A 251,205-nucleotide genomic window follows, 5' to 3' on the forward strand; every position below is an offset into this window, starting at 1 on the left:
TGGCAAAATTTAAAACAGTACACATTAAAAATTAGTAACAAAATACAGTACAGTATATAATACATATGTATACCACCGTAAGGCAGGGTAAATACCGTTACCAGGGGGCCAGAAAAACATTGTATTCCACATCGTAACCTGAAAAAAAACATATCCCGGGGCCACCGTATCCTGGGTTCTACTGTAGACACAGATTTTTCCAATACCAATTATTATGATACCCCAAAAGTTCCAATTTTTCCAGTTCCCGATTTCAATTAATCATCCCAACACTAATATATATATATAATAAATACTTAAAACAAGTTATTTTCACAATTCACTGCAGTTTTGCATGAGATTCGATCGTCAGTAATACATTCTTGTGCCATGCGCCTGTGTAGATTTGAATGCAATTTCAAACTAGCTGTGAATCAAATTCATTTGACATTATAAAAGAGTGCAACGTCATTCTTACATTATACAGGAATGTGGATATTCTTAAATATGTCATTTTTTTTTTTTAATTACTTATATTATTTGTTATATTTTTTGTATTTGTAATCGTTTAAAATGAGGCTTCATAATTTGTGTATTCATTCTTTTGCAGATTTTTATCCTCATCTTCATAATTGTTGTTGTTTCATCACATTTCGCCAACTCATCTTCTGGGCTGCTGCAGGTGATTAACTACGATGGGATAGGAATGCTGAATCTTGTAATTGCATCCTCAGTAATTACTGCCTTCCATGGTTGTTGTTTCACCACGTTCTGGACAAATAATCCTCTTGCCTGTTTGGGTAGGATTGAAACCACTTTTCAGCAACACCTCTATCCATTGCGCCATGAGCCCCATGGCAAAGTGCATAGAGGTGTTGAGTCTGTGTGGTTCCAGGTGAGCATTGTCTGAAGATAGCGGTTGCAATCTTACCCAAAATCAGGCCAGAGAATTACTTGGCCAAAACGTGGTGAAACGACAATAACCATGGAAGGCGATAATTACTGAGGATGCAGTTACAAGACTCAGCATTCCTATCCCGTCGCGGTTAATCACATGAAGAAGGCCAGAGGATGAGTTGGCCAAAACGTGGTGAAACAGCAAAAACTAGGAAGATGAGGGTAAAAGTTTGCAAAAGAATGATTACACAAATATTGTTTGCGTTTGTTTAAAATCTGAAATGTTGCATATAAAGATGTTACACTTGCATATTCAATTGTATTGCAATTTACACTTAAATTCAGTATTTATTTGTCTTACAAAATACTAATGAATCTGTTATGGAATTCTTGTAAGAGGTGGGATGCTGTATATGGCTGAACTGCCTAGGATGCTGAATGAGTAAAACATAAGCTCACCAATACCAAGTTCACTTCATAAAATACCTTTTATACAACACCAAAAGTACAAATTCTAAACAACTATTTTGAAGTTGGCAGCAAATTTTTCATTCAAAAGTATTTTTTTTTTTTTTCATAACATGAGATTTAAAAACGTTCAATTCAGAACTGGACCAAAACAAATTTGGAAAGTTTTTTTTAGTTGTCCGACATTTAAAAAATTGTCTTTATGCATGAATACTTCGATTCTGACATTTTTCTTTAAAAAGTTTTCAGGTAAAAGTAGGTATTCAGGAATATATCGGGTTGACAACCAAGTTCCCACGTTTTTTATACTTTGAATGATGTAAAAAAAAAAAAAACAGCTAATGAATAATGTATTCTCTAATGAGAGTAGACCTTCGGTTTACTTTCAGCAATCTTGTAACTCCTGATTCTCTTCAGTCCTCATATTTTATACGCAATATTTCTGAAAAAGAGGAAAGAATTGCAGTTGTCTCGCTCAGAATCTATCTACTTAACACTTATTGTTGGTTAGTATTCCTTTTTATCTCTTTACATTAAGTGGCTTTTTGCCTTGTCTGAAGCGATTTCCATATAAAAAAAGTCATGTCATTCAACAAAATTTTCAATACCTTGTCGATAAAAAGCAAAAAGAAAGTGTCAAAAAATTTTTTGTTTTATTTGAGAAATTAACTTGAAAAGAAAATTATAAAACGACTTTAAAATAGAATTTGAAAACAATAGATTAAAAAATAACAAAATTATAAAACGACTTTAAAATAGAATTTGAAAACAATAAATTAAAAAATAAGAAAATTATAAAATGATTTTAAAATAGAATTTGAAAACAATAAATTAAAAAATAAGAAAATTATAAAATGATTTTAAAATAGAATTTGAAAACAATAAATTAAAAAATAACAAAATTATAAAACGATTTTAAAATAGAATTTGAAAACAATAAATTAAAAAATAACAAAATTATGACTTTAAAATAGAATTTCCCCCCAAAAATTGTAAACAATAAATTAAAAAATGGAAAAAAAGGATTATAAAATTACTTCAAAATAGAATTCTCAAAAAAAAAAAAAAATTTGAAAGCAATAAATTAAAAAATGAATGAAAACGGCAGGAACCTTATTGTTAACCTAATATTTTATTTATTTCCTTTTTTTACTTATAAAAAATGTTTATTTCATTTAAGTTTTACAATGTATCCAAATATAAATGTGAATTTAGAAATATACTTTAAATACGATCAAATTATAAAATTCTTATTTGAAAAATCCTTATCATCACGTGGCTTTTGGCCTTGATCAGTGGTGACTCATGGGTATAAAAAAAAAAAAGAGATCTCAATCAGGAACTGTTTTTCCTGTATTTGTATTATATTCTCCAAGATATGTTTGAAAAAAAAAACTATACAATATTTTTTTTGGGGGGAAATTATGAATTCCTCAGTTTCTTTTTCATTATAAAGATTTTTATATTTCTTTGAGATTCATGACATCATCTTTTTCTAAAGAAAAAAATGCAAACGTTTTGCTCAATTTCATCAAACAAACATATTTCAAAATGAAAACCAATGAATTAGTTATAACATCACAACCTCAAAATATCTACCAAAGTCAATTTTTTATGACAGTCCAAATTTCATTTTATTCTTTGGACTATTATTCTTATCTTGATTGTTATTTTTATGATGTTTTGGCCAATGTCCGACCTTCTTTGGGTGCATCTTTTCAAACTTGGGAACTTTATGTTGAACTTGGGATACTATATGGAATTTTGAACTGAACGCTTTAGTTAATCCGTGAGTGTAAATTGTTCTTTGTATCATTTGGATTCATCAGACTACTGTTCCCATCTTGAGTGTCATTTTCACAATGTTTCGGTTGATACAACCTCCGACTTTCTTCAGATGTATTTTGTCAAACTCTGTAATGTTTCTATCGAACTTGGGATTTCGAACAGAACCTTTATTTACTTCACGGGGGTAGCATGCTCTTGTTCCATCAGCCATGACTGGATAGCGGTCCTAAGTAATTTGCGATTGCATTTTTCAGTCACCCACACTAAGAATTGAACCTTCAACCTTCAGAAGAATATCACTTTTACAGTTGATTTTTTCCAAGTACTTTAACCACTGTGCCACAGGTCCTTATGAAAATTCCACTCAAGATAAAAATAACAGAATTATAAAACGACTTTAAAATAGAATTTGAAAACAATAAATTAAAAAAAAAATCAGTAGTCCGATGAATCCAAATAATATGAATAAACAATCCTCATCTCAATAAATAAGAAAATGTAAATTGTTCTTATTTAATTGACTTTAATCGGGTAGAAGTGTTAATTAATTCTCACGTTATTTTAAGATATCACCTGTAGTCAAACAGCATGAGTATGGCAAGTTCATCTGCCAGTTCCATCCTGAAACTCCAAAATTAATTAGGGATCAAGGAAAAAATATGCAAAGTCATCTGTAACATTTAATCGTGATGATATTCCCATTGATTTCGACATATAAGGTTTACCACAACAACTACGTTGTTCAGAAATGCACACAGATGATTTGTTTATAGTGGTGAAGACTTTGTGTAGAACCAAGCACGCTTTTTGGTACAACTACTAATCTTTGTTGGTGCAACGGCTGCCACAAGACAGAGCAGACAGTAGACCTCAGGTTTTACATTAGAGTTTCCTTCTCCTAGATGCATGTCTTAACGAAAATTGAGGCTGCATTTCTCTCAGTCAATTAAATGCACCCCCAGATATCTGAAATTTCTACATGCCGGCACGGTACATACAACATCTAGCATTTCCAAATGGTCACCCATCTGGTACTAGATTGTTACTTAACTGTAGTGAGCTGGCGAGAACCAATGTGTCAACATGATTGTGCTGTATATAATATTTATTTATAATATTTATAATATTTAAATGTATACATTTTTCGAAATTTTGCATAAGTTTTTGAGTTTGAAAAGATGCAGTTGAAGGTTAGAAGTTACATTGGTTGAAACACGAAAATAACAACCAAGATTAAAATAGTAGTTATAATAATCTGAATAATCACTGCTCAATTTTTGAGATAAGGATTGGTTATTGGCACTATTTTGATTCTTTGGACTACTGTTCTCATCTTAGGTGTCATTTTCATAACGTTTTGATCAATGTAACCTCTGACCTTCTTCAGGTATATCTTGTCAAACTTTTGGAATCTGTAAGGAATTTTGAACGGAACACTTTATTTAATTTATGAGTGTAGCATGCTTCTCATTCTGTCAGTCATCACTGGATAGGAGTCTTACATAATACAATTGTATTTTCGATTGCCCACACTGAGGATTGAACTTTCAACCCTCAGCAGAGATCATTTTTAAAACTGAATTTTTCCAAGTACTCTAACCACTGCGACATGGGTTCATTTGTGGAAATGATACTCAAGATGAAAACAGTTGTCTGAAGAATACAAATAATACAAATAATTAATGTTCATCTAAAACATTCCGAAACATTAAAAATAAAAACTGATACGATACTTTACACATGAAACTTGATATTTATTAAAAAAAAAAAAGAAAAAACTTGCTCAAAAATGCTAATTTCAAATTTTTGTAGGCTTTTTATGGCAATAGTATTCGCTTTAATAACAAAAAATGTTAAAACTCTGAAAGAAATATGGCTCTTCACTGATGAACTGTAACAATACATATTTCTTGCTACAAGATGTCTTCTGCATGTTATTCTGGATTTATTGTTTTATATATATATATATATATATATATATGAACATCATACTATTTCCACCATGTTGCCCAGCTTCATTTGATTAAACACAAGCCGATATCTTGATAGCTATATGCTACAATTCATCTGTCATCTTTCTTTTCTAAATAATTATTTTACAAGAAGCAGGTCTGATTAGGAAGACTTGGTAATATTTTTTACACAAAAAGTCTAAACTCAATTACCTATATATTCTATTTTCATTGATTCAAAGTATATTTTGAAAAAAAAAAAAAAAGAAATCAGATCAATGCAAAATGTATAAACCAGTCGAAAGAAAAGATTATATTACAATCTGTGATGTCAAGTTATTGAAGAAAATAAAATAAATTAACTTCTTTTTAAAGAAAAGGATTAAATAGATTTGAAGCACTCTTGAATAGGCTTTAGACTATTTTTTTTCCACTTCCGGTTGAACTACAAACAAAACAAAATGACACATTTAAAAAAAAAAAAAGAAAAAAGATTTTATTTACAAAAAAGTTACACTAATAGCCTAAAAATACATAATTTTATTTACAAGCACATTTTGTTATATACCCATTTTTTATTTACAAAACGTTCTGTAAACTTTGGAGGTTTATAAAAATATATGGCGTTTATCTAGTTTTTACCTCAATATTTAAAATGGCTTGTAAAAAGGAAATGAACTAAATAACACAAAAAGCTTATATATGTAATTTGAATGTTGAATTCTCTTATTAGCCATTTTTTACCTTCATTAAAATTAATGCCAAGGGGACGTAACTCAAGCCTTAAGAATCAAGAAAGCACCCCCCCTCTCTGCAAGAATTAATTTCAAAATTTGCATGCAGATGAATTTTAATTTTTTTTTAATATAAATAACTCGATGAATTTGCATAAATTTTGGTGTAAAAATTGTTTGTTTGTTTTTTTTAAATCTATTAGGTATGTACATAAAGTTTTTGTGCAATTATAATTTTTTTAAATATTGAGTTAAAACTGGATGAACATCCAGTATACATAGTTTTAGATATTTTTTTTTTCCTCAGTGTAAGCATTGTGTAAATTTGGATTGAAATTTCTAAGTTTAAGAAGCCAATACAACGCAGAATTATTTTTTGAAAATAAATATTTATTTAAAATCAACTTAGTATCAATGATATGACAAAAACTTCTACAAAAGTTTTTATTTAAACAGATGTATAAACAAATTCTGCGTTGTACAGGTTTTTTTAAATTACAGATTTTAATTAAAATTTAAACAACATTTACATGAGGAAAAAAAATCCACCCCCAAAATATTAATTTATCTTAAGTGTTAAAACCAAAATTAAAAAAAACAAAACAAAAACATTTTAAAATGACAATAGAAAAATGAGAGTATGAAAAGAAAAGGACAAGATATTCTAGTAAAAAATATAAATTTATAACTTAAAATATTGCAGCATTAAGAATGTTTTTTAAATTACATTTATAACATTATTATAATCAATTCTTAATGCTGCAATATTTTAAGTTATAAATTTATATTTTTTACTAGAATATCTTGTACTTTTCTTTTCCAGTTTTAACAACTAGTCCTTTACTTTTCCATGTTTAAGCTTAACCATATTACTTTTCATGCTCGCATTTTTCTATTGTAATCTATGATTTTTCAGGCTTCCAGTAAATTCACTCGTTCTTTGTTTAATTTCAATCTTATTTTTTTACCCCCATTTACATAACATACACATATGTAATAACGTACGCCACTCGTCTGCTTTCAATAAAATTCCCCCAATTATCTCCCTTTCATTCTCTGTTTCACTTGTTACCTCCCTTTATGTGAGAGCGGTGAATTGGTAGCAACAGTAGTCATTGAAGCGACGTGGTTGCTTTGTAAACCAGTCATAAAAAACGTTGCTCACCTCCTTATGTTTTTTTTATGATTTTGAATACCAGAAAATTCATTATAACTTCTGTTTTACTGAACGAAAATTGAAATTTTGTTTTCACAATATAGCTGAGAAGGTGATCTATAAACTATAATAATTGTTTGAAATTTGGTCAAAAAATGAATGAGCGGTGAAGCTTTAAAGCAGTTCTAAATGACTAAAACTGCCATTTAACTATATATTCAAACACGATAGTATTTGAATGATAAGAAAAGAGAAAAAAAATCGGTGTGAAGTCCAAAATGTTCCTTTCAGTTGTTGCTAATTCTGGAGTGCCTCGAATCTATTTAATCCAAAGAAAAAACAAAACGAAACAACACGGCTATAATACTTACCAATATTTCTGATATGAGATATTGCTATTTAAATTAATTATATGTTTCGGACTTTTGTATGATAAAACTTGTTCAAAACATGTAAATACTGTTAATACATCATTTATGAGAAATTTTAAAGCATGAAAAAAAATTTCAAAGCAAATGAAATCGTTAGTATATAGAATTAGATAATCCAACTAATATTTTGGTTGTGAATCTAATTTTTAATCTATCATAGATTAAAGTCAGATACACATACAAAATATTGGTTAGCATTAATAATGTGTTTGTGTTGTTATTTTTACTAGTTTGTTTTCATGCTTATCAACTAATTCCATATACTATCTATTCCACATTATTTATGACAGAAACATTCCTCTTTTGTTATTGTAAATGTTGATAATTGCTTGGAAGAGTAAATTCTTCACTTGAAGTTTCCTGTTTTCTTTGTTATATGTGATAATCGTTTTATGTGAAGCCAAGAATCAAAACTTTTTGATGATCTCATCAGAACATGAGGAATTTCAACTAGTCGAATTTATTGTAAAACTTTATAGTCATGTCCTTTCATTATATTTCGTCTGGATTGTTTATCTCTAAGATTATTATGAATCCAGTTTGTAACTCAATCTCTGACAATATTGTGTCGGCATCTTTCAGCAGGTTATGGTAACAAGCTGGAAGATGCTGAAGCAATTATCCAATCAGTTGTCAGAAGACCAGGTTTCAATTCGAGCTTGAAATTCATTAAATGAAGGAATTTTTTAAGACTGAAAACAATCTTCAACATGTTATGTCAACTTGAAATTCACCACTTTCCCCATGTTAAGAACGGCTTTCTAAATAGAAACGAGTTCATTAGATCACATTCCATTAAATTATGTAAATTATAGGAAAATAGATTAATGTAGTTTGCTTGAAGCATTGTTTAGTATGTATATAAAAGTTCATTTATAGAAGGCAGTACAATGCAGAGATGTAACAGATATAAATTAAAAAACAAGCAAATTAAAACAAAACAGTGGGATGTGTATTGCAGTTTCCACCTTTTTATTGATACTATTTAAGAAAATAAATTTGTTTATATTTTATTACAATCTTGCGTCAGTGCAGTTTGATGGAAGTTCTGTATAATAATAATTCATGGAAAAAAAATTTCCTGTCTTCACATGTATAATCCACCTTAATCGAAACATGCATAGGAAAAAAATTCAAACCTGTATTTTGTCTATTGCTTTTTGAGTGGTGAAAGGTTTTTGCATGTTTATTTATTTATTTGCAAACTGTTATCCTCCTGTTTATAGTCGATGTTTCAAGACATTTCATTCAACTATTCCTCTGGCCTTCAACAGGTGGTTAACCGCAACGGGATAGAAATACTGAGTCTCTTAACTGTATCTTCAGTAAGTACTGCCTTCCATAGTTGAAGACTAGAGGAATAGTTGGCCGAAACGTTGTGAAACAACAACTATAAAGATGAGGATAACAGTCCACAAATAAATAAATATACAAATTACTTACATCAAAGAATTCCAATAATTAAATAATAGGTTTTTGCGTGTTTGAATTCAAATTGAATTCACAGATAATAAATTTTCATACTGATGAAAGTAAGAATGCAATCTATCTATACTCCTATAAATTCGTTTTTCTTTTGTGTGTATTGATATTCATATTAAAAACCCTCTTTTCTATTTATTTAATGTATTTATTTGCTTCCCCACCAAAGCAAATTAGGCACAAGGCCGTTTTTAATGTGGGGTAAAAGCCAGCTCCCTTAAAAGTAGGCAAAAGGGGGGCACTCTGGTTACCAAAAATAATAATTGTCCCAGTATAGAGCAGATGGTATTTATTTGCTCCCCCACCGAGCAAATTAGGCACAAGGCCGATTTTTAATGTGAGGAGTGAAGGGAGGGGGAAGGGAAAAAGGGGACCAGCTCCCGAGAGGTGGGAAATGGGAGCTGGTTAATGGTCAGGCATGTGGGGTTGCCCCCACATCTGGTCTTTGCTAGTCATAGCTAGTCATAGCTTGCAGCATCTGCCGGAACAGATACTACACTTGGATCTTGACCAAAAGGCCAAGAACAACAGAAAAAAGGCAAGGTATTTATTTGCTCCCCCACCGAGCAAATTAGGCACAAGGCCAATTTTTAATGTGAGGAGTGAAGGGGAAATGGAGACCAACTCCCCGGGGAGTATGGGAGCTGGATAGTGACAATTGGTATGAAGGGTTGCCCCTACATTGACCAAGGTCTTATATGTGGGATTGCTCCCACATATGGTCTTTGCTTGCAGTATCTGCCGGAGCAGATACACTTTGATCCCGGCCCGAAGTCCAAGAACACCAGAAAAAAGGCAAGCCTCTTTTCTATTTATTTAAAAATAAATTTTCTTATATATGGGTTGTGGAATTGCATTCACTAGCAAAAGATTTAAAAATGCATTTTAATTAATTCCTTATTATTTGCTTCGGTTTTCTAATGGGATAATCATCTTTAGTTAACTATTACGTGTAATTATATTCATGCAGATATTCTACATGATTTATACTTGCATAATATTTGCGTAAAAAGTTTATAGTAAACACAAAATTCTTTCCATATATATTTATGTATATGTATATTTTTGTTTAACAAATGTTGCCTACCAAACTCCTAGAGTTTTGGTCTACAAACTTGAAACTTCATATATAGGTATTTGAATCCATGCAAAACTTTATATTTGGGTTTTAGCCCGGAAAAATCGGTGCAAAACTGTGAAAATTAAACAAAATAAAATTTGCAAGGTGAACGTCGAACGCCGGCATTACGAATGCATAACATAGTAGCTATTTGTTCATATTTTAATTTTTAGCCTTGGAGTAAACATGTTTTCATAGCCCAGTCATTGAGGGCAGAGGCAAAATAAATCATGAACTGAACGTTTTGGTTTCGATTCTCGGTGGTGGCGCATGAGTCTTTTTTTTTTTTTAATACTTTTTAAATCATTAATATATATTGCATCCAATCTATCTATCTATCTATCTATCTATCTATCTATCTATCTATATATATATATATATATATATATATATATATAAAAGTGAAAATTTTTGTCTGTCTTTTCTCTATGGTAGTTAAGGAAGACTATTATACAGAAAGGCATTACTTTACATATTCACACTTTTTAATATATACATATGCACATAACCTTATGAACAGTACATAGGGCCCAAGCACAGCCAGGCAGAACTGTTAATATATCTATAAAAGTGAATTTGTGTGTGTGTGTGTGTGTGTGTGTGTGTGTGTGTGTGTGTACATTTCCCTACCAAATTATTCTGTCAATTTTCAGTCTCCAGACTCGAGATTTGACATAAGGGTTATTGAGATTTGGGAAAATCTTTTTAATCGGTTTTCAGCCAGAAATTTGGCTGTCAAGGGGTCAAAGTTCAACGATTTGACCTTTGAAAACTCTACCAAACTCCTCCACCAAATTTGGGTCTAAACACTTAAAATTTTAGATGTAGGTTACTTGGACATGGATCAAACTTTTTAATTTGATTTGAGCCCAAATCAATAAATGTTAAGGGGCCAAAATTGGGATTAAAGTTAAAAAAAAATTGACCTCTGCGGTCTCTACCCAATTACTCAGCCAATTTTTGGTCTAAACATTTGAACTTTTAAATAAAGTGTATTCAGACAGAGGGTAAGCTTTTAATCGGTTTTTTGACCGAAAATTTGGCTGCCAAGGGGTCAAAGTTCAAAAGATTTTACCTTTGCGGTGTCTAGCAAACTATGCAGCGAATTTTGGGTCTAAACATTTGAAATTCCACATAAAGCATATTCAGACATGCAGCAAGCTTTTTAATCAGTTTGGGTGAAAATTTGACTGTCTAGAGGTCAAAGTTGAAAGAATTGACCTTTGCAGACTCTAACTCCTCCACCAATTCTTGGTCTAAATACTTGAAATTTTAGATGTAGGTTACCTGGATATGAGTCAAACTTTTTAATATATATATATATATATATATATATATGCACATAAAGTTATAAACAGTATATAGGGCCTGAGCAAAGCCAGACTAGATTGCTAGTATAAAAACGTAACAAGGTAGAAATTGCAAAACACATTCCATTATTATCTTATTTTGCTTCAGTTTGTGTCTATCCGTTACGTCTCTGCATTCTATTGATTCCCATGAATTAGTTTTTCATGCAGCTACACTACAATAGCAAGAATCGAAATTTTTTAATATTGAATTTCAAGGCAAACCAATGGTCTCTACTTAATTGTCATGTTACCTAAATGAATAGATGAAAAAATTATGAAAAACGGTAAGGTAGAAAAAAAGATGAAAATTAGCGAAAAATATGTTTCTCTCAAATAAACAAAAAAAACAACACAATAACAACAACTGGCGAATTACAAGAGGAGGTAAGTAGCATGTAACTATTGCCAATTTAGGAGAAGTTTTTCAACATGGACTTGAATCAAAGTGATATATTTTTTATTTATATAATTACAGGTTGTTAGATTTTCTTCAGGCTCACAACCTTATAGCAGGTTTGCAATTGTGTTCCTGTGAGAGGGAAATGTGATTAATACCAAACGTACAATTATATTAAGTTATTCTGTTATTTCTTAAATGTTTAGTTTATAATAAACTAGCGGGGGGTACCCGGCGTTGCCCGGATGTTTGGAGGTGTGTGTTGGTGGGGGGTTAGATCAAAACAACCCTAAATAAAAAAAAAAACGTTGGCCGGGTGTTTGGAGGTGTAAAAGAAAAAAGTTTTAGTAGAAAGGTAGGCTTGAACCCCGAACCTTTGACGCGGAGGTGGAAAGGAAATGGAAAAAAAAACCTGCGACCTAACCATCTCTACCACGGGAACAAATGAATTGATAATTGTGTTAAGTTGGTGTTTATAAACCGAAATTAGCAGGTGCGAGAACGTCAAGTTGCGTGATGTTTGATCTAGTTTTGCGCTGGAAGCCAGTTTCTGTTTTCCCCGCTATGCGGCGATCAAAAAAATATCTCGAAAATAGCTTGTAAAAGTCGGGTAAATTAAAGATAGCTGCGACCCAAGATCCTTAGTCGTAGATATTGTTATTTAGACAGCATATAAAAAGTTTTAAGAAGGAGCGAGCCAACCGAGAATGACGGCCAAAAAAGCCTTTTGTAGACATACAGAAAAAGCGAACACACATACATACATACATTTTCGTTTTTATATATATAGATTGTGCATTAACAATCATAAGTATGAGTTAACGGCCTTGTTTTTAGTATAACAGAGTTACTTCCCATGCTATTATGGAATGTGTTGCCAAAGAAATATGGCAACGCATTTTTTTACAATAAAGATCAAAAATTTGTTTGTGTTTAACAATTTTTGTAAATGATGCGGTAATATTTAAGTACTTTTCACATGCAGATTAAGTAGATATCATTGTTTTTAGTTGAAATTGACACAAAAAGTCAGTAGATACCATTATTTTTTTTTTAATCAATCTTTTTCACTTTCCGATTTTCAATATTATAGTTGCACCTTAATTTTATATAAATTATAAGAATTTGTAGTTTTGAAATTCGTCTTGTTGTGAGATTTTTTTTTTTTTGATTCGTCTTGTTGCAATTAAAACTTTTTGATTTCCAAAATGGAAAATTGATGAAAAAGAAAAAAAGGGTTAGCAATACTTGTGCTTAAAAATATGAAAGTAAATCCATCATTTGTAAATGGAATTTAAAATCTGCCACAGAAATATATTGTCATTAGTGAGCTTTTGGAACCAGCTTAAATTTTAAAGGTCTCATTTCAAATTTTGTCCACTAGAAGAAATGTATGATCGTAGTGGACCTATACTTTAACTACTTAATTGATGCATCTGCAATTTTCAGAAACAATTTTGAAGAGTTACTTCCCCCTTTTTTTGTTTAATGGAAAGGCATATGTAAATTTGAAGAAAAAAAACGAAAAATAAATTGAATAACGACTTCACAATAATACAAATGTGTTGATGTAAAAAAAAAAAAAAAGGTTTGACATTTTTAATATTTTACATTTTTTTTTTTTTCATATTATTTTCAAATATATGCAACAACAACAAAAGTACACGGTTAAAAGTGAGAGATACTAATACAGCCAAAAAAATAAATAAATAAAATAGCAATGATTTTTAATATCTCTTAATCACTTTTCACTAAATAATTCTAAGTTCCTTAATAAAAGGAACAGCATTAATCCGTGCCTATATATATATATTGAAATAAGGCCTTGAAATGAAATCAAGTAACCTCATTTATAAAAAGTAATGGTCCATGTTCAGAATTCCTCTTATATTAAAAAACAAAAAATAAAGAAAAATCGGTAATTGAGCATAATACAGTAGCTTAACTTTCAAACACGTTGTTAGATGGCACTAGCATTGCTCAATTGAAGTATGGAAGCACAAAATGGAAACAATACCTCCGCTACTGAAAGATCTATGTGACATAGGTACTTGTGATGAAGCGAAAATATCATTAAAAAATAGTTACATAAATTGATCAAGTAGTTTTGTTTTATAAACAAAATCATTTTTAAGCATTTAATGGGAATTCACAGATATCACAACATAGATCTCACAAATTTGAATTATTGATGGATTATCTCCCCCTTTTTAGATTGTTTTCAAAATGGCAGACAAGACTCTTAGATTCCTCATATTTTTAAATAAAACTACTTGATCAATTTATGTTAATTTTGGAATACAATATTTTTGTTTTGTCATGGGTATGTACATCATACAGATTTTTTTTCTTCATTTTTATTTATTTTTTAATATAAAAAATATGGAGGGAAATTGTCATCAAGAACCAAAGTAACTATCACTGACCTTCCAATTAATAAAATCTAATATATATAAAAAATAAAAAAACACGTAAAAAGAAAAACCAAGAGAAAATCTGCGAGACATGGAAAGTATGTTTTACTCACTTTCACTAAATAACTATGCGTAACTGCAAAGAGACAGTATTCATCTGTGTGTGCATATATTAGACCATAGTTCTTGAAATAACAGTATCCTCATTGATACAAAGTAACTCAAGAGACATGAATCATGTATTCATGTCTCTTTGAATATAATTTGCCTTAAAACTGTGTATAAAAATTTTTTTTTAAAAAGACGGATTCTTTCCTGATCTGCTCAAATGCCATTGCAGCCTTTTACAATCATCCTGTTGCTTGCATTACAGATAGTTTCACCTGCATCGGCTAAACTTTATGACTGACATATTGCTAATCCTGTTTTATTTAAAAACATAAAAATAAAAAATAATCTGCAATCTAAAAAATGAAATCCAAACCGAAAAGCTGTTTCTGCTATTTTTCTTACCAGACTTGAATAGTGTCCATAGAATCTTTTTGTTTAATAATAATTTTATTTTTTACTTTTGACAAGCAATATAATAATAATTTTAGGCTTTTTTTTTTTTTTTTGTAGGAGAGCATAGCCCTCAAAAAAAAAAAATTGAAAGAAAAAAAAATGCAAGTTTTAATAAGTGTCATCATTTAGTAAGAATTTTGGATTCTTTTTTGTTATCATAACCAAATTCTAACAGTGAGACCAATGGTATCTACTAAATTGTCATGTCTCGGTAATGAACATATCCAAAAATTATGAAAAACACTAAGGTAGAAAATTAGAAAATTAATTATTAATGAAAATAATTTTAGCAAAATTAAAAAAAAATAAATAAAAAAAACAGTTCTAATTGTGACATAAGGGATGTAAATATTTTCTGACAACTGAAAATCATTCGCAAAACTTGCTAATTATTTTCATTAATAATCAATTTTCTGACTGCTCGTTTTTCATAATTTTTGGATATGCTCATTACTGCGCCATAATAGTTCAGTAAATACTATTAGTTCCACTTGAAATCCAATATTTCAATTTTCGAATTTCGATACAATAACAAAGAAGAACCAAATTTTGCAGTTTTTATGAAGGTTTTTAGTTAAGTTTCGTCATTTATTCATATGTAAAAGCTTTATAAAATCTTTTTGTTTAATCCTATGTAATAACTTTATTTTTTAATTTGGGAAAGTAGTATAAATCTGTAGAGTACAATAATACTTTTTAGTTTTGATTCTTTTTTAGATAGACACTAACAAAAAATTAAAAAAAACTCACCATTCAAAAATAAAAGACAAAATACAGGTTTTAAAAAAGTTTCCTTACTTAAGATAAAATCAATTCATATCACCGAGTAGTATTGTTTCCCTTATATTTATGCCTCCATATAAACTTACACAGATAGCTGCTGTCCATAATTCCACAATGCATTCCACAGTAGCGTTTATCTTTACACATATCAATTCATGATTAAATATGATATTAACATGAGTATATCTGTTTCCATATTATTAATATTCTGGAGATGTGGTTCTTCAATTTCAAACTTAAAATACAACATACTCACAGTCAGAGCCTCTTATAAAAACAAAAATAAAACGCGTTGAGCATTGAAAATGCTACTTCAAACTTAATCATGGCAGAGGCTCTTGGTTATTTTCACCCTGTATTGATTTCATTAGGTCTATATTTACAGTTATACAAATGCAATAATAGACCGAACCTCTAACAAAGGTACATTGAAAAATTAATAGCAATATTGAAAGGCTATCATGCAATATATTTTAAGTTTCAAGTCAGAAACTTAAGAATCACTTGAAAAAAAATAAATAAATAAAAATGTTTTTCTGGTATTTGTAATATGTTTTGGTAATATTTTGACTCGATTATTTTGCAACTTATGTAAAAATTATAAAACTTTTTAAATGATTTATTTTTCAATGAATCATTTTTTTTTTAAATCTTGTCTGATAACTGTATTCTTTACTTTTAAGAAACAATCTAAAAACATAAGAGTATAATACTTGTTTATAATTGTTCATTATTTAGATAAACAATAAAATATTTGATTAAAAATAACAAAAAAAAAAAAAAAAGAAGAAAATCCAGGTTTTAATAAAAATTACCACCATTCCACTATTCAATTTCAATCTTGGAATCCATTCATGTCATTTAATAGTCCTGTTTCCCCTTAAATCTTTTTTTTTTTAATCTTGTCTGGTAACTTTATTTGTTACTTTTAGGAAATAATATAAAAAAACATGAGTATAATACTTGTTTATTAATGTTCATAATTTAAGTATTTGATTATGAATAACTAAAATTATTTAATTTAAAAAAAAAAAGCTGAAAAATTAGAAAACTTGATAAAATTTTCTAACAGAAATTACTGAAAAATATTTGTTTTATTCTAATAAAAAAAAAATCTCCAGATTTATCCTTCTCATATTAGGAATAATAATAATATGATCACCACCCCTCCATTAAAATCATAGGGAAATATTTTTAATTTTTCATTATCATTCAATATTTCATTATTCATAATTTGCACTAATTTTCTATTTTGTAAACAGGTTTTTCATCTTAGCCTACATGAGGCGCAATTTTAAATGCAATAATCAAGTTTCCTATCAATTAAACAAAAAGGTGCTTGCTCAGAATTCACCTCATATTTTAAAAAAATATACACAAAGAAATCTTAATGATGTATGCATCCGTGATGCAATAAAAAGGTCATATTCCAAAAATCATAAATTGATCAAGTAGTTTTATTATTTACTAGCCTGGGTGTCCGGCGTTGCCCGTGTGTTGAGCAAAAAAAATTTGTAGTAGGCAAGCAGGCTTGAACCTGTGACACGAAGGAAAGAAAGTGGAGGTGTGTGTAAAGGTGTTGGTTGAGAAAAAAAAAAAGAAGGCAAATTGCGAGTGCAAAAAAAAAAAAAGAAAAAAAAAAAACTAGTAAGCAGGCTCGAACCCTTAACATGCCAGAGAAAAAAAGAGATGAAAAAAAAAAAAAAAAACTGTCTTGCTGATGTGCCTACCGTGGTTGTGACATCATGGACGCAAGGGTTGAATAGCTTCCCTGTAGAAAACTGCCCAGTTGAGGGTGAAGGAATTAATGTTTTTGGCCAATTTTCCGATATTTGTCGTCTGAAAGGTTGAGCTTCAAAATGATACTGATCTCGTGAAAATCCGTCGCCTCTGTCGAAAGTTTTTGCAAGATATACAAACGTACATACATAAGATTTATATTATAGATAATAAAAATCGTTTTTAAACGCATTTAAAGAAAAATCATAGTCATTACAAGGCTGATTCCACAAGTTTGAATTGTTGTGGAGTTATCTGCCCTTGTTTCTTCAAAATGGCGATGCAATGCAGTCTCTTTTTGCTTACTCATAAAATTTGATTTTCTTAGTTAAAAATAACACTACTTGATCAATTTATGTGATTTTTGGAATATGACATTTTTGTTCCATCATGGGTACATACATCATACAGATTACAAAAAAAAAAAAATTAATATAGGGAAAATTCTGGACAAGACTTCAAAATGCTTATTAATTTATAAAAACGGTTCAGTCAGGATGAAGTCATTTAAAGAGATCAGTATACTCCATAATTGAAGTTAACAATCCTATTTAATTTCCACTATGGAGAGCGCCTTGGGGATTATCTCCTTGATCTGTTAAAGAATTTAAGCATATCTTAATCCAAACAAATGACTTACTGCATATATTTCACTTGATAAATCGGTTCTTGTCCAGAATTCCATCTATTAAAACAAAAATAAAGAAAAATCTGTATGATGTACATATCCGTGATGAAATGAAAATATCATATTCCAAAAATCATGTAAAGTGATCAAGTAGTTTTATTTTGAAATAAGAAAATCAAATTTTATGAGTAACAGAATAGCGTCCATCCTGTCTGCTATTTTGAAAATAATCTAAAAAAAAAAAAACCAAGGGGAGATAATTCAAATTCAAACTTGCGAGATTTATGTTGTAATGCCTACGAATTCCCATTAATTGCTTAAAACCGATTTTCTTCATAAAAATAAAACTACTTGATCAATTTACATAATTTTTGGAATATGATATTTTTGTTTTGTATGTACATCATACAGATTTTTCTTTTATATTTTAGGGCATAAATCTATAAATCATTAAAGACAAGATTTTAGAAATAGGATCCGCATTTATTTAGACTTCAAAACCCTTCATATAACTGGATCTCTTCAATTAGTAGTGCTTCACGAAATCTGTATAGGGCACTTATCAAATGATTTTTTTAATCCATGATTATAATTGTAACAGGAAAAGAACTTTAACCTACTCAGCTCAAAAAGAATTTCAATAAATTACGTCTCGGGAGTCAATCTTCATTTCGTACTCAATCACATGATGAGCGTTGGAATACAGAGCTACATAATTGCAGATATGTTCAGGTGCTTTTTGACTGCAAGTATTTGTAACATGCAGGCGATTCCAACAAAAAGAAAAAAAAAAAAAAAAAGCCCCCCCCCCCCCAACACACACATTTTTGACATTGATGTATTTTCATTGATTTTTTTTTTAACTCAATTACTTTCTCATGTCTTGTCTTTGTCAAAACTATTGGTATTATCGTTCTATTTTTTGGTGCTCACGCATTATGATTGGATATCAAAGAAATGCATTTAACCACTATTACATAATTATGTGTCATATCAAAATTAGTAAAAATTCCCAAAATTACAAAAAATGATAGAGTAGAAAAATAATGACAAAAAAAAAATAAATAAATGAATCAAATAATGCAGTTTTTTAAGCATTTTCTACTGAGGCCAATTCTGTATGACAAACTGATTTATCTCCCTTGTTTTCACTATTTTAAATGTTGTCCAGGAACCAACATGTTGTAGCCTTAGTCACAAAGCAGACAAAGAATAGAAAAGAACTTCAACTCGTTTTTCTTGTTGCATAACAATAATTATTTCCTCATTCTCTTATTATGGCTGTTACGCCTCTTACATGATCGTCTTTTCGAACGTGGTGCTTTCTTCTTATATTTTTTCCTTTACCGTGATGTCATTTCACTCAATGCATCAACTCCATATTGCTTTTGGATAACCCAGGTTTTTTTTATTTTTAAACTTTTTTTTATTTTACTTATATCCACCCAAATAAAGCAAATTGCCACCAACACATAAGGGGCTACAATGTACACCTAAAAGGACATAAGGGGCTACTATCCTACAAGGACCTTCTAAGTAGGGAGTTGAGCACAGAATGTCTGTTCATATTATACTTAACCTTCTGCGTGTTAGTGTAATGTTGTCCAGGAAGAAACATATTGTATGCCTCAGTTGCAAAAAATAGAAAAGGTCTTCAACTCGACTTTTTTTTCTTTTTTTTTGTGCAACATTTGTTTCCTCATTTTCTCGTTACTATTGTGACGTTCCTGATGTAATCGTCTTTTTGAGTGTACTGTCTTCTTTTTATAGTTTCCTTTTTTCTTACTGAGACGTCATTTTGCTCATGGCTCAGTATTTGTATATAGCGCTATTTTACAAAATTAGAATATACAATGTTTTAAGTTATTTATTGTGGACTATTATCCTCATCTTTCCAAGATGTTGTTTCACAAGGTTTCGGCCAACTATTCCTCTAGCCTTCATCAGGTAATAACCGTGACGGGATAGGAATTCCGATTCTCCTAATTGCATTCTCAGCAATTACTGCTATCCATAGTTGTTGTCATCTCACCACATTTTGACCAAGTAAGCCTCAGGCCGGCTTTGGGTAGGATTGAAATCGCTATCTTCAGACAATTCTCACCTGGAACCGTAGAGATTAAACGTCTCTATCCACTACAGTTACCACTTGACGAAGGACAGAGGAATAGTTGGCCAAAACGTTGTGAAACAACATCTAAGAAAGATGAGAATAATAGTCCGCAATAAATAAATTAATAAATAATACTCATCTCAATAATAAATAATACTCATCTCAATAATGAATTCCAATTAAATAATATATATACAAGGTTTTGTTGATTTTTTTGTTGTAAAAAATAGTTAGAGCAGACCGTCTCTATCATTTTTCGTAATGTTTATTAATTTCAGCATGACATATAGTTACGTAATAGCATTTTTTTTTTTTTTTTTTACATAAAATTCATTTTTTTTTAATAGCCAATTATAATGCACAAGCGCCTTTTGTTTTTGGTAGCTTTAGGAATGTTTAACTTTAAATAATTTATAAATCTTTTATCTTAATCAAAATTATCCATTTGTTTCTAACAGTAACAATCATGTTGGCCGTTTAATTCAACAAATGCACTCCCTCGCCTACTTTTGCAGTCCCTTTTTTTAAATATTAAATCCAAATTAAAATCAGATAGGTAGGACATTGTAATCTTTACTTTATTATGGGTAATTTAAATCCTTAACAATTAAAAGCATTTGACAATTTAAAATTGGTAAATGTTTAATCAAATGATATCATAAGTCTATTGAGCATAAGTGTAGAAAAAGAATAGACAACAAATGGGAAAATAAAACACAAATTTATTTTTATAATTTATATAAAAACCAATTCACTTTTTATAAAGACAAAATAGAGATCAACCAAAGATTGTCCAAATACTCCTGTTGAAATTTTAAAGAAAGTTTTATTAAATTAAAAAAAAACAAAAAAACTTAAGTAGTTTTCATATTTGAATTACTGTTTTCATATTGAGTGTCATTTTCACAAAGATTTCGGTCAATGTAACCTCTGACCTTCTGCAGAATCCAGACTTCAACAAGATACACTTGAAGAAGGTTTGAGGTTACATCAACCGAAACGTGAAAATGTCACTCAAGACGAAAACTGAATAATTCAAATAATACGAATAACCAATTCTCATTTCAAAAATTTAGAAACGTTTCCACTTAAGTGGAAGTCATGCCGATGTATAGCAAGGAAAAGTTCCTTCTGATTAATGTTTATGTAATTCCAGTCCAATTTTAAAAGTTTACATAAAAAATAGTTTTTACTTTGAAATGAACCAAGATTCAACAGAGTATTTGTAATAAAAATAAACATCTAAAATATTTTATTGTAGCAAAAAAAAAGAAAAAATTTTTATCATAGCAAAAAAAAAGAAAAATTTTTTATCATAGCAAAAAAAAAAAAATATGGAAAAAAAATTCTGAAAATTGAATACTTTATTAAAATAAAAACATAATAATTATTTTGTTTTATCTAAAAATCTGAAGAAAAAGTCTAATTAATGTTAAATTTTCAATTATAAGGAAACTGGAAACCAATATGTAAACATTAATCAGAAAGTATTTTTTTCTAGTATACTGCAACATAATTTCCATTAAACAGAAAGTGAAAGTCAAAATGACATTTTTTTTTTGTTTGTTTTCAATTGGAGAGTGCATATCAATTGTAGACAAGCACACATCAGAGGCAGAAAACTTGTGTTATAAGTTTCTTATATTTATTTTTAATTCAATGTGTAACAGAAACTTTCTAAAAAACATGAATTTGAAATTTAAGAAGTTTGGTTTAATAACAAAAAAAAATTTTTTAAATCTCTAATTTTTGTTATTATGATTTTCTTAAATCTATTTTAAAAATACAAAAAGCATGCATTTATTATTGTGAGATTTTCGATTTGGTCCTGAAATTTGTCTGCCCTTGCTATACACTCTCCAAATGCTTCAACTGAAAATAAAAAAAGTTGTACCTTCGCACTAGTGTACAAGTGCCATTTTTTTTTTTAAATATTGAAAGTTTTATGAATTAGTTCATCCAATAAAACTAAATTTTTGTCATATATTAAAATGAAAGATTTGTTTTTAATTAAAAAAAAATGTCCATTTTGAATCATAATAAAATTACTGTTTTTAATAACAAAGGTTTTTGTGGCATCTCAATCATCATAAGATTAAATATTAGAGAATTTGAAAGTTTTCAACATATTTTATAAATGCCATGTAGTGTTTTATCATGGAAAAAAATTTTTTTTTCTTATCTTGTTGGTTTGAAGTTATCCACTAAAATAACTTTCATCTGACCATGAAAACTTAATATTTGAATAATCAATTGTGCAATTGTGGATTAAACATAAAAAAATGTAAATATAAGTATTCACAATTCCCTCCCTTTTATTTAAAATTTCAATGTCATTAACTTTCAATATTTTTAATTATTTTTCTTTTATTATTCAACTGTTTTTCATATCAGATTTTGTTCTGATGAAATCTTTCTTGAACTTTGCCCACAAATGTTCAGTGAAGTTTATCCTTGAAGAAAAATATTCATAACAAAGCAATAATTGAAGACGTACCTTTTACTTTGCAATCTTAAACTCTGATTTTGTGATTATATTGCAAGACATTTTGTTTTTAATGACACAAGCATTATTTTGTATGTGGAGAAAAAAATCTGTGATAAAATTACTTATTGTTCATTCCATTTTTATTTTGTGTTATTCATATAAATTTCATAGAAAATTAAAACTGCAAATTTCTGTATATTATATAAAGTTAATGTTCACTTGAAGCATAGAAAGGATATCGATATTTGTCCAGGGTTCTCAAAAAAAAAAAAAAAAAAAAAAAATCTGTGCAACTACACAATAGCGAAATTCAAAATTTTTAATATTGAATTTCTAGGCAAACCAATGGTCTAATTAATTGTCATTCTACAGTAATGAATACATCCAAAAATTACAAAAAACGATTGAGTAGAAAAAAATTTATTAAAGAAAATAATTAACAAAAATTAGCGAAAATAAAATGTTTGGCTAAAAACACCAGAGAGTTCCAAAGGGAAATAAATAGCTATAATTATTGCGAATTTTTTAATAAATTGTGCGTTAATAATCATAAATATAAATTAATTGCCTCGTTTTTAGCATAACTGAGTTACTTCCTTTGTTATTATGTCCTGTCTTCCCAAAGAAATATGACAAAGTTTTTTTTATGATAATGATTAAAAACTAGTTCTTTTTTTTTAAATAATACAATAATATTTAAGTACTTTCAACATGCTAATTAAGTAGATATCATTGCTCTTAGATGAAGCTGACAGAAAAAGTCAGCAGATACGATTGTATTTTTTTTTTTAAATCGTTTTCCGAATTTCACTATCATAGTGCAGTTATACCAAAATATCTTTATGATGTACATATCCATAATGGAAATAAAATATATTCCAAAAATCATGTAAATTTATCAAGCAGTTTTATTTTTATAAAGAAAATCATTTTAAGTGAATGAGTTTTTCCAATGTTCATGTTAAAAACCGCTTTCTAAAATATCGCAAGTTTGAATTATTTGGAATTATCTCCCTTATCAAAATGGCATCGCTCCTCGATTATCCATAAAATTTGGTTTTCTTGTTTTAAAAAAAAAAAAAAGAAAACTATTTGATCAATTTGCGTGAATGTTGGAACACAATATTTTCTTTCTGTCATGGGTACATACATCATACAGAGTTTTCTTGATTTTTGTTTTTTTAATATAGGGTGAATTCTGCACAAACACATATTATGGAAAACCTTGACAATGAAAATCTAATAATAAAATCATGAAAGCTTTGTGTATGACACTTTAATAATTTACCATGTATTTGTGTGTGTGTGTGTGTGTGTGTGTGGAGGGGGGGGGTAAATTTGGAAGTTATTTGCATCCAATGTTAGTTTAAAAACTTTTACCTTAAAAATTTATAATAACCATTAACATTGAAGTTAGATTATTTAAGTTGTCATTGTCATGGCTTTCAATATTTATAGCAAAGCATTAGTCATAGGAGAATAACTTCAGAGAAATCACAAATGTTTACAATACTAGTTCCATGGAAATTAGCTGCTAGGTTACAACATGTTAAAGTCGATATTTTTTTTCAGTGTTGAAGTTTCTCAAAACTAATTGAAAATTTTTATACCAGAACTGGTGTTATAAACAACACGTATAAAGAAATCGTTTTTAGCATTGGAAGATCAAATTTTCTGATTCTGATTAATTAGCCCAACATAAGTAAATAATATGAAGAAAATTCACTTGCCGAATCACAACCCTGAGATCCAAATTTATTTAAGAAAAAAATGTAATCAGTAAAAGCTTCTTGTTTAAGTTTACAGAGTTTGAGATTTGCAAATATCTATGGAATGTCTTTATAACATTAACTGTGTCAATTTGTGATAATATATTTTTTGATGTTTGTCATTTTTTTTTATGTGAATATACAGCACTAAAATATTAGTCTGAAAAAAAATAAATAAATAAAATGAATAAAAAATCTTGAACAAAATATTTGTTTATTATTTTATGACTTGTTTTGGTATATAAAACATTGGTTAAAAATTGTTGTATGCAGCCAAAGATGAAATTAAGATTTTAGAAAGTTTTAAAAGTTTGATTAAAATAAAGTTTTGTATTGAAAGGACCCCCCCCCCCATTTTTTCTTTTTAAAATCTGTATGTACATAGTTGTGATGAAAAGAAAATATTGTACATCAAAAATCATGTAACTTGATCCAGTAGTTTTATAAAGAAAACCATTTGTAAGCAAATTTGGGTTTTTCTAATGTCTCTCCATTTTAAAAACCTGATTCAAGATGGCCACTCATAAAATTAGATTTTATGAAAAAATAAAACTACTTGATCAATTTACATGATTTTTTATTTTTTTTTTTTTTTTTTGTGTACAATATTTGCTTTCCGTCATACGAACATAGATCATACATATTATTTATTTTTGTTTTGTCATAGGAGTGGGTGAAGGATTATGGACAAGAACCAAAAGTTTATTCCAATAAGTTTCTATTTACTTACCATCACGACATCAGGAATCATACAGCAGAATAATGCACAGATATGAAATTGCCTCAGATGACAGCAAATTATTTAGATTTTTAAAAAGATGGATATGTCATTTAAAAAAAAAAAAGAAATGGAAATTGCTTCCCTGTCATCAGCATTTTCGTACACATGATGCAACTTATGGACTATAACTGCAGTAAGACACATGAATAGATGCTTCCAAAAGATCCTCATTATCTCCTACAAATACGTTACAAATGAGAAAATGAAGAAAGGTACAGGCAGCCAGGCTATATGAGGATCCACTGAAGAAAAATGAGGTGAGACGACTATGTTATACAATAGTTTTGCAAAGACAATTCTCTAAAGAGGTGTAGAGGTTAAGTAACATGCTCAAGAAGGAAGAAAATCTGGAAGGCTAGTTGTCAAGTAATCATTGGCACCCTAATAATCATCCAGACCCCAAAATAGGAGATGGTAACTCATTATCTTATGCCAAACAATCAGATGACACCTTCCCAAAATTTACGATGGAGGAATTTAAAGCTGCCATGAAACATCTTAAACTAGGCAAGGCCTCAGGTTTGGATACAGCATTTTAACCCAAGAACGCTCGTGTGAGTTCTGGGATTCTTATAACAACTGCAGCACCAAGTATCAAAATCCCTAGGATTTGGAGAAATGTCAAAGTAACTGCCTTCCTTAAGCTAGTGAAAGACCAGAGCCTGGTTACTAACTACTGAACCACATCTCTGCTTTGTGTCCTATTCAAGCTCTATGGACTGCTCATCTTTACACTAATTGCGTGGAGTCCCGTCTAACTCCTGACCAATCTGGTTTTTAGCCCGGTAGGTTATGTGTGGGCCAAGTACTGAACTTAATGCATAAAGGATGGGTTCCAAGATAGAATGGTCATTCATATTTTTATAGACCTTACTGGAGTCTACGACACAGTTAACCATAGAGTGTTTTTGCTGAAAGTTAGCAAAATGGTTAAAGACATTCCCATAGTTCATATCATCGAATCCCTTCCCCCCAAAATCATTTTTATGTAGAGATTAGTGGGGGTACTCGGTGTTGCCTGAATATGTCGAGGTGGTGTAGTAAAAAACCCTGGGGGATGGGCGGGGATCAAAAGGTGTTAAAAACAGTGCTACAGTTGCGGGGGTTTCCTGGCATTGTCTGGGTCAAGTAAAAAAACAACATTAGGCAGTTTGGTTGGAGAGAGAAAAAAAAAAGTGGTAGTAGGCAGGCAGACTCAAACCTGTAACACAAAGGGGGAAAAAAAAGAAAAAAGAAAGTGATGTCTTTGCCGATGTCGCCATTGTCCGACTGAAAGTTTAGAATGTTGAAATTAAGCAAAGTCAATCTAACCAATACGATGACTTGCAAAAATGGCAATGCAAAAAAACGACCCTTACTTGTAGAAAACTGGCTAGGAAGGAATTAATGTTTTTTTGGACAATTTTTCGCTATTTGTCGTCTGAAGAGTCAAGCTTTAAAACGATACTGATCTCATGAAAATCTATCGCCTCTGTTGAAAGTTTTTGACAGACATACAAACATACACACACATATATACATTTTGCCTTTTATATATATACTAGCGGGGGGTACCCGGCGTTGCCCGGGTGTTTGGAGGTGTGTGTGCTTGGGCGGGGGGGGGTGTTAATCAAAGCATAAGAATAAGCGAAGTAAAAAAAAAAACACAAGAAAACTAACATAAGGCAAACGAACGATGTTAAATGTAAAAATCGGAAAAACAAAATAAGAAAACAGAAAAACGAACGCTAAAACTTCGTTAAAAAATAAGAAAAATACCCCCCCCCCAAAAAAAAAAAAAAAAAAAAAACACGTGAAAAATGGCTTGGGGGTACCCAGCGTTGCTCGGATGTTTTTGGGTGTGTGTGGTCAGGGGGGGTTGGGGGGTGTTATTGAAAACCTAAAACAGAAAAACGAACGTTAAAAAATCTGAAAAACACGTGAAAAATGGATTAAATAACCCTGCTTCAATATTAAAATTTAAAAAATCGAAAAAAAAAAAGACATCTCACACCACAATTCAAACCCAAAACGTTTAGATAATGAGGCCGCGCTCTAAGCAACTGAGCTAAGACGACATCACCAAAATTGTGTCGCTTTTTTAAATCTTTAAACTAAATGACGTCATTTGCGCATGCGTAGAACCGAACTTGTCATGAGAGGATGGTTTTTGCTGCCCTGTAGAAAACTAATGATTTCAGGGTGAAAAAATTAACGTTTTTGGCCAATTTTTCGATATTTGTCGGGCGAAGATTGGAAGTTTAAAATGATACTGATCTAGCGAAAATCCGTGACCCGTGTGGAAAGTTTTTACGAGACATATAAACACACATACATACATACAAACACACATTTTCGCTTTTATATATATAGATAGACTGGCGGGGGTGCCCGGTGTTACCTGGGTGTTTGTAGGTGTAAAAGAAAAAAAAAAGTGTTGGTAGGGAGGTAGGAACCCGAAGCCTTGAGGCAAATAGCCTGATAACTTACCACAACGCTCCGAGGGCAGGAAAGTGATAATAGTTGAAATTAAACGTTTAAAAAAGCGGGTGCTTAAACGAACGTCAACGTCTGCTTTTCTAGATCAACCATCACACCATAGAGAAATGAAATCACAGCATGAATTTTGTAACATAAAAGTCACTCAAATAAAAGACAAGAGATGACCTCGTTTTGTAAATGTGAGATATTATAATCTATGGAGTATATAAAAAGTTGTTTGAATGAGTGACCCACCCCTGAGCGCCCTCCAAAAAAAAAAAAAAGAAGCTTTTGTTACAAATACAAAAAAAATGCACACACACACACATATTTTCGCTTTTATGCTATAGACTAGCGGAGGTACCCGGTGTTGCCCAGATGAGAAACATGAGGGGGGGGGGGTAAAAAAGTTTTAGTAGGTAGGTAGGATTGAACTCAAAGCCCTGAGGTGAAGTTGGAAAATAAAATCTGAAAAAAAATGACACGTTAACCAATCAGCCAGATAGAGTTACTGAAAGGCGTTTGAATTTATTTAAGTAGGAAGAGAATTGACAGGTGCTCGCACCTAATGACTTAATGAGGTCAAGTGGAAATCGTGGAGTTAACATATTCTGCGAGCGTTATGACGACGTAAACAATAGCTAATCAGCAGTTAACATTTTCTGTAGGAACGTTTTTAATGAGGTCAATAACTCGGTTTGTTTGTTTTTACCCAACTTTGGGAAAAACCAGCTCCCGTTTATTAGGGGAGTGTCCAGACGAAAGCAATTGTTTGATATGACGCTAAAAAGCTGACATTGACAAATGTTTACATCGCTTTCCGGAGACCACCGGGAACTGCCGATTCGAATCCGGTTTTGCTTTTTTTATACTGAAAAGCGACAATCTAAAAATCTGGAAAAAATAGCGCATGAAAGTCAGGCAAATTAAATACCCATGCGACCCCCGTTCATAACTCTTAGATATTATCATTTAGACAGCGTATAAAAAGTTTTAAGAAGGAATGAGCCGACCGAGAAGTCCAGCGAAAAAAGCCTTTTACAGACATACACAAAAAGTGAACATACATACACACATTTTCGCTTTTATATTTATACACTAGCGAGGGGTACCCGGCGTTGTCCGGGTGTTTGGAGGTGTGTAGGGGGGGGGTTAAAAAAAAAAAGTAAGTATGAGGATCAAACCCGAACTGTTGAGGCAAAGTTGTGGAAAAAAACAAAAACGTGCGATGTTAACCATTGCCCAACCGCGACATGCTTACGGAAACACGCTTGAATTTATTTAATTACTTGAATTTAGCAGGTGCCCGTTTTAATGAGTTAATGAGGTCGAGTTTGACTGCGGGATTTCATTTACTGCTGAACGCTTTTTTTTTCCCCTCCAAGATGTTATAGGAAAAAGACTAACCCACATGCGGCGAGCGACAAATGTTGAATATTTATCTTCCCGAAATCGACCAAATTAAATAGACAGGCGAGCTTCGTTGTTAACTGTGAGCTATTACAATTTATATGTGATATAAAAAGTTTTAAAAAGTTGTGAAGCGAGCGACCGCTTTTCTGAAAGAAGCCTTTTGTAGACACACAGAAAAAGCGAACACACATACATACACACATTTTCGCTTTTATATTTATAGATGGAGGGAAAAAAGAGCAAGTGGAGGACGCAGAATAAAAACCTCTCACAAGGTTTAGTTCTGACCCCTACACTGTTCAACATGTATACAAAATGTCATGTCAACATCCTGTAACACCCGCAGATTTATTTATGTAGATGCTGTACCTTGCAACCCAATCAAATGACTTCAAAGTCATTGATTGATGCAAGCTGAGGCACAGATGTTATGCCTGTCAACTTTAAAGCTGTGCTACTTGACTGCAGGATACTGTTCAGCAGCATAAGCTCGTTCTGTAAAGGTCAATGTCGAGTGGAACAAGGCATATAGGATGATTACTAACAACCTAAAAACAACTAACATGCCATCTGTCCAGAATTGCTCCACCACAGATAAGTTGAGAGGCAATGACGGCAGAGAGTGACAACAATCACCATCCCCTAATGAGACACCAAGAGGTGCCGCAGCAATTATTATCTCACAAAATCAGATCATATGGTATTATTAGATGAATACTTAATATTAAATCCTTAAAGAGAAGAATCCAGGTTGTCCTCGATGGTCCAAAACAATAAATTTTAAGGGGTCAAGGTTAAAAAAAATTTGACCTCTGCGGTTTCTACCAAATTACTCAGACAATTTCTGGTCTAAATATTTGAAATTTTACATAAAGGGTATTCAGAGATTGGGCAAGCTTTTTCATCGGTGTGGGTCCAAAATTTTTAGTTACATACATACATACATACATTTATGTATAGGTATGTTTACATGTCTGCCTAAAACTTTCGACAGAGGCGACGGATTTTACCAAGATCAGTATCGTTTTAAAGTTCGACCTTTCATACGACAAATATAAAAAAATTGGCTAAAAACATTCATTTCTTCACCTAGGCACTTTTCTACAGGGGGGGGGGTAGCTTTTCTTGCCGATATTTTTGGAAGATATCCTCTCCTTTTGATTGTCTAGCCTTAATTTAAACATAAGTCACTTCAGGTTTGGCGGTGGTTGTAACTGCAAAGACGTCTGTTTTTTTCCCCCTTCGCGGTACGGGTTTGAGCCTGTCTTCCTACTACCACTTTTTTTTTTTTTTTTTTGCTCAACATACACATCCAAACACCCGGGCAATATATATAAAAGTGAACGTTTCTGTGTATCTGTGTGTTTGTACATTTCCCTACACAATAACTAAATTTTAAGTCTACAGACACGAAATTTGATGTACAGGGTACTGAGATTTGGGAAAATCTTTGTGATCGGTTTATGGCAAGAAATTTGGCTGTTAAGGGGTTCAACGATTTGACCTTTGAGAACTCCGACAATTTTGGGTCTAAACACTTGAAATTTTAGATATAGGTTCCTTGGACATGGATCTAACTTAATTTGAGCCCCAAACAATAAATGTTAAGGGGTCAAAATTAAAAAAAAATTTTTTTTGTTTTTGCTCAACATACACCTCCAAACACCCGGGCACAAATGCTAGTATGATATAAATATGGATGTACCACAGGAGTCGATCCTTGAACCTTTATTATTCCTAATATTCATAAATGACTTTCCTGATAAAATTGTTTCTGAGATGGGTATATTTAATGATGATACCACGCTTTATAAGAGATTCAAGGGAAAAACGAATAAACACATATCTAAGGTAATGGCAGAAACCCTAGAGGAAGACCTCCAATCTGTAGTGGAACGGGAACAAAAATGGATGGTAGCATTCAATGCTGCTAATGTTGTATAATGGGATATCAACATGGCATACAGAGATATGTACTTGTGACGAAGGGTTCATCGGAATGTATGTACGTGTCACTAAATGTCTATGGTGGTTCTTCACTTTCTGAACCCTAAGTTATGCTGTGATCGTCTAAATGTTCATATGCAGGTGTGTGTCATATATGCATTTTCAACATAACTTATTTTCATGCGTCTTTGATCTTGGTTCATTTGGAATTCATCTTGTTCCTGGAGGGGAGACTGGGAACCTGTTTGAATGAATACATTTCACTCCATAACGATGGCTGGTTTTCTAGTTTTTATTCACTTTCCAGGTGTCGACCGCAAGTGAATATCTTTGCTTGAGTGGTTAATTCTAGGTCTCCATTCTGAGACGTCATCTCCCTTTCCAGTGAAGAGGGGGGGGGGCACCTGTTAAACCGTCCGTCTTGCTCAACGTCCAATTATTCTTCTCAGCTAACGAGAACCATGTGACCCACACATACTTCCGACGACACTTGTCTATGGTATGATTTTATTATATTTTGACAACTTTTATCAACATTCTTCATATTCATCTCTTGTTTATCTCTCCAGATAGATACAGAAATAGATCGAGATATATATCGATAACATACAGACAGGCAGATAAACTTAAATACTTTCTTGTGTTCGGCCTACTACATAACACTAAGACTAAGCTTTTTTCCTCTAATAATTACAAGAAATCTTCTCAACCACCAATAGCCATAGCTAATGATACATTATCTGAAAGTACTTTGTTCAAACTCCTCAGCTTAACAATCACAGGGAACATGAATTGGAACAAATATATTCAGGGTATTGCTTAGGCTGCTGCAAAGGTGGGCTCTCTATTGTGCTAGGAAGTTACTTACACCCAAGAGTATCCTGTATCTCTACAAGGCCACCATTCGCCCATGTATGGAGTATTGTTACATTTAGGCTGGTGCATCTGCTACTAGTCTCTCACTCCTAGACAGGGCTCAAAAAAGTCGCCAACCTAATAGGTCCCAGTCTATCAGCTAGGCTTCAACCTCTGTCCCATCGATGAAATGTTGCATCCATCTGCTGTTTTCAAGTATTTTAATAGTAGGTACTCTGATAAACTACAGATTTTTATGATGACATCTACAAAACTCTTGCCTAATTGAAGAAAAAGTTTTCCTTATGTGCAGTCAACCGTTAGCAAGCTATGAATTACAAACTGCTACCCATTCGATTCTACCGGTAATGGAAGATTACATGTGAGTGAATGCTGGGCTGCTGGTAATTAGATCCTTCTGAGGATGCAGAGAAATGACAGAACGAACAAAGTTCTGGTTGAATAAATTGAACAGACATCTTAGTTGAGAGTAACTAAGGAAACAGCAAAGTAAAAAGACTGTAAATGTCAAATAATAGAATATTGGAAATTCAGACATTTGCATTGTCACCTAATCTATTTATTAATACTGTATGTACTTCTGTCGCAATTTCCAGATTATAAATTATTCTATCAGGAGATCCTATTTATTAAAAAAGGATAGAAAATGATAAACTACAAACATGAAATTGTTAGTATATACATGGATAATTTAATGTTCATAGTAAGTTATCACCTTCTATCCTCCATTTTAATAAATAAAATCACTTGATCACAGAAGACGCAATGTGTGTGTGTGTGTATATATATATATATATATATATATATATATATATATATATATATATATATAAAAAAAAAAAAAAAAAAAAAAAATGATGTTGCTTTTGGGTCATACACTAAAACATACATAAAACTAAAATATACATGGGTCTTCCAACTTGGATCCATGAGTACTGTCAAAAGATGGTATAATGATATAGTAGTTTTTCCATTTGTCTGTGATACTATAAATGGGTCAGAAGAGAAAAGCACAGGGCGAATGTTTATCAAACGACAAAACAAAGTTTTGAAGTTCAAATTTTAAAATTAGTTCTAAAAATAGATCCCTTTCAGAAAGTGGATATGTTTACACAGATAATCAAGTCAAGTTATGTGAGTCGTAGGTCTCAAAATAGGTTATGCGATTCAAAGGTCACAGCCATATCGCATAACTGACACATTGATACTCGACTCCAGAAAATTCTTATATAAACACCAGTGTTATTAATGAGGGTCAGTACGAGCCTAGCATTGGACACGCAAGGAAGCAGATTGTATGCTTCTGAGAGAATGAACCGGCCAAAATAAATTAACAGAAAGCTAACCTCGACAGAATAGATGGTGTCACACCAAATCCAGCAGAGGTTAATACATGTTAAACGATGGAGCAGTGTTATTTCTTCCTCTCATTGTGATATATTTTTTTTTACCCTTAAATCCGCATGCGCCTCCCCTAACACTCGTCAATGTGAAAACCATGATCAGGATCAAGAGAAAAGAATTTGAAGAAAACATAAAATCCACGAGGATTAGGTTGCGATTTGTTGGCAGCAGGGAGTGCATAACGTTTGTATCACGCGTATCTCAGACTCCTATGAGGATATTGGAGATAAAATTTAAGAATCAGATATTCTGAAACTACATTAACCAGATTACTTAGATAAGCACTTTACAAAAGAGCTGTGATAATATTACAGGTCTCCATGTTAAACGTTCACAGAATGCACAACTATATATTACATATGAAAGATACTGTTGTGAAATTTCCACAGGTACCACTAATCTATATAAATAAAACTAGATGTATGTGCGTGTGAAAATATTTAACCGATAAACTTTTAAACTATTCGCCATATAACACTGAAATAATAATCATTAGCACCACAACAGCATATTCTTTTCATTGTTTTGACTAGTAGATATCCGACACAGTTAATCAAACGAAAACCACATCACTATATATAAAAGCATATAAAATATCAATGGATGCACACGTGACAAGAATCAAAATAAAAAGAATATGCTGTTGTCATAGCTCTAGTAATCATACACCAAGGATGGTTTTTAACGAGTAAAACCTTTGGATGAATAATGCATAAACATACGTCAGCAATTTGAAAGGTAAAAACGTTCAACTTTAATTACTTTTGTGCATACACAAATCCATTCATAGCTTGAGATTATTTAATTTCAAATCTTTATCTGTGAATAGCTGCAACGGTAAGGAATGCGTCTGGAGCGCGAAATGTTTTTCTTTCGATTCCAGTTGATGACACTAAAGTCATTTTTTTTTAACTTTTGAAATCAGTACTATATATTAGGTACAATATAATATTCAATAGAGATTTGTCTAATAAGTATGAAACCTGCATGAATTAAAAGATATTTAAGGATATTTTACGACTGCGTCCCCCTATTAATAAAACTACCAATAGTTGACAAGACAAACAATACATTCCAAATGGCTACACAAAACATTTTCATCAGACCTGTCCAGGCTTTACATTGCATAAACATTTGTTTAATCATTGTGTTTCATGTATTGAAAATTAAAATAAATATTGGAAAGTTTCCAAAAATGAACTTTAGTAGTATATTATATTATTATCTACAGGGTGGTCAAAAAGTCAGGTAACATTTTAAAGAAAAACGATATTAGCAATACACGTATATTTAAGTACCATACATTGAAATATAAAATGAAACAAACATGAAATATGTTTATTTTGTTAATTGTCGTCCATTTCTCTCTATCAATCGCTGGAAGCGATTAACCACTGATTGTGTAACACGTGTAATCATGTTAGCTGATATCCGCGCAATCTCCTCTTCAATAAATAACTTTAAAGACGCTATTGTATCAGGCTTCTTGCCATAAACGCTATCCTTTACATAGCCCCAAAGCCAGAAATCAGGAGGGGTAGTTTATATATTACACTCAAATATTTAAACAAATAATATTAAACGAATAGAGATTATAATGGATCATATTGTTTTTTCTACCTTTAACATGTTACCTGACTTTTTGACCACCCTGTATATGTGCATATTAAGTAACTTCATATGCACGCAGAACAGTCTAATTTTGGTCTACAGACTGGAAATTCGATACATGGGCTAATCAGAGCTGTTAAGGCGATCAAAATTGGAACATCCTTTATGCATATGCAAATGTACATTCATGCATTTAAGTAGGTTAATTTGTAGTTTTTGATGTGTATGTGGTCTTAGCTCAGATGGTAGCAAAGAACGCTGGCCTGCCAGCTAGTGTGTGTGTGAGATAGCTAACAAAAAAAGTCAGATTTAAGATAAGATCGGTTGAAAAATAGATTTGCAATAAACATCCAAACACAATAACACATTTCATATTAACCATAGAATGTTTAGGAAGGAAAAAGTGCTAACTGCATTCATCACTAAGCAAGCCCCCCCCCCATTATATATATATATAAAAAAACAGGTAAGAATTCATACAAAACTTCAGCTTTGTATTTGTTGTGGTATGGCATTCACCTGAGTTAGTTGGGCTGACCCTTTTAATGCTGAAGGGAGATGAAGCTTATAACTTTTCTATTAGTCAGATTGCTTGGATACTGAGGATTGATAATTTGTTTTATTCTGACAACTGTTCTCATTAAGTATTTTCACATTTCGGTTGATATAACTCCTGACCCTCTTCAAATTAGGGAATCTGCACAAGACCCTTTAAACCAGTGGCATTAAATGTAGGAAGGTGTACCCCTACTTCTCATAAAGGAAGTGTCTAGGGAATATCAGATTCATAATTAGTCCACAGTCGCATGCATATCTCAGTTATGGAAGATGACGTTAGGCTTTTTGCAAAGAGGCGCCACCCATATCGTACTAAACAGGCTTAACTTTTTAATGAGAACCGGTGTTAACATTCTGCTGTACATATTAAATCCAAAGTTGTTTGAAATTCTTAAATTTTACAAGATACAACTGAAGGTCAATAGTTATATCAACTGAAATACTCAGGATACGACCAGTCAATAGGATAATACAAAATCTAACTTCACACACAAAATTAAGGATTTTGTTTTTAGCAAAAAAGCTAAGGGGGTTAAAATTGGAACTTGGCAGTTCAACCAATGTATATCTTTTACACAAATATACATTTATATGTTTAAGTTTATTAGATACAAAAACGATAACTTTTATATAGGACTAGCAGTGGTACCTGGCGTTGCACGGATGTGTTAAGTAAAAGAAAAAAGACAGTAGTAGTAGTCAGGCAGGCTTGAACCCGTAACGCGAAGGAAAAAGGCAACAATGACTTGCAAAAACCGACCCCTCCTTGTAAAGACTGAACAGTTGAGGGTGAAAGAATTAATGTTTTTGGCCAATTTTTTAAATATTTGTCGTCCAAAACATCAAGCTTGAAAACGTATCAGTCTGGTTAGGTTCCAACATGTCTGTCGCAAGTTTTTGGCTGATATACAAACACACATTTTGCCTTTTATATATTAGATTTCTGAAGTAATATATATATATATATATATATATATATTTGAAGCGTGTTTTTTGCTCTATCGAATCATGTTTTTGTTACCGTTCCCAATCTCATTTTTTTTGCAGGTTTTTCAACAGTACAGCTTGTGATATCAATGATGCATTTGGCCCAGAAACCACTAACGAAGTGATAGAACGGTGGTTCAAGAAATTTCGCAATGGTGACGAGACGCGAAGTTTCGTGATGCCATTTTTTGCACGTCATGCATGAGTTTGTTTATAAACGTTATTTTTTCAGACTCATGATGTGATAAGTCATCGTGGTCTGGTGGACAAAAAAACGATTGCCAAGTACCCCCCACCTTTCAGATTCGAACCTGTATACATGGCTAAATTTTTTTGCGGTTGCACGGTCACCCATTGCAATTTTGAAGCAAAAAGTTCTTTTGATTAATTTTTTTCAGGAGGGTGCTCAACACCTTGGTATAACAGCTTTGTCCAAACAAAATTTCATGTCCACATGAGTAACGCTGGGTATCCATGCTAGTTTGCAATAAAACTAAATATAACCAAAGGAAAAAAACAAAAAACAAAGAAAACAAGAATAAGCGACCAACATAATTTTTATTTTCATAATTATTTTTACACTGAAGTTATCTATTTTTTGGCTGCTTTAGGTGTTGACTTCTGTTGCGTTGATTTGGGTGTGGAAGGCTTAGCAGCTGCAGGCTGTTTAGGGGTTGCAGGTTTAGAAGCTGCTGGTTGTTTGGGTGTTGAAGGCTTAGCAGCAGCAGGCTGTTTAGGGGTGGCTGGTTTACCTGCCGCAGGTTTAGCAGCAGCTGGTTGTTTAGGTGTAGCTGGTTTAGCAGCTTGCTTAGGGGTTCCAGCCTTGCCAGCGGCTGGCTGTTTAGGAGTTGCAGCCTTACCAGCAGCAGGTTGTTTTGGCGTGGCACCTTTACCAGCAGCTGGCTGTTTAGGGGTGGCAGCTTTACCTGTGGCAGCAGGCTTGGCGGCCTTGGGAGTAGCGGCTTTACCAGCGGCTGGCTTAGCAGCAGCAGCGGCAGGTTTAGCTGGTTTGCCTGCAGCAGGCTTAGCACCTTTGGTTGCACCAGCAGCAGGTTTAGCCTGACCGGTCTTACCGGCAGCTTGTTTGGCCTGAGCTGCTTTCTTATCTGCAGTTGGTTTGGCTTGAGTCTTACCAGCAGCAGACTTGGCCTGAGTTGCCTTTTTATCTGCAGTGGGTTTAGCTTGGGCCTTACCTGCAGCAGACTTAGCCTTTTCTTGTTTACCTGCTGTTGGTTTTGCTCCTTTTTTATCTGCAGCTGGCTTAGCAGTGCCAGGTCTGGTCGCACCACCTTTACCTACGGGTGTCTTGGCCTGTTTAGGGGCAGCCTTTTGGGTTTGCTGCTTCGGTACTTTAGCAGGTGGCTGTTGTTTGCCTCCGGCACCTTTAGGCCCTTTGCCCAATACTTTAGCTGAAGTGGCCTTGGCAGTTTCAGCTTTCGTAGCAAGCTTGAGTTTACCTTGCGTTTGCTTTTCTCCTTTGGTACCCTTAGTTGCAGCACCCTTAATTGCTGTGGCTTTTGCAGTGGCCAGTTTGCCAGCAGCAGCAATCTTTGCTGCTGTCTTAGCTGATGTTGGTTTGCCACCCTTAGCGGCAGCCAGCTTGGCAGCAGCTATTTTAGAAGCCGCAATCTTCGCGGCCTGTTTTGGAGTGGGTTTCATGGCAGCTTTAGCGGCAGCAACTGCAGAAGCAGGGACCAATTTAGCAGCATCCTTAGCAGCCAAAGATTCACTTCGGCTCTTAGACATGGAAGATTGCTTGCGCTCTCTCCTCTTCTCTTTACGCTCCTTCATCCTTTGTGCAAGGAGTTTAGCATAATCTGCAGCTTCTTCTCGTCTCTTAGCAAATCTGGCCTTTCGCATAGACATGAGATGTCTTCTGCGTTGAAGAACCATAGGAGTAACGAGACGTTGAATTTTGGGAGCCTTAGACTTCGGTTTTTTGCCTATAAAAAAATAAAAAATTTTTTTTTTAATTTTTAAATATCAAACAAGAAAACTTTGCAGATAAAATAACAATTCTAAATTTGTTCAATATATATGCAAAGCAATACAAATTGCAAAAATTTTCAGCACTTGTCTCTCAATATCAAGTAAATACACAAGCATTCAAGATAAAATTTAACATGGTTCTAAGATAATGATAAACAGGATAGGATTTACTTTTAACTTTTAATAAAAGAACAAGCAGCGCGTGCACGGTCCACCTCTTGTGTTGCATGTGAGATGACGCCACAAAAAATAAAAATAAAATAGTGAAGAAATGAATGCGAGAAGTGTGAAGGGCAAATGTTGCCTTCACATTTTCGCCAAGTTTCAGAAAATCCTAAAAGTTATGGGGTAAAAAGTTATCTTTTGCAATTTTGAGGCATTTGTGACCCCTTTTGAGCTCCTGGGAATGCCGAATCCCAGTAAAAAAAAAAAAAAAAAAAAAAAACACAATGCAGTTTCATGCCGTAAAACATGCATACTTGAATTCAGCACCATGGAAAACTACTATATAGGTATGCATATCAAGTTCTTGAGTAATATGAAAAATAAGCTCCAAAAAGGCATTTTTTTTTTATTTTTTATATTAAGCCCTAAAAAAACATACTGAATTTCAGGAAAATCTAATTAATGGATCAAATGCTACAGGGTAAAGTGTCATTTTTGACCTCTTTTTAGCCACTAGGGACACCAAATCCCAGTGTAAATGGATAACAGTGCAGTTTAGGCCTTAACATGTATGGAGTTGAACACCGTGAAAAACCACTATATAGTCAGACAAAGTTTTTGTTGAGAAATATGAAAAAAGAGCCACAAAAAACAGGTGTTTTTAGCACTGAAAGTTCCTGGAGACGCAAACCAGAATTTTGCCAGGGTCACCCATACTGGATTTATATTAAGAACAATAGGCTCCACATTTTGGCCAAGTTAAAAAAAAAAAAAAAAAAAATAAAAAAAAAAATAATATGCAATTTTTTTTTTTTTTTTTTTTTTACTGTGCACATCTATTTAATGAAATAGAATTTGTGGCAAAATTTCAGGAAAAAATTAATGGGCGGTTATCTGGCTAGTTCAGACTAACGGACATCACTGAAAGCATAGGTTCCATCTTCAATAAATCGGGGAACAAAAAAAAAAAAAGATAGAAATAACTATCAAAGATTAACTTGAGTCATATGGAGTTTAAATTTTTACTATAGAACTGCAACTGTATAATGACTAAAAATTAATTAGAAACACAAATTGAAAAGAAAGTTATTTAAAAAGCAAAATATTGACCCTCCTATAAATAAGGCACATGATACATTTTAGAAATCAAAAATGGCTATAGTAAAGAGAAAATTTATACATTTATGGTAAGAGGAACAGCAGTTTACATAAAGTGTTTTATTGCACTTTTTAGCAATAAATGAATGGTTTATACCATTGCAAGAGTCATTCATATAAATTTACTTTGAATTTCCGTTTGATATGTTTGAATGTTTTAAAGGACTATATTGCTAGTCAGAAGAAATTCATTTGTGTAAATTTTCCAAATAATTGGAAAGAGCGAAAAAACTTACTTTTACTTCCTTCTTTAAGAGGAATTGGTCTGCGTACAACATATTGCCTGACATCATCTTCCTTAGCAAGATTAAACAATCTCCTGATTTTGCTGGCTCTTTTGGGTCCAAGACGACGAGGAACTGTGGTATCTGTCAAGCCAGGAATTTCCCCTTCACCTACAAAGATAAATTCATTATTTGAAAATCATTTTAATAGAGTTCATAGGTTTTTGTACAAAAATGGGTACAAATAATTTGTAAAATTTTTTATAATCTATATATCTATAAAAGTGAAATTGTCTTTCTGTATATGTACATTTCCCTACCAAGCTACTCTGTCAATTTTCGGTCTAAAGACTCAAGACTTGATATAAGGGGTATTCAGATTTGGGACCCCTTTTTAAAATCGGGGTTTGGTCAGAAATTTGGCTGTTAAGGGGTCAAAGTTCAATGATTTGACCTTTGAAAACTACCAAACTCCTCTGCCAATTTTGGATCTTAACACTTAAAATTTTTAAATGTAAGTTACTTGGACATGGGTCAAACTTTTTAATTTGATTTGATTGAGCAAAAACAAATGGTAAGGGGCAAAATTGGGGTCAAAGTTAAAATTTGATCTCTGCAGTCTATCAAATTACTCAGCCAATTTTTGGTCTAAACATTTGAAATGGCCGAAAATTTGGCTGCCAAGGGTTCAAAGTTACAAAGATTTGACCGTTGGTCTCTAGCAAACTACTCAGCCAATTTTTGGTCTAAACATTTGAAATTTTACATAAAAAGGTAGACATACAGCAAGCTTTTAAATCAGTTTTGGGCGAAAATTTGGCTGCTAAAGAGGTCAAAGTTGAAAGAGTTTACCTTTGCAGATACTACCAAACTCCTCCGCCAATTTTGGACCTAAACACTTGAAATTTTAGATGTAGGTTACTTGGACAAACTTTTTAATTTGATTTAAGCCTAAAACAAATGTTATGGGGGTCAAAATTAAAAAAATTTGACCTCTGTGGTCTACCAACTTTTCTCTATGGTAGTTAAGGAAGCCTATGAAATAGAAAGGTATTACCGTACATATGCACACTTTATTATATACATATAAAATTATGAACAGTAAATAGGACTTTTGTTATTTTAATGGTTCATCAATATTTTTAGTCATTTAATGCAAACTTAAAATTTTTCTGTAATTTGTACAGCTGAATCAGATGTATCAAGTTGCCATGTTAGATTGAAAAATCCCACAAACTTTGCATCCGCTTACAACTAAAGTCAATACAAGCAATCCGGATTGCATGCTGATTCCACATCAGATTATCCATTTGCACCCAACCCACCAGTAGAGTAAGTGATTACTTATGTATTTTTAACCTTCAAATAAATGAGAAACTATTAACACTAAGAATGGTTCTTTGGTTCCAAGTTACCTTAAGCACCTGCATATAAAGGAAGACCATAGAAGAAGCAGCTTAATTATAAAGTAAATCAATAAAGCAAGTAAAATATTTCTACTATTATATAAAAGTCACTTTGTGTGTGAGAGTTCCTTTCTCATAGGTTCCAAAACAGCTGTGCCTATCTTTTGCAAAATTCACACAAAGGTAATTTATATGTCTGGCAGTGTTCTTAAAAATATTTTGTACAGAAATTCATCCATTTAGTAGTAGTAAAAAATATTAAGTCTCTCATAGATAAAAGAATTTTTACAGGGGAAATTAAAGCTCAGCAAATCATTTCCTTCTTTATATATATAGCGAACAGATTTACTGTCATCTGGAGAGATAGGTCAGTGGTGGAGCATTCTACAACAGATCAAATAATCCCCTGTTTAAGTCAGAGTGTATCTCGCCATTTAAATTTTTTTCTTATAAAGAAGTTAAATTTAAAAAAAAAAGTATTTAAAGTTGCTGCAAATCATTTCTTTGCTTGCATATTTAAAAAAAAACAAAAAACAAAAACAATCAGAATTAACTTTTCCAGGGCATTCATCGTCAAGCTTAAATTCGGCTGACATGCTTTTGTAAACACGGCCGGATTTTAATGAATCATATATATATATATATATATATATTTTTTTTTTTGCAAATTATTCTTCGTAATATATAATAATCACAATCTACATAAATTAAAATGTTTAAGCGTATTATAACCAAGTGACCAGCTAATCTATTACATAAATCTCACCTGTTTAAATGTATGTATGCATGTCTGCCTAAAACTTTCGACAGAGGCAATGGATTTTCACAAGATCAGTAGTGTTTTGAAGCTCGACAAATACTAAAAAAAAATTTGCTAAAAACGTTAATTCCGTCACCCCCAACTGGACACTTAAAAAAAGGAGTGAGGTTGCACTTTTGCCGATATTTTCAAAAGTCACCCCCTCTTTTCAATTAACTAGCCTTAATTTTAAACCTTTGCCACTTTCAGTTTGGCGATAGATGCACCGGCAAAAATTTCACCCCCCCCCCCATATTCTTTTCCTTCTTCGTGGTATGGGCTCAAGCCTGCCTGCCACATTTTTTTTTTGTTCAATACACCTCCAAACACCCGAGCAACCAGGCTAGTATGAAGTTTAAATTTCACCCCCAGTTATTAACAAATAGGACTTTTATGCAACATCTTCAAGGATATAAAATGTACTGATTACATAGTCCCAATAAGTTAAATTGGATTTGAATTCTAGCATTTATCATTTACAAAAATCTCATTAAGTGGTAAGTTTAAGAATTTAACAGTCAGGAAATTTGAGATTCCAGTTTAAAGAAAAAATAGGATTCAAACTTACCTACTTATACAATCCAGGGGGGGGGGGATCCTTATCTGATAAAACACATGATTATATATATATATATATATATATATAAAAAATAAAATTGTATTTCTGTCTGTTTACAATTTCAATATGTCCAAGGGTACACCGTTTCACGAATTTTCTTACTGAAAACAGATTTATATACACCTTTATTCCAGCATGATTTCTTTATGTACGATTTACTCAAAAGAAATCTGTATTCAACGAGTGACGTCATTTGCATATTACATTAAATAATTAGTTTGATGTTATTGTTTGTTGTAATAGAATTGTATTGTTCTATTTATAACATTAAAGATGATTTATTTAATTTAAACTGGAAATAAGTAATGTGTACTTGCTGGAACACTTAGCATGAATAAAACATGAGACTGAATTAATATGGTTACAACCAAGGAGTGTTAAGATGGCACCAAAAATGGTCACTCCCACGCTCAGTTTATCTACAATAAATACACACACACAAAAAAAAAAAAAAAAAAAAAAAAAAAAAAAAAAAAAGCTATGCCCTCTGGTTAGAAAGGGCCGTAATTAGTCCCATTAGGATTAGTGGCATTACATTAAGTTTATTCATTTAAGCTATGAGAGTCGCTTCCTGTTCAAGCTATGAGTTACTTTGTGCTTGATTTTCATAGAACAAGATGGATGCTTCTCTAAACCCAACATGTGGTCAATCCTTTCGCTCGGGGTAAACGCAGAGTATATACAGTTAGTTATCATATATATTGAAACGAGCATAAAGGAGAAAATGCTGCCCAAGTACGTTTTTATTATTTCAACCTTAGGGATTTTGCTTAAAATCATTATTACAAGTTGTTTCTTTCGACAGGATAATTTTGTCTTGTCGATTGAAACAACTTTTAATGATTTAAGCAACCCCCCCCCCCAGGTTGAAATTATAACATTTAGCTCTAATAACGTATTGAGCAACCACTCCCGTTTTTTAAAAAAAAATATACCTCTTTATTATATATATATATATATATATATATATATATATATATACACACACACATACATACACAAAAATTACTTTCTCTTCTTGCCCTCAAAAGTAACTTACAATAAAGCATCAATGTGTCGATCAGATATTCCAAAATAGAATCCTCAGACATTAATAAAATAATTTCCATGGATTTTCCAAAACGAATGTCTAAGTTCTTTAACAGGCTGAGATTGAGTAATAAAAATGACCAACACAAAACTCAACTTACCCTTTTTAACAATAACCAAACTGAGCACGCTCAAATTTGCGTCAACAATACAACCTCGAACAGATTTTCTTCTACGTTCACCCTCTCTTCTTGGGCGGAAACAAGAATGTCCCTTGAAGAGGAGGAGACGGACACGGCCATTTGACAAAACACCTTGTTTCATTGGAAAGCCCTGTTTGTCATTCCCACCAGTTATTCTAAACATGTATCCCTGGAATAATAGAAAGAAAAGAATTCAATTAGACACTAAGGTTTTAAAATTCGAAAAACTTTATGACAAGGAACTACAGTATCGTTTTTTTTTAAAATGATTTTCGGATATATTACTATTCAAGACCTGAACCATTTGTTAAACTTTAAATTCAATATTTTTTCATTTGTATAATATAGAAACGCATTTTTTTTCTTTCTTTACTAGCTACTTCTGGTTAAAACATTTTCAGTGACCACTGATTTATTTCTTTATGTGGAAGTATTAAAAAAAAAAAAAGAACAAAAAAAAAAAAAACAAACGAAACTAATGAAACAATCAAATGGCTTAAAATGTGCTACATCATTTCATAGATGTTATTAAACTTACTATATAGGTGCATTTGAGGAAATTAAGGCTTACTTACAGAGTTGCTGCACAAAATACCCAGTAAGGAAAAAAAAAAAAAAAAAATCCACAGACTGAGTGGGTGATAAAGTACAACAGCTAATAGACAAGAGCTCATTAATCAAGCTATTTTAAAATAATGTTAGATAAAATAAAACTAACTTAATATTAAAAAAGTTTAAACCATATTCTGATTTGTAGTTGTATCTAAAACAAGATATGTGCCTAGACGGGATAGGAACTCAATCTCCTAACTGCATCCACCGCAATTACTGCCTTCCATAGTTGTCGTCTCACCACGTTTTAGCCAAGTAAGCCTCTGGCCGGCTTTGGGTAGGATTGAAACTGCTATCTTCAGACAATTCTCATCTGGAACCATAGAGATTCAACACCTATCTTCGGGGCCCGTAGCGTAGTTGATAGAGACGTCTGAAGATAGCAGTTGCAATCCTCCCAAAGCCGGCCAGAGGCTTATTTGGCTAAAACATGGTGAGACAACAACTATGGAAGGCAGTAAATGCAGTTAGGAGATTCAAGAGTTCCATCCTGTTGCAGTTACCACCTGATGAAGGCCAGAGGAATAGTTGCCCGAAACAAGAAAAGATGAGGATAATAGTCCGAAATGAAATTTTTTTTTTTTTTTTTTTTTTAAAGGTAGATACATGCAAAATGAATGGCTGACTGGGTAGGGGACATGGTTTTGAACGCTGATTAATCATAATATTTTTTAAAATTTCGATTACTTTTTGATTATGTTTGAAAGATTACAGCTTAAAGTTAATTTCTCAAAGAAAAAAAACGTGTGAAATAATTTTATCTCAAATCTGAAAACTGTACATGAAATGTACAAATTCATTATAAGAGAAATATAAGGTTTCTGGAATTATTTCCAAGTGAAATGTTAAGTTAAAGTCTTAAGATAATGAATTAATACAATAAATGTACTTAACTTTTGCTAAAAAAGGTAATAATTATCCACAAATATGGCAGTGGTAGCAACAAAGTTCGTTTATCTTAAAAAAAAAAAACAAACACGACAGCAAAATTCAAAGTATGGATGCACATAAAAACAATTTCGAGTGTTAAAGGGTCAATTAAATTCACTAAGTTACAATGAAAATTTATTCATTAAAGCTCAATTATTAATAGAATTTAAACTTGAAGGAAAATCTGTATAAATGTTGAATTCATTAATTATACTGACAATTCATTGGAAAAAGAAAAAAAAGTTAACACCAATATTTATTAATAGTTATACAGAATTCAAAGTGGAAAGAAAGCAATTTACAATTACTGAAAAAATTATGCACTAAAAAAACCCCACTAACTTACGTTTTAATTTATCAGAATGTTTATGTGAAATTTAAAGTTGACCGACACAAACAGGCGTATCTGAAATTGACGCCAGTTAGTTGGGAGGAGGTGAATGGGCAAAACTTTTTTCAGGATTGTGCATCTGTGCTTACTGACATGGAAAGTTCATATAATTTTTACCATTTTTTAATTTAATTTTATTTTCCAGGATTATATGAACATTATCTTATACATTCATGAATGTAATGAAAATAGTAGAATAAATGTAACCGTAAAAAAATTTTTTTTTGCGATTATTTTTTGTTTGAAAATATTAAACAATGCTTAAATCAATGATAATATCGGTAGTTTGAGACATTAATTTTTCGAGTTATATTGATTTCATTAATACAGACTTTAGAAGTATTTTTCCATAATGTTACTGTAAAAATGAATTTTTTTTTAAAAGAAATAATTTTCGATGTTTTATTTTCATTAAAAAGCCAAAACAATTTTTTTTTTTTTTTTACTACTGAAAACGATAAACTTTATTTTTTGGTTAAAAAAAAAAAAAAAAAAAAAATCCACTAGGATTTAAAAAATATAATTGATTTATTATAGTCCATGATTATTATTTGATGAATACTGAAAATTTGATTAAAATTGGTTAATTTCCTGATTTTTGGTGGATTTAAGTAAAGGGAGGGGGTCAAAAGGTTTATACATTTGGAGCATTGGCATTCAATTTGCACATACCTAATACTCAAGTTCCTTTTTTTTCACTAACTTGTATAACTTTTTGTAAATGTTGAACAGGAGAAAAAGCAGCCCTCATGCAAACAAAACTATATATCAATCATCTAAAATAGGTTCAAGTAACATCTGACAATATTTTGGTTGGAAGGAATACAGGGTGACCCCCCCCCCCCAAAACGGGCCTCAGTTCTAATTAGGCCCCATTTCTTTTTGTCCGAATGAAATGAAACTTTGGTCATAAGCTGTTTATTATATTCAAAACATCACATCAAAACACTAGGGTCTTTGGCCTTTTTTTTTTCTCCGTCCCAAAGCATATGTTCTCGATGGCCTCCATTTAGCGGTTTTTTTTTTTGGGGGGGGGGGGGGGGGTTCACCTTGTACTACAAACCAAAGGGAAATTCATTATTACTATCAAGGAAACAGGTAAAGCCTATGCAACAATGAACTTTGCACGTATGTCCTGTTTTGCACATTAAATAGGACGATTGATTTATAAGAATGGCCACATTCGAAGTTAATTTTAAAAAAGGCATTGGATATCTAATAAAAGTGGACTGAAAATTAGTGATTTTTTTTCATGCACTTTAGATGCTTTAACATATCACAAAATGTATGCCAACAATGAAACTCAAGTTATAGATTATACATTTTGATAAACACACAAATAGAATGAACACATCTATATATATAAAAGCGAAAATGTGTGTTTGTATGTCTCGCAAAACTTTCCACGTGGGTCACGGATTTTCGCCAGATCAGTATCATTTTAAACTTCCAATCTTCGCCCGACAAATATCGAAAAATTGGCCAAAAACGTTAATTCCTTCACCTTGAAATCAGTTTTCGTTCCAAGCAAAAACCGTCCACTCATGAGTTCACCTCTACGCAGGCGTCATACGTCGTAACCTGATTTACTTTAAATATTTGAAGAAAAAAAAAAAAAAAAAAAGCAACAATTTCGGCGACGTTGTCTTAGAGCGGGGCCTCATTATCTAAATGTTTTGGGTTCGAATCGTGATGTGAGATTTTTTTTTTTTTTTTTGATTTTTTAAATTCACGTTCGTTTTTCTGTTTTTTTTTACTTTGCTTATTCTTAGGTTTCCCTAACACACCCCAAAACACCCGGTACACCCCCGCTAGTCTTCTATAAATATAAAAGCGAAAATGTTTGTGCGTGTGTGTTTTCATGTATGTCCAAGAAAGGTTTCTTTCCGAGAACCAATCTGTCGCCTCACAACTTCTTAAAACTTTATATCGCACCTAAATGATAATATCTACGAGTAAACAACCAGAGTCACCTGTCTATTTAATTCACCCGACTTTGAAAAGATAAATATTCAACAATTTTCGATCGCCACATGTGCATTAAGCCTTTTCTTATATTAAAAGCGAAACGTAGCTTTGATCAATGTGAGTTTCTCCTTATATCAGACAATTGCTACTCAATTTGGGAAAACAAAAAGAAAGCGTTCCCCGTAGTAAATAAAATACTACCCTGCAGTCAAAGTTGACCTCATTAAGTCATTAAAAACGGGCACCTGCCAATTCTAAATACTTAAATTAAAACGTTAGTATTTTGTGGTGGTCCAGTGGTTAACGGCGCACGTTTTTTTTTCACACTTTAATTTCCAACTTTGCCTCAAGGGTTTGGGTTCGATCCTTCATACTTACCCACCAAAACTTATTTTTTAAAATTTACCCCCCCCCCTCTCAAGCACCCGGGCAATATAATTATATTAAAAATTCAAGGTGATAAAAAGAGGAATAAATTTGTAGCCTGGGACAGGATTCTTGGAACAAAAATCTTCCCCCAAGAGTTTTAATCAGGCCTTTTACTTTCTCCCTAGCATTTCATAACCGATAAATACAAGTAGTATGTATGGTTTCAAACAGCTGGGAACTAGGGACATTTACTGACTCGATAACAACGAAAATGTTAAGTACATTAGATCAGAAAATAAATATAAACTTAAGGTGTTCTACATATGTAGAAATGAAGGGGTGGGGAAAGATGCATTGCAGAAAATTTTATATGTAGAATCGATTATAGAAAACTATGTTCGGCTAAAACTTGAAAAATAACACCCACGCAGTTGGCATGAAAAAAAAAAAAAAAAAAGAAAAAAGTAACATCCTCTATAATATAAATCTCATCAGTGTTTAAATGTATGTATGTCTGCCTAAAACTTTCGACAGAGGTAACGGTTTTCACGAGATCAGTATTGTTTTGAAGCTCGACCCTTTGGGCAACAAATATCGAAAGATTAGCCAAAAACATTAATTCCTTCACCTGGGCACTTTTTACAGGGAGGGGGGAGCTACACCACTTCCAGTTTGGCGATGGGTGCAACAGCAAACATGGCACTTTTTTTTTTTTCACTTTCTTTTTCTCCTTCACAGTACAGGTTTGAGCCTGCTTACTATTTAAAAAAAGTTTTTTTTTTGCTCAGCCAACACCCTTATACACACAACGTTCTTTTCCGCGTCATGGGCCTGCCTACCATTTTTTTTTGCTCAACATACACACACCTCTGAAGCCCTGGGCTAGTCTATTATAGAAAAGGCAAAAATGGGTGCAAGCGTTTGTGTATGTCCAAGAAAGGCCTTCTTGCGCCTGGTTACATTTACGGAGAAGTTCCTATACTTCCTAGATCATAATATCTTTGGTTTGCAGACAGACATCATCTATCTTTATTTTGATAGACTTAAAAAATTCCCTCGTCTCTAGTGTTTATTTATACGAGACAAACAAGGCGAAACTAATGGAAGCAAAAGCAGCATCCACCTGACCTTCTAGGCCAGGACGTTTTGAAGGTTTCATCAATGTAAGGGAAACCCTTCATATCAGACAATTGCTATTCATTTGGACACTACCAGAGTTCCTCCTTTTTGGGGGAGAGCTGATTTTCCAACATCGTGGGGAAACAAATATGGCAGAAAGCTTAACTAGCCTTCAGCCAAATTTAAAAAGCAACGTTCATTTCTGCCCCTGTGTAATTCTTAACTCAATTAGCAACTCATTCAATCAACTATCCACTATGGCGTAATGGTTAGTGAGAAAGACCAACCACCCCATGTTTTCGAGTTCGATCCCACACCTATCTTTTTTTATTGTCTTTTAATTACCAACTCTTTTTCACATTCTTTTCCTCCTTTGATATTTTCGAAAGCCATCCCTGCGTTTCAATTGACTAGCCTTAATTTAAACCTTCGCCACTTCCAGTTTGCTGATGGATGCAACGTCACTTTTCTTCCTTTGCAGTATGTGTTCGAACCTGCCTGCCTACTACCACTTTTTTTTTTGTTCAACACACACCCACCCACCCACTTTCACTAGTATATAAAATAGCCTGGTGTTGCCCGAGTGTTTGGAGGTGTATGTTGAACAGAAAAGTGGTAGCAGGCAGGTTCGAACCCGTACTGCAAAGAAGGAAAAAAAAAAAAAACTAAAGAAAGAGTACCCAGTTGAGGGTGAAAGAATTAATGTTTTTAGCCAATTTTTTGATATTTGTCATCTGAAGGTTTGAGCTTCAAAACTATATCGATTGTGAAAATCCGTCGCCTCTGTCAAAACTTTTAGGCATACACAGGCAGGTGAGATTTATGTAATAGATAAATTATTTGTGGGGCAAAGAGATTTATATCATTTAATGTTATCAAGATAGAAGTTAATAACTCTGCTAATATAATACACATGAAAAAAGTTTAATATAGTAAAGTTTCTTTACTTTTGGTTAAATTTGAAATTCAATACAAACTTAAAATCTAGTATGACAAAAAAGAGAATATCTAAATTGCAATTTGAAAAACAAGGTGGCCAACAAACAATCTTAAAATCTGTAGCCTGGGACAGGATTCATAGAAAAAATATTTTTTTCTAAGAGTTTTAATCAGGCTGTTTTCTTTCTCCCTAGCATTTAATAACCATACAAACATAATTAGTAAGTATAGTGTCAAGCAGCTGGGAATACACACAAGAGCTTTTGCTCATTTTAAGCCTCCCAAGTAAGGGATTTTTTTTTTTTTAAATAAATAAATAAATAAAAATCAAGTGTTTAAGAATTGGATAAACTTTGGAAAATGTGTTTTAACATAGAATTTGAAGTGTTCAATATCAAATTTGCTTTTGTTGAAATTTAAAGCGCGGCAAACATGTAAGATCACAACTTTCATTAAATTTTGAAGAGGTATTAAATATCTTGGGTTAAATTAACTGAGTATAAATAAAAGCTAAAAAAGAAGTGTTAGTTATATGCAGAGAATATGTAAAAAATTTTTTTTTTTTTTTTAAATGGTACAGGCTGAAATCAATGCATCTTGATTTGAGAAATGTACATATAAAACATATAGTGTTTTAGTTTTGATTCTGACTACAAATTTTCTATTTTAGTATTGCACCAGGTTATTCACATTTATTCTGATGATTTAATCATTCAAACACGGCAGTGTTTGAACCTTTGGTTAAGTGCCACTTTTAGTCATTTAGAATTATTTTAAAGCTTCACCACTCACTCATTTTTCGACCAAATTAAAGCAATTATTAGTTTATAGATCACCTTAGCTATACTATATATAAAGTTAAATTTTCATTCAGTCAGACAAAAGCTATGATAAATTTACTTTACTGGTGTTAAAAAAGACTGGTTTCCATAACAATCACATTGCTTCAGCAACTACTGTTGCTATTAATTCACTGCTCTCACAAAAAGAGTGAAGTAACAAGTGAAACAGAAAATGAAAAATAATTGAAGAGGTTTTATTGAAAGCAGAGTGGAACAGGTCGACAGACTTGGTTAGAGCAGGACAGAGAGGAAAAGTAAGAGAGAAAAAGACAGGATTTTTTTTTTTTTTTTTTGTAGCACATAAGGTAAAGCTGTAACCATTACCCACTAGTATGGCATAGAGAGGCCCCACCAGAATCTACTGCATGGTCCAGCACCCATTCACCAAATGGCAATGCAGCAGCCTCAGTACTTTGCACTTGTTGATAGGACAGCCTCCTTAGTGGTTAATCCAAGGTTCAGGTTGCTGACTATCAGGCAGGTAACGTCAGCCCAGATGAAACATTTACCTCCAGCACCCTTAGAAACAGAAAATTTCCAACATCTCAGGCTACTGTTCACAATACTGCCGACCTGGAAAGCAGCCTTTTCTTCACTCTTTGTCAGAAAAAAAATAAAAAAAGAAAAAAAAAAAAAAAGAAAAAAAGTCCCTTGCTCCATTTCCAATTTAGGATGATATTTGAAAATAGTCTCCCCACCCATATTAATGTGTGGATTTGTAATGTGATACACAAAGGATTACGTATCATATGAATAATTATAAAAACATTTTAACCTTATTAGAAGTTGGCATTGTTTGTTACTAGATAGAACTAACCTTTTTGGGGGAAGCTGGTTTTCCCCACACATCATGGGGAAACAAATATGGCAGAAAGCACAAAGAAGCAAGGAAATGTAATAAGTCCCCAGATGTACCTCTCCATCGTACAGTATATTGATACTCTATGGCTGACTGGGATAGCTTCCACACATTTATATCAGATCTACCCCTGTGTTTCATGTTTAAAAAGGATGTGCGCTCTATAGTATAATTGTAGGTATAGACCGCTTCATACCCTCGAAAAAATTCCAGCAAAAACCTAACAGCCAGCCATGGTTCTCTCTGGAATGTGCTGCTGCCATTGCGCATAGAAATCCCTTCCCATTGCTCCCAACGTAATAGACGTACTGAGACTAAAGCCGCTTTCAGAACTACCAGCAACCACTGTAAAAAAGTAATAAAGAATGCAAGAGAGTTTTATGCTCAGTCCGTCAAATCCAAAGTAGCTGACCAGCGGCTTGGTTCCCACCAGTTTTGGAAAATAGCAAATAGAATCCTGAACAGAAGCGTGTGCTCTATCCCAACTATCAACTAGACCTGAGGTAATCTCGTTAGCATCAGACAAAGCCAAACTCTTTGCCAAGAACTTTGCAGCTAATTCTAACCTCTGCGACCAAAGCTGCTAACCTCCAATACTTCCTCCTATATCAGAAAACATGCTATGTGATATACAAATATCTGTACGTGATGTTGCCAAGCTAATCAAAAACCGTGATTCCAGTAAAGCAACCGGCCCTGATGGTATTCCCATTATAAGTACTCAAAAGACTTCAACCAGAATTTGCACCCATCTTTACCAAACTGTTTAAACGTTGTCTTAAGGAGAATTGTTTCCAGTCACCCTGGAAAATTTCATCAGTATGCCCTGTATTTAAGAATTCAGGTGATCACTCATTTCCCTCACAGTACAGGCCAATAAGTCTCCTGTGCATCATGAGTAAGTTGCTGGAAGCTGTTAAATAGAAGTAATTAACCTTAGTGACACCCAATATGGTTTCTGTTCTGCTAGATATACAGCAGATGTGTTTACAGTTATATCTCATAGGATTAGTGAATCTCTCGACGGAGGCTACCTTTCTAGGGCAATTGCTCTTGACATATATCAAAGATCTTTGATAGAGTGTGGCATAAAGATTTACTTCACAAGATCTCCAGCTACAGTATAGCTGGAAATGTCTTCTCAATTATTGAATCATTTCTCTCTGATAGGTTCATAAGAGTAGTGGTTGATGGGCAGAAATCAGAAGCTCTTAGTATTAATGCTGTAGTCCCTCAGGGGGTCCATCCTGGACCCAACTCTCTTCCTGATCTTCCAAATCATATCATTCGTAGACATCTAAACGACCAAGATCTTGAGCAAGTGGTACAATGGGGAAAGAGGTGGCTTGTTACTTTTAATGCATCTAAAGCTTTTATCTTTACATCACCAATGTTCTGATCCCCATCTGGCATCAGTTGAAATGAATAGCTCTCGTCTTTGGGTAGCCTCATGTTTTGACAAACTTCTGGGCTTGACCTTTACTCCTGATCTTAATTGGAACACATACATTAAATCAGTTGCCAAGGCTGCCGGAAAAATGGTGGGATCCTTCTATTGATCCAGTAGATCGATCACTGCTGATGCAATCCTATCTATATAAGAGCCAGGTACGTCCAAGGATGGAGTACTATTGCCACAGGAGCTGCTAGAAAGGACTTATCCTGCCTTGATAGAGTTCAAAATAGACTTTGTAGCCTTGTGGGGGGGGGGGAGGGGAGAGAGAGAGAGAGAGAGAGAAATGTCCTTTTCTCTTCCCTGCAACCTCTTTCTCACAGAAGAGATGTTAAGAGTGTCTCTGCTTTATCGTTATTTTCATGGCAAGTGCTCAGCTGAGCTCCATTCTATGCCCCCCCCCCCGCCAAACTTCCACAAGAAACACCCGTCTAACAGAAAACACTATCACTAATTCCCCACCCACCTCTTTATCTGTACCTAAACCTAAACGTAGATTCCATGAGCAAAGATTCTTTCTTAGAACTGCACGCCTATGGAATTGTCTTCTGTTTTTCTGCTTTTCAGCTGGATATGGTTGTCTTCAAGTGTAACAAACAAGTTTTTGAAGAGCCGTTCCATATAAGTTAACAAATTTACCGAATCTCCACTACCAATTGTATAATTTCACGCTTTAACCGATCTTCGAGTGGCCTTTTGGCCTTGATAACTGGGGTGCATATGTATATATAAAAATAATTAAAAAAAATTAAAAAAAAAAAGTACCCAGTTGAGGGTGAAGGAATTAATGTTTTTAGCCAATCTTTTGATATTTGTCATCTGAAAGTTTGAGCTTCAAAACTATATCAATCTTGTGAAAATCTGTCGCCTCTGTCGAGGCAGATGAGCTAAATTATTTGTGGGTCAAAGAGATTTATATCATCTAATGTTATCAAGATAGAAGTTAATTACTCTGCTAGTATAATAGATATGAAAAAAAAAAAAAAAAGTTTAATATAGTAAAGTTTCTTTACTTTTGGTTAAATTTGAAATTCAATACAAACTTAAAATCTAGTATGACAAAAAAGAGAATATCTAAATTGCAATTTGAAAAACAAGGTGGCCAACAAACAATCTTAAAATCTGTAGCCTGGGACAGGATTCATAGAAAAAATATTTTTTTCTAAGAGTTTTAATCAGGCTGTTTTCTTTCTCCCTAGCATTTAATAACCATACAAACATAATTAGTAAGTATAGTGTCAAGCAGCTGGGAATAAACACAAAAGCTATAAATTTACTGGTGTTAAAAAAAAAAAAAAAGAAAAAAAAAAAAAAGAAAAAAAAAAAGAAAGAAAAGGTGAGCTACGCCCTCTATGACTGGTTTCCATAGCATTCATGCCACTTCAGCAACTATTGTTGCTACTAATTCACCGCTCTCACAAAAAGAGAAGTAACAAGTGAAACGGAATGAAAGATAATTGGAGGGGTTTTATTGAAAGTAGGCGAGTGCAATACATGTGTATGTTTATGGGGGACAAAAAAAAAAAAAAAAAAAGTCTGAAATTAAACAAGGAACAAGTGAATTTACTAGAAGCCTGGAAAAATCTTTTGCACTAGAAAAATGTGAGTATGAAAAGTAATATGGTTAAGCTTAAACATGGAAAAGTAAAGGACTAGTTAAAATTGGAAAAGAAAAGGACAAGATAATCTAGTAAAAAATATAAATTTATAATTTAAAATATTGCAGTATTAAGAATTGTTTTAAAATTCAAATTATAACATTATATAATCAATTCTTAATGCTGCAATATTTTAAGTTATAAGTTTATTATATTTTAACTAGAATATCTTGTCCTTTTCTTTTCCATGTTTAAGCTTTTAATTCTCGCATTTATATATATATTTATATCATTTAATGTTATCAAGATAGTTGGAATCAAATCTTCCCTTGATGTTATTTTAGATCATTTAAAACAATAGCAAGTTGTAGTCTCCCCTCCACCAAGGCCAGGTTTGGGGGAAATAGATATTTTGTAATTTATATGCAAAACTAGAAAAACAAATGACTGATTGAAACATTGGTAAAAAAGGTACAGTATTTTTCCATCCTCAAAAAAATTCTTTAAAATTACCACTATTATAGGTGCTGAAAACGAAAAGGTTTAAAATTCCAAAAAATGAGTAGTTTCCAAGATATGAAGGAGTGGTTTATGAACTGGTAAACCACCAACAAAACCTTAAAAAAAAAAAAAAAAAAAAACAACTTTGTTTTCTAAGGTAGGGTTTGTGTTGGTGTACCAGTTCATAAACACCACTCCTGCACCCCCCCCCCAGGTGGCAAAAAAGTGGTATAATTTTATTAAATCTATAAATATAAAAGCGAAAATGTATGTGTGTCCGCTAAAAACTTTTGACAGACAGAATAAAAATTCAAATTTGGTCTCGCCCGACAAATACTGAAACATTAGTCAAAAACGTTAATATTTTCACCCTGAAATCAACACTTTTCTACAGGGGGGAGGAGGATCAGGATCAGTTCTATGCATGCGTCAGACGACATGACCTTATTTAGTTTAAATATTTGAAGAACTGACAATTTCATGTACTCGTGTTAGCACAGTTGGTTAGAGCGTTGGGTCATTATCTAAACGTTTTGGGTTCGAATCGTGGTGTGAGATGCCCCCCCCCCCTCATTTTAAAAATCTTAATATTGAAGCAGGGTTATTTAAGCCATTTTTCACGTAACGTTCGTTTTTGTTTTTTTTACTTCGCTTATTCTTAGGTTTTCATTAACACCCACCCAAAAACACCCAGGTACCCACCGATTTTTTTAAAATTTTAATTTTGAAACAGACTTATTTAAGCCATTTTACACATTTCTTTTTTTTTTTGGTTTTTATTTTTCAGAAGTTTTAACGTTCGTTTTTCTGTTTTTCAGATTTTTACATTTGACATTGTTTGCCTTACATTTTTTTTTTTAATCTTTAAACAATCCTGCTTAAAAGAAACAAACGATTTCTTAAAATTACTTGATCAGAATAGTAGACAAAATAATTTGATTTTAACATTCCAACGAAATGATAAAAACAGTCACTATCAACTTTTATAATCAGCTATGGACCTGTCGATTATATCACACATACTGGTGGCCAACCTAACCTCTAGATTCAGATAATTGAAGAGCAGAAAAAATAGTATCCGTACGCGTGTGTGATGGCTGCCTTCAATCGTAAACATACTAATGTGTATAGGTTCAAATGTGAATTCGACATATCTATGCTAAAATGGATTTCAGATTTAACTGGAGTTATTCAGTTATACAAATGCATTTAATTTGACTAGAATTTTTATATGTGGTCAGAAATTGTACAATTATGTTACCCTCTTGTATATGCCTGTCCTACCACTATCATCCTTACATACATTAGCAAAGAGGTTCAGAGATAAGGAAAAGACGAAAGAGAAAAGTAAAAGAAAAGAGGAATAATGAAAAAGGGAAAACCATAATTCATTGGTGGTGATTCTAAAGCAGGTCTTTTTCCATCCTACTTGTCCCCCATCCCAACTCCTCATCAAAGCTTTTTACTACATGAAGCTTTGACAGTTGTATAGCAATAATAGAATCTCAAAATGTATATAATTAATTTATCTCCATGCTTAGATATAATTATCCAATCTAATTGGGATAACTAAAAATACATTGTAATGGGGGAGATAAACATGTTGGTTACTGATTTATGATAATAGGTGCTGTTTTACAATTTGTTATTGTGCAGAGGGAGACAACTGATTCATTGATTTATCTCATAATTTAGGACGGTCAATTCTACGATTTTTATTTTTTTTAAAAATCAAAGCATTTATATATATATATGTATATATATATATATATATATATATTAAAAAAAAAGCAACTGCAATTTTTTTTAATGTAACAAAGTTGATAACATTAATACAAAATGTAGTCTTTATGCGACTATTAAGAGACTCGTTTGTTTTGAATCATAATTTATTATGCTTAAATCAACGATATTTTCATTAGATGAAATCATTTTAAAAACGCTGCGGCAACTTTTACGGCAACTTAAAATTTTTTTTTTTTTTTTTATTAAATCAATAAGTGTTATGGTAAGATTTTTAAAAATCTTTAATCTTAAAAAAAATACGAAGAATGAAACTAAGCTTTGTTCAGTAAAAACAACCCACAGCAGCCTTAATATTTTCATCATGGGTTTATTAAAAGTTTTTTGGAAGAAGAAGAAAAAAAAAAATCCTTTCGTCGCATTTTAGCGATGCTAAGGACTAACGTTTAAAAAACCTTAGCATAACATTTACTTTTTGATATATAAAAAAAAAAGTTGCACCTTTTTAAATGTTTTCATCGAATGAAAATACTGTTAGTTCATTGGTTTTGGTGTTGTAAATTATATGAAAACAGAAATGATTCTCTTAATAGACTTCATTTTGTATTATTAACTTTGTTGCATTAAAAAAAAAAAAATTTCATCACAGGTTTCTTTTTTAATGTTTTGACATAAAAATATTGCGTCCAAAATTACGACGAATTAAGACGAAAAATGAACGAATCTCTTAGTAAACTAGAGTTGTCTCCCTCTGCACAATGACAAAATGTAAAACAGCATCTGATAATTATTTTTAATAATTATATTGATTAGTAACGGTAATAATAGTAAGAAGAAAGTGATCTAAAGTAAAATTCAAAATGCAAAAAATAATGGATTTCAAAAATTGAAGATATGATGTAAACAGCAAGTCAAGATAATTGATCTGAGGATATCCCCTTTTATATGCACATGTATACATAAAAACTTGTAGCCTGGGACAGGATTCTTAGAAAAAAGTTTCTCCAAGAGTTTTTAATCAAGCATTTTCTTTCTCCCTAGCTTTTAATAATCACACAAACAGAAGTAGTAAGTATAATTTTAAGCAGCTGGGAGTATATTTATACACATTTTATACCAAACGGGATTCTTGTCTAGAATTTCCCCCTTATTAAAAAAAAAAAATCATGTAAATTGATGAAGTAATTTCCTTAATGTAAATTATTTTTTAAACAATGGGAATTCCTAGATATTACAAAATAAATCTAGTACTAATTGTCGATTTAGCTTAAAAAAAAAAAAAAAAAAAAAAGAAATGATTTTATATATAAAATCATTAGTGTATTTACATATTTTTGGAATATATTTTTGTTTTATTACAGATGATACGTACATCATGTAGAATTTTCTTTGTTTTTGCATTTAAATATGGGGTAATTCTGGAACTTCAATGATTTGCCATTTTAGGTAGTTACATTTTTTTTAAGTGGAAATATATATATATATAAATAAGTGAAACGGTTGGTGTGTACATTTCCCTACTAAACTACTGTCAATTTTCAATCTACAGACGTTTTTTTTTTTTTTTTTTTTTTAAATGTTTTCGACCAGAAATTTGGCTGTGAAAGTTCAAGGATTTGACCTTTGAAAACTACCAAACTTCTCCAATTTTGGGTCTAAACACTTGAAGTTTTAGATGTAGGTTATTTGGCTATGGATCAAACTTTTTAATTTGATTCGATCCCAAAATCAATACATGTTAAAGGCTCAGTTTTTTTTTTTTTTAATATCTATGCACTATGCAGTCTCTACAAAATTACTCAGCCAATATTTAGTCTAAACATTTGAAATTTTTACATAAAATGTAAAGACATATGGCAAGCCTTTTAATTGGTTTTTGGCCAAAAATTTGGCTGCCAAGATGTCAAAGTTCAAAAGATTTGACCTTTGCAGTCTCTAGCAAACTATTTTGCCAATTTTGGTCTAAACATGTGAAATTTTACATAAACTGTATTCAGAAATGCAGCAAGCTATTTAATCAGCTTTTGAGCGAAAATTTGGCTGCCAAGAGGTCAAAGTTGAAAGACTTGACCATCGCAGATTACCAAAACTTCTCCAACTTTGGGTCTAAACACATGAAAATTTAGACGCCGGTTACCTGAACATGAGCTAAATGTCTAATACATATACACAGGGCCGGAGCAAAGCTGTGCCGAACTGCTAATTATATATATATATATATATATCCCCTTGTACATATTTGAATTATTCCATGGATTTCGGCCTTTTGGATTATTTTGGACCATCTTTCAATTACGTGATTTCCTTGGAATTTACGTGTGCGAATGGAAATTCATTTAACTTTCTTGGAGTTATATTTTTGGACTTTACCGTCATTGGATTACTATCCATTCACATGTAATCACCTTTTTCTTCACCATATTCCCTCTGCTCCACTTTTTGTTATCAAGTAAGATCTTTGACTTGCAGTTTCAAATACTTTTGTATGCAAAATCCGATCCCGCATTTTGCTAATTCCTACCCTCTGATGAGAAGGAAAGCATTTCTTTGAAACTTCACGGATTAAGGACTATCCACTTAAGTGTTTCTTTTTTAGATTAAACATGTTTTTAACTCTTTTTCAAAGAGTTTTTTTTTTAAACATGTTTTATTAACTATTTGCTCTTATATACACGAATGAACTATAGCGATAACAATTGATCTTTCAGCATTTTATATCCATATTTGGGTTTGTTTGACTATACAGATACAAAAGAGTATATATATATATATATATATATATATATATATATATATATAAACAAAACAAACAAATATCAAAGTTATCAAAGGCAAGATAAGTAACTTTTCTACCTAACTGAATAAGTTACTAGTGCTTTTATTTATGTAAAATGTTTATTCCATTGGAAAAAGTGTTTATCAGTATATTTATAAAAGACAAATGGTGGCGTGCTCACTGGTGAATACGTGAAGTTTGAGAAAATGAGTTCAAACTAAAAAAACTATAAAATACTGTTAGAAACCCACTCAATATGTCAGCCTATACTATGGTAACATATTGAATGGGTTTCTCGCAGTATTTTGCATAGTTTTATTTAAGTTTGAGAAAATGAATTCAAACTAAATATATTTAACATCCAGCACGCCGCCATTTGTCTTTTTCAAATATACCGATAAATACTTTTTCCAATGGAATAAACATTTTACATTAAACAAAAACACTAAAACCTTATCCAGGTAGAAAAGTATCTTATCTTGCCTTTGATAACATGTCTTTTTTTGACAACTTTTCTGAATATGTGTATTCGAAACAAGGATAGTAAAGGATGCAGGTTTGTTCACATTTTTAACAGTTAAACTCACAGTAAAAAACCAGACATTTGTACTCACATCACATCAGATTTTGGTTTTCATATATTGAGGGTTATGTAAGTGAGACTTAAAAAATTTCATACCTGTATGGATGGCTAAAGGGCATGAATTAAACTTGCATGACATCTTAAAGAGATACACAAAGGAAATTGTGCAAAAAAAAAAAAAAAAAAAAAAAAAAAAAAAAAAAAAATGCAATTTGCATGAAATTAGAACCATAAATTGTACTAAATTTATTATTTTAAAGAGTTGCAAGTAGATGGGTGGAATAAATAATTATATTTTTTTCTTTTTTTTTTTTATAGATCAAATTCAATGCTAAATATTTCTTGCCAATTCGTTTTGGCAAACCAATGCCACGAATAATCACCCAAATAGTTTTATTTACCTTCCATTCATCTCCAAGACTTTCCGCACTAACTTCGGCTGAAATACGTTTATCGTAAAATGGTCGCAACTTCTTCTCTGAATCGATTTCAATCATTTTCTGGCAGCCAGTGGCTGGAAATGCGATATTGAGCTGCAAAGAAATTAAAAGTAAACGAGTAATTTTTTTTTTCAAATAGTGTTGGGGGAAAAAAAAAAAAAAAAAAAAAAAAAACTAATCAAAGTACATTTATACAGTGCAGTTGAGTTCGGTAAACACTGTTTTTTTGAGTTGAATAAACACGTTACACTAAAAGCATATCAAGTTAAATAGAAAAGTAAATATTTGTTTTTTTTTTTTGACAACTTTTTCTGTGTGTATGTATAGCAATACAAACCCTAACTTAATTGAAAGATCAAAACAAGAGGTTTTGTTATTTGTTGTGACCTAAATTTTTCCCAATCAATGTGGATTGTAAAACAAACCCGTTACTCTAAGAAATTGGTTTTAAACTTATCTTGAAGCATTTTGTTGTAAAAAAAAAAAAAAAAAAAAAAAAAAAAAAAAAAGGGGGGGGGCATAAGCCATGCACGAAAACCCTTTATAATAGCTATAAATCTAGAAGTAAACAAAATACGATTAGAAAATTACATTTTCTCACTATAAAAATTTATTGGATCAACCAGTATTGTTTAATTATCAATTATGGGCCCCAATGTAGGATTCATTTTTGGGTTTGTATTACTGTACACGGATTCGAAAAAGCTGTCAAAAACAAATAAATGTTATAAAAGGCAAGATAAATTACTTTTCTACCTAACTGGATAATTTTTTAGTGTTTTGATTTAATGTAACATGTTTATTCAGCTCGGAAAAAATAAATAATTACAATTTTTACCGATGTATTTGAAAATTGCAAATGGCGGGGTACTCTGGTGAACATAAGTTTGGGGAAATTAGTTAAAACTAAAAAAAATACACAAAATACTGTTAAAAACCAACCGAATATGTCAGCCTATGTTACGGTAACATATATTGAACGAGTTTATAATAGTATTTTTTAGTTTTAACTCATTTTTCCCAAACTTACCGTATTCACCAGAGAGTGCTGCTGCTGCTGCTCTGCTATTTGCGATTTTCAAATCGCATGCATTGCATCGGTAAACACCGTTTTTCGAGCTGAATAAACAGGTTACATTAAATAACATTAAAAAAATTATCCAGTTAGATAGAAAAGTAATTTACCTTGCCTTTGATAACATTTGCTATATATTTTTTGTTAACTTTTTTCGAATCTATGTGTATAATACAAACTCCATTTTTTTTTAAATTTATTCTTTCGTTATAGTTGAACACTAGTTTTGTTATGACGAAAAAAACTAAGATACAAATAAACTTATCCAGGTATGTAGAAGCGTAATTAATCTTGCCTTTGGTAATATTATTGTTGCATATTTATTTTGTCGACTTAGGTTTTGTTATTACAATAATAATAAAAAAGTACCCAACTTTTTCCGATCCAGGTTTCCACTTCGACCAATTACGATTTGAAGCTTAATATTTTAACTCGTTTAATATATAGTGTATATATTATATACATTTTTCTGCTGGCAAATCCAATTCAAAAAAGCAATGGGGGGGGGGGGTAAAAATGGCGAAGATAATTGAGGTTTTAGAAACTTAGCAATTTATAAGTGACGCAAGATGGCAAACTTCGGAAAAATATTTGGGACTTATGCACTTTTGTTATACTATACGGAAACGTTATTTTGAAAGCCATTATCAACATGGGAGGGTATCTTAACTATTGTTTCCACCTAACAATTTAAGACATTGTGAAACTTGAATTTAACCATAAAAAATTAGCACGGTAACAAAAGTGCATAAAAACACCAATTTAAAATAAACAATGTTATATGACTTTATATGATATCTGAAAGAGTATTTTAAAAATACCGTCAAGTTATTCAATTGTTATACATTTTTGGGAATTCATAAATTTTTGGATGGTACTTCACGGAAAACGTGGACCATTCGTGGTACTAGTGCACTTATTGATCTGGGCTGAAATAACATTTAAAAAGCCATTATTAACATGGGGAGGGTGTTTTGAACCTATTCTATACTTAACCTTACAATTGAATAAAAAAAGAAATCAAAAATTTAAACTTGGAAATACGATTTAAAAAAATAGCGCGGATCAGTAAGTGCACTAGCACCCCCTTTGTAAACGGTGGTTTTATTTAATGATTGCTCCCTGAAAGCGCATGCGCTAAAGGTTTTTATTTAATCACGGGAACTTTTGAAGGTATTATTTGAGAGAAAAAAAAAGAAGAGGGGGAGCATTATTTGAATATGTATGAAACAAAAATATTTAGTGGAGAGAAAAAAAATTAAAATGAAAGAAAAGTATGAATCAAATTTACCCAAAGAAATTAAAAAAAAGAAGAAAAAAGTGAGATATATGCGAAGAAAGTGAGAAAAATCTTTCAGGGAGCAATCATTAAATAAAAACACCGTTTACGCAAGTATCTTTTGGGTTAATAAACAAGATTTTTTTTTTTTTTTTTTTTTTTTTTTAAATATTTACACTGTTTTTCGGTAAACATCCCCATGTTAATGGCTTTCAATGTGGGTGGGTGGGGATGTTCATTCCGAAAGCCGTTTTTAACATGGGGAAATTGGGGTGCTTCCTGCTTATAATACACTGGGGCACGTCGTAAAAATTAACCGTAAATTTATTAGTAAAAAAACTAATACGCAGTTTTTTACGTCTATTTTTAAACGTATCGGCATTTTACTTTTGGTAGTTCTACAAAATATTAACAGAAGCTTTGTTTTTAAATCCTAAACTAAATTTTATGCTTAGTTTGGAAAGATTCGTTTAGGCTGGATTCAAATTCTGTAGAATTACTGTTTGCGTATGAGGGAAATAGAAAATTCAATTTAAATGCTTCAAGATTATCGGAAAATTCGTTTAGATTAAGTAAACATTAAACGGGTTTGTATTACTGTACACAGATTCGGAAAAGTTGTCAAAAAAAAAAAAAAAAAAAAAAAAAAATATAACAAATAAATGTTATCAAAAGGCAAGACAAGTTACTTTTCTACCAAACTGGATATATTTTTCGTGTTTTTATTCAATGTAACATGTTTATTCAGCTCGAAAAACAGTGTTTACCGATGTATTGGAAAATTCAAAATGGCGCCCGACTCTCTTTAACACGGTAAGTTTGGGAAAAGGTGTTATAAATAATGAACCAGACAAAATACTATTAAAAAAACACCGAATATATGTCAAGCTATGTCACGGTAACATATATTGAGCGAATTTCTAACAGTATTTTGTCTAGTTTATTATTTATATCATCTTTTCCCGAACTTATGCTGTTAAAGAGAGTCGGGCGCCAGTTTGAATTTTCCAATACATCGGTAAACACTTTTTCGAGCTGAATAAACATGTTACATTGAATAAAAACACGGGTAAATTTATACAAACACCGTGACAGCGAATTAACCCTAACCCTGTCACGGTGTTTGTATAATAATACCAAAACACGAAAATTATACCTAGTGTGGTAGAAAAGTAATTTATCTTGCCTTTGATAACATTTATTTGCTATATATTTGTTTGACAACTTTTTCGAATCTGTACAGTAATACATAAAATTAAGGTCTTAAAAAAAAAAAAAAAAAAAGTACATATTGAATTCTATTTATTTGATTCCCCACCAAAGCAAATTAGGCACAAGGCCGTTTTTAATGGAGTAAAAACCAGCTCCCCTAAAAATAGGTAAAAACTCTGGTTATCAAAAATAATTGTCCCCTTCATTAACTGGTACAAATTATCTTAAGTGTAGCAATCAGCATCTGCAGAACAGATGCTACACTTTGATCCCGTCCCGAAGGCCAAGAACAGAAAAATTATGCTCATGCACTTTTACTGTGATACTTTTTTTAAAATAGTATTTTAAACTTGAATTTAAGCTTCATGCTATAATTTTAAATATTTTAAACATTCATGCTATCGTTTTTTTTGTTTTTTTTGTTAAATTTAAATTGAAAGAATAGATTTACAAAAACACCCTCCCAATGAAAAGAATGGCTTTCTAAATAACATTTTAATACGGTAACAAAAGTGCATTAGTACCAAAGATTTTTCATGCACGCGGTCGTTCAATTTTTAATTACGTATCTTAGCTTGTATATAAAATCATGCAAGTTATTTTAAATGGATACAAATTAAGTGGATAGAGAAGTATATATATAAAAAAAAATAAATAAATAAATAAATACAAGGAAAACTTTAAAGCACGAGTGGTGACGAATTCCATCAAGTTTAAGATGGAGAATATACACAATCAAAGTACATATTTGATAATCATCTAGAATTGAAAATTTAACAGATTTAATATTTCAAATAGAAATTATGAAAGAATACTCATAAATAGTTAAAAGAAAATTAATTTTCTTTATGGTAAGGACAGGAATAGACATTTTTTTTTACCGGTCGGCAACGTGACCATGTGAAGTTTGATGAATAACTAAAAAATATATAGGCAAATTAAAAATTCAGATATTTTAAAAATAAATCAAAATAAGTGCGGGGGAAAAAAAGCAACATTCGTAAATGAAGTTGAAAATTTTCTTTAAAATACAAATATTCTCTGATGTGTTATAAGTTAAAATATACAGCCATGTGTTAATCATGGAGGAACAAATTGAAAAGCAATAGTGTGAAAGACTTTCAAAATTATCTCAAGGCATCCGCCATTTATATATAATATTAAGACATATTTTAATTATCTAGTTAGAATATAATCTTTGACAAATACATTAATACTTATATTTTAACAAACAAACATTCAATAGCATAATAAATTAAACATTTTTTTATGCATACCTTCATGGTTGAACCACGTCGCTTTGCAATTCACACATAAAAGAGGATGATAAAGCTACGACGGAAGTTACCTTAATTTCCGGTTACTTTCGTATTAATAACACCGCATTGTTAAAAATATAAAAAAAACTTTGATTAAATTCAAATTTTAAATAAAAAAAATCAATATTTATAATAAAAAACGATTTTTAAATATTAATCAGTTAGTTTTTAAAATAATTCTTTTTCGAAACTAAATGACTGTATGATGCCTTAAAACTCATGAAAATGGCGGGTTTTAAAAGCCAGCCAACTTTACCGTAAGTTAACAAACATTAGAAAAGAAGATAACTATTTTATTTAGGAGGAAAATAAATTTTTACGGGTATGAAAAATCATTTCATAATTTTACAAGGAATTAAATTAGCTTTTTGTCTACTTTTTTATTTTCTTGGTTACTTCTTGTTTTACGTATTTTAAATAAACATTTAACTCAACCATGACTTCGGTGAGCACATTTGTTTTTTGTTATTTTATTTATTTTAAAGCAATGGTGACATAGAATTGTTTTCATTTTGAAACTTCACTTGTCACTTTTAAATAATAATCTGGAAATATAGGAATATGAATTTGCCTCTGATGTATACGTTTTGTTTGTCTATTTTTAATTTTTAAAAGTTCCCGATTTAGTTTGTTATTGTGTGACTTCGTCGTATGTCCAAACTTTAAAATTAAATTTATTTTTTATTTTAACACATCTCAATTAAATTTTTTGAAAATTTTTAGAATTAAAAACAATCCTCTTTTCGGTTGTTATTCTTGGTTTAGCCTTCTTTTTGTTCGAATATAGAATAACTACTGTTAAAATTGTACTTTTCGAAATGCACCTACATTGATGTTCCGTGCTGAAATAATAACGTTATTATTTAAAAAGCCATTCTTAACATGAGGAAGGGAGGTTGTTTTGTACCTATTCTGTACTTTAACCTTACAATTGAATAAAAAAAAAACATATAAAACTTTAATTAAACTTGAAAATACGATTTTAAAAAATAGCGCGGATCAGTAAGTGCATTAGCACGCTTTTTGGTAAAACTTAATGGGTTTGTATTACTATACACATAGATTCGAAAAAGTTGTCAACAACAAATAAATGTTATCAAAGGAAAGATAAGTTACTTTTCTACATAACTGGATAATTTTCTAGTGTTTTTATTTAATGTAACATGTTTATTCAGCTCGAAAAACATAGTGTTTACCGATAGGTGTGTCAGAAGCTTCGTGAAAAATATTGAATAATTCCACCCCCTGTCTTTCTAAGCTTATAACTACTCGAAAAATGTAATTCAACCCCTTTTTTTTTTTCAATTAAAGGAGTAAGGACCAAGGTTTTATTAAAAAAATAAAACAAAAAAAACCCCAAAAAAACAAACGTGTTTTTTTAAAAAAAGGGGGTTGGACTTTACAGGCAAATTTCTAAAAACACGACGATTTTTGTTTTAAATTTGAATATATTATTTATTGATCTTTTATCTTAAATTTGTGATATATAACACTTTGGTGAGTAAATTATTTACTTTTTAATAGACATTTCAACATGGAAGGGGGCGTGAATTAATTCGACCCCCTGTCTTTTCAAGCTTATAACTACTCGAAAAATGTAAATCAAACCCTAATTTTTTTTCAATTAAAGGAGCAAGGACCAAGGTTTCATTAAAAAACAAACAGACAACATGTTTTTTTTAAAAAAAGGGTTTTAAACTTCGGACTTTACAGGTAAATTTCTAAAAAACACTACTTTTTTTTGTTTTAAATTTGAATACATTATTTATTGATCTTTTATCTTCAATTTGTGATATATAAAATTTTGGTGAGTAAATTAATTATTTACTTTTTAATAGACATTTGAAAATGGGGGGGGGGGCGTGAATTAGAAAAAACGTTTGTCTAAAATATTATATGCGGTTTATTGGAAAGAGCATAAAATTTCACATTGACCCTGAAAATATCGTAAAAATAGAATCAATAGAAAAATTTTGATAGATTTTTAAAGTTTAAAAATTGAAAAAATTCAATTAATTTCATTACTGTTTTTAAAAAAATAAAAAAATGATATTTCTATTACTTTTTATACAACTTTAATAGTTTATTTTGGAAGTATAATCCATAAAGAAAATAAACATCCCACCTTTAAAAGAGAAATTACGAGTTTTTCATATTTTATTCACATTTTCGTGTTAGGGGTATCATAAATTCTGATACACCTAGTTTACCGATGTATTAGAAAATTTAAAATTGCACCTGACTCTCTCTTTCACATGGTAAGTTTGTGAAAAGGAGTTATAAATAAAAAAACTAGACAAAATACTGTCAGAAAATCGCTCAATATATGTTAGGATGACATATTCGGTGGGGTTTTAACAGTATTTTTTATTTTTAACTCATTTTCCCAAACTTACCATGTTCAACAGAGAAGCGGGCGCCATTTTAAATTTTCCAATACATCGATAAGCACTGTATGTTTTTCAAACTGAATAAACATGTTACATTGAATAAAAACACTAAAAAGGTATCCAGTTAAGTAGAAAAGTAACATCTTGCCTTTGGTAACATTTATTTGTTATATATTTTTTTTTTAACAACTTTTTCGAATCTATGTGTACAGTAGTACAAACCCAACTTAATTATGTTCTACAAAACCCAAAACAAAAACAACAGCCCCCTTCCCTCTCCCTTTTTTTCTTCCCCTACTTCCCAACTGGCCCTGTCGGTGGGGCATTAAACTACACCGACTGTTCCCCTGTAGAAAGTCCCTCAACGGGGTCACCTGTTGACCGTGGGTGCAACCCGTAATGCCTAAGGACGGGATTCTGGTGGTTGAGCAGATCATGTTCAAGGACATGAGGTGCAACACGCCACTTTGACTCTTACTTGGATTAAGACATGCGGTTGAATAGGCCTGATCCAATCAATCGGTTGGTCATGACTAGCACTACAAGAAAATACGCTCACGCTCCCCACATTAGGCAATAAACTGATTTAGTAAGCGGTGGCTGGAGGGTCAATCAACTTGCTGAAGAATGGATAACACACAGCTGGAAAACTAACATCTTTTCTAGAAATGAGGCCATTAGAAAAGACGAAGGAAACACGGGTGCTTGAGTCTATCAACAGGAAGAGTATACTTCTCCTGTATCCTTGTTGTGTTGGGGTGAATGGCCCCTCCCCCAACACTTCGCGAATAGGGCTCCGAGGCGGGTGGGGAGCAGGAGAAATGAAAAATTAAAAATATTTAAATGGCAAATAAAAAGCCTCAAAAAAGAAACCATTGTGAAGTTTCAGACAAATCTAATCCAGATTCAGAAACAGAATCACAAAACCAAAATCTCGTTCAAAATCTACCTTTTTTTTCATAATTATTGAAGCAACCAAAGGAGAAGCGATAACAAAAGTGTCTCCCTTCAAAATAGAGACAATTTTCTCAAGTATCAAACGAAAAATGGTCAAAAATCTAAATAACGGCACACTACTAGTGGAAGTAGAAAGACATAAACATATCACAGAAATCTTTAACAACCAAAAAGTAAAAATCTCTCCCCACAAAACGCTGAATACGAGTAAAGGAGTGATCAGAAGTTCAGAACTATCCTTGGAAGAAATTAAAATTAACCTAAAAAATCAAAATGTTATCGATGTAAAAAGGATCCAAGTTAAAAAATATGGTGAAACCATTGATACACGCTCCTATATTCTAACTTTTAATACCCATCAAATCCCAAGTAACATCAAAATAGGATATGAAAAAATAAATATAGAACCATACATACCAAACCCTCTCAGATACTACAACTGTCAAAGGTACGGACACCATCGAGACCGGTGTACACACTCTCCAGTATGCATGAGGTGTGAAGAAAACGAGACCCATACAGATTGCCAAGAAGAGCCAAAATGTATTAACTGCCAAAAAGGCCATAGTGCAAATTCAAAAGAATGCGACAAATGGAAGAAAGAAAAAGAAATTATTAAAATAAAATATACAAAAAATATAACCTTCCAAGAAGCTCGTAACCTAACCGGAAGTATAAAATACTTAGAAATAACAAAAAAATCATACAGCCTACCACTGGACCAAATAACCAAACAACAAAAGCAAACCTATTAAACATCAAACCAGAAGACGTTATGAAATTACTCAATGAAACAAGGGAACTAATCGAAGAATTCCAAAAAACTATAAAACAAATCAACAACGAAAATAAAGATTACAAAACTGAACAAAATTTCCAAACTAAAACTCAACTCAAAAGACCCACAAAACCTCAAAGTGCTACAACACCCACAGAAACAACCCCTCTTACCGAAAAACAAAACACACATCAAAAAGTGCCCATGAAGGAAAAGGAAACAAACCAACAAACCATCAACTAACAAAGAAGCTAAAACCAAAATAAACAGATCATGTTCATCTTCCAGACCAAGGGACTCAATCCGAAACAGATTTGAGGAAATGGACACGGGAGATCGAAGATCAGACACCAACGACTAACAAAAGTAAAAAATAAATACATAAAATTTAACCATAGCCCAAAAAATCATCCAATCAAATTGCCGGGGTCTAAAACCCAACATAAATGACTTATTACTTCTTATAACAAACCATCAACCAGCCATCATATGTCTCCAAGAAACTTTTTTAAAAGCTGAAGATAAAATATAAAAAACTACAAAGTATTCAACCACATCCACAATACCCAACAGAGAGCCTCTGGAGGAGTATCTATACTTATTAGAAATAATATCCCACAAAGCAAAATAGATCTAAACACTAATATTCAAGCCAGTGCTGCAGCAGCCACACTACACAGAACTATAAATATCTGCACTGTCTACATCCCACCCAGGATCCAATAAACGAAGCAGAGCTGAACAAAATAATAAATCAGTTACCCAAACCCTTCTTACTGTTAGGTGATTTCAATAGTCACAACGATATATGGAGATCTGCATACTTGGATAAGAAAGGGAAGAATCTTGAAAAAATTATTAACGACAATGATTTGTGTATATTAAACAATAAATCCAACACATACCTTCATCCCGCTTCAGGCACCTACTCAGCATTAGATTTATCTTTGTGTGACCCTACTATCCTCATGGACTATAACTGGAAGGTTCTAGAAGATTCATGGGGTAGCAACCATTTTCCAGTGATTTTAACAAATCTAAAAGAAACAAAAATCCATCTCTCCCAATGGAAAATATAAAAAGCAAATTGGGAGGAATATAAAATTGCCAACAAAAACTCTCAGAGGAGGAAAACCCAAATAAATCCATAGAATACTTCTCTAAAACTTTACTAGCAAGTGCACATGAATGTATACCTAAAAGTAGCAGAACAAACAAACAACAAAGACCCTGGTTTAACGACGAATGCCAAAAAGCAATTCGCCAACGTAAAGCTGCCTTACGAAAATTCAACTCCCAACCAACAAAGTACAATTTAAACCTTTTTAAGCAAAAAAGAGCAGTGGCTCGTAAAGTTATTAGAGAAGCAAAAAGAACATCATGGAAAGACTATATAAATAAAATAAACTCAAATACAAACCGCAAACAAGTGTGGAACATGGTAAGGAAAATTTTGGGCAAAAACTCACCCTCCCCTTTAAATCATCTCCTACAAAACAACATCAAAATAACAGAGACAAAAAATATTGCAAATCTTCTTGCTGAAACCTTTCAAAACAATTCCTCCAGCAAAAATTACAGTCAATCCTTCCAAAAGACAAAGCAAGATACAGAAAAAAAGATAAACAAATTAAATTTAAACTCAAACAACAAAGAAGAATACAACTATCCTTTTACTATAAATGAACTCTTAAAAGCCATAAACGAAGCACATAATACAGCTACTGGGGCGGATGAGATACATTATGTGTTTCTGAAACAACTTCCTCCAAAATCTATAACACATCTTTTAAACACGCTCAACAAAATATGGTTCAAGGGAAAACTACCCAATAGCTGGAAACATGCTATTGTGATCCCCATCCCTAAACCAGAGAAAGACAATTCAGATCCACAAAATTTCAGACCAATTGCATTGACAAGTTGTCGCTGCAAAACATTCAAAAGAATGATAAATAAACACCTGAATTGGTATCTGAAACCAACAACTCAATTGCCAACCTACAAAGTGGTTTTAGAAACAAAAGAAGAACAATGGACAACATAGTTTGATTGGAGACCTTTATCAAAGAAGCATTCATTAAAAAAGAACATGCAATAGCTATCTTTTTTGATTTAGAAAAGGCATATGATACAACATGGCGACAGGGTATAATAAAAGACCTTTACAACCTTGGATTAAAGGGCAGACTACCCATACTGTTAAAAGATTTTCTATCTGATAGAAGTTTTAAAGTAAGAATCGGACCCACCTTATCAGACACAAAAATACAGGAAGAAGGAGTCCCATAAGGACGTATTTTATCAGTTACGCTCGTTACTATAAAAATTAATAATATTGTAAATTGTCTAAACAATGAGATAAATGGCTCCTTATATGTGGATGACCTTGTAATCTGCCATAGATCCAAAAATATTCATACTTCAGAACGCCAACTACAAATGTGCATAAACAAACTAACACAATGGACGACAGAAAATGGCTTTAAATTTTCAACAACTAAAACTAAATGTGTCCATTTCTGTAATCATAGAAAAATGCACAATGACCCTGTTCTCAATCTAAAAGGAACAAAAATCGAAATAGCTGATCAATATAAATTTTTGGGACTTATTTTTGATAAAAAAACTCTCCTTCATTCCTCACTTAAAATATTGAAAACAAAAATGTTTCAAGACTCTACAACTATTAAGGGTTATAACAAATACTAAGTGGGGATCAGACTGCTCATCACTCTTAAAATTATATAGAACCCTGATAAGAAACAAACTAGATTATGGAAGCTTCATATATGGTTTAACTAGAAAAAGTTACCTTAAAATTAGATTCTATCCATCACACAGGATTAAGACTTGCCCTGGGTGCATTTAAAACCTCTCCGATAGAAAGCTTATATGCTGAAGCCTATGAACCTCCACTAAAATTGAGACGTGAAAAATTAGGCTTACAATATTATCTAAAACTAAAATCAAACCCCAAAAATTCTGCCTATCAATGCACTTTCAATCCCAACTACACACATCTATTAAAAAAAAAAAAGAAGAAAATGTAATTAAACCCTTTGGTCTTTACATGGAAGAAACAATAAAGCCACTTACAGACAACTCAAGAGATCAAACCAGCATCCACGAGGAAAATCTCCCAGAACTCCCACCCTGGCTGTTAAATCAACCTAAAGTCATACTAGACCTGACAATATATCCTAAATCCAATACTCACCCCACAGACTATAGAGAAAAACTAAACAACATTCTGGATACTTACCCAAATTGGACACACATTTACACAGATGGTTCCAAAGATCAAAACAAAGTGGGATGTGCCGCTATTTCAGAAAACACGGTTCAGCAGAAAAGGTTACCAAATAACTCCTCTATCTATAGTGCAGAAATTACAGCCATAAACCTGGCTCTAGATATTATCATCAACCAAAACTCCAAAAAATTTATAATATTTGTAGACTCATTACCAGTATTAGAAGCAATAAAAAAAAAAAAAAAATTAAACAATCCCCAACTCATCAAACTGTTACAAAAGATCCATTCTATCATGCAACACAAAACTTTCTTCTTTTGTTGGATTCCCAGTTACTACGCTTTTTGCGGAAATAAAAAAGCTGACATGGCGGCCAAAAATTCCCTAAGATTCCAAATAAGTGACATAAAGGTCCCATATACGGACTACAAACATTCAATAAACATTTTTATCACAAGGAAATGGCAAGAAAATTGGGACAATTCCAAAAACAACAAACTCTTCCAAATTACACCTATACTTAAAAAAATAACTTCTAGATACCAGAAAATCATGTAAAGAAGAAGTAGTCTTATCACGTATCCGGATAGGACACACGCATACATAACTCACTCCCACATACTAAAAAATGAAGAACCTCCCAAATGTATACCATCTCGCGAATGTTATACAGTGAAACACTTTTTACTTGACTGTCATGATCTCACACGAATTCGTCAACACTACTACAAGGCTACAAATTTAAAAGAAATCTTTGGTAAAGAAAATCCTAAAACCATTCTAAATTTCTTAAAACAAGCAAATCTTTACCATGAAATATAAAAACCATCAAATAACAAACTATACCAAAACATTGGCCGAATATACCCAGCGATTCTGAAAGTATCAAAATTTTAAATCTTGTATACAGCATTAAATGATCCAAAGAAGGTTGATATGCTGGTCAAACAAACAAACAAACAAACAAACAAAATTGTACTTTTAATCTTAAAATAAAAATAGCACTTTAAAATCTTGCAAAAGTTTGTATTAAATTATTTAGTTCTCTCCCAATGCAAGAACTGACACCAGAGTCAGAAAGTAGGATTGTGAAGTCAGCGTTCCTGAGGAGAGGCACTCTGACCTGCAAAAAGTGCTTGTGCAGCCCTGTCGGCATTTCCCGATGAGGGCACCTTAGGCGATTAGCAATAAACTAATCCTTTCTCAAAGGTAGAAGGCAAACTCTGAGAGGATGGACCTCCTAGAACTGCACAGAACTTTGCTCCAACCACAAAATCAACAGGGACTATATCATTACAGGAATGGTCAAATTTCTTGATTTTGAGGGCTGAGGATAAAAATGCCCCACTGAAAGAAACTATTAGAATAGGAAGCTTTGTGGCATTTAGGGACCTCAACAGTGAAGGGGTGTGATTTTGTTGCTAAGCAGGTTTGTCGGGGATGGTACAAGTGCAACAAGTTCATTACGGCATGTTCCATTAAAATACTTGTAAAACAGGCATAGAGATGTAACATTGCAGTGATGGGACAGGGGCTGGAGGTTAGTTGACAAAGTGGGACCTAGTAGATTGAAGATTCTTTTTTGAACCCTATCCAAGAAGAGAGGCTAGTGGTACACCAGCCTAGATATGGCTACAATACTCCATGCATGAGCGAATGATGGCCTTATTGAGGTACAGGATGCTCTCAGGTGTAAGTAGTCTTCTAGCACGATAGAGAGAACCTACCTTTTGGTGAAAGTGTACTGGGGGGGGGGACCACACGAAGACGGTCAATGTGCACTGGTTGTCGATCCTCCTAACAGTGTTTATTCCGAAAGCCGTTCTTAACATGGGGAGCTTGGGGGTGTTTATTCCGAAAGGCATTTTCTTATTTTCAACCTCCCTGTAATCAACTTCTTAAAGGTGTCTTCAGGTGGTCCCCCAATGCACTTTCACTTACTATTTTTGCAGCCTTCACAATGACCTCAATTTATTTGTTCTAGTTCATATTACCTGTGAATGTTAAGCTGAGAAGTTTGCAGGTAGAGTGTTATTTGTTATGAATATCGGTGATTGGAGAGGCATCTTGTAATTATTAAAGGAGAACAACTTAGTCTTACTAGCATTAAATGTTACTATCCATTTACGACCCCATTCCACGGTGATCTGGAGGTCATTTTTTAATGATTCTGCCATTGTTTTTAATTTGTATACATCCGTTCTTCCCTCTTGTTATAGAGTGTTGTATCATCAGAAAATATACCCATCTTAGACACAATATTTTCACGGAGGTTGTTAATGTATATCAGGAATAATAGTGGTCCAAGGATCATACAATCTGGCTGATGTTAAGCTTTTGGACTGAACTGCCAAGATAGCAGGCATGAGATGTTGCCTGTTGTTGCGTATGCTGGAATCTGAGACAATTGCAGCATCCCGAACTTGATGAAGAACAAATTTTATTCCAATGAAGTAAAAATAACTGCAGAATTTTCACTACACAAATCATTGGCAAATTTTTGACCTTGAAGTAGTTTTTTTTTTTTTAATTTCTTACATCAAATGGCTTCATGCCTTATCTGGAGTGATTTCCATGAAAATCAAAATCTAAATATCAATGATGATATTGTAAATGATACATAAACAATGTTTTGTTAGCTTCAGTTTGCTTTTACAGCATATCAACCCTTTTCGAGTTATTTAATGCCGAATCCAGTCCAAACGTTTTTATGGTGTTTGGTTCCCATTAAAGGGAGAAAAAAAGGGAAAAGAAAAAATTGTTTTTGCTTTTAGCTTTGCAGAATAGGATTGAGTTTTTCAAAGGGAAAGCAAAAAAAAAAAAACAATAACTTCAATGTTTGGCACAGTTTTGGTCAGGAAGCCAGTATCTTCAGACAGCCTGATCTGGTAAAATTTGAACATTTTTTATTTTTATTTTTCCTGAATCTTGTCATAGTTGCGTATTTGAATGTTGACAATTTAATGTTTTCGATTGCAGAAAATGGGATGGCTGATTTGTTTGAGGACACGGAAAGTGAGCCTTATCGATTTATTGTGCTAGACTCACAAGACACTGAAAACGTTCCTGTTCCTGCTTCTTGGGATGATACCAGCATCTTGAGCTCACTTCCTGCTCTACGGATACCAGAAACTCAGGTTAGAAATACAAATCATTTTCTTCTATTTTAAAGAACTTCCCATCTGTGGAACACGTTACAACTTATGTTCCCTGAGAGCTACAACATGGTCCTCTTCAAATTTCATAAACTGTTCTCATAAATCATTAACACTTAGCCTTGAGTGGCTCTTAACCTTAATAAGTGGTGACTTCTTAAGTACAAAATATCATTAAAGTCAACATTTTCTCTTAATTATTTTTTACTAGCCTGGGTGCCGGTGTTGCCCGGGTGTTTGAAGGTGTGTGTTGAGTAAAAAAAAAAATAGTGGTTGTAGGCAGGCAGGCTTGAACCCATTACTGTGAAGGAGGAAAAGAATGTGAAAAAAAAAAAGTGACGTCTTTGCTGTTGCACCCATCGCCAAACCGGAAATGATGAATGTTTAAATTAAGGCTAGTCAATCGAAAAGAGGGGGAAAATATCAGTGAAAAAAGTGACTCCTTCATATAGAAAAGTGCCCAGTTAAGGGTAAAATTTTTTATATTTGTCGTCCGAAGGGTTGAGCTTCAAAACGATACCGATTTTGTGAAAATCCGTCACCTCTGTCGAAAGTTTTAAGCAGACATACTAACATACATACATGTATTTAAACAGACAGGTGAGATTTATATTATAGACTAGCCTGGGTACCTGGCGTTGCCTGGGTGTTTGGAGGTGTGTGTTGAGCAAAAAAAAAAAAAAAATAGAAACAAAATTTTTCAAATAAATGCCAAAAGTGGCTTATTATCTTCATTTATATGTAAATAGATGAGAACAAGTATATAGCCTACCCCTAATAAAAAAAGAATTTGTTGTATTTCAATGGGCTTATTCAGCATAATAGTAAGAGTGTTTGTTAATGAGCCAGAAACCTGGGTTCAATTCTCGGTCAAGTTATACCAAAAACTTAAAAAATGGTACTTACTCCCCTTGCTAAACTCTCAGGATTATAAAAGAGAATCAAGGGCAAGTGGAGTAATCCTGGGAATGGAATAGTGCCCTTCCCCTACATCTTGATATATGAGTTCATGAACTATCATGCAACATTTGTCGATAGGAAAGAGGTTGAAGCTTAGCTGGCAATTCAGAACCTACCAGGTTGGTGACTCTCTTTTGAACCCTGTCCAGGAGTAAAAGACTAGTAGCAGATGCACCAGTCTAAATGTGGCAACAATACTCTATACATGGGCAAATGGTAGCCTTGTAGAGGTACAGGAGACTTTCAGCTTAGTATCACTTGTAGTAAGGACTGAACGTTTCACTTAGAAGTGTACTTAACAACTTTATCCGTTACAACATGTGCCCATATGTATAAACGAACAGTTCTCACATCTTCAGTTTGAATAGAGATGTTAACTAGTGGTGGGACGATTAATCGGAATCGGAATCGTTAATCGTAAGAATCATGTATTTTGGGAGGCATCGGAATCGGAATCGCATCGTTAAAAAATACCTTAATTTTCCGATTCCTTCATTACGATTCTTTTAGTCTGATGTTGAAAAAAAGAAAAAAAATTCCTGATATTCCTAACTGCAAGAGAGAAATGTAGCATGTTATAAAAAGAAACCAAAGAAATTCATTATTAACAGGGCAATGCTTAGTGCCCCCTCCCTTACAAGATTCATTCATTCAGATCTATTGTGATCAAAACTACAAAAGAGTTAACTTGAAAAGAAGTATGCAAGGCTCTACATTGCGAGTAAAAATAAAAAAAACCGCTTATCTTTTTGGCGATTGTTTTTTTTACTGACAAATCTTCTAATAGTGAATGAAATGCTTTTTCAAATTATATTTTCTTAAAACGAGCAAAGTCAAATTATTTAAACAGTAAAAGGTTTAATAGAACGATATACTTTTTTTTCTTTTTTTAAAAGAAGGCTTTTGAAAGAAATATCTCTAAAATGAAATTGATCATGTATTATTTCGCAAAATTTGGACAGTAGTCGGCTTCTTTTAAAGTTTCAAAAAAACCGACCCCATACCTATCTCTTCCAAACCTAAAGTATTAAATAACCCCTTCGTTAATTTAAGGGTAATTAATTCAATTCAGTCAAGTTGTTTTTTTTTTTTAATTTCATTGAAATAAAATCCATTTTTTAAATTTTTTTCTCCAGAAAGATAAAACCCTGAATTTGATTATATTAAAAGCAGAATAATATAATCTTTTTTCTAGAATTTTAAATTGAAAATTAAAAAAAAAGTGTTTGACACAGTTTTTTGCCGAACGAAAAAGAAATTAATATATATTTTTTAAAAGGTGTTGTAATCAGTTAATTTTTATGTCTAAATAATATTTACGATTAATTAAATAATTTCATTTTAAAAAGTATTTATAAATAGAATTTTACTTAAGACTTATAGTTTAGCAATATTGAACTGCATCAACCATGTGTGAATTGAACACAGTCAACCAAAAAAAAAAAATTCAAAAGAAATGCATATTTGCATTTCATTATGTAAACTTTTATACATTGGTTTCAAAAATTAAATTCTATAAGTTTTTTTTTTTTATTGTTAACTACTGGTTGGTACAATTTACCGCTCCATCCCTTTATATTTTTTTCTTTTTGTCTTTTTTAGCGGATTATTTTCAATTAATTATCCAAATAAGTGACTAGCTTTAAAACAAAATTTAATAGTAATTTATTTGTTTACAGATAAACTGAATTTTCTAATATGGCCTCAAAGTCCAAAAAAGGTCTTGCATGGAAACTTTTTGAAGTTGATGAAGATGATGAGTTGAAAGCCATTTGCAAAGTCTGTCAAATTAAAATATCCATCTAACATGACCACAACTAACATGTTAAAACATTTAACTATGAAGCATCCAAATGAATTGGAGGAGCAAAATAAAAAAGAAAAGGAACAAAAAATTACCAACTAGTCACTCAGAGCAGTTTTATTAGTGAGGGTCGAAATCGCAGTGTCTTTTTTTTTTTGCCTAAGTCACCAATTTTTTTAACCTTCCTTAACTTCAAAGAGTAAATACAATATATACAACTAAAAAAATAATTTTTAAAAATGCTGATTCTATTCATGAAAAATTCTTTTAACTAGAAATTAAAACTTAGGTAAAGATAGCTGACTGACAGCAACAGGAGCACTGGTTAACTACTGAACCACATGGAAAGGTGTGTGGGAGGAAAAAAGGAAATTAAAGGATGATAATAAATTATGATAACCGTCTTTGAAAGGCACTAAACTCCTAAAATTTACTTCTTTAAAATTTTAGGCGGCATTCCCCGGCGATTTTAAAGCACTCTCTCTCCAAAAAAAATTAAAAAAAGATTTAATTTTTAAGTTTGGGAAAGATATATTTATTATAACCGAATTCCTGTATGAAGACTGGATCTACTTTATTGGACGTTAATTTGTGAGATAAGTAATTTTTCAATGTTTAATGTTTTTAAAGTTTCAATTATCAATTAAATTTTTTTAATTGCGTTTTTTTTTTTTCAATTTATTTATAAAAAAAAAAAAACAGGGTTTAAAATGTATTTTTCAAGGTAACAAGCTTCAGAATAAGTCTAATTAAAAAAAAATCACTTAATTTTTAATTTCGACAACCCTGAGAATTTAATTATTAAAAAAATATTGAAATGTGACATTTTTTTATTTAACATTTCTATTAGTTCAATTAATTTTCTTTCAATAATTCATTTCACTCAACAAACTTCACCATTTTTTGTTTTGTTTTATCTTTTTCTGTAATTTTGGTAACTATTTTTGCTCAATTTTATCTAGTATTTCATTTGTTTTTTATAGTGATATCATTTTTATATGTGTTCCTTTGATATACCCTATTTCAAAATTAGTTTGGCTAAACTTATTCTTCACGTTAGAAACAACGTGTAAAAGTAATGAAAAAGTAAGAAAAAACAATAGGTGTTAACTACTCTTTGTGAATTATGGAGGTCTGAAGAACTGCCAACTATCAATAGCCAAACAAAAAATCGTTTTTGAAATTCCTTTACTTGTAACTTTTCGCTATACCTACCTTTTGGTATAAAACACAAAAACTTTCGATTAATGGTATTTCTCAAATATGGTCGTTAACTTTGGAAGGGTTATTTTGTATCTACAGCGCCATGTCACGTGGTATATTGTTTTTTTCATTACGCACGTTCATTTATAAATTATTAAATTAAATATTTATCTTTTTTTATATTTAATTAGTATATATTTTCTTTGTCTTCCGCTATATTTTTTTTATTTAATTCATTAAATCTGTAAATTATGAGGACCAAAATAATGAATCGTGTTAATTTATTCTCTAATTTTCTTGTTTTTGTTCTGTTATATAAATTCTATTTTATTTGTTTTTGCTCTGAAGGATAAATTCTATTTTCTTTGTTTTTTTTCTGTATTCCAATTAAGTAAAATAAATTTTCTCTAAAATAAATTTTGCTAATTTTTCCGTTTAGTTTACTATATAATAATTTTATTTAAGCCAAAACACGATGGTGTAGACATAAAATATCTCTTCCAAAGTTAGGGAACATATTTGGGAACTACCGACCATAAGTATAAAACTACCTGGTATATTTCAAAACAATAATTCCCTAGGAATCGGAATCGGAATCGTACTTGGTATCGGAATCGTTAATCAATATTTTCCTGGAATCGGAATTGGAATCGTATAAAAATTAGGAATCGTCCCAACACTAGTGTTAACAAAAGCTCCACTTGATTATATTAAGATGTGTGAAAAAAAAACCCCTCTTCAAATACAATAAAGTGAATGACTACGATTCATATTATTTGGATTCATTGGACTACTCTTCTCATCTTGTGCCATTTTCATAACGTTTTGGTCGATGTAACCTCTGACCTTCTTCAGATGTATCTTGTAGAACTCAGGAATGTTTCTGTTGAATTTGAGAATTTGGACGAAATTTTGAATGGAACTCGTGGCAAAGTGGTTGGAGGACTTGGAAAAATCAATTGTCAGTGATATTCTCCTGAAAGTTGAAGGTTCCATTCTCAGTGTGGGTGACTGAAAAATGCAGTTGTGAATTACTTAGGACCTCTATCCAGTCATGGTTGACAGAACAAGAGCATGCTACCTCTGGGAAGTAACTAAAATGTTACATTCAAAATTCCGTCTAAATTTCCAAGTTCGACATGATACATCTGAAGAAGGTTCGAGGTTACATCGACCGAAATGTGTGTTACACAAAGGGCCCGGTCTAAGCCGGGTTGACATGCTAGTATATATATGTGTATAGGTGTATATACATATATGCATTTATATGGATAAAAATGTTGCACGCGTCTGCGGATGGAATGTGAGGAACATGACAGATAAACCAGAATTGTTTCAATATTTCTCACGAATGTAAATAAAATTTGTTATTGTTTGAGAAAGAATGTAGCAGTTAAAGGAATCTGGTTATGTTGATGTTTTTAAAAGTTGACAGATGAAAGTGACACAAAAAAGATTGGCAGATGGATTTTTGATTGTCAACCAAGCGGACGCAACGATATATTTCTCTCTGTCGCTCTCCCACTCCTCTCTCTATACGCCATAACAGAGAAACAAATAGGAATAAAAACGGACTGTTGCTTACACATAATATGTTGTTATGTATTTGAATTCTAGAAAAAAGGTTAATAATATAACGTGAAAATAACATTCAAAATGAGAACAGTAGTCCAAAGAATCTAAATAATATGAGCAAACATCCCTCATCTCAAAAATTCAGAATCGTAATATAAAGTTTTTATCCTCTTCTTTTTGTATGAACAGTATGAATTGGATGTGACCACTATACCAGATTCTCAATTTTCGCCAATCCATTCTTTTCATGTATCTGAAACAATCCTCTATGACAGTGAACTTGGTAAGATTTTTTTAAAGTATTTTAATTTTTCTTTTTTTTTGAAAATGAAGTTAAGAACTAACCTATATCTAACAGGTACTAATTATTACTACTACATCTGTAATTCCCCTTTGTCAGAAACATCGCTTATGGAATGTAAGGAACAAAGTACAAAATAAGGGTAACTGGCTGGTTGGCAATTTCCATCTTGATCTGAGAATCTATGGATCATCTTTTTTTTTTTGCTGTGCTGCAATTTGCCTTTGGTTTTGATTAAACCAGCTGTAATAATTATTCACATACAAAAATTACATTTTTATCTTTAAAAATTATACTTTATTATAATGAAACTAACTTGATGGGTCTTCTTTTTTTTTTTAATTACTCTTGACAGAGTATGAAACCACTTGATGTAAAAAGCAAAAAAAAAAAAAAAATAAGTGTAACATGGATAGATTCTGACACAGAAAACAGCAATTCTTTCCCCTTTGTCAGAAACATCACTAATGAAATGTGAGGACTAAAGTACAAAATAAGGGAAGTGAGAGTTAAGAGGCTGACGAAAGTAAACCCAAGGTCCGCTTTCTACTCTATTTACTTATAACTATAGGTAGTTGTATGTGTTATATCATAGGCATACCCTTAAACTAATTAACCGATCATTATGAATGTTGGAACGCAGTTGCTAGACGTAAAGGTGATTAATGTAGGCTATATTTAGTTTAATTTAGTTTTGTACCGAGACAAGAGGGTGGTGATTTGTTTGCAAAAATTCAGATAACTTTGAATTTGGGTGAACTTTTAACAAAATGTATCAGTCATCAATTATGTCTGTTTGATACAGAAATCTCATTTTTTTTTTTTGTATTCAACCTAAACAAGGTGTACTAAACTAATTAACCAATCATTATGAATGTTGGAACACAGTTGCTAGGTGTAAGAGTGGGCAAAGTGGACTAGACTTAGTTTAGTTTTATATGTGTTTGTAATGGCAATAAGATTAGCGTGATTAATCTGTTTTAGTGAAATCTTGCCTTGTCATCTTTTGACAGTTGTGAACGCAGACAGGACAGAATTTCATTGGTTCAGCTGTTGTGTTATGTGATCAAATGGAATAAAATTTTAAATGAAAGATATCTAATATATAATATTAAGTCCGTTGGACTTTTGATCTTAGACTCCTATAGCAATGCATCTGACAGACTGATATTTTATCCTGACTAGCCATTTTTTTTTTTATCCTTCTTCTATTTTCTTTAATATAGAAAACTATTTTTTGATTCAATTTATTTAAAATATTACTTTAGCTGACAAGAAATATTTTTCAGATAAATAACATCTTTGGATTTTCAATCTTAGACCCATATAGCAATACAGGTGACAAATTGATATTTATTTTTTTTTCAGAAAAGTCACTTCATTATATCACAGTTTAACAAATAGAAATCAGTTCTGCATATGTCTCTACTGTCAGTAGGTAATAATTTGCAGATGGCTGACCTTGACATGATTGCTACTACTTGACTGTCGTTTTTATTTTAAATATAAACTCATTCATTATTCTAATTAATTCTATTTCCATTGTAAACACATCATCACGCATATATATTTGATTACTTTATTTATTCACATTAATTAATATATGAAGATATAATTTTATGCATAAATTTTTCAGTATTTACTTCAACAGTGCTCAATGCATAGGTAGAGCTAGGTAGTAACAACAACTTTTCGCATAAGCCTGACAAATTCTCACAAGAATGAAATGCAGAATATTTTGTATAGCTTAATTGCCATATATATTTTCATAACTTACTATATATATATATATATATATATATATATATATATAAATGACAAAACTTTTTGCATAAGCCTAACAAATTCTCACGAGAATGAAACTCAGAATGTTCTGTGTAGCTTAATTGCCATATATATTTTCATAACTTACTATATATATATATATATATAAATGACAAAAAGTCTATATTCCAAATTCCAAGATGTTGTTCATCTTATCATTTTTTTCTTTCAGCATGTTAAAATGTTCAATTCTTATATATTCTGTATATGCTCTGTAGTTATATTTAACATAGATTGAGCTTGATAAATAAAAGGATTCGTATAAATAAAGGTTGAAATATAATTGAATAAGCATATTTTTCCCGTAAACATGTGAATAGGAACACAGATTAATTAATCCTGTGGTATCAAATTTTACAGAATATTTTTAGGAGGAAATATTATATAAGACAATTCCAGCCTAAAAGAGAATAGCTCAATATACTTGATAGAGCAAATGGAATTTATACAAGGATTACCACAACACCTGGATACCATAAATTTATATCCTTTCATTGTATCTACTCGTATTTCATCTATTTTCTTTATCTATGCCCCCTAAAAAGATGTAATTAAATTTTAAATATATTTTCTTTTTATGTGCTAAATGACAATATTATTTCGAAGTTGTTCTAATATTTGCTAATGACTTTTCCTTTGAGGAGATAAGCCTACACTGAAAATCCATAGGTTAAGGAAAAAAAATCTGAACTGGTTGGGAGAGTGGGGGGGGTATAAGCACTACAGTAAATAAGTGTATTTTTGCAGACTTTACATTTCTTCATTTCCTTTTATATGTTTTCTTATGTTCAATAAAACAGGTGTAAGACATATTTCATTAAAAAAGAAAATTTAAATGAATGAAAACTTATGAGCGTAAATTAAATATATCTTCTAGTTTTGGAATGATAACTATCACTTACCACAACACTGTGAAAGCCTTTATGAATATAAACCTGTCATGATTCTATTTTTTTCAACAGTTGATTCTTGCAGCTTCAACTCAGTAAAATTAAGAAAAAACACAATGGATGATCAACATATACAAGTAACTGATGAAACCAACAGGTAATGATTTTATGTTTCATTACTACTAGCGAGGGGTACCTGGCGTTGCCCGGGTGTTTGTAGGTGTGTGTGAAAAAAAACAGGTGCCCGTGAAAAAAAAAACAAAGCTTTTACGACGCGCAGTTGGAAAATAGTAAAGTGTGAAAAAAAAAAACAGGTGCGCGTTTTTGATTGACGTGACGGCGATAGGTATTCAGCAGTTAGAATTCTGTGCGGGACAGTTTTTAATGAGGTCAATAAATCGGTTTGTTTGTTTTTAAAAACCCGCTCCCCCGTCTGATATGACGAAGTCAACATTGATCAAACGTTCACTGGCTCTGCGCCTGTGATTAGAGTCGAGTTTCGCTTTTTTTTATACCGAAAACCGAATGGTACGAGGGGTACCCGGCGTTGCCTGGGTGTTTTTCGGGGTATGTGAAAAAACCCCGAAGCGTTGACGACGCGCAGTTGGAAAATAGTAAAGTGTTTTAAAAAAATCAGGTGCGCGTTTTTGATTGACGTGACGGCGATAGGTATTCAGCAGTTATTTTGTGCGGGACAGTTTGGAATAAATCGGTTTGTTTGTTTTTAAAAACCCGCTCCCTGTTTATTAGGAGGAGCGAAATGAAAGCTACAGTCTGATATGACGAAGTCGACATTGAACAAACTGGCTCTGGCCTGTGATTAGAGTCGAGTTTTGCTTTTTTTTATACCAAAAAGCGAATGTAACGCGTGCCGATGCGGGAAATGTGGAATAATTAAGGCTTGAAAGTCAATAAAATTGAATAGACAGGCGAGCTCCGTGGGTAATTCTGAGATATTACAATTTATAGATGATATAAAAAGTTTAAAGAAGTTGTGAAGCGAGCAAGCGCTTCTCTGAAAGAAGCCTTTTGTGGACATCGAGGAAAAGCGAACATACATACACACATACATTTTCGCTTTTATATATATAGATTTATTTCTTGTTATATACTAGGAGGGGGGGTCGGCTTTGCTCAGGTGTAAAATATGCTTAAATATGATATTTTAATTTGTCCAGATTTTGTATATATTATTATAGAGGCGTGATTTCAAAGGTGCCATCAGCTAGAATCGAAACTGGTGATGTTATCACTGTACCAACATGACACACATATAAACCAATTAAAAATATAAATAAACTAGATAATATATATGAAGATAAACGGACCAAGTAAAGAATAGATACCCTGTAGCAGAAAACGATGTCTGGCGCACATTTCAAGTGATACTGGTGATTTGACCTTGACATTAGCACAAGCACATGGCGTTGATTGTTTGTGAACACGTCAAATAGCAGATATGGTCGAATATTTGCGAGCAAGATTTTAAAAAAATATATATTTACAAAACTTTTGAAGATTTAAAAGAAAAATATATATTTACAAAACATTTCTTTTAAGTAAGAAAACGAACGTATTTAAATATAAGATATTAAAATAAATGGGTGTCTTTCTGAGTGCGTTTTTAATATATTTACAGAACTTTTTAATAAAACTTAGAATAATTATAATAAAATAAATAAATTTAAGCCAAACTTATTAATGGCAGAAACAAATATAAAATAACTGACGTTCAGATTTTTGTGAATGTTTCACGGATTTTTGTGACCAAGATTGATTTTTATGTACAGTTTTTTTTTGTTGTTTTTTTTTTTCTGTGTGCGTTTTTAATACAATTCAATTTAATTATTCTTTAAAACATTAACTTTAGCGACAATTAATATATTTTTAAATATTCAATTTTGATTTAATCTCATGATAATCTGACGTGATCAATTTATTGAATGACAAAAAAATCCAAAGTAATATATTTAAATAAATGGGTGTCTTTCCGAGTGCGTTTTTAATATATTTACAAAACTTTTTAATAAAACTTAAAATAATAATTATTATAATTATATTAAAATAAATAAAAAGAATGAGCTATATTAATTCCAAAACATTAAAAATCGATGTCTTGTCTATTTAAAATACATAATTTTAAAAACTTTTAAAAATAAAATTATATAAACCAAACTTATTACACGTTACTTTCCTGTCTCGGCACCACTTAAAAAAAAAGTCTCTCACTGCCACATGTCCATCCAACTTGGTGTGTTTCCCTTTCCTCCAACTGCATGCTTGCCACAGCCGGCCCATTCTCATCCTTGACTTTACACGTCCATTTTCTTCAATGCACACATTCTTATCTCCTGAACATGTGATGTCCTTTTTCTCTTTTTTTTCCCTTTTTCTTCTCGTGCACATTTCCTAATTTGCATATGCACTTTTTTTGGCTACTGCTGCTGCTAATCTCTTTGCAAATCAGTCATCCTTCGCTGCTGCTGATATTTTCCCACACACTCAGATGCACTTTGTTACAAAGCTTCTGTCGGTTCCGCAAGCACTGCATTCAAGGAGAGATACAGAATTCATATGTGCTCGTTTAAAATTGAACCAAATGTAAATCTAGATTGGCCTCTCACTTCTTTTGCTAGATATGTTAGGAATTTAATCAGGATTAAGATTAATTATTAACTAAAATGGTTAACTCTAGGTAATGCAAATAAATACATTCCTAATAAAAAAAGACGGTGTAATTTGTGCATCCTGGAATCTTTTCACATAGTCATGTTCAACAACAATTTGTTAGATAAAAAACAGGAAATCATGCACCAATAATAAAGAAAATCAAATTTTATGGCTAAACTATGAGTGTCAATCTTGTGACAACAGCTTGAAAACAGTTTGAAGGAACCAGAACAATAACTCCAAATCAAGATTTTTAGAAAGCCATTCTTAACATGGGAGGGGTGGGGGCATTGGAAAAATTCAAATTTGTTTAATAATTATTTTCTTTATAAAAATAAAACTACTTGATCAATTGACATGATTTTTGGTGTACGACATTTTATTTCTGTCATACAGATATTTCTCTATTTTTTATTTTCCGGGGGAGTGGGGGGGGGGGGATCTAGACAAGCGTTAAGACTTGTCCTAGTCAAATGTAACGCCTTGAAATTTATCAGATGAAAGTTCTTGTGGTTTTTAACTTTTAATTTAGATGAACATATCTTGGCTCAAATAAAAATTTATTGATTGAAATAACATCAGAATCAACACACTTTTGCCAACGCAAAACAAGTGTATTTATGCCAGTAATGTAAAAATCTTGTGTTCTGGTGGCGAGGAAGTTGCTGAAGGCGTTTTTGATATCGCTTAGGTTTTTTAAGTATTTCTCACGCAGAAAGTTGTTGAGATGCTTGAAAAAGTGTTAGTGGGTATGTGAGAGGTCTGGAGGCAGTTTCATTCAACTTCTGCAGGATCAGTTTAGCAACATGCAGTTGGGTATTGTTATGGAGGAGCATTGGGCCTTTTCTGTTGACTAATGCTGGGTGTTGTTGTTGAAGTTTCTGATGCATTTCATCTATTTGTTACCAGTACTTCTCCGTCATAATGGTTCCGCCTGCATTCAAAAAACTGTAATGGATGAGACCGGTCGCAGATTACCAAACAGTCAGCAAGACCTTCTTTTGGTGCAGCTCTGGCTTAGGGAAGTGTCATGGAGTGTGTCATCGGCGTCTAACCGCTGAGCTGAGTGTCGCCGGTTGTCGTAAAGAACCCACTTTTCAGAGTCACAACCCGGTCCAGAAATAGGTTGTCCTTGTTGCGTAAAAGAAGGGAAGATAACGCTTCATAACAGTGTTTCATTTGGTTGTCGTTCCATTTATGAAGCACCCATTTATCGTTTTTTTATCTTTCTAATCTCTCTCAAGTGATTAGAAATCTTTGTATTTGTTACGTCTAATTCAAAAGCAAGTTCTCAAATAGTTATGCGTGTGGATTGGCTTCAACTAAAGCTCTTAATTGATCGTTGTCAACATCCAATTGCTGATCACTACACTCATCATCTTCAAAACTCTTGCCGCCGCCAAAAAAATTCTTAAACCACCATTGTGCAGTGTGTTCAGTAGTGGTTCCTGGGCCAAATGCTTTGTTGATATCGTGAACTGTTTTCAGCAGCTTTTCGGTCTAGCTTGAATTGAAATATGGAAATTGTGCAAATTTGTTTTTTTTCCATTTAGTATGCAACGTTCTGAAAAGAAGATGTAAATGTTTTAAAACAATTGTAATTTAAAAGATTATATAGAGTGAAAAACGCTCTTTAAAATGATATACAAAGTAAAGGTATTATGACAAAAAATTATTTGAAAATACATCATTTGAAATCCAAATTAAAAATTCTGCAAGAACTTTCTTGTCAACCTAATCAAAGAATGAACTTGGGCAAGTTACTCTTTGGCCTAATATTCACAAGGAGACATCTATTGGAATAAATGTATAGAAGACACTGCTAAGTCTGCTGCAAAGAAGGTAGGCTATTTCTACTGGGCTAAAAAGCTCCTCACACCTGCTATATCTCTATAAAGCGACCATTCACTTAAGCATGAACTATTGTTATTTCATCTGGGCTAGTGCACTAATCACAAGTCGTTTCCACTTGGAGAGGTTGAAAAAAAAAAAAGAGTTTCGAACCTAATAGGTCCTACACTGTTTACGAAGCACCAGCCCCTGTCCCATCACCACAATGTTGCATCTTTGTGCTTGTTTTACAAGTATTTCAAAAGAATGTGCTTCAACAAACTTACTGAACTTGTGTGACTTCCCCCTTCTTCCTCGACAATGTAAGTACACCAACCAACCTGACAATTAGCAAAATCTCACCCCTTCACTGAACAGGTCCCCAGATATTGGAAAATATTCTACTCTAATAGCTTCTTTCCTCAATTAGCATGTCTTTTTTTATATCTATCAGATGCGGGTTTTGCTATAGTGGTATAAAGTGAACCTTTCCATGAAATTCCCATTATCATGGGGGGGGGGGTAACCAAAATTGAAGCACAGTCTTATCAATTGACCTTAGAATTCCCTCCTTGCTTCAATTGTATCAACATGTAGAAATTTAAATGTAATGTGGACAAACATCTCACCACACAACTCCCCATTTAGAATGCCCTCTATCAATCTGGCTTTTAATTCATAGTAGCTCTGACATCTCAGTGGCAATATGCTTTGTTTAAAGGTGAATGAAAGTAAAAGAAAATTACTCTCTGTGAATGGTAAGATACAAATATGAAGAGTTAAATTGGATGAAAACGCTTTTGTATAGATGAACAAATGTAATTCTTTATTATATGACTAGCGAGGGGTACCCGGCGTTGCCCGGGTGTTTGTAGGTGTGTGTGAAAAAAACCCGAACATGTAAAAAAAAACAGGTGCCCGTGAAAAAAAAACAAAGCCTTGACGACGCGCAGTTGGAAAATAGTAAAGTGTGAAAAACAACATGTGCGCGTTTTTGATTGACGTGACGGCGATAGCTATTCAGCAGTTACAATTTTGTGCGGGACAGTTTTTAAATAAATAAATAAATAAATCGGTTTGTTTGTTTTTAACTAAGTTCGGGGAAAACCAGCTCCCTGTTTATTAGGGGGAGTGTCTCGTCTCGAAATGAAAGCTCCCGTCTGATATGACGAAGTCGACATTGAACAAACGTTACTTAGCTCTCTAGAGACCACTGTCTCTGGGCCGGTGATGAGAGTTGAGTTTCGCTTTTTATTTATACCGAAAACCGAATGTAACGCGTGCCGATGCGGGAAATGTGGAACAACATTTGAAATTCAATAAAATTAAATAGACAGGCGAGCTCCGTGTTTAAGTGTGAGATATTACAATTTATAGATGATATAAAAAGTTTTAAGAAGTTGCAAAGCGAGCGAGCGCTTCTCTGAAAGAAGCCTTTTGTGGACATTGAGGAAAAGCGTACATACATACATACATACATTTTCGCTTTTATATATATATATAGATTACTTAGAAGTCATATCTTAATAAAACACACAAACTTCTGATCTGTAACTGGCTGATGTCAAAAAGAGCATCCAATTATAAAACAGTGCTTCAATTTTGGTGATTTTTTTCCCCCCATTATAATGGGAATTTCATGGAAAGATTCTCTTTATACTAGCATAGCAAAACCCGCATCTGATATAGAAAAATGTGCTAATCGAATCTATGTGTACATGTATAGAGTCTATCCATACATAATTATATTATTTTACAATAATAATCAAATATATGTATGCGTAAAGTTATACCTGTACATAGTTATATTTCAACTTAATGAAACAACCAAAAATAAAGAGTTTTACTAAGGAGGCATCACTTATCAAGGACGGGAGTCTACTCAAGGATAAGGGTAAATGAGTCTATGGTAGTCAATGGGACAATATCGTAGTAATCGTTAATAGTGGAAATTTGTTAAATTGGATTACTTAAGGGGACAACTCATCAAGAACTTGTTTACATCGGACTTGAAGATGACTATTGTAGTCAGCTGGAAAGCAGGGAAATGGAAGAGAGTTTTACAGGGGTGCAGTTCTAAGAAAGAATTTCTGTTCATGGAATTCACGTTTAGGTTAAGGCACAGATAAAGAGTAGGGGAAATTATTGATAGTGCTTTCAGCTAGACGAGTATTTTTTCGTGAATGGTTGGCAAGTGGATACTATAGATTGAAGCTCAGATGAACACTTGCCATGAAAATAACGATAGAGCAGAGACAAGCTCGCAACTTCTCGTCTGTGGAAATGAGGTTGCAAGGAAGAGAAAAGCGCATCCTCTACTAGGCTACAAAGCTTATTTTGAACTCTGTCAAAGCAGGATAAGATGCTTAAGAAGAAAAAAATTTAAAGAGTCTAGATGAACAAAGTGTTGTCTGTGTGTGTGTGTGATGACTTGTCTATGACAGAGTTCGTGAGACTGTATATAAGTTGTTGCTATGTTTAGTAATCTATGACTCTGATTTGTGTTGCTTGCCAAGATCTCAGTGGCCATGGTGAGATTTAGTAACCTACATGAAATCTCTATAGTAGTGTTATGATTGGCATGTTTGTTTAGCAAGTTGAATCTTTCGCCTGTGGCTGTACTTGAGTTATTTTTTAAATATAGATGCAGAACAGGTGCTTGACTCTCAGGGTAAATTTTTTGTAAATGGATTTAAGTTCAGTATAGGCAGCTAATCTAAATTGGGTATTTTGATAGAATTGACCAATCAGTATTAAGTATTTCAATGAACAAGGATGGAATATTATGCAGAGATCATTTAGATGCTGCTGCTAATACTGCTGGAATAGGTGGTCGCATATATGTACATACTAATGCTGCCTGTTAGGCCTTTTGGAAAAGAACTTAATTGCATTCTCTGTAGTTGATTTAATTATGTTTTCTCTTCTTTACAGTCCTGGTTCATCTACAAGTGAAAGCAGCGGACAATTTGGAAGGTCACTGAGTCAGTCAATGATAGAAAATCCTAAATTGCATGATAATCCACAGTTTCTCCTGTCTTCAAGTGAGTAATTGATCTGTTATTGAGTAATCTCTTGGATTATGACACATATTTGTAACATTATATGGCACTGATCTCCTGTTTGTATAATTATTACACATTGTTGTCATGTTACATGGCACTAATCTATATGAACTATTGCAGCTACTATAACAGTGTTTCGCATGTGGTGCGAACACACATACACAAATTAAGCACATACATGCAACAATGTTGATCTTTTCTTTCTTTCTTTTTCTCTTTCCCTTCGATATGACAACGTATGGCATGCGACACGTGTTGCTCCAAAAGAATATGTGACATGACTCAAACAAAACTATCCTTCTTATACGTGAAGTCCAAAAATTACAATGACGAAGATGAGTATAACTATGTGAAACATATAAATAAACAGGTGTTCTAGTTTGTTTAAAACCTTGTGCGTAGTGTATAGATACGTTTTAGAAGACTGAAATAATACAAAGGTATAAGAATTGGATGAACTCAAAGAATAGATAGAAATAAAGCAATAAAAACAAGAATATGTAATAATTTTCTTTTTATTTCTTATTTACTGTTTTATTTTCGATCTACAGCGTGTTATACAGTGTTATGGTCTAATATATCCTGTTAGATCGGAAATCATATTCTATTTAAAGACATTTCTATGTTTAAATAGAAGTAACTCTTTTATACCTTAAAATTATTGCCCTTGTCAACAAATATCGAATGAGGATTATCTACCCTTAGTAAGAGACATTAAACCAAAATCATTTGCCCTTGCAAGAGATATGACAGTGCAAGTTCAGGGTTTAACTTAATTTTTAAAAAGTACAGAAAAATCTGTATGACGTCATGGGGTGAAGATCTCATATTCTAAAAATCATATAAATTGATCAAGTAGTTTCTTTTTAAAGTAAGAAATTCAAATTTTATAGTGAAGTGAGTATGGTGTGTCCAGGTTTGCTATCTTTAAAATTCATCAGTAGTTATCTCCCCCTTAACTCTTCTTCTTCAGAAATAAAGGATCTGTATGATGTACATACCCGTCATGGAGTGAATATCTCATATTCCAAAAATTATGTAAATCGATCAAGAAGTTTTCTTTTTAGACTAAAATTTCAAATTTTATGATGAAGTGAGTATGGTGTGTCCAGGTCTGCTATCTTTAGAATTCATCCCTGGTTACCCCCCCTCCAACTCTTCTTCTTCATAAATGAAGGATTAAATTTAACCTTATAATCGATAAAATTTTTAAAATTTGATTTTTTTAGTTAAAAAAAAATCTACTTGATCAATTTACATGGTTTTTGGAATATGACACTTTTGTTCTATGACAAGTACGCACAACATAAAGATTTTTCTGTATTTTTGTCTTTTTAATTAGGTTAAAACCTGCACTTGAACTGGCATGGAATTATTGGAAATTTTTTTCACACAAGAGTAATATTAAAATAATTATACCAAACTTTTAAATTTTCGGAGACAAAAAGTTTACTTTTTGATACATACATTTAATTTTATTGTTCAGTATTTTGCTAAGCTTTCCACCATTAGGAAAGGAAGCTCTACATTGCTGCCGATCTAGTTAGTCCAATACAGTGGCGGCCTACCACAAGGTCTTTTATAGCAGGAAATTTTTCCTTGTCTGTTCAGTAAACATTGCTTTTAGGATCTTTTTCGATGAAATGGCCAAGTTCAATCTTCTTTTCTTGATAATCTTGATGATATCGTTTTGAAATCCAAGAGTTGTTTTTTATTAAATAAACCTGTTTCTTTTTTACTCCCTGTTTAGCGAAAGTCTTGCCAAGTCTTGACGGTGTATACCAAGGAAAATTAAAAATGTTAATGATAAACATTAATGATCTTCCAAATCACATCCTTACATCATTTGTAGACATTTATGCTGACGACACTACCATTTATGGTAGCACATCTAAGACAGTAAACGACCAAGTTCTCTCCAATTCTCTCTCCTCTGATCTTGAGCACGTAGTACAATGGGGAAAGGAGTGGCTGGTTACTTTTAATGCATCTAAAACCAAGCTTCTCTCTTTACATCATCAACATTCTGATCCACATCTGGCATCAATTGAAATGAATGGCTCTCGTCTTCAGGAGGCCTCAAGTTTTGACAAGCTTCTGGGCTTGACCTTTACTCCTGATCTTAAATGGAACACGTACATCAAATCTGTTGCCAAGGCCGCTGGAAAAATGGTGGGATCTTTCTATCGATCCGGTAGATATCTCACTGCTGATGCTATTCTCTATCTTTATAAGAGCCAGGTACGTCCAAGGATGGAATACTGTTGCCACATCTGGGCAGGAGCTGCTAGAAAAGACTTGTCCTGCCTTGATAGAGTTCAAAATAGACTTCGTAGCCTCGTAGGAGATGTCCTTTTCTCTTCCTTGCAACCTCTATCTCACAGAAGAGATGTTGCGAGTTTGTCTCTGATGTATCGTTATTTTCATGGAAAGTGTTCAACTGAGCTTCAATCTATGGTCCCCCCTCGCCAAACTTTCACAAGAAACACTCGTCTAGCTGTAAACACTATCAATAATTCCCCCCACTCTTTATCTGTGCCTAAACTTAAACGTAGATTCCATGAACAAAGCTTCTTTCTTAGAACTGCACGCCTGTGGAATTGTCTTCCGTTTTCCTGCTTTCCGGCTGACTACAATATGGTTGTGTTCAAGTCTAACGTAAATAAGTTTTTGATGAGCCATTCCATATAAGTTATCAAATTTACCAAATTTTCATTACTAAGGATTACTATATTGTCCAATTTCTACTGTACACTCTTTAACCCTTATCCTTGAGTGGCCTCTTGGCCTTGATAATGTGGTGATGTCTATGTAAAAAAAAAAAAAGATAATATAGTGTTCAGAATTGAAAGCAAATGTTGTGAGAAATTCATGTTATATCACCTAAATGTTTGGTAAAAAAAGGATTTGAAATCTCTACAAGCAGAGACACCTTTATTTGTGCCAAAGATATCTTAATTAGAGGATGGCATCATTTGAACATTTTCATCATGTTTATATCTACTAAATATTTGAACTTTTCTCAATTCAATTCCAAGGGACTCGATTTATGCCTAATTAAAGGCACCAGAACTCTTGCCAAGAGCACCATGAATTATCATGGACCTTTTCGGAGGAAAACCGAACTACCACTTCACCAGAAAGAGTTAACTACTGGCTCCCTATTTGGGAGGCAAAACTGGCCCACCATTTTGCAAGGACTATACAAGGACCAGTAACTTTTCTTTGCTGTTATAACTGAATAAATTTTGAGTTTAAAAGTATGGTTTTGTAATTTGTGGATTTATTTTGCCTCTGCCAGGGAGTATTGAGTTTGTGAGATTAATTTTCTCACAATGTATACTCGATTCTCATTACTTCCTGGGCAACACCGGGATGCAAGCTAGTTTGTTACAAAAGAGAATTCCCTGCATACCTAAAAATAAAAGTAAATTGGATTAAGTCTAGACACTTGTTTGGATGAAATCACTGAAGCTCACAGGAACCTGGATTTGGTTACTATTACTTCAATTCAGAAATAGACTATTTTTCTGCTATAATTGTTGATACTGCCATATGTTCTGTACACTCACCTTTCTTTTTTATTCATAATTTTAACTGAATTGTATTATTTCTGATTAATATTTACAAATTCCAGTTTAATTTTAAAACTCTACATTAAAAAAAAAATAGTCTTTGCTTTGAAAAAATAGTTTAAAGTTTACTTTTAAATGTTTGTTTTTAAATATCTTGTAAGAAAAATATATTTTTAATTTACAATTAAAAAAACATATTGTTCATTTAAACTTAGGAAAAACATTTTAATGTAAAGACTAACAAATATATTTTTATTACAAGATATTAAAAAAGATTTAAAAGTAAAGACTGTTTTCATGTAAACTTTTAAAATATTTTTTTTATTGTATAAAACCATTCTAAAAATTCAAAATAAACACAAAAAATATATTCTGATCATAATGTAATAGAAATCACCACGCTCGCAAATGACCTCGTGTTTGCTTAGCCTGTAAACTGACAGCAGAAAATGTAGAAAAGAAAAGACAAGCATAATTTTGTAGGTCACTCATTGGTGAACAACGTATGCCATTAATTTGCATATGTACACAATTCGTAACTTAAAAGGGATGAATTCTAAAGCATGGGGGTTGAGTGACGTTTTTTGTTGGACAGCTTAGAACGAGAATGAACAGTGGAAGATAATATCGAATACACGAGGATTTGTTGCAAGTTGAGGAAAGAAAGGAAAAAAAGACTTTAGTGCGTTGTATTGACAAGAGGATGGTTTTACACTGCCAGTTTTTGTTTGTTCCCTTTCCATTTTATACATAACATATTTTATCTCAATCTCTATTATTATATAAAAATCATTTTGTGTGTGTATGTGTGTGTGTTTATGTGTGTGTGTGTGTGTGTGAGTTCGTTCCTCAGACGTTCTGAAATGGCTAAGCTTTACCTTTTGCAAATTTCACACAAATTTAATTTATATGTCTGGCAATGTTCTCAGTTATGTTTTGTACAGAAATTTATCCAATAAGTATCAAAAATTGAAAAAAATCAGATCTTAAAAATAGTCTTTCTGTTTTATAGAGAAAAAAGAAAAATTTACTGGGGAATATTTTATGTTACACCGGCCAAGGGAAATAATAAAATCTCAGCAAATCATTTTTTCTTAAAAAAAAACAAACAGATTTATTATAATTTGGAGATGTAGCTCAGTGGTAGAGTATTCGACTACAGATCGAATGATCCTCTGTTCAACCCCGGGTGTATCTCATCATTTTATTTGAATTTTTTTTTATTAATGAGTTCAATTTATAATAAAAGAAGAGGTACTATTTAAAATCGCTACAAATCATTTCTTCATTTGCATATTTTAAAACCAAACATTAATCAGAAGTGACTTTTCCAGGGCATTCATCGTCAAGCCCAAATATCAGCAAACGTAATATTGTAAACAAACACAGACGGAATTTGATGAAGTACATTATCATTATTATCTTTTTATTTTTGTGAATTAATCCACCAGGCAAATTATTCCTCATAATATATAATAATCAATAGAGGATTGATTCTATAATAATACATATGCAATCTGCATAAATTAAAATATCATGTTTAAACATATTGTACGACCGGGCAATGCCGAGTGGCCAGTTAGTTAAAAATAAAATTATTCTGAAAAAGAAGCATTTAAAAGTAAAGATTATTTTTTTAATGTAGAGTTTTAAAGTTGAACTGAAATTACGTAAGTATTAATAAGAAGGGATTTTTCGTCAATATGTCTGGCAAGACTTAGCAAGATTTTTGCTGAACAGAAAACAGAAGTAAAAAAGAAAAGAAACTTGTTTATTTAACGTAACTGTTTCTTTAATTCATCTTACCTTGCAGAGATCTAAACAAGTTTTATTTGACCATGGTTTTCAAACAGTTATTTTCGAATTCAGGGAACCTGCACTCGTCATCTGGTTGTAGTAGATTGTAGAGTCTGAGTTTCAAAGCACAAAAATCTTTTCTTTCAGGAATAAGTTGACTGAATTCTTTTCGGGCTAGTTACCAACAGTGACTCCTCAAAACATGTCACACATCACCCCAAATCCCACAAAAAATTATATGCAGTTTGTTTTGTTTTCGTTATTACTTTTCTTCTCATCAGACATTTATCCACCTGACAATTCCAAAGTCTTGTAACATCGTGAGGAAGAAACTGGTAAGAATGACTACACAACGATGCTGGATATGAGACAACAGAGAATTATTTCTCAATCTTATTATTTTCATAGAACCCATCCAAAAATTAATAATGTCCCAAGGAATCCCTACATGAGAAAATATTTTACAATCTTGTTGATTTGTTTCTTCTTTATAACTGGTTTAAGAGACTGACATATTGCTGGAATTGGTCTGTACTCGTTACTTGGTTGCATATGAATCACATACCGTTTTATATCCTCTGACCATTGAGTCACTGTTTTGATTTTAACAAGTTTATTCTGCAAGTATATTCTCCCTGATTATTATGTTGTTTTTAAATGATGTAATAGTTTGAAAATATTGTTGTAATATCCCCAAATTATTTCCAAAAATATGTATTTTTTACAATTTTTTTTTAAAATTTAGGTTTGCGAAAACTGAAAAATGGATTTGCACATATATGTTAAGACATAATAATCTCTGCCTATCTTTTAAAGGAAAAAAAAATACAAACATAAATAAGCATCTTTTAAAGAGGAGACTTTGTTGGTTTGACCACATTGCATGCCACAACCCAGGAGAGTTCATCCGCGAAGCAATAGCTCCAAAACTACTTTAAAATTGGTGAAAATGCCCAGGAGGCCAGCTGAAGACATGGTTATGCACCATCAAAGCGAATGTCGAACCTAGCACTGGTTCACAGGTCTATGCTGCTGGTCTCAGGACTGGCTTCTCATCACTGCTGTGCGTAATCTTTGGGAGGAGTCAGCTGAACCTGTCCTTGGTGAATGTCGCCTCAAATCAAATTCTTAAAAAAACCCTTGGCAACCCCCAGGATTTTGTGGAACCCTGGTTAGGAAACCCTGCTATAGAGTAAGAGTTGTAAATTTTTTCAATTTTTCTGATTTCTCTACAGAAGCTGATGACAAAGAAATGTCGAAAATGGAGCAATGTAAAGATTCAAGTGATACAAAAACGAATAAAGAAATTCCGTCAACGTAAGTACAATTTCTAACTACGTATAAATTTATACAAACTTTAGACTTTACCTAAACATTTTTGTTCAAAGGTGAAATTAAAGGAAACTTTGGGACACAACTAGTCTAGATGAAGTTTTTATTTTACTATCTGGTCACCATTTATCAAATCTAAGATAACACTTTGGAATAAGGGCTGAGAAGATGGATTGACAGTTGAATGATGATAAATACCATAATCTCCACAAAATCAAAATTATTTCCCCTTTAGCAGAAATATTGCCCGTGGAATGTGAGAACTAAAGGATAAAGTAGAGGGGAAGGAAGATTTACAAGGCTGTCAAAAAAACGTTTGTTTATTTATACCAAAACTAGTAGTGCTACCTTATGTTTGGAGGAAAATTGTAACATGTTTCTATTAAAACTTTTATCTTTATTTATTTTTTATTTATTACATTTTCATCCCAAAAAAGGCACATTGCCACTTTGATGTAGGGGGCTACTATTAGGGACACAGGCTACAGGGGTACTAGGTGGGGAGTTGGGCAGCAAAATGTTGGTTCACGTTACACTTGAACTTCTGCATGTCAGTACAGTTGGGGAAGCAGGAACCTGGCAGGGAGTTTCAAAGTCTAGCGGTTCTGGGGAAGAAACTACTGGAGTAGAAGGCTCTCTTACATCTAGGGATCTCTACTGTGAAGGGGTGGGATTGTACTGCTTGTCAGGTTTTTCAGGGGTCTTTACATAGAGGGGGTACAAGTACTTGCAGTTCGTCAGAATATACACCGTTAAAGTACTTGTAGAACAGCCAGAGGGATGCTACATTGCATCGATGGGACAGAGGCGGAAGCTTGGATGATAGTTCAGGACCTATTAGGTTGGCGACTCTCTTTTGAACATTGTCTAGGAGCGAGAGACTAGTAGCAGATGACAACAATACTCCATACATAGGCGAATGGTGGCCTTATAGAGTTACTGGATACTTTCGGGTGTTAGTAGTTTTCTAGCACGGTAGAGAGAACCTACCTTTTTCGCAGCGGTCCTGGCAATACTCTCAATGTAATTGTTCCAACTCATATTTCCTGTGAACCTTAGGCCGAGGAGTTTAAAAGATGTGCTTTCAAATAAAGAGTCTTTGCCCATTGTTATTGGTGGTAGAGAAGGTTTCTTGTAGTTATTGAAGGAAACAAGTTTAGTCTTGGCAGCATTGAATGTGACCATCCATTTTTACCCCCATTCCACTACAGATTGGAGGTCATCCTCTAGTGTTTCTGCCATTTCTTTAGATATGTGTTCATTTGTTTTCCTGTCATGTCTGTTATAGAGCGTGGTGTTATCAGCATATATACCCATCTCAGAGACAATTTTGTCAGGGATGTCATTTATGAATATTAGGAATAATAAAGGTCCAAGGATAGACCCCTGAGGCACTCCCGCATTTATATCATATTGTTTAGATGTACGGCCATTGATGACAATCTGGATTTTTCCCTTATCTAAGAAGGATTTAATTATGTTAAGTATTCTACCAGTGATACCGTAGGATCTGATTTTCCTGAGAAGACCTTCATGCCATACCCTGTCAAAAGCCTTAGATATATCTAGAGCTACCGCTCTACCCTCTCCTGCTTTGTCCAGTGAATGGTATATACGCTCGGAGATTACAGTTAGAATGTCTGCTGTGGAACGGGCTTGCCTAAATCCATATTGTTGGTCGGTAAGAAGTTTAGCATCTGTAAGGTGATAGACTAGAGCTTGGTTAATTATGGACTCAAATATTTTGGCAAAAAGTGGGAGGAGGCTAATGGGGCGGTAATTTTCTGGGTCAGTTCTTTTGCCAGAATTCTTGAAAACTGGTACCACAGAACCAGTTTTCCGGTAGGCAGGAAAGCAAGATTCATTAAGGCATTTGTTGTAAAATTTGGAGAGGATTAGAGCTACTTCGGCGGAGCACTTTTTTAATAGCACAGCCAGGATAAGATCAGGCCCACATGCTTTTGCAGTGTCAAGATTTTTTATAATGGCATGCACCTGAGAATTCCCCCTTACAAAATTTGCACCAATTTAAGGTCAAAGTATGAATATTTTTTTTTTCATTTTAGATATTATTCATCTAGCACAATGCTGATCAAGAAAATTACCAACTTTTGGGGTATTTGTTATGTCGCTTTTGACTTTTAGCTGAACATAGAAACATACATACAGTTGGTCTTAATAGAGCAGAATGGGAAAAGATAAAATATCAGGACCTAAAAAATCATCTAAAAGCAACATGGTCTCTGAAAGAAATAAACATGTGACAGAAGCAACTGGTCTAATAAAAAAGAACCTTCAGAAATACTTAGAAGCAATCCCTGGAAAACCAAGCTGTAATAAAATACAGATAGCAGCCATAAAGGGAACAGTGTCTATTCTTAAAAGAGCCCTCGGATATAAATTTAAACTGTAATAGAATCAAATGTTAGCCACAGGAAGGAGCCCATTGATCTCTGCAAACTAACAAAAGTAAAAAAAAAAAAAAAAGAGAGCAACTGCCTTTTATATTATAGATATTAATTTATTAGAAACTGTTTTAAAAATAAATATGCAAATTAGGAATAGCTGAAGATGTTTGTGGGTATTTGCAGATTACTATATATACAGTATCTCAATCTTATGTTGTATCATATAGAAATATCTAAACAGTTTGACAAAATAAACATAGTTATTTGAAAAAGATATGCAACTAAAAATCACAAAATCAATTGATTAAGAATGTTTACGTATTTTTATATATTTTTATTATAAGGAGGTAAAAAATAAACGTGAAATATAGTTAACTATAAACATGTTTTTTTTTTTTTTAAATTGGTGACAATTGTAATAGACTGCGCAAGTTTACATAAAGTATATGTAAATATAGTATATTTAAATATAGTACATCAAAAAGAAAACGTGACTATATTTAAAAAAAAAAACGTAACTATGTTATAAAAAAATATATTAACAAAAATATCTTAATATTTTGCCCAAAAGTAATCAGTTTTGAAGAATAGCAGAATTATTGTATCCATTTTGTGCTTCCATACTTCAATTGACAGACCAGCCGCCATGTTTGAAACTTAGGGTCTGATTTTATGCACCATTACTGGTCATCAATATAAACAATCACCAAATTTTTCAACCTTTCATCAACTAAGCGTTTATAACCATTTCCCATTGCCCTTCTCTCATGACATAGGTTTATTAAACCAATGAGTTTTTTTTTAGTCTTTCAGTGATCTCCCCACCTTTCACTAATAACTTGAACCCTGAGTCTTGACTTGACTCAAATCTGTGCATACTTTAAGTCCATTTTGTTTTAAACTTGTTTTTTGTTTATTAGCAATTTGTTGATGAAATTAATTTTTTAAATGGCCTTTTCTTTTTTTAAAGATCTTTTCCTCAGAAAATATCAAAAAAGCCCGATGTAATGATTTTGGCTCGACAATCAATTGTTGATTGTGCGGAAGATACTGAAAATGAGGAGAAAGGTTGGTTAGTTTTTTGTTTTTTTTAAAACAATATTTCATAAAAAACAAAAAAAATTGATCGTTAATAATATAAAATATTGGTGCTTATTTAGAATTACACTAAAAAAAAAAAACACAGAAAAATCTTTATGATGTCCGTACTTGTTATGGAATGTAGACGTCATATTCCAAAACTTTCGTAAATTGATCAAATATTTTTTTACTTAAGAAAATCAAATTTTATGAGGAGGTAATGAGGAGAGCAGGAGTGGCCATTTTGTTTTAAAATTTAATGCTCACATCTCAATTCGATTACGAAAATTTTGTTTGCATTCAAAATAATTAAAACTTTTTAATCGCTAAAATCATAAAATTTGATTTTCTTAATTAAAAAGACATAGTTGATCAATTTATTTTTGGAATATGACATCTTCGTTCCGTGACAAGTATGTACATCATATATTTTTCTGCATTTTTTTTTTAATTAAGTGTAATCTATATATATAAAGGGCAAAATATGTGTGTGTTTGTATGTCTCACAAAAACTTTCGACACACGCGATAGATCCTCATGAGATCGGTATCGTTTTCAAGCTCGATCCTTCCGACGACAAATATTGAAAAATTGGCCAAAACATTCATTCCTTCACCCTCAACTGGGAAGTTTTGTGCAAGGAGGGAGTCGCTTTTTTTGCCAACACTTTTGCAAGTCATTGTTACCATTGAATTGACTACGTTTAATTTCAACACTGTTGACTTCCGGTTGCGCGATGGAAACATCGGCTAAGACGTTACATTTTTTTTTTCCTCCTTCGTGTTACAGGTTCGAGCCTGCCTGCCTACTACCACTTTTTTTTAACACCTCTCTTTACCCAAATTGCCTACTGTTGTCTTAAACCCCCCCCCCCATCCCGGGGTTCCTTACTACACCTCTACACACCCGGGCAACACCGGGTACCCCCACTAGTCTAATACATAAAAGGCAAAATGTAGGTGCATGTCTCCCAAAAACTTTTTACAGATATATTGGATTGTGACAAAATTGGTGTCATTAGAAAGATCAATCTCTCAGATGCCAAATATCTAAAAATTGGCCAAAAAGATTAATTCTGTGCTAGTCAACTTGGCCATTTTTTTCAAGGAGGGGGTCAGTTTTTGCGTCAATATTTTTGCCTAGTGATCTCAACGTACATTTAAAAACATTATTTCAAAGACCCGTGACATTACAAGTGCGCTGTGGGTGAAACAGCTAACGTGTTTGATTTTTTTTCATCTCCTTTTCTTCTTTCGCATTACAGGTTCGAGCCTGGCTACCGTAGTTAATTTTTTTTTTTTGCATTTGCACGGGTACTTACTGCTATTCTCATTGAAACAATTTATTTATTTATTTTTTTTTTTGAAGGTTGGTTGCTCAATAGTCTTACTATACCACCTCTCCACACCCGGGCAATGCTGGGTTCCCATGCTAGTTCTAAATAAGCACCAAATTCTGTTTACACAAAAAAATGAAAATTGTTTTTCACATTTTCCTGATCCAATTACTGTATCCTGAACATTGTTCATAACAAAAAAAACTTTAGCATTAACGTACTGTAAACAGTCACGACCTTTCTAAAGTCCAAGAAGTCTCATTTATCTGCTGATGTCAGAGCTGTTAGTAATAAGTATGGCTATGGCAACAACATTGTTTTGACTCTCGAGTGTGTATCCGTTGATAACTTATATGCTGTTATATACAGTGATGTGGTTCTCGGTTGATTCACTATGTCTAACTGTGTCAGATATATACTCGAGAGTAAAAACAATGAAAAGAATATTCTATTGTCATAACCCTAGTAATAAGTCACACTGAAGCAGGTAAACATGACGCTTTGAAAGGAATGGCTACACATTACATGTAAACATATAACTGGTAATTTCTCTCAAAGTATTTTATCTTTGATCTAATAATTGTTTGGTTGTTAAAAAAAAGTAAAGAATAGCTATTGAAAGATTTAAAATAGTTATACCAATGAGGGAGATCGACAGGGTTTGCTCTACTGTTGCCACTACTACCACCACCTTTATTACTATCCCTGCTAAGAAATGGGACACCCAGTATTTTCAGAGCTGTGAGGACCGACCTTCCGATAAGCAACGTGATATTTTAGCTAGGAAAATTGTGACGATGATGATAATGATGCTGACAAAGATAAGCTAGATGACACTGCAGTTGATGATAGCAAAAATACATCAAATAATGGAGGAGATGACGATGATGATGGTTATAGCGACGACGGTAATGGTTATCAAAATAAATTACTTGATGGTGACGGCGATGATAATTATAGCGACGACAGTGAATGTGAAGATGTTGAAAATGGTGACAATAACAAGTACAATGATGATGATGATGATTGTTGTGTCTGCATAAATAATTAACAAGAACACGAAAGTAAAGGTATAACAATAATATATTAGTGTGACAATATTAGGATAGGACTCTGGTCTGAAAGAGTTAACAGACCGTAAGTACTTGGCTGGGTTACTAGGTACAGAACAGATTTGGATGGCGGTAGCCATTGCCGATCCTGGGTAAATAAAATAAGATAAGAATTTGAAATGAATGGCCGAGGAAAAAGAATTTGACGAGACAAATGCTGAATTAGCCAAATTCATAGATAATGACTGTTTGAAAAGACTTTCGTTTTTCCTGGGACGTATGTTCCCGTATTGATAAGAAGTTGAGATGGATGACCGAGGAAATAGAATTTGACGAGACAGATGCTGAGTTGGCCAAAGTTATAGATAATGACTGTTTTGAAAAAGGGACTTTTTTTTTCCGTTTTCCTGGGACATATGTTCCCGTGTTGATATAATTAATGGCCCGGAGAAGAGCCATTGCGACAATGTTGTTTTGAGAAAGATATTTTGGGAAAAGATTGTCGGCCAGAAGTTACAATAAGCCGACGCGTGTTGACAGGTAATGGCCACATGTCGGCCACTGAATAATGTTGTTTGGAGAAACTGTATTTCCTTGCGGAAATAGATAAAGAAATATTAATTAGTATTAATATAGACCCCGCCGTTCACCCACATATCCGAGGATCTAAGGTGAAGAAGTAGAGAAACGCCAGGGTGACGTCACTGGGAATAGTGAGAGGATTAATTCCAAGGTGGTTGGAGAATCAGGACCAGCCCCTAGCATACGTCACTGGGAATAGTAAGAGGATCGACTCCACGGTAGTTGGAGGTGAGGGGACCGCCCCTCGAGTTATGACGCAAATAACCATTAAGAGGGAATTCCCCTCCGTACCGAGAGTTTTGGTTACCTAAGCAGATTTATACGATAAGAGCCTTGAGTAATGTAATTTGGCAAGAAAATGACATTTGAAAGGAATTGCCAAGCAAGGTTTTATTATTTAAACACCCCGTTTTATGGATCTGCGCGCACTTTCGAACTGGTCAGCCAGCCTCCCGGTCGGTTAGATTGAGAAACGAATTTACCATCCTAATCGTTGCCGATCATTTTTCCAAAGACCAGCTGCCTTGAGATCGGAACCCAGCCGAGTCGCCATATTACCAATTACACACTCACTCCCTTCGTTCGACTGTGCAGTTATTTGAACTTGGAAAAAAACACAGGATAAAGATTTCTTTTATTATCTACATATATAAAACAGCGTTCTGTTTTATTTTACTTTTGTGCCAGCGTCTCCGGTCGTCCGTGTGTTTAACCTTTTTCCTTGCAGGTGTGAAACGTCGCTGCCTTACACTTAAAAGAACACAACGTGGGGTGGGGCATTGTATGGTCACTTCACCGGAGGAACTCGAGCTGTCTGGAACCTGCGTGCGGACAGCGAAGGCAGACCGGTGGACGATTGTCGACGAGTCAACGCCAAAGACGATCAACGCTGACCACTCGACCGAAGAACAACAACAACAACCTCTACGCGGAGGCGCCGTGGTACATTAGGAAGAAAAGTTATATACATATTTACATGTCTTCAGATATACTTCAGTTGGAGATATTCCGACAGGTGGCATGTTGCATGTCTTACTGGAGGCAGCATAGGCGTCTTGCCTATTTAGCGGTCGTTGCAGAACTCCTCCGGTATTGGTGATTGATACCTTTATATATCTCACTCACCTGCCTATGTTAATTAGTGGGCGTCTTTACAACAACAATGATGATGATGATGATAATAAATTGTTCTGTATTAATAATTATTATGAAAATAAATTGAATGATGGAGATGATAGTAGAGTCAATGATAATTATTGTAATAATTATGATAAAACCAAGCTAGACTACATTGACGATAGTGATTATAAAGAGTAATCAAATAATGATGATAATGACGAAGAATAGGTTAGAGGAATGTGATGATGGTGGTGATGATGACTAGGTTAGAGGAAGGTGGTGGTGGTGGTGGTGATGATGATGGTGAAGAATAGGTTAGAGGAATGTGATGGTGGTCGTGATGATGACGATGATGGTGATGATGACTAGGTTAGAGGAAGGTGGTGGTGGTGATGGTGATGATGATGGTGAAGAATAGGTTAGAGGAATGTGATGATGGTGGTGATGATGACGATGATGGTGATGATGACTAGGTTAGAGGAAGGTGGTGGTGGTGGTGGTGACAATGATAATGAAGAATAGGTTAGAGGAAGGTGATGATGGTGGTGATGACTAGGATAGAGGAGGGTGGTGATGATGATGGTGAAGAATAGGTTAGAGGAAGGTGATGATGATAACAATAAATTAAATGATGAAGACAGCACTGGTTGTTTTGTTCATGTTGTTTTCAAAATGGAAAGTCTGATCATGATTCGAAGATAAAAATATACAAGCACTAGTTTAAAACAAAATTCAAGATGAATAACAAGCGATTGTTAATAGTAAAATATTAAATGAAAAAAACAAATACTTGTGTTTTCTTCAAGTTTGAAATATTTTTATACAATAACAAGTCTGTATAACAGAAAACGTTTTGTTTGCCCTGATATGGAATTCTAATTCCTAAGAAATGTTTTCATAATTTGAAAATATTATTTTCTGAAAAAGAAAAATAAATAAATAAAAAAAATACACATTATGTTAATAAATTATTTTGGGACCTCTACAGTGAAAGGGTTAGATTTTGTGGCTAGTCAGATTTGTTATATTTATTTACATTGAGAGTGTACATCTACAGTAAGTTCATCGGAGCACATTCTATGTAAGTGTTTGTAAAATAAAAACAAGGATGCAACATTGTACCGATAAGACAGGGATTGGAGCTTGTTAGACAGTGTGGTACCTATTGGGTTAGAAACTCTTTTTTTTGTACCTTGCCCAAGAGAGAAAGAGAGAGACTAACAGTTCACGCACTAGTCCAGATGTGGTGGCAATGTAAATGGATGTATAGAGGCTTTATAAAGATTTTGCCTGGCCAGTGAGGGTTGAGCACTTGCGTTGTATGAAGAGAAATGATATGAAAGTGATACAATGGATGTGTAACGTGAGTCTTAAAGGCGGCTTAGTTCTGATGATATAAGAAGATTAAATCTGAACAGTATGAGAAGAGGCAGGAGATGTGTATGCTGAACAGGTACTTTGTTGGTTTGGTCACATTGAAAGAATGGATGAGAGTGCTTGGGTTAATAGATGTGGAGCAGCTGAAGCAACAAGGTTAGTTCACAGGAAAACTAAGCAAAAAATGGGAGGAAGTAATAAAAATGGATCTGAGGGATTGATAAAGACTTGGGTAGAGATAAGTTCATTTGAAAGTCAACTACAGACTAACCTAACAAGCAGTAAAATCCAAACACCCACCTCTATAATGTTGAGGTCCCGAGATGTCGGAAAGCCTTCTACTCTAATAGTTTCTTCCCTTGGACTGCTGGACTTTGGAATTCTCTCCTTCTTTCCAGCTTCCCTGACTGTATTAACCTGCAAAAGTTTAAATGTAATGTGAAAAGACATCGCGCTGCTCAACTCTTCTCAATCCTCTGCTAGACATGATCCGAATTAGTAGCTTCTTATGTTCCAAGTGTCAGTATGTTTTGTTGGTCCCCCAACAAAGGAGGAATTGGGCCTAGTAATTCACTCTCGTTTGTCTGTTAGTTTGTTCACGCTTTTTTCAATGACCACACCTTGGATTTTTAAAAAATTTGGTACAATCATTAGTCATGGTGAAAGTAAATTTTAGCCAGAACGGATTTTCTGGGATAACTCTGGTTGCTCCCTTAGGGGGAATTATAGGGGTGAAATTGACCCCAAGTAGTTCATCCATTCATTTGTTCACACTTTCTCAATAACCACGCTTTGGATTTTTAAAAAAAAATTTGCACAAACATTAGTCATGGTGAAAGTAAATTTTTCTCTTGTGGAGGGGAACCCCGCATGTTTGGCTTGTTTCGGATGAAAACGAGAAAAAAAAATCATTCTTAAAACTGTCCAAAATATGCCAACATGTAAAACAAAATTGAAACTAAATATTATGATGATGATGATTTCGATAGCACAAATTTACTAATTTCTTTCATATATTGCTGTCTGTTGTTTCCAGAGCTGAATCCGAAAGTATCTGCTCCATCAACTCTCATAGAGTCCTCACACTTTTACCAGAAGTCTATATTTGTTCCAGATACAGCAGATGAACTGAAGTAAGTAAAATCCTAACTTATCTCCTTTTTCTTATGTGTTAATCCCGAGTTACGCTAAGGTCTAAAATGATGGATTTTTGTCTTCACTTGATATAAACACAGACTTAATCTGAACGAAGGCTTACAGATATCTTTATGCAGGCTGTCTGTCCATCTCATCATCAGTAACTTCCTGTGATTTCTAATGCGAGTTTAACAACAGTATTATTCCTATTTACTTGCCTCCCCACGAGGGCAGAATTAAACACATGGTTGGTTTTTAATGTGGGAGAAATCCAGCCAGGTAAAATTGCATAAGTCTAAGTCTTCTTCACTGATCAAGGACAGGAAAGATTTAGTGCAGCATCAGAACAGATACTACAACTCGCTCCTGCTGTTGTTGATCTTTTGTTACGAGTCCATACATCATATAGATTTCTCTTTATTTTTTTTATTTTTTAAGAAAGGGGAAATTCTGTACAAGAACCAAACTATCAATGCTCATTTCAAAAATTCAGAAATAGAATTAATTCATATAATGTCCTATTGCAAATTAGTATGCAAATTAGTTAACTTTGTGATGTAAATTGCATATATCTAATCAGTATATCAGAAAGATGTGTCTGTTTTTTCTTGTGAATTTGAAAAGAGCATTTTAATCTCACTGTTAGTACAATAAATAACACAACTTTATGCACATGACTTGCAGGAAAATCCGACGTTGTCTGGGATTGAATGAGGATCAACAAATTTTCCACCCTCCTATGCTTTTATTTTCATTGAAATCACTCATTTTTTAATCAAATCGATTGATTGCCTGCTTTAGTTAAGAACCCACCATGGTACATTGAGAGGAAGCTTCACATGCCTTCCTGCAGTGACTTAGTCCACAATACATTGTAATCTGTATTGCACTGTAAAGAATCCACTGTTGATTCTATAAAATTATTTTTATATATAATGGCTTGAATAAAATTTTCAAATCTAAAACTCAAGTATTATGGTTCAAGTGTGCTCTAAACAGAAATATTTATTTTGAACATGATCATCAAAGAACCAACTTGATTTTATGAAATTATTTTTACATAATCACTTGAATTAAAGTTAAACATACAAAAGTCAAGTATCATGGTTCAATTGTGCTCTAAAAAGAAACATCCATCTTGAATGTTCCCCTGTCTTATAAAAGAACCTACAGTTGATTTTATATGCTAAGTCTTTCTGTTTGTGCGATGAGAAAACTTCTCAAAGAAACTTGTGATTTTTAGGCTTTATAAAAGTGTTAACTTTGATCAAAATTAGACTTCATTTCTTTAATCAAATTTTTTTGATTATCGATTTTCGATACTTATCAGACATTCCTATACAAAACCTATGCAAGAACACTTCCAGGCACTTCAAGTACCTTTGTGTGAAATTAAAAAAAAAAAATCAGCCCAGCTGTTTCCAAGTCCATAGGAAACAAATACACACACACACACACACGCACACAGACAAAGTTTCTTTTATATAATAGCAGATAGATAGATAGATAGATAGAGATACCATGTGATTTGATTTTCATACCAAATTCATTATAAAGACAATATCATAGTTTTTCTGCCAAATCTTAAGTCTTTGCAACATTGTTTTATTTCAGCTATATGGAATCATCCCCGGAGCATAAACCTCCACGAACCACAATTCCTGATTCTCCAACGCTCAGCTTGTCAGAAGGTGAGAAATAGATCGTTTATCTGCTTAGGAAATTTTTGCTTAATGTTTGACTAGCGATCTTAAAATCATTCGTTTTATTTAATCTTTCATTTGGTCGTTTACTCAGAAAATGATGAGTAAATAATCATCCTCATCATCATTAAACATCTGTTTCCATGATAGCATGGGTTGGACGGTTTTGTCTGAGGGCTCTTCTTCAGGCCTCTAGATCTTGTGCAAGGTCTAGTCGTAATCTCAACTTCCCTAGTTGACTCCATTTTGTACATGGTCTACCCCTTCCTCTCTCTCATTAATCTCAATAAACCTACATCTGCTGACTCGATTTGCATTATCCATTTTTTCGACATATTCGTACCACCTCAGTCTATTCTGGCGGAAAACTTCAACTATGTTGGAAATGTGGTATCTATTCCGCAACTCTTCTTACGCCTTCCTATCCCTGAAATTTACACCACACATCAACCTCGGTTATAGTCAGCTAACGTACTTCCTAATTTCCGGCATAGCGTTACCGGTAGTGATGACAAGGCAAATCAGTTCCTTTACTTTTTTTCTCTCATGCCTATAAATTATTTATTATTTTGATTTCAATAAATTATTTTGTTATCTTGATTTCAATAATTTTACTTTTATACTTTCATAAATGTATGTTTATTATATAAATTCAAATAAAAACTTTTAGTTTTAAAATTAAAAAAAAACAACTTTTATTTTTATAATTTCATAAACATATTTTTCATGAAATTTCAAATAAAATAAAGACTTATGTTTTTTTATTTTGTTATTAAAAGTACAAATAAAGACTAATTGTGTTATTTTTATCTTTTTATAATTTTGTTAATTTTTATTGTATGATTTTCGATAATTCTATTTTATTTCAATAAATCGCTTCACAATAGAAATACTGAAGAACAATAAAAGTGAAAGAAAATGATTTGCTTTGTCATCGCGTCTGGTAGCAGCCATGCCAGAAATTAGGAAGGTTGTTAGCTGACTATAACCTCAACCTATCTTCTTCTTCTTCTTCTTCTTCTTCTTCTTCTTCTTCTTCTTCTTCTTCTATCTGGTCTATTTTTGTAGATATCGATAATCCTATCTCTCCAGTCTCTTCTGCATTCGAACCTTCTAATGAGATTTATAGTTGTACATTTCGTGATCTTGTTGAGACTGTCCGTGAACTTTGTTTTCTGTCTATCTCTACTTTTCTTGCTGATGATTTTTCCTAATTTTAAACATTTTTCCATCCTGTCTGCACACATTATATGTCTAAATATTTTAACATGGATAGTATTTAGATGTGATCTGTTGTACTTACACATGACTTCTTCATTTATCTTTCTTTCTGACCGCAAGACAATCTGCTTTGATTAAACAAACTTACATGTTGAATTTCATCATAAACATATTTTCACATGTGTCTAGTTTTACATATATTTCACCTACCAGATATATGAACTTTTCTTTTGTTTCTCTAACAACATAGATTTTACTATTTTAAAATTGATTTGAAACATAATAGAATTATCTCCCTTTAATCACAAAAATCTTATTTAGTTTCTTATGAAATATACAACTACCTAAACTTATTAAGTGTTTAGTTTGGTATCAATTGATAATAAATTACTAAAATATGAAATAAAATGATAATGAATAACTATTATGCTTTGCTCTCTACAAATTATAGTTGAAATTATGATAAAAGGATTTTAATTAGAAATTAGTGTTTGTTTACATTATTGTTCATATTTTTTAGTCACATGACAAAAGGAAGGTGGACCTTTAAATTCACCCTTGTTCGTTCGTTCGTCTGTCTGCACTTTTTTCAATAACTATGCCTTTGAATTTTTAAAAATTTTGCACAAACATTAAACATGATATGAATAAAAAAATAACAGAACGGATTTTCAGGGAAAACTCTGATTGCCCCCCCCCCCCTACCTTTCAGGTTAAAATGATTAAAATTAACACTTTTGTGCTTAAAAAATCGATGCCTTGGATTTTTATAAAAGTTTCTGAAAAGTTGTAACTAACTGATTTCTATATAATTTTCTTTGTCTATACTTCGCGATAACTCTTGGGTGTGTCCCAGGAGCTCTCTTAGGGCTAGTAAAAACACTCCATTTTTGAGACTATTTTACCATATTTGTCCAAAATTTAAAATATGTTAAGGCCTTGTGGACTTTTGGGACTAAATGGGTGGAGTTGGGGAAAATGATGGACTCAATCATTTCTTTTTTTGCATGTGGCAGAAGTCAAATTTACATGTGTTAAGGCCTAAAACTGCACTGTTTGTTCATTTTCACCAGGATTTGACGTCCTCTGGGGACTTTTTGTGGCTAAATGTTGAACTTAGTCATTTTTTTTATGCCTCGTTCACTGTGCACTCACGGGGGACAATGCATGCTTCACTTGTTTCAGAGATTTAATCAAAATTTTAACAATTGTAATGGGAGTTTAGTATTAATTTTACTAAATTACTTAATTATGCAATAAAAGACAAAAAAAAAACCAACCTAATGTAATCAATATGAGTACATCTGGCTCTTGTTTCCTTACGAAATTATGTTTGGTTAGTTAAACCAGAAATACCAACTGGTAAGCCACCTACGAACAGACGTCAAAAGGTATGCAAGCCTCACACTTGGAATACCATCTTTGACCACTAATATTCGTTCAGTAAGGCAACTTACCAAGTTATTACTTGAAACTGTAGTAAAGCTCACTCAGTTATTCAAATGATATAAATCCCTTGTTACAATATTTTGGAGTTATACCGGGGTATGATCCCACACGGTCGGAGGATTCTATTTATAAACGATGCTGCTAGGAACTGACGAATCAAATTAATTCACGTTCTGCTACCAACCAATCAGAAATCAGAATTGCTCGATAAATATTAAACCTTTTCTGGAGCAATTTCACATGTTTTTTTCTGTCTCGACACGGTAAGAATATTTTGCTCTGTGGAACTGTCTACTGCAAACCAGTCACCTATCAGGACTTGTGTGGAACAACGACCCATCGGAAACTGTTCTGAAACTAAACATGGCTTACACTTCTAGATCCCTTTTGCGGGACATATCAATAACTATTATATTTTGCTCTCTACAATCTTTTTCCTCATTAAATCTGATAGAATTGTTCTTCTTACCTTGTAAACTATGAAGCGTGTATTTTAAACATTTGAACTGACTTTGTTTTTCACTTTAAACATTTCTATATAAATTTTTTGATTTAATTACTTTTGCAATGCATCTATATTTTATATTATACAAGCAGGGGGTATCCGGCATTGCCCGGGTGTGAAGAGGTGGTCTAGTAAGGAACCCTAGTAGGCATCATGGGTGGAGAGAAGTGTTAAAAGAAAAAAGTGGTAGTAGTGGAGGTTGGAGAGGTGGGGGGGGGGTCACAACCACAGTAGGTAGTTTAGGTGGAGAGGTGTTAAAAAAAAATTGCGGGGGTTCCTGGCTTTGTCCAGTTGTATGGAGGTTAAAAGTAACAAAAAAAAAAGTGAAAAAAAAGTGGTAGTAGGCAGGCTCAAACCCGTAGCGCGAAAGAGGAAAAGAAAGTGAAAAAAATGTAATGTCTTAGTCAATGTCTCCATCGCGCAAGTGGAAGTGAAGAACATTGAAATTAAACGTAGTCAATTGAAAGGAGACAACGACTTTGAAAATATGTCAATGCAAAAAAGACCTGCTCCATGTACAAAACTGCCGAGTCGAGGGTGAAGGAATAAATGTTTTTGGTCAATTTTTCAATATTTGTCATCCGAAGGACCGAGGTTTAAAATGATACCGAAAATTTAAACTGACTTCATTTTTCACTTCCAACATTCCTACATTTTGATTCAATCCGTTAGCATCTGTATTATTTTGTTATAACAATTGCGGCCATGGATGAACATGATCTGTTTAGACATTTAATGTAGTTTTATGTTGTTTTCATTATATGTTAATAAATGAGGAATCATTTCCATTAAAAGTCCATTTAGCATTTATGCATCTTAAACTGAGACAAGAAAAATTAAAAATATAAAAGTTATTTTATTTGAAATTTTATAAGAAATATGTTTCTAAAATTATAAAAATGATTTTTTTTTTTAATTTTAAAAATAAAAGGTTTTTATTTGAATTTATATAATAAATTAATGTTCATAAAAGTATAAAAATAAGATTATTAAAATCAAAGTAAAAAATGAAATTATTGAAATCAAATAACAAAATTTCAAACATCATAAAACAAAAATGCATCCAATACATAATAAAAACACAGGGACTGATTTACCTTCTGGTAGCACTCTGCAAAAAATCAGGAAATATGTTAGCTGACTATAACCTACTTTTTTTTTTTTACTAAGTGTTATACTTAATTTAACATTCCAATAATATATATATATATATATATATATATATATATATATATATATATATATATATATTCCACACCCACCCTTGTATGGGTGGACTGGTCCACGAGCACCAAAATTGTATTTGTTGTATATTTATCTAATAAGGGGGAACGTTGTGTGATCGTCTAGTGGTCCAGTCTATTTGTTCATATGCCGTTGTGTGTGTATGTGTGTGTGTGTGTGTGTGTGTGTGGTGCATGTATTTTTCGAACATACTTTTATGCGTCGTCAGTGTTGGTTCACCTGAATTCATCTCATGTCTTGGAGGGAGACTGGTACCTGTTTTGAAACAAAGATTTATTCAATCCAAACGATGAATTGGTTTTATAGTTTTTTATTCACTTTCCAGATGTTGACCGCAGAAGGATGGACGTGAATCTCTGGCTTGCGTGGTACACATCAGCGCCCCCCCCCCCAGTGAAGTGGAGGGAATGACTGTTAAGCCGTCCGTCGCCTTCTATGTCTAAAACCAATCCCTCAATTCAGCTAACCTGATCATGTGACTCACATGCATCCGATCAGCTGACCCTCACTTCCTGTAAACGTGTCTACAATATAATTTACACACCTCCCTCTCTTTCTCAATCCATTCTCTAACATATATATATATGAAATCAAATTTTTCATCCGGTGTTCTAACTGGACACATTTTTATTAGTGTTATGACTTCATGTAAATAAAACTTACTTTTTATTTATTTTTCTGTTATAGAGTCAGATGATGATACTCAGGATCCAACCATGATAGAGGCGATGTCGAAGCAAAAGAAAACTTCTGTAAGTTTTATGCCTCATATTTATTCAATTATACAATGAAAATAAAGAATATTTGATATCCTATTTTTACTTTATGATGAAGGATATATGATATCCATTCTAAATCATAATTATAGTAAACTGAACTCCAATCTATAGTTCCCCCTTGATAACCTTTCACAAAAAACACTTGACTAGCTATGATGACTATATACAATTTCTCTGACTCCTTAACTGTGTCTATATCTAAACGCAGATTACATGAACAAAGCTTCTTTCCCAAAACTGCCCGTCTGTAGAACACTGTTCTGCTGTCCTGCTTCCAGGTTGAATACAACATGGTAGCCTTCACATTCAATGTAAACAAGCACTTGTTGAACCATCCTCATAAAAACTTAAATTCTACCCAATTTACACCATTAACGATTATTACACCACCACCTTGCATTCATTAACCCTTATTCTCGAGTGGCCTTTGAGCCTTGATAAGTTTAAAAAATAATGGCTGTATAGAAGGTTAATCTGACTCCAAAGTTGAATTCACAAATAACATCAGTTTTACATAGAAATAAATCTTGTCTTAATGGAAAAAAACGAAATTGTTGTAAGAACTAGTCTGACGATTCTTGTGTTTTTATGTCAGGATTTCTGCTTAAATGATGGGTTGATAATGCTAGTGGTATACCTGTCTATTTACAACAAAGATTTTTTTTTTTTACATGGAAATCGCTCCAGACAAGGCATAAAGTTACTTGATGTAAGGAGCTAAAAAGAATGAAAGATGGTTAGCACAAAGACAGAAGATGCCTATTGATCTTAGTCTGAAAAACTCTTAGGCTATAGATAGGATGAAAACAGTTTGCAGGAAGAGAGTTCCACAAGCTGCAGTTTTTGGATAGAAGTTACTGGAATAGAAAGATTTATTTCAACACCATACTTTAACAGTGAATTAATGAAGTCCACTAAACCAATGAGTCAGACATGCTGGAACAAAGGAACTGAAGAATAAATCAGACAATTCTGAAGAATAATACCATAATAGTAATTATTGAAGAAACTAAAAACATTATGTTTATGAGAAAGAGAGTGCAGAGAAGAATGAATCGAGCCAAGCAAATTTGAGATAGGCTTCTAAACCTTAGTAGTGATCACATGTTTAGATTACCGTGTTGTTTGTGTCGTGTTATTGTGGATAACAAAAGCTCAGAATAAAATGATGAAAAAGGTAATGATTAAGAAACAGTTGGATTTGCATATATACTTTCATTTCTTAGACAGTTTGACAACGATAAACATAAAAAGGATACGTGAATATTATACATAAATTGCTGAAAATTACAAATGTAAAATCTACCTTAAAAGACTATGTTGATTGTCCCAAATACAATTGAAATGCATGTATTGCCAGGGCAAACAAATAGAGAGATAGATGTGTAATGAATAATGTACAAATAACACAACTTTTGTTGATGTAAAGCAATATGTAGCTGCGACCAATAAAGGTTGTCCCAAAAGAAAGTTTCTTTGGAACTTTGTTATGGGAAAAATCTCAAACCCTAACAAAAGTTTTGGTTGCTGCGGACTGTACTAACCTGCAGAAGTTTCAATATACTGTGAACAGAGTCTCTACAGACACAGGGATGGAAAGCTTGTTGACCGAGTTTATGGTTTAAACAGACAAGAATAAAAATTGCAAACAAACATCGATATTATGTTTCTGAATTTTTTAGATGAGGATTGGTTATTTGTATCATTTAGATTCTTCGGTCTACTGATTTCATCTTGAGTGTCATTTCCACAACATTTCAGTTGATGTAACCTCCAACCTTATCCAGGTGTATCTTGTTGAACTCGGAAATGTTTTTGTCAAACTCTGGAATTTAAACGGAATTTCGAACAGAACTCTTTATTTACTTCACAAGGGCAGCATGCTCTTGTTCCATCAGCCATGACTGGATAGCGGTCCTAAGTAATTCGCAATTGTATTTTTCGGTCCCCTACACTGAGAATTGAACCTTCAATCTCCAGTCAAATATCACTTTTACGATTGTTTTTTTTTCCAAGTACTCCAACCAGTGTGCCACAGATCCTTGTGGATTTCCCGAATTTCCTATTCAACAAGATACACCTGAAGAAGGTCAGAGGTTACATCGACCAAAACGTGAAAATAACACTCAAGATGAGAACAGTAGTCTGATGAATCCAAATAATATGAACAAACATCAATGTGTAGCATATAAGAAAATACTGACTTGCTGTAGACAAGAAGTGATTTGAATGATTCTTGTTAATTTAATATGAGTATTTGTAAATGAGTCTGTGTGATCAAATTTTCATACTTCTTGTGTTGAGAGCATTACATACTCATTATGAATGCATTGCATGTGTTTAAACATATACAATAAACAGGTCACTTTCACATGCTAGTCATAGTAAAATAAACATGGACAGTTCTTTTAAGTATTTCCTATTTCCAGTCTGACAAAATGTCCCTTAATGACAAATAGATATATATCTTTTCTTATGTTGGTTCCTTAATTCACTGGCAATTCACACTCAACTTGAAGATGCTGTGATAACATCTTTCTGATATTGGATGGCATGTGAATTATCATAAAAACAATTTCTTTTACTCCAATTTTATTTTGGTGTTCAATATACTATAGTGACTGGGATGCAGTGCCAAGTTCTCCTTGCTAGCCCTTACGTGATTGGAGCGTCCGTGCACCACAGGTCCTTATGGTTTTCCTGAATTCCCGAATTCAACAGCAACATTCCCGAGTTCAACAAGATACACCTGAAGACGGTCAGAGGTTACATCAACCGAAGCATTGTGAAAATGACCCTCAAGATGACTTGCTTTGGACAAAAAGTGATTTAAATGAGTCTTGTTAATTTATATGAGTATTTGTAAATACTCCATCTGCCTCAATTCAGTTGTTACCTATATGTCCAGTTGTGGCCTTTGTCCTTACAACTTTGACCTCTTTTGCTACTAGACAATTGCATCATTCTTTGACGTCCGAGATCAGCTTTTTTTGCTACTAGACAATTGTGTCGTTCTTTGATGTCCGAGGTCAGCTTTTTTTGCTACTAGACAATTGTGTCGTTCTTTGATGTCCGAGGTCAGCTTTTTTTGCTACTAGACAATTGTGTCGTTCTTTGACGTCCGAGGTCAGCTTTTTTTGCTACTAGACAATTGTGTCGTTCTTTGATGTCCGAGGTCAGCTTTTTTTGCTACTAGACAATTGCATCATTCTTTGACGTCCGAGATCAGCTTTTTTTGCTACTAGACAATTGTGTCGTTCTTTGATGTCGGAGGTCAGCCCATGTTTGTTATTGTCTTCGCCATTCCCCATTTGCTCCAAATATTTAATTTGTATTTATTTAAATTTCAATGCTGCATTCCTAGCCAGCCGCTCAAATTCCATATATACCCAGTTACTCTACTCGCTCGCTACCATAGGGCCTCAATCTCTCACAAAAGATGATAAACTGAAAAAGATCAAAAGAAACAACTTATGCAAGAATGTCTCTGATTTGTCTGTTGTCTGAAATTAATTCAACTCAGCTGTCCATCCTATGGTGTTCACCACTTGAATCAAATTGGTAAGGTGAAAATGCTTGATAAATGAATAAATCTGTCATTATATTCCAAAGGATCTAATATTAATATAACGTTTATACATATACAAATTTTCTTTGTTATAGGAAAACCTGGATATGACATCGGAACATGTTGAAGATTCCATTAAAGAAAGCCAGAATTTTCAGCTTTTATATATGGATACACAAGCTTCCCAGGTTTATCATTTTTGTTTTCCTCCTCCTCCTCGCTGCTACTGCTGTATTTAAAAAAAAAAATTTTTTTAATTTTTATTTCCAGATATTTTACAGAAATCAAATACTTTAGGTATCTTCTTTTTAAAATAAGGAAAAAGCATATATACTGACCATATATGTGTGTTTCCCCCCTTCTCCATGCATTACAAGATGAACTGACATTTTATCACTCCTTCTTTAATCTCTAACCTAATAATGCTCACACTATCTACCAAGCTTCAGCCCCTGTCCCATCACTGCAATGTTGTATCCCTATGCTTGTTTTACAAGTACTTCCATTTAATGTGCTCCGATGAACTTACTACACTTGTATCCTCTCAACATAAATACTTCCGATAAACCCGACTATCAGCAATGTGCCACCCCTTGACTGTAGAGGTTGCCAGATATTCAAGAGATTTCTATTCTAAAAGCTTCTTTCCTTAGATTGCTTGCCTTTAGAATTTCCTCCCTGCTCCTTGTTTTCCTGACTGTACCAGCATGTGCGTCAGTTCTTAAACTTGGAAAATAGGTGCTTCATGAATTGTCTCAAATCCCGAGTCGACATCTGCTCTTCTCTCCATTCTCCCCAACTTGCTTCACTTTTTTTGGATAGAGTTGTGACTGCTGACGAAAAATGGATCTTTTATCGAAATGTTAAGTGTCGTAGACAATGGCTTGGTAAAGGGGAAAGACCTCAGCCACAGTCGAAAAAAGAACTTCATGGGAATAAGGTTCTTCTTTCAATATGGTGGAATTGCCAAAAAATAGTCCAATTTGAATTGTTACCATTAATGCTCAGATCTACTGTCAGCAATTAGAGTGTTTGAACCAAGATTTGAGGGGGGAAAAAACGTGCTTTAGTGAATCGAAAAGGGATGATGTTTCATCAGGACAATGCATGACCCCACACAGCAAGAATCACCTCACAAAAGATCAAAGAACTTGGTTGTGAGAAAATTCCTCATCCACCCTGTTCTCTTGACCTAACTCCTTCAGACAACGATTTGTTTTGTAACTTACAAAATCATTTGAAAGGAACAGCTTTTATAATGCAGAAAGGTGTTGAAACTGACATTTGTGAGTTCTTCGAATAAAAGCCAAAAGGATTTTACAGTGATGGAATTAATAAGCTTGTTAATAAATAAAAGGAAGTCATAAATAATCAGGGAAAGTATATTGATGGTTAAATCTTTAATAAAATATAACATCTGGTCGCTTATTTTCTTTATTCATTAATTTGGACAGAACTTATGGGATAACCTGATAGCTATTTTCACTGAATTTAGGTACTGATAATAATAGAACAAGTTGATAAATAGGACAAAAATGGCACAAATGAAAAATATAGATGAAAATGTCACATCTCGCAATAAGTTTATCAAATTTTGGATACAATACATAGAGGGAAAACATTTAGAGGCTTATCAAATTAAAAAGAAAATTATATCTACATTTAAAAGTATCCCCTCCTCCAAAATGAGATTCTACTTTTTTAGATGATTACGCATGGACACACTGAAAAAATAAAAACAAGCGAATAGTTAGGGGGTTAGTTGTGCACATAAATTTAACAGAAAATGATTCCCACTTCAGGGAAGCTAACAGCATTTTTTCCCACTAACCCTAAGTTCAACTGGCACAGTTGTAAAACAAGTAATCGCTTTATTTTTTGTAATTTTTGTGGGATGTCTAGTATTATAAATGATTATGCATGGACCTTGCCAGTTGGACAGGGTTTGTAATAAAAATATTTAGTGGACATCCCTAAAAAGTTTGGATGGCTCAAAGATGATGATCATTTTATGTTAAATTTATATATGAAGCTGATCTCCCACTCTAAATTCTAAAATAATTATTGCTTTTTCTTTCTGCCAAGTTTTTCAAGGTGTTCACACATAATCATCTAAAAATGTAGAATCTTATTTTTTCTGTTTTTTTTTTTTTGTGGGGGTAGGTAAGCTGAGGATGCTAATCTACAAATTTGCCATTATTATATTATTAGGTACTTGTACAGTTTAATCAAGACATTAAAAAATAAAAATATCAAAAAAAGGTTATATTGTATGTATTCGTTATAGAACAAAGTTTTCTGGAAAAAAATTTCACTTAATTTCATCAAGTAGTTTTTATTTTACAGCGAAAAAGCAATTTGTTATGATACTGAGCAAAAGGTTCGATTTTTAGGAAGAAAAGTAGTAATAAAGATGGGGGGGGGGTCGGCGCTTTAACTGGAGTTATCTCCCCATGGCGTGTTCAACAAATTTCATAATGGCTGACTTCAACGCGCTCTCATAAAAACGTGTTTTCTCCTGTAAAATAAAAACTACTCGATCAAATTAAATGAAATTATTTTTTTGAGATCTTCAGTCCAAAACGGATACGTACAATATAACCTTTTTTTCAATATTTTCATTTTTTAATGCCTTGATTAAACTGTACAAGTACCTATTATTATTAGAAGTAGTGGTGGTAGTAGTATTACTATTATTATCTGTATCTTGTCTTTCTTTTTACGGTAAAATAAATCAATTTTTTTTCATATTAACAGTAGCAATTATCAATCAAATCTTTATAATTAGTGATAACAATATGAACATTCTTTGGTAGAAGAAAGGTACAGAATAGTTAACAAAGAACTGCTCTCCTCGTGTTAAGAACAGTGTTCTAAATAGTAATTTTATTCAGAAACTCATCCTTAACATGGAGAATGGGCTTTATTAACTATTCTGCTTCTACACCATCTTCTTATTTTGTATACCAATTGTCAGCTATTTTCAATTGTTTATGAAAAAATTCAAATAACATTTTTCATATGAGTAAAAAAATTTCTACGTATCATAATAATCTTTGGTGCTTATTTAGAATTACACTTAATTTAAAAACAAAAATACACAAAAATCTTTATGATGTACATACTTGTCACAGAATGAACATGTTATATTCCAAAAATCATGTAAATGGATCTAGTAGTTTTTTTTTTTTTTTAATTAAGAATATCAAATTTACGATTTTTAAGCAATTAAAAAGTGTTAATTATTTTGAATTCAAACAAAATCTCTGTAGTCAGATTGAATTGCTGCCCTTGAATTTTGACAAAATTTAAAACAATATGGCCACTCCTGGCCTCCTCCTCACTTCCTCATAAAATTTGATTTTTTGAATTAAAAAAAAACTACTCTGTCAATTTACATTATTTTTGGAATATGATATCTTTGTTTTGTGACAAGTACATACATCATAAAGATTTTTCTGTATTTTTTTTAACCAAGTGCAATACTAAATAAGCACCCAATTTTTTAATAACCATGATAGTTACACATATAAACCAGATTTAATGCCAACACATCAATGTTAGGCGAGAGGTTATAACCATAATCTTAAAAATTCTTTCTTTCTTTCTTTCTATAGTTTCCTTCATTAAACTGAAATATTTTTCATTTCTTTTACAAAAAAAAAAGACAACAGCTCATAACAATTATTTTCTAATTTACAATTATTTGTTTTAATGTATATTTTATTCTTAATTTAATTACTTTTTTTCAATATTTTTCTTTTTTTTCTTAAATGTCGAAAACACTTTTTTTATAATACAAATACAAAATAATAAATTAACATAACGACTTTCTTTCCTTTCGTTTTGCCATTTTTATTTCCAAGTCGATTGTCTGCCCTTGTTGATCCTATATTTCCGACACGTGTCGTTAGTAGCGTATCAGTCTCAAACAAGATGGTGTGAAGCAATTCTTCGCTAAAATGTGTGATAATATTTGATTTTCTTAAATAAAAAAAAAACTACTTGATCGATTTACGTGATTTTTGGAATATGACATCTTCATGCAGTGACAAGTACGTACATTATAAAGATTTTTTTCAGATTTTTCTTGTAAAAAAATTTTGGTACTTGTACAGTTTAGTCAAGACATTAAAAAATGAAATATCGAAAAAAGTTTAAATTGTATGTATCCGTTATGGAACGAAGTTCTCCGAAAAAAAAAATTTCACTTAATTTCATCAAGTAGTTTTATTTTTACAGCGAAAAAACAATTTGTTATGATACCGAGCAAAATGTTCGATTTTTAGGAAGAAAAGCTAGTATTAAAGATGGGATAGGGAGTCAGCGCTTTAACTGGAGTTATCTCCCTTTGCCATTTCTAAAATGCAAACAAATTTTTTAAAAATCCAAGATGGCCGCCTTCAACGCGCTCTCATAAAAACGTGTTTTTCCGCTGTAAAAAAAAAACTACTTGATGAAATTAAGTGAATTTTTTTTTTGGAGAACTTCGTTCTATAACGGATACATACAATTTAAACTTTTTTCGGTATTTTCATTTTTTAATGTCTTGATTAAACTGTACAAGTACCAAAATTTTTTTAGACCCAATTATGGACAAGCACCAAAAGATTTACTATGTTTAATTAGTTAATTGGGGAAAGGAAAATTAATATTCTTAATTTCTTTATTACCTCAATGTTTGAATGAATGGTAATGAAGATTTAATAGAATATTTGAACATCTATGTATCTCATCTAGAGATCAAGTGTTAGTCCCGAGTGAGGGAACCCTTAATTTCTGAGAATTTTGACTGAAGTAAAATGAAACAAAGGGAAAAATATCTAAACTACATGGCAGTTCTATTCGGGCACAGCCAGTCATTTTTGTTTAATCTGAGTTTTTTAAGTGAGTAATCTCCCTTTTTTTTATATCAGATATCTCAAGTTGTAAAGAGTGGCTCCCTTGAGAAATCTCCGCTCGTAGAAACATCTAAAAAGGAAACCGAGCAGTCACGTCATGGTATGTAAAATGATTTTGTTTTCATTTACTCTGTAAAATTTGGTAATTGTATAAATGACGGAAAACATCTGTGGAGTCTGAGCAAAGTATTACTTTAAGAGTATATGAAAATTGGCTGATTTGGGCAAAAAAATGTGCTTACAATTTTTAAAAAATTGATTAAGTTAACAAAAAGTAGAAAACAATGCGTTTGTAAACAAAACTTTTTTTGCTCTCTCCCATTCTCCCATGCAACATGCATTTTTTTTTTCCTCTTTCAGTGAAATTTGGCTGATTCTGGCTCAAAAAAAAAAAACTGGTGACAATCTGTCATGAATCTGATATGCAAAATGAATTGCCACAGTCTGCATCAAACGAAATGTTGTGTATTGTGTCTGCAGTGAAAGTAAGAATGATCCTACCAAATGAAGCAATATTAAAATGAAGCCAGGAATTCTTTGGTGTAAACAAATAATTGTAACAGTAAATTTGTGTCGTAATCTATACAAATGTGCAGTGTGTCATCTGTTATGCAAATGAGTTATTTCACCAATCATTCATCCACAGCTCTAGTATAATATATATATAGCTGAGTATAATATAAATACCAGAGGCGTGCAATAAGTAATGCCCCTGACCCACTTCCAGTTGTCTGATCTAGCTGAAATTTTGCATGTGCAATGATTTATATCTCTAAGGGTTATGTGGCAAATTACAGCTCTGAACTAATTGTGATTTCTGTTTTACAGGTGTTTGAACTGAGTCAGGTGTGAAATGGAGCCTGTTGAATGTCGAGCAGTGATCCGGTTTTTGTATTTGAAAGGGCGCACACCACAGGAGACTTTGGATAAAATGAAAGAAACTTATAGTGATAATGCCGCATCATATGACCTTGTAAAATGCTGGCATCGTGAATTCAAACATGGCCGGAAGTCTGTGGAAACAGCTCCCAGACCTGATCGCCCCTTCCTTCTGCCATTGATAAGGCATCTGTCCGTCAAGTTGAGGCTGCCATTTTGGAAGATCGGCGCATTACTATTTGCCAAATAGCCCAAGATGTCAAGATTAGTAAAGGGTCTGTGGAAACTATCATTCATAACCATTTGCATATGCATAAAGGTGTCTGCCAGATGGATTCCCAGGTTGCTCACACCATTCCAGAAGCGAGAACGCGTCGAGTGCTTGAGGATAAATTTGGAGATGTGCCAAGAAGATGAGTCAAAGTTTTTCAAAAGACTGATTACACAGGATGAAACCTGGGTCGACTACTATGATTCAGAAACCAAAGCCCAGTCAATGCAGTGGAAGCACTTGGACTCACCACCTCCAAAGAAGGCAAGGGTGCAGCCCTCCGCTGGCAAGGTCATGCTCACAGTTTTCTGGGACCAGGACGAAGTAGTGATGACAGATTTCCTGGCAAAGGGTACCACAATTACAGGAGCTTATTATACTTCACTTTTGAGGAAATTAAGGGAAGCTATCAAAATCAAGAGGCGGAGCAAGATCAGCAAAGGTACCCTCCTCCTGCAGGACAGCGCTCCGGTCCACAACTCGCATGTCACCAGATCAGAAGCAGGGGCGTGTGGTTATGAAATCCTTCCCCATCCTCCCTACTCTCCTGACCTTGCACCCTCTATCGTTATTTTCATGGCAAGTGCTCACCTAAGCTAAATTCAACGAAGTTGATTAATGAGATAGAAATGGAAAAAACAAGAAAATTAAAAAATTATGAAGCTAGCCTGAAATTAAAAGAAAATGTCCCCCCCTCCTACTACAAAGCGAGAAAAGTTCCAGTGCATTTATTACCGTTAGTAATAGCTAAGTTGTGAAACTTAATAAAGGAAGATTTATTAGAAACTGCCCTTTCAGGCATCACCCATTGTCGTATTAAAAAAAAAGACGGTGACTTGAGAATTTGTGGAGATTATAAAATAGGGGTGAACCATAAAGTTTGCGCCAACTTGTACCCTATTCCGAATGTGGAAGTAGCTTTATATAAACTTGCTGGAATGAAAGTGTTTTCGAAGATAGACCTAAAATCAGCTTGCCATCAAATTCCCAAAGATGATAATTTTAAAGAAGTGACGACGATAAACACACCTATAGGCCTGTTAAGGTGGAAAAGGATGCTGTATGGCATAAAAACAGCAAGTACAATTTTTCAAAAAGCTATTGAACAAGTAATAGGAAATGTTGAAAATACCATCTGTTATCAAGACGATATATGTGTTGGAGATTTAAATGAAGATGATTTAAAGAAAAAAACTAAAAATATACTGAACCGGCTTAGAGATGCTGGCATGACAGTGAATACAAAAAAGTGTGTAACCAACAGTAATGAAATATCATTTTTGGGTTACACAATATCAAAGGAAGGGATCTCTCCAGATGAAGCACTAATAGAGAAAATTCTAAAAGTAGTTACACCAAAAAATAATATTCTAATATAGAAAGGAAGGCACTAGCCATAGTGTGGACAATGGACAAAGCAAGACAGTTCTCGATGGGGAAAAAATTCTTGTTGAAAAGTGATCACAGACCACTGTAATTTATTTTCAACCCAAGAAAAGAACTACCGAAAGTTACGTCAAGAATATTACATTGGCCGATCAGACTGATGGCCTTCGACTTTGACATTGAGTATGTTAAAGGGAATAAGATACCGCACGTGGATGTCTTATCTAGATTGAGGTTTTATAGAGAGGATAAGGACAAAAACAACGAGGAATTTGAAGACACATTCCTGCACCTTGTAGAATCGATGTAATGTCTGTAGACAAAATGGCTACTGAAACTACAAATGACCCAATGTTAAACAGAATAGTGTTGAGGATAAAAGAGAATCGCTGGGGAAATTGCTCAATGGCTGAAAGACCATTCAAAGAAATAAGACCTAAACTGACTATAGAAAACGGGGTAATATGTAATGGAGACTTGGTAGTTCCCCCAGAAACACAGAGGAGACAGGTTATAAACAGTGTACATGATGATGATGTACATTGTGGAGTAGCAGCTACGCAAAGATTAAAATTGGAAGCATTTTAGTGGGGGTACTCAAGAGATGTAAAGGACTATGTAAAAAGATGCACAAAATGTACAGAACTCAGGAATTTCAAGCAAAAGAAAACACGTGTGTGGCCCCAAGAAGCAGAACCATGGAGCAGAGTACACATGGATCATGCCTATGTCAGTGAGATAGGACTATTATTAATATTAGTAGACGCATATTCAGGTTGGCCTGAAGTGGTGAGAGTACCTGATAAAAAAAGTACCATCGTAAAACAAATATTAAGAGTAATACTTTCGAGAAATGGGATACCGAGAACATTGGTGGCGGATAACACGGCAGAATTTGTGAATGCTGATTTGCATGAATGGTTAAGAAAAATAGGATGCAGACCTTACAAGACTCCTCCCTACTACCCTCAAAGTAACGGGATAATGGACAGGATGGTTCAGATGGTAAAGAAGGGCATAAAAGCATGTATACAACAGAAGGAGAAAATCGATGCTTTCCTACCAAGATTATTACTAAGTTATAGAACAATTCCGCATGCAGGCAGGTCAGAAAGTCCATCTGCCTTAATGGGCAGACAATTACGGTCCCCTTTAACTATATCATATGCTACAAATCAAAAGATGTGGTACAAAAGAAATAGGAATACGGAAGCTGAGACAGGAGAATTTATTATGCAGAAAGGACATAATACTGCAATATTAAAAAAAGAAAATGGAAACAGTGTTCTAGCTCATGCTGACCAAATAAGATTCCAAAGAGAACAATCGGATGAGGAAATGCCTTCAGAGCTGCTCATTATTGATGTAACAGAAGAGTTACTGCAGAATGAAACTGCGGAGGAAGAAATAGAGAGGGATGAGGTAAAAGAGGAAGAAATAGAATGGGACAAGGCAGAAGAGGAAGATCAGAATATGCAGGAGGAACACTGCGATTATAGGGAAAGACGTGATAGATCTAGATCTCCGAGGAAAAGGAAAGAGATAAAGGAAGATATTCAGGAGGGCACGAGAAGAAGTAGAAGTACTCGCGGCATAAAGCCCCTTCGTTATAGGGAGATGTAGTGATATGCAAATTAAGTATAATTTGCATATGAGCAGATAGCTCATATTTATAAACCGACACCAACTAGAACAAGTGGTTGTTGAATGCTTAGCGTTATACACAACATATCAGTATGGATACACTTAAAGGTGAATTATTTTTTTTTTATAATTATAATCTACTTGATTATTGATAATACTTTGTTTTGTATATTGATTTATGGTTTTGTATATTGATTTATGGTTTTGTATATTGATTTATGGTTTTGTTTTGTCTTTTGTGATTGCAATTGCACTTTATTGTGATATTGATTGTGACCATGTCTGAGCCTTCGACTTGAATATTGTCAATAAGCTCTTGTTATTCAATTTTGTCAATAAAGCCAAACGAGTTAAGTTAGTAGTTTTATGAATGTTGTATGTTTTCTTTTTGTAGATAATTCCGACGTTATTTCAGAGGGTGAGGATTTCAATTTGCATCTTAGTTTGAACACGCAAAATGAAAGTTTTAAGGAGACAATTTCTCAGCGGAGTAATTTATCTGGCAAAATGAGCATTTCACAAAGTCCGGCAACGCCAAAAGACAACAGCAATGAAGGTTTGTTTGTTTATGTTTATCATAATAATCCAGTTTTAGGTATTTAGCATCAGTGTTGAAACGACTAATCAGAATTGGGAAATGGAAAAATCATAACACTTCTGGGTATCGGAATTGGTATAAGAATCAAAAAAAATTATGCCTATTTTCCAATGCAAAAAAGAATTCTTTCAATTGTTTTTTTGTTTGTTTTTGGTTAAAACTTAATTTTCCATTGTCGATACTAATGACACAATGATAAATATTTATAGATTTTGAACTACCAGTAAAATTAGAAGCTATAACACACCCCCAACTGTAGTTCTTATGTTTGCAAAAATATCTGCAGATGTTACATGGGTTTTTGTGGTAAACCAAAAATTCAAAATATAATTCGAACTCTATAGCTAAAATTTATGACATTTTAAAAGAATTATTTTATGTTTAGTCTATGGAAAATTTAGTTAATCATTATATGTTTAGTCTATGGAAAATTTAGTTAATCATTATATGTTTAGTCTATGGAAAATTTAGTTAATCATTATATGTTTAGACTATGGAAAATTTAGTTAATTATTATATGTTTAGACTATGGAAAATTTAGTTAATCATTATATGTTTAGTCTATGGAAAATTTAGTTAATTATTATATGTTTAGACTATGGAAAATTTAGTTAATCATTATATGTTTAGTCTATGGAAAATTTAGTTAATTATTATATGTTTAGACTATGGAAAATTTAGTTAATTATTATATGTTTAGACTATGGAAAATTTAGTTAATCATTATATGTTTAGACTATGGAAAATTTAGTTAATCATTATATGTTTAGACTATGGAAAATTTAGTTAATTATTATATGTTTAGACTATGGAAAATTTAGTTAATCATTATATGTTTAGACTATGGAAAATTTAGTTAATCATTATATGTTTAGACTATGGAAAATTTAGTTAATTATTATATGTTTAGACTATGGAAAATTTAGTTAATCATTATATGTTTAGACTATGGAAAATTTAGTTAATCATTATATGTTTAGACTATGGAAAATTTAGTTAATCATTATATGTTTAGACTATGGAAAATTTAGTTAATTATTATATGTTTAGACTATGGAAAATTTAGTTAATTATTATATGTTTAGACTATGGAAAATTTAGTTAACTATTATGTGTTTAGACTATGGAAAATTTAGTTAATTATTATATGTTTAGACTATGGAAAATTTAGTTAATTATTATATGTTTAGACTATGGAAAATTTAGTTAACTATTTTATGTTTAGTCTATGGAAAATTTAGTTAATCATTATATGTTTAGACTATGGAAAATTTAGTTAATTATTATATGTTTAGTCTATGGAAAATTTAGTTAATTATTATATGTTTAGACTATGGAAAATTTAGTTAATTATTATATGTTTAGACTATGGAAAATTTAGTTAATTATTATATGTTTAGACTATGGAAAATTTAGTTAATTATTATATGTTTAGACTATGGAAAATTTAGTTAATTATTATATGTTTAGACTATGGAAAATTTAGTTAATTATTATATGTTTAGACTATGGAAAATTTAGTTAATTATTATATGTTTAGACTATGGAAAATTTAGTTAATTATTATATGTTTAGACTATGGAAAATTTAGTTAATTATTATATGTTTAGACTATGGAAAATTTAGTTAATTATTATATGTTTAGACTATGGAAAATTTAGTTAATTATTATATGTTTAGACTATGGAAAATTTAGTTAATTATTATATGTTTAGACTATGGAAAATTTAGTTAATTATTATATGTTTAGACTATGGAAAATTTAGTTAATTATTATATGTTTAGACTATGGAAAATTTAGTTAACTATTTTATGTTTAGTCTATGGAAAATTTAGTTAATCATTATATGTTTAGACTATGGAAAATTTAGTTAATTATTATATGTTTAGTCTATGGAAAATTTAGTTAATTATTATATGTTTAGACTATGGAAAATTTAGTTAATTATTATATGTTTAGACTATGGAAAATTTAGTTAATTATTATATGTTTAGACTATGGAAAATTTAGTTAATTATTATATGTTTAGACTATGGAAAATTTAGTTAATTATTATATGTTTAGACTATGGAAAATTTAGTTAATTATTATATGTTTAGACTATGGAAAATTTAGTTAATTATTATATGTTTAGACTATGGAAAATTTAGTTAATTATTATATGTTTAGACTATGGAAAATTTAGTTAATTATTATATGTTTAGACTATGGAAAATTTAGTTAATTATTATATGTTTAGACTATGGAAAATTTAGTTAATTATTATATGTTTAGACTATGGAAAATTTAGTTAATTATTATATGTTTAGACTATGGAAAATTTAGTTAATTATTATATGTTTAGACTATGGAAAATTTAGTTAATTATTATATGTTTAGACTATGGAAAATTTAGTTAATTATTATATGTTTAGACTATGGAAAATTTAGTTAATTATTATATGTTTAGTCTATGGAAAATTTAGTTAATTATTATATGTTTAGACTATGGAAAATTTAGTTAATTATTATATGTTTAGTCTATGGAAAATTTAGTTAATTATTATATGTTTAGACTATGGAAAATTTAGTTAATTATTATATGTTTAGACTATGGGTAAGTCAAGTAATTATTTTATACTAGCAGTTCAGCCCGGCTTTTCTTGGACTCTATCCCTATGTACTGTTCAAAAAACTTGCCCTATCTCTGAATACACTTTATGTAAGATTTCAAATGTTTAGACCAAAATTTGACTGAGTAATTTCGTAGAGATCGCAGAGGTCAATTTTTTAAAACTTGGGCCCCAATTTTGACTCCTTAACATTTATTATTTTGGTCTCAAATCAAAATACAAAGTTTTATTCATGTCCAAGTTACCTACATCTAAAATTTCAAGTCTTTAGACCTCAAATTGATGGAGGAATTGTCAAATCTGCAGCATGTCTGAATACCCGTTATGTATAAATTTCAAATGTTTAGACCCAAAATTGGCTGAGTAGTTTGCTAGACACTGCAAAGGTCAAATCTTGGCAGCTCAAATTTTCAACCCAAACCGATTAAAAAACTTGTCCTATCTCTGAATGCCCTTTATGTAAAATTTCAAATATTTAGACCAGAAATTGGCTGAGTAATTTGGTAGAGACCACAGAGGTCAAATTTTTTAAAATTTTGACCCCTTAACATTTATTTTTTTGGGCTCAAATCAAATTAAAAGTTTGATCCATGTCCAAGTAACCTACATTTAAAATTTCAAGTGTTTAAGCCCAGAATTGGCAGAGGAGTTTAGTAGAGTTTTCAACGGTCAAATCGTTGAACTTTGACCCCTTGACAGCTAATTTTCTGGCAGAAAACTGATTGAGAAGATTTTCCCAAATCTCAATACTGCTTATGTCAAATCTCGAGTCTCTAGAAAATTGATAGAGTTATTTGCTAGGGAATTGTACAGAGACACAGTTTCACTTTTATAGATGTATAGATTTAGTGTTATTATATGGTCCAAAAGTCCAGTTGATTATTTTGTATTTAGGTTATCCAATGTTCAGTTAATGAGTACATGTTTAGGCCATTGACAAGTTAATTATTTTATGTTTAGTGTTATTATATGTTTAGATTATGCTAAATTCAGTTCATTATTATATGTTTAGGCCATAGAAAATTCCAAGATTATGGAGATGCATCTGAACAAACATTTGCCTTAATTATTTATCAACATTTAATGAATACTATTTTTTAATGTTTAGATAATTATATGATTTTTTTTCTTGTTTGCAGAAGTGAAATTTCAACTTATTATACCTTCAAGTGTTCAGTCAGTTTCTATGGGTTCTAAAGATGAATTCTCTAAAATCAATTATGAAGAGAGCGCATCTAGTTTATCTCATAAACCAAATCTTGTAGGAATGATTGCATCTTCCCAACAAGAATTATCCCAAAGAATATCATCCACGAAATACAAAGTTAAATCCCAAGAGAAAGTGACTGGTCTTAAGATTGTCCCGTCTGAAGAAGTGGACAACTTAGAAACGAAAGAATCACAGAAGATAAATTCTCCGGATGTTTTACCAGATTCTCAGGAAGATGTTTCAACCATTTTATTTAACAAGTTTTACAAAGCGAAATCTAAAGATATAGGATTGTCTTCAGAGGACAGGGATTCTGTTCACTCGGAAAAATGGCGTTCCCAGAAAGAGGATTCTCATGTTGAATTTCAAAAGGGATCTACTCAAAAGCAGGAACCCAGTTCCCAGAAAGAAGATTCAATTGTTGAGTTCCAAAATCGATTGTCTCAAAAATGCATACCTGATTCCCAGAAAGAAAGTCCAAATGTGGAATTTCAACATGCATGTTCTCGAATGAGGGTACCTGATTCCCAGAAATATTCAAATGTTGAGTCTCAAAAGGTATATTCTCAAATAAGGATACCTGATTCCCAGAAAGAAGATCCAAATGTGGAGTCTCAACAAGCATGTTCTCGAATGAGGGTACCTGATTCCCAGAAAGATTCAAATGTTGAGTCTCAAAAGGTATATTCTCAAATAAGGATACCTGATTCCCAGAAAGAAGATCCGAATGTGGAATCTCAACAAGCATGTTCTCAAATGAGGGTACCTGATTCCCAGAAAGATTCAAATGTTGAGTCTCAAATGGTATATTCTCAAATAAGGATACCTGATTCCCAGAAAGAAGATCCTAATGTAGAGTCTCAACGAGCATGTTCTCGAATGAGGGTACCTGATTCCCAGAAAGATTCAAATGTTGAGTCTCAAAAGGTATATTCTCAAATAAGGATACCTGATTCCCAGAAAGAAGATCCGAATGTGGAATCTCAACAAGCATGTTCTAGAATTAGGGTACCTGATTCCCATAAAGAAAATTCCAATCATCAGTCCCAAACAGCGTATTCTCCAAAGAGAGACCCTTGTTCTCAGAAAGAAGATTCCAAATTTGTGAGCCAAACTATTTCTCAGAAAGAAGATTCCCATGCTGACTCTCAAAAAAATGTACTGTGTTCTCAAAAGGAAGATTTTCATCTCTGCCTCCAGACAGGATCCGAAAAATCTGTTTATCATGTTGAGTCCCAAAAGGGATATTCTCAAAATAGAGCTTCCACTTCTGAAAAGGATGGTTCCTCTGAGGATTCTTATGCTGAGTCCCAAAAGAGTAATTTTCAGAATGTGGATCCGAGCTCTCAGAAAATTGATTCTCAGAAAATGGTTTCTAATTCCCCAAAAGAGGGTTCACCTACTTGTTCTCAGAAAGATTACTTACAAGATAAGAATTCCAATTCCCAGAGTGGAAATACTGCAGACAAATCAAGCAATTCTCAGAAAAAACATTCCCAGAATATACCAACTTCATCTCAGTATTCCCGTTGTGTGACGCCGACATTACAAGAACCAAAAAACCCAGCAGCAATTTCTGGTAATTCACAGAGAGAAAGTTTCCAAGACTTATCAACTAATTCAAAGAAAAAGAACTCCCAAGATATGTCAGAACATTCACAAAACAAAAATTCCCAACAAATGATGCCTATCTTGCAGAGAGAACAACTCGAAGAAGAAAAATCCAGAAATTCTCAGAATGAAAGCTTGTCATCATTTGCACAAAGGGAAGTATCCCAAACTGCATCACAGGCAAGTAATTCCCAAGGTGTAATGCCTCCATTAGAGAAAGAAGAATCTGTAACTGATTCAAAGCTGTGTCGAAAAGGGAATGGTCAAAATTCATTACTCAGTTCTCAAAGAAAAGATTTGTCAGAAAAGGTGGCAAACCTGTCAGATGTATCTATTGAATACGAGAAAGAGAATTCTGAAAGTTTAATACCTTCTAAGAAAGATTCTCAAGAAATGCCTTCTAGTTTGCCAAAAGGTTCTCCTAGCCTGCTAGAAAAAAAAAAAACTTTTGGCAAAACCTCTGAAAAAGAGGATTCCCAGTGTACACTCCCAGGCTCTCAGAAAGATGCTACATCTGCCTCTCAGTTAAAGAATTCTAACCTCCAAACTGAATTGCAAAGCCATACTTTTCCACTTGGTTCCTACAAGGAAAAGACATTGGAACTGTCTAGCGGCTCTCAAGAAAGAAAATCACAACCAACAATGTCAACCATTTTAAAAGGCACAGAAATCCAAGCACATTTTAAAGCTTATTCACAATCAAGAATTTCTACAATGAATCCATTGAATGTTCCGTAAGCCAACATTTTTTCCTCCTTTTCTTTTTTATTTCTTACTAACAAGCTACCCGGCATTGCCCAGTTGTAAAATACATATAATATTATATTTTAATTAACGTAGATTTCTTATCTATATATCTATAAAAGTGAGAATGTTTGTGTGTTTGAGGACACTTCTCAACCTATATACTCAACAAATATTTCATCTACAGACTAAAAATTTGGTATATTGGATATTCAGACAGGTGGAAAACGTTTTAATCCATTTTCATCTGGAAAAAAGGGCTGCTAAGGGGTTAAAATTGAAAAATTGGTACTTGCGGGGGTTATTGGATTTTTATCTGTTTGTCAACTGTTTCACAAGGTTTGCAAGCACTTTTTCAAGATTATGGCAAGCTAGTCTAATGGTAATCATACTTGACTATAGGTTTTGGTTTCAATCTTAGCTAGAGTATTTTTTTACTTAGAAGAAGCAAACTGTTTAGAAAAAAACATAATACTCGCATGCACATGTCTCAGTTTCTTTCTGTTTTTTTGTTTTTTTTTACTTAATTTGTTTTAAGGAATTTACCGTTACGTTTAATACCAGGCAACACCGGGTACATTTTCTAGTGTCCTATATGTTTAAAGGAATGTGTTGGTGTGTTTTGGGTTGCTTTTGTAATAGCACTCTGTGACTTGTCTTATTTCCTTTAGAGTTCATGTCTGCTGCTGCATGGTGTTTAATTTGTGCTGATCATATTTATTTACTTTGTTACTGAAATCTAATAAGAAATATGAGTCAGAACTCCTTCTCACTAACTCCTCTTAACTCTGGATTCGCTGCACCAATTCTGTGTCTCTTTTCTTGTACTTGGCCAGCACAAAAGTCTTTTCTCTTTCCAAGACTTATTTGCTTATTCACCCAAGCAGCAGTAGAACTCTTCTTCTTCTTCTTCTTCTTCTTCTCTCAACTAACAAAAAAACCAAACTCAAACAAGACAATATCCAAAAAATCTGCCTTTTTATACTGCCACCTCAAACTCTCAACAGCATCTAAATTTGCATACATATTATTTTTGTATCAGAAGAGTTTCGGGTCCAAGCGCCAGTGCTTCTCTACAGCAGAAATATGCCAACCATGGCCGCTTATTGCTATGACTCTCCACACCATTATCACACTTCTCCCTCATGATCAGACAGGCATCATCTTGGTTGTTTTTGTTGGGTGACCCTTTGCAAAACTGTTGAGAACTGTGGGCTTCCTTGAGAGCATGTGTTTTTACTTCTGCCTCGTGAAAATTGTCTAACTCTGTAACATTGTAATATCCCAAACTCTCTGACCCCCTCTCTGAAGATGTTATGCTGTCAGAATCTTCTTCTGACAAAAGGGCACATGTTGGGGCATCGCATTCACTAAGATATAGTGTGGACTAATAATGCCTTCACCCACATGCATTCTCCAACCTGGTAGGGACTGTGCTCAGGACCTGCTGATGGTGGCATTACACTAACTCCTTTAACTGGGTCTCTATCCTCTTCATCTCCAGTTGGTCACTCTGTCTATCTCCAAGTAAAAGACCAATGCATTCCCCTCCAGATACAATAGGAGCAGGCTCGCCACATGATCCACCTTCTGAAGTTTTGCTACCAACCTCAATTTCTTCAGCCATGCCACCACATCTCCCTTGGCAGTAAATGGCTTCGTTATATCACTGCCGGCTTATTCATATATTCGCCATAATAACTAAAATAGCTTGAAATCTAATTAGAGCAACAGGTCAGAATTTTATATATATTTTTTAATTGGAATTCATTATTGAGATGAGTATGATTTATTAATTTATTTATTGCGGACTATTATCCTCATCTTTCTTAGTTGTTGTCTCATGAACTTTCGCCCAACTATTCCTCTGGCCTTCATAAAAAAAAATATATATATATATATATATATATATATATATATATATATATACGTAGTAGAGATTTAGAAGGCTATCACAATGCGAGGAATGAAATATAGTCGTTGTTGGTAAAAGAAGACGAGAACAAGTGGCGATTTACAAATCAACAAGTACATACATATATGTCTATATATATATATATATATATATATATATATATATATATATATATATATATATATATATATTTATTCAGTTGTATTAGGTAAAAATGTCTTACTTGTTATGTCTGCGACAATATCCATTATTAATTTCAGAAAAAAATTCCCTTTTCAAATGGTGGACGTAACAGATCAATTCAAAGCATGCTAGATGATGGAGCGGAAGTTGGACAGCTGTGTGGGGCCTCGGAATAAATGTGAGGAGGGGATTTATGTATGGTCTGATTAGGTAATTAACATGTTTATATTTTTATTTATTTATTTATTTTTTTTTAGTTTATAACTTGTTGCTTTAGCGTGAGCTTTTTTTAATTTTGTATGTTCTCTATTTTGTTGTCTTTATTATTATTATTTATTTATTTATTTAGTTTTTTTCTGCTGATATGTAGGATGCCTTGGTTTATCTAGGTCACGTAAGTCGCTAGTAGGCTGCGTCCGGTTAGCTTTTGAAGGATAAAAGTAAGGGTGGGATGTGAGAGAGGAGGGAAGGTGGGGTGCGGTGTGGTGCATTCCCAGTCGGCCGCTGAGTATTTAGGTTAGTGTTGCCAGGAGTAGGAAGATAGGTAGGAAGGGGGCACTGGGATGACATTTCTTGGGAGTTGTTAATTTATTTATTTCCATACAATTTTAAGTGGTAATAGATGGGACATTTTTTTTTTTTTCAATTTAATTCTTTATTGTTGTTAATTTTTTGTGTTTGTTGTTAGTGTTATTACGGTTTTAATAGGTGGGTTAGCTTAAATCAAAGGGTTTTTTTTTTAATTGGTTTATGTTACTTCAGTTAGCTATTTTTTTAATTATTTTTTTGTTTTTAATATATACTGCTGTTTTTTACTTATTTATTAAATTTCTTTTCTTTTTATTTTTTTTATATGTATAATTTATATGGGAGGGGGCTTGTAGTAAGGTCCTATCTGGACTGTGAGTTGAGGTGTGAGCGGTGTACCTGTTCTAATGGGTTATGGTTGTAATTGTAAGTCTTTGATGGGAGCCTTATGTAAAGTTATGTAATGAATGAAGATCCGAGCTCCAGTCTGTTGTATAAAAAAATAAAAAATGAAATTTAATAAATAAGTAAAAAACAGCAGTATATATTAAAATCAAAATAATAATAATAAAAAATAGCTAACTGAAGTAACATAAACCAATTAAAAAAAAACCCTTTGATTTAAGCTAACCCACCTATTAAAACCATAATAACACTAACAACAAACACAAATAAATTAACAACAATAAAGAATTAAATGAAAAAAAAAAAATCCCATCTATTACCACTTATAATTCTATGGAAATAAATAAATTAACAAATCCCAAGGAATGTCACCCCAGTGCCCCCTTCCCACCTATCTTCCTACTCCTGGCAACACTAACCTAAACACTCAGCAGCCGATTGGGAGTGCACCACACCGCACCCCACCTCCCCTCCTCTCTCACATCCCACCCTTACTTTTATCCTTCAAAAGCTAACCGGACGCAGCCTACTAGCGACTTACGTGACCTAAATAAACCAAGGCATCCCACATATCAGTAGAAAAATAAATAAATATATAATAATAATAATAACAATAATAAAGACAACAAAATAGAGAACATACAAAATTAAAAAACGCTCACGCTTAAGCAATAAGTTATAAACTAAAAAAAAAAATAAATAAAATAAATAAAAATATGAACATGTTAATTACCTAATCAGACCATACATAAATCCCCTCCTCACATTTGTCGGAGGCCCCACACAGCTATCCAACTTCCGCTCCATCATCTAGCATGCTTTGAATTGATCTGTTACGTCCACCATTTGAAAAGGGAATTTTTTTCTGAAATTAATAATGAATATTGTCGCAGACATAACAAGTAAGACATTTTTACCTAATACAACTGAATAAATATATATATATATATATATAGATATATATATATATAGACATATATGTATGTACTTATTGATTTGTAAATTGCCACTTGTTCTCGTCTTCTTTTACCAACAACGACTATATTTCATTCCTTGCATTGTGATAGCCTTCTAAATCTCTACTACATACCTATCCCACACAATGCTTCAAGCAAACTACATATCAATATATATATATATATATATATATATATATATATATATATATATATATATATATATACCATTCGGTACGGACCCGACCCAACCATGGAAGATGAGATAATAAATAAACGTGGATTTATAAGACCAAAAAATCCAACCTTGATCGCCCTTCGGGGCCCATGGTGCAGTGGATAGAGATGTTGAATCTCTATGGTTCCAGATGAACATTGTCTGAAGATAGCGGTTTCAATCCTACCCAAAGCCAGCCAGAGGCTTACTTGGCCAAATCGTGGTGAGACGGTAACAACTATGGATGGCAGTAATTGCTGAAAATGCAGTTAGGAGATTCGGAGTTTCTATCCTGTCGTGGTTACCACCTGATGATGAAGGCCAGAGGAATAGTTGGCCGAAACATCGTGAAACAACATTTAATAAAGATGAGGATAATAATCTGTAATAAATCAATTCGACTTTCCAACTCTTTTGACCAATTTATTACTCTGACTCTCCATTCAGTTATCACATTTACCGGAAATGAGAAAGGTCAACATTTGAATATGCCAACTAGATCCCCTACAATTACTATCAAAGATCCTCTCCCAATCCCAACACTCTGATCTTTCTTCTAAGCCTTATAGGTAAAAAACGATAAGTGTTCGATGGATAGATTCCAACTCACGAAACAACAATTCTTCCCTTTTTGTCAGAATATCGTTCATGGAATGTAAGAACTAAAGGACAAAATAAAGGAAGCATTCAAATGAACCAATAACATAAGTCGATACACCTTACAAATATTAAAAAAAAAAAATCATACTTTTATAATTACAGATGGTTCAAATAATCTATAATTTTTGTCCATCTCTCCTGAGCACTAATCCTGTCTAATAATCTCTGCAAGCATGTACTTATCCAAAGCAAACTTTTATAACTTTCACTTTATGGCTTGAGGTGGCTCCTCTCATAGAACACATAGCACCCCGGATGGACGTAGACCACACATAATGATCAGCAGTGGTCAAGACAGTTATGGGCAAACAATCCCGGCACCAGTGGTGAACACTAGATCTGTAAACCAGAGGTAGGTTCGATGTCGGTTTTCATGGTGTGTAACCATGTCTTCAGTTGGCCTCCCAGGCGCCTTTGCCAAACCTAGAATGGTTTTAGGGTAAGCGTTTTATGAAGGAACTCCTATGTTGCAGTGCACAGTGTGGCCAAACAAAGTCTCCTTTTTAAAAGCACTTGGTTAAGGGGGATGATCTGCAGGATCAGACTTTTATAGTTATGGAAGACTTAAATGACCTATTTTTCTATTTCTCTTTAATACTATCCCTGTCTAATTGGAGAGATGAAGGAAAATTATAGTTTCTTGTTTTTAATTTTTTTAACTTTCATTTTTTTATTTTTATTTTTTAATGTTCATTTTTAATTTTTATTTTTTTAGTGTCCCTGAAATCAGAACAGCTTCACCTGACAAGGATAAGAAATCAATCAAATCTACCAGTCAGGTAAGAAAGGGAAATATAGATTGGTGATCTTTTAAATGCACACATTTCAGGTGAAAGCATTATGTTACTTACATGTCATGTCAAAATTAGTATAAATTCCAAAATTTATGAAAAATGATCCAGTAGAAAAATAATTTCATGTAAAAATAGAATTATTGTATTTTATTGTATGTTTTAATGTGGAAGAACTGTGTGACTAATTCAGTATGACAAACTGACTTATCTCCCTTGACTTAAATTAAGAATCTGCCATTTTTAAAAAGAATGCAATTGTGGATGATTTTTTGTTCTACTGGATTATTTTATGTAACTTTCAGAATTTATATTAATTTTGACATTACACATCTGTTCTTCAGATGCGGCACTTCCATTTCTCGTTCTCTTTCAGTAGAGGAGAAATCCTTCATGACTAAGACAATTTTTATTTTTGTACCTTTTCTCCACGTTAAAAAATGACCCTGGTGTCTAACTCTGTCCCGTGGGGAGGCATTGTAAATAGGTACATAATAATGTTTTCATCTGAAATGCGTTGGTTCACCAATCTTTACAAGTACCGAAACAACTTCTGAATCTGTTAATGGCATGTTCCAGTAAGCACTGTCTGATATTTATTTTGTTTTTCCAATAATTTAATAACTTGGCAACACGATACTCCAAGCGTTTGGAAAGATATTCTCTTTCTCTCACACACACACAGTTATTATAACCTCTGGATTTATTTGAATACTAGCATGGATGCCCAGCGTTGCCCAGGTGTTTGGAGGTGTGTGTTGAGAACAAAAAAAAAAAGTGGTAGTAGGAAAGCAGGCTCGAACTCATACCATGAAGGAGGAAAAGAATGGAAAAAAACGTGACGTCTTTGCTGTTACGACCACCGCAAAACCGGAAGTGACATAGGTTTAAATTAAAGCTAGACAATTGAAAAGAGGGGATAAATTTCGAAAATATTGGCGAAAATAGCAACCCTCCCCTGTAGAAATGCAAACATACATACGTACATTTATATATTGGTAGCTATAATTTTCGACCCAAACCGATTAAAAGCTTGCCCTATCTCTGAATATCCTTTATGTAAAATTTCAAATGTTTAGACCAGAAATTGTCTGAATAATTTGATAGAGACCACAGAGGTCAATTTTTTTTTAACTTTGACCCCTATTATGACCCTTTAACATTTTTTGTTTTGTGCTCAAATCAAGTTATTAAGTTAGATCCATGTCCAAGGAACCTATATCTAAAATTTCAATTGTTTATACCCAAAATTAGTTGGGGAGTTTGGTAGAGTTCTCAAAGGTCAAATCGTTGAACTTTGACCCCTTAACAGCCAAATTTCTGGCTGAAAACGGATTACAAAGATTTTCCCAAATCTTAATGCCCTGTATATCAAATTTCGAGTCTGTAGACTGAAAGTTGACAGAGTTATTATGTAGGGAAATGTACACAGACAGACAGACACACATACACAGACAGACAAACAGACAGACACTTTCACTTTTATAGATATATAGATACTTACACAACGGAAAATTTATTTATTCATTGATTATAACCTCTGACTTTGTTAATTAACATTTTTGTTTGTTTGTTATACTGGTCAGCTATAAAAACAATCATAAAATGTAAATTCACGCAATTGACCTGATGATTTTACTTGGAAATAAAATACCAAAGTTTTAAGTAACTTACTTGCTATGTTTTCATGCTACTCACTGGTTAAGCTTTAGACTTCAGTCTCTGGGGTTCCAGTTTCGAATCTTGTTAGGTTTTAGCTATGCTTATAACTAATAAACTTATGAAACATGTGTCTGCATAACTATATGTATATATATATATATATATATATATATATATATATATATATATATATATATATGGGACAAAGAAAAGAAAGACCTATAGCAATATAAAAATATCAACGTTTCATCCCCATTTTTGAGGGATTTTTTCAGGATGATAAACTGATTAAGGAAAATTAAGTTAAAAACCGGATGAAATACTGTTAAAAACTCGCTCAATATATGTTACCATGACATAGGTTGACATATATTCGGCGGGTTTTTAATAGTATTTTGTATAGTTTTTTATTTATAACACCTTTTTCCAAACTTACGGTGTTAAAGAGGGTGTGAGACGCCATCTTGAATTTTCGAATACATTGGTAAACACTGTATGTTTTTCGAGCTGAATAAATATGTTACATTGAATAAAAACACAAAAAATATATCCAGTTAGGTAGAAAAGTAACTTATCTTGCCTTTAATAACATTTTTTGTTATATACTTGTTTTTTGACAACTTTTTCGAATCTATGTGTACAGTAATACATACCCGAAAATTTAATTAAAAACAAATAATCAGACTTAGCTTGTTATAATAGGTGTGAATTTATTTGCCCTGGTGTATCACACTCGTGTTATTTTTAGTCCGAAAATAAAGAAGAAGAAATCCATCCAGACTGGTCAAATGTTTTTGGCGATAAGTTGGGATGAAACGATAAATTAATTTTCTTTAGAAAATTCGTTCGGGTAAGAAGCGGCGTGAATAGACTCCTCGAATTTTTTTGTCTTTTTCTTGGAGCTCTCCGGAAACGGTGAATGTTCAATGTCACTGTCAAAATTAGTTCCGGGGTAGACGCTACAATTAAAATTTACTAATTTTTAAATAAAAAAGTAAAAAAAAAAAAAGTTAATAAAAAAATTGTTGCTTATGTGCGCATAAAAAACTTTTTTTTTTTTTAGCTTAGGTCCACCTTGGAATCACCATCCCCCCCCCCATCCCCCAACCTCCAAATCTTAAGAACAGCTTCCGGAATAAACATCACTTTTGGAGGGTGGGCTAATAAACACCATTGGGGGGGGGATGTTTTTAAAAAAAAGTCGATAAAAGTCGTCATTTAAAAATAAATTTAAAATCAAATGTTTGTAAAAGTGAGAAATTATTAATAAATGTTTAGTAACATTTTTCGGTGCTAATGCAGAGAGTGATCCGTGATCCGCGCTATTTTTTTAAATCGTGTTTTTTTTTATTCCAAAAAACTCAAAAAGCAAGCGACAAACTATTTTTTGGCCTCATATAATAAAGAAAAAATGTGTAAATTAAAAAATATGGAAGATAAACAAATGAATTATGTTTTTTTTTGTTTTATTTTTACTTACTAAACAGAAAATGAAATCTTTCGTCAATTCGTGGCTGTGAAATTAATCAAACCGGAAGTTCAGTTTTATCAACAGAATAGATTCGCAGTAACGGTTAAAAAAAAATATTTATTTAATTTAATATTTTAATTTTAATAATTCGCGAGGTAAATTTAATTTAAGAACATAAAAACATACCTCGACTCTAAAAATGGGTTGTCTGAAAATTTCAAATAAATTGGTAATGTAGAAATATGGTTTTATTCGTTTAGAACAAACCAACATTTACATTTTTATATATATAGATAATGATTGCTGCATCTTTCCAGATGATTACCATCACATTGAGTTCTCATCTCGTCACCCATGCCATCTTAAATGACTCTGCAGTCCCGCCGCAGATTTGCACATTTTGAAGCAGATGTGACATGCAAATTGGGGAATTTCCACTGAGTTGACTTCCTCTAAAGGCTGGAGAGTATTCCTCTGACAATCATATGTCTTCTCAAACCAGCATATTAAACAGATCGCTTGGTTCGGACTAATAGGCACAAAGTTGACCTGAACAAGAGTTTGTGAATTAAGGTGGTTGATGTAGCCAGCTTTTGACAGAACCACGGTGGAGCTTATATAGAAGATAAAGAATTAAAAAAAAAACGACAGCATAAAAATATATACTAATGCATGTAAATTTAATTGTTGATTCAATAGGGATATTACTACAATTAGAAGTGTAGGATAAGTATGCTTTTTATACTTAGGTATTTCGAATCCTTGTGCTTCTCATCAGAAGAGGAGAGATTGTGCTAGGTAACATATTAGAGCTGTGACGTCTGGCGATAACTGCATAAGGAACAAAATAATGGGGCATGAGAGGAAGAGGGTAAACATTGTAAATATGGAAGGAGGAAGATAGGAGAACTACAGTAATTAATGCGGAGTAGGAGGAAAATTGTGCATATCATATAGTGGATATAAGTGGTATATATGGCGCCCGGTTTTACCGGGTCAAAAATGCGCTTAAATATGATATTTTAATTTGTCTAGATTTCATATATATTATTATAGAGTCGTGATTTCAAAAGTAAAAAAAGAAGTATTTGGGTGCAATCAGCTAAAATCAAAACCGAAAACAAAACTGTAGCATTCAAAGCTGGTGATGTTACCACTATACCAACGTGACACACATATGAATTGATTAAAAATTAAAAATAAATTAAGATGAATGTATGAAATGCATAACGATTTTTTCAATTCTGACTCCTTTTTCACCCCATAAAACCTATTTTAACCAGCTAAAGACCCATAAAAGAATGGTCCATAAAAATGCAATCATTTGAGGCCTCTCTCTGTGACTTTAAGTTTCGGAAGAGACAGAGTTTGAAAATATGGAGGCAGACAGACAGACAGATATAGTGAGTTTTATAAATAAGATTTTGCTCCTCCCTCTTCATTAGCTCCTTACTAGATTCATCCTAAGCAGCTATGTATATATATACATATATAAAATGAAAATTACAATTGAATTTACCAAAATGATCCAAGATGGTAAAATTAAAGTAAATTATAAATATTAAAGAATTAATATTTATAAAATTATCTCAGCCAGATATAAAAGCTCGATAATACCAAATAGGAAATAGAGCTTATAATATGAGCAAACAGTTAATGAAATATGTTAAAAAACACTTTGAAATGAGTTAAAAACATATTTAATCTGAAAAGGAAACACTAGATAAATGGATAGTCCTTAATCCGCGGAGTTTCGAAGAAACACTCTCCTTCTCATCAGAGGGTAGGAATTAGCAAAATGCGGGATCGGATTTTGCATGCAGAAGTATTTGATGAAACAACAAATAAGTCAAAGATCTTACTTGAAAAAAAAATAAGTTAAGCAGAGGAAGATCTTTGACTTATTTGTTGTTTCATCAAATACTTCTACATGCAAAATCCGATCCCGCATTTTGCTAATTCCTACCCTCTGATGAGAAGGAGAGTATTTCTTCGAAGCTCCGCGGATTAAGGACTATCCATTTATCTAGTGTTTCCTTTTCAGATTAAATATGTTTTTAACTCATTTCAAAGTTTTTTTTAACATATTTCATTAACTGTTTGCTCATATATATATATATATATATATATATATATATATATATATATATATTATATAGTGTTCTTTATTGACGATTATTTGCTTCACTCTCTCTCACCCCACCTCTTCCTCCATCCTAAATCCTCATATTCTCTCTTTTTTTTTATTTTACTTCAGTCGAAGTTCTCAGAAATCAAGGGACCCACAACCAGGGGCTAACACTTGAAGTCTATGAGATACATAGATATTCGAATGTTCCATTAACGTTCTTTATCTCTCAAACACTGAGTTACTAAAGAAATTGAGAACATAGTTTTCCTCTCCCCAATTAACCATTTTTATACATTGTAGTATATCTTTCATGTTGGTCTCTTGATCTTACTGGATTCCAGGACAAGAATTCATCTAGTCTGGTGGAGTATCCAGCTTCGTGCTATTACTTGAGGTAATATCACTTGGAGAAGGTGCACCATTCCTCGGAAAAGCTGTGGGGTAGCCGTAGTGAGGAGATCTTATTTGGGCTGCGAATACTATGTGATTTTGAATATTTGGTCAGAGTTTACTTCTATGGACAAAGTATCCTCATACCAGATTGTTCTGGCAAACCCCTGTACAGAGAGACCCTAGACACTCGAGGACAGTGTCTAGTAGGCATTCAAGTTCTCTAGTATACATATTTTTGTGCTTAGCAAAACCAGATCTCACTTTGAAAAAGTCCCCCCTTTCAAGACCCATCACAAGCATCTATACATATAGTATCCTGTACTGACTAATCCCTCTTCATTATTTTCCTTATCCTCTCTCTCGTCTTATCCTTTGCTCCATCCCAACTCCTCATATTCTCTCTCTATATTTTTGTGTCTATCAATCAAAACCAGATCCCACTTTGTAAAAGTTTTCGATTAATAAAGACAAAATATCAGTCATTTAATTTGCCATCTGCTGGATATTTATTTTTATGCTTAAAAATTTTTTTTTTTTCTACAGATAATTTCTCATAGTCAGCCAAGTGGACCAAAAGTGTCTCGATCATCCAAACTCTGTGATATGAAGCAATCTTCGTACAGTCAGGATTCTGGTCTAACACATCTGACCAATCTAAAACAACTTGCTCATTCACCTAGAAAATTAGATAATGTATCAGAAAGACCATTGCTAACAGATCAGGCCATCCAGGATCCCTCAAACAATTTGCTGATTAGTAAAAACCTGACATCTCCTGTAGATAGTCAGAATGCTGGAATAAATCCTGCAGAACTAATTGCAATTCCTCTTGGGCCAGTCACAACTTTCCAAAATGTTGGATCTCCATCTAAACATCAAGATTCTTTGAACCAGCCTGTCATGTTTTTATCTCAAGAAAGAAATCTTCATGTCAAAAAGGAAGAAGCGGTTTCAACCAGTCAACCATCACTATCGACTCTGAAGAGAAAATATCCTGAAGGATTTCATCAATTCAAACAAGGTATTAGTAAAAACGTCAGTGAAGAAACCTTACCATACTCTTCACCTGCAAACATAGAATCTCAAGAATTAAAGCCGTCTGAAAGTCAGGAGCTAAGTCCTTTGAAGCATCTCTCTCCTAATTCTGAAAACCAAGATTTGGGAAATGATTCTCTTAAAGACAAAGACGTTTCAGAAAAAACTGCTTCCCCTGAAAAGATGGAAGTAGATTTTGCTGCCATCCAACTTCCCAGTAAACCAAACGTCTGTTATCTTAAAGAATCGCAGCATTCCCAAGGGAGCAGTACGATAATGCTAAGCCAGAACCATCAATTTGAAATCTATACATCCCAAGCAGAGGCATCCAAAAAAGTAAGCGAAAATTCAAAGGAAGTTTCTAATTCTTCAGTTCTAGCAAACCCTAAGTTTGAACATTCTAAAATGATTACGACAGATGAAAAAAGCCTTATTAAGATTAAACCCAAGGACCGAAGAATATCGGAAATATCTGCAACTTCATCGGCTTTATACCCCAGCCAAACAAGTGCCAGCCAACACAGACAGGCCTCGGTAGAAACAGTACAACCCCACCAGCATACAGCTGCGTCAAGTGTTGCTAGATATAATGTCATTGATTCAAGGAAAGCTAAAAGTAAAACTGAGCCACCACCCTCTGTGGCTGGTCCCAGCAATGACCCTTATTTATTTATCAGCTCTCAACCGAAGATTATACAAACAGATGAATCAAAAAAGAAACAACGCAGGTCAAAGGTAAAGTGTTTTTTTTTTTTTAATTCATTGTTTTATGTTACATTTATAGTTTTGTTTGTGTATTACAACATAAAAAAGCAGGAAATAAAAACTCCAATTAACACAACACAAACTATGAATATTTAAGATTTGAATAACTTTTATCATCAACAAAAGACTAGATTGAATGTGCATGTTCAAAAAAAGTTAATTTTCATATGTCATCACCTTGCAAAATAATACAAGGTAAGACTTGGTTTTTATTTCTCCTTACCGGCTCCCACAGACACATTGATTGTTAAATTTTATTTTTATCATGCCCCACTTCCATTGGCTAATTACTTTTTATTATTTTTCTTTTTTTGACTGGATAGGTGCATCGAGCCTATGCATAGTGACACGTTTATGTACTTTGTCTGTGACAGCCGATGAGTGAACATCCTGTTTCTTCATGAATCCCAACATATTTTATGCTTTATGTAGTCTAGTAGATGAATCGTTTTTTATATGGATTGTTGCGATTGAATTATTGTACATATTTGAAGATATATAGTAGTCATAGTGGAATTGTATTTGTATATGTACTGTTGTAGTTGAATTTTATTTGTTGACAAATTGTTGTACATATCTGCAGACGTGCTGTTGTATTTGAATCATATTTGTAGATTCACTTGTAGTTGAATTGTATTTTTGAACAAACTGTTGAAGTTGAATTTTGTTTCTAGATGAATAGCAATAGTTGAATCAGTTTTGTAGATGCATTGTTGTACTTTAATCATGTTTGTAGATAAATTATCAGAATTGAATCACATTTGTAGACATACCGATATACTTGTATTTGTACACAAATTGTCATAGTTGTATCGTATTTGTGCATGTACTGTTGTAGTTGAATTTTCTTTTATAGATGAATTGGCATTGTTGAATTATATTTGTAGATGTATTATTGTAATTTTAGGCAAACTGTCACAATTAGAAAAGTTCCAAAAGAGCTTCAAATCTAATACGTCTTGTAAGCTCTAACCTATATCCCATCATATGTTATAATCGCGTTGACACACCGGTTCTTGTCATATCACCGAAGTTAAGCAACATTCAGCCTGGTTAGCACCAAATGGGTGACCATTTGGGAATTCTAGGTGCTGTATGTGCTCTCCACTTATCTCAGCATTTGTTTCCAGTTGTCCAGAACATACTATACACTTACCACTGGTATTTAACAATTTCGACTCAGGAGAGGGGTGGTTGGAGGTTGCGTACCTCCTGCCACAAAAATTTCATGCGCAGGCACCCCTACGGTGGGTATCCATAATTTGTCAAAGACTGAAGGAGCCTCTCTATCCCATCACCCTGTGCCTGTTTTACAAATATTTTAATGCAATGTGCTTTGATGAACTCATTACATTTGTTACAACCTTAACGTATATACTCCTGATAAAGCCGTTTAACAAAAAGATCCCACTTCTTCACTGTAGAGATCCCTAGATGCCAGATATATTTCTATTCTAATTGTTTCTTTCCTCGTACTGTTAGACTTTGGAAATCCCTCCTTGCTTCTTGTTTTCCTGTCTATACTAACATACAGAAGTTTAAATGTAATGGGTGATTCTATATTATAATAACAAAAAAATATTGAATTTCAAGTGAAACAAATGGTATATATGTAAGTGTCATATCTCAAATAGTAACATATCCAAAAATTACGAAAAACAATGAAGTAGAAAAATAATTATTAATGAAAACAATTGTGAAATCACCATTACGCTTATTACAAAAAGACATAAGTTGACAGGGGAAATAATTAAGTCCTGTTTACATTACGTGATAAACGTAATTCAAGATGTCAGACAAATTTTATTCCTCTATATAAACTTTATCGAAAATAGTTTTTCATTAATAATTAGCCTGGGTGCAAAAAAAAAAAGTGGTAGAAGGCAGACAGGCTTGAATCTGTACTGTGAAGGAGGAAAAGAAAGTGAAAAAAAAAACATGACGTGTTTGCTGTTGCGTCCATTACCAAACTGGAAGTGACGTAGGTTTAAATTAAGGCTAGACAATCGAAAAGAAGGAATGACTTTCAAAAATATTGGCAAAAAAAGCGACATCACCCTATAAAAAGTGTCCCGTTGAGGGTGAAAAAATGAATGTTTTTGGCCAGTTTTTCAATATTTGTCGTCCAAAGGGTCTAGCTTCAAAATGATACCGATCTCGTGAAAATCCGTTGCCTCTGTCAAAAGTTTTAGGCAGACATACAAACATACATACATATATTTAAACAGATAGGTGAGATTTATATTATAGACTAGCGGGGGTATCCGGCGTTGCCCGGGTGTTTGTAGGTGTGTGTGGTGTTAAATAAAAAATAACCCGGGGGGGGGGGGGATCGAACCCGAAGCCCTGAGGCGAAGTTTAAAAAATAAAATCAGCCAGCCAGAATGAGTTAGTGAAAGATGTTTGAATTTATTTAAGAACTAAATTGACAGGTGCGCGACCGGAAGTCGTCGAGCGTTACGACGACAACGACGACGTAGGTTTGTTTGTTATAAGCGAAGTAAAAAAAGAAAACAACGTTAACACTTAAGTGGGAAAAAAACACAAAAAAAACTAACGTAAGGAAAACGAACGATGAAAACAGAAAAACGAACATGTGAAAAATGGCTTAAATAAGCCTGTTTCGATATTAAAATTTAAAAAATCGGTGGGTAACCGGGTGTTTTTGGGTGTCACTAAGAATTAAGCGAAGTAAAAAAAAAAAAAAAAAAAAAGCAGAAAAACGAACATTACATGAAAAATGGCTTAAATGACACTAGTTCAATATTTAAATTTAAAAAATCGAAAAAAAAAACCATCTCACACCACGATTCGAACCCAAAACTTTTAGATAATGAACCAAGGCCTTAACCAACTGAGCTAAAGCGATGTACATGAAATTTGTTCGGTTTTTCAACTATTTAAAGTAAATCAGGTCACGACGTCATCTGACGCATGCGTAGAATCGGTCATTGTCACGAGAGGACCGTTTCTGTTGACACCCCCCCCCCTCCCCATGTCGAAAATTGTCGATTTCAGGGTGAAAAAGTTAATGTTTTTGGCCAATTTTTCGAAAGATGGAGCTTCGATGTGATACCGAGTTTGTGAATTTTCGTCGCGTCTGTCGAAAGTTTTTAGCAGACATCCAAACATACACACAAACATACATACATACATACATACATACATACATAGATTTTCGCTTTTATATATATAGATTATTTTTCTACTTTATTGTTTTCCATAATTTTTGGATATCTTACTATTTGTGACATGACAATTACATAGGTGCCATTTATTTTTCTTTAAATTCAATATTTTTTTTTTATAATATAGAAACACCATATAATCTGAACAGACATCTCACTGCTCAACTCCTTAGCGTCTCCTGTTAAACATAAGACCAAATAATAGCCCTTTACATTCCAAGTGGCAATATTCCCTTTGTACTGTCATTAAATTCTATTCTTTCTAATCAAGGAATTTTCTTCAAATGATCAGGGAATGTATGTTTTTGGAATTTGGTATGTGTATTTAATTTAATAAAAAAAATTTCTCTTGAATTTTTTTATTTTTTATAGGTTTTCTCCAAAGTTTCACAAAAGCGGACTCAGAAAAAAACGATAGGAAAAAAGAAAAGTACTTTAAGCAGCCTGAGTCGAACCATTCGTAAAGACTATAAAAGTCCTGTCCATCGTATCCGATTTGAGCCTCTGAGGAAAAGGTCTTCCACCCTGAAGCTCTTGAAAGATGACCCTATATTCCTAAAGGTTCCGTCTTATAAAGATATTGAAACACTCTTCCCCAAGAAGGACAGTCAAACGGAACAGATTAAATCATCTTGTTCTAGTGATAGCAGCACTCAACCATCTAACAACAAAACCTTTCAAAAACAACAAGCCCTCTTCACGGTAAAGTACATATATGGTTTTACTATAAATGTAAAGTAGTTGTCTAGAATCACTCCTTTATTAAAAAACTTAATTAAAAAATATCTGTATAATGCGCATATCCTTGATGGAAAGAAAATATCGTATTCCAAAAATCATGAAAATTGATCAAATAGTTTTTTTTTAATAAGAAAATCAAATTTTATGGCTAACCGAGTAGTGACTAACTTACATGCTATTTTAAAAAACAAAATCTAAAAAAAAAAAAAGTGAAAGGGAGATAACTCAACATAATTCAAACTTACAAAAACTGTTGTACAAATTTCATTAATCTTTTCTTTCTTTTTTTTTTTTTCACAATGGAGTCACCATTTATCAAAGCCCGGAAGCCACTCGAGGATAAGGGTTAATGAGTGTACAGTAGTCAATGGGAACATTGTCATAGAAATCGTTAGTAGTAATCGTTAATAGTGGAAATTTGTTAACTTGGATTACTTAAGGGGATGGCTCATCAAGAACTTGTTCATGGACTTGAAGACAACCATATTGTAATCAGTTGGAAAGCAGGAAAACGGAACAGAGTTCCACAGATGTACAGTTCTAAGAAAGAAGTTTTGTTCATGGAATCTATGTTTAGGTTTAGGCACAGATAAAGAGTGGTGGAAATTATTAATAGTGGTTTCAACTAGACAATTGTTTTCTGTAGGCTGTTTTTGAACCCAATCAACGACGGGTACTTTTGCTAGTATATATATATATTTTTTTTTTTTCACTTATTTTACAGAGTTTCTCTGTCCTTTTTTAATCCATTTTTCATCTTGTCCTTTGTTACTCCTTCTCATTTGCTAAATAAACAAAATGGCCACAAGATGATTTTTCCCCTGTAAAAAAAAAACTTTTTTAATCCATTTTTCATCTTGTCCTTTGTCACTCCTTCTCATTTGCTAAATAAACAAAATGGCCACAAGATGATTTTTCCCCTGTAAAAAAAAAACTGCTTGATCAAATTAAGTAATTCTTTTTTTTTTTTTATATGAAAACTTTATTCCATAACAAATATGTAAAATATAATTTCTTTTTAATATTTTAATTTTTTAATGTCTTCATTAAACTAATCAAGTACCACACCAAAAACTAATTGCTTATAAGATTATTGTTAGGATATATGTATGTATGTGAATATTAGGTTCTTGTTTACATTGATGATCTTTTAAACCAACGCATTTCAGGTGAAAACATTATCATGTACTTAAATGTCATTGCGAAATTAGTATACATTTCCAAAATTATGGAAAGTAATTCAATAGATGTGTTAGGAGTATTTTAAATAAAATAAAAAATGCCACAATTACATTCCCAGATACTGTGTTTAAAGATGGTGTACTGTTTATTTAAGTCAATTTTAGTGAAGAGTTATCTCCCTTGTTTGTCATACTGAATTAGTCACACAACTCTTCCACATTTTGATAAAACTCAATAATTTGATAAATTCTATTTTTACTTGTAATTATTTTTCTACAGGATCGTTTTTTGTAATACTTGGAATTTATACTAATTTTGTCATAATATGTAAGTACGTAATAATGTTTTCACCTGAAATGCTTTGGTTTAAAAGATTGCCAATGTAGCAAGCATTGGCTATTATACTAAATGTGAGTTAATCAGTGTTTGTTTTGAAACAAAAAATAAAGTGATAATGAAAAGAAAAGGGATTAAGAATTATGGGGTGGTGGAGCTTTGCCCAGGTGTAAAATATGCTTAAATATGATATTTCAATTTGTCTAGATTTCGTATTTTAAAAGTAAAAAAAAAAGTATTTAGGTGCCATCAGCAAGAATCGAAACAGAAACTAGCATTCAAAACTGATGAGGTTAATACTGTACCAACGTGACACGCATATGAACTGATTAAAAATTAAAAATAAACTAAGATGAATGCACAAAATATTTAACAATTTTTTCAATTTTGACCCATTTTTGACCCCTTAAAAACAATTTTAACCGGCTAAAGACTCATAAAAGAACAATCTGTAAAAAAAAATCCAATCATTTGAGGCTCCTAGCACCCCTCTATGACTTTTAGTTTTGTAGGAGATAGAGTTTGAAAATATGGAGACAGAAAGACAGACATAGCTGTTTATATATTAAATTTAAAAAGATATAACTTTTTTTGCTTCATGCTTTTTCAAGAAAAATGAAAAAATAAAAATTATATCTAAAAAAATATCAAAAGAAATCTAAAAACCAATGTTTTACTTTATATTATTTTAAAGAAAATCCAAATAATAAAAGATAAATCTAAAAAAATGTCAAAAGAAATCTTAAATAAAAAAAACTTTTTCTTCATGTTTTTTCAAGGGAAATAAAAAAACAACATAATCTAAAAAAAAAATTTCAAAAGAAATTAAAAAAAAACAAACCTTTTTTGTCATTTTTTTTCAAGGAAAATCTAAAAAAAATATTTAAAAAAATCATTAAAATTAAGTAATTAAAAGAAATCTTTTTCCAAAAGATGTTTTGTTTTCTTTTATTTAATATCTCTGAAAAAAATAATTTCATATGGACATATCGCCTAAGAGATGAAAATGTTGGTTAACAGTTTAGTTTAAATTTCCATTAGATTTTTCAGTTCAATAGTGTGGTAATATACAGGCATTTTTAAACAAACACCTTCAAAGATAAATCAACTGATTTATAAATAAGAAGACAGCTCAATTCGGATGAGCAAGATCGAAATCAGTTTTATGATAGCTACAATTTCCTATTAAAATTGCTAGAAACCATAAAAAAAGTATTTTCTATATTTAAAAAAAGAACTTGATCAATTTACATAATTTTTGGAATACGGCATCTTTGTTCTTAAAGATTTTTCTGCAATTTAGTTGTTTTAAAGTAGGTTTAATCTATATTATTAGCGATACCCATGGACGTTAAAACGCTTTGGATAATCACAGATTTCAAGGGGGTTCTGCTAAAATCGTCATATTTTAAAAACCAAAGTACTTTAAGTTTTCAAAATACCATCGTTTTGTTCAGAAATGAATATACTTTCAAATGAATTAATAAATAATAACATACATTATATAATTTTAGAGTTTTAAGCAAATAAAGTAATAAAAATGTTAACATCATAAAACAGCATTTTCGGTAAGATTTTGTAACAACCTCCCCTGATTTATAAATGTCCGTATCGTGTTTGTAGTAAGAATTTTTTTATGAAATTTGGAAACTAGCCAGAAGGAATGTTAATTTTAATAGTTTCGGCTGTCCAAAATATATTTAAGTACTCATTTTTTTGTTGTGTTAAAATAAAGATTTCAACATACCGAGTTTGGAAAATTTTGAAAAAAATTTTCTTTGGACACCCACTTTTAAATAAAACAATCTTTTTACTATGTTTATCCATTGAAAGAATAATAGTATATTGTTTTGTCTTGTGGTATGTAGCAATTTAAAAACATGATATCGGAAAAAAAAATCGTTTTTAGCTTGAATGTAGTATTAGTAATAATAGCAGCAGCAGCAGCAATGGCCTGGTGTAAACAGACGTTTTTTTTTTTTGTTGTTAATTTTTATTCCAGATCGATTTTTTTTTTTAATTGAAATTCTGGTTACAAAAAAAATTTCTTACATGTTTAATTAGAGCAATTTTGTTATCAACCATATAAATATTAAAAAAAAATTGGATAGTCAAATTTAAAAAATATTGTGTTTCACTTTAAACAACAGAAGATGTGAAATATGATTTTTTTTTTTTTTTTTTGCTTCACGTGTACGAGCGGTACCAATCCTTTATATTTTTTTCAATTTTCGTCTCATGTTTTTAGCAGATTATTATTGAATGGAAACTTTTCTACCCGATTATAGAAAAAAAAAATGCAAAATCGATATTTAAATATTTGTCGAAGAAGGAACAAAAACAGGAGAAAAAGACATTAAATGTAATGAAAAATAAAAATAAAATTCATTCATTTTCAACTTTGGCAAAAAGCTTTTTTGGTACTTCTACAGTTTATTGCTGGAAATGGAGATGCCTTTTTTTCGGGAACCTGTCATTAAAATCAGAGGGAGAAATCAGTATTTTAAACTATGAGCGAAGTAGGAAATAAATAACAAAAAAATTACAAAAGTATTTTATTAAAATTTTCTTTTCTTAAAGAGACTTTTCAATAAATGTTTTTACAATTATATTTTGATACATGTTTATACAAGAAATGTTTTGCTTTTCAAATGCACTCACCCAGTTTAAATAATTATGAATATGTCATTTTCATTTTCTGTTTTTAATAATAAAAATATATATGTATACGTTTCATGAAAAACTTTCCCTTTTCTCCATTTTAAGCAATAAACTGGAGAAGTACCTTTTTTTTTTTTTTTTTTTTTTTTTAATCTTTAAATAGGTGGAAGAAAAAATACTTTGTACTACCAAAGATCACGTTTTCTGAATAAGATTTATTTTTGACTGTTTGTTGTAATTCTTGTAAAGTTTCACAATAGATGTCAAACACTCTTAACAAAAAAAAAAAAACTCGCTTAATCTTATGTTTAACCTTAGGTACAAGTAGCAAGCCTCCTCCTAAAATCTTAGCCCTAACAATAACCCTAAGTCCAAGGGGCAGAGCTCCTCACCAAATAAAATTCCTCTGTAAGCTACATAAGCGTCAAAAAGAAAACTTTTCCTTAAAAAAAAATGCACATGATTAATCTCCCATAAAAAATAAATTGGTTAACTGTCCTAAAACGCTAGAATGGTTTTGAAATAGTGAATTATTTTACATTAAATTTATGTGAAATCAACCGTCACTCTAAATTCTAAAACAATTTCCCTTAGCCCTATTATTAACCCAAAGTCAGAGTGGCAGTCTCCCCACCTCTTCATAATTGCACAAGACCCTCATAAAACCACACATAATCACCTTTTAGAAAACAAAAAAACAAAAAACTCCCAGGATTTATCTATCATAGAAAAAAATAGGTTAACTCCCCCAAAACGCTGGATTAGTTTAAGATGGGAAATCATTTACATTAAATTCCAAAATAATTTTTGTTTATCTTTCATTAAAGTTTTTCAAAGTGTTCTTACGTAATTGTCTACAAAGGTAGAATCACATATTTTGGAGAGGTGGTCAGATGGGTGAGGGGGGGGTTTACAAAAGGTATTAATCGACATTAATATCAAAGAAATATTGCAGTATATTCATTTTTAAACAGTCCTAGATTTAGATTTCAGTTATTTGTGCATAAAATGCATTACAATTCAGCTTTGAGTTCTCAAACTTCTTTTCTTTTAATGGATACATGGCATTTTTAACGAATTGCAGCATATTTATGTGCATTTACTGTAGATTATTTGGAAACTATTAATTTCTGGAGATTTTCAGTAGCATATTGTGATTCCTTGCACAGAAATACACTTACATAGCAAATTTCATTGCTTAATCTTGTGTTTTAACAAAGATATAGCATTTTTACTGAAAAAGTAGTGTAAAAAATGTGACGAAACGCATATGGTCTTAAAGAGGGAAAAATATCCAAACGTGTGAGGCACAAAAATAGTCATAACTTCTTAAATTTTAATTGGATTTTAAAAATGTAAGAAGATTCTTTCTTAGCTCATCAAGTTCTTTCTATCTATCATTATTGAAGTATTTTAATTTTAATTTTTTCATGTGTATTGCTAATAATATAAAGGGCAAAAATCTGTTTAAATGTGTGTATGTATGTTTGTATGTCTTGTAAAAACTTTCGACAGTGGTGACGGATTTTCACAAGATTGGTATCATTTAAATTAGGTTTAATTTTAAATAAGCACCGAAAATCTTGTGAGCAGTAGTTCATTGAGATGTTAATTAGACAATTTTTAAAGTCTCCTTTCCAAGTGAAACACGTGACTTACATGTGATAATGTTCCTATTTACTTGCTCATAACGAGGGTAGGGTTTGACACAAGGTCAGTTTTTAAGGGGGGGGGTCCAGCTCCCCAAAAAGAGGTACTCTGGATAGGAACAAAAATAAAAATTGTCTCAGTCATGAAAGATTTCCCTTCCACTGACTGAGGACAGAAAAGGCGAAGTGCAGCATGAAAACAGATACTACACTGTGATCTTGACCTGAAGAATAATGTTATAAGAAAGATATTAGCATCTTTTTTTTTTTTTTTTTTAACGGATTTTTACGTTTCATTTTTTTTTTTATCATCTGGAATATTTTGTTGTATTTTTATTTTGTTGTTTGTTTTTCTTCCTCTGGGTACTGATTGTAATCAAAAATAGGGCCAACACTTTAGAAATGTCCGTGTTTTAATGAAGTGGGATTTATTGTTATTTCATGTCTTTATAGCTTGTCGAGTTTCAGTGAGGATATTTCCAACACCACCACTACCATTACTACTGCTATGTTTTATTTTTGTTGTTATTTTTAAAATTTTTGTTGTTATTAAAAAAAAACTTTTTTTTTATTATTGCATTCCGTTGTACCTGTTCGTCTTCTTTATTTTCCTACCGTCTTGTTATTCTATTTTTAGAATATCGTTACACATTTGAATATCAAAATTCTTTTTAAGAAAGATAAAAATGATATATGCTTTGGTTTTTCTTTAAAATAATCATTTATTTACCTCAAAGATATAATCAGATAAGATTTCAGCCTAGTAGCTCTTTATCTAGCAACATTTTTTGGTTAGTCATTTCTAAGGACAAAAAATGATTAAGAAATAAAAGCTGCATGATGAAGGCCTGTTAAGACGAAAGATTGCTTTATTCTGTCTGAGGTAAATAAATGATTATTTAAAAAAAAAAACATATATCATTTTTACCTTTGTTAAAAAAAATTTAATATTCAAATGCGTAACAATATAAAAAAAAGGGTCAATATCTTTCTTTTAATTTAGTAATCTAAAAAATTCACTATGTCTGTTTGTCCGTCTGTCTCCATTTTTTCAAAGTGCATCTCCTCCGAGACGCAAGGTCGCAGAGTGACGTGAGGCAGGTCAAATGATTGCATTTTTCATGAACCGTTCTTTTATGAGTTTTTAGCCGGTAAAAATTGCTGCTATGGGATGAAAATTAAAAAAAATTGGAACTTGGCAGGCGTAAGTTGACTTAAAGTATTCTTGTATGTATATGCAAATATATAATTACATCTTAAAGTCAATTCATTTTTAACTATTTCTTATCCATCTATGATAGCTCAAACAGTAACGACTAAGATAGGGGCGCTAAGTGTTTTGGTTTCAATTCTAGCTGATGGCACCCAAGTCATATTTTATTTTTTACTTTTAAAATCACTACGATATATTAAGTACAATATACTAATGTATACGAAATCCGCATGAATTAAAATATATTTAAACATTTTATTACTGGGCAATGCCAGGTGCCCAGCTAGTGTCTAATAATAATAATAATAATAATAATAATAATAATAATAATTTAATTCAATATATCTTTTACTTACTTGCACTTGTTACTGTATTCATCTTGGAGCGGTTGGGCTGGTTCCATCCAGTGAATTTTCCACGTCCCAAACAAATGCTGACCAAGCACAACAGTCTGCTGGACTAACATATACAAGAGTTAGTCAATCATAGTTTCAGTGACAAACCCCATAGAGGCGAGAACCAAGGATCAACTCAGTATCATGTTTCAGTGTTCTGAGCCATGTTTTCAGTTGACCTCTGCATTGTCTTTTCCGACCTTGAGGAGGGGCTAGTTTAATGACTTTGTGGATGAAATCATTTGGGTAAATTTTGATGAATTTAATATTTTTTTTAGCTGGTTTTAAGAATATTGTGATTTAAAAATAACATTTTCTTTTGATTTCCCTATTAAAATTTGAAATATAGTCTCTCTGAGTCTTTTTTTTTTTTTTTTAAATATATTCTCTCTCTTTTTCTTTTTAAATATATTTATTCTTAAATAGTTTTTTTAATATATTTCTTCTTTTTCTCTTTTTAAAATATATTCTCTCTCTTTTTTTTTTTAAAAAAAAATATATTCCTTCTTTTTCTCTTTTAAAAATTTATTCTCTCTTTTTTAAAATATATGTTCTCTCTCTATAGAATCTCCAGAATGTTCTACAAAGGAAGATTGTGGAAGAAACAGTCGTGCAGCTTGTTTATCGGAAAACCACTATTGAGACGGTGAAAAACTCTAAAGTAGTTGACAGTAGGACGATTGTGGTGAGTATACAAATTTGAGAGTTTTAAAGAAATGCTAACCCTAACCCTACCAGCATCTTTTTTGTTTTTCTAATTGTAGAGGCCAGAAAGGAGTTATCTCCCTTTCGCTCAGACTTTGCATAAGTGGAGTTATCCCCCTTATAAAAGGACAGGCGAATCGCCATTATGTGTTTACATTCGTTCACGGCGACACGCTGTCGGATTGGAAAACAAGCTTGCTTAACGCAAACCTTACACTAATCTATAAAATCATGTTGCTTGGATTTTAAAAGTTATACCTAAATAACATTTAACCTAAAAAAAATTAAACTTTATTCTGCCTTGCGATGGTAAAATTGCAATATATTTCCCAATTCCTATTCAATTATCGATTTCTGTTCTAAATTCTCACTTCTGATAAAATTTTGAATTCTGATTCTAAAATCATCTTATTATCCCAAAAAAGTAGAATTAATTTTTTTTTTCTTTTGTGGGTTGGGGGTATTCAGCAGAAAATACTCATCTACTTTGAAATGTATTTTATTTTTAATTTAAAAACTGCTTAATGTTTTCTCTTTAAAAGATTACATGTTTTGTCACCATTAATAAGGGCATAAGAAGAGAGAGAGAGAGAAAAAAACGGAGAACAGAGAGGGAGGGAGGAGTGTTGCGAATTTAGACAGTCGGAAATACAGTTGACCAGCACCTGTCCAACTTTGTCTTGAACTGATCCAGTGTTGGTGCGGTGACAACCTCAAGCAGCAGTCTATTCCAGGGAGCCGAAATGTGGATGGAAATTGGGGCTTTTTGCCGGTTCAGACGAAATCTCTGATGAAACAGCTTCAGGTTGTGTCCTCTAAGTCCCCGTTCGGGTGCCAGGGTGAAGTTCAGTATCATTATCTATAAATTTTAGTTTTCTGTAGTATCCTGTATCTCTACAAGGTCACCATTCGCCCATGTATGGAATACTGTTGTCACATTTGGGATGGTACATCTGCTACTAGTCTCTCGCTTCTGGATAGGGTTCAAAAGAGAGTCGCCAACCTGATAGGTCCTAAACTGTCATCAAAGCTTCAACCTCTGTCACAAAATGTTGCATCCCCCTGCCTGTTCTACAAATATTTTAATTGTGAATGCTCCGAACTACAAGCCCTTGTACCCCTTCAACGAAAATACCCCCGACAAACCCGACAAGCAGCAAAATTCCACCCTTATACAGTAGATATCCCTAGATGTAAGAAAGCCTTCTACTCAAATAGTTTCTTCCCCCAGAACCGCTAGACTTTGGAACTCCCTTTCGGGTTCCTGCTTTCCCAACTGTACTGACATGCAGAAGTTCAAATGTAATGTGAAGACATCTCGCTGCTCAACCCCCTACATAGTATCCCTGCAACTTATGTCTCCAATAGTAATGGCACTGTACCTTATTTGGGGTGAAAATGGAATAAAAAAAAATAACAAGCCTCCCCTCCAAAACTACTCCTACTACATGCCCATAAATAACTTTGAAGAGTGTAACTATTCATTAGATATATAACCTCTACAAACTAACCCTGTAACATTAACAAACAAGCCTCCCCACAAAACCGTTTCCACTGCATGCCCCTAAATCTCTTTAAGGAGTGTAACTATTCATTGATAAATAACCTTTACAAGCTAACCCTGTAACACCAACTAACCACGCGGGGTCGCAGAAATACCTGGAGTAGAACCCAGGCGCGGAGCAAACCCTCTCAGGGCTGATGGACCCAGTAGATCTTCCCAGATCACCGTCTAGGAAAAGGAAAACTCTGAAACTAAACCAAAGGGGAGGGAGGCCTCTCCCGTCTTGGACGACAACCTTCCTAGAGCTGGTGACTCAAACAAATTACCGGTCTGCAAACCTAAATTGCTTAAGGAGTAGATAGGCCCTGTCTATCGCCGGCTTCCATACTCCTTCTTTGCCTATTAGTCAGGCGCAGAGACACTATCACAGGTGAATCAACAAAACACTTAGTGGTAGATCTTGTTTCTTGTCTAGGGCATTGAATGCTGTTCCCCCACTCCCGACACATTCCACCCTTCATAACTGGGCACTTGGGAGTGCTTGAGTACCACGCATGCCTGTGCAATTAGATTGGGGTGATCTTCTTCTGATGGGCTGAGGGTACCGGATTGACAGTTCCTGGCTGCTGTTTCCGACTGGTAGTACAGGTGCCCTAACTCTTTGGTAGCGCTTAGAGCGGCTGCTCCATCAATAGTTGTATAATATCGGGTTGTTTGTAGTGCCATGTCGCACATGGAAAGGGACCCTGCACTCATCCCCGATGGGCTTTCCCGAGGCCACAGTCCTAGTTGAAGAAAGGTCAGCCAATTGGTCTACTTGTGTTGCATGTCTGATACCCTGCATAACCTCTTGTTCAGCTCCCCCTCACCTTACTGAAACTCTTTAAAAACATGATGACACTAAAATCTAAAAATAAGCTTAAACCAGGCCTAGGGACAAACAAATTCAACTTGCCTCCTCCCTTGAGGCTTGCATTCACTAACATCCGTGGGCTTAGAACTAATTTAGCTGATGTTGAAGCATTTCTCCTAACAAATACCCCGGATATCTTAGCACTAAGCGAGACTAACCTACACTCCTCCATCCCCTCTAACTACTTTAACATGCCTGGCTATCTCCCACTCTGCCGTAAGGACTCTGACAGACATATGCACGAACTTGGAGTCTACATTCGTAATACCCTCCCCCTGACTAGAGAAACAAACCTAGAAACAGACGATCAAGCCTTTATGTGCTTTAGACTAAACACACAACGCAACATTAGCTACTTTTATTTTCTCTACCGCTCTCCCTCGACCCAGGACTGCACCATAATAAACAAAGTCTCCGACAGTATAGACACAGCATTCTCCCTTGACAATAGCACCCAAGTCCATGTATTTGGCGATTTTAATGTTCACCAGAAAAACTGGCTTGGATTCTCTACTCACACAGATGCAGCGGGCAGCACAACACATAGTTTTGCTATATCTCACTCCCTATCACAAATGGTTACGTTTCCAACCCGTTTCCCTGACCAGCAAGAATAACAAGCATCACTTCTAGATCTAGTTTCTGACTACAGTTCCCGAGGATTGTACAACAAATGCTAACAGCCCACTCGGGAACGCTGACCATGCAGTGATAATGGTAGAAATCGCCCTAAATTCTAGACCCAAAACTGAAGAGCCAGTGCTCAAAACAACGAGATATTTTAAAAAGGCTGACTGGGAAGCCATCAGAGATCTTATCAGAGATGTCCCATGCGGAAATATTTTTTCTCTTCCTGCCGAACAGTGCGCAAATGAGACCACTGAATGGTTCAAAACAGCAATGGAAGCACATGTTCCCGTGCAGAAATTTTATAGCAAGCCCCACTCTCCCCAATGGTTTACTTCGACTTGCGCAACTGCCATTGCTCAAAGGCAGCATGCATACCGCAGATTTAACCGACATAAGTCCAGTTCAAACAAACAGAAGTACATAGAAGCGAGAAATAACGTTAAGAAAGAAATAGTGACAGCTAAGAGAGAATTTACTGAAACCACTAAAAAACGCATCGAAGCACAAAAATTAGGAAATCGTGACTTCTGGAAAATCTACAACAGTATAGTAAATAATGGACAATCAACAATTCCCCCACTAACCAACAATCACGAGGTTGTTTGCTCAGCAACCGACAAAGCTAATATGCTTGCCAGCCGGTTTGCCTCGAACTCCATACTGGACCCTACCAACCACCCCCTGCCTGACTTTCCTTTGCAGACAGACGCCACGCTAGACGATCTAAAAATCACCCCTGCTCAGGTACATGCTATCATAAAAAATCTTGACACTTCCAAAGCATGCGGACCTGATCTCATCCCAGCTGTGCTATTAAAAAGGTGCTCAGCCGAAGTAACTCCAGTTCTCTCCAAACTCTTCAACAAATGCCTTAATGAATCATGCTTTCCGGGCTGTTGAAAAACCGCTTCTGTGGTACCAATATTCAAGAATTCTGGCGAAAGAACTGACCCATCAAATTATCGCCCCATTAGCCTCCTCCCACTTTTCGGCAAAATATTTGAGACCATAATTAACCATGCTCTAGTCCGGCACCTTACAGACGCTAAACTTCTGACTGACCAACAATATGGATTTAAACAAGCCCGTTCCACAGCTGACATTCTCACTGTAATCTCTGAACGTATATACCATTCACTAGATAAAGCGGGGGAGGGCAGAGCGGTAGCTCTAGATATATCTAAGGCTTTAGACAGGGTATGGCACAAGGGTCTCCTCAGGAAAATTAAATCATACGGTATCACTGGTAGTGTACTTAGCATAATTGAATCCTTCTTAGACAAGAGAAAAATCCAGGTTGTCCTCGACGGTCGAACATCTAAACAGTGTGATATAAATGCGGGAGTGCCTCAGGGGTCTATTCTTGGACCTCTATTGTTCCTGATATTTATTAATGACCTCCCTGACAAAATTGCCTCTGAGATGGGTATATATGCTGATGACACTACACTCTATAAAAGGCATGACAGGAAAACAAATGAACACATATCTAAAGAAATGGCAAAAACACTAGAGGATGACCTCCAATCTGTAATGGAATGGGGACATAAATGGATGGTCACATTCAATGCTGCCAAAACCAAACTGGTTTCCTTCAATAACTACAAGAAACCTTCTCTGCCACCAATAGCAATGGCCAGTGACTCCCTGTCTGAGAGTACATCTTTCAAACTGCTTGGCCTAACGTTCACAGGAAACATGAGCTGGAACAATTATATTGAAAACATTGCCAGGGCCGCTGCAAAAAAGGTAGGCTCTCTCTACCGTGCTAGAAAACTACTGACACCTGAAAGTATCCTGTATCTCTATAAGGCCACCATTCGCCCATGTATGGAGTATTGTTGTCACATCTGGGCTTGTGCGTCTACTACTAGTCTCTCGCTCCTAGACAAGGTTCAAAAAAGAGTCGCCAATCTGATAGGCCCTGAACTGGCATCTAAGCTTCAGCCTCTGTCCCATCGACGAAACGTTGTATCCCTCTGCTTGTTCTACAAGTATTTTAATGGTGAGTGCTCTGACGAACTGCAGACACTTGTGCCCCCACGTCGCAGACACCCTCGACAAACCCGACAGGCAGCTAAATCCCACCCCCACACAGTAGAGATCCCTAGATGCAAAAGATCCTTCTACTTCAGTAGTTTCTTCCCCAGAACCGCTAGACTCTGGAATTCCATTCCAGGATCATGCTTCCCTTACTGTACTGACATGCAGAAGTTCAAGTGCAACGTGAACCGACATCTTGCTGCCCAAATCCCTACATAGTGCCCCCGTAGTTGCTGACCATGATAGTAGCCCCCTACACCTGAGTGGCAATGTGCCTTATTTGGGGTGAAAATGTAATAAAAAAAAAAAAATAAAAAAAAAATATTTATCATTCTATCATTGGTACCAGCAAGAGGAAATTAAGTTTAAAACAGCTAATAAATAAATAAATAAAAAGAATCATTTTTGGAATCAGAAATAAGCTTAAAATTTTTCTGATTTCAATACCTAAAAAAGTTCTGATTTTTCTGATTCCAATTCATCGTCCCAACACTAATTCTGTTTCTCATTTGTTAATGCTGTGCAATATCATTTGCTATAGACTAACACACAATGTTATATACCATTTAAAAAATAGACTTAATCCGGTTCAGTCATGTGTTAATATACAGGCATTCTTAAATAAACACCTTCAAAGATAAATCAACTGAAAGGAATACTTTTAAAAAATAAAAAAAAGAATTATTCACCTTTGCTATAAGTATTTTTTACTTGCTTTTAACATAGACATATTATAAAGCTAAAATTAATGAATTACCACGTTGCATAGCTAATTTATTTACAAAAATCAGACTTTTATAGTTATGGGTGGCCATAAAAATTATAATTTTTCTACCTTATATATGGCCGAATATTTTAAAATGTTGATCAACAATCAGTTCTCAGCAACAATCTTTCGGAGGTTGACGATTGAGGAATCCTTACTACAGACAATAATAAGTAAGAATAGCATAAATTGACACTTCTAACCAATCATGGCTGACAGGGTGAGAACAATCCACCTTCATTGATTAACTAAGATATATATTTTTTTATTCTTGTTCACCCCAACAAGGCATATTGCCACTTGGACGTAAGAGGTGACTATTTGGGACCATGTTTACCAGGAAACTATATAAAGAGATGAACAAGATGTCTGTTCACATTACATTTAAACTTCTGCATATTAGTACAGTCAGGGAAGCAGGAAACAGGGAGGGAATTCTAAAGTGTAGCAGTCCAAGGGAAGAAGCTATTTGAGTAGAAAACTTTTTAGCATCTAGACACCTCTATAGTGAAGGGGTAGGATTTTGCTAAAGATGGGTTTATCAGGGATATGTACGTCGAAGGGGTATAAGTAGGGCTATGACAACAGCATATTCTTTTCATTGTTTTGACTATTGAGTATATATCTGACACAACCGAGAACCACATCACTCTATATAAAAGCATATAAGATATCAACGGATGCACACTTGAGAGTCAAAACAATGAAAAGAATATGCTGTTGTCCTAGCCCTAAAAATAGGATTTTTACTATATGATAAAAGAATGTCATCCTCATTCTGAAATGTTTATAACTTCTCAGCAAATAGTCATTCAAATTTAGGACTAGAAAAAAGTTGGAACAAACTCATGTGAATAGATCTTGCTTGTCATCGTACATTATATATTTAATATTTGCATGAATAAATGCAAAACACTTCATTTATCACACTTATTTTATCATCAAAATTGTTTACTGTTATTTAAAATTAATAATACAAGCTTTGAAATACTATAAATATAATAAAGACGAAAGACTCAAAATGTAGCCTTATTTGCATCACTATTTGTAAAACAATTTATAATGAATTAATGTTTGGTGTTATTCATTTGGAATTTTATTGTCCTATTTTCCTTTCTATAAGAAATAATTTTGTCAATATTAACAGAAATTAAAGTGATTTAATAAAGCAAAGGATAATTTAATAAAACTTTTCTTAAAATAGTCATTCACTAATTTTCCAGGAAGCTAATATAGCGAGCTAGAAAGATATATCGATGAGGCAAGTCGTCTTCATTGAGAGGAGAGGTGACTGCTGTCTGTCTCACTCCATTTTATTTGCTGACTTTTGCTCTCCATTTTCATGTGATGAGTTAGACGTTGAGTCTTGGTTGATAATACAGGATTGGAGGCTCTTTTTTTGGATCCTGTCCAAGAAGGAGAGACTAGTGGTAGATGCACCAGCCGATTTGTGGCAACAATACTCTATGCATGAGTGAACGGTGGCTTTGTAAAGATACGAGGTACTCTTAGGTGTGAGTAATTTTCTAGCATGGTAGATGAAACCCACCTTCTTTGCAGCAGGCTTGGCAATGTCATCAATATATTTGTTTCAATTCATGTTACCTGTGAATGTTAAAATACATTCTTAAATTAATGCATCCCGGGCAACACTAGGTCATACAGCTAGTTTATTTATATGAATCATATTTTTTTAGTTATGGATGGTCATAGCAACTATAATTTTCTTCCATTATTCTTGGTCCTCAAATTACATCCAATGATGAGGGCCCTATTTTGGGGGTTTGAGAAAGTGCGGAGTCGACTATTAGTTACCACTAGTAGGAAGACCTGACGTTGCCTGGTATTTAATGAAGATCAGCAAATGTTTTACACGTCTAATACTTTTATTGTCATCGAAATGGCTAAAATCCTCCATCATTTAATCAAATCGATTGATTGCCTGCTTTAGTCAGGGACCCACTGTGGTGCATCAAGAAGACGCATCACATTTTTTCTTGCAGTGACTTAGTTCACAATACATTGTAGTCTACATTGCACTGTAGAGAACATCTTGTTGATTTTACAAAATTATTTTATATAATGGCTTGAATTAAAGTTTAAAATGCAAAAGTCAAGTATCATGGTTCAATTGTGCTTTAAACAGAAGCATTCATTTGGAAGGTGCCCATCTTATCAAAGAAACTAATGTTGATTTTGTATACCAAGCCCTTCTACTTGTGCAGTTATAAAACTTCTTAAATGCACTTGTGATGTTAGGCTGTATAAGGGTGTTGACTTTGGTTAAAAGTGGACTATTTCTTCTTTAATTAGATTTTTGCAATTTTTGTGTGGTGAATGGTGATCTGTCAAAAAAAGAACCTTCAACATCTGCAGTCTTCATCAGAGCAGCAACCTTTTTGTGAGCAGGTACCAAGTGACCATCTATGCCACTTCATGTTCAAAATGATAATAATCAACTTCAAAATGGACTTATTTTCAAGTGAAAAAATTAATCAACTTCAAAATTGAAATAATCAACTTTAAAATGAATTAATCAATTTCAAATCGGAAAACAAACTGAAAATGAGAAATAATCAACTTCAAAATGGATTAATAAAATTAAAATTGAGATATTTTTTTTAAACTATAGAATTTTGCCTGAGCAAGTTAGAAGCGATGATCTTCGAGGCTATTTCTCTGAAACTTGCACTAACTTCAACCTGAACTAGCGCCCATACTTACAAAACTGTTTAAACGTTGTCTTAAGGAGAATAGTTTCCTATCTCCCTGGAAAATTTCATCAGTATGCCCTGTATTTAAGAATTCAGGTGATCGCTCATCCCCCTCTCAGTACAGGCCAATAAGTCTCCTGTGCGTCATGAGTAAGTTGTTGGAATCTGTGTTAAATACAGAAGTAATCAACCATCTCAACAAAAATAACCTTCTTAGTGACACTCAATATGGTTTCTGTTCTGCTAGATCTACAGCAGATGTGCTTATAGTTATATCTCATAGGATTAGCAAATCTCTCGACGGAAGCCACCTTTCTAGGGCAATTGCTCCTGACATATCTAAGGCCTTTGATGGGGTATGGCATAAAGGTTTACTTCATAAGATCTCTAGCTATGGTATAGCTGGAAATGTCTTCTCAATCATTAAATCATTTCTTTCTGATAGGTTCATAAGAGTAGTAGTTGAGGGGCAAAAATCAGAAGCTCACAGTATTAATGCTGGTGTCCGTCAGGGGTCCATCCTGGGCCCAACTCTTTTCCTGATATACATTAATGATCTTCCAAATCACATCCTTACATCATTTGTAGACATTTATGCTGACGACACTACCATTTATGGTAGCACATCTAAGACAGTAAACGACCAAGTTCTCTCCAATTCTCTCTCCTCTGATCTTGAGCACGTAGTACAATGGGGAAAGGAGTGGCTGGTTACTTTTAATGCATCTAAAACCAAGCTTCTCTCTTTACATCAACATTCTGATCCACATCTGGCATCAATTGAAATGAATGGCTCTCGTCTTCAGGAGGCCTCAAGTTTTGACAAGCTTCTGGGCTTGACCTTTACTCCTGATCTTAAATGGAACACGTACATCAAATCTGTTGCCAAGGCCGCTGGAAAAATGGTGGGATCTTTCTATCGATCCGGTAAATATCTCACTGCTGATGCTATTCTCTATCTATATAAGAGCCAGGTACGTCCAAGAATGGAGTATTGTTGCCACATCTGGGCAGGAGCTGCTAGAAAGGACTTGTCCTGCCTTGATAGAGTTCAGGATAGACTTCGTAGCCTCGTAGGAGATGTCCTTTTCTCTTCCCTGCAACCTCTATCTCACAGAAGAGATGTTGCGAGTTTGTCTCTGATGTATCGTTATTTTCATGGAAGGTGTTCAACTGAGCTCCAATCTATGGTCCCCCCTCGCCAAACTTTCACAAGAAACACTCGTCTAGCTGTAAACACTATCAATAATTCCCCCCACTCTTTATCTGTGCCTAAACCTAAACGTAGATTCCATGAACAAAGCTTCTTTCTTAGAACTGCACGCCTGTGGAATTGTCTTCCGTTTTCCTGCTTTCCGGCTGACTACAATATGGTTGTGTTCAAGTCTAACGTAAATAAGTTCTTGATGAGCCATTCTATATAAGTTATCAAATTTACCAAATTTTCATTACTAATGATTACTATATTGTCCAATGTCTACTGTACACTCTTTAAAGCTTATCCTTGAGTGGCCTCTTGGCCTTGATAAGTGGTGATGCCTATGTAAAAAAATAAAAAAATATCTGGAATACAGAGATTACTTCCTTCTGTAATTAACTTAGATGATATTAAATTTTAAATGAATTTCTTTGGAACATTTATATTATTTTGTATCCCTTTGAAGTAAAGATAATAGAATAAATATTAAATTTATTTGTATTATGTTAATTCTCCATTTGAATTTGATTATTTCTCATTTTGAAGTTGTTTTCCAATTTGAAGTTGATTAATCCATTTTGAAGTTGATTAATTTTTTCATTTGAAAATAAGTCCGTTTTGAAGTTAATTATTAGCATTTTGAACTTGAAATCAGAAAGAGGAATAAAGGGCTACATGTTAATGTTACTATTACAATTATATAATTAATAATACAGTAGAATAATAATATTGGTTTTCTTCTTTAGTTGCCTCAAGCGAAATCTTCAATGATCTACTACCTTCATTGCCGATTTTGGCTTTTGCATCATATTGGTTCAACCAGCAACTGTGACCTGACCCCAGATTATTTCCTTGAAAGCTACTAGCAACATGTGTCGACATGGCAAAAACTTATGTTCTGACAATCTTCAGTCTTTCTTTTTAATGGTACGTTAGCAAGCATCAGCCAATGAATCTAAGTAAGCGTAAAGTCGAAAATATTAAAAAGTTACTTTTGAGTTCATTCTTTGCTCCATTTCCTACTAAATTCTTTTCCAGAATTCTGATCTTCAAGCCGAATCTATTTGGACTCAGCTAGAGAATTATTTATTATTTCCTTTAAAGCATTTAAACTTTGCTGCTCTTACTATACCTATTTTTGTCAATGCTCTGCACAATGACTGACCCACAAAACTTCTGCAACCAACTTCTAATAGTTATAGTCAAGGATATTCCATCTATTTTCTTGACATTATTTGGCCCCTTTTCTCTTGTTAGTTAATATTATTTGGTTTTATATATATATATATACTAGCAGTTCAGCCTGACTTTACTCGAGTCCTATGTAGTGTTCATAACTTACCCTACGTGTTGTTACATCCCTGGTCCGGGTTTAAATGCGCAACAGTAATTTTAACGTCAGCACACGGACTTAGGGTTACTACCTGCACCCGGCTAAAAGAAGGGTACAGGGATCTCTCACCAGAAACGGCTACGCGATTGGTCCCCAATCTAGTTGAATGTGACAGAATTTCATCGTCTCTCGAGTTTCCCCGAATTTAATCAAAACAATAAAAAGCGAGCCTGCAAAAAGGCGGTAAAAAAAAGAAAAAAAGTTCAATGAGGAGGTCGGACGCAAAAACATAATTTATATATATATATTTTTTTTACCCTTTTATATGGACTTTATTTATCCGTTTTTTTTGTACAAAACAAGTAAACAAACAAAAAATATAACCCATGATGGCAATAATGTAAAAGTCACTTTGATGAGGAAAACGAGGGGGAGAAATTTGCAAACTTTCAAGGCTAACTCAGAGTCAACCATATAATTTTTTTTTTCTTTTTAAGGGATCATTCTTTTTTTCTTTGTTTTTCCGCTGCTCATTTCACGAGCCGAGCAAAATGAAAACATTGCCTTTCCTCTCCAAAAGCGCCAACTCCGACTCACCCTTTCTTTTTTTTTTCCTCTCTTTTTCTTTTCCTGCTGCTGCTAGTGTCCATGATCATCTCAGCATCGTTGCTGTCTTTTCCGCTCTGCCAGAGACTTATGTCCGCTGTGACTTGCATCCCCTTTGACTTGTGTCCCCTTTGGGGTCTCTGTTTTCTTCCCACAACCTTTGGACTATGATAGTGTGAATACACTTTATGTAAGATTTCAAATGTTTAGACCAAAATTTCACTGAGTAATTTCATAGAGATCTATTTTTTTTTAATTTTGACCCTTAACATTTATAATTTTGGTCTCAAATCAAGATACAAAGTTTTACCCATATCCAAGTTACCTACATCTAAAATTTAAAGTGTTTAGACCCAAAATTGTGTGAATTCCAACCCAAACCGATTAAAAAGCTTGCCCTATCTCTGAATACCCTTTATGTAAAATTTCAAATGTTTAGACCAAAAATTGTGTGAATTTCCACTTGTTCGTATAATTTTGTTAATTTTTATTGTATACTTTTCAATAACGTCCTCTTCTTATATTTTATTTTAATAAATCGCTTCACATTAAATTACTGAGAAACAATAAAAGTGAAGGAACTCATTTTCATTTGCTAAAGTATGTTAGCTGACTATAACCAATTGATCAACTAGCAGACAGACACAACCTCAATTTTAGTACTTACAGCAGAGGTTCTCAACTAGGGGTCCATGGAATATTTCTGGGGGTCCACAGGTAAAATATAATAAATTGGGGATCTACAATGATATTTTGGTGGTCCATGAATAAAACCAACTCATAATGGTTTTTATTATTAAATATTAAATTTCTACTGTAATTTAGGTTTAACGTAAAAATAGTTGAAGTAGACATTCAAATGAATTTGAATGTATTTTCTTGATATTAAAAAAATTCCCATAAAATTGCCTTGAAAGCAATAAAAAAAAAAACGAAAGAAAGTGATAGGAGCTGGTTTTAAATATATGCCTCAGGCAGTCGGTTCTTTTCCTATTATAGTGTCTGTCTTATTAGGCGATTCCAATATTTTTTCCGATTCCAATACAATTACTGATTCCATATTAAATTCCTGATTCCGATACAGTTACAGATTCTGATTCCGATTCTTTATAAATTTCTAAATATTTAACTATAAAGTTCATATTTACTGATTTGCTTATGTGATTGTTTTTGAAAAATAAATCGATATACAAAGATTTATAAAATGTACAAGACCTTCTTTCATTTGTCTATTTTAGTTTGCACGTCACATCACTTCAATACCCGGTTTTCTGCATTGCTACTGCCTTCTTATATGCTTGCATAATTGTTTACCAGCAATGTTTCAAGCAAACTATCTTCCCTTTTTATATATTAGATTGTTGCATAAGTTCCTGTCATTTTTTTTTAAGAAAATCAAAGAATTTTAACAGCAAAAGTAAGTTTGTGTGCGATCCAAGCTTGAAGCTTTTGTGTGAATCCCATCGATTGAAGGTGGCATGAAATTGTCACAAAATCACACTTCATCTTTTTACCCAATTCTCTACATTTCTGATGGTCATCTTCCTTCAAAAGAACCCCAAATAAGTCTTCGTCTATCTTGATTGGTCTTCCAGAGCAAGGAGCGTCATTGAGGTCAAAATTACCATGTTTGAATCTAGTAAACCAATCTGGAACAGTTCTCTAAGCTATAGCGTTTTCTCCATATACGGCATGAAAAATGAGAAAAAATTGTATGAGAAAAAAACGATGGCCATTATCTTGTAGAACAGAATAGGTGCTTTCTAATGATATATATAAAACTTTGCCAAATATCAAAACGTGTTTTAGAACAAAAATATTTTACGAAACGGCGGGAACTTATGCAACAACCTGATATTTTAAAAAAATTATTTTTACAGGAGAAAGATCAACCTGTTATCATCCGAAGCAGTCGGAATGAGGATTTCAAATATTTGAATTCGACAAAGGGTGTGTCTCCGTTTTGTAGTCCCAGTTCTCTTACATCGGGCGAGTATGCTGATGTGAGTTCATTATCTCACTCGGATAGTAAAAACAGCAACAGTAGCAGCTTTGGCAGCGCGACATTAAAACAATCCCGATTTGAGATGCCATTGTCTCCATTGGTGCAATACACCGCCAACCAAGTCAAGAAAGGCAACCAGAGTGGCCCTCAGATTGGGCAATCTGTTATCCAGAAGCAACTGCAGAGTCCAGGTACAGATGATGATCTAATGAAAGCACCGTCACCAATCACATCGGTCTACAAGGATACACATTCTGTAAGTATTATGTTCTATTGAATATGTTTAACTTTTTTTTTTACATGGGAGTCACCACTTATCAAAGCCCAGAGGCCACTCAAGGATAAGGGTTAAATAGTGTACAGTAGTCAATGGGACAATATCATAGTAATCGTTAGTAATGTAAATTTGGTAAATTGGATTACTTAAGGAGAACGGCTCATCAAGAACTTGTTTACATTAGACTTGAAGACGACGATATTGTAGTCATCTTTTTTTAAAAATAATAGTTAAATGTTGAAATCTGTGGTGAAATTGATTATCATCTTTTTCTTTAGATTATTTGTATTGATCAGACTATTGTTCTCATCTTGAGTGTTATTTTGGTCAGATTGTCTTTCAACTGTTTTAAGGCATGTTGGATTGTTGTGAGACTGGTCGCCCCCTCCCCCCCAAGGTAAGGCTAAAGGAACACCGTAAAGCCATGACACGGGGATGTTGAATAATATTCTGGGCAAAGCCAGAATTATTGCTGGTTGTGTGCATGTGTATGCATATGGAGCTGGGTGCACACACGCAAATGTTGTTGACAAGTCTTCAAAACAAGAAATGTCATCAGAAATCATAGCATTGGAAAGAATGTACAAAAGCTTTGAAATTCAACATTTTTCGACTCTCCAAGTTTTCGAAAATGTAAATAATCACTTGGAATGTGGCTTTTATTTGACAATTGTTAAGATGTGTCATAAACAAATGAATACAGGTTAAACGGACAGAGAGAGGGAAAAAGACAGTGAAGGAAACTGACTGTCATCAGTCGTCAACAAGCCACCTGACGCTTCACATCTCTCTTTCTTTCTCTCTCCCTCTATATACTGTGAAAGTATTGTGGAGAGAATAAATTGTCATTTTTTTATATACCAAAAATTGACAGTGTCTGTTATATATATTTGCCATGCAGTTTGACATGATTTATAAAATAAATAGACAACATGATAAAAACAATACAAGTACAGCATAACGTAACAGGGAGAGGTCGAAAAGTCGGGACTAGCTGATTACATATGAAAAGAAAAAGAAACACTTTCTTTTGTGGAAAAATAATTAACAGGGATGCAAGGTGGAGGGTCAGGCAACTCAAGGAGGCAGCACATATGCTAAAAATAAAAATTATCAAGCAGACCAAGCCTAGATTTTAATAGCATTTGGAAGCCTCTCATTATAAAAACAACAAATATTGTACACCTTTAAAATTTTTGCCAATGAAAGGGAGATAATCTTCTATCAATTATTATTAGAGTTGCCTCTCCTTTGTCAACCAATTTTTTTTTTTACAAATTCTAAACTAAAACCATAAAATAGAGACTAACTCACAGAATACGAAAATATCTACGAAGCCAGTAACTTTTCTCTTCTCTTTTCCAAACAACAATCAACATGCCTGAAGACGGTCGAAGGACAATGTGACCGAAACGTTGCACAAATAACACTCAAGATGAGAACAATAGTCCGATCAATACAAGCAATATAAACAATCAGCCCTCATCTCAAAAATTCATAACTTTAATCTTTTTCTTTCTTTTTCTTAAGGAGAGTAGAAAATGGATCCTGGATTTTGGAATATGATCAGACATTTCTGGTTCGAATCTCAAGGGTTTCTTACTAACTTGACCCCATATTATAATTTAAGGGGAGTAGGAGTGGATCTTGGATTTAGTTTCGGCAGCTGAAGAACTCTCACTTCCCTTATTTTGTTCTTTAGTCCTTATATTCTCTGAGTAATATTTCTGGCAAAGAGCGAAAAATTTCTGTTTTCTGGGTCAGAATGTATTCCATCTTACTTTTATCGTTCGCAAGTTTTTTGAAGTAGTATTTTTTTTTAGCTCCTTACATCAAGTGGTTTCATTCTTTGTCTGGAACGATTTCCATAAAAAAAAATATAAAACTTCTTATTTTCACATCTTAAAAGGAAAAATATGTTTTCAGAAAATAATTAAATTATGTCTGCATTTAAGTTAAAAAAAACAAAAAATAAACAAAATTTTGTTTAAAATCCACAATTCTGTGACTATTGCAAATCAATCCTCCCTAACCACTTTCCTCTTCTCTGGTTTCGCACAAGGAGAACAGCGTTCTATGAGAGTCGTTCCAAAAGTAAGGTCTCTTATTTTTAACACAAAAACTAAAACATTGAAGAGCTACAGTGATAGGAATGATACCATTAAAACGATCGATCCAGAATTTATTTTTCTACATAGTCACCACCATTCTCTATACACTTTTGCCAGCTTCTTTTGATGTCTTGGTTGTAAAAATCGAGAGCGCGCTTTGTCACTCACATCTCAGTTGCCACTCTGAAATCAACAAACCCATCATCTGTGTTAACTTCAACTACATTGGCTTCGTAAATATTCAACAGTAAGGTAAATGTTGATCGGTTTAATTTTTTCTGTATGGAAGAACTCCGTGATCCATCTTCTGCTTCTTACACACGTCTATGACGAGGGTTGCTTTTCTTAGAGATCACACCATCAGTATCTGCAACAGAGATAAAACTTTCAGGTCTTGAATGCAATTTGCAATACCCTCTGATCCATTTGGGTGGAATAAAAATATAGGATGCATTACTTTTGTAATAACTCTCATATATAAAATAATCTTTCTATCTTTCTTCTTCCTAACTCGAATACTGTTCCTGAACAAGTAGAATTAATTGAACCAATTAAAATTAATCGCATTACTTTCATGTCCGCTTATGAAGATTAAAATCAATTATATAATTTTACTAAACCTTATGCCTAGAATCCTTATTCAAATTTGATTAGAATCTATTGATTTTTATTTTAAAACACGTCATAGACTTCATCTCAGAGAGTCTTAAGAAAAAATTGAAATTCAGGATATCTTGTTTAATTAGAGGCTAATGATTATCGATCAAATTTAATGCAAATCTGAAATATTTAAATTTTCAAATAGAAAATGGTACCTATATTTATACACCTAATGCTCCAAAGAAACTCAAATTTGAGGAATCTTTATTATTTGATGTCTAATACCTATTGCTAAAATTTCACAAAAGTCAGAGGTATCTGAATTTTCACTAAGAGATTCCACTTTCTCATAGCCCGTTTCGCATAAAACTAGACTAAATATTAGTTTTTGACCGATTAATCGGAATCGGAAAAATTGGAACATTTAAGGGTATTGGAATCTGAAAAAAATTTGTGCCTATTATCAAATGCAAAATGATTCTTTTAATTATCTTTCTTATTTGATTTTGCTTAAAGCAAAATCTTCCATTGCTGGAATTAGCGATAAAATAGTAAATATTTATTGATTTTGAACTACCAGTACAACTAAAATCGAGAGAACAACTCCCACAAGTGTATTTTTACGTTAAGGAAAATATCTGCACATTTAACATGTGTTTTTACGGTAACTGGAGAAAAAATAACAAAATATAGTTAAATATTTGGAGATTTATAAAGAATCAGAATCAGGTAATTGTATCAGAATCAGGAATTTAGTACAGAATTGGTAATTGTATTGAAATCAATAATTTAGTGTGGAATCGGTAATTGTATCAGAATCGGGAAAAATATTGGAATTGTTGCATCATTACTGAATATCCTATAAGCCATATTACTCACTCTTATGTATAGAAGATGCGTTCGAAAATTCATAATGATCGGTTGATTAGTTTAGGAGTATATTGTGTGCATACATATAAATAAATAAATAAATATATAAACTAGTGGTGGGATGATTAATCGGAATCAGGAATTGGAAAAATTGGAAATTTTTTGGGTATCGGAATCAGTATCAGAACAATTTGTGTTTTTTTCCGATGCTAAAATCGATTCTTTTAATTGTCTTTTTCATTTGATTTTGTTTAAATTGTCAAAATTGATAGATTACCCCCATATGAGAGTATTTTTACGTTTGAGGAAATATATGCACATTTAACATGTGTTTTGACGGTTTTGGAAAAAATACCAATTCTATATTTCAATATAAAGAATCGGAATTGGTAATTGTATCGGAATCAGAAATTTAATACGGAATCGAAATTTGGAGCTGAAAATTTGGCTAAAAAAAAAAAAATGATGCATTTGAATCTTGCATCATGTTGTCTATTTTCTTAACGAATTTTCAAATTTTTTCGACTTCTTTTTTAGTCAAATTTTCAGCTGCAATTTTTGTTTTCATTGTCAAGATCTTACAGCAGAGCTATAGGTTGCCACTTTCTTCTGATCTGGTTGAAGAAATTCTTTTTTTAATGTCATATAGTCATAGTTTGATACACTGGTATGTGTGTACAAACAGGAAAAAAAGAAATCATGTATCATGTTAAATGGTTTCTTAAGGGATTTTCAAATTTCTCATTATACAATGCTTCTGCTGAAGTAAAATTGATCTCAATGTGAAGATGTGAAAAAAAGTTGCAAAGGCTCCAAAACAGATATACATGAAAATTAAACAAAGATCAAACTTATTCTTCATTATGTAAAACTAGCGGAAAGGGGGGGGGTGCCCAGTCGTAAAATACGCTTAAGTATGATATTTTAATTTGTCCAGATTTTGTATATATTATTATAAAGTCGTAATTTCAACGCTTCTACTGTAGTAAAATTGATCTCACTATTTGTAATCTTTATATTTTTTATAAATTTTTAATAAAATTCACAGAATTAGAAGTTGTGTTAAAAATGCCTCTACCATGATGCCCACAGTCTTTTCTGTTTCAATCTTCTCTTTTTCAAATTAAACTATTTTCATTTTTTTTTTCAGGTTTATTGTTCTGCTGAAGAACTACATAATGTAAATCCGAGTTGTGAGCATGGTAGACCCTATGTAACTGAGACGGCTCCTCACTTACAAGCATCATCGGATCATTGTGCAAAGTTGAAACCTACAGTTGTTCAAAACTCTGACTCTCTCTTCTCGTCTGCTGAAAACTTGAATATATCAGATTCTGGCCATCCAGCCATGATGACAGAACAAGGAACTGTTGTCGAGAAGGAAGCTCAGAGTTCCACAGATAGTTTGGTGCCAGAGGCTGAGCAAAGCATTACGTTGCATGTAGAAAGTGCAGAGACTTCTGAAATTGATTTGAGGACACCACCAATAAGTCAGAAACGGTCTTCATCCCAGAAAAGAAAAGTTAGCCATCTTGAGGAGAATTCAGAAGAAACTGGTCCCGATGAATTACCACCCGAGAAAAGATTGAGAAAAGGTAAATTATATCAAAAGGTGTTGGAAATAAAGTAAATTTTATCTGGAGGTGTTGGAAGTAAGGTAAATTATATCTGGAGGTGTTGAAAGTAAGGTAAATTATATCTGGAGTTGTTGGGGGTAAGGTAAATTATATCTGGAGGTGTTGGAAATAAGGTCAATTATATCTGGAGGTGTTGGAAGTAAGGTCAATTATATTTAGAGGTGTTGAAAATAAGGTAAATTATATCTGGAGGTGTTGGAAGTAAGGTAAATTATATCTGGAGGTGTTGGAAATAAGGTCAATTATATCTGGAGGTGTTGGAAATAAGGTCAGTTATATCGGAAGGTGCTGAAAGTAAGGTAAATTATATCTGGAGGTGTTGGAAGTAAGGTTAATTATATCTGGAGTTGTTGAAAGTAAGGTAAATTATATCTGGAGGTGTTGAAAGTAAATTAAAATTATATCTGGAGGTGTTAGAAGTAAGGTAAATTATATCTGGAGGTGTTGGAAATAAGGTCAATTATATCTGGAGGTGTTGGAAGTAAGGTAAATTATATTTAGAGGTGTTGAAAGTAAGGTAAATTATATCTGGAGGTGTTGGAAGTAAGGCAAATTATATCTGGAGGTGTTGGAAGTAAGGTAAATTATATCTGGAGGTGTTGTAAGTAAGGTAAATTATATCTGGAGTTGTTGGGGGTAAGGTAAATTATATCTGGAGGTGTTGGAAATAAGGTAAATTATATCTGGAGGTGTTGGAAGTAAGGTCAATTATATTTAGAGGTGTTGGAAATAAGGTAAATTATATCTGGAGGTGTTGGAAATAAGGTCAGTTATATCAGAAGGTGCTGAAAGTAAGGTAAATTATATCTGGAGGTGTTGGAAGTAAGGTAAATTATATCTGGAGGTGTTGGAAGTAAGGTAAATTATATCTGGAGGTGTTGGAAGTAAGGTAAATTATATCTGGAGGTGTTGGAAATAAGGTCAATTATATCTGGAGGTGTTGGAAGTAAGGTCAATTATATTTAGAGGTGTTGGAAATAAGGTAAATTATATCTGGAGGTGTTGGAAATAAGGTCAGTTATATCGGAAGGTGCTGAAAGTAAGGTAAATTATATCTGGAGGTGTTGGAAGTAAGGTAAATTATATCTGGAGGTGTTGGAAGTAAGGTAAATTATATCTGGAGGTGTTGAAAATAAGGTAAATTATATCTGGAAGTGTTGAAAGTAAGGTAAATTATATCTAGAGGTGTTGGAAGTAAGGTCAATTATATCTAGAGGTGTTGGAAATAAGGTAAATTATATCTAGAGGTGTTGGAAGTAAGGTCAATTATATTTAGAGGTGTTGAAAGTAAGGTCAATTATATCTGGAGGTGTTGGAAGTAAGGCAAATTATATCTGGAGGTGTTGGAAGTAAGGTCAATTATATTTAGAGGTGTTGAAAGTAAGGTACATTATATCTGGAGTTGTTGGGGGTAAGGTAAATTATATCTGGAAGTGTTGGAAATAAGGTAAATTATATCTGGAGGTGTTGGAAATAAGGTCAGTTATATCGGAAGGTGCTGAAAGTAAGGTAAATTATATCTGGAATTGTTGGGGGCAAGGTAAATTATATCTGGAGGTGTTGAAAGTAAGGTAAATTATATCTGGAGGTGTTGGAAGTAAGGTCAATTATATCTGGAGGTGTTGGAAGTAAGGTAAATTATATCTGGAGGTGTTGGTACTGAGGTCAAATATATCCGGAGGTGTTGCAAATAAGGTAAATTATATCTGGAGGTGTTGAAAATAAGGTAAATTATATCTGGAGTTGTTGAAAGTAAGGTAAATTATATCTGGAGGTGTTGAAAGTAAGGTAAATTATATCTGGAGGTGTTGGAAGTAAGGTAAATTATATCTGGAGGTGTTGGAAGTAAGGTCAATTATATCTGGAGGTGTTGGAAGTAAAGTAAATTATATTTAGAGGTGTTGGAAGTAAGGTCAATTATATTTGGAGGTGTTGGAAGTAAGGTAAATTATATCTGGAGGTGTTGGAAGTAAGGTAAATTATATCTGGAGGTGTTGGAAGTAAGGTCAATTATATCTGGAGGTGTTGGAAGTAAGGTCAGTTATATTTAGAGTTGTTGAAAGTAAGGTAAATTATATCTGGAGGTGTTGGGGGTAAGGTAAATTATATCTGGAGGTGTTGAAAATAAGCTAAATTATATCTGGAGGTGTTGGAAATAAGGTCAGTTATATCGGAAGGTGCTGAAAGTTAGGTAAATTATATCTGGAATTGTTGGGGGCAAGGTAAATTATATCTGGAGGTGTTGGAAGTAAGGTAAATTATATCTGGAGGTGTTGGAAGTAAGGTCAATTATATTGAGAGGTGTTGAAAGTAAGGTAAATTATATCTGGAGGTGTTGAAGGTAAGGTAAATTATATCTGGAGTTGTTGGGGGTAAGGTCAATTATATCTGGTGGTGTTGGAAATAGTGTAAATTATATCTGGAGGTGTTGGAATTAAGTAAATTATATCTGGAGTTGTTGGGGGCAAGATAAATTATATCTGGAGGTGTTGGAAATAAGTTAGATTATATCTGGTGGTGTTGAAGGTAAGGTAAATTGTATCTGGAGGTGTTGAAGGTAAGGTAAATTATGTTTGAAAATGTTGAAGGAAATGTTAATCATATCCGGAGGTATTGGAGGAAAGGTGGAATTGGAGTTTGAACTAATTTATTGCTGTAGTAGTCAGAAACAAACCTTTTCCTGAATCTGAGTTTAAATCAAATCAAATTTATTATCAAGGAATAGCAAAAATGCAACATGTCATTTAAATAGACAAAAGATTTGTACATTTGTACATACATCTTGATGTTTGTACGATATAACTTTAAACCTGAATATGGTAGGCATTGTTACTATCTCCATTGGTAAACTGTTCCATGGAGCAGAAACACGGACAATAAATGCTTTATCTTTTATTTAGTGTGTGTGGTACATTTTTTGTTTTGTTTTGACAGAGTACAAAATAGACTTCGTGGCTTAGTGGAGGATGCCCTTTTCTCTACCCTGCAACCTCTCTCCCACAGAAGAGACGTTGCGAGCTTATCCTTGTTTTATCGTTATTTCCATTGCAGGTGCTCGTCTGAACTCCAATCTCTGGTCCCTCCTCGCCAATCTTTCACAAAAAACACCCGTCTAGCTGAATTCACTGTGAAAATTTTCCCACACTCTTTATCTGTGCCTAAATCAAAACGTGGCTTCCATGAACAAAGCTTCTTTCTTAGAACTGCACGCCTGTGGAACTCTGTTCCGTCTGCCTGCTTCCCACCTGACTACAACTTGGATGTCTTCAAGTCCAACGTTAACAAATTCCTAATGAACCGCCCTCTTAAGTAAACACTTCATTAAATCTCCACACTAACGTACTGTACTTGCAATAACCCTTATCCCTGAGTGGCTTCCGGGCCTTGATAAGTGGTGACCACCGTGTAAAAAAAAAACAAGGATTGAAAGACTCATTGAAAAAAGTAAAATTAAATTCCTGTTGACCATATTGTATGCTAGAATTGAGGCTCGTCACATCCTCTGCTGCTCAAGTGAGAGATAATCATCCCGATATCAGTGACCATAAGGCATCCAGCAGCACCTTGAACTGTTTGAAAGTAGTCATATGTTTCGCCTATCTACAGCCCTGTTTTTCATTATGTATCACTTTAAAAAGATTAAATTCATTAAAAACAAATAAACGAAAACATTAGCAGACACCCATTTGCTTTATAAAATAAAATGCTATTGATAATGTTAGTGGTCATTATTCGGCAATTGCTGGAGGCATCTACCAAAGATAACATATACCAGTCTCCATTCTCAACTCACCTGTACATTTTAGTTTAAGTCTATATTTATTTTCCCTCATGTTTGGCCTGCACATAATTTTTTTTATTATTTAAATCAATGCTTTGATCTTTGTATTCCTTCCAATTTCTATCCAACATTGTGTATCTATCCTCCAATGATGTTGTAGTGTAACATTGTAGGAACAAACACAGGAAAGAAATAAAATAAAATGGAATTTCTTTTTTAACTCAAGTCGTTTATTCCTCCCTGTTTTGTTTATTTCTCCCTGTTTCAACACCAGCTTAAAGAGCCTCCCTCTACCACTATCCATTTCACCTGGCGTGCTTTTCTCTTCCTTCCGACCACATGCTGGCCACAGCGAGCCCATTCTCGCTTCCACTTTTCACATCCATCTCCTTCAGCATTGACTTTTTCTTTTTTAACATAGTCCGTTTGTTACTGTTTTTTTTTTTCTTCCTGTCTTGATCTCTGTATTCCTTCTACTTCATGTCTTGACACCAGTTTAAAAGTCTCTTGTTTCTGCTCCACTACATGCTGGCCATAGACAGCCATTTCTTATGTCCTTTTTTGATTGCACTCTTTCTTCCAACCGCACTCTAGCACAGCCAAACCATTCTCACCTTCACTTTACACGTCCATTTCCTTCGGTGCCGACTTTGTTTCTCTCCGACCACATGGTGTCCTTTTTTTCAGATGCAAGCCCAAGCACACTTGCTAATTTTCATACGCATTCAAACGTTGCTTCTGCTACTAATATAATTGCTTGCCATCTGTCCTGTTTACAATTACATTTAAACTTTTGCATGTCAGTACAGTCAGGAAAGCAAGAAACGAATGGAGTTCCAAAGTTGAGTAATCCAAGAGAAGAAACTATTAGAAGGCTCTCCGGCATCTACGTAACTCAACAGTGAAGGGGTGGCATTTTGCTGCTTTTTGGGTTGGTAAGGAGTATGTGTAGTCTAACTAAAATTCTGCCAGCAGCTGAATCAAATTTTAATCTTCCAAACTCTCTTATGCCATGTGGATAATCAACAATTCACTTAGATAATGTGGATTCCTTTGTCTATCTTGGCTCTACTATATCACACTGACTGGGTAGGTAGTGGCTGAGATTGGATGGCGAATAGGAGCCGCACAGTCTGCATTCTTCCATTTCAATCCATCTCTGTGGTCTCAACGTGAAATACGCTTGGGCACAAAGGGATGCATCAATCAGATGATGGTGAGAAACACCCTTTTCTATGGTTGTGAGACACGGCGTACAAGAATGGCAAATTTGCACAAATTGGAAGTTTTGTCTTTGCAGCATTCTGTGCTGCTGCTGTGGAGATCGTGTCCGAGTTTATATTCTCTGGCAAAAAAAACCCCTATCTCCTCCCCCCTACTGTATGTCCTTCTTCAATGACGTCTCTGGTGATTTGGACATGCAACTCATCGACCAGAGGTAAAGCTCAATCATCCTGGATAAACAATAGCATCTGGAGAGCTATTTCTGTTCTTCATTTTGCGCCATATATATGCCTCAGGGCCTTACATGATGTGTGACTTAATACAAATTTTGGCAGCAACTGAATCTAATTTTAATCTTGGAAACTCTCTTGCATCATCTAGTTAATCAACTGTTTACTTTACATGTTGTGTTCTAGCTCACAATCCTCTTCGATAAACAATGGCACATGGAGAACTAACTCATCACTCTGAAAGTGAGAAATTTGCAGTAAAGCATATTATTTTTGTCTTTTCAGATTCTGAAGATGGAAATGGATTACAGCAAACAAAAACCAGTGAAGAATGTGGCAGGTTTGTGTTTTTTGTTGTTTTTATTAAACTTGTTTATATCTTACTAGAATAATAGATTATCAATTTGTGTCACCAAAAAAAGTTTAAAAAAATTTAAAATTCTCCTTATCATCCTCCTCCTCCTCCTCCTCCTCCTCCTCCTCCTCCTCCTCCTCCTCCTCCTCCCCATCCATTGTAGAGTCTCAATCTTCTCTTGAGGCTCTATAGCAATGTTTTCCAAAGTGGGTCCGTGGGGGCACTGCTTTGATATCGAAGAGTGGAGGAGTAATGAAAAGGAGCAGTTGGAGGTGGTAACTAAAAAATATACACACATACATATATATAGAGAGAAAATAGGAAAACTTTTTCATGCCAAAGAATATTTATATAAAGTGTGTGTGTATGTAGTTTATATATATATATATATATATATATATATATATATATAAACTATGGAAGAATGAGATGTAGGTAAAATATTTTCTCATGTTTTTCCTTATAATGAAAATGGATTCCATATTGTTCATTGTTAATGTTTTTTATCCAATACGTCTGATGAAAGGCTGTTCTTGTGAAAATTTTCAAACGATATAGGATTTCAATTTGTCCGAATAGTCTGGAAACAAGTGTAACTAACGATGAAATACACTATTTGTTGCTATCAATTTATTACTTGATGTCTTGATTTTGTTAAAACAATATATATATATATATATACAAGTACAATGATGATGATGATGATTGTTGTGTCTGCACAAATAATTAACAAAAACATGGAAAGTAAAGGTATACAATAATATATTAGGCAGAAAAGTTATATACATATTTACATGTCTTCAGATATACTTCAGTTGGAGATATTCCGGCAGGTGGCGTGTTGCATGTCTTACTGGAGGCAGCATAGGCGTCTTGCCTATTTGGCGGTCGTTGCCGAACTCCCCCGGTATTGGTGATTGATACCTTTATATATCTCACTAACCCACGTATGGTAATTAGTGGGCGTCTCCACAACATATATATATATATATAAGAACAAAGAATTAATAAAACATGTTAAAAACACTTTTAGAAGAGTTAAAAACATATTTAATTTTCAAAAAGGAGACACAAATTAATCTGCAGAGTTTCGAAAGAAATAATTTCCTTCTCATCAGAGAGTAAGAATTAGCAAAATGCAGAATCTGATTTTGCTTGCAAAGTATTTAATGAAAGTACAAGTAAGCAATAGAGCTTACTTGGTAAAAGTTAAAAAAAAAATAATGAAGCAGAGAGAATGGGGAGAAAAAAAAGAAAAATCATTTCACATGAATGAATGGTCGAGCGAAGAGTAGAATATCCAATAACTGTAAAATCCAATAAAAGTTGGTAAAGTCCGGTATCCAGAAGTAAAAATCCAATGGAATCGCATGACTGAAAGATATTTCGATGTCATATATATATATATATATATATATATATATATATATATATACATATACTAGCCTGGGAGCCCAGCGTTGCCCGGATGTTTTGAGGTGTATGTTGAGCAAAAAAAAAAGTGGTAGTAGGAAGGCATGCTCGAACCCATACCACGAAGGAGGAAAAGAATGGGGAAAAAACGTGACTTCTTTGCTGTTACGACCACCGCCAAACCGGAAGTGATGTAGGTTTAAATTAAGGCTAGATAATCGAAAAGAGGGGATGACTTTCGAAAATATTGGCGAAAAAAGCAATCCCTCCCTGTAGAAAAGTGCCCAGTTGAAGGTGAAGAAATTAATGTTTTTTGCCAATTTTTCGATATTTGTCGTCTGAAAGGCTGAGCTTCAAAACGATACTGATCTTGTGAAAATCTGTTGCCTCTGTCGAAAGTTTTAGGCAGACATGCAAACATACATACATACATTTATATATTGGTAGCTTAAATTTTCGACCCGAACCGATTAAAAAGCTTGTCCTATTTCTGAATACCCTTTATGTAAAATTTCAAATGTTTAATGTCAGAAATTATCTGAGTAATTTGGTAGAGACCGCAGCGGTCAATTTTTTTTAAAACTTTGGCATCTATTATGACCCCTTAACATTTATTGTTTTGGGCTCAAATCAAGTTATTAAGTCAGATCAATGTCCAAGGAACCTATATCTAAAATTTCAAGTGTTTAGACCCAAAATTGTCAGAGGAGTTTGGTAGAGTTCTCAAAGGTCAAATCGTTGAACTTTGACTCCTTAACAGTCAAATTTCTGGCCAAAAACCGATCACAAAGATTTTCCCAAATCTCAGTACCCTGTACATCAAATTTTGACTTTGCAGACTAAAAATTGACAGAGTTATTGCGTAGGGAAATGTACGCAGACAGACAGACAGACAGATTCAATTTTATGGATATATAGATAGATATATATATATGTATGTGTGTGTGTGTGTGTGTGTGTTTTGTAAGAATGCAATGATTATTATTTTTGGAATTTTGTGTTTAATATAATTTTCAATTTGAAAAAATGTTTGATGTGATTATTATTGTCAAGATCAAATAAAATGATTACAAGTCGATGAAGCCGAGATTGAGTGTTATATCATTGTTTTTAAATACATATTTTGTTTATAATGTTGTTGTTTTCACTTCGAAAAAAGTTCACATATGTTTATGGAGTAGGGGTGCTAGCAGTCTATTCTAGAAACCAAGAGGGCGCTAGCCTGAAAACGTTTGGGAACCCGTGTGCTACAGCAAACAGCAATGGTAAAAACAGCTGAAATTTTAAGGAAAATCCTCAAATGCGGCAACCAACCCCCATAAACTATGAACACTAACAAGCCACAAAAAAAAAACTGCAACAGAAATAAAAAGAACTGAAAGTACAAAACCTATTTTATACAAATAAAAAAAAAACATTAAAAAAGAAAAAGGGCATGAATCTCAATGGATACGACACAAAATAGCTATGAAGGATCAAGGAGGATGGAAACAGAGGAGAAAGAGCACTGGCCAGATTTCCAGTGAAAGAGTGCAAAGAGGACTGGGATTTTGTTGCCACCCAACTCCCAGTGAAGACCAATGATTGCTGCCAGTGAGAAATCAATGACAAGCGGTTATTGTAATAACACAAAATCATTTGTAAAGGTTGTCGAAAGAGGTGAAGCGTATTGGAAATCTGAGGAGACTTACTTTAGACGACACCATCAATTACTATCAGCATGTAATCTCTGATGATGACTTATGTGAGAACTCCTAGTGAGTACATAATAATGATAATAATCTGTATTATTATAAAATCCGGCCAATTATAGTACTGACAGTGAGATTAAAATGCCATATTTGTATTCATTATAGAATAATAATAGTTTCCTATTATACTCAGCATATGTATGTGTACTGACATTTACTAATTATTATTATTATTATTTTTTTATTACATTTTCACCCCGAACAAGGAACAGTACCATTTTGATATAGGAGGCTACTATCAGTGACATAAGTTGCAAGGATACCATGTAGGGAGTTGAGTAGCAAGATGTTTGTTCGCATTACACTTGAACTTCTGCATGTTAGTACAGTTGGAGAAGCAAGAACTCAAAAGGGAATTCCAAAGTCTAGCAATTGTGGAGAAGAAACTATTATAGTAGAAAGCAGGGTTGAAGCTTGGTAGGCAGTATGAGGTCTAGTTTTTTTAATCCTGTTACGAGGAAGAGACTAGTGGTTGGTGCACCAGCTAAAATTTGATAACAATAATCCATGTATTAATTTTTATTTATTGCGAACTATTATCCTCATCTTTTCTAGAAAAGATTATTATTATATTTTATTTTCTAGAAAAGATGAGGATAATAGTTCGCAATAAATAAAAATTAATAAATAATACTCATCTCAATGAATTCCAATTAAATAATATAATAATCCATGTATAGGAAAGTGGTGACTTTGTAGAGATATAGGATATACTGGTAGGTATGAAAAATTTTTCTAGCCCGATAGAGGGAGCCCACGTCTTTTCAGCAGACTTGACAGTATCTCCTATGTGCTTGTTTCAGTTCATGTTACCTGTAAATGTTAGGTCGAGGAGTTTGAATGTTGAACTCTTTTAAACCTTGTCCAGGAGTGAGAGACTAGTAGCAGATGTACCAGTCCAAATGTGACAATAATACCCCATACATGGGCGAATGGTGACCTTGTAGAGGTAAAGAATGCTTTCAGCCGTAAGTAACTTTCTAGAATGGTCGAGAGAACCAACCTTCTTCACAGGAGCCTTGGCAATGCTCTCCATGTATCTATTCCAACTCATGTTCCCTGTGAACATTAAGCTGAGTTTGAAAGAAGTACTTTTAGGTAATGTATCTTTAGCCATAGCTATTAGTGGTTGAGAAGGTTTCTTGTAATTATTGAAGGAAACGAGCTTAGTCTTGGCAGCATTGAATGTTACCATCCATTTATGACCCCATTCCACTACAGACTGGAGGTTTTCCTCTAAGGTTTCCACCATTGGCTTGGATATGTGTTCACTCGTTTTCTCCTTGTGCCTGTTATAGAGCCTGATGTGATATTGCTTTTCAAAAGGGTATCAATAGTTTTTATTGTTTTCTAATTCAATGATTATTTTTATTTTAGGATATCAGAGTTCCCTTTATAAATATTTTCTTATATCATAAATAAAAACTTAATATTTTGACTGAAAATAGTCTTTTCAATCCCTTCTGCTCAATTTGCTTCTGGAGTTATGATTCTTTGTTTCCTTAATTTTTCCCAAGCAACGGCGCAACACTAGTTATTAGTAAAAAAAAATATTTGTCACAGTGGTTATTGTGGCTGTGGAAGTGATTTGCAAGCCTTTCAACTGTAAATTCTAAATTTCTAGCTTAAATCAATATTTATAGACAAAAGTAATGTTTTTTTTCATTTTGTTTTGTTTTTTCTCTGAAATTAGAAAGAAATTCTTTTTTGACCATACCTCAAATAGCTAGAAATCACCTTCAAAATAACGATTTCAAAATCATTTTCTATTGTTATAAATTACAATGTAAATACTATTTCAACCAATTTTTTTATCCTCGTTATCTTTATATTCATAAAATTAGGCCATTTATCATACTAACAATGAGATTAAAATGCCAAATTCATATTAACAATAGAAGAACAATAGCTTTCTAATATACTAATCATGTGTATGCAATCAATGTCATAAGAAACTAATTTGCATATTGATTAGCAAAAGGACATGTCAGTAATTAACTTTTTTGTATAACACATAGTTCTATTTATGAATATTTTTTATATCATTGATAAAGGCTTAGCATTTTGGATGAAAAGAGTCTTTTTGACCCCTTCCGATCAATTTACTTCTAAGGCTAATGTTTTCTTCAATTTTCTTCGGCAATACCAGGAAATGGGTTCTGCTAGTAGTAATAATAATGATAATCTGGGTAGATTTTGGTGTTCAGAATTCAACCAAATTGTATAGCAAAAATACAGAAATTTATTATGATGTATTTACCCATCACGAATCAGAAATGTCATATTCCAAAAATCACATAAATTGAGCAAGTAGTTTTTTTTTTTAAATAAGAAAATCAGATTTAATAAGGAAGCAAGAATGTTGTCTTGATTAATCATGTTAAATAAACAAAGAGAGATAACTTGATTCAAACTACCTAGATTTTAAAATACGCTTTGTAATGTCTACGATATACTATTAATCTTAAAAAATTGTAAAAAAATTATTTTCTATATGAAAATAAAAAACTGCTTTATCAATTTACATGGTTTTTGGAATATGATATTTTCCTTTGATGATGAGTATGTTTCTGTATTTTTTTTGTTTCTATAATTAGGTTGAATTCTGGATAAGAACTAGGACTTCTTATCACTCAGCCTCAAAGAAATATCACCACTTGTCATTGTCAGTGTGCATGTGAAAACTGATAAATAATAATAATAATATTGCAAAAGAATTAAAACTTCTAAAACTACCATAATCTGGTATACCCCCTTCAATAGTCACATCAATCTTGGTTTTTTGATTATAACACTGATGACAAGGAATTTGAATCTTACATTGCCACAACATTGGCAGCAAATCAACAACAGTGTATTTGTTTATGTATCTACAATCCCTCCTAACAGTCACTTCATTAAAAAATATATCTTGCCCTCATCTCAATCATCAAAAAGGGAACTGGCAAGTGTGCAGACAAGTTACTAATTTTCTTTCATCAATGCTATACATAGTAGTTTAAGAGATAAAAATTTAAGAAGTTTTAAGGTCATTAAATGATCGCAAAAATTGTCCTTCATGCATTCTTGGGTGTTCTAAGGTTTGTGAAAAGGTGTTTATGTTTGTGAAAACATGTATAGCTTTTCATTGCGTATCATTTCTAACCTATTAGAAACAATGGTTTTAGAATCTCAACGTTAACTCTAAAACCACATAAAAAGCAAGGAGGCATGATGTATTCCTTTTTATGACACCATTAGTCGCTAGAGAGTAAGGGGATATAGTAAGAAAAAAACAATAGGTGTGGTTTATGTATTTCATAGAGCCAAGATTTTGTACATGCTGCTACGGATCAATCGGTTAGTGTGTTGCACTTAGAGAGAGAAGTTGTAGTTTGAATCTCACCAGACGCATAATTATTTTTACTCTGATTTTGTCCCAAAATGAACTTCAATATTCAAAATTACACTATTAAGCAAATTGCTTATTTTTACTTGGAATTTTTTGTCTAATCCACATAATTTATAGAAATTAGACTTTGGCTAACACTGGGTAGGTGTAATTGTTTCAAATATTTTATTTATTTTCCTTTTTTCATGAAAAATGTCAGCGGCCATCTTTGTTGGTTAACACCTTATAAACATGAATCTTTGAGATAAAAAAAAAAGAGCATTTAAAATTACTTTCAAACAAAAAAATGAGGCAGATAGATACAAAAGTAACTTTTGTTGGCTATGATAACATTTATTGTATACTAGTGGGGATACCTGACATTGTCTGGGTGTGTCAAGTAAGGAAGCCTGAAAAAAAAAGTAGGTAGCCAGGTTGGAGAGAGGTATTAAAAAGCAAAAAGTCATAGTAGGCAGGCAAGCTCAAACCTGTAACACGAAGGAGGAAAAGAAAGTGAAAAAGAAAAAAAAAGTGATGTCTTTGCCGATGCGTCAATGGCAAAAGCAGAAGTCGCGAAATTAAGCGTAGTTAATGTAACAGCGATGATGACCTGCTAAAATGTTGGCAAAAAAAGCGACCCCCTCTTTGTACAAAGCTGCCCAGTTGAGGATGTAGGAATGAATGTTTTTGGTCAATTTTTCGATATTTGTCATCTGAAGGATCGAGCTTGAAAACGATACCGATCTCATGAGGATCTGTTACGTGTGTCAAAAGTTTTTGCAAGGCATACTAACACACACACATTTTGTCTTTTATATATTAGATTTAATGTTTTGACTCTTTTTTTGCTTTTGTTGGCTTCATTGTACAATTCTCTCCTTTTGTTTTTGATATCTGCAGCCCAGAGATTTCTCCACAGAACTTCCAGCAACAGATCAAGATGCCACTTCTAAGTCTTGAATCTTCCCAAAAAAAGAAAAGTGGAATTGGTAAGAGTTTCATATCGTCCAAATTGTTTACTTATTTTCTGTCATTTATTTTACTACCATCATTGTATCAATAAAAAAAAAAAAAATGATGCATTTATCCAGAAACTGATCCAGCTTCATGCCAGAATCTTCTGGCATGGTTACGTAAGCAGTCAGAAAAAACTGATGCAATGAAATCAAAACAATGTAAACAAAACTGTAAAATAAGAAAATAGTTACCATAAGTGTAATTATATGAAAGAAAATTTTCAAATAAATAATTTTTTTTAGGAATCATGGAAACAACTGTGAAAGAAAACAATTTTTTTTTTTTCAGTTTCAAGTAAAGTATTTTTTGTACGAGAAAAATATATAAAATGTTTTTTTTTTCAGGAAAAGTATTTTTTGTACGAGAAAAATATATAAAATGTTTTTCTTTTCAAGAAAAGTATTTTTTGTACGAGAAAAATATATAAAATGTTTTTTTTTCAAGAAAAGTATTTTTTGTACGAGAAAAATATATAAAAATTTTTTTTTTCAAGAAAAGTATTTTTTGTACGAGAAAAATATATAAAATGTTTTTTTTCAAGAAAAGTATTTTTTGTACGAGAAAAATATATAAAATGTTTTTTTTCAAGAAAAGTATTTTTTGTACGAGAAAAATATATAAAAAATTTTTTTTTCAAGAAAAGTATTTTTTGTACGAGAAAATATATAAAATGTTTTTTTTCAAGAAAAATATTTTTTGTACGAGAAAAATATATAAAATGTTTTTTTTTCAGGAAAAGTATTTTTTGTACGAGAAAAATATATAAAATGTCTTTTTTTTCAGGAAAAGTATTTTTTGTACGAGAAAAATATATAACATGTTTTTTTTTTCCAGAAAAGTATTTTTTGTACAAGAAAAATATATAAAATGTTTTTTTTTCAAGAAAAGTTTCAAATAGATAATCTTTTTTACTTACAATGGGAAAACTTGCAAATGAATATTTTTTTTACGATAAAAACATGGAGATAACTGTGAAAGAAAACAATATTTTTTCTGTTTCAAGAAAAGCATTTTTGTCAAAAATAGTTTGAAATAAATAACCTGTTCTACATACAATGAGAAAACTTGAAAACAACTGTAAAAAAATGATTTCTTTTGGCTTTTTCCAAGAAAGCTAAGTGTTTTAAGAATTTTTTTGTTGTTACCAAATCTTTTTTTGTGGAAGGAACTTTTCTTTTTTTCACTTAAAAAGTTTCATCTTGATATTTGTTTCTGCTAAATCTTTGGAAAGGGGAGTTATTCTGACTTTATACAGTGTGCTGTAATCCATTTTTGATTTAAAAATATTTTCTTCTTGCAATGACTTTCCTGATTTCATTGAAACTTGTCGTCTGCTGACTGGCTAATTATGTCAGCATCTTCCAACTGCTTACCATAACTTGCCCTAACATGCCAACTCAAGGTTGGGTCAGGTTCTGGATAAGTACAAAAAATGACATTTTTAATATTTATGAGTCAAGTGAATTGCTATTTAAGTATAATTCAGCAAGATAGCTTTATATACTAGATCAATAATTGAATTTTGAGCATGATTCATTTTTTATTCCTATTGTAATGAAATTAATCATACCATAATTTAACAAAAATTTATCAATTACTAACATGCCGTCTGGCCTTGCTCAGTCATAAAATATGTTAAATATATTTTAATTTATGCAGATTTCATATTTATTATTATAAAGTCAATTCTCTATTGATTATTATATTGTACCCAATATATGGTAGTAATTTTAAAAGTTTTAAAAAGAAATATGACTTGGGAGCCATCAGCTAGAATTGAAACCAAAACATTTGGCTATCAGATAAGTACTGCATTTAAATACTTTATATTACTTATGACATTGAATCCGATGATTCTTTACGGTAAAATCGTGTAGGCATCTTATCTAGATTTAAATGTGATATATATATTGAGGACTGGTTTCTTCTGTGGAAACCAATCATTTATTAAGTCACCTGATGGGGACCTCTGGATTTAACCGACCATTTGTTCAAAACATTAGCATGTCTAGTGTCACGACAATGTAAATTTGTTTCTATTAATAAAAATATATCTTGCTCTTCTTTTATTGAGCACTTTTAATAACCTCATTAAATTGATTAATTATCAGTTACCTTTAACCTGGTATATATATATATATATATATATATATATATACTTCAGAATAAAATTATCTAACAACTGGTATGGAAACCTGTGATTATAGGTTTTACAAAATATTACTGGCAGTAATATTCTATAACGACAATCCTTATTCTTTGTCTTACATATACTAATAAAAATTTGAAATTTAACCATTTCATTTTAAATTTATTGAATTACTAAAATTTGATGTACATATATATATATATATATATATATATATATATATATATATATATATATATATATATATATATATATATATATATATCAAATTTTAGTAATTCAATATATATATATGGAGAAATGAAAAAGGAACAAACCAAGTTATATGTTCATCAACATTTTGTCTTTATTGTAAGACTTCTGCGTAAATAAATAAAACGTTGATGGACATATAACTTGGTTTGTTTCTTTTTCATCTCTCTATCTCATCGGAATACTATTTTCATTATTCTCATCATATATATGTATATACAAGATTCAAGCAAGCAAGCCCAGACAGTCCACAGAGTTTTATAATTATTAAGATTTCAGAACTGGTTTTATTCTTTGTTTTCTTTCTTTAAACAATTATTCCCATTTTATTTTGTTTAGGGATAAAAGTGATGGCTAAATGGAAAGATGGATATTTCTATCCAGGTACGACAGCATCTTTGGAGAAAGGTGGAAGGTAAGTGAGAATTTTATTGTGCTAAACGATTTCCTTGAAATATGCCTACTTTTAAATAAATTTATTTATAAACTTGAATAATTATCCCCCCACCACGTCTCTCTCTCAACTCAATGATTGTTAACATCTAACAACAAAGCATATGTAAATAAACCATGTTTGGCCATATTCCAGTGACCAAGATTTTATTCATATTTCTTGTCACTTTTTCAAGACAAAAAAATTTGGCATATTTCTATGGACCGTTCAACATTAGTAACAAGGATGATCTTCCGAGCACCCTTTCGACAAACTTTGCACAAATCTTCCACATCTTCAGTGCCTCGCAAATAATTGTGTGTACAGTTCTCACACTGACATCAAACTGTTCAGTTATTGTCTCTCTAGACACACGATAGTCCTTATCCATGGAATTCTTCATTTGGCCTATCAACTCTGGTGTTCTGACTTCCTTACTTATGAACCCGTGTACACCCCTCTCAGCAGCTGCCAATGTGAGAGATAACGACATGGCCAGAAAAGAAGACGAAGAAGAAGAATACCACAGAAACAACATTGGAGTCGGCAATCGTTGTCAAATGGGGGAGCACACATGGTATTACAATGGTGTGTGTCGACCTAGCAACTTGTTTACATTCCTGTATTATGTTTTCAGTTAAATAAAAAACGCATGCAACCATGGTTTGAAATCCTCAAGGTGTTTGTCTCAGCATTCACTTGACACAAACCATTAACCCTTGTCCTCGAGTGGCATTTGGGCCTTGATGAGCAGTGATGCTTTAGTAAAAAAAAATATATATTTATATTATTATTGAGAAGATGTTGGTGTTTTCCTATGAATTCTTGTGACCCTTTCCTTCTTCAAGTCAAATACGTTCAGACATGGCCGACTAAGCAAAATGTCTATCTCCTGCCTCGACACTGTCAACGGAGACCACCACTGTACAACAGTATTCTGCATTTATTCATTAAAATCCTGGTGCTATCAGATCAGGCTGTCTGAAGATACTCATTTCCTTACTTAAAATGCATGAAACATTGATGTTATCGTTTTTCCATTTCCCTTTGCAAAACTCAATCATGTTCTGCAAAGTAAAAAATGAAAACAATAGTTTTCTTCTACAAAACAACAAAACCAAACACCATGAATAAATATCTCCACTATTATGTAAAAGGAACTTTGTCTGTGAGTTTGTTTCCTATAGACTAAAAAATGGCTGCGCTGATTTTTATGAAATTTCACATGAAAGTTCTTTACATACCTGTCAGTGTTCTTAGATAGATTTGTATCGGAATGTCTTTGATAAGTATCAATGATTGATAATCAAAATAATCTGATGTAAGAAGGAACAGGCGATTTACCAAAGTTAACAACTTATAACATAACAAGTGCATTTGAGAAGTTTTATTACCACACAAGCTGAAAGGCTCGACATATAAAATCAACAGTAAGTTCTTTGATTTGACAGTGGCAGGTTCGAAAATGAATATTTCTGTTTGGAGTACAATTGAAGTATAATACTTGACTTTTTCATTTTAAGCCTTAATTCAAGCCATTATATATAAAATATAATTTCATAAAATCAACAATAGTTCCTCTACAGTGCAATATAGACTACAATGTATTGTGGACTAAGTCACTGTGAAAGGTATGTGAACTTCCTCCTGATGCACTGCGATGGTTCTCCAACTAGAGCAGGCAATCAATCGATTTGATTGAAAAATGGGCAATTTCACCGATTTCAATGAAAATGAAAATATGGGAGTGTGAAACATTTGTTGATCATCATTCAATCCCGGGCAACGTCGGGTCACCCTGCTAATATGTATATATATATATAAAGATATAAAAAACTTGAAACATAAAAACCTTTTTCTAAAAAACATCATGATCATGAGCCGCATCTTCCGCTTGGTGCGGATTGCAAATCCACGTGACTTCTTTTTCGCTATTCCTTCTGATCCAGGGCAAGTTGGTTGATGGACACCCAACTGTTGAGAGATGTTCAATCAAAAACATTTTCTCTCCACTTTCTCATTAGATTTCCTCTGCCTCTTTTGTCAATATTTGTGCATCAAACTTCCAACTTTTGCTTTCCTCTGCCTCTTTTGTCAATATTTGTGCATCAAACTTCCAACTTTTGCTTTCCTCTGCCTCTTTTGTCAATATTTGTGCATCAAACTTCCAACTTTTGCTTTCCTCTGCCTCTTTTGTCAATATTTGTGCATCAAACTTCCAACTTTTGCTTTCCTCTGCCTCTTTTGTCAATATTTGTGCATCAAACTTCCAACTTTTGCTTTCCTCTGCCTCTTTTGTCAATATTTATGCATGTCACTCATCAGCATCATGAAATGTTTTTTCCACTGCATAATCTGATCTATTCTGTATAAACTGTCTTTGTTTAACTGACTGATCTGAAAGTCAAGGAACATGTTATCACAGTATCTTCTTGTTGGTTTACTTCTTTTCCTGCATCCTTCCACCATTGCTTCTAAACATATTCTGCTAACACCAACTGTTGATTTTTTTTTAAAGTAGAATTTTTAATGTTGAATTTAATTATTATTATTATTATTATTATTATTATTATTATTATTATTATTATATTGTTTTATTATTAAATTCTTAATTGAACCTACTTTTTATAAAACTATAACTAATTTTGTTAAGACAACATTGTTTTAATCTATATCTATTGATTGAATGTAAATAGCTTTCAAAACTGTCAATCTTTTAATACATGCGGATTTGCAGAGAATTTTAAAGTCAAAAATGACTTTCTGTTTGACAGTTTAAATGCTGGAGATTCCTTTAAAATTCAGAAAGTTATAAACTCATAATTTTTTTTTCCAATTGTTAACAAAAGACTAAATTGGCTGAGTTCATGAAGAAACCAAAATGCATTATAATGAATTTAATTTCAAAATTAAATTATATTTTTTAAATATAGGATTTTTAATAGATTTATATTTGGCATTTTATGGTATTAAATTTTTCTGGCAATAAATAATCAATTACTAATATGTACACAGGTCGCAAAAACAAAGTTTGCATTTGTAATTTTTTCAAAAACTGCAAATTTAAGCTAAATTTAATGTAACTGTTTAAACAACCTATACCTCATTTGATTCCCTTTTATTCTTCTATAATTTTACCTGTTCATATTTGACTTTTAATTGAAATATTCTCGTGTTCACGTCAATTTAAAAAAAATAACTTCAAATTGAAGAGGCAAAAAAAAGTGCGCACAATGGAAAATTGTTATTTAAATGTAACTTAGGACATTAATGCAACACAAATACAACAGGAACACAATGAACTAGTTAATATTTAGTAGCATAGCCCTTCTACAATTTGACAGCCCACAATCTTTTGGGAATTCCTTGAATTAGACTGCAGCAATACTTCGAGGAAAGGGTATCCCAGTTTTCTTTAATTTTTATCCAAAGTTCTTCCAAATTTGAAATTTTATCATTGCGTAGCTGTTGCTTGATGTAATGCCATACATTTTCAATAGGATCGAGGTCTGGAGATTGTGCTGGCCAATCTAAACACGGAATATCATGCTCTTCCAAAAATCTCTTGACCTTGCCAGCTGTGTGAATGGGAGCATTATCCTGCATGAAGATGGGATTATCATCCAAATTCTAACCAAAGTAGGGTAGAAAATGCTCAGTCAACATATCAATGTACTTGGTCGAATTAATTCAACCTTGCAAGCTAATTATAGGCCCTGGACCATTGGTACGAATAATGCTCCACACCAAAACTGAACCTCCACCACCTTGCAGCATTAAAATTGAGCACCTAGGATTAAATTTTTTGCCTTTTCTCTGACGGATGTGCTGCCTACCATCACTGCCTAGCCTATTGAACTTGCTTTCGTCGCTAAAAAGCACTTTTGACCAATATGAAGAGTCATGATCTCCATTGCATCTGACAAAGTCCAGATGGCTTTCTATTCTTTACAGAAATCATTGATTTGCATCTTGCAACACATCATCGCAAATTAAATTCCTTTAATCTGTTCTTGACAGTAGAAAGAGAGCACTTTTTAACAAGATTGCACTGTTGTTGGATTTGGGGAGCCATTTCAAATCTGTTTCTTAGGCTGCAAATCTTGATAGCATTGTCTTCCCTGTTAGAAGTAACTCTAGTTCGACCAGATTAAGGGGCATCATGAATACTGCTGGTGTTTTGGTGTTTTTACACAGTCTTTCGTACTGTTTTCTCATCATATTTCAATCTGCGGCCGATTTCTTGTTTTGATAAACCAGAAAGGTGGAGATTAATGAGCAGCTGACAATCACTAAGAGAAAGTCATGGCATATTGACTAAATGTTACGTTGTATAACCTGGAACAACAACAATTATGATTAAAGATGCTTTGTTGTCTGTTGGTGGATATTTTAAACTGATTTAGGGGCGATAATTTAAGCTGGTTTTTAAGCAAATTTGTTGCTGCGGATTTTCTTTTTTCCTCCTCGATTTGAAGTTATTTTTTTTAAATTGATGTGAACACTAAAATATTTCAGTTAAAAGTCAAATATGAACAGGTAAAATTATAAAGGAATACAAGGCGAATCAAATGAGGCATAGTTTGTTTAAACAGTTACATTAAATTTAGCTTAAATTTCCAGTTTTTGAAAAAATTACAAGTGCTGACTTTCTTTTTGCCACCTGTGTACTTAGAAGTAATAATGTGTAAGTCACACAGATGCGAGATACATACAGACACACAAAAAAGATCCTTCAATTTTATTAATACTTGAATTATGGGCCCATATGCCTCAAATTCTAATATATATAAATTATTCAATTGTTTTTAACACTAATACATAGTTAAAGTAAAATATATTCTTCGGGACTATTGAAGTAATTTCTAGTGATGTTTACTCATTTGTTTGATTTTTATTATTGCTTATGTTTGAATTCATGTTTTGAAACATGACGTAAATCATAAATCTGTTACATTATGCTGAAGCTATGATTATTTGGTTATAATAATGTTTAAAGCTCTATTTATAAGAGTAAAAATAGCTCAGTAAGTAGAATATCGTACTGAAGGTTTATTTCTTCAGAATTTATTATTTACTATTAATACAATATTTATGATTTCTAAAAGAAGACAGACAAAATCTCGAATTATATAAGACTAACAGGATTAACGTCCTCCCCTCTCTTTCTTCTTTGCCCAGCCTAATCCTCTCTCTGAACATACATGCATAACTCATTTCGGCGTGGAAAAAAATCAGATACCTCCCTTTACATAATAGCATTAACAATTGTGTTTACTTTTTGATATGATTAAATGATATAAATGGCTATTTAATCCCCAAAGAATAAAACTTTTTACTAAATTTTAGATATTTCTTCGGGGCTATGTTGATTTTTAAAAATATTAACTTTGTAGAGCTTTGTTAAATATTTTTCAAGTTTTAGCCAGTAATACAAACATACACACAAACAACTGTCCTTTAAATTATAGATAGAAATAAGAAAAAAATGTCCAATTGTGTGATAAATTTAGTTTACAAAATCTTTCCAGTCAATAAATTTGTAAGGAGAAATATTAGAAATTAATTCAAAAAACAAAATTACAAAAAAATCATTATGATGCATGTACCTGTCCAGAACAGAAATGTCATATTCCAAAAGTCACATAAATTGATGAAGTAGTTTTATTTTTATAAAGAAAATCATTTTTAAATGATTTAAAGCGATTAATGTGAAATCAATAGCATTACAAGGCTGATCTGACAAGTTTAAATTATTGTAGACTCATTTGCCCTTGTTTTTTTTTTTCAAGATGGTGACATGACACAGTCCCTTTTTACTGACTTATAAAATTTGATTTTCTTAATTAAAAAAAAAAACGACTTGATCAATTTACGAGGTTTTTGAATATGAGATCTCCATAAAGATTTTTTTTTATATTACAGTTTTTTTTTATTAGGTTTAATTTTAAATAAGCACCCAAAATTGTTTCAGATATATAAACCTCATTAATTATTATATGTCTAACCAAACGATATTTAATGATCTGACATCTTTTTATTTATTATTGTTTTTGTAGGTGTTTAATCCATTTTGCTGACGGGGATCAACTTTGGGTCAAAATAAACCAGATTTTGATTGTAAATTACCTTCCGCAGGGCCAAAGTGTAATGGTTCAATCAACAGATAATTTCTTTGATTCTGGAATGATTGTTGACCACATTGAAAACAGTTCCGACTCAGCCGATTCTTTCGTTTACCGAATAGAAATGGATGACAACACGACAGTCGAGTAAGTTTCCAAATTTCTTCTTTTTTTTGTTGTTTTCACTCTTGTTTACCCCAAACAATATTGCCACTTGCATGCAAGGGACTACTATTTGGTCCCATGTCTACAGGGGAGTTGAGCGATATGTCAGTCTATATTATATTAAAACTTCTGCATGCCAGTAGAGTCAGGGAAGCAGGAAATAGGGAAAGAATTCCAAAGTCTAGCAGTCCAAGGACAAAATCTATTAAAATAAATCTTTCCGGCATCAAGGTGCTTCTACATTGAAGGGATGGGATTTTGTTGTTGAATGGGTTTAATATAATAATATATATGAAATCTGCATAAATTAAAATATCATATTAAAGCCCATTCAATAACTGGGCCACACCCGGCAGCTACTATTATATATTGGGTACAATATAATAATCAATAGAGAATCGGCTCTATAATAATAATAATAAATATAAAATCTGCATAAATTACAATATCATATTTAACCCTTTATGACTTGAATTATGAAGTAGATGATTAAAAAAATATTTATTGTTAATTTTAGATGGCGGCATACTGAATGTAAGCAATGAACAGTTGCAATCTGGACGTATCTGGCATCTACCCAGATATCGAACTGTACGAAGCGTGTTTATTAGCAAAAGACTAAATTGGTTAGTGATAGATGCACCAGCCCGGATGTGGGAACAATATTCCATGCATGGGTGCTATAGGATGCTCTAAGATGCAAGTAATTTTCTAGCATGGTAGAGGGAGCCCACCTTCTTTGTAGTAGTCTTTGCAATGTCCACAATGTATTTGTTCCAATTCATGTTGTCTGTGAAATAAGAATCTTGTTTATTTAATGTTCTTTTGTCTTTTGCTTCTTAGCTGTACACGTCAGCAGGTGATTTTGACCGAAGACCAAGCTGCGGTCTTGTTGTCTGATGAAGAATATCAAATGGGATCCACAGCTGCGAGTACTCCTCAGGCAACTGGAGCGGATGTTAGTCTGGGTGAGTTTTTATTGCTTACTAGCTGAAGAATCTGTCTACATCAGTGTCATAAAAAAAAAAAAAAACTTGATTAATCTATTTTAATGAATGGAACCTCAAAAGTTCTTGTGCGCCATATTAGTCGTAGTCTGGTAGAGTTTGCTGTTATATAGTGAAGAGAGTGTTAGGATGAAAAGGTTTCAAAGACATATTGAAGGTCAAAGGTGACCTCAGAATGAAAATTGATGAAACCATTTCACTGTTGGAAGCAGGGGGGGGGGCTTCTGTCTCTTTTTGGCTGACAACTGAAGCAAGTGATTTAGATGTATATATATACAAAAAAAAGAAGCTGTATTTTTCTTATGGATTTATATGGGTCTCTGAATAGTTGTTTGGTCAATCTATACCATTCATTGAAACATGTGTAAGACACACCATATAACTAATAAAATAATATGAATGTTATATAAATATGCTTGCGATATTGGAATTGTTTGCTAACAATATATATGCTCTGAAAGTGCAAACACATTTTTAATGAGCTTAAATGTGGAAATATTTTTAAAACAACTTAATTGAATATATGCATTAAAAGTATATATCTTTTACTATCAAAGTGTATATAAGTGGCATGGCAAGGTCACAAGGGAGACAACTTTTCAAAATAGACTTCGTAGCTTAGTGGGGGATACCCTTTTCTCTTCCCTGCAACCTCTTTCCCACAGAAGAGACGTAGCGAGCCTATCCCTGCTTTATCGTTATTTTCATGGCAGGTGCTCATCTGAACTGCGATCTATGGTCTCCCACCCCACCCTATAGCCAGACTTTCACAAAAAACACTCGTCTAGCCAGAACCACTATCAAAAATTTCCCACACTCTTTATCTGTGCCTACACCTAAATGCAGATTCCATAAACAAGGCTTCTTTCTTAGAACTGCTCGCCTGTGGAACTCTATTCTGTTTGCCTGCTTTCCAGCTGACTACAATCTGATTGTCTTCAAGTCCAACGTGAACAAGTTCTTATTGAACCATCCCCCTAAGTAATCCAAGTTACAAAATTCCCACTAATGTTTACTACGCTAAATCACAATGACTAATGCATACCCATTAACCCTTATCCTCGAGTGGCCTCTGGGCCTTGATAAGTGGTGACCCCCCTATAAAAAAAAAAAAATGTAGGCAAATTTGGGCATATTTTATTGGTTTGAAAATATAGGTTCTTTTTTACCAATTGTTATAAAAATTTAACCATAGAATAATATTATAATCTTCAAAAAGCCTGCAAAGTTTTGTCGCATAAAACCAAAGATATGAGCATTTCAATATTTAATTTGCCTACCAGTATAGATATGTCCATATATATATATATATATATATATATATATATATATATATATATATATATATACCACCATTTTTGTCAATTTTATAAGTTCCTAATCTCAGCGACTATTGATCAGAATTTAAGAAATAAAATCTCGTTAAAAAGGTAATGACCTGAATTATGTAGTGGGCTATGTGACATTTGCCCTTAAGGTGGCACATTAAGGGGATCATCCATCATCCAGAGCCTTTTTTCGCACTTGTTTACAGCCATAAAATGTTTCAATCATAATCATTTGTTTTCCTAGTTTTGCATATAAATTACAAAATATCTGATATTTCTCCCAAACATCAGCCCTTGATGGAGGGGAAACTAAAACTTTCTGCTATGGTTTCATATGAGGAGACTTGATTCCAAATATTTCCCATTAGTTATATCTTCCTTAATTTGTTTTCATACATAAAGTAAATTTCATAGTGTATACAAATTATTTGATACTGGAGATATTCATAATCATACCCTATTTCCAAAAGAGGAGAGATATAACATAGTAGAAATATTTAGAATCAAGTCTCCCCTTGCTGTTATTTCAGATCATTTGAAACCATAGCAGTAAGTTTTAATCTCCCCTCTATCAAGGCCAGAGGTTTTGGGAATATATATATATATATATATATATATATATATAGGCAGCATTTTTTCTGTATGGCATATTTCATTAAATAAAATAGATGTTTTTTGTCTATTAATTCTATTTTCAATCCTTTCCAGCTTCTGAATAACAGTCTTCACTTCTGGCAGGAACTGGCTGATGTAATTACCATATTTATCATAAGTCCGAGTACTTTCCAATCCTTCAGGATTCATTGTCAGGGATAAATTATATTTAATGAAATATATATATATGGCAATTAAGCAACACAGAATTTCTGTCTGATAAACATGCGATCATTGACTGCAATAAATGGGTGTGTGAATAACAAAGAATCTGATTGGCTAACTGGAAAACTCAATGATACATGAACATATAAAAACATGCAGTAACATTAATCCCATGCAATGAAACACGAAAAGTTCTGTGTAGCTGAATTGCCATATATATTTTTAAAAATTACTATCTAACTCTACTTATGTATTGAATACTGTTGAAATAAATACATAAAATTTTATATAAATACATGAAATAATAATAATATACACACACACACACATAATTTCAAGATTATGAGGTGTGTATAAAACACTAAAACGATGTTGCTGCTTTTAATATTTAGCATCTTATTATTTCAAGCAGTCCTCGTCTCTTGATCACAAAATGTGAAATAACAATGAAAGACGTTGGAAAAACTGAAAATTTGTTTTTGAGCTGCGTTCATTCCTTGCAAAAACTTCCAAATAGTTCACATGAATTTTTGTAACCATTTATGAAAAGGAAAAGCTGCATTTTTTTTTAAAAGTTTGAATGCATTAGCGTTCGTTTCAATTAGCATAAACATGAAAACACAACTGATTTCAATATGGACCATAAATGATTAGAAACTGAAAAGAATCTGTTGAGCGGGGGAAAAAAAATAATGGGTAATGATTATATTAGTAATGATAATTATCGTAGTAATAATAATAGTAGACACAAAAATAATAGTAAATTAATATATTAAAATAATAATAATATTGATTGTTATAATAATAATAATAAAATAAAATAATGTTTATGTGATGGAGGTTAATAATTATTATCATTAGGACTATTCGAACCACAATTCTATTGTCAAGCATACACATAAATATATGTACAATCTCAGTCTGTCAAATTATATATATATATATATATATATATATATATATATATATATATATATTACAGTTTTTAAAAGGATAAGTGGAGTCATTAGAATTTGGGGGAAGATCGATGCAGGGAGAAAAAGAATAGACACTAAAAATAGTCAAAAGACTATTCGACTAAAATAAAAAAAAAAAAAAAAAGAACCTCGAGGTACCTTTCATCTGACTCTTGTCAAGAGATCACGTCGGCAGCAATTAAAATAAAAAAATTACACAATTGAAAAATGAAGGCGAAGAGAGGAGTGACCCCCCGCCCTCCAAAAAAAATTTTTTTTTATAAAACTACACGGGGTGAATTAAATGAATGAATAATCTGTGATATATCGTCCATATTTCAGAACCTGGGACAAAACTTAAAAATAAAAAAACGTTAACTTGTCTGCAAATAAGTGCAGAAACAAGAAATAATGACACAATATAGGCATTTTTTTTCTTCTTCTCCTCCCGGTAAATAAGAGCTCTTTAAACAGGTCTAATTTATGTTACAGCTTCTTTTGCCTACAGAGCGATGGTTTGCGCATTAGTACAGTTACAGCCTCCAAAATATTGAGATGCTGTTTGGAACTTGTGTACAATGCGAAAACAGCCACCCGATTACGCTTCACCACATGTTTTATTGTCATACAAGTGCGCACCAATTGATGACTCATGAATAGGTGAGCGCCTGGGTGTGCCCGTAAATGCCGGAAGTGTTCTGTGAACACCCGGATGTGTTCAACAATGTGTTTATTCTAGACCCTCTGGACTTTTGAAAACATGGAGAGACATGCTGTGCAAATCTTACTCCCAGCCGTTGAAACGTACAACCCACATAGTCAGCATCACACTGACATTTAAATTGATATACAACTAAACTTTTTTGTAGTGTGGGAAGTGTATCTTTCTTAAAAGCTGGGAAGGCAGTTTTAGTGCCGAACACCACTTGAGGCTGCACCGCATAGAAACAGTGAGATACAACTGAGGTAATTTTATTGACAAACCCTTTACTGATAGAACCAATATAAGGGAGTTTCAGATAAACTGGACATTTAGCCGGACCAAAAGAAGGGTTGGTATTAAATTTAATAAGAGTTTGGCAAAAATGCTTAGAGATTACACCCTCAGGGAAACCATTTTTCACAAGAATATCAGCTATCTTCTTCAATTCATTATCAGGTTGTTTACTGGTCGAGCAAATCATGAGGGCACGATGGACGAGAGTCTTGATCAGACTGATTTTTCTCCTGGTAGGGGCAAAAGTATCCCAACTTATATACATATATGTAAATGTCAGTTTTCTGTATATAGTTCTACTAAACCAATTCTCTGTCCTTTCTACAAGGATGTCCAAAAAGGGTAAAGAGTCATTTTGCTTTTCCTCTATAGTGGATTTGAGTGCAGAATGGAGACTATTCAAATTCAGGAAAAAATTGCTTACTTCGTCGCGAGATTTGAAGATGGCAAAAGTGTCATCCACATACTGTCAATAACGGAAAGCTCTAGTGACCCTAGAAAAGAGTAATAACTCCTGAAAGCCTAAGAAAATATTGGCTAAGATAGGACCCAAAGGACTGCCCATAGCCATCCCGTCGACCTGCTGATACATTACATCATTAAAGCTAAAGCAAACCGACTTGGTGGCTAATTCCCTGTTGTGGTGGCAACCACTTATTTGCATATGCGAATAACATAACACTATAAATGGCAAGCCTAGGTTGGCCTTGGTGTGTCTTACTCAAATGCCACCGGAAGTGACGCCGAAGAGCGTACATGTCCTCCCACCAAAACTCTCTGACTCGACACCGTCATTTGTACATATTGTAAATATACCTTTTCTTTAATACACTTATTATTGCGTTATCTTGTTGTTTGCGTCTTCATTGTATTTCCTTACTAATTATTGTTCAACCTTGCAACCACAACAGTTGGCGACGAGATATGAAGCGTCAAATATAACAGTTTGACGAAGAACTATTTAAAAAAAAAAAAAAAAAATACAACGCAAAGGTTGACCATTTTTTTTAAGGAATGCAAAGTGTTGACGAGCAAACGGATTTTACGCTAAAGAGAAGTTTCAACTCAAGTGAAAAAAAAACAAAAAAACTCTAACGTGGCAAAAGCGACAATTTACGCCGTTTTCTGGGAATCCGACTTGCAAACGAATGTAAAAGTGAATTTTTGTTTTGTCGCTACACGACAAATCTTACTAAAGGACCAACTTGCAAACAAAAAGCGAATTTTGTTCTGTCGCAAAAAACGACAGGTCAGACCCGTATTACGAAAAGCAAGGAAGTAACCTACGAAAAAAGTTCACCAGTGGATTCTAATTACTGTTCTCCGTAAAGAAAACGACAACTAAAGGACTTTTTAATTAATGTTTTGGTTGACGTCGGTACTAAAAGGAAATACCACAGCTAAAACTAAAATTCAAGGAAAGGATTTTTTTTCTTGAAGTTGTCACTGAATAACGGATAATACAGTAAAACGTCACGGAAAAAAAAAGGTAATCTCAATTTAAGAGGTATTTTAATTACTAAAATACTAGAGAAAAAAAAAACTCAAAGAACTAAATGTACTGCATACATTTATTCAATTGTGACTCGATAAAAAAAAACAAAAAAACCCAAACTTTTATTTTGTGGAAAGAGTTACTTATTAGTAAGTGCCTAAAAATGGAAAGTCAATTCCATTTCGTGATTCCAGATAAACCTGTTTTATTTTTTTTTTTTGCAGCGTGACTCGCAAAAAGAATATATTATTGCAAGCAGCGATATTATTATTGAAAACAGGAGCTTACAGCAATTTGCTTTTTTGTTGTAACCCAAACCGGTGTATATTGTACAGGGTACAATATTTTTTTTTAACTACACACTAAAAAAAAAACAAAAAAAAAAAACATGGAAGACTTATCAAAAATGTTCATGCAATTTTTACAAGCACAGGCTGAGCGGGATGAACGCAGACAAGCTACACAAAACGAGCTTTTGCAAACACAAATACAGGCACAGGCTGACCGCGAGGAAAAGAGAGAGGACAGATTATTGAAATGGCAGCAGGAACAAGAAGAAAAGCAGAAAATGGCACAATTAAAGCAGAAAAAACTGCAATTGGAACAGGAAGAAAGGCATAAGAAACTACAATTGGAATATGAAGAAAGACAAGATGAACGTTTTGCTAAAACACTGGAACTACTAAAGAGTAATCGAGAAAATGTCGATAGTGTTAATTTCTCCCATACAACTATTTTTAATAGCATGGACACATTTCATTATGTGCCTGAGGAAGAGAAGAATTTTGAAGCATACTACACAAGATACGAGGATGTTTTTCAACTGGACTGTAAAAATTGGCCAAATAGTCAGAAAGTGAGCCTCTTACTCAGAAAATTGGATACATCAGAACACAGCAAATTCGTAGATTACATATTACCTAAAAGAACTGCGGAATTAGAGTTCATGGAAGCTGTAAAATTACTAAAAGAATTATTTAATCCAAATATATCTCTTTTTCATAAAAGATGGCTGTGCATGAATCTAAGAAAGATGGACAACCAAGATTATTTGACATACGCATCAGTTGTCAATAAAAACTGCGATAATTTTAAGCTTGCAGAACTAACGGTAGTAGATTTTAAATGTCTAATCTTCGCTCAAGGGTTAGTTTCCACGAAAAATGCAGAAATACGCAGACGAGTGTTGTCTAAGCTGGAATCTGAGCAAGATTTAACCCTCCAGAAACTAGCAGAGGACTGTGAAAGGGTCATTACACTAAAAAAGGATTAAAAAAATATAGAAGAATCCGGAGTGGCATATGTAAGAAAAGTTAGAAAACCATACGCACCAACCAAGAACTTTACAAAGAAAAGCAATGGAACGGGATATTCCAAAGATAATAACCATAAATATAGTACAGAATATAACAAGCCTCTTCCTAGATATAACTGTAAGAGATGTGCAGAAAAGCATTGGGAATCAGATTGTCCTTATAAGAAGAAAAAATGCTACATTTGTAAGAAGGTGGGACACAAAAGCGATTGCTGCAGATATAAAGATTACACCAGAAAGAGAGTACAGCAAACAAAATCAAATACAAAATTAGACAAAGATCGGCGAAAATACGTAAAAGTGGAAATATTTAAAACATCAATAAAGTTACAACTCGACTCCGGCTCCGATGTTTCTATAATAAACCTGAATACGTGGAAAAAGTTGGGAAAACCGGCCATGATGAAAACTAGTAAAGCAGCCCGGACGTTAACTGGTGGTGGTATAAAATTTGAAGGAGAAGTTGTCCTCCCGATAAAATTGAAAGGGATTTCGAAGAAATTAAAAATATTCGTACTAAAAAATAGTGAAAATCTGTTTGGAATAGATTTAATTGAGAAATTCGGACTATGGGATAAGCCAATCAATACATTCTGTAAAAAAATTAGAATGTTCTTCTCCAACAACAGTAAATATAAAAGACGATTTAAAAGAATTATTTCCTGAGGCATTCACGACTAACTTAGGTCGCTGCAATAAATTCAAGGCCTCGTTTGAACTTAAAGAAAACGCCAGCCCAATTTTTAGAAAAAAGTGAAATGTTCCGTTCGCTGGGTTGGAAAAGATTGATAAAGAATTAAATAGATTGGAACAGACAGGAATTCTATCAAAAATAGAACACAACAAGTGGGCAGCCCCCACCGTATACGTAAAGAAAAAGAATGACGAAGTTAGAGTGTGCGCAGACTTTTCGACCGGGGTCAACTCCCTATTAAAAGATCACCATTACCCCCTACCAAGCCCAGAGGAAATATTCACGAAGTTGAATGGGGGTAATATCTTCTCCAAGATAGACTTAAGCGACGCGTATTTGCAAATACCGGTCGAGGAGAATTGCTCAAAAATACTATGCATCAATACGCATAAGGGATTATACAAATACAACCGATTGCCTTTTGGCATCAAAGTAATGCCTGCCATCTTTCAGCAAGCAATGGACACCATGCTAAGTGGTATTGAGTGCGCATGTGCATACCTGGACGACATTGTTGTCAGGAGCAAATCCCTAGAAGAACATAAGGAACATTTGAAACAAGTATGTACTCGAATACAAGAATTCGGCTTTAAAGTAAAAGAAAGTAAATGTGACTTTTTTATGAGCGAGATTAAGTATCTTGGACACATAATAAACAAACATAGACGACGTCCAGACCCAGACAGATCTGCGGCAATAAAAAATATGCCAGCACCCGATAATGTAACAACCTTGCAGAGTTTCTTAGGACTCGCAAATTATTACCAATCTTTTATTGAAGGAATGCATAACTTGCGAGCCCCCTTAAATAATCTGCTTAAAAAGGATACACCGTGGAACTGGACGCAAGAATGTCAAACCACCTTTGACAAAATAAAGAGCGCACTAACATCCGAATTATTCTTAACGCACTTTGACACAAACTTAAAAATAGTCGTCGCTAGTGACGCTAGCTCCTACGGCTTAGGAGCATGCATTCAACATATTATGCCGGATGGGTCTAGAAAACCAATAGCGCACGCTTCGAGAACGCTGATACCAGCCGAAAAGGCATATTCACAAATCGAAAAAGAAGCGTTGAGCATAATCTTTGCCGTGACTAAATTTCACCGATATTCATATGGTAGACAATTCATACTTGAAACCGACCATAAACCGTTAGTCACGATTTATGGATCCAAAAAATGATTGATGGTATACACCGCAAATAGATTGCTGCGCTGGGGTACAATACTACTTAATTACGATTTCCAGCTACAACATCTAGCATCAAAAAAGATTTGCCATGCGGATGGACTGTCAAGACTGATACCACAGAAACACAATCTGGAAGAATCAGTCATTGCAGCAATTCGGACAAATGTTGAAGTAAAAAATATGGTAGCAAACATCATTAAGGAACTACCCGTAACTTTGTCGGACATTAAAAGGGAAGCCGAGAAAGACGAATATATAAAGGACATAAAAGAGAAAATTATAACGGACACAAAGGTGCAGGAAGTTTTCTCCATATGTGACGATGTGTTACTGTACAGCGAGAGAGTGGTAATACCCAAAACATTGCAGAATAGGATGTTAAGAGATTTCCACACAGGACATCCGGGGATAAATCGAATGAAGTCGTTAATGAGAAGCTACGTGTACTGGCGTAACATGGACACTGACATAGCGACAACAATTGATAAATGTAAAGGATGCCAGTTAGCGGCAAAATCTCCACCTATAGTACACAGTTAGCGGCAAAATCTCCACCTATAGTACACAAACCTTGGCCGAAAACCGTCCAACCATGGTCGAGAATCCACATGGACTTCGCTGGTCCAGTAGGTGAAAACTATTATTTAATTGTAGTGGATAGTTTCACAAAATGGCCGGAGGTAATGCGTTGCAGGAATCCAACAACGAACAACTCAATAGGGTTCCTACACGAGTTGTTTGCAAGATTCGGTGTACCAGACACACTGGTCACTGATAACGGAACGCAGTTCACATCTGCAGAGTTTAAGGAATTTTGCGACACGTTCCGAGTGAAGCACATCACAACTCCGCCGTATCATCCAAGGTCGAACGGCCTCGCGGAAAGGTTCGTGGACACGCTAAAACGAGCATTAAAGAAATCCATTGGAACACCAACAGAAAAAGCTTTGCAACAATTCTTGCAAGTATATAGGATTACACCACATCCTAGTACACCATCAAACATATCACCAGCTGATCTAATATTTGCCAGAAAGGTAAAATCAGCGTTTGACAAACTATTGCCAAGGCAGGCAGTTATCCGAAACACTACACACACGAGAAGAAAGAAATATAACTCTGGAGATCGAGTATATTTTAAGTGCTACAGAAATAACACATCTTACTGGGAATGTGGAGTAGTGGATAAACGCATTGGTGATTGTACATACATGATTAAAGGTCCACAGAATATACATAAAAGGCACCTAAATCAGATAAAAAACGTCATATCCAAGATGATGATGATACGACAACAGTCGAAGAGGAGGACACCATAGATATCATATACGAATCTTTTAATTTGGAACCGCCTCAAAATGCACCTGAACCCCGAAGATCAGGTAGGAAAAGAAAAGTGAATGAACCATTAATGGTAAACCCAAAAAGAAAAAGATATTGAAATCTGTGTGACTTCAAATCTTGGGAGGGGGGTGTTGTGGTGGCAACCACTTATTTGCATATGCGAATAACATAACACTATAAATGGCAAGCCTAGGTTGGCCTTGGTGTGTCTTACTCAAATGCCACCAGATGTGACGCCGAAGAGCGTACATGTCCTCCCACCAAGACTCTCTGACTCGACACCGTCATTTGTACATATTGTAAATATACCTTTTCTTTAATACACTTATTATTGCGTTATCTTGTTGTTTGCGTCTTCATTGTATTTCCTTACTAATTATTGTTCAACCTTGCAACCACAACATTCCCTTAGTTCAAGGAAAATATTCTCAGGAAAAGTGGGAGGGGTCAGTGCTCCGATAAAGCATGTCAGAACATATTTTAATGGTTTCTCCAAGGGGCACATTTGTGAACAAGTTAGTAACATCGAACGAACACAGGAAGTTTGTTTGTGAATTACAATCCAGTTCCTGCATTGTAGCAGCGAAACGGAAGGAATCCACAATACAATTATCTGAAAAGTTTTTAGTACAGGTTCAAGGATCTCAGAATACCATTTGGCCAATTCATGTTGAGGTGAGCCAATCATGGAAAGAATAGGTCTTAAAGGGACCCCATTCTTGTGGATCTTAGGAAGGACACTGCATCATTATTTCTTGTTTCTGCACTTATTTGCAGACAAGTTAACTTTTTTTTTTTAAATTTTGTCCCAGGTTCTGAAATATTGATAATATATCACAGGTTATTCATTCATTTAATTCACCCCTTGTAGTTTTATAAAAAAATTTTTTTTTGTTTCACCTCTATTTTTCAATTGTGTAATTGTTTTATTTTAATCGCTGCCGACGTGATCTCTTGACAAAGGTTGGATGAAAGATACCGTGAGGTTCTTTTCGTTTTTTATTTTTGTTGAATAGTCTTTTGACTATTTTTAGTGTCTATTTTTTCTCTCTCTGCATCGATCTTCCCCAAAATTCTAATGACTCCACTTATCCTTTTAAAAACTGTAATAAAATTATAAAGCTTTCCCAAATAGTCACCCATCTGGTACTGGCCAGTCTCACCATTGCTTAACTTCAGTAATCTGGCAAGAACCGGTGTGTCAGTGTGATTATGTTGTATGAATATATATATATATATATATATATCGTTATTGTCATCCGCAAAACGGTCTTCTTGTGACGACGAGCGGTTCTACGCATGCGCCAGATGATGTCATGACCTGATTTACTTTAAATAGTTGAAAAACTGAACAAATTACATGTCTGTCATGTTAGCTCAGTCGATTAGCACGTTGGTTCATTATCTAAACGTTTTGGGTTCGAATCATGGTGTGAGATGTCTTTCTTTTTTTTTTTTTTTTGGATTTTTTAAATCTAAATATTGAACCAGTGTTATTTAAGTAATTTTTCACGTAACGTTCGTTTTTCTGGGTTTTTTTTTTTACTTTGCTTATCCACCCCCGACCACACACCCAAAAACACCCGCGTACCCACGGATTTTTTAAATTTTAATATCGAAACAGGCTTATTTAAGCCATTTTTCACGCGTTCATTTTTCTGTTTTCATCGTTCGTTTGCCTTACGTTAGTTTTTTTTGTGTTTTTTTTCGATGTTTTGATTACCCCCTGCTGAATTGAGACATTGTTTTCTTTTTTTACTTCACTTATAACAATGCTTACGTCGTCGTCGTCGTCATCGTAATGCTCGACGACTTCCGGGCGTGCACCTATCAATTTGGTTCTTACTTAAATAAATTCAAACATCTTTCACTAACTCATTCTGGCTGGCTGATTTTATTTTCAAACTTCGCCTCAGGGCTTCGGGTTCGACCCCCCCCCCCCCCAGGTTTCTTTTTTTATTTAACACCACACACATCTACAAACACCCGAGCAACGCCGGGTACCCCCGTTAGTCTATGTATATAAAAGGCAAAATATGTGTGATCATTTTATGTATGTCTCGAAAAGGCTTTTTTCGCCAATGCTCCTGGTGGGGGGGTGTTACTATCGCTTAGAACTGTTTATACAGCCCCTAGATAATAATATCTAGGATTTGGGAATGCGTGTCGGGTCTAGATTTATTTACGTCGACTTTTATGAGATTCGCGCTATTTCGCTCTGTCCCCTGTTTGTCCTGCTTTTTAGTATAAATAAAGTGAAACTAAATTCAAACGGGTCGTGTTCTCGGCTTTTGCCGAAACGTCCAGAAAGCAATCAGCTTTGATCAATGTGGGGCCAAACTCCTTATATCAGACAATTGCTATTCAATCTGGACAATGGGGAGCTTGTTTCCCCTCCCCAACATCTTGGGAATGGGGAGCTGGTTTCCAACCAGCCAAAGTTGAGTAAACAAACCCAAAAGCTGTCCCGCAGCAAAAGTTAAGCAAAACTTCTATTTGAACTCATTAAATAGAAGCAGCAGAGTTAACTTTTATTGCGGACACGTGTCAATTCTGTTTTTAATACTTAAATAAATAAATTCAAACATGTTTCCGTTAGTATTTCGCGGTGGCCCAATGGTTAACATCGCATGTTTTTTTTTTCACACTTGTATTTCCAACTTTGCCTCAGGGGTTCGAGTTCGATCCTCATACTTACCTACCAAAACTTTTTTATTTTATCCTCCCCCCTTCCCCGAGTTTTGATTTACTCAAAACCACACACTCCTCCAAAAACCTGGACAATGCCAGGTACCTCACGCTAGTGTCCAATAAATCTTAAGCTAGTTGCTTTATTTTAATGCTTTTCGCTAAAACGGATAAGATCTATGAATCTGTGACTTTTTTTCAGATAATCTGGTGGATGGGTGTCGCAGATCAGCAAATAAAAATTCAGGAGTCTCTAGTGAGAAAATGGAAAGCAGGAGTGGCAAGCGTACTAGAATGATGAAGATGGAACCACAAGCAATGAGCACCCCGACGCCGAAAAGGAAAGACAAATCCTTAAAAAAAGGTAATTACTTTTAAAAACGTTTGATTCCTACTCGAGGAGTATGTGATTGTTTTAATCATAAGATTTTAGGTTCGTACCAATCTTTGTGTTGAACTCTCAAACTACTGCAGAATATCAAACTTAACCCTTAATTTAATCTGTGGGAGTAGATTATTCTCATTCTTTCAGCCATGATAAGGTAGAAGTTGTTCTTGTTGTCACTTATTTATGTATTTAAGTATTAATGTTGTTCTTATTATCACTGGTACCACAGAAGCAGTTTTCCAGCAGTCAGGAAAGCAAGATTCGTTAAGGCATTTGTTGAAAAGTTTGGAGAGAACTAGTGCAACCTCAGTGGAGCATTTTTTTAAGAGTACAGTTGGGATGAGATCAGATCTACATGTTTTTTGGAGTTTCTAGGTAAGAATTAAACCTTCATTGAACAAAATACACCCTACTAAAGCCTGATTGTCACAGCTGGGGAATTTCAAAAATGCAATTTGGACATGATGACACTTTAGAAGGACGATATGCAATAAAATTCTGTTTTAAGCTTTGAAAAACTGCCACAGAAACATATGGAATACTTCAGACTGCTTTTGAACCGTATTGCATGAATCGAGCATCAGTGTTTTGAGTTGCATACAAGATTAAAGGAAGGCAAGGAGTCTGTGAGGGATGATGAGAGGTGTGGGAAGAGTAAGGAAGTCAGAACACTAGAGTTAATTGACCAAATAAAGAATTTCATGAATAAGAATCGTTGTGTGTGTAAGAGACAATAAGTGCACAGTTTGATGTCAGTGTGGGAACTGTGTTCGCAATTATTTACAAGGAACTGAAGATGCGAAAGATTTGTGTGGATGCACCAGTCGACAACTCCATTCTTGTCACAGACTGTTTGACCAAGGTGGGCATCAAGACAGTTCTTCACCCTCCGTATAATCCACACCTTGCTCCCTGTGACTTTTGGTTATTCCCTAAGCTCAAGGAAAACCTTAGAGATTGTTGTTATGAGACAATTGAAGAGACGAATGAGGCTGTGACGAAGGTCATTGACACGCTCACATAAGAGGACTTCCATTGGGTCTTCTAGAAGTTGTTGGAATGGTACGAGAAATGCATTGCAGCTGGAGGAGATAAATTTGAAAGGGCACTAGAGTTTCACATGTATATTATCAATAAAAGTGCTTATATGAAAAAAGTCTGGAAACTTATTGAAAGCACCTTGTAAAAGTTTTTTTTCATCAACTCTTTCTTGGAATTCAAATATTATATCTATCTACTTCCTGAAAAGTTGGTTTTCTCTATCACTGTAAATATTTTTTCACATCCGAGGCTCTATATCTACAAATCTTCTATCAGATCATGTATGAAGTACTGTTGTCATATTCGAGCTTGTGAATCTCTGTCCCATTTGAGGTTCCTTAATGAAGTGCAGAAACATAATCTGTAATTTGATCAGCCCTCACAGACGTGATGTTGCTAGTTTCAGTCTTTTTTATAAATACTATTATAACATGTGTTCTTCAGAATCGTCTGATCTATTCGCTGCTTCCTTTTTTCTAGCCTGTTTGACTTGTTGGTCTAGTGGTCTACATTAATTTGATGGTGTTTTTTTTTTTTTTTTTTTTTTACATAGGAGTCACCACTTATCAAGGCCCGGAGGCCACTCGAGGATAAGGATTATTGAGTGTACAGTAATCAATGGAATAATATTGTAGTAATTGTAGTAATCGTTAGTAATGGAAATTTGGTAGATTGGATTACTTAAGGGAGCGGTTTATCAATAATTTGTTTATGTTGGACTTGAAGACAACCAAGTTGTAGTCAGCTGGGAAACAGGCAAGCGGGAGTGAGTTCCACAGGCGTGCAGTTCTAAGAAAGAAGCTTTGTTCATGGAATCTATGTTTTGACTTAGGAACAGTGAAAGAGTGGGGGAAATTATTGACAGTAGTTGCAGCTAGATGGGCGTTTTTCATGAAAGATTGATGGGGGAGGACCAGAGATTGGAGCTCAGACGAGCACTTGCCATGAAAATAACGATAAAACAAAGACAGGCTCGCAATGTCCTTTCTGTGGGAAAAAGGTTGCAGGGAAGAGAAAAGGACATACTTCATTGTAATACTTTTTTCTTATTCCAGTAGCTTCTTTCCAAGAACTGCAAGGTTGTGGAACTCTCTTCCTACTCATTGTTTTTCTTCTACCTACAGCCCTGGTCTTTTCAAGACTAAGGTCACTAGGCATCTCCTATCTTACCATTAATCATCTTTTGTTCTTGTTAGCTCCTTACATCAAGTGGCTTCATGCCTTGTCTGGAGTGATTTCCATTAAAAAAGATGTAATCTGGAAGTTGATGGCTCAATCCTTAACTAAGAATAACATAAATTAACACTTCTATCCAATTAAGGTTGATGGATTGAAAATAATCTATCCTTATGGATTAGACAAAGGGCTCAGTTCAAAATTCTGTTCAGATTTGTGAGTTCATCATCTTCAAGTCAAGCATCTTCAGTTTATATACTGGCATGTGTTGGACAGCTTCTAGAGATTGATTCCAAGCTAGCCTATCTTATATTGCCTACTAAGACTAAAGCATGTTTTACCAGCCTTAATCAAACAAAATCCTTTAAACACTCAGCTGTAGCAAAATTTAGATAGAATCTCTAAAAGGAACATTGCCAATCTTAAAAGAACCGTTGAATATAAATGTAACTCATAAAAAATCAAATATTACCCCCCTACTCCCATCCCTTAATCTTCAAGAAATAACTGAACTGATGTAAACAAAAAAAATGAATAAAATAAAAATAAACTATATGACTACATAAGTACGGATTATCAACTCTAATTGATTAAGTCTTGTTGCTTTTTCTTTTTAGTTCTTGTCCAGAATTCCCCCTATATTTAAAAAAAAAAGAAAAGAAAATTCTGTATTATGTACATAAGTTTGATAAAACAAAAATATAATGTACTGTCAAGTTGCATATCTCTGCAGACTTTTTTATTAGTAGTATCAATATATTTTGTTATGGCAGACAGTGTAGTGGCCATTTGCCAAAAGAATCTTGCATCCAGACACTAGGTGTTATTTGTTGAAAGAATCTTGCATTCAAACATGAGATGCCTCGGTTTTTCAACAGGCAAATGACAAAACCCGTATTGGTTATGTTTTTGTAGACCATCGATTTTTTGAAATCCATTTGTGAGTAGGCCTCGTATATTGACTTGACTTGAGGTGACATTCATCCAGCCTGGGTTGAGCTAGCTCCTCTCATAGAACACACAGTCTTCCGGATGAACGCATACCACACGACAGTCCACTCCTGAGACCAGTGGCAAACACTAGACCTGCGGACTAGAGCTAGGTTTGACATTAGTTTTGATAATGTAATTGTGTTGTTTAGATATAGTCTGGTGGTTGGTTAAAATAATGAATGAGAAAAATAAATAGCTGTTTTGTGACAAGTCATGTCAAATCTTGCCTTTTTTTGTTTTGATAGTGAGGGGGAGATGTATATGTGGTCAGATTCCAGTGTTTGATTTTCTGTATTTTCTTTTTAATTAGGTTGTATTCTAGATAATTTGTTAAAAAAAAATTGGGAATTTCATTCCAATTTTTTTTTGTTACTTTTGTCATTTTTTTTTATTTATTAGATTCTAAGTATGGTGAAAATCTTATTGGCGCTGCTGTGTCTTCTCCCAAAAGTCGGAAATATGATAAAAGCCGACATGTAAAGAAAGGTAAAAGGTTTTTTCCTTTGTGTGCCCTTCTTTTTATGCCTTCTATTAAAAATGTAACAATTTTCAAAAAATAATTACCTTTAAAACTTTTTAAAAAAAAAGCAATAACAATCTTGTTATCTAACATATAGTTACCTGACTGGATTTTTAAAGTCAGACCCAAATAATATTTAAACTAACAGCTAAAATTTTGTTTCTAACTGACCAATTTTTATTTGTTGTTGTCGTCGTTCTGTGTTGTTATTAATATAATAATGTATTTAACTACAATTAATTTTTAAATTTTCTTCTGGTGCTACCAGATGAAGCTGTTAAAATGCACCCAACGTTGATGTTTTTTGTTTTTCTATTCTCTTTTGCAAAACTTAATTATGTTTCGCAAAACCAAAAACAAAAGCAACAGCCCACCTCCCCCGCTTTTCCTTTTCTCTTTCTCCCTTCCCCACTTCCTAACTGGTTTTCTAACTTAAAATCTACCAAGCATTAATACTATAACCCTTTTCTTGCTTCCATTGCAAAACTCATTCATGTTCTGCAAGGCAGAGAACAAAAACAACAAAATCCACTACAAGACAACCAAGCCAAACACTACAAACTAGTGATTCAAGATACAAAGAGCCTGAAGAATAAAATAACCTACAAAATAACTGAATGCAACATGAATAACCCAAAATGGTTGATGTACTGGATTCTGCATTAAATAACCCCAAAAGGGTTGATATGCCTAAAACAAAACAACCAAACCAAACTCTACAAATACAATATTTATTTGTATCTTTATATTTACATTTATATTTACATTTAAATTCTTTATATTTACATTTAAAGAACTTGAAGCATAAAAACCTTTTCCAAAATAACTGAATTCAGCATTAAATAACCCGAAAAGAGTTGATATGCCTAAAACAAAACAACCAAACCAAACCAAACTATATATATATATAAAAGGCAAAATGTGTGTGACCATTTTGTGTATGTCTTGCAAAGGCTTCTTTCGCACACGCTCCCAGGGTCGTTACGATCGCTTACAACTGTTTACATAGGCCCTATTTAGGATTTAGGAAAGCGCGTAGCATATAGGTTTATTTACATCAACTTTTACAAAATTATTGCTATTTTGGCTTCTCGCGTGTTGATTGGGCTTTTTCGTATAAAAAGCGAAACTAATTCAAAGTTAACACAGTTCTCGGCATCGCGCCCGGGAAACGTCCAGAAGCAATCAGCTTTGATCAATGTGGGGACAAAGTCCTCTTGTATCAGACAGTTGCTGGAAAATGGGGAGCTGGTTTCCTCCTCCCCAACATATGTTGGGGAAAAAAACAGTCAAACCCAAGTTAAGTGTTTTATTTGACCTCAATAATTAGGTCAAATAGAAGCAGCAGAGTTAACTTTTATTGCTGCCACTTGTCAATAGTTAAATAAATAAATTCAAACGTGTTCCTTTGTATGTTGGCTGTGGCCCAGTGGTTAGCGTCGCAGGGTTTTTTTTAACACTTTAATTTCCAACTTTGCCTCAAGGGTTCGATCCTCATACTCACCTACCAAAACTGTTTTTTTTATTAAAAGTGTAAAAAAAGGACTCTACAAAATAGGCGAAACAAAAGAGATACCTTCAGGTCAACACCAATTTACTTTTGATGCACGTTGAATCTCTAGACAAAAAAGATAAGAAAACAGAGTTGTTTGCTTTTTCATCACAAGGTTGATTTTTAATATAGGGATGATTTATTTTAAGGAAAGGAGCAGGGATATATTAAGTATTGATTTTTTAATGTAGAATGCTGTTTCTTTTATTAACAAAACTTTTAATAAACAAACACAGAAATCATGTTTCTACAATTCTCAGTTCTTGTTTTAAAAAGAGTTCATTCTCTACAATTATTCAATTCATATTTAAATTATTATAATTCAAATAAATATCAAGAAAAAAATTTGCTTTAAAGGGTATTTTAATTTTCATCACAAGGTCGATTTTTAATATAGGGAAATTATTTTAATATAGGGAAATTATTTTAAGAAAAGTGGAAAGCGGAGTGTTTATCTTGTTTTGCTTACTTTGTGGGGGTTCTTAAAACCTAATTGATCCTAAATTCCTAGTGGTCATGGCTTACAGATATCTTCTGATAAAAGATATGTTGTTAGGGAAGTGGGATGGTGTAATAGTCACAGGTGTGGATTGTGTACTTAGCATGCTGAGTTTGAGTTTCGTAACAGTTACTAAATCACTTTTATGAATACCCTGGGAATCCATATACCCACCACCCCCCATGATTTTAACAATAAGATAGACTAGACTCTCAAGCCTTGGTTCTGCAACTAGTCTAGGAGAAGGAAAATTACAAATTAACGCCAGTCTTTATTCTGGCACTGTTTCCAGTTGTTCTGCATTTCTCCTTAGTATTACGTGGCTGCAAAAATAATGTCATTTTTTGACATGAAGTTGAACATTCAAAAAACAACATTATTTTTGCACCAACCTGATACTTGACTTTTGCAATATTGATTCAAGTTAGGTGCAGATGGTGATTGTGCAACCTTTATTTCACAATAGACTTGCAGGTATCATTACAGAGGGTATCCATTGTCTCTCAAGACTGAACAAGAAGGGAGGATTATGTTGTTATAGATATAGGTTCTAGATATATTCTTATAGATTATAGATAGGTTATTATCGATATATTCTTTTAGATATAGATTGTAAATATATGCTTATAGGTTATAACGTCTATCTAAGTAACCTTAATATTGTTATATTTGTAGTACAAAGAATTTTTTTTTTACTTCATATAGTCATCACACATCAAGGTCCGGAGGTTACTCAAGCGTTAATTAGTATCGTAATGGAAATTTGATAATAATTTATTTTAGAGGACAGTTCTTCAAGAACCTGTTCGCATTGGATTTGATTTTGACTGTGTCATAGTCAGTTAGGAAGCAGCTTCATGGTATTGTGTTCCACAGATGATCAGCTATAAGAAACAAACTCTGCTCATGGAATTTTTGCTTAAATTAAGGCACAAATGGAGAGTAACAGAAATTGTTGATAGTTGTTGTAGGTAGTTGTTCTTATCTCTCTTTCGCGCATAGATCACGCAAAACATTCAGTACTATTACTTTTAAAACCAACCTTGTATAAATGTAGTGTTTATTTTCCTTTCATATATGGGTAAAATAGTAGCTTGTATTCAATGAATTGTTCAAAATAGGTATTATTTTTCAGCATTAAGTAACCCCAAAAGTGTTGATATGCCAAAAAACAATGAAACCAATCCAAACCAAACAAAATGCTTATATAAAAATGTGTATTATTTCAATTCTTCAAACTACTGTTTTCATCTTGACTGTTATTTTGAGGATTGAACCTTCAATCTCCAAGTACTTTATCCACTGCGCCATGAGTCCTTGTGTTCAACAAGATACACCTGGAGAAAGTCGGAGGTTACATCAACCAAAACGTTGCAAGAATAACACTCAAGATGTATTTAAATGGTCAATTGAAGGGGGAGGAAAGTCAACTTCTTTATTAAATTAGTGTAAGGAGAACTTTAATGGAATATTCGAATATCTATGTATCTCATATAGAGATCAAGTGTTAGTTTGAGGAAGGGAGCGCCTTCATTTCTGAGAACTTCGACTGAAGCAAAATGAATTTGGCCAGTATATTGATATTGCATTCATAGCGAAATGTCAACATAAAAATTCTTTTTTAACAGTTGAATTGAGAAGATTGTTAAACCGAAGATTGTTAAACCGATGGATGCATAACAAAAAACAAAAACAGAATAATTTGGAGATATTCTTGCTTTCTACTTTTTGTATCTTACATTGCGTTTTCTTTTCTTTCATAGAACTGTTTGATGCCATAAAAGGACCGATTCCTGTGCAGAAGACTCTTTTCAAAGGCATGAACTTTCTTTTGACGCATACCGAAAAAAATGCAGAACAAAAACTGATGGAAAAGAAAATGATTCACGATTTTTCTTCTGAAAGTTCGACTGTTTATAACTCGGATGCTGGTTCGTATGAACGTTCTTTAAAGACTTTTTAATAATAGAAGGATGATAGAAAAAAAAAACATACTTCTTTACACTATTTTATTCTATTCTATAAAACATGGTGAAAAATCCATAAAACAAACTTTAAACAATCAGAATTAACTTCGGTCGTCAATATTCCAAAATTGAATTTTCACTAATTTAGTAAAAAATATTAATTAACAAAAAAACTTGTTTAATGTCAATTAAGATTGCTACAAAATGGTCTTGACCTCCTTTCAAAACACGCCAGCAGTGTTCATCCACGTGCGACTGGAGTAGATGCTGTGGACCTCCTTGCATTTTCTTCAAAATCTCAATTTTGCTGTCTAACCAAGTCCTTTCAATTTGTTGGGTGTGCACACCTGCATTTGAATCTACTGGCTCATCGCACTTGCGGCAAGAATTTTCCTAACCAGGAGACCATGTTGAAAAAGATATTGTGTTGTTTCCTCACTGTGCATGACTTTAGAATAAAACTCTTGTAATAACATCTCGGGAGGATATGTGTGTTTAGTTATGCTTCTCCACGTTTAAAAGGTTAATGTTTTATAAGTGAAAATGGTTGAATCAACTTGGAAGGTGAATATTATATTATTTGTTTTTTTCTCATTTATTTGTTTTTTTGGGGGGAGGGGGGGGTTAATTACCCATATTGAGGTATGAACAGAAAATAAGGGTAGGAATCATGCAATAGTAACACCTAAAAATGTTATTTCTGCTATTATGAAGATAATTCAATGAAAAAATTAATTGAAAAATGAAAACAATATTCTTTTTGTTGTTAGAAAGAAAGTAGACTGAACTAGTTTTACAAAACTTTAAGAAAATTAAAAAAAAAAAATCATTGTGTGATATGTTTTCTGAATAAATATCAGTTGTTCGTTCAAACATCTGATAGCGAACAAAAACTTTTGATTTTTTTTTATACGATTATTTTTCATTTTTATTATTTTTTGTTCAAATCAAGATAAATATTTAAATTTTTTAAAAATATAATAAACCAATAATAATTTTTCAAATATAATAAACCAATAATGATTTTTAAATATAATAAACCAATAATATTTTTTTAAATATAATAAACCAATAATAATTTTTGGTGCAAGTCTATAAACGGTCCACAAGTAATCTTTTTTACTATAAAAATCTGAAAAAAATCTTTATAGTGTGGAAAGTAACTTGAAAAATTAGGACATTCATAAGTTTTTGAGGATGTTGAAAACAAAAAAAAAACGTTTAAAATTCCAGCAAATGAGTAGTTTCCAAGATGTGAAGAAATGTTAGTTTAAAGAAAGTGGGGGATCACTTTTCTATAATAATTTAACGTATAATGACCACCCACTTTATGTCCACCACTAGTGTAAAACTTGAATTTACGCCGCTGAAATACACATTTACTGAATTTTTGTTGGAGGAGCGTCGACCTGTGGGTGCTCAATTTACGTAAAATTCTTCATATCTTGGAAACTACTCGTTTGCTGGAATTTTAAACGTTATTTTCGTTTTCAACATCCTCAAAAACTTATAAATGTTTTAATTTTCCAAGTTTTTTTTCTATAGTGTGGAAAGTCGATTGTCTGCCCCTTTCTGGTCTTATATTCCAAACATTCCCAATAGGTGTCGCTAGCAGTGTATCATTCAAAAACAAGATGACGTGAAGTTTTTCTTCGATAAAATGTCTCATAATATTTGATTTTCTTAAATAAAAAAAAAACTACTTGATCGATTTATGTGATTTTTGGAATATGACATTTTCATGCAGTGACAAGTACATACATTATAAAGATTTTTTCAGATTTTTATAGTAAAAAAGATTACTTGTGGACCATTTATAGACTTGCATCTAATTTTTTTAAATATAATAAACCAATAATATTTTTAAAAAAATATAATAAACCAATAATAATTTTGTTAAATATAATAAACCAATAATATTTTTTTTAAATATAATAAACCAACGTAATTTTTTTAAATATAATAAACCAATAATAATTTTTTTTAAATATAATAAACCAATAATAATTTTTTTAAATATAATAAACCAATAATATTTTTTAAATATAATAAACCAATAATAATTTTTTTAAATATAATAAACCAACGTAATCTTTTTAAATATAATAAACCAATAATATTTTTTTCAAATATAATAAACCAATAATAATTTTTTCAAATATGTATTCAATGAATTGTTCAAAATAGGTATTAACAGTCTGCAGCTATGTTCAGCTGCTATGTCTGTAATTTGTTCCACTGTATACAGTCGTTCAAAAATCTTGTTAAAAGTTTGGAGGATAAATGTATCCTGCATCTTGTTAAAAAGTTCCTGTCATGCCACCATGCGGTTAAAAAAGACTCTCCTTAAAAATCCTTCTCTCTCTGCTACGTGCTATTTTTCTTTCCTCTTCCTAATAATATTTTTTTTTAAATATAATAAACCAATAATATTTTTGTTAAATATAATAAACCAATAATAACAAATAAATGTTTTCTTGAATGACATTGACTGCTGTAATTTCATTGGCTCAACATTTCAGCAACTCTGTGTTTTATATAAACTGTCCAGAAAATTCTGACAATAGCATGGTTCTTATTCTGCATTAGTACCCATAATTGTTAAGCTTATTCTTGGCTTGCAAAGTATATGTTGTTTTCTTTTCTTACATTTGTATATGAAATGATAATGAGGAATGAAAAATAGTATTAAATGTTTTTTCTGCAAAGAAATTTTTTTGTCATTGTTTTTTTTTAATTTCCAGATGAACCTGAAGTTCCTTTTGACAAACATCATTTACAAGTTCAGCTAGAAGCCGGTGGAGGGACAGTGTTTGACTCATGGTCAGATAAGGTGATTAGAAAATATTTTTTATGTTTTTTTCATCACATTGACTCTTAACATCCTGCTGAAAAGTCCAGAAATTATCCCCTCAAAATAACTTAAAATCAATTAATTATGTTTTTTATGGAAATCACTGCAGACAATGCATGAAGCCACTTGATGTAAGGAGCTAATAAAAACAAAATATGATTATCACAAAAACAGGAGATGCTTGATGATTTCTTGATTATCTCATGTTTTAGAATGGGTTTGTGGAAGATACTATGGAATGCCTTGTGAGATGAAATTATTGTATTAGTTAGTTGAAATGATTTCTGGACATAATTTCAGAACTAACAATTCCTCAGTCTTATTTTTTGGGCTCCATTGACATCGGGAAATTAGAATTGGAATTTTTTAGTCATAGTAACAAAGTTCAAATTTGAAAAAGTAAATTTTTTTATATTTTGCATAAAAATGTATACAGAGATACAATTGGATTTTGTCAATACACATATTATAGACAAAATTGATTTCACTTTTTTGTTCTTCATATAAATTTCTTTGAATGGTGATGTATTATACGAAAACTAGTGGGAAAAGTTGGTAAAAATAATGAAAATCAGCTCTGCATCAAATTTGAAAGATATCTTCGGACCAACAAAACTGGTAAAAATATCCGGTTGTTTATCAGAAAAAAAAAATTTACTCATTTCCATTTTTGTCATCTGATAAATTAACGGCACTTTGTCAAAAACATCATGAAGTATGGAGACTAAAGGATAAAATAAGGGGAATGAAAATTATGAGGCTGCCGAAAGTAAACCCAAGGTTCACTTTCTACTTTCTTTAATATTTAAGTTTGATAAGTCACTAGTTTCCTTCTTTGTGTGTCTTTGAAACAATACTAGACTGATAAACTTTAGAATTCCCTCCTTCTCACTTTTGTACAGTCCTTTGTATTGTGTAATGAAGCCACTGACACATATACAAATGACCAAGCTGTGGTGCAAGTGTGACATCACAATGGGATCAGAGGAAGAGGAAAGAAAAATAGCACGTAGCAGAGAGAGAAGGATTTTTAAGGAGAGTCTTTTTTAACCGCATGGTGGCATGACAGGAACTTTTTAACAAGATGCAGGATACATTTATCCTCCAAACTTTTAACAAGATTTTTGAACGACTGTATACAGTGGAACAAATTACAGACATAGCAGCTGAACATAGCTGCAGACTGTTAATTGATCCTTAGGGGAAAAGTCGGAATGTGACCACATTGTCGCTGGTTTGGAAAATATGTGTCGGGTGACTTGGTGTAGAAATGACAGGTAATGAACGTTTTTTCTTTCAACAAAAAAAACTTGTGTCAAAATTTTTTTTTTTGTCATTTTTTTTGCGAGTCTTTCATACACAACGTTGTAAATGTAACGACCATGTTAAAACGTAATGACCATGTTACAATTGTTGTTATGCTCAGCACGATCTTTCAAGCTGCACTGATTGGACTGTAGATGGCAGACAAGGCAGGATTGCATCGTATGATCCTCCTTTATACATTCACAGATGGCTGGGTTAGGGTTGTATAGCCTCATCTGATATTGGAAACTTTTGATCACTCCCTTCCATTTCCATTTTCAAGGAGTTGATTGTTTTACACTTAACCTAAGGGTTTTAGAGCCAGGAAGGATATTCTAAGAAGAGGAAATACCATGTCAACAGGGTGGGCAGATTATTATTACTAGTTTGCACCCATCATAAAAATTACGCCGTATTTCCATTATTTCTGTTTATTCAGTACCGTATAAGTTTGTATGTTTATATTTGATAATTAAATTTGATGTTTGGTTCCAGCAATGGTAAAGAAAAAGAACAATGTCTGATACGTGTTTTATTAATTTTTCTTTTTTTTTTTTTTTTTTTTAATTAGTTCATAACCAAAAAAACAAAGAGTTTTGTCATCTCTAGCAGTTACCAGCGAACAATAAAATATCTTCAGGGCCTTGCAGCGGGAATTCCATGCGTCTCACATTTATGGATACGTGATTGCTGCAAACAAGTAAGAAAATCTTTCTTGACGTAATACTAACCCCAGTATACATGCTAAATAAAATTTGAATTCTAAGAGACACATACTTGTTTATCTGGAACATTTCGATAAACATGAGAGAGAATTTTAAATTAGAGAACTTGAATGCCTACTGAAGAGAATTTGGATACCTACTAGATACTATCCTCAGGTATTTAGTCTAAGGTCTCTCTGTACACAGGTTTGTCAGGACAACCTGGCATAAGAGTGCTTTTCCCTACAAGTAAATCCTGACAAAATATTAAAAATCATATAGTATTTGCCACCTAAATAAGATTTTCTCTGTATGGCTAACCAACACTGGTTTTTACAAGGAATGGTGAATCTTCTCCAAATGATGTTATTTCAAGTAACAGCACGAAGATGGATACTCAACCAGACTAGATGAATTCTTGTCTTGGAATTCAGTAAAATGAAGACCACAAGAAAGGTATACTATAACATATTAAAATGATCAATTGGGAAGAGAAAGATCAACTTTTTTACTAACTCAGTGTTTGAGATGTAAAGGAGACCTTTAATGGAGTATTCGAATATCTAGGTATCTCATATAGAGATCAAGTGTTAGTCATAAGAAGGGAGCCCCTTGATTTCTGAGAACTTTGACTGAAGTAAAACGAAACAAAAAAATGGGAAACACACGGAGCACATATTCTTTTCACACACACACATGAGAGCTGCTTATGCATTCAACAAATGTGTACTCACTGCACATGTTCGTTATCGCCAGTGAGCAATCAAGAACACAATTCAATCAAATAAAGTCTTGTACAATAGTAAATGTTTTAAAATTTGAATTAATTCAATAAATGTTTCAGTAAGTAATGCTTTTGATACTGGTGCATACTGTGAACTAGACATATCTCAGTGTTCGCTCGGTTTTGGCTGGAGTATGATGCCAACAGGCGGATTATGCTGAACAACAGCTTGGGTTTAGCTGTTATCTAACGTAACACGCCAATCAGCCAATCACAACACGGCACGCTGAATTACAACGAGGTGGCGCGCACGCAACTAGCAGACAACTTTTGAATAAATATTGGAAGAGAACAAAAAATGTCTTCAGAAAAATTTTCCTAAGGAAATTTTCTAGGTCGTGAAAAAGAAAAGTTTCCACCTCCTACTCCTCCGCAATTTAAACAGTTGTTCATCCCATCTCAAACAAAAAATATCATCTTCCAAAAATCATGTAAATCGATCAAGTAATATTATTTTTAAATAAGAAATTCAAATTTTATGAGTATCCAAAGAATAATTGTGATGCCCGCCATTTTGAAAAAAAATCTACAAAAAGAAAGAGGGTAAACGCAACGATAATTCATATTTATTAGATTTATGTTGTAATGCTTAAAAATTCCCATTAATCACTTAGAAACGTTTTTTTTTATAAAAATAAAACTACTTGATCAATTTACATAATTTTTGGAATATGATATTTTCGTTTCGTCACAGGTACATATATCATACAGATTTTTCATTATTTTTGTTTTTTAATATAGGGAAATTCTGTTTTGGTAAGTATGTTGCATTCTCAGCCAGAGTTCATCTCACCATTTTGCTGAGTTGCATGTTAACTGTACGTCTTCAATGCTACAGACCCCATGAGATGATTAGTTCAGATATTTTATTCCATTTCGCTTTTTTTTTTTTTTTTTTTTACATGGGGGTCACCACTTATCAAGGCCTGGAGGCCACTCAGGGATAAGGGTTATTGCGTGTACAATAATCAATGAGATAGTATTGTAGTAGTCATTAGTATTGGAGATTTGATAGAGTGTCTTACTTAAGGGGGCAGTTTGTCAGGAATTTGTTTATGTTGGATTTGAAGACATCCAAGTTGTAGTCAGGTGAGAAACAGGCAAACGGAAGAGAGTTCCACAGTCGTCAGTCGTGCACTTCTGAGAAAGAAGCTCTGCTCATGGAATCTACGTTTGGATTTAGGCACAGATAAAGAGTGGGGAAAATTATTGACAGTAGTTTCAGCCAGATGGGTGTTTCTCGTGAAAGATTGGCGAGAGGGACGAGAGATTGGTGCTCAGACGAGCACTTGCCATGGAAATAACGATAAAACATAACGCTTCATAAATGTTGAGTGTAGACTGAAATGGTCAGTTCAGACATCTTTATGTCATCCTCACCTGTCAGCAGGTGAACTATTTCTGTTTATTAAGATTTACACACTGAAAAAAAAGCATCTTCAATTTTGTACATATGACTACACAGTCATACAATTTCTTGCTCAAGACTCGACGCCTTATACTACCCCCCTCCCCTCAACATGTAACAGGTGTAACCAAACCATGATGCTAAGAGGAGTGATCTACAAATGCTGGGCAGCCAGAGAAAGGTTGGATTATTTGGACTACTGTTCTCATCTTGAGTGTTATTCTCACGTTATGGCTGATGTAACCTCCAACCTTGTTGAGCTCGGGAATCCATGCAGATTCCCGAGTTTGACAAAAGACACCTGAAGAAGGTCAGAGGTTATATCCACCAAAATGTTGTGAAAATGATATTCAAGATGAAAGCAGTAGTTCAGATAACTCAAATAATTCAAATTATCAATCCTCATCTGAAAAATTCAGAAAAATAATAGAGAAATTGATGTCTTGCGAAAGGGATGTATTTGTTTGAAGTAGATGAGTGTTACTGGCTACAGCATTCAAGTAATAATTTAGTAAGTCGACTTACTGTATGGATGTTTGTGGTTGTAGCTAGTATATCCTTAAGCATGAGGCTTTCGACATATCTTTCAACATCTCTCCCGAACTGCTCTATCAATCGGTATTTATGGTCTAATCAGTCAATGATATTTTTTGAAGGAGGAACCCGGATGTACTCAGATTCATTACATCATTTTGATAGAGCCTTTATGTTACCCTCAAGTACAGTAAAACCATTGGTACTTGTACAGTTTAGTCAAGACATTAAAAAAATGAAAATATTGAAAAAAGGTTATATTGCACGTATCCATTATGGAATGAAGTTTTCCCTCCAAAAAATTTCCTTTAATTTCATCAAGTAGTTTTTTTTTTTTTTTTACAGCGAAAAAAAAAAATTTGTTATGATACAGAGCAAAAGGTTCGATTTTTAGGAAAAAAAGCTAGAATTAAAGATGGGGAGGGCGTATCGGCGCTTTACATGGAGTTATCTCCCTGTAGCGTGTTCAGCAAATTTCATAATGGCTGGCTGCCTTCAACGCGCTCTCATAAGAACGTGTTTTTCCGCTGTAAAAAAAAACTACTCGATCAAATTAAATGAAATTTTTTTTCGGAGATCTTCAGTCCAAAACGGATACGTACAATATAACCTTTTTTTGATATTTTCATTTTTGAATGTTTTGACTAAACTGTACAAGTACGAAACTATTATTTCAAAAATTTAATGTGCAAATGAAACATATGGGGCATAAGGAAACTAAGATAGTGATAAGTCTTGTGAAAATGATGTATTTGTTTGAAGAAGCTGAGTGGTCTTGGCTACATATCCAAATAATTATCTAGGAAGTCGCCTTTTATCTATGAGTGTTTGTGGTTGGGGCTGGTATATCCTTAAGCACAAGGCTTTCGGCATATCTTTCAATGTTTCCCCCAAACTGCTCTACCAGTCCATATTTATGACTTAACCAGCTAATCATATTCTTATGAGGAAGAAAGACCTGGATGTACTCATTTTCATTACATCAGAAATGTTGGTTTTTGTTTTTGTATATTGTTATATTACGTCATTCTTTTAGGGAACCATATCTGATTACAAAGCATACATGCTACAAGCCGGAATCAGCCTTAAGAAGAGATGTTTACTTGAATGGTAAGTTGATAAACGTTCAGTAATTTCTATTTTTAATATTTAAGTTATATTTTGCTAAAGATGATAAAATAGTTTTTATTTAGAATAGGACTTAATTTTTAAAAGAAAACAACAAAAATACAGAATAATCTTTATGATGTATGTACTTGTCATGGATCAAAGATACCATATTCCAAAAATCACTTGTAAAAAAAGTAAATTGATCAAGTAGTTTTTTTTTTATATAGAAAATAATTTTTTTTAACGAATTTTAGCGATTTTAAGAGTAAATTATATCCATTACAAAACTGGTTTTGATCTTAGTAGTTCAAATGAAGTTGTCTCCCCCTTATTTATAAAACATTGCAGATAAAAAATAGGGCCTCATTTCGTAATAACATTTGATTTTCATAATTAAAAACACTACTTAATCAGTTTCATGAGTTTTGGAACATTGACATCTTTATTCCGTGATGGATGAAAGATTTGTTTCTATATATATTTTTTTTTTTTGTTATTAAATCTAATTCTGAATAAGAACCGCTAAAATTAATTGTAAATTTGACTTTTCATAAATAAATTCAGAGGAATTTAAGATCATGGCAAACATATTTTTTAAAATTTGATGCATTTATATCTCAAATACTGACAATTAGAAAAAGAAAACACTCATTGTATGGTGAGTTTCATGAATAAATATTTATTTTTTCGTTATGGAGAAAATATAGTGAAACAATTGATAGCCAACAATTGTTTTTTGGGTACTTGTCAACAGATCAATTTTTTAAAAGATGTCGTTTTAAGCAAAAACAATATTATTTACTTAATTGTCATGTCGAAAATAGTAACATATCCAAAAATTATGAAAAATCATCGAGTAGAAAGTTATTTATAGTTAAAAATATTTTTTACGGAAAATTGGGTAAAATTACATTTTTCTTAGGCATTATAAAGTAGACTGAAGAGGGGACATAACTCGGAACGGATATTTTAGATTACTTGTTCATGGCATGTAATATTTGTTGTCTATAGCGATAGACTTTTTTTATTGAAAACAAAATATCAGTTGTTCTATTCGATGAATTTTCATAATTTTTGGATATATTACTATTTTCGACATGACAATAAGTTTGTAATATTGTTTTTGCTTAAAACCACATATTTAAAAAAAATCGATCTGTCAACTATTTTAACAAGCTCCGTTTTTTTATTTTCATGATTTTTGTGGTATCTGTGCAGTTTATGGACCGTGTTGAAATAATATTATTTAGAAAGTCATACTTAACATGGAGATGGGGGCTTTGTTAATTATTCTTTATTCTCACCTAACAATTTAATGAACAAAAGATACTGTAAAAATTGAATTTAACTTGAAAATCCTATAATAAAAAAAGCCCAATCTGTAAACTGCACAAGTACCTTTTTATTTTACATGACTTTTGGAATATGATCTGTGTGGGTTGGAGATGTTGACTTCAACAAATTTTTTAAAAAGATTATTGAATTTTTTCCATTTATTTCTATCGCACTTGCCAAATGCTGCTAATTCATCTAATAGGGTTGACTTGGGTGTTGATTTGATGTCGGCTACATATGATGATGGGCCTCATCTCCGGTCTTTTTGGTCCGTTATAATGGGCAGCAGTTTATTGTTGTTGATAGCAGGGACCACTTGCTGAAAAAAGTGCCGTTGCTTCAGATAAAACACTTATATGAATAGCAAACAAAAGCATTTTTTATAATATAATTCTTTTATTTAACACTGAAGAAGCATTTTAAAATCGATCCGGCGCGTGTCTCTAACGCTTCAACTGTATAAATCAATACAATTATAATTCAATTCTCCTCTCTTTCTTCATTGAAAGAGAGAGAAAGAGACATTCATACATAATACTTGAACATTGTTTAGTTTTTGTAGACCTCAAGGACGAGTTCTTTTGGGTTTGACCTTTCCAAAATGATCCCAGAATATTTTGACGTGGTTGACTATTATAAACAACTGTCATTCATTCAGATCATATCTGATTGATATATCTCCTTTCTGAAAAAATAGTCTGGCCTGTAAACTTGACGTTTTCAAAAATTTTTTCATTTTTACAGTCATACACAGATTATGTACAGTTTTGGCACGAAAAGACTTGATGCAGGTTGAAATGCCATAAAACTGAAACAGCAAATTTACCCATCATTGTTACTTCATGTTCAATAGTGGTCAGAAAGAAAAATGCATGCACACCTCATCACTTGATTTTATTTCATTTTCTTTATTTAATATTTTTCTTTCATTTTTACAGTAAATTAAAACCCCAAATTCTGGCTGACACTCAAGTGCTGGTCTTTTCAACCGATCCAGATTTTGTCAGCACATGGTCAGAAATACTTGTTCTTGCAGGATGTAATGTGGTCAAGAAATTCAAAAAAACTAGAGGTCAGTCCCTTCGGATTCCACTCTCTTCCTTTTTTCTATAATCCCCTCTCTCCCTTTTTTTATCTCTCTTTTTCTTTCTTCCTTTCTCTATCTCTCTCCTTCTTTATCCCCTCCTCTTTCTCTGGGAAAGAGGAGGAGGAGGGCATAAATTCTGTAATGTATGTGAACTATGGAATCAACTAAGCCCAGTCCAAATCTAGTAAGATCTATTGTATTTAACTATTACATTGTAATAGCATTTAGAAAGGTATGACCCCCCCCTCAATAAAATAGCAACTTCTGTTCAATTAATGGTCTACAGTGAATTGTTTCAGTATCAAATAACCCCAAAAATGTTGCTACAACCATTTTTCGTAGGTGTATGACTGGCTTATTTGGATTGACTATACCAACTTCAAATACTATCCAAATCTATTGTGGGCCTTACTTATTAATACCAATCAGAAAGGTATGAATCCACATTCTCTCCCCCCTCAGTGTCTCCCTACACACACCCATCCATCCGTAGCATTGAGCCCCTGGAGGGGCATAGGCCATCTACAACTTTGTAGATACTTTTGTAGCAAGGAGTTCTTTTTTGGGGGGTGAGAGTGCTGATCCCACACCCAGCCTTCCTAGAAGGTACAGACAGCGCCTAATGGTCATCCATCTGATATTGACCAGGCTCAATATTGCTTACCTTCAGTAATTTGGCGAGAACTGGTCTGTCAACATGATTGTGGCGTACCCCTACACACACAGACTATAGGTAAAATAACAATTTATATTCAATTATTTGACAATATTTTTTAGCTAATGTATTGTTATTTACACAAGTAAAAAAAAAATTGTTGATTTATTATGACCAGTGAATCTCTAAAAATGTATCTTATTAAATTTGGCTTTTGATTCATTAGTTTATTTTGTTGATTGTATTAACATGTTGTTAAAAACGAAACAAAATTGTTATTCAATTCATTTCTTGTTCGAAATTACTTTATCCAGGCCAGATATTTTTTTTTGTTTTTTTTCATCAGGCAGCCATTTTTGCAAAAAAGAAAGTAAACTTTGAATAGTTACTTCCCTTTATTTGTAACAACAAATATTTTTAAACAGCTGCTTTCTTAAATAAACATTACTCAATAGCTTATATCATATTTTTTTCCGTTGAAGTAAGCGTAGTTGTACACTCACCCCATCTAATTTACAATTCATACAAATAATTGTTGACTTTGATTTCCAACTTCTGTTGCCAACACACATGTAAACATTATAATGAATGAAAGTCTTATAGTTCTGAATTTTTTAGATGAGGTATGAATGCTTGTGTTATTTAGATTAATCGAACAATTGTTCTCATTTTGAGTATTATATATAATAAACCAATAATGTAATCTCCGACATTCGTCAGGTATAAAAAGTCGCCATGTTTTGGCAGAAAAAAAGAGAGTAGCTCTGCATTTTTATGTTTCGAATGTTTGGATCTAGTTGGAAGTAAGTTTACACAAATTATAAAAATAATTTAATTATCAGGGAACCCTAGGAGTATAATTTTTTACTTATTATGATTAAATTTTTTATTAAATCCATCAACCAATTGTAAGTTCTTAGAAACATAATATTTATGAAACTTAAGAGGTTGCTTGTTTCAGTATGGTTAATCGAGTGTGTGTGTGTTTGTTTTTTTTTAAACATTTTGATTTGTCATCATTTTGACTAATGGGAGATAAGAGGAGGGTGGCAAGAAGAGAAAAGGTGGAGGCAAAAAAGAGAAGAAAATAAAGAGAAGAAAAAAATTGAAGTTGTTTAGATGTGAGAAGAAATAAAAACAGACATAGTAAAGGGGGACAACTATTAAAAAAAAATGGAGTGACTGCTTGGGATTATTTCCTTTGAGAGTAATGGGCATTTCTATAAAAAAAAATTTTTTAAATACAATTGGTTAAAAAATGAAAAACCTACGATTAACCATACTGAAACCAGCAACCTCTTAATTTCGTAAATATTATGTTTCTAAGAACTTATAATTGGTTGATGGATTTACTTAAAAATTTAATCATAATAAGTTAAAAATTATACCCATTTGAAACCTTAAAATGCAGAGCTACCCTCTTTTTTCCTGGTGACTTTTACGCCTGATGAAGGTTGGAGTTTACATCAACCGAAACATTATGCTGATAACATTCAAGATGAAAATAATTGTCCAAATAATCTAAATAATACGAAAGTCTTATATATCAGCTTTTAAGAAATCCACGATTATATCTTTAAACGTTTTAATAGATTAAGCTATTTTACTTTTCAGTTTTTAATTTCTCCTTTTTTCATTTCAGACCAATGCCGTGATGTTGAATTTGTGATTACAGACAAGACGTGCAGTGCTCATATTAAGAAGCAAGCCGAAATCTACAACAGCCCCCTTCTGTCTACAGAATGGGTGATTCAATGTTTGATACATGGACAGAAACTTTGTTACACTGGACACGAGAAATTCAGCTATGACTATGAGGAGGAAAAATAAAATATGTTTTACTAGTTTTAATGCTACAACACGTATTTCATAGCATGAATGCTTTTAATGGCATGGAATATTTTAATGGCCTTGTACATTTGTTACTGTTAATAGTATTATGCTTCTGGGGGGTATTTTAATAGTACTAGACGTTTTAATGAAATTTTTTTTCTTGTACAAAATATTTTCTGATTTTATTTTCAATTCAATTAAAGGAATTTTTTTTTTTGCTCACCATGTAATTTTTGCTTTAAACTGTAATTTTTGTTCTTTTATGCAACAATAACGCATGAGAAAATGTTTTTGTTTTGGTTTTAAAGAGTACAAGTAAATTATAACATTGATTTTCTCTTTTATCAGAGATTAATCTTTATTCACAATTTAAAGATTTCCAAACTATTTTCAAATTTTGAAAGTTCACACAGTTAATTTTTAAATCTGTTATTGATAGAACAAAATAGAGGATTTGTGTTATCATGACTCTTTGAAATTTTGAAACCTTTAAGCAACTGAATAGAAAATAGTTTCTGGCTTGAATTAAAAAGTAAATGTTATTATATTTAGTTCACTAGCAGGGTGGGGATAGGGGATGGCATTGCCTGGTCATAAAATATGCCTAAATATGATATTTTAATTTATGCAGATTTTGTATATATTATTATAGTCAATTCTCTATCGATTATTATATAATATATTGTACCCAATATATAGTAGTGATTTCAAAAGTTAAAAAAAAATATATGACTTTGTTGCCATCAGCTAGAATCGAAACTAAAACACAAACATATAGCGCTCCAGCCTTAGTTGTTACCATTTAAGCTATCATGAATTGGATAAGAAATAGCTAAAATGCACTAACATTAACGTATAAATGTATATATGTATTTATGCATGCGCACAAGATAACTTTCAGTCAACTTATGCTTGTCAAGTTTCAATATCCATTCAATTTTGACCCCTTAGCAGCTATTTTTACCAGCTAAAAATGCATAAAAAACGGTCAACAAAAAATGCAATTATTTGACCCACTTTATGCTGCTCTGTGACTTTGCCCCTCAGAGGAGATATAGTTTGAAAAAATGGAGACAGACAAACAATGCATTTTATAAATTAGATTACAATGAGTGAATATGTCATATTGCCACTTTCATTTTATTTCATTTATTATCAATGTTTTTTTGTTTTTTTTACAAAAACATAGTTTAGGTAATAAGCATATTTTTTAATATTACTATAATTTACGTGATTAAAATAGGAATTAACAATTTATTGCAAATATATTCGCAAACAAAACTGGTTTTCTAATAATTAAAAGAAAATAAAGCTACTTGTAATAAATGAATAACTGAATTATTTCTGTGTTCACAGAACAGAATCAATCCAAAATATTAACAGAGAATTCTGAATCAGTCCAGAACTAGCCAAATTATTTACGATTTGTAAGCTGTAAATAAATGAGCAGATGATACTAAGCATGTGTAGGGTTAGGTTATAGTTAGAATTAGATTAAAAAAATATATTTTAGCTCTGTAGAAAATAATTGACCCCTCCACATCCTGGTTTTCAAATTGTAAACTGCTTTGACCATTTCTGTTAGCAACTATTTTAACCAGGTAAAGACTCATAAAAGAACATCTACAAAAAATGCAATCATTTGACCAGCCTCTCACTGCTATTAGAAAAATTAATTTTGTTTCCTTAAAAATTAGTTGACTCTCTGCCCTCCAAAAAATATGGCTTTCAAATCATTAACTGCTCTGACCATTTTAGTAACTATTTTAACCAGGCAAAGACCCATAAAAAAATTTGTTCAAAAAAAAAAAAAAATACAATCATTTGGCCTACCTGGCACTGCTCTGCAACTTTCTGTCTTGGAGGTGATACAGTTTGGAAAAAAAAAAAAAAAATGGAGACACACAAACGATCAAACATGGTGTTTTTTTTATAATTGAGACTAAAAAAATATATTTAGCTCCTAAAAAATTAGTTGAAGCCCCCCTCCCCTTTCAAAAAATATATCTTTCAAATCATAAACTGCTTCAACCATTTTCGTTAGCAACTATTTTCATAGGATAAAGATCCATAAAAAAACGTTCCACAAAAAATGCAGTCATTTCACTCGCACTGCTCTGCGACTTCCTGTCTCAGAGAAGGTAACAGTTAAAAAAAAAAAAAGAAAAAAAAAAAGGGAGACAGACAGACATAGTGAGTTTTATAAATGAGATTCATAAACATTAATAAAAATTGAAGGAAATTGAAACTTGACTTGTATGCCGTGTTCATTTTAAAAAATTTTTTTATGACAAAGGAGTTTCCAATTATCAAGGCCCCGAGGCCATTCGAGGATAAGGGTTAATGAGTGAACAGTAGTCAATGGGACAATATCGTAGCAATCGTTAGTAGTGGAAATTTGATAAATTGAATTACTTAAACAAATTCTTTATAAGCTGTGCCCTTATGTTGGACTTGAAGACGACCACATTGTAGTCAGCTGGAAAGCAGGGAAACGAAAGAGTTCCACAGGTGCGCAGATCTAAGAAACAAGCTTTATTCATGGAATCTACATTTAGGTTTAGGCACAGATAAAGAGTGGAGGAAATTATGAATAGTGTTTTCAGCTAGATGAGTGCTTTTCATGAAAGTTTGGCGAGGGGGGGACCATAGATTGGAACTCAGACGAGCACTTGCTATAAAAATAACCATAAAGCAGAGATAGGCTCGCAACATCTCTTCTGTGAGAGAGGTTGCAAGGAAGAGAAAGGAACATCACCCACTATGCTACAAAGTCTATTTTGAATTCTGTCAAGGCAGTATATCTTTCTAGCAGCTCCTGCCCAGATATGGCAACAGTACTCCATCCTTGAACGTACTTGTTTCTTATACAGGTAGAGAATTGCATCAGCAGTGAGATAGCTACTGGAACAGTAGATTGATCTCGTCATTTTTCCAGGGACCTTGACAATGGATTTGATGTATGTGTTCCATTTCAGATCAGGAGTAAAAGTCAGACCCAGAAGTTTGTCAAAACATGGAGCCTGCGTGGAGCATATCAAAGAATCGGATTTTTGTAATAATTGTTATAACATTCCTTCATTTTTCTATTGTTATCACCATCAGCAGCAGCATCATAACAACAACAACCACCACCATTCTATACAAACATCATCTCATTTTCATAAAGATCTCTCAATTTGCGGATATAATTTTAAAATAATTTTATGTAATTCATTATTCATGGAATATTTCTAAAAAGAAGTAACTTTGTACCCAAAAGTTGTCTTCCTGACCCTTTTTTGAGCCGAGTTATTGCCCTTGCAGCCACAACAATTGTAAAATGTTCAGTGAATATTTGGATTCTTCTTCATTATTGTAGCAAAAATTGAAATATTGACTGAATGGCCATTTCGCATAACATATATATCCAAAAATTACGAAAAATGATGAGGTAGAAAATTAATTATTAATAACAGTTTTCGAAGACCATTAGCAAAAATTAAGTTTCGCTAAATTGGCCAAAGATTTTCAGAAAAGATTTACCTTCCTTTTGTTAGAACTCTCCAGTTTTTTGGGTTTTTTTTTGCAAAACTCAGTTTTCTCTAATTGTTTTTGAAAACTATTTTTATTAATAATTAATATCGTTATCGTTTTTCATAGTTTTTGGATATGTTCATTACAATTCAGTAGATACTATTAGTTTCACTTGAAATTCAGTATTTCAGATTTTGTTATAATAATGAAAAAGAACCAACATTTGCTCAGGCAATTAAATAGTCCTCATTTCAAAGTAATTTCTTTTCAGTTGTATTGATGTAATAAATAATTATTTTTAATCTACACAGAATCGTTTTAATCAAATTTATTTCTTCATGTTCACATTACATTTCATGTTTTTATAGTTGAGAGAATGGAGTGAAGAAGGAGTCACAAAGGCAAGCAATTCAAGAAAAAAAAAAAGAAAAAAAGGCTATCAGTAAAATAAAAAAAAAAAAATTTTTTTCCAGCACCTAGAGATCTTTGCCGTGAAGGGGGGTGGGATTTTGTTGCAAATCGAGTGGCTTGAGAGTATTTATGATGGAGTGCAGCGAATTGGAGTATAAGTGAAGCGAGTTCTTCAAAGTATCAATTTAAGTTTTACCTCTCTAAAAATTGAACAGTTATATTTAAAAAAAAAAAAAATCAAATAATTGATATAGTAATTCAGAGGTTTATTTTGTAAAAAGAAAAAGAAAAAAAACATTTGAACAAGAAATCAAAGTTATTTCTCTTATTTTCCACACCAGGAAGGACTAAGGTGTGGGACTAATTTTATGAGGATCTAACTGGGCTTTTTTAAGATCATGCAAAGGAATCTAATTTCTAAGTCAGTTAAAAAAAAAAAAAAAATGAATAGTAAATAAGCTACAGAGGTGATGTTGGTTAAGCAGTTAATGACAAAGACGAAATACTTGTGCGTTCCAAGTTCGAATCCAGAATGACTTTCACTTAGAATGCTGACAACCACGTAATCCCTCGCGTAATTACTTAGAAATATATCAGGGAAACCAATGCCAAGAACAGAATCATCTGATCCACAAGAAATGAATAAGTTACAACTTATTAACTATTCAGTTACTTGAAAAATAAATTGGTTGAAATCAATTACAAAATGCAAGATTTTTAAGATTTTTATTCATTTTTTTTATTTATATTTAAAAAAAAAAAAGAAAAAGAAAATGATACAAATTTTGTAGATTTTTTTATTTTCATGTTTGATATAAAAAAGCAAAAGTTTGTGTAAGAAAAAAGATAAATATATGTTCAACTATGTCCAACTGAAAGAATTTTGGGGTTTGTATTACAATCCACAGACGTACAAAAAGTGGTAAAAAAGTAAAATATAGAACAAATAAATGTTATCAAGACAAGATAAGTTACTCTTCTACCTATTTGGAAAAACTTTTAGCGGTTTTACTCACTTTAAAACGTTTAATCGGTTTAGAAATCATATAGTTGAACACATTGGTATAAACAAGAAAATGGCGATAAACTGACACCTAAATATTTGAAGTTTTAATAATGACTTCAAAATTTAAAATTAAACAAAAATACCATTAGAAACCTACCCAATGTTACCGTGGTTATATATATTGGGTGGGTTTCTAACAGTATTTTTGTTTAATTTTATGTTTAAGGCATTATCAGAACTTTAAATATTTAGATGTCAGTTTTCGCTGCAATTTCCTCGTTCGTACCAATGTGCTTGACAATGTTTTTTGAACTGCTTAAACGTTTTAAAGTAAAAACACTAAAAATTTTTTCAGTTACTCTTCTACCTATCTTGCTTTTGCTAACATTTATTTGATATTTGGATTTTTTACCACTTTTTCTGTACCTCTATGGATCGTAACACAAACACAATTTTTTTTAATCATTTAATACAAAGCACAGCTAAATAAAGACAAAATCAGGAAGCAAGATTGAAAAATATATATCTTTAGAAAAATATTTTTTTTTGATAACTTGCTTTAATCAATTATGACCACAAAAATCATTGATTGTCAAGAATTATAAAATTTTTTAGTTATAATCAGCTAATATACTTCCTAATTTCTGGTGTAACGCTACCAGAAGTTGTGATAAGGCAAATCAGTTCCTTTGTGACCAAACGTGCGCGGCCCCGATAGATCGCCGACTCCCAACGTTGTGTATCGTGGATTTTTCGCTCGACTATTCCTCTTATGGCTGGATCGTCATTTTCTTGCTGGTGACTGTCGATGAGAACACACACGGTTTCACAAGAGTAGAAATATAATAAATCGTGGAACAAAAAAAGGAAAAACACAAACGCTAATGTTCACATATAATTGACTGTTGGACGTGTGTGTGTGTGTTTTCGCCTCGTTCTATCGAGGTAATGTTCGTCTCTATTTCTGTTTCAGTCAACTCTAAAACTGTCCAACTTCCATATGCCGCGACGGGCATCTAGTTGTCAACTGTCTCCTCTACGTTTATGAGGTCGCCCCCTAGCTACTGGAAGCTGCCCTTCCCGGTTTTATCTATAGGTTTCTATTGTCCTGTCAACTCTAAAAAGCTCGATCTAAAAATACCTAGAGATTCATTGTTTGTTACTATCTATTGTTTCATGTTCCTTTGTCTATTGCCCCCCCCCTCTAAGCACTTAGTGACTCGTCCACCTAAGGCCCACTTTATAGTATCACACCTTCACTTTTTTCTCTCACGCCTATATCTTCCCTGTGCATGTACCCTATTTTTTTTTTACGTTTTTCCGATCTTTTTTTGTTGTTTTTTAATAATCATTAAAAAAAAATTTGCATTTTTTTTTTGTAAAGAATTATTTAAAACACTTAAAAAAATCTTTTTTAAGTAATGAACTATTTAATAAAGACTAATTGTGTTATTTTTATAATTTTGTTAATTTTTATTGTATGATTTTTAATAATGTCCTTTTCTTATATTTTATTTCAATAAATTGCTTCACAATAGAAATACTGAAGAACAATAAAAGTGAAGAAACTGATTTGCCACGGCCGGAAGTTAGGAAGTACATTAGCTGACTATATTTTCAACTATTTCAAACTATATTTTCCTCCTGATTTTTTTTTAGATATTTTATTGATCTTTTTGTCTTAATACATTTTAGCTTAACAATTTGGCCATACCTACATAATTGACTTTTAGCCACATTTGTTAGAGATTCAAAATATTTCCAGTTTATTTGTTTCAGATAAGATTTGTATTTGAAGGCATCATCTCGCATTAATTTTTGGAAAAAAAAAAAAAAGAAGAAAAAAAAGAAGAAAAAAAAAAAGAAATGCAAAGATATTTAAAAAATGAAAATTAGCCAATTTCAGTTTTCTATCAAATATCTTGGCGCCATTACATCTACAAATCAAGGTGGAACTAACATCCAAGCACAACTTGACCTTACAAAAAAAAGAGAAAAAAAAAAAAAAGTCAAGTCAAGATCTAATATAAGGCACAGTATACAAGGTAAGGCTCTATCAAATGCTGGTGAACAAACCTTTTCGGTGGCAGGGAGTTCTAGCCAATGAAAGTGGAAGGCATTAAGCAGACAAAAACCCCAACAAATCAACCTCATAAGATGTCTGCACTGGCTGGGTCATGCTCTTCACTGTCAACCAGAAAAATGTACGAAGCAACAGAGTTGGAGAAAACGATGTGGTTGATAATGAAAACTTCATATTATTTGAAATTTTCAGACCATTGTTTACATCCCAAGTGGTATTTTCACAATGTTTCGGTCGATGTAACCTCCAACCTCCTGCAGTTGTATCTTGTCAAATTCGAGAATCTTTCTGTCAGATTCAAGCCCTTTTATTTAATCCATGGGGGAAGCATGCACTCATTCTACAATTATATTTTGAGTATCACCCGCACCGACTGAATTTTATCAAATACTTTATCCATTATACCAGAAGTCCTTGCAGACAATTCTAGTATGAATTTTAGAAGTCTTAAACCTATTTTGTTTTTAGATGTACAATCTTATTACTAGGTACGGGCAAAAATAGGTGGACCTAGTTTTGAAAGCGATTTATCATAATTATTTTGTAGGTTTCTGACTACTTTTTGATTGCATTTGAAAGATTAGAGACTAAAGTTAATTTCCTAAAGGAAAAAAATATTTGTACACGTAGAAAAAAAAAAAAAAAGTTATGAAAATGTTTTCATGGCTAGCTAACCAATTCAGCTAAAGTTTGAAGTTAAATAAATTCATTGTAAAAATCCTTTAAAAAGATAAATATTAGTTTTCTGGGTCTATTTCAAAGATAATTAGTAAAGTCCTAAGATACTAAATTAAATAAAATAAAAAAAAAAACACCTTGTTTATACAAAATACAGCTTAATTAGCCCTCAAAAAGCAAGTAATTATGCTGTTCGGCAAAACACAACCAATAAAAGTTTCTAATCACGAATATACCGAAGCTCAAAATTTCAGCCAATCAAAGCGCTGTTTCAAAATTAACTCATGATAGTAAAAGGAAGTAGGGGTGTCAGATTTCTTTTTTTTCCAGACGTGCATCCATACATTCCTATTTTGAACGTTTGATCAATTTTTATCTTTGAATTTAATTATTTTTTATGTTCCTGTTTTGAATTTTTTTTTAAATTATTGTTCGAGATTATATAAAAATTGTTACGCCGAAAGTTTCACATTCTTGCGAGCAAGGAAATTATTAAAATCTTGCATATAAAAATTATGTGAAATCTGTAATTTAAAAAAAAAGTAGAAATATTTTTGCTATTATAATTTTTTGTGAAAATATTGAATAAACAATGCTTAATTCAATTCGGTAGTTCGAGAAATTAATTTTTCTTCGAGTTATATAGAATTCATTAATACGGACTTTAGGGCTTTTTTCGTAATGTTCCTGTAAAAATTATTATTTTTTATTGTTACAAATTACAATGCTTTATTTATATAAAAAAATCAAAAATAAATTCTTGTGTTTTTGATTTACTACTGAAAATCATAACTTTAATAAAGGTATTTTTTGTTCAAACAAAATAATACATTTCCACTAAGATTTAAATAAAACTAATTAGTTCATTATATTCCGCGATCATTATTTGATAAATACTGAAAATTTCAATAAAATTGGTTAATTTCCTGATTTTTGGTGAATTTTTAAGTAAAGGGAGGGGTCAAAATGTTTATACATTTTGAGCATCGGCATTCATTTTGCCCGTACCTACTTATTATTTATCACCATATATAATTTTTATTTTAAATATATTTTAAAAATATTATATATACCGCTCCCCATGTAGGGGTACCAAATTGGTTAAAGGGAAAATTATTCCCAACTCGCATTTAGGTAAAATGCACTTTCGTAAATAATTGAATTCATTCAAAACGTATCGCAAAAACAAATATCTCTCTCTCAGATATAGATATATATATATATATATATATATATATATATATATATATGATTGTTGAGCTGGATTAAATCCGACGATATGAAATAAAATGGAGGTGGAAGGACCTGGATACTCAACGTTTCGCCCGATTTATGTGGGCTTCTTCAAGAGGGATGATCAATGACCATCCCTCTTGAAGAAGCCCGCATAAATCGGGCGAAACGTTGAGTATCCAGGTCCTTCCACCTCCATTTTATTTCATATATATATATATATATATATATATATATATATATGGTGAGTCATAGGAAACTGATGTTTTTAGAACGCTCCTTGATCTTGATCAAGGGATAAGTGAGGAAGGTACTCTTTAAACCTGTTTAAGATGCCGTTTAGTTTATTGTTATTTGTTTATCTTTTACGTTAAATTTTGTTTTAGTTATTGATTTTGAATTGCTTTCGCTTCTAAATATTCCGTAATGGCATAGTTTAATAAATGTTGTTATGTACATTATAAATTTTAAAAAATATTTGTAATACATACACACACACTAGCAGGTTGCCCGGCATTGCCTGGTCATAAAATATGCATAAATATTATATTTTAATTCAGAAACTGAGACATGTGCATGCGAGTATTTTTTTTTTCTAAACAATTCACTTCTTGTAAGTTAAAAAAAAACAAAAACTCAAGCTGAGATTAAAACCAAAAACTTAAAGTACGATAACCATTAGGCCAGCTTGACACTATCTTTAAAAAGTGCTTTCAAGCCTACTTATTCTTAACAAGGAATCTGTAATGTGAATGATTCACACATGTGCATTTGTGAAAGTTGACAAACAGATAGAAATCCAATAACTCCCAAGTACCAATTTTGACCCTTAGTAGCCCCTTTTTCCATATGAAAACCGAATAAAAAGTTTTCCACATATCTGAATCCCCTATATACCAAATTTCATATTTGTAGATCAAAACTTTGTTGAGTATATAGGTTGAGAATTGTCCTCTTTCTCACACACACACATTCTCACTTTTATAGATTTTTTTTTTTTTTTTTTACAAGGTAGTCACCACTTATCAAGGCCTGGAAGCCACTCGGGGATAAGAGTTATTGCATGTACAGTACGTTAGTTTTGGAGATTTGATAAAGTGTCTTACTTAAGGGGGCAGTTCATCAGGAATTTGTTTATATTGGACTTGAAGACATCCAGTTTGTAGTCAGGTGGGAAACAGGCAACCGGAACAGAGTTCCACAGGCGTGCACTTCTAAGAAAGAAGCTTTGTTCATGGAATCTACGTTTTGATTTTGGCACAGATAAGGAGGGGGGAAACTTTTTGACAGTGGTTTCAGCTAGACGGGTGTTTATCGTGAAAGATTGGCAAGGGGGGGGGCAGAGATTGGAGTTCAGACGAGCACCTGCCATGGTAGTAATGATAAAACAAAGACAGGCTCGCAACGTCTCTCCTGTGGGAGAGAGGTTGCAGGGAAGAGAAAAGGGCATCACCCACTAGGCCACGAAGTCTATTTTGTACTCTGTCAAGGCAGGATAGGCTGCTTTTAGCAGCTCCTGCCCAGATGTGGCAGCAGTACTCCATCCTTGGATGTACTTGGCTTTTATATAGATAGAGAATTGCATCAGGGGTGAGACATCTTCTAGAGCGGTAGAAGGATCCTACCATTTTTCCAGCGACCTTGGCAACTGACTTGATGTACGTGTTCTATTTCAGATCAGGAGTAAAGATCAAGCCTAGAAGCTTATCAAAACATGGAGCTTCCCCTAGACGAGAGCCACCCATAAAAGTGATATATTATTTATAATTTATGGTTTATGGTTTCCGTATTGTGTTAAATTCTATACTAGGTCTGCTTAGTAATTGATCATTACCCAACATATCGAGACACACGTAATGAAATATACACGCAACAGACAAAATCATCCTCCTGCTATATTACAATACATCGACTGAAATGTGCAAATAACACTCAAAATGAGAACAGTAGTCCAAAGAAATCCAAATAATATGAATAATCAATCTTCATTTGAAAATTTAAGTGTAATGAAAAACTTGGTTGATGACAGTTAAAGATGACCTGGAACCCAACAACAATCATTGACTTTAAATCGTCTGGCATAGTCAGCCTTTGTGAGGGATGCAGCAGCGAGAATGGATCGTACCAACTCAAGCCATTTTAGGTGAACACTATTTCAAGTACAAGTAGTATGGTTCCCTTTGTAAATACATCAAATAATGATTGACTTTTTTTTGTAGATCAAAAGTGTTATATTGAATTTCAAGTAAAACAAAGGTGACAAGAAACCTCTGGTCTTATTTGAAGCCAGTCATTTGTTATCAGAGGTTTCTTGTCACCTGATGATATCTTTTAAGACTGAAACAGTAAATTTATTGTAACGACTTATGGTAATTTTGTTTACCTAAATTGAAGAAAAATATATATATATATATATATATATATATATATATATATATATATTGGAAAGTCATTCCGTAATATTAAGTGCTTGAAATTTTTTACTGAAATATAATTCTTACAAGAAATGAATATAATAAGTTTTACAAGGTTTTATTTAGAATTCATTATGGGTGGATTTGACACTAGCTTTTCAAAATGCCTGGGAACTGCATCAAATGATTTTACAAGGAACTTTATTTTTTTTATCTATTTTTGTTTTTACTCATAAGTTAACACTTTTCAAGACTAAAAACTCATTTGAAAATCAGGGTTTACAAGATGGATAAATTGACAGATGAATAAGAAAAGAGCACCTCGCAACTCTCACCACCATCCCTATTGATTTCTTCTAAGAATTATATTTCAGTAACATATTCCAAGTATAGATGGTTACTTTCCAATCACTCCATATAAACTAGTCATGTGCATACATTTATATATTTATATGCTTAATCCTAAATTTCATTTACATATTTATTAATTAATAATTATTACGTGCATAAAAGTAAGTCTTACTTTTATGCACGTATTAATTAATGATATGTAAATGAAATAAAAAAGTAAATACGTCCTAAAAATGTGGGCGCAGAAAAATGTAAACAAAGTTCAAATAACTCTTTTCTTATAATAAAAATGATCAGGGAGTGAAAAAAAAAAAAAAAAAAAAAAAATTAAAAAAAAAAAAAAAAAAAAATTAATTGCTAATAAAAAAAAAATAAATTCAACAATCTTATATATATATATTGTTGTATAAATTGGTTTCCTAGATGTAAATTCAATGAAACCCGCGTGATTATTACAGAGTGCTCAATGCAGGACAGAGCGGGTATATAGTCTGTTTATTATACAAATATTATTGGTTACACATGTGCATACATGTTTTGTTGGAGTCCCTATTTACAGAGACCCATCTCATCAGACCAAAGAATAAAACATTGAAATGAGAATCACAGTTCAATTCGTTTTGTATATAAAAAAAAAATATCCGGGTGTGGATTATACTTTGAAAGTAATCTCCCCTCTCACCCCTACTTTCTTATTTACCATAACTCCCTCAAAAAACCTCTATTGTCCACATTCATAGACTATACACGCCCCCCCCCTCTATACTTTCAAAGTATAATCCACACCCGGATATTTTTTTTATATACAAAACAAATTGAAATGTGATTCTCATTTCAATAAGTTCCCTTCTTTGGTCTGACAAGGTGGGTCTCTTTAAATAGGGACTCCACCGAAACATGTATGCACATATGTAACCAATAATGTTTATATAATAAACAGACTATCAAAATCCGATCCCGCATTTTGCTAATATATATAAAAATATATATATATATATATATCAAAATCCGATCCCGCATTTTGCTAATTCCTGCCCTCTGATAAGAAGGAGAGTATTTCTTCGAAACTCCGCGGATTAAGGACTATCCACTTATCTTGTGCTTCCTTTTTAAAATTAAATATGTTTTTAACTCTTTTTCAAGATGTTTTTTTAACATGTTTTATTAATCATTTGTTCATATTATAAGCTCTATTTCCTTTTTGGTTTTATTGAGCTTTTACATCTGGTTGAGATTACTTTACTTGTAAATATTAACTCTTTAATATTTATAATATATTTTAAGTTTACCATTTTGATTACCTTGGTAAACTTATTGTAATTTTATATATATATATATATATATATATATATATATATATATATATTTATATATATTGAGTAAGAAAGATGATTGATAATGTATAATATTGGGTGTTTTTTTTTTTAAAGACACCAAAAATAAATGAATGAATGCATCAGCGATGATACATACGACTTTTAGGAGACGAATCATTAAAAGATATATCTGCCTCACTTAAAAAATGCTAGGTTTATTTTTGGTGTCTTAAAAAAAAAAAACACC

The 251,205-nt window shown here is 32.9% G+C and overlaps 2 protein-coding genes across 7 annotated transcripts; one reads left to right on the forward strand and one right to left on the reverse strand.

The window, feature by feature from the left end:
• Positions 1 to 36,870: 36,870 nt before the first annotated feature.
• Positions 36,871 to 66,060, reverse strand: LOC145284862 (uncharacterized). Its single transcript, XM_080133865.1, has 5 exons — positions 65,890 to 66,060; positions 61,008 to 61,139; positions 43,882 to 44,092; positions 39,880 to 40,038; positions 36,871 to 38,274 (listed from the first exon to the last, which is right to left on the reverse strand). Exons 1-5 carry the CDS (start codon positions 65,893 to 65,895, stop codon positions 36,923 to 36,925), a joined length of 1,860 nt encoding a protein of 619 aa, XP_079989991.1. The 5' UTR covers positions 65,896 to 66,060; the 3' UTR covers positions 36,871 to 36,922.
• Positions 66,061 to 66,127: 67 nt separating this feature from the next.
• On the forward strand, positions 66,128 to 238,193 carry LOC145284860 (uncharacterized). 6 transcript variants are annotated; one of them, XM_080133860.1, is made up of 33 exons: positions 66,128 to 66,253; positions 76,292 to 76,449; positions 82,199 to 82,292; positions 85,097 to 85,181; positions 92,459 to 92,568; positions 99,197 to 99,278; positions 102,672 to 102,769; positions 109,284 to 109,380; positions 110,999 to 111,075; positions 116,195 to 116,259; positions 119,950 to 120,042; positions 124,771 to 124,855; positions 129,330 to 129,491; positions 133,286 to 135,701; positions 141,291 to 141,354; positions 147,567 to 148,793; positions 152,384 to 152,713; positions 160,754 to 160,873; positions 174,481 to 174,861; positions 179,614 to 180,058; positions 185,621 to 185,675; positions 193,125 to 193,213; positions 195,982 to 196,057; positions 202,135 to 202,347; positions 203,209 to 203,333; positions 216,408 to 216,569; positions 220,203 to 220,289; positions 224,138 to 224,305; positions 227,086 to 227,174; positions 229,072 to 229,200; positions 232,967 to 233,040; positions 235,314 to 235,447; positions 237,760 to 238,193. In XM_080133860.1, exons 2-33 carry the CDS (start codon positions 76,300 to 76,302, stop codon positions 237,945 to 237,947), a joined length of 7,770 nt encoding a protein of 2,589 aa, XP_079989986.1. In that variant the 5' UTR covers positions 66,128 to 66,253; positions 76,292 to 76,299; the 3' UTR covers positions 237,948 to 238,193. The 6 variants fall into 6 exon arrangements, with proteins under 6 accessions (XP_079989986.1, XP_079989985.1, XP_079989987.1 ...); XM_080133859.1 differs by having other exon boundaries at positions 66,153 to 66,376; XM_080133861.1 differs by lacking the exon at positions 220,203 to 220,289 and having other exon boundaries at positions 66,153 to 66,376.
• Positions 238,194 to 251,205: the final 13,012 nt, after the last annotated feature.

The sequence above is a fragment of the Euprymna scolopes genome, chromosome 9 (assembly GCF_053919585.1).
Source record: "Euprymna scolopes isolate OS-2025 chromosome 9, ASM5391958v1, whole genome shotgun sequence".
Taxonomy (NCBI): Eukaryota; Metazoa; Mollusca; class Cephalopoda; order Sepiida; family Sepiolidae; genus Euprymna; species Euprymna scolopes.

What these genes read in the sequence shown, in the direction of transcription:
- LOC145284860 (XM_080133860.1), top strand. Translation starts at nt 76,300, where the DNA reads ATGGCTGATTTGTTTGAGGACACGGAAAGTGAGCCTTATCGATTTATT. An exon ending in AGAAACAACGCAGGTCAAAG is followed by an intron (nt 148,794 to 152,383) that starts GTAAAGTGTTTT and finishes TATTTTTTATAG; the next exon opens with GTTTTCTCCAAAGTTTCACA. An exon ending in TTGACTCATGGTCAGATAAG is followed by an intron (nt 227,175 to 229,071) that starts GTGATTAGAAAA and finishes TTTTTTAATTAG; the next exon opens with TTCATAACCAAAAAAACAAA.
- LOC145284862 (XM_080133865.1), bottom strand. An exon ending in GTCTTGGAGATGAATGGAAG is followed by an intron (nt 44,093 to 61,007) that starts GTAAATAAAACT and finishes CTATTATTCCAG; the next exon opens with GGATACATGTTTAGAATAAC. An exon ending in TTTGGTTATTGTTAAAAAGG is followed by an intron (nt 40,039 to 43,881) that starts GTAAGTTGAGTT and finishes TTATCTTTGTAG; the next exon opens with GTGAAGGGGAAATTCCTGGC.